The sequence below is a fragment of the Sphaeramia orbicularis genome, chromosome 18 (genome assembly GCF_902148855.1).
Source record: "Sphaeramia orbicularis chromosome 18, fSphaOr1.1, whole genome shotgun sequence".
NCBI classification, from domain to species: domain Eukaryota; kingdom Metazoa; phylum Chordata; class Actinopteri; order Kurtiformes; family Apogonidae; genus Sphaeramia; species Sphaeramia orbicularis.
In genome coordinates this window covers 37,060,937-37,349,294 of record NC_043974.1, presented here as the reverse complement: position 1 = coordinate 37,349,294, position 288,358 = coordinate 37,060,937, and the positions used below count along the sequence as shown (strand labels likewise).

Here is a 288,358-nt window from a genome sequence, read left to right as displayed (position 1 = left end):
AGAGTGAGTCGTTGTTTTGAAGGAACGCTGTTGTCGCCATCGCTGAAAACCGAGGTACAAGACAAAGATGCAGAGAGGGATGAGGAGGAGATGTTTGGTGACTTTGCAGATTGCAGAGATGATAAATACAGTTTGATTGGCAAAGCAGTCCATTGATAAATGTTTGTAGGTGGAGGTGGAGTTGCCGCTCATATCTGCTGATGAATCTGGTATCGAAGGAAAAGGAATAATCACTTTTAGAGGATTTTTTTTTTTTTTATTACTTAACTCTGTAAAGCCTGAACCATTAAATCATTGACAGCAAGTTCTAGTTCTTTGAAACTGAAGCCTTTATTGGTCCTTCTGAACAACCAGAAAACCTTTTTTTAAATTATCAGTTTCCATGTATGAGTTTCAATTTTGTATCATATTTGATACATCGGGTCTCATTGCTCAAATATTATTATTTTTGAACAAACAAAAGCGTAATATAACACAAACATGTCTAACAAATTGGTAATTCCTTTTCAAAATTGTCAAAGTTCTTCCTCCTTCCTCATTAATGACAGTCTTGTAGTGTCACTGGAAAGGCCTCTTGTGAATGAATTCCTTCCCCTGGTGGATTATCTGTGAATTGCATGTATCTAATTGCATACATCAGGTTTTCAAGAAAAAAAAAATCACACTGATCATGTAGAGGGCTTCAAAACTTATGCATCAAATACAATCCGTTAGGCGTTATTGGGTTAACCCTTTAACCTCTGAGATATTATTTCTGCTGTGAACTGTCGTCTGTTTCAGTGTCATAAAAGCTGCTGTGAGTATGTGCTTGTGTTCCTTTTCTTCAGTGGTTTTGTTTAACTGTGTGTTTTAGGGTCAAAACAGGGTGGAATAACAGAAAAAGACAAACAGAGGAATAGAAGTTTGACAGGTTTTTACTAAATAAGGCACTCAGAATGTACATCAATAAGAGATTTAGGATGCTGAACATGAACTGTGAACTGGAACACACTGAACAACAAGGATTTGAATTTTGACCCAGTAGTTTTTGTTTTGGGGTCTTTTTTTCTAAATCAGTCCAGCTGCTTTTTGAACCTGGGTGAACTCTGAAAAACAGTTACACTGTCAAAACTAGTTTTAAAATTAGTTAAATAAATAAATAATATCACGACAATACTGCAAACAACAGTAAAAAAAAAAAAAAAAAAAAAAGACCAGAAAAATGGTGTGAAAACACCCTAATCGTCTATTTTTATAGTGAGTGGGTCTCACTCACTGCTCTTTGTTTTGCCCCCATTCCACCGGTGGTGGGGGGGTGCACTGAGCATACTCAGATATTTATGGAAAGAACAAGGTCTATTCTATCAGTATGTTTTGAAATATTTCTTTTTGAGCAAACAGTTGAATTTTTATGAATATTTAAAATGAATCATACATGCAGAACACTCACCACAGACACATTAGGGGTTAAAGGGTTAATAACAGAAACATGTTACTTTACATGTTAGTTTTTCACAATGTAAAAACTCCATACAGGAAAACCAGTTATTTTTTCATCTTCTGATTGTGGATTCTCAATTGAATATGAAAACAAAAAATGATACACAGATTCATTAGTAATAACAAAATAAATTCAATATGTACCGCTTTAAAAGGAGTGGGAAGAGGGAAACTTATTAAATCCCACCCCCACTATCTTTAAGTGTTTTCAACAGGAAAGGTGAAAGGTAATTTGTAAACTCTATAACAGTTGCTTTGCATGAATAGGGATAAAATTTGTTTGTGTCCATTAAATACAAAGAATTTTGTGCGTAATATTTTTAAAACTGCAACAAGAGCAGGTTAACAAATTACAAATTTAGTTTTGTAATTGCACTGTTGAAATTACACCAACTTTTCTGGAAATGGAACTTGTAAGTTAGAATGAAAAAAAAAAAACAAAATCCATATGTAAATGTCTAATAATGGAAAAAGCAATCAATGTTGGCTGAAATATTTGAAGAACATTTAGTAATGCTAACAACAAATCATAAATGGATAAAATATTTTTTTTAATATATGTAAAATTTGTTCCCAGAAGCTTCTGATGCATATGACAGACCCTATTTAACTGCTTCACAAAAAAGAAAAACTTGAGTATTAAGTGTATAAACAGGCATAATACTGGAGGAACAAAAGAAATCTGGTTCAAATCTCTTACAGTTTGTTTTGTCTAATAATTAAAGGTGGAAATGGATAAAAAGTCGGACTACACCCACCTGTGCAGTGTTTCCTGAAGGTCTTTGTGCTCCGTCTGCAGACTGTTAATGGTGACTGCTGCACATGGATTTAGATTAATTTCCATTTAAGAAAATTGAGGTTATTCTATTTTCATTCTGTGAGGACATCAACAGGGTCATTTGGTTAACAGGAGCACTGGCACTGATCCAGAACCTTTTTCACAGATATTCTTTCATGACATGTGGCATAAATCTATTACCATAATTATGCCTGTTCAGTTTATCATCTTATGCTTTACATGAAAAGACAAGTATTTATTCAAATCTAGAATTAGCATCAGCGTGCACACAGGTGTGTTATGTCAGCGTCATGCTTTATTTCTTTTTTAATAAATATCACAGCTACAGTAATTTTGATAAACAGGAAAAGAAATGATACACCAGCGGACAGACACAATAGGTGCTTTTCCAGTGATCCTTAAACTGTGCGAATATAATTTACGAATAAAAATTTGTCTAATGGATAAACAACAATTGTGCCCAAACTCTATTTTTTTTATGAAAAGTTTTTGCACTGGCAAGAGGCGGTTTTTCGGGCGTAGCGCAACTGGTATATCTTGCAAAACTGCAAAGGAAAGACCTTTTTCGGCAACTAGAGTCACATGAACGAAAAAAAAAACTGGATGTTGCCGGAGAGAAGCAACGAAGTATGTGTGGACACGAGGAAACCGAATCATTTTTAGGGGCTGAGCTGAGGGGGCAGGTCCACTCATACAGTCGGTGGACTTGCCAGAAGGCGAGGCCCCTACTGTTTTTCGTTCGTTTTTTATTATTATTTTTCCACCGCCAATTTGAACTGGACTTTAACCCCCTAAACATGCTCAAAAACTCACCAAATTTGGCACGCACGTCAGGTCTGGTGAAAAATTTGATAAAAATGAAACAATTAACCCCGTAGGTGCCAAACTGTGCTCTCTAGCACCATCTATGTCAAAAAATATGGAAACCTCCATAGCGGCCAGAAGGAATGTCTGAGAGACATGAAACCAATGCCAAAATGTTCATTATATCGAGCACTACAAAAAGTACAGAGGACGCCATCAGCTAACTCCAACAGGAAGTCAGCAAATTCACTGTCAAATTAAAACCTTCAAATTAAAACTAGTTTTAATTTAGTATGGGATAGAGGGGTAATATATAATAATAATGAATATGTCTGTAAATCAACATAATATTTATGTTTGTCACTGTGTTTATGGAATGACTCTTTGTGTCATCTTGCGATAATAAATAAACAAATGATCACTTTGTTTTTATTATTATTATTTTTTATTAGTGATAGTTAACAAGACAATGTGGACAGAAAAGCAACAACAACACATAAACAAAGGGAAAATCAAACAAATAAACAAACAAACCAAAAACAACAACGACAGACTTTTGACAAACGACAATGACAACATCATATTACAATGAAAAATCATAAATGTAAATAGCAACTAACAATATAGCTTTGTTAGGGGCGATAGGGAAAAGGGGAAGGGGGGGTGTAATAATGTATTTGTATCAGTTACTGTCATTTTTGAGTTTATATGAATCATTTTAAATTAATATGGGTATGGGGGAGGTGTGGGGGGTGGAGCCCAGCACACACTGGGCTCCACCCCACTTTGTGATTTGATGGAAAAACCAACATTACGCACTTCTCTAGTTTGTTTTTTTTTTTTTTATATGTTTTGGGGTTTTTTGTCTTAAATTTACGTAACTTTTAGAAGCCAATAGATCAGTTTCGTGTGACGTATAACGTATGCAGCGAACGCACCTTGGAGGCAGAAGGCACGCTGAGTTCGTAGCAAAGCAGTGACTGCCAGTGTGAATAATGCCGTCGTCTTGCTGTGCCGTGGGTTGTCAGAACAGAAAGAGCACACAGCAGGATTTAAACTTCTGTAGAATTCCTGCTGGTAAACATCCCTTCCACAAAAATCGGCGAAAGTTATGGTTGCAGGCATTAAGACGCGAGAACTGGTCTGAGGAGGAAATTCAGAATGCTGGTCTGTGCAGTGTACACTTCAGATCTGGTAAGTACTTGAGATCTACCATACAGAGGTCGTGTTAACCAAAAATATTCTGTCATTGACAAAATTTTTTTTTTAAATGATGGAAAATTCTGAAGGCCGTCCGCCATTTTGACAGATTAAAATACTGAGGGTAATCGAAAGTTTTCTCACAACACTGTGAACAGAACCTACTCGCAGGATCGCTGGTCTGTCTGTCTCTTAACAAGTCATCAAACATTCCGGAACAGCATCCTACCTGTATAGAACCAACAGCGCCACTGTTCACAACTACGCTGAATACAACAGCGGTACTTCTGTCAAATGACTGACCGTTAGTCCACCTGTCCACCAAGTATAAATTAGGCAGAAAGACCACTCGGTTCCATTGGTGGCAGCGGTGGTTCTGTCCTGCTGACCGCTGTTTATAGTTATTACTGTGGTTAGCGTAGCTTCTCAGTATAGTTAGCCTGTGTGCTTGTTGTGCTTAGCGGCGTGGAAAAAAAGAATTGACATCACATGGTACGGTGATGAAGACCCCTTTAAACCTACCAGGAGGGTTTCCCCTGGACTATCACCTTGTAGAGACAGAGTGATTGTGGATCTACCTGCTCCCTTGGCCAGCGATGGCAGCCAGAGTTTCCTCAGCTGGAAGTGGCAGTCGGAGCTACGGCGGACGACATCGGTGAGTTCAGTGGGGAGCTGGTGACAATACTCCCCACCCGTCTGCAAGTCTGCTTTTCTACTATGGGACAGCCTTCCTGATGCGGTCAAGTCAAATTATGCGGCCGTGAAAGAAAAGATGGGATAGGCTTTTGGACAGAGACAGTTAATGGAATGTTTTAGAGCTAACATATCGGCTTGTTGACGAGTTCCGGGGGAGAGCCTGGAGGTGTACACGGCTGATGTGAGCCGACTGATAGCTGGTACTCATGTTTTTGCCTCCGAGTTGCGCGCGCATCACTGACTGTTGTTAGTAAACATTGAAGCTCATTTATAGGAATCCTGCTAACCCGAACCCTGGCAACACATTAGTTTCCCTGCCCTGTGTAGAAACAGTAAAGGTAACACCAAACTGCTGGGAATGTTAAACCACGGTAGTAGAACAAATGGTAGCGTTTTGTCAATGTAACTCATCGGTGAGTTGGTTAACACGCAAAGGGTAACAAGAACTGCCAAAAGCCACAACAACAACACCCCCAGTATGGCCATTATAGTTTGAAAGGCCTTCTGCTTTGACTGGTCAGCTCTGTCCCTGGCCCCGTCCCCTGGCCCTGGACGAATCAGAACAAACAGAACAGAAAGACTGCAGAACGAAACGATAATTAAAGAAACACTTAACAAACAGTACATCGGGGTGATTGGGTGTCTGGGGAAGGTGTAAAATGTAAACACGACTAACACAAAGGTCATCATCCAAACACAGCCGATGCTGATGTTTCTGATCCTAACACCCCCCCTCTGTCTCAGCCTCATGTAGGTGATGGGGTGAACCACCGCCAGGTATCGATCCACACAGGTGAGGCAGTGAATGAGCAACTCTCCAGGGAAAACAATAGAAGCCATGGAATGTCCCCATTTGGTTAGTAGTAAAACCCCAGTGTTTAGACCACAGCAGTAGACGGCGTTCCCCACTGCGCTGGTTAATTCGATCACGGCCAGGTGGAAGTTGAAGACGTCAAAGTGAGTCGACGATGTAAAGGAACGCTGCTGCCGCCATCGCTGGATACAAACGTAAAGGACGAGGACGGACAGAGGGAGGACGAGGACACTTTTGAAGATGATGCATGAAAGGTATATGAAGACTGCAGATGTGGAATGGAAGAAGTAGGAACTGGAGGTGATGTTGGTAGAAGAGATGTCCCACATATCTGCTGTGATGGAATGGGTTATTCTAGAAGAACAAATCAACAACAGAATTTAAAGGTGGGGTCTGAGGTGTTTTTCTGGAGCATTTTTTATTATATTCCTTAAAATCCCCGTCACACCCCGATTACAACTAATTAATTAAATGCTCTAACACAAAAATTTAAAAAAAAAATCAGTCACCTGTGGAATGGACAGGACTGAAAAAACACCATCCAATCATTTTGAGCGCCCACTTGAAATGATTGAACGGTGATATGTCTATCAAACACAACTGCCAATCACCCCTCCCCCCTTCCCCCCTCTGCGTGTACCCCTCTTCGCACTTCCAGAGGCTGGAGCCTTGTACAGGAAGCGTAGCAAGAATCTGGTTATATTAGAATGGAAAGTTCACCGGCAAACTGTTTTGTCACTAACATAAACCACTAGGAAATGTAACATTAGTTCCATAGGTCTGAACTGGGGCTGTTCTGGAGGAGCGGGGGGGTGTTAGAGGAGACTGAATGAGCTATGGATGGATACGCAAGCCCGAGGCTCAGTTGGGGCTGTAGTCGGGGTAGGAGCCCGAGGCATACGGGACCGGAGCAGGTGACGGAGCCTCAGCCGGTGTCGGAGACGGTTCAGCCGGACCGGACCGGACCGGACCGTAGACGGCGTCGGAGCCCAACCCGGGTACAGAGCAGAGCAGAGCCTCATGGCTAATTGATGCCGTGCAGCGCTCGTGAACCCTCGGGAACAAGCATTGCGCGTGCCACCACTCTGGAGGCGTGGCTTCAGAGGGCCGTCTGAAGAAAGGGGTTTGGACTTTTGAACTGAGTATTTTCAAAATGTAGCTAGCTTGAGCTGTTTTTCCAAGATCTCAGACCGTACCTTTAAATAAATGAAATTATAATCACTTCAATGGCAATACCAGTGGCAGACCCAGAAAATTAGTAAATTTTTTTCGACTGCGCACTTTTATACTTTTATACAGTGGTGTGCAAAAATATTAGAAGACTTGTCAAATCTTAAGAAACTGGTGGTTTATTTTTTCCCAGAGCCTGAGTTTCACTTTTTTGCCACTGCAAAAGGTAAAGGCAAAGGCACTGAGAATATTTCACCTACAAATGTATCAGTTCAGTCCTTTTTTTTTTTTTTTGTTACATTTTACTCTAATATTTAGTGTGGTCCACCTTGGCATCAGTCACAGCAGTGCATCTTTCTGGCATTGTGTTGATGTATTTTCTTATGAGAGTTTCAACCCCAATGTTGTTCCACGCACTCAGAAGCTCATTCCAGAGAGTTTCCTTAGAGTTTCCTTAGACTGTTACCAAGGGGGGGCACACTAGATATTAAAGTAAAATGTAAAAAAACAAAAAAGGACTGGACTGATACATCCATCCATCCATTATCTGCTGCTTCTCCGGGGCTGGGTCCCGGGGGCAACAGTCTAAGCAGGGATGCCCAGACTTTCCTCTGCCCAGACACCTCCTCCAGCTCTTCCGGGCGGATCCCGAGGCGTTCCCAGGTCAGCCAAGAGACATAGTCTCTCTGACTGATACATTTGTAGGTGAAATATTCTCAGTACCTTTACTTTTACCTTTTGCAATGGCAAAAAAGTGAAATTCAGGCTCTGGGAACAAATAAACCACCAGTTTCCAAAGATTTGACAAGTGTTCTAATATTTTTGTACACCACTGTACTTTTTAAGGATGTCTGTATCTATTTCATTGCTACGTATTCTATTCTATTCTATTCTATTCTATTCTATTTACTATAAATTTAAATTGATGCGAAACAAAAGATGAATTCCTAAATGCTACAAATTAAGTTACATGACGGTCAAAAGACTGTGATGCTCCTGGACTTCCACTTTCATGCATCATTACGTTTTTATATCAAACTCAGCAGCCAATAGGATTACATCACATAAATAATGTTAATACTGACATTAATATTACTCAAATATTCTTATATTAGAAAAGGAATTCCAAATTACGTTTCATATATTAAGATATCAAATCCACAAATAAATATGAATTTTTCACTGAAACACTAAAAAATGGCTCTAACACTATATATACATACATATTTATTTATTTGTTTATTTAGCAGGGACAGTACACATTAATGAACATTTCTGTAAATGTGCCAGTATTAGCAAAAAAGCTATTTTTCAGCTGTTGTCCCTGGGTAAGATGTAAAGTACCAGCATTCATCAAATTAGAAACATTTTAAAAATCAAGCCTACACCCACACATTCCATAGCATTAGTTCACATATACAGTATACACAGTTAACCTTTAAGTATACATAAGACATATGTGATATCCTCATCATCAATATTATAAACTATATTATGACACTAATCATTATTGTTTTGTATCCCAGACCCCTGTTAGAAAAGAAACACCTGAATTCAATGTGTCCCAATACTTTTGTCCACATATTGTAGTACTGTACTATTGGTTCACGTTTCCGAAAAGAAAAAAAACAAACAACAAAAAAAAAACAAAACAACCTACAATACTTGTAAACACACACAAAATCGGCTGATAATTTTAAATACATGCAACCTATCTTTACAGAGAATAGAATCAGAAACAAATCTGCGTTAAAATCTTCTATAAATATGGATTCATCTATGTTTTTAAGAGACTCACCTCAGTTGTGTCAGTTTCTGTGTCTTCAGCGTCTGTCTGTTAATGGTGACAGCAGTCATGACTTTAGTCTTTTATTTGCATGTTAAGCAAAAATGATATGTTTGTTGGATATGAAGTTAATTGTGCATGACAGAATTCAAATGTGTTTCAAATGGTGTTACATGGTTGATGTTTTTCCCATTTTGTAAATTAGGTCTCTATGACAATGCATTTCTGAGTTCTAATAGAAATGAAATGAAAAAGGTCTAAAAACAAATGCAAGTATTTGTACAAATTTAATATCAATGTCTTTGAGTGTCTGTAAAAACATGTGACATCACATATCACAGCTGTGTGTACTCACAAATGACAAAAACACAAACCTTTTGTGCAATGATACCAACATTATTTCATAAGTTCTTACATCTGCTTTACAAAGTGTTAATGGTCAAACTGGTGCTGGTATGAACGTCACTAGCAATTAACAACTAAACCAGCACAACTTTTACAGTGAAGGTTTCCCTTTACCCATCCATCCATTAATCTATCTATCTGTTCATCAGTCCATCCGTCCGTCCATCCATCCATCCATTAATCTATCTATCTTTTCATCAGTCCGTCCATCCATCCATCCATCCATCTGTTCATCTGACCATCCATCCATCCGTCCGTCCATCCATCCATTAATCTATCTATCTGTTCATCAGTCCGTCCATCCATCCATCCATCCATCTGTTCATCTGAGCGTCCGTCCATCCGTCCATCCATCAATCCATCCATCTGTCCGTCCATCCATCTGTCCATCCATCCATCCATCCATCCATCTGTTCATCTGACCATCCATCCATCCATACGTATATACATAAAAGAAGTTCTGTAGAAACCCTCTTTCAACTTTGCATCACCTTGGACTACAGCAAATATATGTGTTGAAAGCATCTGAATTATTATCACTATGAATCTATATAATTGAAATGCTGGTATGACGCGTTAGTATGGTGACTGGGACTGAGACTGATCTGTGTAAAAGACAGACCATTATTACTTCCTTTAAGACAATGTAACTAAATCCCCCTTATGTCTGACAGCGGTTATAATCCAACCTTATCCTGAGCCTCTGTTGTGTTCCCTGTGTTGTAGCGTCCATGTTCTGTGCAGATACAGCAGAGGTAACACCAGACTGCAGGGCAGGTTGAACCACATGGTCACTGTGGGGGTTATCAAATAACACCCATGAGTTAGGTTAAGTGTTGGGAGAACAGAGACCACACCAAATAACATATTCCCTCCAAATCGAATGCACAACACCACCATTATGATGAGGATGATGTTGAAGGCCTTCTGCTTTGACCTATCAGCTCTCTGCCTGTCTCCGGACACCTCCCCTGGGCGAGGCCCAATCAGAACGCAGAGAACGGACACACAACAGAAAGTCACAACAATAATTAAAACAAAAAACAGAATTCCTTGACAGATATCTAATATGAATCTGTTCTGACGAGTTTTGTCAAGTAAGATCAGAAAAACCACCGCTAGACAGTTGAGTATCCAAACTAACACAGCGCTAACGTTCCTGATCTGCATCCCGGCGGCTTGTTTTAGTCTCATGTACGTGATGGGGCGAACGACAGCCAGGTATCGGTCCACGCAGGTGAATATCGGAAAGAGGATCTGTCCACACCAGGGGAACCCCCCGACATACAACCCTATCTTTAAATGAGTCCGGAGTGAGGAGCCGTAGAGGTGGATAGCGCTCTCCGAGACTGCGACTAGCTCAACCAACGCCAGGTTATAGGTGAAGAAGTCAGAGTGGCGGATTTGAACGGTCCTCTGACGCCGCCATCGCTGAAATCCCAGAAAGAGCACGAGCAGAGACAGAGGAAGGATGAGGAGGATGTTGGTCAAATGGATGATGGTTTTGACCACAAACACGTCTGAACAACGTGGAGTGTGGACAGAGGAGTTGTGGGATGACTGGATGGTTGCCATGGTTTTCTAATGAAGGAAATGGAAGCAGACCAAGGCATCAAATTTGTTCAATTAACCCTATAACACCAAACCTATCATATTTGATGCATGAGTTCTGAAGCCCTCTACATGATCAGTGTGATATTTCTTTTCTTGAAAAACCTGATGTATACAATTAGATACATGCAATACACAGATAATCCACCAGGGGGACGAATTCATTCACCAGAGGCCTTTCCAGTGACACTAAAAGACTGTCATTAATGAGGAAGGAGGAAGAACTTTGACAATTTTGAAAAGGAATTACCAATTTGTTTGACATGTTTGTGTTATATTATGTTTTTGTTTGTTCAAAAATAACAATGTTTGAGCATTGAGACCTGATGTATCAAATATGGTACAAAATTGAAACTCATACATGGAAATTGATATTTGACAAACACTTTTTTTTTGGTTGTTCAGAAGGACCAATAAAGGCTCCAGTTTCAAAGAACTGGAATTTTGTGTCAATGATTTAATGGTTCAGGCTTTACAGGGTAAAGGATAAAACCTCACACAGTCTTTCTCAAATGAGGGTACACATACCCCAAGGGGGTACTTGACATTTTTTGGTAAAATACATTAACCCTTTCATGCATAGTGGTCACTACAGTGGACAGCTATTCTACATCTGTTCTCTGGACAGTTTTTTAACTCCATGAAAAATAGGTTCATAAAAAAATTTCAATCACACTGTTTTTTCATGCATAAAGAGGAATAAAAACACTCAGGAAAAAAAATCTTAACTAAGGTTCTCATAATTCATGCCTGAAAGAGTTAAAGACAGCAGTAGTTACACAGTTTTTAATCACAGGAAATAATGAACTAATGCCAATCTACATCAGCACAATAAAATATACAGTTGTGGAAAAAATTATTAGACCACCCCTTGTTTTTTTTCAATTTCTTGTTCATTTTAATGCCTGGTACAACTAAAAGTACATTTATTTGGACAAATATAATGATGACAACAAAAATAGCTCATAGTAGTTTAATTTCAGAGCTGATATCTATCCATTTTCCATGTTTTCTTGATAATAACCAAAATCACTTCAGTTCTTCCATCAATATCTATGCCATTGTACTGACAAAAACAGTGCTTTTAGTTCATTTCATGTTTTCTTTTCTGTCTGTTTTAGTCACATGATACACACAGGAGTTAGTACTGGATTGCATAATCACTGTTTTTAATGACTTCTGATGGTCTAATAATTTTTTCCGCCATTGTACATAGATTTCTTTCATGGAGAAACTAACTAATTTTAACTGAATATTGTCTTGAAGTTCTCTTTAAATGACACCCACCTCAGCTGTGTTTTTCTGCAGATCTTTCCACTGCGTCTCCACAGTCTGGGACTGTTAATGGTAACAGTAGCACTGCATTTGACTTTTCTTTGTTTTATTTGCATGTAAGCAAAATTTCCCAATCACATCGTTCTTCCACCTGGACGTCTGGATCAGGCTCAGTTAATTGCGCTTGACAGAATTCAAATGTTTATCAAACAGTGGGAACATGTTGAATCTTTTTGAATCGTCTGTGCTGCAAATGAGGCGTCGACATGAAAATGAAAATTACCTGCAAACATAGACAAGTATTTATTCAAATGTAATAGCAGTGCAGACACATCTATCTATCTATCTATCTATCTATCTATCTATCTATCTATCTATCTATCTATCTATCTATCTATCTATCTATCTATCTATCTATCTATCTATCTATCTATCTATCTATCTATCTATCTATCTATCTACTATTTCATGTCAGATAATTTAGTGTAATTGTTAAGTTTTCATTTTCTGTATGAATGTAAATAAAAGAGAGAATGTCACATTTGAATTCAGAGTATACATAGCTGATTAATTTAAACTACTTTTTAATTTTGTAAAAGAAATTCTACTACCTCTACAAAAATTGTTTTGACTCTGCATGCTTTTGTAATTCATTTTCTTTATTCTTTCAAATTAACACTAACCAAATGGAATATTGCACAGAACACTATCCATGACATACAGCATATACAAATAAAACCTGTGTTTCCTTTGTATCTTATCCTTCAGAATCTAACATGTAGACGTATCAAGAACATCTGCACATGATTGTGACACAAACACACACTGCATCAGAAGCCATATTTTACATCTGGTTGTTTATTCTTCAGTTTTACATTGAAATGATTCCACTACAAATGCTCCTCACAACCACTTTATAAACCTGTGCACACACATGACTGAATGTTTGTCTCTTATGCAAATATTTAGAACAGAAACACTCAAAAGTCACTGAAACAGATTTATTATTATTTCCGGATTTTATAACATTACCTTTTTAGTTGCAATGCTTGAAAAAATAAAATCTCATCTTCATTGCCTTTATTACTAAAAATCATTTGACATGACATGTTTTTACATAATAAAAATAACTTACTGTATATTCACTTTATATTTAACAACTCTTTTTTAGTGTTTTTAGAATTGTCCAACCCTTATTAGACTGATTCTATCTAAAATCCTTGAAACTATAACAGGTCTAAAATAAATACCTTTACCATTAAAATTCTACCCAGAAGTGTCTCCAAGTCCAGTCTGGAGTTGTAAAGGAACACACACATTGGAATCTAATGTTTTTTTTATGCAGAACATAATTAATTGAAGTGACAGATGACTCAATCACTGTGAGTGAAGCTTTTTAATATAGATATAGAGGCTTGAAATGTACCAATTTAACCAAATAAATAATGAAAAGAAGTGTGTTTAGAAGTGCTATTAAATAACCTTTTAACCCATAAAGACCCAGACCTACTTTTGTGGCACTTAACAAATAATTGTTTTCTATATTTAACCTTTTTTAAGTGATTTATCACCATTTATTATATTATTATCCTCTGCATTTTGTGGTTTTTCACTGAAAATCAGGTATTTCCTGTATTTAGTTTACTGATCATGTACAGTAGATGTTCAAAAAAGCTCAGATTAAAGTTGAGGGTTATTATATAAGAAATAGAAAAAAATTTCAGTAAAATCTCTCATTAACTAAACATAAACCCAATGTGTCAATTCACTGTCATTGATCCAACTCCATGGGTTTTACTGGTGAATCGATGTTGTAGAAGATGATGGTGTTTCAACGGTAACTATGGAACCTCGGAGCGTCCAAATGGGTCATATCTGATGACTATGAAAAGATGACAAACGGCACCAGTTATTTTAGCATATTGATTGGTTTAGTGGTTTAGAAGTTATTAAACATTTTAGATCAGTAAATGGTTTTGGTTGCCAGTGGCTGTTTGGGTCGTAAAGGGTTAAACACCGAAGTTGCAATAATACAAGCAACATAACTGAATGAAACACACAGCTTTTTGAAATCTTTTTGATTATATATACAGGGTGACCCAAAAAAACCAAGAGTTATGGAAGAAAAATATTTTATTCATAGTAATTGAAACCTTAAACCATGGCATTTAAGAAACAATGATGGAATTTTCATTTTTTAAAAATTACTTCCTGTAGATGGCGTCCTCCTGTACGAATGCATTCTTGAAATCTGCTGTTGAGATTCCTCATTGACCGCTGCAACATCTCAGCTGGGATACTGTGAATTTCATCCTGAATTCTCTGTTTTAACTCATCCAACCAAAACCATTTACTGATCTAAAATGTTAAATAACTTCTAAGCCACTAAACCAGTCAGTATGGTAAAATAACTGGTGCCGTTTGTCATCTATTTATGGTAATCAGATATGACCCATTTGGATGTTCAGAGATTCCATAGTTACCGTCGAAACGCCATCATCTTCTACAACATTGATTCACCAGTAAAACCCATGGAGTTGGATCAATGACAGTGGATGGAGACACTGGGTTTATGTTCAGTTAATTATATATTTTACTGAAAAAGTCACTTTTTCTTCTTTTGTCATCTTCTACAACATTGAGCGTTAACATACTATTAGTGCTGGAGTCTGGGCAATTTGAATATAAGACAATCACACCTTCTAATCTAAATAAATCCTTATTAAATGTGATTAATGAGACTGTAACTGTGACATTATCCTGATTCTGTGTTGTTTTTGCAGCCTGGTATTTTCATTGCTCGGTGCAGATACAGTAGAGGTAACACCAGACTGCTGGGCAGGTTGAACCACAAGGCCATCACACTTTCTATTTCACACTGATCAGTTTTGTTGTATCTACTGAATGACTTCATCATATTGGTAAACAGAGACCCCCCCAACCTCAAACACAACACCACCAATGTGATGAGGATGATGATGAAGGCTTTCTGCTTGGACTTATCAGCTCTCAGTCTCTCTCTGGGCCCCTCCCCTGGCCGAGGACCAATCAGAGTGCGGAGAACGGACACACAACAGAAAGTCGTGACACTTAAAAAACACACAAAAAAAATTATTTGGCAGATTTCTATGATGTAATGCTGCTCAGGGTGTTGGCCCATTAGGAAAATAAAGCCCACCACTGAAAAACACAGCAGCCAAACAAAACCAGCACTGGTCAGTCTAATCCTCATCCCACCACCGTGTTTGAGTCTCATGTACGTGATGGGGTGAACGACGGCCAGGTATCGGTCCACACAGGTGAAGACGGGAAACACCATCTGTCCAGTCCAGGGGAAAGCAAAAATACAAATGCCTGCATGGAGGTACACTGGGTTTATCGTGCTATAAAGGATGATGAGGCTCCCGCTGATTCCAGTCAACTCCATGATCGCCAAGTTATAGGTAAGGAAGTCGCTGTGGCTGATGGGAACGCTCCTCTGCCGCCGCCATCGCTGGAATCCCAGATAGAGTACAAGCAGAGACAGAGGAAGGACGAGGAGGATGTTGGTCAATTGGATGATGGTGTTGAGCACAAACACGTCTGAACACAGTGGAGTGTGGACAGAGGAGTTGTGGGATGACTGGATGGTTGCCATGGTTTTCTGGTGAAGGAAACGGAAGCAGTTTAGGGCATCAAGTCTGTTCAGTTAAGTCAGATAAAACCTAGACTAGTCTTTCTCAAATGGGGGCACACATACCCCTAGAGGTACTTGGAAGAAGCCCAGGGGGTACTTGACATTTTTTGTAAAAAATACATTAACCCATACAGACCCAGTGGTACTTTTATGACCATTCCAAAATCTCTATATTTAACTTTTCTTAAGTGATTTATCACCATTTATTATGACATCATCCTCTATATTTTACTTTTGTTTCAGGTGTTTTCCTATATTTAACCCTTTCATGCATGAATTATGAGAACCTTAGTGTATATTTTTTTCTGGAGTGTTTTTATTCCTCTTTAGGCATGAAAAAAACAATGCAATTAATTTTTTTTATGAATCTATTTTTCATGGAGTTAAAAAATGTCCACTCAGCTGGATATTTTTTAACTCCACGGAAATGTAAATAATTATTGTAAAATACAGTTCTTCATCTTTTCATGGTCATCAGATATGACCCATTTGGACGTTCAAAGGCACTGTAGTTACCGTGGAAACACTGTCATCTTCTACAACATTGATTCACTAGTAAAACCCATGGAGTTGGATCAGTGACAGTGGATGGACACACTTAATTAATGATAGATTTGCTGAAAAAGTCACTTTTTTCTGTTTTCCCTGTTTCTGATTTAATAACCTTTGAATTTACTCTGAGTTTTAATGAACAACAACGTGAACAGCAGATTAAATATAATAAAATACCTACTTTACAGTGAAAAAACACTAAATAGAGAGGATAATATAATAATAAATGGTGATAAATCACTTAAGAAAGGTTAAACAGAGAGAAAAAATCATTTGGGAACTGCCATCAAAGAAGCACTGGGTCGTCATGGGTTAAATGTTAATAACATTTTATTTCCTTATATTCACTCATGCAGATATGATGCAGGTACTGTTATAGAAGTTCAGGTTAAATTACATTATAGAATAGCTGCCCACTGTAATGACCACTATGAATGAAAGGGTTAATTTACTGATCATGTGGCTGTTCATAAAAGCTCAGATTAACCCTGTAAAGCCTGAACCATTAAATCGTTGACAGAAAATTCCAGTTCTTTGAAACTGAAGCCTTTATTGGTCCTTCTGAACCCCCCAGTTTTTTTTTCAAATATCAATTTCCATGTATGACTTTCAATTTTGTATCATATTTGATACATCAGGTCTCAATGCTCAAATATTATTATTTTTGAATAAACAAAAACATAATATAACACAAACATGTCTAACAAATTGTTAATTCCTTTTCAAAATTGTCAAAGTTCTTCCTCCTTCCTCATTAATGCCAGTCTTGTAGTGTCACTGGAAAGGCCTCTGGTGAATGAATTCCTTCCCCTGGTGGATTATCTCTGTATTGCATGTATCTAATTGTATACATCAGGTTTTTCAAGAAAAAAATATCACACTGATCATGTAGAGGGCTTCAAATCTCATGTATCAACTATGATACATTTGGCGTTACAGGGTTAAAGTTGACGTTTTTTTTTTTAACAATAACAGAGAAAATTGAAGAAAAAGGGACTTTTTTAGCAAAATCTATCATTAACTGAACATTATCTAAGTGTGTCCATCCACTGTCATTGATCCAACTCCATGGGTTTTACTAGTGAATCAATGTTATAGAAGGTGACGGTGTTTCCACGGTAACTACAGAGCCTCTGAACATCCAAATGGGTCATATCTGATGATCATGAAAAGATGACAAATGTTTAGCATTTTACACCCATTATTTACATGTATTGGTAGGATTAATGGATCAACAGGTATTAAACAGTTTACACTAGTAGATGGTTTTGGTCGTCGGCTGTTTGGGTCTTAATTGATAAAGCACTTTGTGACTTTGTGAAAAGTGCTCTATAAATAAAATTTACTTACTTACTTACTTACTTACTTACTTACTCTTAATGGGTTAAAGACAGCAGTAGTTACACAATTTGGAAACACAGGAAATAATGAACTAATGCCAATCTACATCAGCATAATAAAATATACAGTTGTGGAAAAAATTATTAGACCACCCCTTGTTTTTTTTCAATTTCTTGTTCATTTTAATGCCTGGTACAACTAAAAGTACATTTATTTGGACAAATATAATGATGACAACAAAAATAGCTCATAGTAGTTTAATTTCAGAGCTGATATCTATCCATTTTCCATGTTTTCTTGATAATAACCAAAATCACTTCAGTTCTTATATCAGTATCTATGCCATTGTACTGACAAAAACAGTGCTTTTAGGCATTCCATGTTTTCTTTTCTGTCTGTTTTAGTCACATGATACACACAGGAGTTAGTACTGGATTGCATAATCACTGTTTTTGATGACTTTTGGTGGTCTAATAATTTTTTCCGCCACTGCACACATGATTTTTCATGGAGAAACTAACTAATTTTAACTGAATATTGTCTTGAAGTTCTCTTTAAATGACACCCACCTCAGCTGTGTTTTTCTGCAGATCTTTCCACTGCGTCTCCACAGTCTGGGACTGTTAATGGTAACAGTAGCACTGCATTTGACTTTTCTTTGTTTTATTTGCATGTAAGCAAAATTTCCCAATCACATCGTTCTTCCACCTGGATGTCTGCATCAGGCTCAGTTAATTGTGCTTGACAGAATTCAAATGTTTATCAGACAGTGGGAACATGTTGAATCTTTTTGAATCGTCTGTGCTGCAAATGAGGCGTCGACATCAATGCATTTACAATTTGTTATAAAATAAAAATGAAAATTACCTGCAAACATAGACAAGTATTTATTCAAATTAATAGCAGTACAGACACATCTATCTATCTATCTATCTATCTATCTATCTATCTATCTATCTATCTATCTATCTATCTATCTATCTATCTATCTATCTATCTATCTATCTATCTATCTATCTATCTATCTATCTATAATAATATTTCATGTCAGATCATTTAGTGTAATTGTTAAGTTTTCATTTTCTGTATGAATGTAAATAAAAAATAGAATGTCACATTTGAATTTAGAGTATACATAGCTGATTAATTTAAACTACTTTTTAATTCTGTAATAGAAATTCTACTACCTCTACAAAAGTTGTTTTGACTCTGCATGCTTTTGTAATTCATTTTCTTTATTCTTTCAAATTAACACTAACCAAATGGAATATTGCACAGAACACTATCCATGACATACAGCATATACAAATAAAACCTGTGTTTCCTTTGTATCTTATCCTTCAGAATCTCAAATATAAAGTATTAAGAACACCTACACATTATTGTGACACAAACACACACTGCATCAGAAGCCATATTTTACGTCTGGTTGTTTATTCTTCAGTTTTACATTGAAATGATTCCACTACAAATGCTCCTCACAACCAATTTATATTCTTAAATGATAAACCTGTACATACACATGACTGAATGTTTGTCTCTTATGCAAATATTTAGAACAGAAACACTCAAAAGTCACTGAAACAGACTTATTATTATTATTTCTGGATTTTATAACATTACCTTTTTAGTTGCAATGCTTTGAGGAAAAAAAATCTCATCTTCATTGCTTTTATTACTAAAAATCGTTTGACATGACATATTTTTACATTAAAAAAAATAACTTACTGTATATTCACTTTGTATTTAACAACTCTTTTTTTAGTGTTTTCAGAATTGTCCAACCCTTACTAGACTGATTCTATCTAAAATCCTTGACACTATAACAGATCTAAAATAAATAAATACCTTTACCATTAAAATTCTACCCAACAGTGTCTCTACGTCCAGTCTGGGGTTGTAAAGGAACACACACATTGGAATCTAATGGTTATTTATGCAGAACATAATTAACTGAAGTGACAGATGACTCAATCGCTGTGAGTGAAGCTTTTTAATATAGATATAGAGGCTTGAAATGTACCAATTTAACCAAATAAATAATGAAAATAACTGCTTAGAATTGCTACTAAATAACCTTTAAACCCATAAAAACCCAGACCTACTTTTTTTGTGTGTGATTTTTTTTGTGATTTAGTGATTTATTCCAAACATGCAATGAAATGTAACATATATGCACTAGCAAAACATATGCCATAATACAAACATCATGAATCATAACAATCTTAGACAGAAGAGAAGCACAATAGTTCCATTTACATGCCTGAAAAGGGGTGGGAAGAAGTGCAATTTATTTAATCCCACCCCTTCTCCCTACAGTATTATTAATAATATATGTCCCTCTTCCTTTTACATTACTCTTCTATATTTATATATCTATTCACACACACACACACACACACACACACACACACACACTCATTCATCTACAGGGTGGGGAAGCAAAATTTACAATATTTTGAGGCAGGGATTGAAAGACAGTGTATGACCAATTAGTTTATTGAAAGTCATGAGAATTTATTTGCCACAAGAAAATTGACATAATAGAAAATGTTTTTATTCTATGTGTCCTCCTTCTTTCTCAATAACTGCCTTCACACGCTTCCTGAAACTTGCGCAAGTGTTCCTCAAATATTGGGGTGACAACTTCTCCCATTCTTCTTTAATAGTATCTTCCAGACTTTCTGGTAATAGTTTTGCTCATAGTCATTCTCTTCTTTCCATTATAAACAGTCTTTATGGACACTCCAACTATTTTTGAAATCACCTTTGGTGTGACGAGTGCATTCAGCAAATCACACACTCTTTGACGTTTGCTTTCCTGATTACTCATATGGGCAAAAGTTTCTGAAAAGGTATGGATAATAGTGTTAGGTATGATTATGACATCAATATATGTTGGGTTTCAAAACAATTGACATAGTGCCTGCTGAGAAAAAACAACTAAATGTTCATTGTAAATTTTGCTTCCCCACCCTGTATATACACATACATACGTTTATACATATACACAACATACAAATACACATATAATCTTTTACCAATGCCTTTCTTAGTTGTACTAGTGAATAAATAAATAAATAAATAATAACTAACTCAAAGAAGGAAATATAAACAACAGTGAACATATGGTGACAATTAATAACCCTCATCCCTATATCTTGTGAAAAACATGTTCTTATAAGTGTTTTGGAATTGTCTTCTGCACTCAAAAAAAATGATTCTTGGCTCTAATAAACATGAAGTAATATTTTAAAGTAAAATGTAACTGAAATATATGAAATTTAAAGTTTATTTATCCGAAAAAGTCAAACATAATGTGAATATGCTTAGTATAAAGTGAATCTAAACAAATAAAGTAAACTTTATTTACTAGATCACATAAAAAGGCTGAGCGTCACAGTCAAACACAGTTTATGTAAAAGTTTGCATTAACTAAAGCAAATCTGACTGAAGGTATTTAACCCTTTCATGCATGAATTATGACAACCTTAGTTGAGTTTTTTTTGGTTTTTTTTGAGTGTTTTTATTCCTCCTTAAGCATGAAAAAAACAATGAGATTGAGGTTTTTTTTTTCATAGATTTACAAAAATGTCCACTCAGCTACACCATGAATTTTATTCTTGAAGCAAAGAAACATGTATTTAAAACCCAATATCATAAAGTGATATGAAAACAGTGAAATGAAACCATGTTTAATGCAGCTAATCTGATGTTTTCTCACATTTTAACATATTCTAATACTAGTTATTACTCACTTCATGGAGATAATAAGTAAAAAAAAAAAAACAATTAACAATTGATTTCCACTCAAGAACCAATCAAGAACAGCAAAGTTACAGTAATGGTATGAATTGCAGTTTATGAGATGATGCATAAGTGTCCACTGTGTTGGTTGATATGGAACTAAAACAACTAAACCCATGAATATACAAGAGAACAGCTGGAGAATAGCTGTCCACTGTAGTGACCACTATGCATGAAAGGGTTAATTTATTCATATTGACTCAATATGATAGAAAAAAACATTGTATTAAATGCAACTCTTCACATTAAACTTATGTAATAAAATTACATGGAAAATTTACATGTAATTAAAATACATAAAGTCAACATTTTTGGCTTAATTATTTTTTTGAGTGTGTTTGAACATTCCTTGTGCTCCTCCCTCAGTCTATTCCAGACTTTAACACCACACACACATATGCTCAAACTTTTCCTAGTAGTGCACACCCTCTGAATTTTGAAATTAAATCTACCTCTTAAATTATAACTCCCTTCCCTTTCAGTGAATAATTTCTGCATGTTTCTTGGTAGTAGATTATTTTTGGCTTTGAATATGATTTGTGTTGTTTGTAGTTCTGTGATGTATTTGAGTTTTAGTCACTTTGTAAAAATAATGCATTTGTGTGATCTGTGGAACCTGCCTTACTGCTTTCTTTTGTAGAGTGATTAGTGGATGGATTGTACTGTTGTAGTTATTGCCCCAAACCTCTGCACAGTAACTTATACATGGTAGAACTATGGAACAGTAGAGAATGCGGAGTTATTTGTGATTCAGAACCTGTTTTGCTTTATTTAATACTGCTATGCTTCTTGATAATTTGGATCGTATATATCTTATATGTGGCTTATATGTGGCACTTTCTAATTTTTTTTTTCTATATTTAATCTTATTTAAGTGATTTATCACCATTTATTATAATATTATCCTCTGTATTTTGTGTTTTTTCATAAAAGCTTAGTTTAAAGTTGAGGGTTATTATATCAAAAACAGAAAAAAACTGAAGAAAAAGTGACTTTTTCAGTAAAATCTATCATTAACTGAACATAAACCCAGTGTCTCCATCCACTGTCATTGATCCAACTCCATGGGTTTTACTGGTGAATCAATGTTGTAGAAGATGATGGCGTTTCGACAGTAACAATGGAACCTCTGAACGTCCAAATGGGTCATATCTGATGACCATGAAAAGATGACAAAACTGCACCAGTTTTTTTAGCATATTGATAGGTTTAGTGGTTTAGAAGTTATTAAACATTTTATGCTACGTTTCCACTATGTTGAACCAGCTCGACTCGGCTTGGCTAGACTTGACTCGGTATTCCTGGAGACCATTTCCATTACAGGATACTACTGACTTCACAGTACCTGGACGTCATGGCGATGCGGCGCGCTATTTCCGTGTTGTCTGCTCAGAGAGTTTCTGATAAACTTGCTCGTTGCGTGTTGTCTCGTCTGAATTTTTACGTCGGCCACCAGAGACTGAATCTCCTTGACCAACCATGGTGTAGTTTTGGGCTGTTATCATGTGGATTAATGTACCGCTATATTTACTGTCAACTTCCACATCTGTTTTTTGTAAAACAGCGGGTCACAGAGAAAACTGTCTGACCAATCAGTGGTCTGCAGTGTTATACGTCACGGTTTAGTATCGCTTGGAACCTCGGTGGAGGTGATACCAAAAAACTAGTACCGGCTACCAGATTCCAGGCCCTTTTTCGTAATGGAAACACAAAAAGGCCGAGTCAAGTTGAGCCGATACCACGCAGTGGAAACGCGGCATTAGATCAGTAAATGGTTTTGGTTGCCAGCAGCTGTTTGGGTCTAAACGGGTTAAACACCAAAGTTGCAATAATACAAGCAACATAACTGAATGAAACACACAGCTTTTTGAAATCTTAATATCAATATTGAATTTAAAAAAAACAACAACTCTGTTGGCTAAAGCGTTAACATACTACAGTGCTGGAGTCTGGGCAATTTGAATACAAGACAATCACACCTTCTAATCTAAATAAATCTTTATTAAATGTGATTAATGAGACTGTAACTGTGACATTATCCTGATTCTGTGTTGTTTTTGCAGCCTGGTATTTTCATTGCTCGGTGCAGATACAGTAGAGGTAACACCAGACTGCTGGGCAGGTTGAACCACGTGGCAATCACACTTTCTATTTCACACTGATCTGTGTTGTTGTATCTACTGATTGACTTGATGACATTGGTAAACAGAGACCCCCCCAACCTCAAACACAACACCACCAATATGATGAGGATGATGATGAAGGCCTTCTGCTTGGACTTATCAGCTCTCAGTCTCTCTCTGGGCCCCGCCCCCGGCCGAGGACCAATCAGAGTGCGGAGAACGGACACACAACAGAAAGTCGTGATAATTAAAAAACACAAAAACAAAATACTTTGGCAGATTTCTGAGATATAATGCTGCTCAGGGTGTTGGCCCGTTAGGAAAATAAAGCCCACCACTGAAAAACACACCAGCCAAACAAAACCAGCACTGGTCAGTCTAATCCTCATCCCACCACCGTGTTTGAGTCTCATGTAAGTGATGGGGTGAACGACGGCCAGGTATCGGTCCACACAGGTGAACACAGGAAACACCATCTGTCCAGTCCACGGGAAAATAAAAATACAAATGCCCGCCTGGAAGTACACTGGGTTTATCGTGCTATAAAGGATGATGAGGCTCCCACAGATTCCAGTCAACTCCATGATCGCCAAGTTATAGGTAAGGAAGTCACTGTGGCTGATGGGAACGCTCCTCTGCTGCCGCCATCGCTGGAATCCCAAACAGAGCACGAGCAGAGACAGAGGAAGGACGAGGAGGATGTTCAATGAGTGGAAGCTGATGGAGACATCAGAGTGTAAACATGGTGGGCTGTCCTGGGAGGAGTTGGAGAATGAGGCGTTGGCGGCCATGTTTGTCTGGTGAAGACAAAGAAGGAGGGGGACGAAAACAACAGGGTTGGACATAAAAAGGCACAGTGATGTCACAGTGATGTCATGGGCAGAAGTGTCTCAGGGTGTATTCCCACCTGCCTTGTTTGGTTCGTTTAAAACGAACCAGAGTTCGTTTGCTTCCTTGGTTTGGACCTTTTGGGCTGGTGTGAATAAAAACCACCGAACTCTGTTCTGGACCAAACAAGCGAACCGAGACCCAGCTGAACAGGTGGTCTCGGTTCCATACGAACCCTGGTGCAGTTTATTTGAGGTGTGAAAGCAGCGCAGACTCGATCCAACACAGTTGGTTTTTTGGTAGTATTTCTATAATATTATGAGAATAAAATGTCCCAAAATACAATAAGATTCTTGCAGTACTCTATACTACTTTTTCCTAAGGGTATTTTTGATATTTGATATTTTTACTATTGTGGAAATGTCATGCCTGCCACCAGACGATAGTCTGGTTTTGTCTGTCTTGTGTGTCTTTTCCTGTTTTATTTTGTTAAGTTTCCCTCGTGTGTCATGTCTGGTGTCTTTGCGTCCTGTCCCTGATTGTGTCCACCTGTGTGATTATCTGACTCCGCCCTAATTTGTTCCACCTGTGTCTCATTGTCTTCCCTCCCTTTGGTGTATTTAAGCCCTGTGTTTCCCCTTGTATGTTGCCAGTTCGTATTTTCCTTGTGAGATACTTACCAGCGTTTTTTGGATCCTGTCTGCCTGTGTTTGACCCGGTTTGCCATCTCTGTTTTGCCTGATCCCTGTCGGTTCTTCAACCTTTTTCTGACCTCGTGTGTTCGACCTTGTTGCCTGATTTTTACGGTACGTGAGCTAGCCTGATCCCTATGTCCTGTTGCCTTTCTGTTTGCCTGCCCGTGTATGACCTGGTTCTGCCACTGACCTCCCTCTGCTTCTCCCTAGTCAGATTACCGACGTCTCCTACCAATCCGGACTGTGGGTTTTCGTCTCCGGTCCGGTGTTCTAACCCAGAGAAGAACCAGGTGCTCATTGTCCTCAAGATTTTGTTCATTATCATTATCAGTGAACTGTCAGTGAGCTTGGTATTTAATAAACACTGTGAACTTTTACGTCTGTCTCTGGGTCGTGCATGTGGGTTCAGTTTACGTACTCTGAGCATTACAGGAAATGGTGCATTATTAGTTCATATTCACACTGTAGAAAGGCAGAGGTCAAAAGCCAGTATCATTTTCGTTTGTGTTTCCGGATTCAGTGCTTATGTAAAACAGTAACATGCAGACATTTCTTTTTCAGAACTCCAGTTAGATTTGTCTGTTGTGCTTGAAAAGAAAAATAATAAACGACTTCATCACCCCCAACAAACTTTACCTGTGTTAAGGAATTCTGTACCTGGCTAAACTAAACGGTGGTAAAGGATAGCTACACATAGGTAAGCAGTACATAGCACTAATGCTATTTATAACAGTCTTTTCATATACTAGCATAATTCCAACTTCATAGCTGTTACGTCTTGTGTGAAGACCAACAGTCACAACATGATGTGCACACATGAGCGCTGTCTTCCCTGTGTCTTCATCATTGAGAAATGAATTCTACAATATTGTAAACCTGACGCTGCATCAAACGCTCTTGCTGCTCAAACATTTGTGCAAACGTCTGCATCTGTAAAAACCATATCGCTATAACGATGACAAAAACAGCACCCAAAATTTCCATTATTCTCTCCTTTCACTTTGGACTTTACCCTTTAATCGACACTGCTCATCTCTGTCCAATGGCTGAACGACCTCAGCGCACAGGGTTTTGTTTACAGATTTTGGTCCACTTACAAAAATGTACAATGTGAAAGCAAACTGCACTAAAATTAAATACATACATACATACATACATACATATATACATACATAAATAAAAATTTGTGAATGCCTACTGATAAAATAAACATTCTTAATTCTTATATAAACAGGTGGGAGTACTGTGTACATAAAATGCAGTGGAAGTACTATGGACATAATATACATGTGGAGGTTCTATGACCACAGTACTTCTGTCTGTCTATAGTTTACGTATTAACTGTATATATTTGTAGAAATAACACTAATAGTAGAAGTAATAGTACTAGTAGTGGTTGTATCTTTCAAACAGCACAGTGTGTCTGATGGTCATCATCATAATCCCTTCAGGAATCTATGAACACAACTGAGGACACCAGAGTTAAGTGCCTTGCTCAGGGGCACATCAGCCACAAAATTATCTGCCAGCCCAGGGAAACAAACCGGCAACCCTTCACTCACGAACCACATCTTACATCTTATATCTTTTCCCACCATTTCTGTAGATAGGTCATGGCTGCAGTCAGTTCGACCTCAGAACAAACTGGTGTGTCAGCAAAGGGTTAGGGTTAGGGGTTAGTACGCCTCATAAACCAGGTTAGGATTAAGTACACCTCAAAAACTAGGTTAGGATTAGGGGCTAGTGCTAGGGCTGGGTATCATGGCCAATTTCCTTAATCGATTCAGTTTTGGTTCATAAGGTTCTGAATCGATTAATTGCGATTCGATTCGATTTGATTCAATTCAGTATTAACTGATAGATTCAGATTCATTTAGTGATACCAAAGTACAATTCTGAGTTGTAACTTGATTATTTGACTACTGCAGTCATGCAACACAAAATTAATATTGATATTAGAAAGGAAATAAATCTGACATTTCAGCAGTAAACAGATGAATCTGCTCTGAAATAATGAACAGGACACAAACATGTCCATGTCTCTACAGTGGATCTGAACAGACTTCTTCGTCATCTTTATTCTGTTTTATACCTGGTGCTTCCAGCCTTAAGGCACATTACTGTCACCCTGGGGCACCGACACCAGTTTTAGCCCCCCTGAAACAGAATCATGTTGGGCCCTTGGTACAAGAAACTCACTGGAGGGGGAGGGTGGGCGGAGCTTTGTGATTTCCGCTTTACTATTCCTCTAACTCCACACTCAACTGCAGGTGATCCAAGTTAATATTTCTAGAACGACTGGCTTCCGCAGTCCGCCTACATCGGCCAGTTCCTCTGCACCGCAGGTACGAGTTTGAGGTCGGGAGGACCTTCCGCGGAGGGGTTTTCCCCACCCTTCCTCCGAGTTCCTCACATGCCAGAACCATTGCGAGCACGCAAGAGGCTCATGAGACAGAGCCAGCTGCGGTTCTGCATCGGTGGTTTCCGGGTCATTTACTCGTGGTCCTGCTCTGAAAAATCGATCTCATCCACCCTTAATCAATTACGCTAAATTAAAAAGAAATTGATCCAAAATCAATTAAATCGATTTTTTTACCCAGCCCTAGTTAGTATGCCTCATAAACCAGGTAAGGGTTAAAGTTTAGTATGCCTCATAAACCAGGTTAGGGTTAAAGTTTAGTATGCCTCATATACTGGGTTAGGGTTTGGGTTTAGTACGCCTCATAAATCGGGTTAGGGTAAGGGTTAAGCTAAGGTACCCCCTTATAAACCAGCCAAGACAACATTCATTAACTGTTAGAAAGTGACGTATTCATGTCTCAACACATGACTATAGAGTGGAAGGGCCAGCAGGTGTATCAAACATGGATATTTTTTGTCTTTGTATTAAAGGAATTTTCTAGCGTCCTTTAAGAAAATCCAACTGAGAAACACATCTAACTGTACCAACATGACCTGCACAACCTTCCATTTACAGAAAAGAATGGACATGTGCTTTATTATGGCCATCATTGTCCATAAACTCCATGTATCCAATCAATCAGCACTGATCATCTCGAACAGGCTGAACTCTGTGTACGTACATTTAATTTCACAGAGCCATTGTTTTATCCAATCATAAATTATCCAATTATGTTCCTGAAAACAAGATGCATGGACAACACACGACACCTCCAGCCACAAGTGCCAAAAATATTTCAATAGAGGTGAAAAAATACTGAAATAACTGGTTAAAACCAAATCTGGAGCTATGTCGATACAATGTTTAACGTTAATATTTTAAAATTTTAACCTCATTCACTGTATTCTATCCTTTTATAATGTCCTAAACAAAAACCTTAAACATCTCACCTTTTATTTCAAAGTCTCATTTCATATGCGTCTGATGTATAAATTGCTGCAAAGTTTTTCATACGTGTGACAAATACGGTTAGTGATACATTCATTGAAATGATTCAATTACCCAACAGAAGAAATTTGTCTTAAACATGACATGTAAATATGGATTCAATTGTCTCTGTAAATGATTAAGAAGTTTAGAGGTTTTAAAGACACCCACCTCCAGCCTTTTCTCCAAAGCTCTTTCTACTCCAACTTCACACTCTCTGAATGCTAGTGGTGACGGCAAGACTGAGTTGGGTTTTCTTTTATTTGCATAAAAGCAAAAATGTTCACCCATGACATGAGGAGCAGTAGGATAAGCAGCATCTAGGGGGAGTTTAAATGATTTATGATTAAAAGGGTGTGTCCATAATGTTTAGAGATGATGCTTGAGAGGAGTCAAAGACCTGTTTGTGTGTTCACAGCTGTGTTATTTTTATGCCACCGTGACTAAAGCAACTTTACCCACTGGAACTGTAGTCAAATCAGTCCACTATCATTGGTCTTAGACCAGTGGTTCCCAATGTTTTTTGGCTCGTGACCCCATTTTTACATCACAAATTTCTGGCGGCCCCAGACATTCAAAATGGAGACTTTTTTTTGCTAAAATTAATTTGTTTTTGTCTTGAAATAGTTTGTTATACTATGTTACAAATATAAACGTTAATTTTAGATGACATTTAGTCTATATAATGTATATTATTCGGGACGGAGGCAGAAAAGCCAGGTGTAGATTACTGCACAAAGTGAGAATTTGATTTTCCTTGGTCAGGATATGTACAGTCAGTCCAGCTTGGGTTTACAAGGCTGACAATTAATACTGAACAAACAAGAACTCAAACTATGAATTATGAAAGAGCTGCAGCATCTGAAACTGACGACAATGAACATTTGAAAGATAAACTGTGCCACAGTCCTTCAGTTTCAGACTCACAGTTTGTCTTTTATGGATCGGGATTGTCTTTCTCAACTCACTATATATTTTTTATTTGTAAGTTTTTTATTTTTATCAATGACTACAAATTTCAGGCGACTACATTTGAATTCCAGGCGACCCCATGTGGGGTCCCGACCCCAAGGTTGAAAAACACTGTCTTAGAGGGAAGATTTAACAAGTGACAGTTGCAGTATACTGATGTGGCACAACACATCAGCAAATCATCTTTCATTTTCATTGGTTATTGCCCCCCTCCCCCAATGGGAGGGAAGGGGAATTATTACCTCCACCAAGGGCGTTATGTTTTTGCCAGGGCTTGTTTGTTTGTTTGTTGGTTGGTTAGTTAGCAACATAACTGAAAAAGTTATAGACGGATTTTGATGAAATTTTCAGGAAATGTTGATACTGGCACAAGGAACAAATGATTAAATTTTGATGTTAATTGGGGGGGGGGGGGGGTGCTGATCTGTTTTGGAGGAGGTCTGCGCTCTCTGAGTGCTTTTCTGGTTTTTGGTTGGTTTGTTTGTTTGTTTGTTTGTTTGTTAACACTCCAGCAGCAAAACTATTGGTTGAATTCATACAAAATTGGGCTTATACATTGCTAGTTACCCAGAATAGATGCGATTAAGTTTTTGGAAAAGTAGGTCAAAGTTCAAATTTTTTATGAATTTTTAAAATCTGTTTTTTCCCTATTTACTTATAATGGGTGAAATTTCAAATGTCTGTAGCAGCAAAACAATTAGTTGAATTCATACCAAATTGGGTTTATAGATTGCCAGTGACACAGAGTAGATGTCATTACATTTTGGGAAGAATAGGTCAAAGTTAAAATTTTTGTAATTTTTTTTTTTTTTCATTCTTTTTTTTCCCATTTGCTTACAATCGGCAAAATTTCAAATGTCTATAAATACATGGATTTTGTTTCAGGTTACTTCAAACTTGGGGCAATTGATATGCTGACATCAGCACACGCATAGACATGATGACATCAGCTGGATCGATGCCAAAATAAACTCCAATACGTGTGAGGGGCGGGGTTTGTTGTGCCTGGAACCACTTGTTTGCTGTTTGGTTTCTCCACAGACATGAGCTTTTTAATTGTTAGCCAAAAATAAGTTGTCCGAAATTATTTGTTGATGGCGCGCAGTATGCAAGTCAGTTTTCGGATTCTCTATAACCACATATCACCACTAGGATACACCAAAGCACAAGCATGACTATTTTAAAATATCGAATTAAAGGGGTCATATTTTGCTAAACCCACTTTTATTAGTCTTTGGTTCATTTATTTGTGTATTTGGACCCTAATAGTTCACAAAGTTTGAATTTGAACCCTCCAGGTGCTGCAAAACTATCGTTATTTTCATTTAGGCCAAAATCGAGTGGATTTCTACAGCCTGTTTTAATTCCTGCTCAATTTGTTTCATCTGTATTTAGTGACGTTACGACATTTGCACATACAAGGTCAAGACTTGAGACGAACATTCCTCAGAGTATGACATAATTGTTTATCAGCAGCAGCAGTTGTAGTCCATACTGAAAATTTGTCCAAACTTCGAGTCGATTACCTAAAATGTTCAGTTGTTGGTTGAATGGGACAGAGCAGCACAGCCAACAACCTGGAGGGGGCGGGGCCTGAAGTGGCTCATTTGCATTTAAAGGGCCAGCGCTCAAAATGACCTTTCTGGTGTCATTACTGAGAAATAGTGTTGAAGATGGACCTGTGGAGTTGAATTAATGAAGAATTCAGACCCAAGCAGATCATTTAAAAAAGCAAAATATCACTCTTTTATATTAAAATTTAAAAAATGCACAGTATGTGTTTTCAGTCATTTATTTTTACATGTAAATTTCACCTTCAAACATGCAAATATTTCTGTTATTAAAGTGAGGGACATCCCTGATAAGTGTCTTTTCCACTGATAGTTTGGACATTGCATTCAACCCAGGGGTGAAGGTAGTGTGGGTAGATCACATGGCATTAAAATATAGAAGTTAGCCTAAAGACTCAATGATGTTGTTGTCACAGCTCCTACCAGGATTGGAACCCTAGTCTCCCACATCTAAGACAGTAGTTTTACCCACTGAACTATCCAGTGTTGGGAGTAACGCATTACAAAAGTAATCCATTACAGTAACAGATTACTTTTTGCTGTAACACAGTACTTTAAGGAATTACTTATCAGTTTTCAGTATGGTCATTATTGTGTGAAAATTCTTCTACTGTGACTGGTCAACTCTGTCCCTGTCTACAGCACAAATATCAAACTTAACCATGAAGTGTAATCTCGTACAAATTAAGAGGTAATGTTATATGCAGATGATATAACATTATACGGTGATGACTTATTTTTATGTGCCAATAATATAACATTATATGCAGATGATCTAACATTATACGCAGATGATATTATACACGGATGATGTAACATTACATGCAGATGATATAACATTATATGAAAATAATGTAACATTATGTGAAGATGATATAACATTATATACAGATGATATAACATTACATGAAGATGATAAAACATAGTATGCAGATGATATTACGTTATTTGAAGATGATATAACATGTAGATGATGTAACATTATACGCACATTAGATAACTTTATATGCGGATGACATAACATCATATGGTGATGACATAATATTATATTCAGATGATATGACATTGTACACAAATGATGTAACATTGCACGCAAACATAATATATGTAACATATGGTGAGGATGCATGACACTCAGATGATGTCATGCAATAAGCTGATGCTATTTGCAAATGCTGCAACATGATAAGATAGATATGATACAATATACAGTATTCAGATACTACAGTATTCAAGATACTACAGGATAGGTTAACACTTTAAACTGATGATAAAATATATTTGACCACACATAATACATTAGCTTTTCAATTTTGGACCCATACCCCAAAGCTAGAGTGGAAAAAAGTGGAAAGATGAGGCTAATATAACAATACAAGCATTTAGCCAATATGATGTATTAAAAGTCATTGTAAAGATTAAAAGAAACAGAACCTAACTCCATTACATAACACTATAGCACAAATACCAAACAAAACCATAAAGTGTAATCTGGTAGATATTAAGAAGTAACATTATATGCAGATGATATAGCATTATACACAGATGATACAACATTATATGGTGATGGCATATTATATCAAAATATTATGACACTATATTCAGATGAAATGACATTATATACAGATGATATAACATTATATGAAAATGATATAACACTATATGCAAATGATATAACATTATATGCAGATGATGTATCATATGATGATGATGTAACATTATATACAGATTATATGACATTATATACAAATAAGGTAACAAGCAGATGATATAAATGGTAAATAGGCTGCACTTATATAGCACATTTTATACACCTTCATGGTGCCCAAACTGCTTTACAAGGCCTCACATTCACCCATTTACACACACACTCCACACCAGTAGGTGGTTGCCGCCATGCAAGGAACTGCCAGACCCTACTGGGAGCAATTCAGGGTTCAGCGTCTTGCCCAAAGACACTTCGACATGTGAACAGTTGGAGCAAGGATTTGAACCACCAAACCTTTGGTCACTGGATGACCCCCTTCATCAACTGAGCCACAGCCGCCCCATTATATATTACCGTATATAAAGTTATATGTAGATGATATAACATTGTATGCACACATAATATATGTAACATATGGTGATGATGCAGGATTCTCAGATGATGTCACGTAATAAGCTGATGCTATTTGCAAATGATGCAACATAATAAGATGAGGGTGTTATATGCAGGTGAAACATGCTAACTTTCAGATTATCATTGCTAACAACATGGAAGTTTTCCTGCCCTGTTCAGAAACAACACAGGTAACACCACACTGCAAGGAATGTTAAACCAGAATGCAGACACAAACAATAAACATTTATCAGTGTGTGTCTCCAGTCCTTTGGTAGTCATAAACAGGCTAGCAAGAAACACCACAAACCACAGTGACAACACCCCCAGTATGGCCATTATTGTGTGAAAGGCCTTTTGCTTTGACTGGTCAACTCTGTCCCCGTCCCCTGGCCCTGGACGATTCAGAACAAACAGAACAGAAAGACTGCAGAACGAAACAATGATTAAGCAGGCACTTAACAAACATAAATATGCGATGTCTGGAAAAGCAGGGTAGTAATAAATTGTTACACCAGTGAATCCAAAGCCAATGAGCCAAACACAGCCGATGCTGATGTTTCTGATCCTAATACCCCCCCTCTGCCTCAGCCTCATGTAGGTGATGGGGTGAACCACAGCCAGGTATCGCTCCACACAGGTGAGGCAGTGAATGAGTAACTCTCCAGGGTAAACAATTGCATTGAAATAAACACCTCCTTTTGTCAATCCTGAATTATCATTTAAAAGACCTAAATAGAAGACCACGTCCGCCGCTATGGTGAATAATGTCATCACAGCCATGTGGTAGGTGAAGACGTCAGAGTGACTGGTTGTCTTGAAGGAACGCTGTTGTCGCCATCGCTGGAAACTGAAGTAGAAGACGAGGATGTAGAGAGGGAAGACCAGGAGACTTTTGATGGAAGTGAATGAAATAGAGAGGATGGTTCCAGCCCCAGAGTAAAAACAGCTGTACCTTGAAATGATGTAGGGGGAAGAGGAGTTGACCTGCATATCTGCTGCTGCGATAAGATTAAACACATTAAAATCAGCAACACATAAATATGATTAAACTATAACAGCATCAGATGTTTCCTTCAATTTTATAGATATTAAAAATTATCTGGGTGTCTCAAAGTATTTAAAAATTTTTGGAACTTCTTACCAATTACAATGTAAATCATACTAATATCACCCATAAAATAATATAGGTATTGAGTGTTATTTATTTATTTAGTTAGTTAGTTAGTTAGTTAATTTGTCTCAAACTTTGAAGTAAAAAAAATGTATTGATATATTGATTTTTTTCTGTGGGGATTAATAAAGTTAAGCCTGTACCAATAGCTAGTATTACATGGTGATTAAAAACATTCAACTATGTTACAATGGGTTTTGTTAAAAAAAAATACAAAATGTACTTGTCTGCGTAATTGGACTCCAGTACTCTTATCTTCCATAGCCTACATACATTCAATATTTATTCAGTGTTTAAACATTTAATTTTTACATAATCAAACATGTGAAAAACCCATTTCACTTACATAAAATTTAAGAAATTTCAAATTAAACATGTTTTTTCCACTAAGTAAGTAACTTCACATGTAGGTATATATTCACTTTTTATGTAATTCACAGAAATTATCCAAAACAAATGAAATTTAACCCGAGTTTTTCAGACACGTACCTCAGCAGTGTTTTTCTGAAGGTGTTTCTGCTGCGTCTCCACAGTCTCAGACTGTTACTGGTAAATTCAGCATTATCTTTTGTATCTATTTCTTTTATTTGCATGTAAACAAAGTGTCATATTATTCTTCTAGAGGCACATGCAGGTCTGTTAATTGTGCTTGACCGAATTCAAATATGTTGTCAGCGCTGGGTCCTCATGTCTATGAACCTTTGTTTAGTTTTTTTTTTTATCACATGAATCATAAATGAGGCTCTACCTCCATGTAAAATGTTAAATTAAAGGACGGTAATGGAAAACATAGTACAAACCATGAGGTATAGTGAACTCTGGATTTAACACAAGTTTAATAAGATCACGTTTGACACTGGAGATTACAGCAGAAAAGTTGCAGTAATTGGATAAAATTTCAGGATCATGTAAAATTGACTGGTGTTGGTTAACCCTACAACACCAAACGTATCATATTTGATACATGAGTTTTGAAGCCCTCTACATGATCAGTGTGATTTTTATTTTCGTGAAAAACCTGATGTATACAATTAGATACATGCAGTACACAGATAATCTACTGGGGGGGGGTGAATTCATTCACCACTACATGATAAGTAGACACTGTAAGATGATGATAATGTATATTTGACCACACATAATATCTTAACTTTTCAATTTTGTACCCATACCCCAAAGCTAGAGTGGAAAAAAGAGGAAAGATGAGGCTAATATAACAATACAAGCGTTATTGCATTATGATGTATTAAAAGTCATTGTGAAGTTTAAAAGAAACAGAATCTAACTCCATTTACATAACACGATAGCACAAATATCAAACAAAACCATAAAGTGTAATCTGGTAGATAGTAAGAAGTAACATTATATGCGGATGATTTAACATTATAAACAGATGATACAACTTTATATGGTGATGGCATTACATTATATGGAGATCATATAACATGCTATGCAGGTGACATGATATTATATCAAAATATTATGACACTATATACAGATGCTATAATACTATATCCAGATGAAAGAACATTATATGCAGATGACATCATATGGTGATGATGTAACATTATATACAGATGATATGGTATTATATACAAATAAGATAACAAGCAGATATGGTAAATAGACTGCAATTATATTGCGCATTTTATACACATTCATGGTGCCCAAAGTGCTTTACAAGGCCTCACATTCACCCATTCACACACACACTCTACACCAATAGGTGGCTGCCGCCATGCAAGGAACTGCCAGACCCTACTGGGAGCAATTCAGGGTTCAGTGTCTTGCCCAAGGACACTTCGACACATGGACAGTCAGAGCCAGGAGTCGAACCACCGAACCTTTGGTCATTGGATGACCCGCTCTACCAACTGAGCCACAGCCACCCCATTATATATTATTATATATAACATTATATGTAGATGATATAACATTGTATGCACACATAATATATGTAACATATGGTGATGATGCAGGATTCTCAGATGATGTCACGTAATAAGCTGATGCTATTTGCAAATGCTGCAATATGATAAGATGAGAGGGGGGTGTTATATGCAGGTGCTAACTTTCAGATTATCATTGCTAACAACATGGAAGTTTTCTTGCCCTGTTCAGAAACAACACAGGTAACACCACACTGCAAGGAATGTTAAACCAGAATGCAGACACAAATATTAAACATTTATCAGTGTGTGTCTCCAGTTCTTTGATAGTCAGAAGCAGGCTAGCAAGAAACACCACAAACCACAGTGACAACACCCCCAGTATGGCCATTATTGTGTGAAAGGCCTTCTGCTTTGACTGGTCAACTCTGTCCCCGTCCCCTGGCCCTGGACGATTCAGAACAAACAGAACAGAAAGACTGCAGAACAAAACAATAATTAAGGAGGCACTTAACAAACAGAAATATGCGATGTCTGGAAACGCAGGGTAGTAATAAGCTGTTACACCAGTGAATCCAAAGCTCATGAGCCAAACACAGCCGATGCTGATGTTTCTGATCCTAATACCCCCCCTCTGCCTCAGCCTCATGTAGGTGATGGGGTGAACCACAGCCAGGTATCGCTCCACACAGGTGAGGCAGTGAATGAGTAACTCTCCAGGGTAAGCAATTCCAGTTAAACAAACACCTCCTTTTGTCACCTCTGAATCACCAGTGAAAAGACCTATATAGAAGACCACGTCTGCCACTATGCTGATTAATGCCATCACAGCCATGAGGTAGGTGAAGACGTCAGCGTGACTGGTTGTTTTGAAGGAATGCTGTTGTCGCCATCGCTGGAAACCGAAGTAGAAGACGAGGATGTAGAGAGGGATGACCAGGAGACTTCTGATGGAAGTGAATGAAATAGAGAGGATGGTTCCAGCCCCAGAGTAAAAACAGCTGTACCTTGAAATGATGTAGGGGGAAGAGGAGTTGACCTGCATATCTGCTGCTGTGATAAAATTAAACACATTAAAATCAACAACACATAAATATGATTAAACTATAACATAGGGTGGTCCAACAATCATGGTAAAAAATTAAGTTTCAGATAACCTCAATTAGAACCCTGCATTAGGTTTTGGCATTCAAAAGATGATTTAGGGAAAGAAATTTGGAAGAAAAAGGAGAAGTTTTGGAGGTTGCACAAGTTGCTGGAAGTTTCCTGGAAATTGACTAATTTTGCATTTTCAACATAGCCGAGCTGACATGCCAAGAGAAGCAGCAGTACTTTCAAAACCAAGGTTTGAGTGCTTCATCTAGCAATACATGTATGAAGTAAGGCCGCCGACATCTGTGGTACTGGAGTGAAGAACTGGTTGTCCTGGCATTCTGTGACTCCAGTGTGACAATAGAGCAGAAGCAGCTGATGGTTCACAACATGATGGAAAATGAAGGTTCTTTCAGTTCCACTAAAGCGTTGGGATGCCCTTAATCCATCAGATTATGAAGGGAAGCAGATCAGTGGTTTCGTCACCACCAGCACCATGCGTTGGTTTGAAACTTTGGATCTGCCACAAACATTCTTCAGAATTCCTCCAGAAGACTGGGCTGATGATGCAGACTTTCAGAAGGCTGATCAAATTGTGCATTCCAGAAAAGTTGTCAGCGATGTTGCTGAAAGAGGGGTGGAGCTTATTCAAGACTTCAACTGTAGCCGAACAAAAAATGAAGATCACAAACAGTACTGGCTCCAAGTTGTCAAAGAACACAGGAACATTTTTTGTCATTTCAATAAAGCAACAGTGGTTCCTGGACTTTCTAAGTAACATTTTTATGCAAGTTGCAGTTTGATTATGAGAATAAAATGACAAATTATTCTAATATGCCTTATTCATTTGGCTAGTTATGTTATAGTATATAGAGCAATCTTCACGTGTCTTGTGCGACCTCTAAATATGAATTAATTTGCATAAAATTTGGACCGAAGTAATTTGGCCAGATATGGAACCAGATGCAGGGTTCTAATCCAGAGAATCTTAAAAAAAAATTTTTTTGGACCACCATACTATAACAGCATCAGATGTTTCCTTGAATCTTATATAGATATTAAAAATTATCTGGGTCTCTCAAAGAATTTAGAAATTTTAGGAACTTCTTACCAATTACAGTGTAAGTCAATAATATAAAAATAAAATAATATAGGTCTTGAGTCTTATTCATTTATTTAGCTAGTTAGTTAGCTTATTTGTCTCAAACTTTGAAGTAAAAAAAATATGTTGATATATTGATTTTTTTCTATGGGGAAGTTAAGCCTGTACAGATAGCTAGTATTACATGGTGATAATAAACATTCAACTGTGTTACAGTGGGTTTTGTACTTTTTGTTTATGTTAAAAAAAAAAAAATACATAAAGTACTTGTCTGCATAATTGGACTCTGGTGCTCTTATTCTCTTCTATAGCCTATACATTCAATATTTATTCGAATTCAAACATTTAATTTTTTTACATAATCAAACGTGACAAATTTATGTCACTGACATAAATTAAAGGAATTTGAGATGAAAGATGTTTTTTTTAAACTAAGTAACTTCACATGTAGGAATATATTCACTTTTTATATAATTCACAGTAATTATCCAAAACAAATTAAAGTTAACCTGAGTTTTTCAGACACGTACCTCAGCAGTGTTTTTCTGAAGGTGTTTCTGCTGCGTCTCCACAGTCTCAGACTATTACTGGTAAATTCAGCATTATCTTTTGTATCTATTTCTTTTATTTGCATGTAAACAAAGTGGCGTATTATTCTTCCAGAGGAACATGCAGGTGTAGCATCTGTTAATTGTGCTTGACTGAATTCAAATGTGTTTTCAGTGCTGGGTCTTCGTGTCTATGAACCTTTGTTTATTTTTTATTTTTTTTAATCATCTGTATCATAAATGAGGTTTTACCTCCATGCATTTATGTTAAATTAAAAGATGGCAATTGAAAACATTGTACAAATCATGAGGTATAGTGAACTCTGGATTTAACACAAGTTTAATAAGATCACATTTGACACTGGAGATTACAGCAGAAAAGTTGCAGTAATTAGATAAAATTTCAGGATCATGTAAAATTGACTGGTGTTGGTTAACCCTACAATACCAAACGTATCATATTTGATACATGAGTTTTGAAGCCCTCTACATGATCAGCGTGATTTTTATTTTCTTGAAAAACCTGATGGATACAATTAGATACATGCAGTACACAGATAATCCACCAGGGGGGATGAATTCATTCACCACTACTTGATAAACTGACACTCTAAGATGATGATAATATATATTTGACCACACATAATATCTTAACTTTTCAATTTTGTACCCATACCCTAAAGCTAGAGTGGAAAAAAGAGGAAAGATGAGGCTAATATAACAATACAAGCGTTATTCCATTATGATGTATTAAAAGTCATTGTGAAGTTGAAAAGAAACAGAATCTAACTCCATTTACATAACACTATAGCACAAATATCAAACAAAACCATAAAATGTGATCTGGTAGATATTAAGAAGTAATGTTATATGCAGATGATATAACATTATATACAGATGATACAACATTATATGGTGATAACATTACATCATATGGAGATGATATAACATTCTATGCAGATGATGTGATATTATATCAAAATATTATAACCATACCATACCATACCAACTTTATTTATAATGCACTTTAAGAACTTTACAGCTGGCCAAAGTGCCGTACACCAAGCATAAAACAAGGGATTAAATAAGTAAGTAAAACTAGTGATAACACAGGGTGTAAAGCGGATACTAACGACAAAATACAACCATCATAAAAACAAAGACAAATTAAAATCTGATAAAAACAGCATAAAAAAAACAGACATGTCACTTATTGATTAAAAGCCAATGAGAAAAAGTACGTTTTTAGACATGATTTAAAGACAGGTAGAGACTGAACCTGTCTAACAACTAAGGGCAACTGGTTTCACAACTTCGGAACACTATATACAGATAATATAACACTATATCCAGATGAAATAACATTATATGCAGATGCTATAACATTATATGAAAATGACATAACACTAAATGCAGATGATATAACATTGTATGCAGATGATATTTCATATGATGATTATGTAACATTATATTCAGATGATATGGTATTATATACAAATAAGGTAACAACCAGATGATATAAATGGTAAATAGACTGCACTTATATAGCGCATTTCATACACTTTCGTGGTGCCCAAACTGCTTTACAAGGCCTCACATTCACCCATTTACTCACACACACTCTACACCAGTAGGTGGCTGCCGCCATGCAAGGAACTGCCAGAACCTACTGGGAGCAATTCAGGGTTCAGTGTCTTGCCCAAGGACACTTCGACATGTGGACAGTCAGAGCCAGGAGTCGAACCACTGAACCTTTGGATGACCCGCTCTACCAACTGAGCCACAGCCGCCCCATTATATATTATTATACACAACATTATATGTAGATGATGTAACATTGTATGCACACATAATATATGTAACGTGGTGATGATGCAGGATTCTCAGATGATGTCATATAATAAGCTGGTGCTATTTGCAAATGCTGCAACACGATAAGGTGAGAAGAGGATGTTACGTGCAGGTGAAACACGCTAACTTTCAGATTATCATTGCTAACAACATGGAAGTTTCCCTGCTCTTTGTAGAAACAACACAGGTAACACCACACTGCTAGGAATGTTAAAAAAGAATGCAGATACAAATATTAAGCATTCATCAATATGTGTCTCCACCTTTTTGGTAGTCAGAAACAGAATAAATAGAAACACCACAAACCACAGTAACAACACCCCCAGTATGGCCATTATTGTGTGAAAGGCCTTCTGCTTTGACTGGTCAACTCTGTCCCTGTCCCTGTCCCCGTCCCCTGGCCCTGGACGATTCAGAACAAACAGAACAGAAAGACTGCAGAACAAAACAATGATTAAGGAGGCACTTAACAAACAGATATATGGGGTGTCTGGAAACCCAGGGTAGTAATAAGCTGTTAAACCAATAAATCCAAAGCTCATGAGCCAAGTACAGCCGATGCTGATGTTTCTGATCCTAATACCCCCCCTCTGTCTCAGCCTCATGTAGGTGATGGGGTGAACCACAGCCAGGTATCGCTCCACACAGGTGAGGCAGTGAATGAGCGACTCTCCAGGGAAAATAATGCCATTTAAATAAACACCTCCTATCGTCAATCCTGAATCACCAGTGAAAACACCGTGATAGTACATCACATCCGCCACCACAACCAATAATGCCATCGCAGCCATGTGGTAGGTGAAGACGTCAGAGTGACTGGTTGTTTTGAAGGAATGCTGTTGTCGCCATCGCTGGAAACCGAAGTAGAAGACGAGGATGTAGAGAGGGATGACCAGGAGACTTCTGATGGAAGTGAATGAAATAGAGAGGAAGAGTCCAGCCCCAGAGTAAAAACAGCTGTACCTTGAAAAGATGTTGGAGGAAGAAGAGTTGACCTGCATATCTGGGTGTTGATCTACAGGAAGAGATGAGAAGCAGATATTAAATAGAGCTTTTTTTGTAAAATAACTCAGCAGCATGTCAATGTCAATATGTTTCAATCTATACTGACAGCACATATTTCCTTGAATAATAATAGTCAAAGAAATAAAAAAAATATTTGATTGAAAAACACAGCATTGGTATCTCATGGTCGTCATTTAGTTTTACTTCAGAACATTTTATGAGAATTTTGTTTTTGTATCATAATGTCTTTAAGAATTATTGAACAGTGATGAAGAATATTCAAGCTTGTTACCCAGTTTGTATTTATAGTTTAAAAATGGCATATGGCTCATACTTAACAATATATTAAGAATTTTACTTTTGAAATTTTGAGACAGTATTCTGTTTTTTTTTTTTTTTGTTTTAGGGTTGTTGTTTTTTTTGTTTGTTTTTGTTTTTTAGTTTGGTTTAGTTTATTTCAGACACAAACATAATACAAAACAGAAAAAAACACAACAAGACAAAGAAAAAAAAAATTTGAATAATAAAGAATGAAAGAACTGTTGTGCCTGAAAGGGAGTAGGAAGAAACCACTGCTTATCCAGTCCCACCCCCTGATTCCAGTCCTCAGACTGTTAGTGCCTAATCACATGTTATACAACATGAGATTGTCATCTGTCATTTAATTTTTTTCAATTATTCTTACTCTGGGCAAACTGTTTTGTTGACAACTCAACTTTAATCTGATCTTTAATGAACATCTGCATGATCAGTGAGTAAAACGTAAGAAAATACCAGATTTTCACTGAAAAAAAAGCAAATTACAGAGGATAATATTACAATAAATGGTGATCAATCACTTAAGAAAAGTTAAATATAGAGAAAAATATATATTTTGCAACTGCCACAAAAGTAGCACTGGGTATATTTATGTTTTGTTTTTTTCCTATGTAAGTTGTGACTCCCTGATCTTGTTTGTGTTACATGTTTAATCATGTTTATAGTAAACAAAGAAAAATAAAGTTAAAAAAAAAAAAAAGTAGCACTGGGTCCTTATAGGTTAAAGACAGAGCTAATATGCAGAATAATACAGTGTATAAAGATTAAGGGTAGTAATAAGCTGTTACACCAATAAATCCAAGGCTCTTGAGCCAAACACAGCCGATGCTGATGTTTCTGATCCTAACCCCCGCCCCCCCCCCCTCTGTCTCAGCCTCATGTAGGTGATGGGGTGAACCACAGCCAGGTATCGATCCACACAGGTGAGGCAGTGAATGAGCGACTCTCCAGGGTAAACAACTGACCTTAAGTAAAACCCCTATTTTTCCAGCCCTGAAACACCAACATATACACCAAAATAGTGGACTGTGCACCCGACTACTGTATATCTGGTGAACGCTGCAGTCGCCATCGCTGGAGGGAGGACGAGGAACATTTGTGGCCTTAAAATGATGGAAGGATCGGAGGAACTGCCCCACTTCAGTAGACAAAGAAATTAAGTAAAGATGTACGGAAGCATATTGCATTCACATGGAAAAATAAAAATCGGCTCTGTCTTCTGAATTAACGAGATAATTATCATGTAAAAACAGAGCCGATTTTTATTTTTTCATAAAACCAGTTCTTGTAATTACGAGATAATTATCGAGTTAATTCAGCAACAAAATAATCCCTCTTCCAAATATGAGGACAGTTGCTGACAGTAAATGCAGGAAATTCAGTTTTCATATTAAAAAGTGTTACTCCTCACAGAACACACACACTATGATCATACAGACTATGAAAAAATAAAAATCAGCTCTGTTTTTCTGAACTAACAAGATACTTAATTTGTAATTACAACAGTTTTATTAAAAAAAAATTAAAAATCAGCTTTGTTTTTACAAAATAATTATCATGTTAATTCAGAAAAAAAGAGCTGATTTTTATTTTTCCATGTGAATCCAATACACCTCCTTAAAGATGAGGCATGCTTCCAGTTTTTTGGGGTACAACAGAACTGTATATTTGGTTTACCTGTCAATCTCATATCTATATTATAAAACTAAAGCTCCAAAAGCTAATGGAAAAATAAAAAAAAATTTTTTTTTAAATCTGTTTAGTTTTGACATAAATGCGAAACACTTTTTATGGATTTGACTTGTTTATTATTTCAAATGTATGATGTGTTATTAAGAAAGGATAGAAATACGCCTAGATGGATTTAAAATCTGTATTAAATACTAGTATAACTTTATGAAAATATCCTACAGATGTAAAATATAAAGACACCAACCTCTCCAGTGGTTTCCTGAAGGTATTTCTTCAGTGTCTCCACACTCCCTGACTGTTAATGATGACAGAAGCTCCGTGTTTTGTGTCTGATTTGAATATAAGGAAATGTTTGTTCTTCCTTTATCTACAGTACATGGATGTCAAGTACAGTTCTATTATAAAACAGCAGTGATGCCATCTTCCTTATTCACTGTTTTTGACTGTCCACCCTTTACACCAGGGGTCTCACACTCATTTTCTTTCAGGTTCCACATTCAGCCTGATTTGATCTCCAGTGGGCCGGACCAGTAAAAGAATAGCATAATAACCTATAAATAATGACAACTCCTCATTTTTGTTTGTGTTTTAGTGCAAAAAAAACCCATTAAATTATGAAAATACTTAATTTTGTAAACTATCCAAACAAAAAAGATGTGAATAACCTGAAAAAACTGATATTTCTTAACAAAAATAAGTGCATTTTTAACAATATTCTGCCTTAACTTATCATTTCTACATGTGCATTAAGGATCGGATCTACAAAGACACTGAAAACTTAGTAACAGCAGAAAATAGTTCAAATTGGGCTGAATTTTCTTTAGACATTTCAGGTTGTTCATATTTGTTCAGGTTATTCACATTTAATTGTTACAGGATAGTTTGGAAATGTAAATATTTTCATAATTTAATGTTATTTTTTTGCACTAAAATAAAGAAAAAAATTTAAGTGAATTCTAGAGTTTTTTGGCTTAATTCAAGATTTTTTAAAATTAATTTAAGATTTTTTTTGTTTGTTTAATTGAAGATTTTTTTTTTTTTACTTAATTGAAGGTTTTTTTGTTTTTTTTTTGCTTAATTCAAGATTTTAATTTTTTTTTTTTTTTTTACTTAATTGAAGATTTATTTTGGCTTAATTCAAGATTTGTTGCTAAATTGGAGGGGTTTTTTGGCTTAATTGAAGATTTTTTTTACTTAATTGAAGTTTTTTTTTGCTTAATTGAAGATTTTTTTTTTACTTAATTGAAGATTTTTTTTTTTAACGTAATTGAAGATTTTTTTTAATTATTTTTTTTTGTCATCTGTTACAAAAATTTCAATCGTCGTCTTCTCCCAAACTACAATTCCAATTGACTTCAAACTTGGTATACAGCTTCTTTATGATGATGTCAACAAAAGTTAGTGAAATTATTTGGATCTGGATCTGATTCTGGATTTGGTGCCACTTTGAAAAATTTCCCCATTATAAGAGATAGGAAGTGGATCGATGCAAAAACTCAGTAAATATAAATGATATCCAGTGTAAATTTCTACAGTCCAGCCCTGATGGGGAGATGACCAAAGCATAAGGTCCACATGCTGATCAGGATCTTCTTCTGGATCCGGGAACTTACGGAAAATTTAACATGGGCTCTTATGGGGAAAAAATTTCAATCGTCTTTTTCTCCCAAACTCCAGTTCTGATTGACTTCAAACCTGGTATACAGCTTCTGTATGATGATGTCAACACAAGGTATTGAAATTATTTGGATCCGGATCTGATTCTGAATTTGGTGCAACTTTGAAAAATTTTCCCATTATAAGAGATAGGAAGTGGATTGATCCAATAAATCAGTATCAGTGATATCAAGTTGGAATTTGAATTTTGTACAGATGTGATTGGAATATGACCAAAACATGGGCTATTTCTGTAATATAATAAATACACGGAACTGGGTGATAATAAATGGCATCTGGATACATTTCCCAAAGCTTTTAATTTGGCCGCTAAGCTACAGGGCCATTGGTCCTATTTTTCTTTAATCTTGGCAATTCATTCCAACCTATCATGTCCTCTACCGAACCTAGTAGATGTGAGTGCCTCACCTGCACTGGTCCACTCTAAGGGTGCTACATAGACATCCCTTCTTTACACCATCAGTACTTCACAAAAAAGACAATGTACCAGGGTGTTCCATCATAGACAGGTAGTAGAATGAGTAGAATGATTATTAAAGCAAGAAACCAATGAACCCCAACCCTAACTACCACTGAAATTAAACCATTTTATCAATAACTATAATTATGAAGTGTTCACTAACCATTCAAGGTGACTTTATTTGTACCCGTGGGTAGATTTGTTTTGCAGCAAGCTCTCGCTCACTGCCGGTCGCTGTGTGCGCAAGTGCCCAACACAAATCCTTCGAAAGAATTACAGTGGAGATAATGCAAGCACATACATAAGACATAAGACATTATTAACACAGTACACGTGTTAATAACTCCAAGACCAATTAGAGGGTGTCCTGTTATCAAAAATCCAATCAGGTAAATATCAATCCTCCACCAACAGAACCCACAGCCATACTACCTCCACTTGTTCCAAGCATCGATCGCATACTGTAAAAGTTCTGTCAGGGCAGGTGGGCTCCTCCAGATGCCTTTGTTCCTGGGTGAAAAAATCTTGTCAATTGCGCTGAGTGTCCAGTTGATCAATTCCATAATTTAGTTGTTCGGGAGTACAGCAAGCAGGGGATCCAAAGACAAAAACAGACAAGACGCAGAGCCAAAAGCAGGAGAAAAAAGAGGAAGGCAGGGACAGCTGAGAAACACGTCTGCTCTCGACAGAGGACAGGAAGGAAAAATTCATAACTAAAGCCAGCCTTTGATTCATATTACTGTTAAAATGACTGTGATAACGTTAGTACAGGCACTGAATCCAAATGCAGAACTCGGACACAAAAAATAAGTTTCAAAAGATTTATTAATTACACACAGGTGTAATAATAATAATAATATCAGTGACAGAATCTTGAGGATAAAGGTTGGGGATTTCCTCCTTAGATTCGTCCTCCGGATCGAGGGCGACAGCCCGTCTCCCCGAGCGGCCTTTGGGGTATTTTTCCCGACTAGGGAAAAGCAAAGGGAGGTCAGGGACGGAAACAGGTCATGCACAGGCAGGCTATCAATCAGGCGACAGGACATAAGGACAAGGCAAAACTCACGTATCAGTAGACAGGGCGAGAAGATCAGAACCAGGGAGTCAGATGAGGCAGACAAAACCGACAGGGAGCAGGCAGAAGGCAAAAAACCGAGGAATCCAAAAACGGGTCAAAACAGGCAGACAAACGAACAGACGAGGTCAAAACGCTGGTAAGAACTGCGAGAGTTACAAACTGGCGTCTGACAGGGGGAAGAGACAGGGTTTAAATACACAAAAGGGAGGGAAGACAACTAGACACAGGTGGCACAAATTAGGGCGGAGACAGGTAATCAGGGGAAAGGTGAGCATGATCAAGGAAAAGGAAGTAAAGACGACAGACAAGACACATGAGGAGAAACTTAACAAAATAAAACAGGAAGTGACAGACAAAACATAAAAGACAGACAAAACCAGACTATCGTCTGGCTGCAGGTATGACAATGACAGTCTGATGTGGAAGCGTGAGAATACATGACTGTAGTGGCTTCACCTTCAGCCACTACATATTGTCAGAAAATTGTTTGGGGCTGTCCTCACACACACACCACCCACCTCACACAACAGGTATATGTAACCTTGAAACACCCATAGCAACACCTATGATGAATTGCACATGTGGTGATCATCACAGCCACACCCACTAAACAATTATTAAATTAAGGTCAAAGTAAAAAAGAGGAATAAACAAACAAAAATGTATTTTGGCTCCAACAATGACATCTGAGACCTTTACAAACAGGTAGATCCAACAGGAAGAAGGAACTGGACATGCCTTAAAAGCTTCATCTTAAACCTCCAAATGAGGGATTCAAACAATAATAGAATAGAATAGAATAGAATAGAATAGAATAGAATAGAATAGAATAGAATAGCCCCCCCCCCCCATCTCACCACCAAAATGTAATCATTAGTTCCTTGTCCCAGTACCAACATTTCCTGAAAATGTCATCAAAATCCGTCCGTAACTTTTTGACTTATCTTGCCAACAAACAAACAGACAAACCCCGATGAAAACCAAACCTCCTTGAGTAATAAGGTGCAAAATATATACAAGATAAAGTCCTACAAGACAATGTTGTTCACTCTATTTTTGTCAAATATTTGTGCTTTTTTTTGTCAAAAATTTGTCATGAAACATACTCTCAGAGAATTTCTGAGGTTTTTCTTGTAAATTCTTGACTTTATAAATTCACAAATTCCATGTTTTTTCTGACAGATTTTCCATCTTAAAAGAATTTTAAAAAATGACTTTTTCCAAATAAAAATATTCCCTCTTACTACTATTTACATATAATTTTCAGTTACATTTAATTACAGTATTATTATCCCTCCTTATGGTAATTCTTCTCAGTTTTCTCATCACATTATATCCTATTTACTGTTGTTTGTATAGCAGTGTGTACTGTTTTACATGCATGTAAAGAGGTTTCCATACCGGTGCTGGTCAGTCCTGGTCCCACCTGTCCAGAATTCAAATGACCTGCAAACATAGGATTTAGTCAAATTCTGGATGGATGAGGACACAGTGTCTGCAAACACACAGCTGTGTTATTTTTACATCACATATCTTGAGTCTTCAGTGGTGTAGTGGTCCCTGGACAAGTGGGTATACTCTCAATTTTTTACCTTTTTTTTTTTTAAAATAGTCCAGAAAAACGCTGTTTAGAAACATTAACATATAAGACTACTGTGTTTAGTTTACCCAAACATCCATCAGTAGTATTTGCTCACTATTACAAAATTATCATGACTTGATCAGTAGTTTGTAGGTATTACTGGTCACACAAGCAGCTGCATGAATGTAAATGGGTTCAACATGAGGCAGACATAGGACAATGTTAGCCTTTCATAACATTAACATTTCATAACATTAGCCTTTTATAACATTAGCCTTTCATAACGTTAGTCTAATAAAATAGGAAAATAGGTTCTCTCGATATGTGTCACGCATTTGAAAGACGTTTATTCTGGTTTTCTCATTCATATTTCCAGTAATCAAGCATCTTTCAACGAGACGTGCAGTGACCTGTCAATCATCTGGGGTGGACCTGGCACCTGAGGTGTCCAATCAGGTTCCAGAGGTGGCCAGCACTAGTTAGCAATATTTTCCTTTGAGTGCCCCGCCCTACTCTGCCTCTGATTGGCTCATCAGTCCTCATGCCTAAAGTTAACCAATCTAATCAGTGAAGGTACCAAGTACTAGCCAATTAGAGGCAGAGTAGGGCGGGTCATGGCTTCACCATTCTAGGAGACAAAATGGGCAATTTGACTCACAGATACTACTGAATGGTGCACATTGGGGGGAATTTAGAAGTGGGTATATGCAATGATGTCTGAAAAATAAGTAGGTATACTCCGTATACCCTGGACTACACCACTGTTAGTCTCATAGCATAATTGTTAATAAAAGTCATATTTTTGGCCAAATTGTGATATCTACATAAGTTTACTCTCCTGACTCTACTGCTTCATTTTACGCAAATATCAAAAATATAACTTAATTATACTATGAGGCTAACGATATGAGTGAAATTATGGACACGAGGCTTCATTTTGTGACTGCGGTCAAATTTGAGCATTGTTTCTTCAGTTTTGGAGCACTTTGTTGTTTGCGGAACACACTGTTTTTCCATCAACAGGTTTGATTTTCACTGTAAAAATGGATGAATCTGACACAGAATAAAATCTGGCAGTTTTACGTATTCAGCTAATGTGAAGGTAGGTTCTTTTTCAACTTTCTACCTGTGACTTTAGTTTTCATGTATAGTTTTTACTCTTCTCAGAGTCTGTTAATGTGGACATTTAAGATGATGAAAAAATGTCTAGACGTCATACATGTTTGGTTTTAGCGACAACCACTGGTAGAGGAAATGCCACTGGACACAGCAAATACTCCCATCACATTTACATAAATGAATAATTCCAACACACATTCTTCTCTGAACCAGTTACTTTTTATTTCTGTTTAGGGTATTTCTAGATAAAACACACCAAATAATGATAAAAAAAAAATAACCACAATGTGAGTCATATTGAAGGATTTTAAAAACCAGACAAACCATCAGTGAGTCTGACATCTGCACCAACACTCTGATTATTATCCAATTTCTGGAGTCGTCAGATTATTAGTGATCATATTAACATGATAATCTGATATATTTTATCAGATAACAGCAGTAATCTGATTAGGAAAAATCTGTTTAACACACCTGGATTTCTCCCCAGTACTCCCATGTCTTCCTGCATGTAAACAGGTTAATCTGATTTATTTCGTTATTTTACGTCTGTGCATGTGTTAAAACAATTAAAATTGTGGAAAATGGATGTTGTGTAGTCAGACTTGAGTGGAAGGTAATAACAGGAAGTTAGATTCTATCATCACTCTGTATTTACGTACTCCGAAACAAATCCGACAATTTACTGGACCATGTAAGATGGGATTTTCATTTATCATGTTTCTCAATTGCATGTAAACGTATCACATCTGATTATTATAATTATCTGATTACTCCCAGTTATTGGATTTTTACAGTCATATAAACAGGCTCAGTCACAAATTAACACTACATAAATGTGATTATTTTTTTGCCAACAAACTAATTAAATGCTTCTAATGCTTCTTCAGTGTACCTCACAAACATCAAAGATTAGATAAAATCAGATTAAATTAAATTAAATCAAATCAGATAGAACTTTACTGATCCTTTGGTCAGAGGCCTCAGGAAAAAGAAAGAAAACAGTATTGGGGAAAAAAAACAAAAAACAGGCAACTGCACATTAGAAAGTACAGGTAGAAACAACAAGTAATAAGGTGATAGTAATAATCATAATAATCACAATAATAATGATAATAATAAGCGGTAAGAAAACTAAATTACCACCAACAAGAAAAACAAACACTGCACACTGGAATAAACAACAAACAACCTAAACAACATTACACCTCAGAAACTATAGCAAAGAAATTCAATGGAAGCTTCAAGTATTAAAAAAACAAAATTACAATTTTGCCAAAACTCTCGTTTTTCGATTAATAGTTTTTGCGCTGGCAAGAGGTAGTTTTTCGGGCTTAGCGCAATTGGTATATCACGCAAAACTGCAATGGAAAGATCTTTTTCCGCAACTAGAGTTAGTTAGTTTGGTAGTTAGTTAGTTAGTTAGTTTGTTTAGTTTTATTTCGAGCACATAGAATCATCAGATAACAAAGAACCCTACAACATGGTCAAACAAAAATTTTCTGCACTAGAAAAGGAGTGGGAAGAAGTATAACTTATAGACTCCCACCCCTTTTTACAAACTAATAATTCAATTAATTCCACTTCCTTTGTTTTGTGAACACACTTTTTTCTGTATATTTTTACAATAACACAAAACAGCCATACAAACCATTCACATACACTTTTTTAGTCACTTCACACACGATCACATTTGCATAATCAACTGTTTTTAATATAAACTATAATATTTATATGCACTTTAAATATTTACTACAAATACAATGATCAATAAATGTGATAATATGTTTTCTTATCATGATAATTGATAAGATAATAAGATAAGATAATAAGATAATTGATAATTGATGATGATTGATAACTGCAATAATATCTTATTTTATATATACTTCTATGTTATAACTAGATATTCACTTATTCAGGTGAGTTATGTGAATTAAAAAAAAACGGATGTTGACGTACGTTACAACATGTGAAGAAGAAGAGTTTTCAAAAAAACATGGCTCAGTATGTGTGGACACACCAGGAAACCCAATCATTTTAAAATTTAGGACAGGATAGAGGCGTAATATATAATAATAATGAATCTATCTGTAAATCAACACGATATTTACGTTTGTCACCATGTTTATGGAGTGACTTCTTGCGATAATAAATAAAAAAATCATCGCATTTGTGATTTAATGGAAAAACTGACATTACACCAGAGGCGATTTCTCATAGACTGCAAGGGAAGCTCAGCTTCCCATAAAATTATGAAAATTAAAGGGTTAAATATGTACGGTTGTGTTGACATTTCACTGACTACAAATGTGTTAGAACACGTTCATCTCACAGATCATCTCTGCCTCCAGACTGGATGGTAATTGGATAAATGCCACAATGTTGTCCCGCCCCCGGATGCTCGGCATCTCTGGGGGTGAATGGAGCTGTGGGCTGGATGCTGAGCTTCCATGTGCTGATTGGAGGATCAGTTGAAAGGCTGAATCCCATTTGATTGACAGCTATTTTGAGATCTACTCCGTCACTTGACAGAGTTCAGTTCAATACCGTCGCACATTCTGCTGTGAAATCGAGAGAGAAACCACTACGAAATTACTTGTTCATTTCTTACACTGTAAATAATGGAGGGCCGAATTTATGTTTAAAGAACTTGACAATTTTTTTGATGTGAGCCAACAATGAGCTTCTTCTCTCTGAAAGACGAGCAGCTGCCAATGCATTACACACTTCTGTTTTTTCGACTTTTAGTAAATATCGATAAAGTTTTGCGCATACGTCCAATGGAAAAGTGACTACAGTAGTCCATCCTTATTGTGACTGTGTGTTGTGTTCCCTGTGTTGTAGTGTCCGTGCTCTGTGCAGATACAGCAGAGGTAACACCAGACTGACTCGTATATATGAACAACTCTGTTGCCTAAAGCGTTAACATACTATTAGTGCTGGAGTCTAGGCAATATGAACACAAGACAATCACACCTTCTAATCTAAATAAGTCCTTATTAAATATGATTAATGAGACTGTAACTGTTGAAAAAAGGTAAACAACATGCACATCCAAAATTAGAGGTGTGCAGGATCCCAAAAAGTTAAACATGAAAAAATAAAGGATGGTCCATACAACCTGTGAGCTCCCAAACCATTTATTCAGTGACGTTTCGGGCCGAGGCCCTTCATCAGACTGATGTCATCAGTCTGATGACTGCAGAACGAAACAATGATTAAGGAGGCACTTAACAAACAGAAATATGCGATGTCTGGAAACGCAGAGTAGTAATAAACTGTTACACCAGTGAATCCAAAGCTCATGAGCCAAACACAGCCGATGCTGATGTTTCTGATCCTAATACCCCCCCTCTGCCTCAGCCTCATGTAAGTGATGGGGTGAACCACAGCCAGGTATCGCTCCACACAGGTGAGGCAGTGAATGAGCGACTCTCCAGGGTAAGCAATTCCAGTTAAACAAACACCTCCTTTTGTCACCTCTGAATCACCAGTGAAAAGACCTATATAGAAGACCACGTCTGCCACTATGCTGATTAATGCCATCACAACCATGAGGTAGGTGAAGACGTCAGCGTGACTGGTTGTCTTGAAGGAACGATGTTGTCGCCATCGCTGGAAACCGAAGTAGAAGACGAGGATGTAGAGAGGGATGACCAGGAGACTTCTGATGGAAGTGAAAGAAATAGAGAGGATGGTTCCAGCCCCAGAGTAAAAACAGCTGTACCTTGAAATGATGTAGGGGGAAGAGGAGTTGACCTGCATATCTGCTGCTGTGATAAAATTAAACACATTAAAATCAACAGCACATAAATATGATTAAACTATAACATAGGGTGGTCCAACAATCATGGTAAAAAATTAAGTTTCAGATAACCTCAATTAGAACCCTGCATTAGGTTTTGGCATTCAAAAGATGATTTAGGGAAAGAAATTTGGAAGAAAAAGGAGAAGTTTTGGAGGTTGCACAAGTTGCTGGAAGTTTCCTGGAAATTGACTAATTTTGCATTTTCAACATAGCCGAGCTGACATGCCAAGAGAAGCAGCAGTACTTTCAAAACCAAGGTTTGAGTGCTTCATCTAGCAATACATGTATGAAGTAAGGCCGCCGACATCTGTGGTACTGGAGTGAAGAACTGGTTGTCCTGGCATTCTGTGACTCCAGTGTGACAATAGAGCAGAAGCAGCTGATGGTTCACAACATGATGGAAAATGAAGGTTCTTTCAGTTCCACTAAAGCGTTGGGATGCCCTTAATCCATCAGATTATGAAGGGAAGCAGATCAGTGGTTTTGTCACCACCAGCACCATGCGTTGGTTTGAAACTTTGGATCTGCCACAAACATTCTTCAGAATTCCTCCAGAAGACTGGGCTGATGATGCAGACTTTCAGAAGGCTGATCAAATTGTGCATTCCAGAAAAGTTGTCAACGATGTTGCTGAAAGAGGGGTGGAGCTTATTAAAGACTTCAACTGTAGCCAAACAAAAAATGAAGATCACAAACAGTACTTTCTCCAAGTTGTCAAAGAAAACAGGAACATTTTTTTGTCATTTCAATAAAGCAACAGTGGTTCCTGGACTTTCTAAGTAACATTTTTATGCAAGTTGCAGTTTGATTATGAGAATAAAATGACAAATTATTCTAATATGCCTTATTCATTTGGCTAGTTATGTTATAGTATATAGAGCAATCTTCACGTGTCTTGTGCGACCTCTAAATATGAATTAATTTGGATAAAATTTGGACCGAAGTAATTTGGCCAGATATGGAACCAGATGCAGGGTTCTAATCCAGAGAATCTTAAAAAAAATTTTTTTGGACCACCATACTATAACAGCATCAGATGTTTCCTTGAATCTTATATAGATATTAAAAATTATCTGGGTCTCTCAAAGAATTTAGAAATTTTAGGAACTTCTTACGAATTACAGTGTAAGTCAATAATATAAAAATAAAATAATATAGGTCTTGAGTCTTATTCATTTATTTAGCTAGTTAGTTAGCTTATTTGTCTCAAACTTTGAAGTAAAAAAAAATATGTTGATATATTGATTTTTTTCTATGGGGAAGTTAAGCCTGTACAGATAGCTAGTATTACATGGTGATTAGAAACATTCAGCTGTGTTACAGTGGGTTTTGTACTTTTTGTTTACGTTAAAAAAATACATAAAGTACTTGTCTGCATAATTGGACTCTGGTGCTCTTATTCTCTTCTATAGCCTATACATTCAATATTTATTCAGAATTCAAACATTTAATTGTTTTACATAATCAAACGTGACAAATTTATTTCACTGACATAAATTAAAGGAATTTGAGATGAAAGATGTTTTTTTTAAACTAAGTAACTTCACATGTGGGTATATATTCACTTTTTATATAATTCACAGTAATTATCCAAAACAAATTAAAGTTAACCTGAGTTTTTCAGACACGTACCTCAGCAGTGTTTTTCTGAAGGTGTTTCTGCTGCGTCTCCACAGTCTCAGACTATTACTGGTAAATTCAGCATTATCTTTTGTATCTATTTCTTTTATTTGCATATAAACAAAGTGTCATATTATTCTTCCAGAGGAACATGCAGGTGTAGCATCTGTTAATTGTGCTTGACTGAATTCAAATGTGTTTTCAGTGCTGGGTCTTCGTGTCTATGAACCTTTGTTTATTTTTTTATTTTTTTTATCATCCATATCATAAATGAGGTTTTACCTCCATGCATTTATGTTAAATTAAAAGGATGGCAATTGAAAACATTATACAAATCATGAGGTATAGTGAACTCTGGATTTAACACAAGTTTAATAAGATCACATTTGACACTGGAGATTACAGCAGAAAAGTTGCAGTAATTGGATAAAATTTCAGGATCATGTAAAATTGACTGGTGTTGGTTAACCCTACAACACCAAACGTATCATATTTGATACATGAGTTTTGAAGCCCTCTACATGATCAGCGTGATTTTTATTTTCTTGAAAATCCTGATGTATACAATTAGATACATGCAATACACAGATAATCCACCGGGGGGGTGAATTCATTCACCACTACATGATAAGTTGACACCCTAAGATGATGATAATGTATATTTGACCACACATAATATCTTAACTTTTCAATTTTGTACCCATACCCCAAAGCTAGAGTGGAAAAAAGAGGAAAGATGAGGCTAATATAACAATACAAGCGTTATTCCATTATGATGTATTAAAAGTCAATGTAAAGTTTAAAAGAAACACAATCTAACTCCATTTACATAACACTATAGCACAAATATCAAACAAAACCATAAAATGTGATCTGGTAGATATTAAGAAGTAATGTTATATGCAGATGATATAACATTATATACAGATGATACAACATTATATGGTGACGAAATTACATTATATGGAGATGATATAACATTCTATGCAGATGACGTGATATTATATCAAAATATTATAACCATACTGTTAGGACAGATAGTACGAGTACTGGACCCAGATGCAAGACCCTCAGACAGGAGTACAATTAAAAGGGATTTATTAGAAATAGTCAGAGTAACAGGTTCACACAGAGTGGTAATGAATATATCTTCAGCTGGACTGAGATGGGGAATCGTCTCGGCTTCGGATCTTAAGTGAACCACGTTACGGCCCAGGTCGGGAGCACACGAGGGGAACCTGACTAGGAGAGAGCAAAGGAGAATCAGAGGACAGACCAGGTCAAACACGGGCAGACTATCAGACAGGCAAACGTACATAGGGTCAGGCAAGCTCACGTACCAATAGTCCAGGCAGGGGTCAAAACCAGGAAAAGGCACCAAGGCGGAGGAACAGACAGGGGTCGGGCGTATTCTCAGGTGTGATGGACAAACCAGGTCGAAGACAGACGAGCAGGCAGACGAGGAACAGGCAGAGTCGGAGGTCGATAGGCAAAACAGGTCACAACAGACAGACAGGATCAAAAAACGCTGGTAAGTTATCACACCAAGGGTTGAAAACGAACTGGCAACGAACAGGGGAAAACACAGGGTTTAAATACACAAGAGGGCGGGAAGACAATTGGACACAGGTGGAGACAATCAGGGAGGAGGCAGGTAATCAGGGCAAAGGTGAACACAAAGAGGAAGTAAAGACACCAGACAAGACACATGAGGGAAACTTAACAAAATAAAACAGGAAACAACACACAAGACAGACAAAACAAGTAAAAGTCCGGGGACTGATATGACACATACCATACCATACCAACTTTATTTATAATGTACTTTAAGAACTTTACAGTTGCCCAAAGTGCACCAAGTACACCAAGCATAAAACAAGGGATTAAATAAGTAAATAAGTAAGTAAAATTAGTGATAACACAGGGTGTAAAGCGGGTACTAACAACAAAATACAACCATCATAAAAACAAAGACAAATTAAAATCTGATAAAAACAGCATAAAAAACAGACATGTCACTTATTGATTAAAAGCCAATGAGAAAAAGTACGTTTTTAGACATGATTTAAAGATAGGTAGAGACTGAACCTGTCTAACAACTAAGGGCAACTGGTTCCACAACTTTGGAACACTATATGCAGTTGATATAACACTATATGCAGTTGATATAACACTATATCCAGATGAAATAACATTATATGCAGATGCTATAACATTATATGAAAATGACATAACACTAAATGCAGATGATATAACATTGTATGCAGATGATATTTCATATGATGATTATGTAACATTATATTCAGATGATATGGTATTATATACAAATAAGGTAACAACCAGATGATATAAATGGTAAATAGACTGCAATTATATTGCGCATTTTATACACCTTCGTGGTGCCCAAACTGCTTTACAAGGCCTCACATTCACCCATTTACTCACACACACTCTACACCAGTAGGTGGCTGCCGCCATGCAAGGAACTGCCAGAACCTACTGGGAGCAATTCAGGGTTCAGTGTCTTGCCCAAGGACACTTCGACATGTGGACAGTCAGAGCCAGGAGTCGAACCACTGAACCTTTGGATGACCCGCTCTACCAACTGAGCCACAGCCGCCCCATTATATATTATTATACACAACATTATATGTAGATGATGTAACATTGTATGCACACATAATATATGTAACGTGGTGATGATGCAGGATTCTCAGATGATGTCATATAATAAGCTGGTGCTATTTGCAAATGCTGCAACACGATAAGGTGAGAAGAGGATGTTACGTGCAGGTGAAACACGCTAACTTTCAGATTATCATTGCTAACAACATGGAAGTTTCCCTGCTCTTTGTAGAAACAACACAGGTAACACCACACTGCTAGGAATGTTAAAAAAGAATCCAGATACAAATATTAAGCATTCATCAATATGTGTCTCCACCTTTTTGGTAGTCAGAAACAGAATAAATAGAAACACCACAAACCACAGTAACAACACCCCCAGTATGGCCATTATTGTGTGAAAGGCCTTCTGCTTTGACTGGTCAACTCTGTCCCTGTCCCTGTCCCCGTCCCCTGGCCCTGGACGATTCAGAACAAACAGAACAGAAAGACTGCAGAACAAAACAATGATTAAGGAGGCACTTAACAAACAGATATATGGGGTGTCTGGAAACCCAGGGTAGTAATAAGCTGTTAAACCAATAAATCCAAAGCTCATGAGCCAAGTACAGCCGATGCTGATGTTTCTGATCCTAATACCCCCCCTCTGTCTCAGCCTCATGTAGGTGATGGGGTGAACCACAGCCAGGTATCGCTCCACACAGGTGAGGCAGTGAATGAGCGACTCTCCAGGGCAAATAATGCCATTTAAATAAACACCTCCCTTTGTCAATCCTGAATCACCAGTGAAAACACCGTGATAGTACATCACATCCGCCACCACAACCAATAATGCCATCGCAGCCATGTGGTAGGTGAAGACGTCAGAGTGACTGGTTGTTTTGAAGGAATGCTGTTGTCGCCATCGCTGGAAACTGAAGTAGAAGACGAGGATGTAGAGAGGGATGACCAGGAGACTTTTGACGGTAGTGAATGAAATAGAGAGGAAGAGTCCAGCCCCAGAGTAAAAACAGCTGTACCTTGAAAAGATGTTGGAGGAAGAAGAGTTGACCTGCATATCTGGGTGTTGATCTACAGGAAGAGATGAGAAGCAGATATTAAATAGAGCTTTTTTTGTAAAATAACTCAGCAGCATGTCAATGTCAATATGTTTCAATCTATACTGACAGCACATATTTCCTTGAATAATAATAGTCAAAGAAATAAAAAAAATATATATTTGATTGAAAAACACAGCATTGGTATCTCATGGTCGTCATTTAGTTTTACTTCAGAACATTTTATGAGAATTTTTTTTTTTTGTATCATAATGTATTTAAGAATTATTGAACAGTGATGAAGAATATTCAACCTTGTTACCCAGTTTGTATTTATAGTTTAAAAATGGCATATGGCCCATACTTAACAATATATTAAGAATTTTACTTTTGAAATTTTGAGACAGTATTCTGGTTGTTTTTTTTTTGTTTTAGGGTTGTTGTTTTTTTTGTTTGTTTGTTTGTTTTTGTTTTTTAGTTTGGTTTAGTTTATTTCAGACACAAACATAATCCAAAACATAGGAAAATACACAACAAGACGAAGAAAAAAAAAATTGAACAATAAAGAATGAAAGAACTGTTGTGCCTGAAAGGGAGTAGGAAGAAACCACTGCTTATCCAGTCCCACCCCCTGATTCCAGTCCTCAGACTGTTAGTGCCTAATCACATGTTATACAACATAAGATTGTCATCTGTCATTTAATTTTTTTTAATTATTCTTACTCTGGGCAAACTGTTTTGTTGACAACTCAACTTTAATCTGATCTTTAATGAACATCGACATGATCAGTGAGTAAAACGTAAGAAAATACCAGATTTTCACTGAAAAAAATGCAAATTACAGAGGATAATATTACAATAAATGGTGATCAATCACTTAAGAAAAGTTAAATATAGAGAAAAATATATATTTTTTTATATAAAGATTAAGGGTAGTAATAAGCTGTTACACCAATAAATCCAATGCTGATGTTTCTGATCCTAACCCCCCCCCCTCTGTCTCAGCCTCATGTAGGTGATGGGGTGAATCACAGCCAGGTATCGATCCACACAGGTGAGGCAGTGAATGAGCGACTCTCCAGGGTAAACAACTGACCTTAAGTAAAACCCCTATTTTTCCAGCCCTGAAACACCAACATATACACCAAAATAGTGGACTGTGCACCCGACTACTGTATATCTGGTGAACGCTGCAGTCGCCATCGCTGGAGGGAGGACGAGGAAAATTTGTGGCCTTAAAATGATGGAAGGATCGGAGGAACTGCCCCACTTCAGTAGACAAAGAAATTAAGTAAAGATGTACGGAAGCATATTGCATTCACATGGAAAAATAAAAATCGGCTCTGTTTTCTGAATTAACGAGATAATTATCATGTAAAAACAGAGCCGATTTTTATTTTTTCATAAAACCAGTTCTTGTAATTACGAGATAATTATCTAGTTAATTTAGCAACAAAATAATCCCTCTTCCAAATATGAGGACAGTTGCTGACAGTAAATGCAGGAAATTCAGTTTTCATATTAAAAAGTGTTACTCCTCACAGAACACACACACTATGATCATACAGACTATGAAAAAATAAAAATCAGCTCTGTTTTTCTGAACTAACAAGATACTTAACTCTTAATTACGAGAAACAGTTTATGAAAAAATAAAAAATGGGCTCTGTTTTTCCAAGATAATTATCTTGTTAATTCAGAAAAATACCTGATTTTTTTTTTTTTTTTTCTTTTTTTCATGTGAATGCAATACGCTTCCGTAAAGATGAGACACACTTTCAGTTTTTTGGGGTACAACAGAACTGTACATTTGGTTTACCTGTCAATCACAAATCTATATTATAATATAAAACTAAAGCTTCGAAAGCTAATGAAAAAAATGTCAAAAAATCTGTTTAGTTTTGACATAAATGCGAAACACTTTTTATGGATTTGACTTGTTTATTATTTCAAATGTATGATGTGTTATTAAGAAAGGATAGAAATACGCCTAGATGGATTTAAATCTGTATTAAATACTAGTATAACTTTATGAAAATATCCTACAGATGTAAAATATAAAGACACCAACCTCTCCGGTGGTTTCCTGAAGGTATTTCTTCAGTGTCTCCACACTCCCTGACTGTTAATGATGACAGAAGCTCCGTGTTTTGTGTCTGATTTGAATATAAGGAAATGTTTGTTCTTCCTTTATCTACAGTACATGGATGTCAAGTACAGTTCTATTATAAAACAGCAGTGATGCCATCTTCCTTATTCACTGTTTTTGACTGTCCACCCTTTACACCAGGGGTCTCACACTCATTTTCTTTCAGGTTCCACATTCAGCCTGATTTGATCTCCAGTGGGCTGGACCAGTAAAAGAATAGCATAATAACCTATAAATAATGACAACTCCTCATTTTTGTCTGTGTTTTAGTGCAAAAAAACCCATTAAATTATGAAAATACTTAATTTTATAAACTATTCAAACAAAAAAGATGTGAATAACCTGAAAAAACTGAAATTTCTTAAGAAAAATAAGTGCATTTTTAACAATATTCTGCCTTAACTTATCATTTCTACATGTGCATTAAGGATCGGATCTACAAAGACACTGAAAACTTAGTAACAGCAGAAAATAGTTCAAATTGGGCTGAATTTTCTTTAGACATTTCAGGTTGTTCTTATTTGTTCAGGTTATTCACATTTAATTGTTACGGGATAGTTTGGAAATGTAAATATTTTCATAATTTAATGTTATTTTTTTGCACTAAAATAAAGAAAAAAATTTAAGTGAATTCTAGAGTTTTTTGGCTTAATTCAAGATTTTTTAAAATTAATTTAAGATTTTTGTTTGTTTGTTTGTTTAATTGAAGATTTTTTTTTTTACTTAATTGAAGGTTGTTTTTTTTTTTTGCTTAATTCAAGATTTATTTATTTTTTTACTTAATTGAAGATTTATTTTAGCTTAATTCAAGATTTGTTGCTAAATTGGAGGGTTTTTTTGGCTTAATTGAAGATTTTTTTACTTGATTGATTTTTTTTTTTTTTTTTTTTTTTTTTTTTTTTTTTGCTTTATTGAAGATTTTTTTTTTTTTTACTTAATTGAAGATTTTTGTCGTCCGTTACAAAAATTTCAATCGTCTTCTCCCAAACCACAATTCCAATTGACTTCAAACTTGGTATACAGCTTCTTTATGATGATGTCAACAAAAGTTAGTGAAATTCTTTGGATCTGGATCCGATTCTGGATTTGGTGCCACTTTGAAAAATTTCCCCATTATAAGAGATAGGAAGTGGATCGATGCAATAACTCAGTAAATATTAATGATATCCAGTGTACATTTCTACAGTCCAGCCCTGATGGGGAGATGACCAAAGCATAATGTCCACATGCTGATCAGGATCTTCTTCTGGATCCGGGAACTTACGGAAAATTTAACATGGGCTCTTATGGGGAAAAAATTTCAATCATCTTTTTCTCCCAAACTCCAGTTCTGATTGACTTCAAACCTGGTATACAGCTTCTGTATGATGATGTCAACACAAGGTATTGAAATTATTTGGATCCGGATCTGATTCTGAATTTGGTATGACTTTGAAAAATTTTCCCATTATAAGAGATAGGAAGTGGATTGATCCAATAAATCAGTATCAGTGATATCAAGTTGGAATTTGAATTTTGTACAGATGTGATTGGAATATGACCAAAACATGGGCTATTTCTGTAATATAATAAATACACGGAACTGGGTGATAATAAATGGCATCTGGATACATTTCCCAAAGCTTTTAATTTGGCCGCTAAGCTACAGGGCCATTGGTCCTATTTTTCTTAAATCTTGGCAATTCATTCCAACCTATCATGTCCTCTACCGAACCTAGTAGATGTGAGTGCCTCACCTGCACTGGTCCACTCTAAGGGTGCTACATAGACATCCCTTCTTTACACCATCAGTACTTCACAAAAAAGACAATGTACCAGGGTGTTCCATCATAGACAGGTAGTAGAATGAGTAGAATGATTATTAAAGCAAGAAACCAATGAACCCCAACCCTAACTACCACTGAAATTAAACCATTTTATCAATAACTATAATTATGAAGTGTTCACTAACCATTCAAGGTTCAAGGTGACTTTATTTGTACCCGTGGGTAGATTTGTTTTGCAGCAAGCTCTCGCTCACTGCCGGTCGCTGTGTGCGCAAGTGCCCAACACAAATCCTTCGAAAGAATTACAGTGGAGATAATGCAAGCACATACATCACATACATAAGACATAAGACATTATTAACACAGTACACGTGTTAATAACTCCAAGACCAATTAGAGGGTGTCCTGTTATCAAAAATCCAATCAGGTAAATATCAATCCTCCACCAACAGAACCCACAGCCATACTACCTCCACTTGTTCCAAGCATCGATCACATACTGTAAAAGTTCTGTCAGGGCAGGTGGGCTCCTCCAGATGCCTTTGTTCCTGGGTGAAAAAATCTTGTCAATTGCGCTGAGTGTCCAGTTGATCAATTCCATAATTTAGTTGTTCGGGAGTACAGCAAGCAGGGGATCCAAAGACAAAAACAGACAAGACGCAGAGCCAAAAGCAGGAGAAAAAAAGAGGAAGGCAGGGACAGCTGAGAAACACGTCTGCTCTCGACAGAGGACAGGAAGGAAAAATTCATAACTAAAGCCAGCCTTTGATTCATATTACTGTTAAAATGACAGTCTGATGTGGAAGCGTGAGAATACATGACTGTAGTGGCTTTACCTTCAGCCACTACATATTGTCAGAAAATTGTTTGGGGCTGTCCTCACACACACACCACCCACCTCACACAACAGGTATATGTAACCTTGAAACACCCATAGCAACACCTATGATGAATTGCACATGTGGTGATCATCACAGCCACACCCACTAAACAATTATTAAATTAAGGTCAAAGTAAAAAAGAGGAATAAACAAACAAAAATGTATTTTGGCTCCAACAATGACATCTGAGACCTTTACAAACAGGTAGATCCAACATGAAGAAGGAACTGGACATGCCTTAAAAGCTTCATCTTAAACCTCCAGATGAGGGATTCAAACAATAATAGAATAGAATAGAATAGAATAGAATAGAATAGAATAGAATAGAATAGAATAGAATAGCCCCCCCCCCCCCATCTCACCACCAAAATGTAATCATTAGTTCCTTGTCCCAGTACCAACATTTCCTGAAAATGTCATCAAAATCCGTCCGTAACTTTTTGACTTATCTTGCCAACAAACAAACAGACAAACCCCGATGAAAACCAAACCTCCTTGAGTAATAAGGTGCAAAATATATACAAGATAAAGTCCTACAAGACAATGTTGTTCACTCTATTTTTGTCAAATATTTGTGCTTTTTTTGTCAAAAATTTGTCATGAAACATACTCTCAGAGAATTTCTGAGGTTTTTCTTGTAAATTCTTGACTTTATAAATTCACAAATTCCATGTTTTTTCTGATAGATTTGCCACCTTAAAAGAATTTTAAAAATGACTTTTTTCAAATAAAAATATTCCCTCTTACTACTATTTACATATAATTTTCAGTTACATTTAATTACAGTATTATTATCCCTCCTTATGGTAATTCTTCTCAGTTTTTTCATCACATTATATCCTATTTACTGTTGTTTGTATAGCAGTGTGTACTGTTTTACATGCATGTAAAGAGGTTTCCATACCGGTGCTGGTCAGTCCTGGTCCCACCTGTCCAGAATTCAAATGACCTGCAAACATAGGATTTAGTCAAATTCTGGATGGATGAGGACACAGTGTCTGCAAACACACAGCTGTGTTATTTTTACATCACATATCTTGAGTCTTCACTGGTGTAGTGGTCCCTGGACAAGTGGGTATACTCTCAATTTTTACCTTTTTTTTTTTAAAAATAGTCCAGAAAAACGCCATTTAGAAACATTAACATATAAGACTACTGTGTTTAGTTTACCCAAACATCCATCAGTAGTATTTGCTCACTATTACAAAATTATCATGACTTGATCAGTAGTTTGTAGGTATTACTGGTCACACAAGCAGCTGCATGAATGTAAATGGGTTCAACATGAGGCAGACATAGGACAATGTTAGCCTTTCATAACATTAACATTTCATAACATTAGCCTTTTATAACATTAGCCTTTCATAACGTTAGTCTAATAAAATAGGAAAATAGGTTCTCTCGATATGTGTCACACATTTGAAAGATGTTTATTCTGGTTTTCTCATTCATATTTCCAGTAATCAAGCATCTTTCAACAAGACGTGCAGTGACCTGTCAATCATCTGGGGTGGACCTGGCACCTGAGGTGTCCAATCAGGTTCCAGAGGTGGCCAGCACTAGTTAGCAATATTTTCCTTTGAGTGCCCCGCCCTACTCTGCCTCTGATTGGCTCATCAGTCCTCATGCCTAAAGTTAACCAATCTAATCAGTGAAGGTACCAAGTACTAGCCAATTAGAGGCAGAGTAGGGCGGGTCATGGCTTCACCATTCTAGGAGACAAAATGGGCAATTTGACTCACAGATACTACTGAATGGTGCACATCGGGGGGAATTTAGAAGTGGGTATATGCAATGATGTCTGAAAAATAAGTAGGTATACTCCGTATACCCTGGACTACACCACTGTTAGTCTCATAGCATAATTGTTGATAAAAGTCATATTTTTGGCCAAATTGTGATATCTACATAAGTTTACTCTCCTGACTCTACTGCTTCATTTTACGCAAATATCAAAAATATAACTTAATTATACTATGAGGCTAACAATATGAGTGAAATTATGGACACGAGGCTTCATTTTGTGACTGCGGTCAAATTTGAGCGTTGTTTCTTCAGTTTTGGAGCACTTTGTTGTTTGCAGAACACACTGTTTTTCCATCAACAGGTTTGATTTTCACTGTAAAAATGGATAAATCTGACACAGAATAAAATCTGGCAGTTTTACGTATTCAGCTAATGTGAAGGTAGGTTCTTTTTCAACTTTCTACCTGTGACTTTAGTTTTCATGTATAGTTTTTACTCTTCTCAGAGTCTGTTAATGTGGACATTTAAGATGATGAAAAAATGTCTAGACGTCATACATGTTTGGTTTTAGCGACAACCACTGGTAGAGGAAATGCCACTGGACACAGCAAATACTCCCATCACATGTACATAAATGAATAATTCCAACACACATTCTTCTCTGAACCAGTTACTTTTTATTTCTGTTTAGGGTATTTCTAGATAAAACACACCAAATAATGATAAAAAAAATAACCACAGTGTGAGTCATATTGAAGGATTTTAAAAACCAGACAAACCATCAGTGAGTCTGACATCTGCACCAATACTCTGATTATTATCCGATTTCTGGAGTCGTCAAATTATTAGTGATCATATTAACATGATAATCTGATATATTTTATCAGATAACAGCAGTAATCTGATTAGGAAAAATCTGTTTAACACACCTGGATTTCTCCCCAGTACTCCCATGTCTTCCTGCATGTAAACAGGTTAATCTGATTTATTTCGTTATTTTACGTCTGTGCATGTGTTAAAACAATTAAAATTGTGGAAAATGGATGTTGTGTAGTCAGACTTGAGTGGAAGGTAATAACAGGAAGTTAGATTCTATCATCACTCTGTATTTACGTACTCCGAAACAAATCCGACAATTTACTGGACCATGTAAGATGGGATTTTCATTTATCATGTTTCTCAATTGCATGTAAACGCATTATATCTGATTATTATAATTATCTGATTACTCCCAGTTATTGGATTTTTACAGTCATATAAACAGGCTCAGTCACAAATTAACACTACATAAATGTGATTATTTTTTTGCCAACAAACTAATTAAATGCTTCTAATGCTTCTTCAGTGTACCTCACAAACATCAAAGATTAGATAAAATCAGATTAAATTAAATTAAATCAGATAGAACTTTACTGATCCTTTGGTCAGAGGCCTCAGGAAAAAGAAAGAAAACAGTATTGGGGAAAAAAAACAAAAAACAGGCAACTGCACATTAGAAAGTACAGGTAGAAACAACAAGTAATAAGGTGATAGTAATAATCATAATAATCACAATAATAATGATAATAATAAGCGGTAAGAAAACTAAATTACCACCAACAAGAAAAACAAACACTGCACACTGGAATAAACAACAAACAACCTAAACAACATTACACCACAGAAACTATAGCAAAGAAATTCAATGGAAGCTTCAAGTATTAAAAAAACAAAATTACAATTTTGCCAAAACTCTCGTTTTTTGATTAATAGTTTTTGCGCTGGCAAGAGGTAGTTTTTCGGGCTTAGCGCAATTGGTATATCACGCAAAACTGCAATGGAAAGATCTTTTTCCGCAACTAGAGTTAGTTAGTTTGGTAGTTAGTTAGTTAGTTAGTTTGTTTAGTTTTATTTCGAGCACATAGAATCATCAGATAACAAAGAACCCTAAACATGGTCAAACAAAAATTTTCTGCGCTAGAAAAGGAGTGGGAAGAAGTATAACTTATAGACTCCCACCCCTTTTTACAAACTAATAATTCAGTTAATTCCACTTCCTTTGTTTTGTGAACACACTTTTTTCTGTATATTTTTACAATAACACAAAACAGCCATACAAACCATTCACATACACTTTTTTAGTCACTTCACACACGATCACATTTGCATAATCAACTGTTTTTAATATAAACTATAATATTTATATGCACTTTAAATATTTACTACAAATACAATGATCAATAAATGTGATAATATGTTTTCTTATCATGATAATTGATAAGATAATAAGATAAGATAATAAGATAATTGATAATTGATGATGATTGATAACTGCAATAATATCTTATTTTATATATACTTCTATGTTATAACTAGATATTCACTTATTCAGGTGAGTTATGTGAATTTAAAAAAAACGGATGTTGACGTACGTTACAACATGCGAAGAAGAAGAGTTTTCAAAAAAACATGGCTCAGTATGTGTGGACACACCAGGAAACCCAATCATTTTAAAATTTAGGACAGGATAGAGGCGTAATATATAATAATAATAATGAATATATCTGTAAATCAACACGATATTTACGTTTGTCACCATGTTTATGGAGTGACTTCTTGCAATAATAAATTAAAAAATCATCGCATTTGGGATTTAATGGAAAAACTGACATTACACCAGAGGCGATTTCTCATAGACTGCAAGGGAAGCTCAGCTTCCCCTAAAATTATGAAAATTAAATGGTTAAATATGTACGGTTGTGTTGACATTTCACTGACTACAAATGTGTTAGAACACGTTCATCTCACAGATCATCTCTGCCTCCAGACTGGACGGTAATTGGATAAATGCCACGATGTTGTCCTGCCCCCGGATGCTCGGCGTCTCTGGGGGTGAATGGAGCTGTGGGCGGAGCTCGGCGGGGCTGGATGCTGAGCTTCCATGTGCTGATTGGAGGATCAGTCGAAAGGCTGAATCCCATTTGATTGACAGCTATTTTGAGATCTACTCCGTCACTTGACAGAGTTCAGTTTAATACTGTCGCACATTCTGCTGTGAAATTGAGAGAGAAACCACTACGAAATTACTTGTTCATTTCTTACACTGTAAATAACGGAGGGCCAAATTTATGTTTAAATAACTTGACAATTTTTTTGATGTGAGCCGACAATGAGCTTCCTCTCTCTGAAAGACGAGCAGCTGCCAATGCATTACACACTTCTGTTTTTTCGACTTTTAGTAAATATCGATAAAGTTTGGCGCATACATCCAATGGAAAAGCGACTACAGTAGTCCATCCTTATTGTGACTGTGTGTTGTGTTCCCTGTGTTGTAGTGTCCGTGCTCTGTGCAGATACAGCAGAGGTAACACCAGACTGCAGGGCAGGTTGAACCACACCAGAGTCGTGTGGATCATATATATTCTACACGGACTGGTTGCAAAAGAAATGATCACATTGTGAAACAGAGTCCCTCCAAATCGAATGCACAACACCACCATTATCATGAGGATGATGATGCAGGCCCTCTGCTTTGACCTATCAACTCTCTGCCTGTCTCTGGGCCCCTCCCCCGGGCGAGGACCAATCAGAACGCAGAGAGCGGACACACAACAGAAAGTCATGATAATTAAAAACACAGGCATTTGGCAGGCACTTGGTATGTAGGCCAACCGAAGGTCCTTTTCGATAATGAATATAAAGCTGAGTGATATGAAACTCATCAGCCAAATTAAGGCAGCACTGATCTGTCTAATCCTCCTCCCACCGCCATGTTTGAGTCTCATGTAGGTGATGGGGTGAACGACGGCCAAGTATCGGTCCACACAGGTGAAGATGGGAAACACCATCTGTCCAGTCCACGGGAACGCCCCCAGAAAGATCCCCATTGTTAAAGAAATAGGAACATGGGTTATAGTGTAAGAAAGGGAGAAAACACTCCCCAAGACTCCAATCAGCTCCATGATGGCTAAGTTATAGGAAAAGAAGTCGCAGTGGCTGATGGGAACAGTCCTCTGCCGCCGCCATCGCTGGAATCCCAGACAGAGCACGAGCAGAGACAGAGGAAGGACGAGGACGATCTGGACCGACTGTCCAGCGGTGAGGACGACAGTAGCCCAAACACACAGCGCGGGGTCGTGGTCGGACGAGGCGTTGGCGGCCATGTTTATCTGGTCAAGGATGAAGAAGAGACGGATGCAGACAGGAAGTGACTCAGTGATGGAAAAAACAGCAAATCAGTTGAATTAGAAGTGAATGTACTTTAATTATAAATTGATTAGATTTCTGTAGTTCTTAAAAAGAAATAATATACACTACTACTGAAAAGTTTTAGAACACCCCAATTTTTCCAGTTTCGTACTGAAATCCAGGAGAAGACTTCCAGTTGCAGGTTTGATGGGTCGAGTTGCAGCAAGAAAGGCATTGCTGAGACTTCAGAATAAGAAAAAGAGGCTTGCCTGGGCCATGAAACACCACCAGTGGACTACTGAAGCCTGGAAGAAGGTGTTATGGACTGATCAAACCTGTAACTGGAAGTCTTCTCTTCACAGCTGAAACTGAGCCTCGCTTCCTACGACCACGATTGAGCTGTGCTTGAAGCTGTTGTCCTGTGAGTCTCCTCTCACTCCAGCTGTGGACTCTCATAAACTTGTCTTCTGGTTCTGTTGTGTCTTTGGCTCTGCCAGACCTCCTCCTGTCAGCATTTCCCCCAGTTTCTGAGTGCCTTTGGATGGTGAAGGCAACTGGACTTACTGACACCTGGACTTTCTTGGACATTTCTCTGTAGGACAGACCTACATTTTTAAGTGTTATGATGGTCTGTCTCTCTTCTATTGTTAATTGCCTTTTCCTCTTTTCCATTTTTATAGTAATACACTACTTTTATGCAGACAGAGGGGGTTGGAAGGATTTCAGAAACGTTGGGACACCTGTAGGAATTGGTAGCACCAACTTTTGAGGCTTGATCAACCTCTGTTGCTGCAGAACTGCTTTCAGTTGTTAACCCATTTCTTGTTCGCCTTTTTGTATAATTCTGAAATATGCATTATTTTTCAATTTTTGTTTAACCTTATCTTTTTTTTTTTTTTTTACCTGTCAGTTCACCGCTTACCTTTGTACCATTTCAAGCTGTTCATTGGACTTTAACTGCTTGAATTTCAATACAAAACTGGAAAAATTGGGGTGTTCTAAAACTTTTGACGGTAGTGTAAGTAATGGACTTTTTTCACTTCACACACACACACACGCACACACACACACATATCCATCCATCCATCCATCCATGTCTTTGGATGGTTGGAGGAACCCAGAGAACCCACACAGACATGGGTAGAACATCTCCACTCATAAGAAGTGTTTATATATTTAGTATTCTACTTAGTTACATGCAAGTTCTCCAGGTTAGACCAAAAGTACAATTACCTAAAAATGTGAACATTTTTCTCATAATATTACATTTAATCAACGATTATGTAATTGTGCATTTTTCTTTTTTTTACACAATGTTAGGAAATTGACTCCTTTTCCATTATTAGAAACAGCAGCAGCTATTTTAAACACATTTAATCTTTGTCACAGGTGAAAATATCTTTAACATGATTCGAATTTCATTTTCATTTCTTCAAAACCATATTCAACATTTAATATAGAAACTGGATTAACTTTTGTTTTAACTTTAACTTTCTGTTTATTATGGAAAAAGACGAAAAAGAACTAAAACCACCCACCTGTCCAACAGTACTGGTTGTTTGTCCAAAGTCCCAGTGCTGTGTGCTGTGGTCATTTCATGTATTTATGTGTGAATCGACCGCTCATTAATCAAACTACTACAGCTGTACTAACAACAGGATGGATTTGTTTAACAAAAGCAGGTCATCTTTTGAATCGTGCTCATGCTGGCAAATAATCTTCAATGTTTAAGGCACTAAAATGAACACTATTAACATTATTGTGGTGACTCAGTGACCAGTGAATACCTTCTGCTACTTTACTAAATGAAACACAATTCTGCATATAGAGGAGGCGGAGTCACTGTCTTCTGTGTGACAGTAACAAAGTTGTTGAAGTGTCAGAATCAAATCTTTGCTGAGCTCTAATGTTTAAGCCTTTAACCCCTGACGTGTCTGTGCACTGCAAAAATCTAAATTTTACCATGTATATTTTTTTCCATTTCTAATCAAAATATCTCACCACACTTAAAATAAGACATAATCACTTAAAGAGTAACTTTTCAGTGATATATATATATATATATATATATATATATATATATATATATATATATATATATATATATATATGTAGATAGATAGATAGATAGATAGATAGATAGATAGATAGATAGATAGATAGATAGATAGATAGATAGATAGATAGATAGATAGATAGATAGATTACAAACAAAAAGTTAAGGATATTTATTTGGGCTATTTTTTCAGTTGGGATTCTGGCAGAGCGCTTTTTACTTTTTTGTGTGTGAACTGAATTGAAACAGATTTTTTAATGACCAGACATAGTTTTATTTACAAATGGCAAAAATGACAACAAAAAAAAAAGACAAAAAATTAAATATCCTTAACTTTTTGTTTTTAGTGTATGTCTTATTTCAAGAAATCTTACCAAGATAATTTTCATTTTTTCCATTGGCCATTTTTTGCTTGAATTAAGCAAAAAAAAAATCTGCCAATGGAACAAGCGAAAATTATCTTTAAGATTTTTTTTTTTAATAAGATATATATATACCTCACTGAAAAGTTACTCTTTAGGTGATTCTGTCTTATTTTAAGTGTGATGAGATATTTGGACTAGAAATGAGAAAAATACACTTGGTCAGATTTAGATTTTTTCTAGTGTGGTGATCATTCTGAATGTATGATTTATTTGAAATATTTCTATTCAACCATTTGCTCAATAAGAAAAAATTCAAAACGTGCTGATAGAATAGACCTTGTTGTTTCCATAGATATCTGAGCATGCTCAGTGCACCCCCTGTTGCCTGGGTAATTGGGGCAAAACACAGAGCGGTGAGTGAGACCGACGTTTTTTACCTCCGCCAAGGAGTTTTTTGTTTTTGTTTTTTTTGCTGGCGTCTGTCTGTCTGTCTGTGTGCAAGATAACTCAAGAAGTTATGGACAGATTTGGATGAAAATTTCACTTTTTATTTCTGTTTATGGGATTTCCAGATAAAACACACCAAATAATAAAAAAAAAAAAATAACCACAGCATGAGTCATTTTGAAGGATTTTAAAAACCAGACAGACCATCAGAAAAGTCAGTGAGTCTGTTCACATTCGCACCAATACTCTGATCATTATCTGATTTCTGGAGTCGTCAGATTATTAGTGATCATATAAACAGGATAATCTGACGTATTTTATCAAATAACAGCAGCAGTCTGTTTAACACACCTGGATTTCTCCCCAATACTCCGATGACTTCCTGCATATATACAGGTTAATCTGATGTATTTCATTCTTTTATGTTTGCGCATGTGTAAAAACAATTAAAATTGTAGAAAACGGATGTTTCAAAGTCAAACATGAGTGGAAGACAATAACAGGAAGTTAGATTTGATCATCACTAAGTAAGTACTTTGAAACAAATCCGACAATTTACTGCAGCGTCTAAACTAGGATTTTCATCTATCGTGTTTCTCAAGTGCATGTAAACGCATCATATCTGATTATTATAATTATCTAATTAAGATTAATAAATGTGATTTATTTTCCAACATACTAATTAAATGCTTCTAATGGTTCCTCAGTGTACCTCACAAATGTGTATGACTAAATTAAATTAAATTGAACTTTACTGATCCTTTGGTCAGAGCCCTCAGGAAAAAAAGAAAACAGTATTGGAAATAAAAACAGGCAATTGCAGATTAGAAAGTACTATAAGAATAAGAATTAAAGATAGCTAATTTTATATATATATATATATATATATATATATATATATATAAAATTAGCAAACAACCTAAACAACATTACACCACAGAAACTACAGCAAAGAAATTCAATGGAAGCTCCAAGTATTACAAAAACTAAATTACAATTTCGCCAAAACTCTCGTTTGTCAATTAAAAGTTTTTACGCTGGCAAGAAGTAGTTTTTCAGGCTTAGTGCAACTGGTGTATCACGCAAAACTGCAATGGAAAGATCTTTTTCTGCAACTAGAGTTAGTTAGTTAGTTCATTCGTTCGTTTAGTTTTATTTCGAGCACATAGAATCATCAGATAACACAGAACCCTAAACATGGTCAAACAAAAAATTTTCTGCGCTAGAAAAGGAGTGGGAGAAAGTGTGCCTTTTTGACTCCCACCCTTTTTAATTCAGTTAATTCCACTTCCTTTGTTTTGTTAACACACTTTTTTCTGTATATTTTTCAATAACACAAAACATCCATACAAACTATTCACATACACTTTTTTAGTCACTTCACACACAATCAGATTTGCATAATCAACCGTTTTTAATATAAACTATAATATTTATATGCACTTTAAATATTTACTACAAATACAATGATCAATAAATGTGATGATATCTTCTTATCATGATAAGTGATTAATTGCAGTAATACCTTATTTTATACATACTTCTATGTTATAACTAGCTATTCACTTATTCAGGTGAGTTATGTGAATTTAAAAAAAACGGATGTTGACGTACGTTACAACATGTGAAGAAGAAGAGTTTTCAAAGAAACAAGGCTCAGTATGTGTGGACACACCAGGAAACCCAATCATTTTAAAATTTAGGACAGGATAGAGGCGTAATATATAATAATAATAATGAATATATCTGTAAATCAACACGATATTTACGTTCGTCGCCATGTTTATAGAGTGACTTCTTGCGATGATAATAAATAAACAAATCATTGCATTTGTGATTTAATGGAAAAACTGACATTACACCAGAGGCGATTTCTCATAGACTGCAAGGGAAGCTCAGCTTCCCCTAAAATTATGAAAATTAAATGGTTAAATATGTACGGTTGTGTTGACATTTTATTGACTACAAATGTGTTAGAACACGTTCATCTCACAGACGAGTTTCTTCAGAATCAGCTTTATTACAAATCAATGGACTCGATGTTGTTCACTTCTCATACATTCCCATGTCTCTGTTTTCTCATTCGATCTCTGCTCAGTGCATTTGTCCGTAGACGCTCAGTGTCCATGCACTTCAATGGGACTGAGTGGAACAGTTTTTTTCATTGCCTTAAAACTGGACGGTAATTGGATAAATGCCACCATGTTGTCCTGCCCGTGGACATTTGGCGTCTCTGGGGGTGAATGGAGCTGTGGGCGGAGCTCGGCTGGGCTGGACGCCAGGCTTCCACGTGCCGATTGGAGGATCAGTGGAAAGGCTGAATCCCATTTGATTGACAGCTATTTTGAGATCTATTCCTTCACTTGACAGAGTTCAGTTTAATACCGTCGCACATTCTGCTGTGAAATCGAGAGAGAAACCACTACGAAATTACTTGTTCATTTCTTACACTGTAAATAACGGAGGGCCAAATTTATGTTTAAATAACTTGACAATTTTTTTGATGTGAGCCAACAATGAGCTTCCTCTCTCTGAAAGACGAGCAGCTGCCAATGCATTACACACTTCTGTTTTTTCGACTTTTAGTAAATATCGATAAAGTTTGGCGCATACATCCAATGGAAAAGCGACTACAGTAGTCCATCCTTATTGTGACTGTGTGTTGTGTTCCCTGTGTTGTAGTGTCCGTGCTCTGTGCAGATACAGCAGAGGTAACACCAGACTGCAGGGCAGGTTGAACCACACCAGAGTCGTGTGGATCATATATATTCTACACGGACTGGTTGCAAAAGAAATGATCACATTTTGAAACAGAGTCCCTCCAAATCGAATGCACAACACCACCATTATCATGAGGATGATGATGCAGGCCCTCTGCTTTGACCTATCAACTCTCTGCCTGTCTCTGGGCCCCTCCCCCGGGCGAGGACCAATCAGAACGCAGAGAGTGGACACACAACAGAAAGTCATGATAATTAAAAACACAGGCATTTGGCAGGCACTTGGTATGTAGGCCAACCGAGGGTACTTATCGATAAAGAATACAAAGCCGAACGAAGTGAAACTCATCAGCCAAATTAAGGCAGCACTGATCTGTCTAATCCTCCTCCCACCGCCATGTTTGAGTCTCATGTAGGTGATGGGGTGAACGACGGCCAAGTATCGGTCCACACAGGTGAAGATGGGAAACACCATCTGTCCAGTCCACGGGAACGCCCCCAGAACGATCCCCATTGTTAAAGAAATAGGAACGTGGGTTATAGTGTAAGAAAGGGAGAAAACACTCCCCAAGACTCCAATCAGCTCCATGATGGCTAAGTTATAGGAAAAGAAGTCGCAGTGGCTGATGGGAACAGTCCTCTGCCGCCGCCATCGCTGGAATCCCAGACAGAGCACGAGCAGAGACAGAGGAAGGACGAGGACGATCTGGACCGACTGTCCAGCGGTGAGGACGACAGTAGCCCAAACACACAGCGCGGGGTCGTGGTCGGACGAGGCGTTGGCGGCCATGTTTATCTGGTCAAGGATGAAGAAGAGACGGATGCAGACAGGAAGTGACTCAGTGATGGAAAAAACAGCAAATCAGTTGAATTGAATGTGAATCTACTTTAATTAAAGTTTCATTAGATGTCTGAAGTTCTTAAAAAGAAATAATATACACTACTGGTCAAAAGTTTTAGAACACCCCAATTTTTCTAGTTTTGTACTAAAAATTCAAGAGAAGACTTCCAGTTGCAGGTTTGATGGGTCGAGTTGCAGCAAGAAAGGCATTGCTGAGACTTCAGAATAAGAAAAAGAGGCTTGCCTGGGCCATGAAACACCACCAGTGGACTACTGAAGACTGGAAGAAGGTGTTATGGACTGATCAAACCTGTAACTGGAAGTCTTTTCTACACAGTTGAAACTGAGACTTGCTTACTACGACCACTATCTTCACGGTGCTTGAAGCTGTTGTCCTGTGAGTCGCATATCACGCAAGCTGTTGACTCTCAGAAACTTGTCTTCTGGTTCTGTTGTGTCTTTGGCTCTGCCAGACCTCCTCCTGTCAGCATTTCCCCCAGTTTCTGAGTGCCTTTGGATGGTGAAGGCAACTGGACTTACTGACACCTGGACTTTCTTGGACATTTCTCTGTAGGACAGACCTACATTTTTAAGTGTTATGATGGTCTGTCTCTCTTCTATTGTTAATTACCTTTTCCTCTTTTCCATTTTTATAGTAACACACTACTTTCTGCAGTACAATACTGTTCAAATAATGCTCACAACGGTATGGTACCAAAGTGTGTTCCAACACTACTTTTATGCAGACAGAGGGGGTTGGAAGGAATTCAGAAACGCTGGGACACCTGTAGGAATTGGTAGCACCAACTTTTGAGGCTTTATCAAACTCCATTGCTGCAGAACTGCTTTAAGTTGTTAACCTATGTCCATCCATACATTATCTGCCGCTTACCCGGGGCCGGGTCACGGGGGTAACAGTCCAAGCAGGGATGCCCAGACTTCCCTCTCCCCAGACTCCTCCTCCAGCTCTTCCGCGGGGACCCCGAGGTGTTCCCAGGTCAGCCCAGAGACATAGTCTCTCCAGCATGTCCTAGGTCTTCCCTGAGGTCTCCTCCTAGTGGGACATGCCCAGAACACCTCCCCAGGGAGGCGTCCAGGAGGCATCTGAAACAGATGCCTGAGCCACCTCAGCTGGCCCCTCTCGATTTGGAGGAGCAGCAGCTCTACTCCAAGCTCCTCCCTGGTGGCTGAGCTCCTCACCCTATCCCTAAGGGTGCACCCAGCCACCCTATGGAGGAAGCTCATTTTGACTGCTTGTATCCGTGATCTTGTCCTTTCAGTCATGACCCAAAGCTCATGACCATAGGTGAGGGTAGGAACGTAGATTTACTGGTAAATCGAGAGCTTCGCCTCTCGGCTCAGCTCCTTCTTCTCCACAACAGACCGATACAATGACTGCATCACTGCAGACGCTGCACCGATCCGTCTGTCAATCTCACGCTCCACCCTTCCCTCACTCTTGAACAAGACCCCAAGATACTTGAACTCCTCCACTTGGGACAAGGGCTCCCCACCGACCCGGAGAGGGCAAACCACCTTTTTCCGGTCGAGAACCATGGCCTCGGATTTGGAGGTGCTGATCCTCATCCCGCTTGCTTCACACTCAGCTGCAAACCACCCCAGTGCACGCTGGAGGTCCAGGCTCCATGAGGCCAACAGGACAACATCATCTGCAAAAAGCAGAGATGAAATCCTTTGGTCCCCAAACCGGACCCCCTTCAGCCCCTGGCTGCACCTAGAAATTCTGTCCATAAAAATTATGAACAGAACTGGTGACAAAGGGCAGCCCTGCCGGAGTCCCACATGCACCTGGAACAGGTCTGACTTACTACCGGCAATGCGAACCAGGCTCCTGCTTCGTTCATACAAGGACCGAACTGCCTTTAGAAGAGGGTGCCGGACCCCATACTCCCGAAGCACCCCCCACAGGATATCACGAGGGACACGGTCAAACGCCTTCTCCAAATCCACAAAACACATGTGGACTGGTTGGGCAAACTCCCATGAACCCTCGAGCATCTGATGGAGAGTATAGAGCTGGTCCAGTGTTCCGTGACCAGGATGAAAACCGCATTGTTCCTCCTGGATCCGAGGTTCGACTATCGGTCGGATCCTCCTCTCCAGTACCCTGGAATAGACTTTCCCTGGAAGGCTGAGGAGTGTGATCCCCCTGTGGTTGGAGCACATCCTCCGGTCCCCCTTCTTAAAAAGGGGGACCACCAACCCGGTCAGCCAATCCAGAGGTACTGTCCCTGACCGCCATGCGATGTTACAGAGACGTGTCAACCAAGACAGTCCCTGCACATCCAGAGACTTAAGGTACTCAGGACGAATCTCATCCACCCCCGGCGCCCTGCCACTGAGGAGCTTGCCAACCACCTCGGTGACTTCAGCTTGGGTGATGGACGAGTCCACCTCTGAGACCTCAGCCTCTGCTTCCTCCATGGAAGACATGACAGTGGGATTGAGAAGATCCTCAAAGTATTCCTTCCACCGTCCGACAACATCCCCAGTTGAGGTCAGCAACTCCCCACTTCCACTGTAAACAGGTTTGGTGGGGAACTGCTTTCCCCTCCTGAGGCGCCGGACAGTTTGCCAGAATTTCCTCAAGGCTGACCGATAGTCCTCCTCCATGGCCTCCCCAAACTCCACCCAGACCCGAGTTTTTGCCTCAACAACCGCTCGGGCTGCAGCACGCTTGGCCTTCCAGTACCCATCAGCTGCCTAGCTACCTATTACTTGTTCGCCTTTTTGTATAATTCTGAAATGTAAATTTATTTTTCAGTTTTGTTTAACCTTACCTTTTTTTTCACCTCTGGCAGCTCACTGCTTACCTTTGTACCATTTCAAGCTGTTCATTGGACTTGAACTGCTAGAATTTCAAAACAAAACTGGAAAAATTGGGATGTTCTAAAACTTTTGACCGGCAGTGTAAATAATGGACTTTTTTCACTTCACACACACACACACACACACACACACACACACACACACACATCCATCCATGCATCCATGCATCCATCCATCCATCCATCCATCCATGTCTTTAGATGGTTGGAGGAACCCAGAGAACCCACACAGACATGGGTAAAACATCTCCACTCATAAAAAGTGTTAATTTATTTATTTAGTATTCTACTGAGTTACATGCAAGTTCTCCAGATTAGACCAACAGTACTATTACTTAAAAATGTGAATATTTTTCTCACAATATTACATTGAGTTAACTTTTATGTAACTGTGCGTTTTTTTTGTTTTTTTTTTACAATGTTAGGAAATTGACTCCTATCCCATTATTAGAAACAACAGCAGCTATTTTACACACATTTAATCTTTGTCACAGGTGAAAATATCTTTAACATGATTTGAATTTCATTTTCATTTTTTCAAAGCCTTATCTAACTCTAAATATAGAAACTGGATTAACTTTCGTTTTAACTTTAACTTTTTATTTATTTTGGAAAAAGAAGAAAAAGAAGTAAAGCCACCCACCTGTCCAACAGTACTGGTTGTTTGTCCAAAGTCCCAGTGCTGTGTGCCGTGGTCATTTCATGTATTTATGTGTGAATCTCATTAATCAAACCACTACAGCTGTACTAACAACAGGATGGATTTGTTTAACAAAAGCAGGTCATCTTTTGAATCGTGCTCATACTGGCAAATAATCTTCAATAATTAAGGCACTAAAATGAACACTATTAACACTATTGTTTCTACATGTGGTGACTCAATGACCAGTGATAAATACCTTCTGCACGTTTACCTGGAATAATGTCTCAGGGGTTAAAGGGTTAATGGGTTTGACTTTGAAATGGCACTTGTCGCTGTTATTTTTGTTAAAAGCACAAGTCATTTGCCCCAGACTCCAAGAATGCAAATCTGCTCTGATTTATTACAAAGGCATTAAGGATAATATATTGATTTGATATTCAAAATGTTCTCAGAACCTGCAGTTGCTGGTCATTTGATTTGCACAACATCTGGGGATGCAGTCGAAAGACCATCTGAAAAGACAGACAAGGTAAAAAGACATGTTAAATTATTTACATCGTTAATATAGTAAGGGATCGGTGGTGGTATATTAAGAACATTTTAAACTGTCTTATCTTCTGTTTTGACTTCAAACTCTGGATTACTTTCCATATATACCTTAAAAATACATTGTGAGATTTATGCTCTGAAAGTCTTAACCCATAAAGACCCAGACAACCAAAACCATCTGCTGATCTGAACTGTTTAATACCTGCTGATCCATTAATCCTATCAATACATGTAAATAATTGGTGTAAAATACAGTTTGTCATCTTTTCATGGTCATCAGATATGACCCATTTGGACGTTCAGAGGCTCCATAGTTACCGTGGAAACACCGTCATCTTCTACAACATTGATTCACCAGTAAAACCCATGGAGTTGGATCAGTGACAGTGGATGGAGACACTGGGTTTATGTTCAGTTAAAGATAGATTTTACTGAAAAAGTCACATTTTCTTCAGTTTTCCGTTTTTGATATAATAACCCACAATTTCAATCTGAGTTTTAAGGTAAGATAAGATAAGATATTAGTCCCACAAGGGGAAATTCCAGAATTCAGAAATCTGAGATTAAAGTCAGAATTCTGAGGAAAAAAAAGTCAGAATTTACAACAAAAAAAAAAGCAGAATTCTGAGGAAAAAGTCAGAATTCTGAGATTGAAGTCAGAATTCAGACTTTAATCTCAGAGCAATAATAATAATAAAAAAAATGTTTTAAAACAGTCAGAATTAAAGATTAAAGTCAGAATTTTGACTTTGTTTCTCAAAATAATAATAATAAAAAAATATATTGGCTATATATTGGACCTTTTTTTTTTTTTTTTTCCAATGGCCATATTTGTCTTCCGTAATTTAAGAAATGTTCAGTTTAGAGAAAAATTGATTTGGTAACTGACACAAAAGTAGCACTGGGGATGGACATACTAGGTTTGTGCTCAGTTATTGATAGATTTTACTGAAAAAGTCACTTTTTCTTCAGTTTTCTCCATTTCTGATATAATACCCCTCAACTTCAGTCTGAGTTCTAAGGTAAGATAAGGTAAGATAAGATAAGATATGATATTCCTTTATTAGTCCCACAAGGGGAAATTCCAGAATTCAGAAATCTGAGATTAAAGTCAGAATTCTGAGGAAAAAAAGTCAGTTTTTTTTTAAAAGCAGAATTCTGAAATTAAAGTCAGAATTCTGAAAAAAAAAAAAAAAAAAAAGTCACAATTCAGACTTTTTTTTCTCAGAATTCTGACTTTAATCCCAGAGCAATAATAATAATAAAAAATGTTTTAAAACAGTCAGAATTAAAGATTAAATTCAGAATTTTGACTTTTTTCTCAAAATAATAATTAAAAAAAATGTATTGGATTTATATTGGACCTTTTTTTTTTCTCAGTGGCCCTGTTCGTTTTCTGTAATTCAAGAAATGTTCAGTTTAGAGAAAAATTGATTTGGGAACTGACACAAAAGTAGCACTGGGTTAATTTTATAAAACATTCCACATTTTCTGAGTTTTGCCCAGTAAGAATTTGGTTTGTTTCTTTCTTCTGCCATCCTTTGGTGCTTCTCATTCCTTCTGTTCTTCATCTTTTCTTCAAGACTCCAGTAAAATGAATGCGACTGCCAACTCTTCCTTCCCTCTGTCGTCTGATCACTGCTCCTTCCACGGTATCAGTTACTACATCTTCGCAGCCTTCACCCTCTGCTACATCGGCCTCCTCCCTCTCTTCATCCTCGTCCTCTTCGTCGGTGTTCGACAGTGGAAGACTTCCTCCGCTGCCAGTCACTCTGACATCATCACCTATAACGTGGCGGCCCTGGAGCTGATCAGCATCTCAGGGACGTTGGTGTACACCTGGGCCTCCTTCGTTCATTTCCAAATGACGGCCGTGGTGGGGATGTTCATCTTCACCATCACCTCAGCCGGACAGAGTATGTTCCACATCCTCACCTGTGTGGATCGCTACATGGCCGTGGTCCACCCCGTCACCTACATGAGGCTGAAACAGGCGGGTGGAGTTAGGATCCGAAACATCACCATCGGCGCTGTGTGGATGTGGGTTTTGGTAACTGTGGTTCAATGGCGGGTATGTGGGAACCAGTTCGTCACCGTCTCAGCTTATGTCCTGGTCATTTGGTGCCTTGTCACCGTCTCTTTCTGCAGCGTTTCCGTTCTCCTCGTTCTCCGTCGCTCAGTCAGTCAGAGGAAAAAGGTGGACCGGTCAAAGCAGAGGGCTTTTCACACCATGATGGCCATAATGGGAGCTCTGGTTTTAAGGTTCATTGGGATCCCAGTCAGGCACATGCTGTTCTACATGGTAACGTATATTAGCTGTTTGCTCACATCGTTTGCAGTTTGGTTTAATCTGCCCAGTAGTCTGGTGTTACCGCTACTGTTTCTGCACAGAGTGAGGAAACTGCCAGGCTGGAAACACAGCACTGGATAATCAGGATAATCAGGATGGTCCTTAACCCTTTCATGCATAGCAGTCACTGCAGAGGACAGTTATTCTACAGCTGTTCTCTTGTATATTCATGGATTTTGTTGTGTTAGTTGCATATCAACCAACACTGTGGATACTTATGCACCATCCCATAATACACTGCAACTCATACCGTTACTGTAACCAAGGTTATAATAGTTTTGGATTTTTCATTCTAGTTTAGTTTTATTTAGTTTTGACTTTTTTTTTTCTCTAATTCAGTTAGTTTTAATTCGTTTTTAGAGCAGGTTTGCTAGTTTTTATTAGTTTTCTTTTTTTTTTCTAAATGCCTAGTTTTGGTTTAGTTTTAGTATTAATTTTAGTTTTGTCGTATCTTTCTCTTCTTCTCCGTTGTATTCAAATAAATCCCAGACAGGGCTCTGCTGCTTTCTCCCAACTTTAGCCTCCATGTTTCCAGGTAGAGTGGGGACCAGAAGACGACTAAACGACAAGTGACGAGAAGTGACGGACCGTGAAGTGCCGTATGGTGCCGCTAGCTCAAATTGCTAGAGCAAAATAAATCACTTTCGTAACAATCTGGCATTGACAAAAATGAAAACGACGGGAATTTTATCCATAATTTTTATACATTTCAGTTAGTTTTGTGAACACACAATACAGTTTCAGTTAGTTATTGTTTTTTCTTTTAATTATAGTTTTTATTTATTTCAGTTAACGAAAATGTTTTTACAATTCTAGTTTTCGTCATTTCGTTAGTTTTCGTTAACGATAATAACCTTGACTGTAACTTTGCAGTTCTTGAGAAACCTGATCTGTAGCAACACTTTTGATATCACATCAATTGCTAATTGTTATTAGACTGTAATTAACAGTTGCTGTTTTTTTTTTTAAACAAGAAGTTGTTGTGTTTTGTTGTTTTTTGCATGTTATTTGAGTGCGTAATAACTACTATTATAATATGTTAAAATGTGAGAAAACGTCAGATTAGCAACATTAAAAAAACATTTATTTAATAGTTTTCACACAGTATGACAGTAAATGCATGTTTTTTTGCTTAAAAAATTAAACGCATGGTGTCCAGCTGAGTGGACATTTTCATTAATCCATGAAAAATAGCTTCATAAAAAAAATAAAATTTCATTAACATTGTTTTTTCATGCCTAAAAAGGAACAAAAACACTCTGGAAAAAAATCTTGAATAAGGTTCTCATAATTCATGCATGAAAGGGTTAAAGGTAGGGGATGTTTTCCTGGAGCATTTTTTACTATATTGCTTAAAATCCCCTTCACACCCCAAACACAAAAATAAAAAATTTTAGTCCCCCGTGGAACGAACAGGACTGAAAAAACACCATCCAATCATTTTAACTGGCCCATCGAAATGATTGAATGGTGATATGTCTGTCAAATTCAACTGCATTAGTCCCTCCCCCTTCTGCGAGTACAAACTGGAGGTGTGGCTTCGGGGGGAAGTCTGAAGAAAGGGGTTTGGACTTCTTTTCAAAATGTAGCTTGTTCGAGACATTTTTCCAGGATCTCCTACCTCACCTTTAAAGGCTATTTCAAAAGATCACGTATAATACTAGTCGCTCCATCAGTTAACTTACATTATACATTAATAGCCCGTTGTCAAAAATCCGTAAATCAGTTAGACATGGTCTCCTTTATAGGCTGTTCCAGCACCAGTAGTAATGCAAATTCATGGGGCCCAGCATTTGTGGGGCCCCATGTATGATCTGATATGTAACAGAGGCATAGAAGTCGGGAGTTGGATGTTGAATGTATGTTAAGTTTCAGTTTCGTTTCATGCTAGCATAAGTGACATTATGTAGGGTTAGGGTTAGGGTTAGTGTCCGACAGATTAAGATAGTGAACGTTTATGCTTTCATGGGGCCCACAGTTGGTAGCGGCACCAATATCAGTCTAAGATGACACATTACCGGATCAAATAGGTAACAATTTACACCTATTTCCTCAAATTGTTACCTCCGCCAAGGAGGTTATGTTTTTGCCAGGGTTTGTTTGTTTGTCTGTCTGTTTGTCTGTCCGTTAGTGTGCAACATAACTCAAAAAGTTATGGACAGATTTTGATGAAATTTTCAGGGTTTGTTGGAAATGGGATAAGGAAGAAATTATTAAATTTTGGTGGTGATCGGGGGGGGGGGGGGGCCACGGGGGGGGGGGGCAGACCAGAAAATTTCATCAAAATCTGTCCATAACTTTTTGAGTTATGTTGCACACTAACGGACAGACAAACAGACAGACAAACAAACCCTGGCAAAAACATAACCTCCTTGGTGTGGGGGGGCCCACGGGGGGGGCCACTGATCACCCTTGGCGGAGGTCTGCGTTCTCCGAGTGCTTCTAGTTAGTCATAGTTTGCTTCTTGAACACGTGCTTTCCACTCAATCTCATTCACTGACTGCTGCTTGTTTACTTGCCCTCGACATCTCTCCTGCTATAAACACAATTATTGCCATAAGCATAACCAGTACAGGTGCCCTGTAATCATATTTCATGTGTTAATGTTGGGAATGTTTTGTACTACTACTATTATTATTATTATCATTATTATTATTGTTGTTATTATTATTATTGTTGTTGTTGTTGTTGTTGTTGTTGTTGTTTTTTTACATTTTCCCTCAACATCCAGCTGGTCCCGGGGAACCCATTTTAGGGTCAAATTGAAACCATGTTTATGCTGATGTAGTTTAGGTTGTGTTTCATCATCGTGCTTCCTTTTCAACTGAGCTTTGATTCATGCCTTATACTTTTTAATCTAAGGTTAAAAGATGAAAGGTTAACTACTGTGCTGGACAAAAAGCTGTGGTTTCTCTAATTTGAGTTTATTTTAGGTGGTTGTGGGTCATATTCATGGGTGTTTGCTTTTGTTAATTAAACATCAGACTTTCATGATCCTTGTTGTTTTAATTATTTTATATCCATATTAAAATCTAACCTTATTGTAGCACATCCTTTTTTTTATAGATGTGTTCTTATTTTATTTCCAGCACTCTGTTACTAACTTGTTGCTGTGAAATATTTATAGAATTTATGAGTTGTATTCTTTTTTCTTTTTTTTTTTTGTGTGCGGTAAAACAATGGATAAAAAAACATACTTGTTGATCGCCAGTTGGCAAAAGTTCCATCTGAACACTGGAGGTATTTTTTGCATGTATCACTCAACAACTTAAGACTGGTAGTGTTCTTTGCGATGAAACTGCAGCCATAAAGGGGACTAAAATGACACGCTCAATAAAAAACTGCACTGTGGTGTGTTTGTAGTACTAAACAGAGCCACCAGATGGCGCCTCCCTTTGTTTTTGATGGCATGGGATGAGCCTAGAATGAATGGTGTCAACATTTGGATACAAACCACTCATGTATAATGAAGCCAATGGAGCTGAGGGGTTTGGGTTGAAATGAGCCTTAGCAGCTGAACTCAGAGTGGATGGAAAACAGAAGATTTGCCTGGTGGTAATTTACCGTGAATGTGTGAGAACATGTGCGTCAGTTTCAGCATCACCCTCCCATTGGCCCATTAACATCACACACATGAAATCTGTAGAATCACTGAATCCCATTGAAATGCACTGAGTTTAGAGACACAGGAGGACGACGGTCAACAACACTGAGGTGGGTGTTCTTTATATTCACAGCTATTCATTTACTCAAATGTGTGCTTTATTCATTTTATTCTTATGGAAACAACACTTTATTCTAGATGACAAAATAAAATACATATAAATATATCTTTAGAGAAATACTTGAGTGCACTGTTTCTGAAAATGTCATGAATTGGTCTGTCTGGGTTTCGATAAAAGTAGGTATGTAGTTAAAAAAAAAAAAAACAGGAATAAAAGGGATTCATGACTTTTTAAAAACTGTTATCCTGAGAATATATGGAAAGAAAGGTTACAACATTTATGAAAAGTCAAACATCAGCCATTAGAGGCAGGAAGAGACGTGTTTTCTGCACAATGGAAGGGAAAACTGCAGTTATGATAGTTCTGCCTTTTTTAATTATTTATTTATTTATTTATTTTCCAGTTGAAGCTTTGGTTTTTAACCTCCTAAGACCCACTGTCCACATTTGTGGACAAGAGTTTCACAACTTTATACAAAAAAAACTGTCCACCACAAAGGACATTCCATAAACATTTTAAAAACTGTATCTGAAAAAAACTGTTGCATCATGATGTTTCCAATTTAGGCATTTATTTAATTAAAAAAAAAAAAAAAAAAAAAAAAAAAAAAAGCTTCTACTTTGCAGACACTTCCTGGGTTTTAGGAGGTAAAAGTAAAATTAACAAAGGATATCTGCAGATTTACTCCTTCAGGTCGAGGTCATAAAAATAAAAATGTAGGTATGGAAAAAAAAAAAGAAAAACATTTTTATTAACAAAAATCACATAATTGGAAAAAAAAAACCTAAATAAACTAAAGGTAAATTGTGGAGAAAATCTTATTAGTTTTCCTATTTGTCACTATGTTTTATATAAAATATATATCATATATTTTACATATATTTTGGCTGGATCTACCTTATATTATTATTATTATTATTATTATTATTATTATTAATGATAATAATAATAATAATAATAATTTACTTTTCACCAGCAGATGGCAGCACATCACCTCATATAATGGGTCATTATGCCACAGTCCTATTTGGGATAACAGTACTTTGTGTATGAATCTAAAAGTCTCTTTGAAAAGCTCAGAGAAGCAGAAAATATACCATAGTTTACGCTGACAAAGTCCAGAACAATGCGTAAAAGTTTTTGATACTAATTCAAAAGGTCCATGTTTACCACAGTGTTGCATCCGTATTCTTTTAAACAATATTCAGTCCAAGTCTGGGACCTGAGGAAACCTGTGGCTGCAGTAACAGTGGGGGGGGTCGAAGGGGGGGGTTAATACCCTTTTGGATCCACCCTCCAGTGGACAGAACAAGAGGTGTTCCTTTTACGTAGTGTTCCGGAATCAGGATTCCACTTTTATCACTGTTCTGTTACTTCCTCCAGAGACATTACAGCAGTGTTTTTCAACCATGGGGTCCTGACCCCACGTGGGGTCACCTGGAATTCAAATGGGGTCACATGAAATTTTTAGTAATTGATAAAAAATTTAGAAAGATTTACTAATAAAAAATATATGGTGAGTTGAGAGAGACAATCCCAATGCATAAAAGACATGACAAACTGTGAGTCTGAAACTGAAGCACTGTGGTTCTGTTTATCTGTCAAATGTTCATTGTGGTCAGTTTCAGATGTTGCAGCTCTTTCATAATTCACAGTTTGAGTTCTTGTTTTTTCAGTATTAATTGTCAGCCTTGTAAATCCAAGCTGGACTGACTGTACATATCCTGACCAAGGAAAATCAAATTCTCACTTTGTGCTGTAATCTACACCTGGCTTTTCTGCACACAGATGTCATTCCAGAATAAAGGTGAAATGTTCCCGAAATAGAGGTACTGTGTAAAAGGTGCTTTATTGAGATATTCATGTGCATGTAGACCAGTGGCGGCTGCTCATCTTTCAGACAGGGGAAGTTCATTGTCGGCTTACATCAAAAAAAATGTCAAGTTATTTAAGCATAAATTCGTCCCTCCGTTCCTTTTTAAGAGAATGGTCTGTGACCTTACCGTACCAAGTAAACAAGAAAATGTTGAAATTATGTTAAATTGAAACAAGGAAGTACAATGAGTGTGTTTTATTTACAGTGCAAGAAATGAACAAGTCATTTCGTAGTGGTTTCTCTCCATTTCACAGCAGAATGCACGACAGTATTAAACTGAACTCTGTCAGTGAAGGAGGAGATCTCAAAATAGCTGTCAATCAAATGGGATTCAGCCTTTGGGCTGATCCTCCAATCAGCACGTGGAAGCCCGGCGTCCAGCCCAGCCGAGCTCCACCCACAGCTCCATTCACCCCCAGAGACACTGAGCGTCCAGGGGCGGGACAACATCGGGCATTTATCCAATTACCGTCCAGTTTTGAGGCAATGAAAAAAACTGTTCCACTCAGTCCCATTGAAGTGCATGGACGCTGAGCGTCTACGGACAAATGCACTGAGCAGAGATCGAATGAGAAAACAGCGCAACAGGAGTGTATGAGAAGTGAACAACATGGAGTCTGTTGATTTGTGATAAAGCTGATTCTGAACAAACTCATTTGTGAGATGAACGTGTTCTAACACATTTGTAGTCAATGAAATGTCAACACAACCGCACATATTTAACCATTTAATTTTCATAATTTTAGGGGAAGCTGAGCTTCCTTTGCAGTCTATGAGAAATCGCCACTGATGTAGACGTTGAATTCCACTGAATGTTGAAGTAAATGCTGCTGATTTGTTTATGTGCTCTTTGTTCCTGTGTCTTTAGGCGTCCGTCTGCACTAAAATGTCCGTCAACTCTTCGTCCTCTGACACGTCCTTCTTCCGTCTCATCGACCAGTGCGTCCAGTCCACGGTAACCCTTCATATCCTGATGCCGTACTTCACCACCGGTGGCTTTGTGTTCCTCCCTCTCTGCTTGGCCGCTGTGATTCTGGGCTTTCGCACTCCGAGGCAGCAGCGTTCTACAGGCGACGTATTGGCCTACCACATGTTGGCCACGCAGCTGCTTGAAACCCTGGGGTCCGCCCTTTATGCTGCCGGTGGGTTCACTGGAGTCTCAGGGGTGAAGACCGTCGGTCATGACATGTTCATGTCCATGTGGCCTATAAAACTAAACATCCACATGCTGTGCTGTGTGGAGCGCTACCTGGCTGTGATTCACCCTGTCACGTACCGGCGTCTGGTCCAAACAGGGGGGGCCAGGATCAGAAACATCAGCTTCATGTGGTCTTGGTTGATCCCGTTTGTTTTGGTCATTTCATTGGCTAGAACCAAACCTCAGGCTTTCTTCTTAGTGTATTTAATTCTGACAGTGCTGGACTCCGTAATCATCTCGTTCTGCAGTTTCTCAGTCCTCTGCGCTCTGAAACAGCCTCAGTTTAACAAAGACAAAAGGCAGGTTGATACGTTAAAGCAGAAGGCCTTCCATGCGGTTCTGGTGGTGATCGTGCCGGCCTTGCTGGGCTCTGGGGGGATGCTGGTGTGTCACCTTCTGTTCTTCTGTCCTTTTCTGAGCGCCATCGACAGGTGTGCAATCATCATGTGTTCGTTCTGGTTCTCGGTGCCCTGTGGCGTGGTCATTCCTCTGATGCACATGTACCGAAAAGGGTTATTGTGTGGCTGCAACGCTGAATCAGGCTGAACAGATGGACAGAACAGGCAGTGAAACCTCATATTCACTAATGCCGTATTTCCACTATGTGGAACCGGCTCGACTCGGCTTGGCTCGACTCGACTCGGGTACCAGGTCCTATTCCTGGAGACCGTTTCCATTACAGGATACTACCGATTTTACAGTACCTGGACGTCATAGCGATGCGGCACGTTACTTCCGTGTCGTCTGCTCAGAGTTACAGATAAACTCACTCGTTGCGTGTTGTCTCGTCAAGCCCATGCTGAATTTTTACGTCTGAACCTCCTCGACAAACCATGGTGTAGTTTTGTGGGCTGTCATCATGTGGATTAACCTACCGCTGTATTTACTGTAAACTTCCAAATCTGTTTTTGTAAAGCAGTGGGTCACAGAGACGACTCTCTGACCAATCAGCGATCTGCAGTGCTTACATGTCACGTTTTAGTATCTGGTCCCCAGTCCTGGAACCTCAGCGGAGGTGATACCAAAAAACTAGTACCGGGTACCAGATTCCAGGCCCTTATTTGTATTGTAAACACAAAAAGGCCAAATTGAGTCAAGTCCAGTCGAGCCGAAACCACGTAGTGGAAACACAGCATAAGGTGAAGCCGTTTGCAGAAATGACCATTTTTGGTGTACTAATTAATGAGCTCTTATTGACCACAGACAGGAAAAATGCCTTTGGCTCCCTTATAGCCCGTAGGAGAATAGCTCAAGAGTGGAAATCTCCTGACCCACCCAAAGCATCTGTTTGGTTTAGCCATTTGATGTTTTACCTAAAATTAGAAAACATACAGGACTTCACCAGAGGATCAGTGGGCTCGATGCACAGTCCCACTACTTCCTGAACTTCGGGCAGCTCCTTTATTTCCTGTCTTTCATTATTGGACACGCTGATTAATCCAGGTGTGAGCCTGCTACTTCTTGTTGTGACTACTGTGGTCACGCACACCTGGATTAAACAGTGTATCCAAAAATGAAAGACAGGAAGTAAAGGAGCTGCCTGAAGTTCAGGGAGTAGTAGGGCTGTGCACAGAGCCTATTGGAAAGTTCCATTAGTTATGGGACCCCGTCATCTCCTAAGACCCAGCTATGGCTTTTCTGTCCACAACTTTATACAAAAAAAAAAAAGAGAAGAAAACTATCCACCACAAAGGACAGTCCATAAAAATTTTAAAAATTGCATCTGAAAGAACTGTTGCATCATGATGTTTCCAATACAGGCACTTATTTAATAAAAAAAAAAACCCAAAAAAAGCTTGTACTTAGCTGACATTTCCTGGGTCTTCATCACATTTTATTATAATATTATTCTCTGTATTTTATGTTTTTTTCAGTGTAAATCCGGAATTTTCCAATATTTAATTCACTGATCATGTAGATGTTCATAAAGTAAATAGTTAATAAAGTGAATAAAAAGAATAGAATAGGCTCCATTGTCATTACACAGGTTGTGCACTATACAACTAGTAAACAGCACAATAAAATACAGACATATATTAAAATATATATATAAAATAGTGTGCAATAGAATTATGTGCAAATTAGAGATGTATAACAAGGTCATTTTTTCAAATATAAAAGTAGTATAAATATGTGCAAATATAACATGTGGTTTAAGAAAATTTGTATCCTGTTTATGTTTATTTAGAGTTCAGCAGAGTAGATTAGAGACATTACAGTCTATTCTATTCAATCAGGTGACAAACAGTAAAGTGAATTAGCCACTACTGATTTTATTGTCTGCTGTTCTTTTAACTTTTATTCTACATTGTCAGTTTGAGCAGAGTTTAATTGTATAGGATGTTTAGTGCATTATTAAGGTTTCATGTGATCATCTGTTGTGTGGATTTTTGTGTGTTTTACTAGTTTTATGGGAAATTCACAGGTATTTATTAAAAATGTACATCCCTGTAACATGTATACTCTTTTACCGTGTGTTTGTTGTTCATATTTCAATGAAATGACATTGGTCTTTAAAGTCATGCAAATCTATACAGTCGGTCTTTCTTTGTCTTTATAGATGATTCAAATTGCAGTTGTACAGGTAAATACCTTTGAAGGTCAATAATGAGCCGTAACGTGGCTGTAAATAAATGACTTTCCTGTGGCAGTTTGATGCTTGTGACCACACTTGGGAGGAAAATGTAAAGCAGATGTAGGATTGTGATTTCCCAAAGTCCCGCAGCTCAACATGAGGCGGTAATGTCCATGCAAATCACACAATGACTTATCTTGACTTACCTTTATGGACTGGAATGCATGTGTTTGTCTGTCGAAGCTGTGACTCATGAATTTAAACCCAAACACTAGAGCAAGTTCTAGGAAGACGGATGAGTCAGGTTTTATAAAAGTAAAAGAAAAACATCATATTTAGTGCATTTTTTACAAGGCTGCAGTAAATGTACAAATGAATAGTACACCCATGTGTCATCCACAACACAAAACACAGGACTGTGTTTTGTGTTGTTTATATGCACATTAATGGACATGTATGCACTAATGCTCTCTGTGAAAACCACTGGAAATAAGCAGCAGCACCACAAACATGATAACACATACACAGAAGTAAACGTATGTCAAATATATGTTAAATGGTGTTGAAAACCCACCACACTGAGGTTTTGAAGCAATAAAAGTATCCACCTGCATCACATACTATATGTTTTATTATACAGCTGTTTTACTTTTGTAGATTTTAATACTGTATAGTAGGGGTGTCAAACATGTGGTCCGGGGGCCAAATGCGGCCCGCCAAAGGGTCCAGTTCGGCCCCTGGGATGTTTTTGCCAAATGCAAAAATTCCACTGTCTTGAATTGAATTAAGCAAAAAAAATTTTCAGCTTGAATTAAGGAAAAAATGTTGAAATAAGCCAAAAAAAAAAAAAAAATTCAATTAAGTAAAAAAAAAAAAAAAATCTTTAATTAAGCCAAAAAAAAAAACTCAAATTTAGTAAAAAATCTTGAATTAAGCCAAAAAAATCTTGAATTAAGTAAAAAAAATCTTGAATTGAGCCAAAAAAAATCTAGAATTAACAACTTCAATTTTTTTTCTTTGTTTTAGTGCAAAAAATAACATTAAATTATGAAAATATTTACATTTACAAACTATCCCGTAACAATAAAATGAGAATAACCTGAACAAATATGAACAACCTGAAATGTCTAAAGAAAATTAAGCACAATTTCAACAATTTTTCTGCTGTTACTAAGTGTTTAGAGTCTTTGTAGATCTGATCCATAACGCACATGTAGAAATGATAAGTTGAGGAATAATATTATTAAAATTGCACTAAATTTTCTTACGTTTTTTTAATTTAAATTTCAGTTTTTTCAGGGGTTTTTTGTGGGTAGTTTATAAAAGTATTTTCATAATTTAATGGGGGGTTTTTTACACTAAAACAAAGACAAAAATTTGGAGTTGTCATTATTTATAGGTTATTATGTTATCATTTTACTAGTTCGGCCCACTTCAGATCAAATTTAGCTGAATATGGCCCCTGAACTAAAATGAGTTTGACCCCCCTGCTGTATAGCCTAAAAATGTTTCACACAATATGCACCAGTTGTAAATAAGGATTTGCAGTCTATTTTAATGGTATGACTGTTGTACAAATTCTGTAATGAGACAAGCAAAGATTACATTTTTAAAAAATTTGTGAGATAAATGGGCAAATAACAGAAATAGAGATTTAAAAAAAAATACTCATAATAATGAAAAGAAAATAAGAAAATTGAATGAATTGAATTTCACAAACAAAAATGGTAAAAATTTTCTACATCTCAGTTTAATTGTGGTAATAGTCACATTTATAATTGCGATCATTCTAATTCAGGGGCATTGTTTACTAAATGATGGATGCAATGCCTTGGTTGAGTTCTATAATTTTGGGGTGGGCAAACATGTCTTCCTAACTGGATCACTGCTTTTCACCCATGTTAACCCTTTCATGCATGAATTATGAGAACCTTAGTCAAGATTTTTTCCTGAGTATTTTTATTCCACTTTTGGCATGAAAAAACAAAGCGATTGAAATTTTTTAATGAACCTGTTTTTTATGGAGTTACAAAAATGTCCACTCAGCTGGACACCATGTGTTTAATTTTTTGAAGCAAAGAAACATGTATTTAAAACATAATATCAGAAAGCTATATACTGTGTGAGAACTATGAAATGAAAACATTTTTAATGCAGTTAATCTGATGTTTTCTCACATTTTAACAAACTCTAATATTAGTTATTACTCATTTCATGGAGATAATATGCAAAAAAAAAAAAAAAAACTTTTTGTGTAAGAAAACTGTGAGATAGTGCCTAAGCGTCCACTGTGTTGGCTGATGTGGAACTAAAACAATAAAACCCATGAATACAAGAGAACAGCTGGAGAATAACTGTCCACTGTAGTGACCACTATGCATGAAAGGGTTAATTCCACAAACTGTTCCTTTTGTTGATGTTGTTGTTTTGTGTGTGTACATTTATGTACAATGTAACGGCCTAACCCTGCGGTTTTTCTCCTCCTTTTTGTATTATTTCTGAAAACACAATAAAAATGTATTTGAAATATAATTCAGGTATATTTTTTGTATTAAATTCATTAAAATTAAGCGATAAATGCGGAATGGACTGAGCAAATGTCGGATGGGAACAAAACACCGGAACCTTTATGCCGCCGTGTTTCCTGTCGGACTGTTTTTGCGGATGGACCAGTGCACCTTGAACTCGTTAGTGGGTTTTTTCTTTACTTTCCTACTTTTCCTTTGTAATTAAACCGTTTTAATCATGTCTACATTTCCTTATCTGCTCCGGTTCTCCCGCACCGACACTATTCGGTGGATGTCACGCGTCGGAAGTTCCAGAATCTTCGCCGTTTCGTCTTTTCATGCTAAATGTTTGCACTTAAGTTCGTCTGCCAATGTATCAACGAGTCCGACCCGTCCAGACAAACCCAAAGCCAGTCCTTCTGGGGCTAAAGCGGTCCGTATCGGCTGTGCCTCTGGGTTCTGGGGGGACACGGCCACCTCAGGTAACACACTGTTAGCTTACAATGCTAATGTTAGCCTGCAGAGCTAACACACCTGTTTACTTCTAAGGTTAGACTGGTTGAACCCATACAGACCCAGAGCTGCTTTTGTGACAGTTCACTAAAGAATTCTTTTCTGTTTCTACCTTTCTTCACTGATTTGTCTCCAATTTTTTAAAGTCATATTATCCCCTGTATTTTGCATTTTTTGGTGTAAATCATGCATTTTTCTATATTTAAGTCACAGATTATGTAGATCAGTGTTTTTCAACCTTGGGGTCTGGACCCCAGGTGAGGTCGCCTGAAATTTCTAGTAATTGCTAAAAAATAAAATAAAAAAAAAAGCTTGACAGAGACAATCACAATCCATAACAGACATGACAAACTGTGAGTCTGAAACTGAAGCACTGTGGTTCTGTTTATGTGTCAAATGTTCATTGTGGTCAGTTTCAGATGCTGCAGCTCTTTCATAATTCATAGTTTGAGTTCTTGTTTGTTCAGTATTAATTGTCAGCCTTGTAAATCACAGCTGGACTGACTGTACATATCCTGACCAAGGAAAATCAAATTCTCACTTTGTGCAGTAATCTACACCTGGCTTTTCTGCCTCTGTCAATAATAATATACATTATATAGACTAGATGCTGTCTAAAATTAACGTTTATTTGCAACATAGCACAGCAAACTATTACATGATCAAAAACAAATTTATTGTAGCATAAAAAAATGTCTGCGTTTTGAATGTCTGGGGTCGACAGAAATTTATGATGTTAAAATGGGGTTAGGAGTAAAAAAAAAAGGTTGGGAACCACTGATGTAGATGTTCATGAAAACTCAGAGTAAATTCAAAGTTAACTATGGGTAAAGTCAAGGGAAGGTTAACATCTGATCAAAAAAAATTAAATTACAATAATCTACACGAAACTTATGGTTTTGGGTACGTAATTACTTATATTTACAGGAAAATGTATTTGGAAATGAGAAGAAATTTGAGGAGTTTTATTCATGTGAATGTTTGGAAAGTGATAAAGTTTTGTGTCGACAGTCTGGGTTCATTTTATAAACTCTCATAAATAAACAAAATTTATTCCAAGTACATCGATTATTTGACTATTATATTATTTATTTCATATTCTAAACACACAGTGTTTAACCTCCTAAGACCCAGCTATGGGTTTTCTGTCCACATTTGTGGACAAGAGTTTCACAACTTTATACAAAAAAACGAAAAGAAAACTGTCCACCACAAAGGACATTTCATAAAAATTTTAAAAACTGCATCTGAAAAAACTGTTGCATTATGATGTTTCCAGTATAGGCACTTTTTTAATTAAAAAACAAATATAGCTTGTACTTTGCTGACATTTCCTGGGTCTTAGGAGGTTAAAATTAATAAATGCATATATCTATGCAAAATGCATTTCAATTTAATCTTAATATTATGTGTATGTTGTAAATATTGTTGTTTTTTAAGTATATGATATTGATAATTAAAATTCCAAAAAATGTTTAATATGATATTTACTTTTGTTGTCCATCCGTGATGCTGCCATTTGTCAAAACTCTTGCTATTTAGGTATGATCAGTTTTTTTTTTTTCCTCTAACCAATTTTTAGGTTGTAAAATAGAGGGTTTAAGGTATGCACTGAATACATTTTAGGATGAAAATGTCATAGGAACTTCACTTTTGAGAACTTTGGAATTCTTGCAGAAAATAGAGGTTAATTTTTTGTCCATACATGACACAGTAGTTTTTGATATTTTTCATTTAAAAATATTTGAAGCAAAATTTTGCCCTTTGAGTATGTTTAAGATTGCATTTAAACCTTTCCAATTATGTGTAATATTTGTCTTAAACTTGTCTGATTCAAAAATTATGAATCAAAAAGTAGTGGACTGTCCATCTGTGACACCCTTGACCTCGCCCTTATATCAAAACAGAGAAAACTGAAGAAAAAGTTACAAAGATCTTGCTAACTGAACTACAACATTGATTCACTAGTAAAACCCAGGAGTTGGATCAATGACAGTGGATGGAAATGCTTGGATTATGTTCAGTTAATGATGTATTTTACTGAAAAAGTCACTTTTTCTGCAGTTTTTTTCTGTTTTTGATGCAATAACCCTCAACTTTAATTTGAGCTTTTGTGAACATTTTCATGATCAGTGAATGAAACACAGGAAAATACCTGATTTAAACCGATAAAATGCAAAATACATAGGATAATATTAGAAGAAATGGTGATAAATCACCTAAGACAAGTTAGATATAGAGAAAATGTCATGTGAGAGCAGACATTGAAGTAGCACTGGGTGTTTGTGGAATAAAAAGTTGAATTTGTCATGAATGTGTGCAGTGCCTCAGCTGATCCACAGCGGGAAGCTGGACTTCCTGGTGTTCGACTACCTCAGTGAGATCACCATGTCTCTGCTCACCGCCGCCAAAACCAAGATGCCTGTGAGTCACATGTTGCCTTAGTTTGCAGATCTTTCATACGTTAATACATTTTTTTTGTCTGTTTGTTTGTTTTATATCTAATCTTAGTTCATCAACCACTGAATCCAATGACGTAATCACTACATTTGGTCAAGGGGTATTAAAAGTGTGCAGCACCTTATGTTTTTTTTAATTCTGTGTTTACATTTTATACATCATCCCAACCATTTTGGAATTTGCGTTGTAACACTTAATACTTAATACATAATTATCCTCAAATCTATAAAAGCCAAAGCAATAACTCTGAAAATGTAAGGATTTAGAACGTATAGCTGTATGTGTTCAATCATAGTGAGTAAAAAGGCACAAAATGTCACAGACATAAGTAACTAGAAAAGCACTCCAAGAGCACAGACCTCCAACAAGGCAGATCAGTTGCCCCCCCCCATCACGACCAAAATTAAATCATTTATTCCTTGTGCCAGTGTCAACATTTCCTGAAAATTTCATCCAAATCCGTACATAACTTTTTGAGTTATCTTGCCAACAGACAAACAGACAAACAAACCCCAATGAAAACATAACCTCAGCTGTTCCTTGGTGGAGGTAATAATAAAAAAATATATACAATAAAACTCTAGTGAAGTACAGAACATAATTGTTTGTCCTTGGTTACTTCCTACCATTGTCAAAATCCATCATGGTAAGAATCTGACCATCATTCTGTATGTTAGTAATTTGTGGTCAATAGTGAATTTCCATTAAGTATGTGTTATGTTTGTGTCTGTGTAGAATATGGGTTACACACCAGACTTCGTCCAAGTCGCCATCGCTCCGTTTATCCACGACATCCATAAGAAAGGTGAGCTCTGCCCCCTCCACACCCATCCTACCACACTTGGAAAAACAGCGCTGATTTTAAAAAAACACACAAAAAAAACACTGATGGTTTAACAAGGAGTTTGTTTCCATGGTAACAGGTATCCGTGTGGTTAGTAACGCGGGCGGGGTGAATCCTTTGGCCTGTGCCGAGGCCATACAGGAAGTTATCAAGAAGGCCGGCCTTGACCTCAAAGTTGCCGTGGTGACTGGTGATGACCTCATGCCCCTTGTAAGGCCCTCCTTCATCATCATCATCATTGTCATTGTAACTGTTGTTGTCATTCAGGACAGTGAGACTCAGTGTAATTCTTTCCTTCCTTCAGAAAAGCACTTTGTCTGAAGTAAAAATGGCCGACGGAGGCGCCAAACCATTACCCAGAACCCTCCACAGCATGAACGCTTACCTGGGGTCTGTGGAGCACTTTATTTATTCAGTGAAAATGTATTTATTGATCAGCGTAGATGGGATGTTTTCATATGTTCCACTTGCATCATGAGTGTAAATGTGTTTGTGTTGTCAGGGCTGTTCCCATTAAGCGCTGCCTGGACTTCGGTGCTGACATCGTGGTGACGGGACGTTGTGTGGACAGCGCCGTGGCCCTGGGACCCCTCATGCACACTGTACGCTCATTTAACCACAGAGGCAGCATTTTAACAGTAGTATTCTCTGACACACAGCTCTGGAAATGATTAGACCACGTGTGATTGGACAGATTCTATAGAACACTCTGTTAGAATGTATGAGTTTGTACAAATCACATCAAACTGGTTAAATAATGTATAAAAACCATGATAAAATCCATTCAATAAATTCTGTACAAAGCTTTTTAAATTGTACAGTTTTACCCCAGTTGAATAAAACATTAGTGTGTGTCGGCAACATATATAAACCAAGCCAGTTTCATTTCTAACTGTATATATATCTGCATAAAGTCTCATCTAATCTAATATTAAAACAGAACACAGTTTTTTTGGTGGTGGATATGTTGAAAGAGCCAATTCCAAGAGACATAGCGTCAGCAAAACAGCTGTTTATTACAAACTCTAAAAGAAAATACAGTATGAAACTACCAAGATCCATCAAGGAAGATGCAGAACACACATTTCCAGACATGTAAATGATTATTTCCAGAGCATAGTTTATATGAGAACCTGCAAGAAGCTGAACGTGAATGGAAATCTCTATGGCTGCATTTCTATAAATACATTTATATGCATTATTTAATGCACATTTTGAAGTTTTGCATCACAAAATGTGTACCTAAACTGCACAATTTAAAATAAGAAATCTAATTTGTGCACAAAAAAAAAATGTTAACTTGAGTTCTTCTTTATCATCTTTGAAAGTGTTAATGTGTGTAATGATCTTTTACAGTTCGGGTGGAATAGAGGCGATTATGACCTACTGGCAGCTGGGAGGTACAAACACACTCTGCCTTTTAAAAGCTTTACTGCTTCACTCATAATACACACAGCAGTTAGCATTAGCAGTAGCAGTCATTAGAGTCAGTGAGTGGCGTTGAAGGCATTCAGGCGCCAACTCCAGAACTTCATTAGTACTATGATCAGAGATGAACATATATTGTACGTATCCGTTTTTAATGCACCCAGACAAACCCCTCACAGTGCTAAGAGAACAAGTAAAGTTTACTCAGAAAAGCTTCAGTTCAATAGAGAATCAAACCCAGAACTTCCTGTCTGTGAGGTGGAAGTGTAAACCAGGGTCGTCCTGTCAGATAGAGCATCATTTATAAAAGCTCACATCACATACATGACCCAGAAGTACATTCAAGTAATAGTATGTGTAATAAAAATAATATATAAATGTGGTATTCCTACTGATACCAGTGTGTACAAACAGCTCTGGCTTTAGGGAGAGTTTCAGAACCTGTGCAAACAAAGTAAATGATATTTGAATACATATAGCACCAAACTGTGAATGAACCTGATATGTTTGTATATTTGTGTCAGTCTGGCAGGTCACCTGATCGAATGTGGAGCTCAGAGTACAGGAGGAATCTTCACCGACTGGCACAAAGTTCCTGATTGGTAAGGAACACCATATCACAACATAACAAACCCCCCACCCCTGGTATTCTCCCAAAGTGACATGTTCAACAACAAACCAGCAGTACAAGAGGAAAAAAGGCAAAAAGGTTAGACAAATTGTTGCACATGAAAGCAAATTATCATTACGTTTGTGTTTTGCATCAGAATAGTTGAGTGTAATTTGGTTGACCAGCTAATGACCAGTTACAGGAAGAAGTAGATTGACTTTTATCAGTTGTTACAGATGTAGTTTAATGTTTTTTCACGTTTTATTCTAATTGTCAGAGCACAAAACCAAGTTTGTCTTCTGTCAAATGACCTTTAGCACTTTATTTATCTATGAAATGGTCGAATAACTGCAGCTGAATGGAGATTATTACCAGCACATTAACTCTAAAATGTCTGGTTTTAGTCTCGAATGACTGTAAAAATGTTGACAAAACTCAACTGAAAGCTAAGTTTAGGGACTTTTGACCCAAAAATACTTCATACATAAGTATATGGTAATTGGAATCACATCAGTAATTCTATAAAAATGATAGCATCTATGGGTTGGAGGAGACGGGACTGGTTTGAACTGTAAGAAAAGCATTTCTGTAATTTTATAGTCTGTTCTCACATTTTAGCACATTTCCAATACATTCTACACCTATCTTTGCAATAAAAACGTACAAAAATGTCTTTTTTTGCCTATTCCTTTGCCCCTTTTATTCCAGGACGAGCTTAACTTTCATTATCTGGCCATTAATCATCATTATAAATAATAAATGCTTAAAAAAGTGTGTTTTAGCAAAAAAGAAAAAGGCAGACTTGAAGTTTTTAGCATAATTATCATCAGAAACAACTGTAAATGTGCATAAAGAAGCTTTTTGAGATTGCAAAAACTAGTTTTCACGGTTTTACACATTGAATGCTGTAATGTGCAAAATGTAGTGCTGGAGTGATGGTCGTCTTTAAAGGGTTAATGAAAACATACTCAAACTCGTTCATTTATTCCACCCTGGACTGGCTAAATCAGGGGGGTCAAACTCACTTATTTCAGGGGCCACATTAAGCCAAATTTGATCTGAAGTGGGCCGAACTAGCGAAATAATAACATAATAATACAGAAATAATGTCAACTCCAAACTTTCCTCTATGTTTTAGAGCGAAAAAAGTGAAATTATGCGATGAAAATGTTTACATCTACCAACTATCCTTTAAAACAATGTGAATAATGCATATCTGTATATAATGTGAATGTATATTTTATAATGTGCTTAATTTTTGTATCTCCTTTTTATTCTTTTTATCCTTTTTATTCGATTTATTCTGTATGTTGTGTGCTTGTGGTTTATAGACTTGTGTCTGCAATAAAGTTTATTAAAAAATTTTAAAAATAACATGAATAACCTGAAATTTCTTAAGAAAACTAAGTGCAATTTTAACACTATTATGTCACAGTTTATCATTTACACGTGTAAATTACAACTTACAGATCACAGTGGATCTACAAAGACACAAAACATTTAATAACAGGCAGAATATTGGTAAACTTGCACTTCAGACATTTCAAAATGTTCATATGTGTTCAGGTTATTCGCATTTTTTTGTGAAATGATAGTTTGTCTTAGTGTAAATACAGTAAAATGACATGAAAATTTTTAAGAGAAAAATTTGGAGTTGTGAGTATTTATAGCACAGGTGACAAACATGCGGCCCGGGGGCCAAATCCGGCCCACCAAAGGGTCCAATCCGGCCCTTGGGATGAATTTTTGAAATGCAAAAATTACACTGAAGATATGAACAATCAAGGATGTTCAATCTAAAGTGGGTCAGACAAGTAAAATACCATCATAATAACCTATAAATAATGAAAAAAAAGCTAATTTTTCTTTATTTTTTGTGTCAACAAATTAAAATTATACAAAAATGTTTACATTTACAGACTGGCTTTTAACAAAAAAATATGAACAACCTGAAATGTCTTAAGAGAAGTATGTAGTATTTTAACAATATTCTGTCTATTATCAAATGTTTTGTGTATTTGTAGATCCACTGTGATCTGGAAGTTGTGATGCACATGTATAAATGATAAACTAAGGTGTAATATTGCTAAAATTGCACTTATTTTTCTGAAGAATTTTCAGGTTGTTCATATTTGTTCATGTTACGTTCAAGTACGGTTCGTCGATGTAAACATTTTGATTACGGAATTTGACTTTTTTCACTCAAAAACATAGAGAAAACTTTGGAGTTGATATTATTTCTAAGTTCTTATCCTATTATTCACTTTTTTTTTTGTCCAAAATTATACTTTGTAAATACATAAAAATATTTGCATTTACAAACAGAAAAATTTGGAGTTGTCATTATTTATATGTTATGATAGTATTTTACTGGTCCGGCCCACTTTATATCATATTAGGCTGTATGTGGCCCCTGATCTAAAATGAGTCTGACACCCCTGATTTATATGTTATTATGATAGTATTTTACTGATCTGACCCACTTGAGATTAAATTAGTCTGTATGCGGAACCTCAAATAAAATGATTAACATCTTCAGTGTAACTTTTGCATTTCACAAATTCATCCCAGAGGCCAGACTGGACCCTTTGGTGGGCCGGATTTGGCCCCCGGGCCACATGTTTTCGGATTTCAGATTTGTTGTCATTCCATAAAAACATCCTAGATGCTGTTTTCAGAACAAAATAGCAAAATGCACAGCACGAAATAAAAAGACAGAAAAAAAATCCTAAAAACACTACCTGAAAACAACCCATATATATGATAAAATATTAAAAACTGCACTAAAAATAAATAAATAAATAATGTCTGAAACATCTGTGCTAACTGCACTCTGCTGATACTGTTTCAGGGATAACATGGGTTTCCCGGTGGTGGAGTGCTGCAGCGACGGCTCCTTCATCCTGTCCAAACCCCCTCGGACCGGCGGCCTGGTGTCCTTCGGTACCGTGGCCGAACAGCTGGTGTACGAGATCGGCGACCCACGGCGCTACCTGCTGCCGGACGTCACCTGCGACTTCAGCCAGGTGGTCATCAAGGAAATCCCAGGTAACGCACTGGGGTGGGGAGGGTTAACACGAGGACACGACCACTGGCTGAACCGTGGACTGTTTTAATAACCCTAAACATGCCTCTGGAAACCTTAAACAAACATGTCTGGATCTGTGGTCAGACCCCTGGATGAACCCCCTCACCCCCCTCTGAACCTCCGCTCAACCTCCTTATCAGACACTTAATTCACTAGTTTCTAAATCTAAACATGTATGAATGAGCCCCTGGATGAACTGGTGTGTATCTGCTGCAGCCCCCCCCCCCACCCCATATGAACCTCAGAGCTGTCCTCCACCCATAACACACACTATTCACATTCATTACATGTGCACACACAAGCATTTAAAATAATATTTAGCTTCACTTTCACTCTGACCCACTTTTCTGATGTGATCTATCTTCCTGTTGCGCAGGAATGAGGTTCTGCTGAAATCTGCCCCGCAATGTCCTGTTATCGATGCCAAAAAACTGGGTCATACACAGGTCATAAATACCCCTGAGTGGACTATCTTAAAAAGAGTAGAAACACAAGGACCATCCTGTGTAGTAACTAAACAACTGAAGGAATTTGTGCTAAAATCAACTTTCAATTTTTTATTTATTTTTTTTTATTTAGGAACAGCAGTTTATATTATAGAGCATAACATGTATAATATCAAGAGCAGTTTTGGACCCACTACCATGTTTCAATAACTGTACACATATTGGGAGAGAAAATGTGTACAAACTGAAAAAAAAAAAAGAAAAAGCAATTCAGGGAGAGGGGATTACCGTATGTCCCAAAAAAAAATTACAATCGGACTTTCTGCATTAATAACTTTCAAAATAATTAAACAATCTAAATGCTATTTCAGGGTATGAAACTATAACTTGTTAGCTACATCTTGCAGAAAACCCCATTTAATTTGGTTCAGTGGTCATGGAGAAATGTGGGTCTTTGTAAAACATGTCATGGGTTCGTTTGTTCCTAGTTTTGCACTAAGATGAAAATATTTTGCTCACAACTGACAGGGCGACTAACAAATGAATTCAAATTCTGTGCATAACATATCAATGGTGTGTACTCATGTGAGATTTTGTTGTTGAAAGATGTATTGATCTTTCACTTACCATTTTGCATTTGTTCCCTAAGAAGCTAACATCTGTTGACAAGCATTTCACTTTGATTCTTACCGATCCAATTTTCCAACTGCAAATTCGGTATTGTTGGTCAGCAACTAACTCCTGCTCAGAGAGAATTCATTGTGTTAATAATAACACTAGTCAACAACAAACTTATTGTTTAAGTTTTTTGAGCTGATTTTGGATAATTTTGGTGTGCTGAATCCAAAAATCACATTAATTTTGCTCAATCAGGTCAACTTTCTGAACTATGCTACATATTGGCTTTTTAACATTTTTGCTTACATTTATGGGCATTTTCACATCATATGATACAAAATTCTTTCATATTTCTTGCAATAAACGAGTTCTGAAGATTTTACTTCTGCCAATTTATGATTAATGTTTTTTTTAATATTACAGGTGAATGAAATGGCTTCGACTAGAAGATCTTGCAAAAATAAGCCTGACATATTCTGCTACATCTGCGGTGAATTGTACCTAACAGGAATCCTGTTAGAAAATGATTTTTTTTCTCTTAAAACCTATTTTGGGTGAGAACTATATAAAAAATCAACTGGTAAAGTCACAAAAATGTAATCAATTTTGTGAGAAGATCAAATTTTTCAAAATCAAATTAGCAAAAAAACCTGACCTGATTGAGAAAAACAGATGTCATTTTTGGATTTAGCGGTGCAAAATGGTCCTAATTCAGTTGAAAAAACCTAGAGAACTTGCAAAAAACAGTTTTTTGTAACCCAGTGTAATTTAATATCTTTCTTTAATCATTCATTTTTGCACCTTACCAAAGTTTGCAAAACTCAGAAATCTGCTTCCTTTTTGATGTAATTCATTATTCATTTCATTAGTTGAAAATGAAAAGAAACAAGCGGTCACTTTTTCATAAGAGATGTTTTTTGTGCAAGAACACAATGAATAACTTCATATTTGTAAGGAGTGAACACAATGGACAACACGCCTCCTTACAAAACTTGGAGGGAAGAGATTCTGACATGTTTTACAAAGATCCACATTCTCCGTGACCACTGAAGCAAATCAAATGGGGTTTTCTGCAAGATGTAGGTAATAAGTTATAGTTTCAGGCCCTGAATTGCATTTTCATTGATTCACTATTTTTAAAGTTATCATTGCAGAAAGTCCGATTGTAATTTTTTTGGGGGACATACGGTAGATGAGGTTAAAAAACTATAATAAATGCAGAAACAATGAGAATAAGGTAAAGTTAAAGTTAGATTTCCACCACATCTGGTTGTAAAGGCTGAATATACTGGACCCATATGGTCCAGAGTTAAAAAAAAAAAACAGTTTTCTTAAGACGAAGAGAAAAAGTAATCCTAATTAGATAAATGTCATTCACAATATCTCTTCACTTGTGTATGACGGGGGGGTTTAGGAAGCAACCATCGTCTCTTCAGTGTTTTTTTTGCAGGCGACCATCAAAATATTAAACAAATATTCATCAGATCGCCTTCCCTAGCATTCCCCTGAAATTATGTGGGGAAATGCAAGTGTAAGTCAGATTTAAATATGTTTTTAAAGCTTTATTAACCTTTGTCCAGAAGGGTTGAATCACAGGGCATTCCCCAAATATATGCCAATGGTTTACTTCCACAGACCCACACTGTCTCCAGCATTTGGCATCACCTGCAAACTGTGCTTTCTGCTGGGGTGCATTAAAAAAACAAACAATACATTTCCACCCAAACTCCCGCCAGACGTCAGACTTAGTGCATTTCTATTGTGATTTACAGACATCCAACCAAACTTCATTTGACACTGACTAAGACTTTTTACGATCATATATTATCATAAGTAGGTATTTCAAAGAGCTTTACACGTGTCGTATTGAAAACAAGCATATTATAAAAACTTTAAACTGTATTTAGGTGAAGTTTAAAGGCTCTGATTGTTTTTCTTACTCCTCATTAGTAAATCAAACAGAATGAACGCTGGCATCGACCTCAGATTCGCTCAGGTTTGTTGAAATGCAAATGACTTGGGCGAGCCAAATAAAATGTCCTCAGACCTCCTTTTTAGTCCTGACCCAGTTTTGGGAGCAGATGGTGTCAAACAACAGGTTTTTACAGGTTTGTCCAACAGTCCTTTAGTAACATTAACGTCACACTCATTAAAAATCAGTCCAACAGAGGAGGTTGTAGTAGGTGAAACAACTTGTACCGTTTGTTCGATTCTCAAACTCTCATTACTTTTGGACATTCACTCAGTCCATGAACATACTAGAGTGTATCTGTGTAGTCCAGACCAGCTGGAGGATTCTAGAAGCACAATGGGACTGAGTTTTCTTTGTCCAAATGTTTTCAGTTGGTGATGCACTATATGGACAAAAGTATTGGGACACATTGAGTTCAGGTGTTTCTTTTCTAACAGGGGTCTGGGTACAAAGCAATAATGGTAAAAGTCATAATATAGTTTTATATTGGGATAAATAATAGATGTAAACAAGTGGCATCAGGCACAACAAACCCCGCTAAGTGGGAAGTAAATTGAAACAAAATTGATGTTTCTACAGACATTTGTAATTTCGACCATTATAAGTAAAATGGGAGAATTTTTTTTTTTTTTTTTTTTAATTCATAAAAAATTTGAACTTTGACCTACTTTTCCCAAAATTTAATCACATCTATTCTGGGTCACTGGCAATCTACAAACCAAATTTGGTATGAATTCAACCAATAGTTTTGCTGCAGCAGACATTTGAAATTTCACCCTTTATAAGTAAATGGGGAAAAAAAAGATTTTGAAAATTCATAAAAAGTTTGAACTTTGACCTACTTTTCCCACAATGTAACTACATCTATTCTGGGTCGCTGGCAATCTATAAACCCAATTTGGTATGAATTCAACCAGTAGTTTTGCTGTTAGTGTTAACAAACAAACCAAACCAAAAACAGTACCCTGAGGTAATAATTGTTTCCAGAGCTCAGTTTATACAAGAACCCACAAGAAGCTAAATGTGAATGAAAATCTCTATGGATGCATTTCTGTGCATTACCTAATGCACATGTTGAAGTTTTGCGTCACAAAAAGTTTATGTAAACTGCATAATTGGGAGAAAAAATCTAATTTGTGCAAAAAAAATTTTGTTAACTTGAGTTGTTCTTTATCGTCTTTGAAAGTTTAATGTATGAAATGAAAAGGCCTGTAACCATGGGATGTGTATTCAAGGCGGCTAATGGCTCATATTTAATCTAAATATTCCTGTAAAAAAAAGTTTGCAAGCATAGCAGTCCATTATATACACTATATGGACAAAAGTATTGGAACACATTGAATTCAGGTGTTTCTTTTCTAACAGGTTCTGGGATACAAAACAATAAGGACAAATGTTATAATATAGTTTTATATTGTGATAAATATCATTGCATTGGTTAGTTTTGTTTAAATTATCTTTGCTTCCAAAATGGCTCAGAGATGGTTTCTACTTCTTTTTTTTTCATCCTTGACAATGATTTTAAATGTTCTACCTCTAAATTCCTGAAATATGTTTCATGCTCTGATTGTAAATAATAGTTTTCTACCACAAATAACCATCTACTTTCTTCACATCTCACTGAGGAAGACAAATCTCCCTTTAAACTTTAAGGAAATGTTGATGTTTTTATCTCAAATCAGCATGAACAGGACATCTAACAGCTGTAGATGTGATGTGTCCCAGTATTTTTGTCCACATAGTTTATAAACAGGAGGAGGTTTGGAAGATGAAACTGAAGAATCTTGATGAACTCTGGGAGTCCTGCTAGATTGTTTTCTTTGCACTTCATCAATAAGTTATTTGAGTCATTGTTGAGACTAAGCTCATGGGAGTCATACACAATTTTTTTTTTTTCCCCAAGGCTCCTGTGTATTCAAACTTAAACATACATATAATTCCTACATTATTCTGTTTGCGACAAGACTTTTATCCAAGCAACAATCTTACCTTTCCGTTCTAATTAAATGATAAAACTCAATGAATGATGCAAACCTTTATCATCGGTCGGTAAACTCTGAAACCATGAAACCCAGGACAAAATGTGCCCCGCATGTGAACTTTTAGCAAATGTTGTTGCTTAAATATCTAAAGAATCTAAATATTTTGGACAAATTGAGCCTCAGATAAACTCATTGGCCTCATCTGACCACTTGCCGAACCCCTCCCCCCTCAGCCTAACATGACCCTGTGCTGGGTGTCATGTCCGAGTCAAACACAGTTCAGAGGGAGGACGCTTCCATTCTTCTGTTTTCTACAGGACATGCAGCCTCTTCTCTGTCCTGTAAATCTATTTTACTGTTACTGCTGCTTATGCACCACTACTTTAACCCTTTCATGCATTCTGGTCACTACAGTGGACATCTATTCTCCAGCTGTTCTCTTGTATATTCATGGGTTTTGTTGTTTTAGTTGCATATCAGCCAACACAGTGGACGCTTATGCACCGTCTCATACACTGTAATTCATATCATTACCGTAGCTTTGTTGTTCTCGTTAACCTGATCTGCAGTAACATATTTTAGTGCAAATCAATTGCTAGTTGTTATTAGACTGTAATTAACAAACAATTTTTTTTTTTTTTTTTTTTTGCATATCCTCCTGAGACCCAGCAATGTATTTTGTCCTCTGTAGGGGACAAAAGTTTGACAGTTTTACTTTAAAAATGCTGTGCATTTCAAAGGACATTCCATTAAAAAAATCAATCAATAAATACAAATAATTTTCAAAATGTATCTGAAAAAACTGTTGCATTATGCAGTTTCCAATCAAGACAATGTTTTAATGTAAAAAAGCTAAAACTGTCAATTTCCAGGGTTTCAGGAGGATATTATCTCCATGAAATGAGTAATAGCTAATATTAGAGTATTATAAAATGTGAGAAAACAGTAGCAATTAGCGGCATTAAAAATGTTTTTATTTCATAGTTTTCACATAGTATATCACTTTCTGATGATAATTTTTAAATAAATGTTTCTTTGGTTCAAAACTTAAATGCATGGTGTCCCGCTGAGTGGACATTTTTGTAACTCCACGAAAAATAGGTTCATAAAAAAAAAAAAATCAATTGCATTGTTTTTTCATGCTTAAAGAGGAACAAAAACACTCGAGATAAAAAATATTGACTAAGGTTCTCATAATTTATGCATGAAAGGGTTAACTGTTCAACTTTGAAACTGTGAAATTTTGTACATATTAAGAATTTATTTTATCATTTGTTATCTTTAATTGTTTTTTTGGCATATTTTTTATGCTAGTTTTATTCTACCTTACTTACGTTTATATATTTTATTTCAGATTTTATTCTTTATCTTCTTATGCTACAAACCAAGACCTGGGTAACTACCAAGGTTATTATCGTTAACAAAAACTAATGAAATGACAAAAACTAGAATTGAAAAAACATTTCCCTTAACTGAAATAAATAAAAACTGTATTTAAAGGAATAAACTATAACTAACTAAAACTGTAGGTCAAAGTCAAATTTCTATCGCACACTTACAACAGCCAACAATGCCCAAAGTGCTTTACAGCTATATTAAAAGTGTCTGTGTCTGTGTGTGTGTGTGTGTGTGTGTGTGTGTGGGGGGGGGGGGGGTTAATTAAACTTTTCAACTTTGATATAAATCATCCACTGGGACAACATTCAGAGTGCAGAATTCCACAGGACCACAGCACTGAACTGACACTGAACTGAGAAGTCACACCACATAGCTCCGCCCACCTTCTCCAGCCCCCAGAGCAAAGAACACCATAAACCAACATATAGAGTATTTAGAACTATAAATCCTATTCTATACTATAAGCGATTACTAATTTGTCATTTCTTCTGAACCTGCTTTATCCTCACTAGGGTCACAGGGGTTGCTGGAGCCTATCTCAGCTACTTACGGGCGAAGGCGGGGTACACCCTGGGCATGTCGCCAGTTCATCGCAGGGCTGACACATAGAGACAAACAATCACTCTCACATTCACATCTATGGGCAATTTAGATTAACCAACAGAAAGGTCTCACCCCCTTCGACTGGTGTGAGGCACAAGTGCTATCCACGGCACCACCATGTTGCTTCAGTGCACTGAAGTATACATCATATATGACCACAGTACTGTGGCAACAAGAGGATCATGAGTTCATGGAACAGTATCCCTGATTGGCTCTAGTACAAATGCTAACATTTGATTGGCTCTGTGGCAATAGACAAACCCATATTTTGTGCCACAGTACCGTGACAGTAGCCATTGCCATAAACTTTACTTACTTCCTTATAATAACAGTGTGTTGTTGTGTTTTCAGGTGTAGATGGAGGCGCTGTCAGAGTCACCGGGGCTAAAGGGTTTCCACCATCAGAACACTACAAGGTAAAAGCACTGACCTGGAACACTGTGTTCTTGGACTAATCAGTTGGAACCGAACCATTTCAGGTATATTTGGGCATTTCATGGCTGTGTGATGGTCACAGGAAAGTATTTTTTAAAAGTAGGTTTAATGGCCCTTTATCTTACCAGCATGTTCTATCAAGAATCAATAACAAGTTGAATTTATAAGGTTGTCAGGTTCTGTCTCTGTCAGAGTCCTGTGGTCTGGATGAAGGAGATCAATCTCCCAGTAGAAGTGGGTGGTACTTCCACTGGAGGAGAACTCAACTAATTCAATGAAAGTCCATATATGACTTCTATCAGTGATCAATAGTAAATATGTTGATAGCTGTAACTATTTACATGATATAACCCATCAAAATATGGATCATTATAAGTAAAGGCCAATTTTTTAAATAAAAAAAAAATTGTCAAACATTTAAAACATGTAATATCCTGTTGTGTGTTGATTTTTGTGTCTTTTTATTGTTTTTATCCTGTTGTGTGTTTATGTGTTTTATATCGTTTTTGTCCTGTTGTGTGTTGTATTTGTGTGGGGGTTTTTTTATATTGTTTTCGTCCTGGTGTGTGTTGTTTTTGTGTCTTAATTGTTTTTGTCCTGTTGTGTGTTGTATTTGTGTGTCTTTTATATTGTTTTTGTCCTGTTGTGTGTCATTTTTGTGTGGTTCTTGGTTATTTCCTTATTTTGGGTGTAGATAATGTCCATATTTAATTTGATGATCTTCCTCTAATCACTCAGGATGACATTGTGATTGTGATTAAACTAATAAATGCTGTATAATTTCCAGTGGTTGAGTGTGTAGGCTAAACCCCCCCACCCCACCCCTTCGTGTCCAGGTTTGTGCCACCTACATGGACGGTTTCAGAGCGTCGGCAGTGTGTCCGGTTGGAGGACCGAGGGCAGCAGAAAAGGCCCGACGAACCGCAGACAGCATCATCAAACGGTCTGACGCCCTTTAACACAAACACTCGTGTACTTCCCAGTGTGAACACCGTTAACATGTGACACTTGTCGTGCAGGACAAAGCGGATGTTAAAGCATTTGGGGCTGGACGATTACAGCGCCGTTAACATCCAGGTCCTGGGAGCCGAGGACACATACGGACCCAATGCTCGCTACAAGGTGAGTTCTGTGGGTTCTTTCATGTGTAGATCAGGAGGAGACGTAATCTGATGGTCACCGTCTGTGCAGGGCTCCAGAGAGGCCGTCTTATGGATGGGTGTCCAACACAAACAAAAGAAGGCTCTGGAGGTGTTCTCCAGGGAAGTCGCTCCTGCAGGCACAGGCATGGGTACGACAAACACTAATATATGTAGAGTTAAGCATGAAAGGGGACATTCATACAGGCGGGAACTGACTATGACCACAACAAAACCAACAAGAAACCAACAACAAAACTGACAACAAAATCAACAACTAAACCGACAACAAAATCGACAACAAAACCGACAACAAAGCTACTGTGGTATTCTGAAATCTGAGTATTATTCATTCATCTATTTAGGATTTTTAATGATAGGGACAGATATGATATTAACTGAAAACCATTATGTGAGTACATGAAAATATACAAAAAACCCCACTTAAACTGTATCTTGAGTGTCACATAACATTTAGAAGCTAAAAATGATTACAGGTTTGATGGTATGTATTCTCATAGTGGTCGAGGAGCAAGTTTTTTTTACACAGTAGTCTTAAATATGTAAACAAAAGTATATTATTTTTGACTTTACAACCACTGTCTAGGTTAGCCACCCTGCACAAGGACAGGAAGCCTGTTCCACACATCAACATTTATCTGGTATCAAGTAGAAACAGTATATATTTTATATCAACCAACCATCCTAATAAATAACTAAATAAATATTTAAATAAATAACTAAACTAAAAAAATAAAAAATAAAAAAAAATAACTAAAATAAATGAATAACTAAATAACTGAGTAAGTAAATAACTAGATGAATAAGTACATATATAAATGAATAAAAAAACGTAATAACTGAATCAGTCACGAAATAACATAACTAAATAACTAACTAAATTGCTAAATAAATAAATGAATACTTAAATAACAAACTAACTAAATAAATAAATTAATAAAATAAAATAAATAAATAAATAAATATATAGCTTAAAAAACCTTATTAAATAAATAACTAAATACATAACTGAATAACTTTTAAAACTAAATAAATAACTAAACAAGAAAAGCACTCGGAGAGTGCAGACCTCCACTACGACAGATCTGTCATGTCCCCCCCCCGATCACCACCAAAATGTAATCATTTGTTCCTTGTGCCAGTATCAACATTTCCTGAAAATTTCATGAAAATCTGTTCATAACTTTTTGAGTTATCATGCAAACAAACAGGCAAACAAACACACAAAGCAAAGTGTTCAGAATACCTCCTGGCGGAGGTAATAATAAGTAAATAATGAAAAAATGAAATAACGAAATTAATAAACAAGTAACTAAATAAATAAATAATGAAACAATAATCATTTTATTTATCTACATTTTTTTCCTTTTGTTTTTATTGTATTGATATTTTCTTTCCTGCAGTTTTTATTATACTTGAATGGAGCGACTGTAACACATAAGTCTCTGTTCAGATTCTGATCCGTGCTAACAGATGCTAAGTGACCTAACGTAGACCACAACAACAGAGCTGGACCTGGCCTCTTACCTGAGACCAAACAAATTAACTCTGTGTTGTGACAGATTTTGTCGTCCTTCCTGTGAACTTGGACCTGCTGTTTTTTTTATCACGTATCTCAGAAATGTTCTTTTATTTCATATCTGTCTGTGGAGTGAACATGTGTGTGAAAGTTTGACAGGTGTACGACAGTGTTGAAGGGGAGTTTATTTTAAATCAGTTCAAATTAGTTGCTTTATTAACCTTTGCATTGGCAGAGGTGTATTTACAAAGATAACAAACAGGTAGCAGAATCTTAGTATTTTATCTTTTTACGATGTTTTATTGCATTTATTTTACTGTACAGCACTTTAAAAACCTTTGTGTTTGTTTAAATTTGTGCTTTATAAATAAAAATGGATTGGATTGGGAATATTCCGTCATTTATGTCCAGTGAGCCAGGCAACGATCTAAATAATGAGAGTACCTGACCTCCACTTAGAGTCAGGAATGAGAATAAATAATTGTAGGAAAAAATGGCTCATGTGCTCACACAAAGGCAGATGAAGACACTTAATATGCTTGGAGTGGTTTATTAATATCAGTGAGTGTGTTCTGCTGCAGATAAGGATGTACTCGACCTCCTCAAACACACTGGATGTTTGTTTACGGTCATGAGTTCAGCACAGATACATGACCTCCCTTTGACTCCGGTCTGAGTCACTGTTGAAGTGGAACAGTTCACTGAGCTGGTCTCAGATCAGTCTGACATCTGTGGAGGTTTTTTTTGTCTCCTTGTCATTCTCATTCTTTCCTTCTTCTCTTTTCCAAACTCCAGCTCCTGGACTGACCGGCATCGTGGGCGGGCGGCCCAGAGTGTGAGTTGAAAATCGCTTTATTTCCAGTTTCAAGGACCTGAAATGACATTACACAGTCCAGTCGAAGCAAAAGTTTCTACAGCCTCAACGTTGTAGTAACCAAACAATATGTGTGTGTTTCCAGGTCTCCTGTCCTGAAACCGTTTTTCTTCTTACACCCTAAATCTGAGCTGAAGGTCAGTTTGAGTTCAAGTAGAGATAAAAACTACAAAAACAATGATGCTTTTTATTTATACTGTCCACAACAATGTGTGTACTAGTCTGAACAGCACATGAACTCCTGTTTATGTGAACCCTTTAAGTTCCTTTATCAACCATAACATAATCTCACTGCAGTGTGGGTGCAATAACTGTCACAGAGTCTTTGCAAAGACCTTAAGGCAGTGGTTCATAACCTTTTTAACATCACACATTTCTGGCAACCCCAGACATTTTTTTGTGCAAGTACGTTGCAAATAAACATTAATTTTAGATGACATTTAGTCTCTATAATGTATATTATTATGGACGGAGGCAGTACAGCCAGGTGTAGATTACTGCACAAAGTGAGAATTTGATTTTCCTTGGTCAGGATATGTACAGTCAGTCCAGCTTGGATTTACAAGGCTGACAATTAATACTGAACGAATAATAACTCAAACTATGAATTATGAAAGAGCTGCAGCATCTGAAACTGACCACAATGAACATTTGACAGATAAACAGAACCACAGTGCTGCAGTTTCAGTTTCACAGTTTGTCATGTCTTTTATGGACTGGGATTGTCTCTCTCAACTCACCATATATTTTTTTATTAGTAAGTTTTATTTTTATCAATTACTGAAAATTTCAGGTGACCCCATTTGAATTCCAGGAGACCCCACGTGGGGTCCAGACCCCAAGGTTGAAAAACACTGCCTTAAAGACTGATGTCTGTTGAAAAAGTAGAAGCATTATACACAAATTTAAAACTAGAAAAGCACTCAGAGAGTGCAGACTTCTGCCAAGGTAGATCAGTGCCTACCCCCCCCCAATCACCACCAAAATTTAATCATTTCTTCCTTGTGCCAGTATCAATATTTCCTGAAAATTTCTTGAAAATCCGTCCATAACTTTTTGAGTTTTCTTGCTAACAAACAAACAAACACGCAAACACTCAAAGCAAAGTGATCACAGTACCTCCTGGTGGAGGTAATAACCTCCGCCGTCCTTGGCGGAGGTAACAACAGACTGTACATAAAACAGTGCCTCCTCAGTCATTGCCAGTGCACTACACATAGTGAAGGATCTCTGTCACAACAGAAACCTGCACTAGGAGTAAGGACGAAGTGTGCAGTATTGTTAAACTGCACCTAAACGTCAAGCATTTGCAGGGTCTGGAATGTTTTTAGGAAAAGACCCCACACTATCTGGAATCTCCCATTTGATTTCTGAAGTCAGTTGTTAGTGTTTTTAATTTTAACATGAGGGATAATTGTTGTTCTGGCGTCCATCCCTGTAGGTGGACATTCACATCAACGGAGACCTGATGGAATCCGTGCCGGAGTCTGAGCTGGAATCACTGGACCAGGACTTCGGTCCACCGTCCACAGAGGAGGAGTCAGACCGAGGTGAGCACACTCAGATGGAAAATATGGGTGAAAGTCATGTTAATAGTCCTAATCTGTCTGTTAAGTCTATTCTGTACAAATGGGATAAAGTTCACAGCAGCACTGATGGAGAAGTTGGTCAGTAAAACGTGAATTTAATTGTATGTTGAAAAAGAAGAGCGGTGGATTTTAAGGAAAATAACTTGAGAAACAAATATTGTAGGACACATTGTAATTAAGTAATAAGAAAAATGAACCAAGAAAGAAATATTTAACCACCCTTTTTAACAAATGTGGATAAAAGTTGGATTATTTTGTCCAGTTTTCCACCAGCTGGTAGTGAAGCTGCAACACTTTATCATGTCATAACCGCATCCAAAAAGGAAAATACATAAAATAAAAGTCACAAAAAAAGCTCACTTAGAGAACCTGAAAAAATTGAAATTGTTTTCTGTTTAATGGACTGAAACTAACAGAATATATGTGGACAAACTACAGACACACACAATAAATCTGCATCAACTCAGAGTTTGAAGAAGAAGAATGTTTTTATTGTTATTGTAACAAGTACGATGAAATGAGAAGTGACATCCAATCTGTGCAGTCGGAGGAGGAGCAGAGAGGAGGTGGAAGAGAGGGGGTCAGACAGGAGGAGGAGGAGAGAGGAGAGGACAGACAGTAGAGAGGAGGTCAGAGAGGAGGGGGAGAAAAGAGGAGGTCAGGCAGGAGGAGGAGGAGAGAGGAGGTCAGACAGGAGGAGGAGAGAGGAGAGAATAGACAGGAGGAGGAGAAAGGAGGTCAGACAGGAGGAGGAGGAGGAGGAGAGAGGAGAGAATAGACAGGAGGAGGAGAGAGGAGGTCAGACAGGAGAAAGAGAGGTCAGACAGGAGGAGGAGAGAGGAGGTCAGAAGGGATGAGGAGAGAGGAGAGAATAGACAGGAGGAGGAGAAAGGAGGTCAGACAGGAGGAGGAGGAGAGAGGAGAGAATAGACAGGAGGAGGAGAGAGGAGGTCAGACAGGAGAAAGAGAGGTCAGACAGGAGGAGGAGAGAGGAGGTCAGACAGGAGGAGGAGAGAGGAGAGAATAGACAGGAGGAGGAGAGAGGAGAGAATAGACAGGAGGAGGAGAAAGGAGGTCAGACAGGAGGAGGAGGAGAGAGGAGAGAATAGACAGGAGGAGGAGAAAGGAGGTCAGACAGGAGGAGGAGGAGAGAGGAGAGAATAGACAGGAGGAGGAGAGAGGAGGTCAGACAGGAGAAAGAGAGGTCAGACAGGAGGAGGAGAGAGGAGGTCAGAAGGGAGGAAGAGAGACAAGGTCAGACAGGAGAAAGAGAGAGGAGGTCAGACAGGAGGAGGAGGAGAGAAGAGAGAATAGACAGGAGGAGGAGAGAGGAGGTCAGACAGGAGGAAGAGAGACAAGGTCAGACAGGTGGAGGAGAAAAGAGGAGGTCAGACAGGAGGAGGAGGAGAAGGAGGAGAAGGAGGAGGAGGTCATTGTATCATGAGTCTCCCAGTCTAGGCCTATGACAGTTTAACTCAGATCAGGGTTAAACTAACTATGAATTTTATCAGAAGGTAAAGTTTTCTTCCTGTTCTTAAATGTAGAGGTTGTGTGTGCCTCCTGGACTGAAACAGGGAGGTGGACTGTTTTTATTTTTCTTTTTTTTTTTTGTATTATTTGAATATGAAGGAGGGTGACAGAAAGAGGCAGATAAGAGGAAAACAGGAAAGAAAAGCCCATGACGCTGCTCTGTGTCTAAGCAGCATCTCCTTTTCTTCTAAAGTTCACACTGGGCCAATTCTGCTCCTTTCACTGCCTTCACAAAACCCAACACACACTCGCGTGCACACACACACACACACACACTTTAAGACATGCGCACACACACTCATTAACTCTATGTGAATGCTTTCCTCTAGTCGCACCCAAGAAACAGGAGTATTTTGCAGAATAAACTACATACAGGAGGAAACAGTTGAAATACACCATAAGAGAAACACGTTCAGATGTAAATAAATGAAGACACTCCAGTCCTGTTCACTTCCCCTCCTTCACATTCCAGAACACAGACGACGACACGAAAAACACCACAAACATATGAAAAAACAGACGCTGCCACTGTTTTTACTGCCAGCTCACCTGCTGACAGTAAAGTGTTTGATTTGTACAACTTATACTTTTACTGCCTTTATCTGACTGTTGGTTTGATTTTTTATAGCTCCTAAAAGGATATTTTTTTTTTTGTCTCTTAATTCAGACAGGTGATGGATACCTGTTAGTGGGTGAGTTAGAGTATCAGTTAGTGGGTGGGTTAGTGTACGATTTAGTGGGTGAGTTAGTGTGTGTGTTAGTGTGCCAGTTAGTGGGTGAGTTAGTGTACCAGTTAGTGAGTGGGTTAGTGTACCAGTTAGTGAGTGGGTTAGTGTACCAGTTACTGAGTTAGTGGGTGGGTTAGTGTACCAGTTAGTGGGTGGGTTAGTGTACCAGTTAGTGAGTGGGGTAGTGTACCAGTTAGTGGGTGGGTTAGTGTACCAGTTAGTGAGTGGGGTAGTGTACCAGTTACTGAGTTAGTGGGTGGGTTAGTGTACCAGTTAGTGGGTGGGTTAGTGTACCAGTTAGTGAGTGGGGTAGTGTACCAGTTAGTGGGTGGGTTAGTGTACCAGTTAGTGAGTGGGTTAGTGTACCAGTTAGTGGGTGGGTTAGTGTACCAGTTAGTGAGTGGGTTAGTGTACCAGTTAGTGAGTGGGTTAGTGTACCAGTTACTGAGTTAGTGGGTGGGTTAGTGTACCAGTTAGTGGGTGGGTTAGTGTACCAGTTAGTGAGTGGGGTAGTGTACCAGTTAGTGGGGGGGTTAGTGTACCAGTTAGTGAGTGGGTTAGTGTACCAGTTAGTGGGTGAATTAGTGTATGAGTTAGTGTGCCAGTTAGTGGGTGGGTTAGTGTACCAGTTAGTGAGTGGGGTAGTGTACCAGTTAGTGGGTGGGTTAGTGTACCAGTTAGTGAGTGGGGTAGTGTACCAGTTAGTGGGTGGGTTAGCGTACCAGTTAGTGAGTGGGTTAGTGTACCAGTTACTGAGTTAGTGGGTGGGTTAGTGTACCAGTTAGTGGGTGGGTTAGTGTACCAGTTAGTGAGTGGGGTAGTGTACCAGTTAGTGGGTGGGTTAGTGTACCAGTTAGTGAGTGGGTTAGTGTACCAGTTAGTGGGTGAATTAGTGTATGAGTTAGTGTGCCAGTTAGTGGGTGGGTTAGTGTACCAGTTAGTGAGTGGGGTAGTGTACCAGTTAGTGGGTGGGTTAGCGTACCAGTTAGTGAGTGGGTTAGTGTACCAGTTACTGAGTTAGTGGGTGGGTTAGTGTACCAGTTAGTGGGTAGGTTAGTGTACCAGTTAGTGGGTGGGTTAGTGTACCAGTTAGTGAGTGGGGTAGTGTACCAGTTAGTGGGTGGGTTAGTGTACCAGTTAGTGAGTGGGTTAGTGTACCAGTTAGTGGGTGAATTAGTGTGTGAGTTAATGTGCCAGTTAGTGGGTGAGTTAGTGTACCAGTTAGTGAGTGGGTTAGTGTACCAGTTACTGAGTTAGTGGGTGGGTTAGTGTACCAGTTAGTGGGTGGGTTAGTGTACCAGTGAGTGAGTGGGGTAGTGTACCAGTTAGTGGGTGAGTTAGTGTACCAGTTAGTGAGTGGGTTAGTGTACCAGTTACTGAGTTAGTGGGTGGGTTAGTGTACCAGTTAGTGGGTAGGTTAGTGTACCAGGTAGTGGGTTAGTGTACCAGTTACTGAGTTAGTGGGTGGGTTAGTGTACCAGTTAGTGAGTGGGGTAGTGTACCAGTTAGTGGGTGGGTTAGTGTACCAGTTAGTGAGTGGGTTAGTGTACCAGTTAGTGGGTAGGTTAGTGTACCAGGTAGTGGGTTAGTGTACCAGTTAGTGGGTTAGTGTACCTGTTAGTTAGTGAGTGAGTGAGTGAGTGAGTGAGTGAGTGAGTGAGTTAGTGGGTGGGTGGGTTAGTGTACCAGTTAGTGGGTTAGTGTACCAGTTAGTGTACCAGTTAGTGGGTTAGTGTACCAGTTAGTGGCGGAGTTAGTGTACCATTTAGTGTACCAGTTAGTGAGTTAGTGGGTGGGTTAGTGTACCAGTTAGTGAAGTAGTCGGTGGGTTAGTGTACCAGTTAGTGGGTGGGTTAGTGTACCAGTTAGTGAGGTAGTGGGTGGGTTAGTGTACCAGTTAGTGGGTGGGTTAGTGTACCAGTTAGTGGGTGGGTTAGTGTACCAGTGAGTGTCTGCTCAGGTGCCTTTGGTCCAGATGTTCAGTTCTACAGTTATCCAGACCAGAAATAATTTCTTAGTGTCACTTTTTCACTGAGGAGGTGACAGTGGAAAACAGCTCCTTTAAACATCTTTTCTTAAATTGAACTCTGTGAAACCTGCAGAAACCCTCTTCTGGAGTGTATATTTACGTTCTTTAAATACATGATAAAACTCTGAAAGAAAGAATACATGTGTTTTGTGTATGTTTCAGTGTGTGGAAGCAGACCTGATAGTCAGGTCATATTCCTATAGTGCACAAACTAATGTAAACAGAAGCCTTGATGTCCACGGGGGTGTGAGACTTGGACTGTGGACCAGGGTTTGCACCGTGCCGGTGGAATGAGCCAAAGGACCAGTGCATGATGGTAAACATGTTGTTGTGTTGTAGACCTGCCCAGTGGACCACACAGCTACAGACTGGAGGAACTGGCCTACACCCGGAGTGGAGACAAAGGAGACTCGGCCAACATCGGTGAGAAACCATCACAGCTGGATCTGGTCCCACACCAGAGGAGAACTGGGCTGGTTTTGGGTCCAGTAGATCAGCCTTTAATTTTAGACAAAGGAATAATGACCCTGAAATAATGATTATAATGACCAATGTGAACCTGTAGTTTATATGACTCTGCTCTAGTCTCATAGTGTCCATGTGGGGTTCTTATCAGGGTGGACATACCCAGACCCACATAGACACCCATACCCACACACATACCCACATAGACATACTCTAATCTGTCTGTTTTTCAGGTGTCATTGCTCGTCATCCACTCTTTTTCCCGTACCTGAAGAAACACCTGACTTCTTCTGTGGTGGAGGACTACTTCTCCCACCTCATCCAGCCAGGGGTGCACAACGCCGTCACTCGGTGAGCGCAGCTGTTTTATATCTTCCTTTCTATCATTGTGAGAACCTTCATTGACACAATCCTTTGTGAAGTGATAATCAATGAACCATTCAGTCAGTCAAGTTAAATTGTTTTCATCCAGACAATTGTTCAGACAACGAAAAGCAAGTTCTCCAGTTGCAACTTCTCTGTTGGAATTTGATGGTTAGGAAGGTAAGGAAGAACTCTAAGAGTAGAAATAAAACTGTTACCTTATAGTATATAGTAATGGAGTCTGTAATCTATACATAGTGTTGTCATTTATTCCTATTCGTCAGTCTTTATTAGTTTAAAGCAGTGTTTGCTCTGTTCTCATTGATGTGCATACATACACTGGATGAAGAACTGAAACAGAACAAAACTAAAAAAAAACATTAAATCCACAGGCAGCTTCTGTAGATGAAAGGAACTGTACAGTGATAAAGTGTATGGTACAAACCATTCAGCTAAAGGAGGTTACACATACATATACTCATACATATGAATATATACACATGCGCATGTATACACATACATATACACATACACATATGCATTTACACATATACATATGTATACAAATACACATGTATACACATAATGCAATATACATATATACACATACATATGTTATATTTGAAATAAACATATGCATTTACATGTATATACACATGCATTTACATTTATGCATTTGGCAGACGCTTTTTTCTAAAGCAATTTACAGGGGAAAACCCAATCAAATCAATCAATCAAATTTTATTTATATAGCGCCAAATCATAACAAAAGTTATCTCATGACACTTTACACATAGAGTTGGTCCAAACCAGACTCTAAGCCAATTTACAGAAACCCAACAGAATCCTCCAGGAGCAAACACTTGTGACTGGTGACAGTGGAAGGAAAAACTTCCCTTTAACAGCAGAAACCTGGAGCAGACCCAGACTCCTGGAGGATGGACGTCTGCCTGGACCAGTTGGGGTTAAAGAGAGAGAGTAAAGGAGGAGAAAAGAGAGAGCGATAGAGATAGAGAGAGACTGGGGGAGAGAAGGAGAAGGGGGGAAGTAGGGGGAGACACAGGGATGCAGTTGAGGATAAGTGAGTGATGACGATGAAAGCAGGAGAGAGGCAGGACCACCGCAGCAGGTCCAGAGATGATCCTGGAAAAACCTGTGATAATCCTGGGAAAAACCTTATTAAAATATTTAAAATGGAATATCTGAAAGTGCTAGGACAGGAGGTGCTCTCGGAAGAGCTGGGTCTTCAGGAGCTTCTTGAAGATAGGCAGGGATGCCTATGTTCTGGTAGTGCTCGGTAGAACGTTCCACCAGCGTGGAACGACCCATGAAAAGAGCCTGGATTGTCTTGTACAAGGTCTGGGGACCACCAGACAATGTTCCCCAGACGAGCGGAGTGGTCGTGGGGCAACATAAGCTTTTATCAGTGCACCTAAGTAGGTAGGAGCAGACCCATTCAGAATTTTGTAGGCTAGGATTAAAGATTTGAATTTGATGCGGGCAGCTGTGGGTAGTCAGTGTAACTCAGTGAGTAAGGGGGTGACATGTGCCCTTTTAGGCTGATTGAAGACCAGACGCGCTGCTGCATTCTGGACCATCTGTAGTGGTTTAACAACACTGGCTGGGAGGCCTGTTAGAATAACATACATAAATGTATATACATATACACACATACATATATGGATATACACATATATACACATACATATACACAAACATATATGCATTTACACATATACATATAAACTAACACACATATATACATATACATAAATGCATATACATATATACACATAAATATATGGATATACACATACATACACGCACATATATATGTGTGTGTGTGTGTGTGTGTGTGTGTATATATATATATATATATATATATATATATATATAGAGAGAGAGAGAGAGAGAGAGAGAGTATCTACATACAGACCATGTACTGTCCTGTGTTTAATCTGTGTTTAGTCTAATGCCAGATGAGTAGTAATATAATCAGCATAAATGTACCAACGTATGTTTCAGGATGTTTGGTCTGAACACGTGTGTTCAGTCCAAACATATTTGAGCTGTGACTCTGTTCGAGGCGTGTTAGTGATTAGTGTAATGAAGAGGTGGAGGTCGTAAAACTCACTGACCTGCATCTGTGCTCACACCTCCACCTACGCCGACGCCGGCGCTTCATTAGTGCAACCAACCACAGACAACCACACAACTACACAATGACATACAACTACACACAAACACACACATGTTGACTGTTCACCACACACACGTCTTGTAAATACCACAGAAACAGTAACTACACACACACACACACACACACACACACATAGATGTGTGAGTGTGTCCCATAAACCCACACATGGTGCCAGTCTGCTCTGTGTGCGTTTGAAAGTTTGTTAACAGTGCCGGGGTCTTCGTTGTCATGGTTACCGTTGTGTGTCCTTCTGTTTTGTGTAGATACACTCTGCCTGGGATCCACGGCCTTAACTTTGTCCTGCTGAACTCACTGGGTGGGGGAGGGGTGGCATCTCTACGCAGCGACCCCCAGGTAATGCCCACTGTGTGTGTGTTTGACTAAGACACAATTACACATTCCAATAGAAAACACACAGGATGTAGACACGCAGAGGTATATGATACGATGAGCTGAAGTAGAGTGGGCCGCACTAATGCCACTTTTCCACAGATGGTATCAGAAAAATACCTGGGCGACACGGTGGTGCAGTGGTTAGCACTCGTGCCTCACAGCAAGAAGGTCCTGGGTTCGATTCCAACACCATTCGACGGGGGGTGGGACCTTTCTGTGTGGAGTTTGCATGTTCTCCCCGTGTCTGCGTGGGTTCTCTCCGGGTACTCCGGCTTCCTCCCACCATCCAAAGACATGCACTAATATGTTAATTGGTTAATCTAAATTGCCCATAGGTGTGAATGTGAGAGTGATTGTTTGTCTCTATATGTCAGCCCTGCGATGAACTGGCGACTTGTCCAGGGTGTACCCCGCCTTCGCCCCTATGTAGCTGGGATAGGCTCCAAGCGACCCCCGTGACCCTAGTGAGGATAAAGCGGGTTCAGAAAATGAATGAATATTGCAGAACCGATATTTTCTTACACCCCTATCCATAACTGTTACTGTTGTACTCATTCATTCATTGTTACTATATCTTTGTAAAATCACATTTTAGTGATGCTGCTCTTCCGGATGTCTGTCCAAAGGCTCTAATGCACCTCCATATCGTCATAAATGCAGACTTTTAAACTGATAACAAGATGGACGTCCTCTTTGGATGAGTTTGGAGGACACAGTGTCCCTGGTTAACAAAAAGAATGTCCAATTTAGATTGTTCTGACCGCACAACAGTTTTTCCACTTTGCCTCCGGTCCATTTTGAATGAGCTTTGACTCCGAAAAGACTGCAGTGTTTGTGGATTTCTGGGCTTTACCTAGAACAGCTACAGCTGCTCAAATGAACCACAGAATCGCAGGCTGTTTGTTCCTGCGGTCGGTCATGTGTTATGGTTGTTTAGCTATTATCATTTTCTCGATTAAACAAATGTGGAGCGTGGAAAGATCCCATCCAGCAGCACAATTCACCACTGCACTGGGCAACAACATGAAGTTCTCTAGTGAAAAATACTAACATTACACTGTGTTTTACACGTAAATGAATAATGATAAATACATAATAAAAGTTAGATAGAATTATGTGTAAAAGTCCTAGTCCAACATTAGGTTTGTTGGTTTAGTAAAGTTCTAATTTCCACACATATGCATTTGTCAGTCTTTGTATTGTAGAGGTGAAGTATGTACAGCAGGAAAAACTACAGTTTCAGGTTCAAAACTGTCTATAAACTAAAGTGTTCGTATTTAGTGTGACCTCCTTTTGTACCTAACATGTCTTTAACCCTTTGGTTCAGACAATGTGAGAGTTATGGAACTAATTCGTTGAGGTTTTATTCCAGGTTCCATGCAACACGTCAGATGTTTCTAATTGTGCTGCTTCTTGTCATGGGGTCAGAGGTCACACTAAATGGTGACTTTAACCTTTACAACACATTTAGTTCAGTTTTTGTGTGTCTTTTACTGAAGTGAACATATTTCCTGTATTTTCTTGGATCTGAAGAAAAGTGAATGGGATAGATAGATAGATAGATAGATAGATAGATAGATAGATAGATAGATAGATAGATAGATAGATAGATAGATAGATAGATAGATAGATAGATAGATAGATAGATAGATAGATAGATAGATAGATAGATAGATAGATAGATAGATAGATAGATAGATAGATAGATTCTTTCTTTGTTTCTTTTGTTTTTTTGTTTGTTTCTTTCTTTCTTTCTTAATCCTGAGGGAAATTCAAGTAAATATGTATGATCACTTCAACTCTGCAAAAATAACAAAGCTAGAGGTGGTTTAAAGGAGTGATATTTAGCTTTTTTAAATGAAATTATGAATGAATGAATGACCCCTTTAAGACAGTCCTATGTTTCAACTGGAGATTTATGAGAGATTGGTGGAGAGTGTGAAAGGAAACTTTTAAACACACTATGTGTGAGTAGCATTAAAAATCAACACTTAAAGGGATCATATTTTGCTAAACCCACTTTTATTAGTCTTTGGTTCATTTATTTGTGTATTTGGAGCCTTGTAGTTCATAAAGTTTGAATTTGAACCCTCCAGGTGCTGCAAAGCTATCTTTATATTAATTTTGGCAAAAATCAAGTGGATTTCTGCAACCTGTTTAAATTCCTGCTTAATTTGTTACATCTATAACTAGTTACGTCACAATATTTGCACATAAAAGGTCAAGACTTCCAACAAACTTATCTCCGAGTACGACATAATTGTTTATCAGCAGCCGCAGTTGTAGTAAAAACTGAAAATATGTCCAAACTTCAAGCCGATTACCTAAAATGTTCAGTTGTTGGTTGAATGGGACAGAGCAGCACAGTCAACAACCTGGAGGGGGCGGGGCCTGAAGTGGCTCATTTGCATTTAAAGGGCCAGCGCTCAAAACAACCTTTCTGGTGTCATTACTCACAAATGGGGTTGAAGATGGACCTGTGGAGTTGAATTAATGAAGAATTCAGACCCAAGCAGAGCATTTACAGTTTATGTAGAGCACAGGGAAATGTTTGAAAATGCAGAATTCCATTTAAAGAAGCAAAATATCACTCCTTTAAAACCAGCCGTTGTATTCCAGAGCAGGAGTTGTTAAATACCTGATAGTGTTTTGACTGGGAATGAGCTGAGATTGTTGGTCGTTGAAGCCAGAAAAGCCAGATGTGTGTGTGTGTGTGTGTGTTTTAGCTCTAGTAACTTGTCCACTTTCTACCTTTCCTCTTTGTTCAAGGAGACAGAAAATTTGTTTAACAGCTTTAACACTCTCCGTCGTCGCAGTCGCAGTCGTCGTCGTCGTCCTGTAAAGTGTTTTTACCGCCTCGACGGAATCCACTGCACATCAAAGGGACACACACACACACGCACACACACTGCTCCGGCCTCACAGTGTGTTAATCCGCTCACTGTTGTAAAGGTGTGAATGCAGACACGTTATTCTGACAAAATGGTGTGGCTGTGTCCGTCTGTCGTCTGTTTCCTCAGGGGAAGGCCTACGGTCAGATGCTGCTGGACCTGAAGCTGAAGGGTCTGCCTGACCTCAAGTCCCTGGTGGACTGAAACACCCTCAGCTACAAGTACAAGTACAGTTCACCTTAGTTTGATGTGTTCGCCCACGCTGTATTAGTTTACATCAGCCATAACGCCTTCTGGACTTCTGGACTGTTTATGTCAAATGGAACACTGAATATGTTTGCATGTTGTGTGTTTTGAACTCTCTTTGTAATATAAGCCAAACACTTGACTGATTTATGACAAAAATAATCAGTAGATTAATTGTATATATTATTTTTGTATTAATCATGAGGCGTCCACTGCAACAGACTTTATAATGTCCTCTGTTTGAAGAAAAAATGCCAAGTATTTTCTAGTTCGTTTCTCCAACATGAAGATTTTTTTGTTTCATTAGTTGTTTATGACACATGATAAAACCTAGCTTTTGGGTTTACAAAGACTTTTTGGTCCAAATATGCAGTCTGAAGACATCACATTGGAGCTGTTTTGCTGTTTTCTAACGTTTCATAAGCTAAATTACAAGCAGGTCATGAATATAATGAAAAGAAATTAACTTTGATGAATGATTTCGTGAAAATTGAGGTGAGAATCGAGACTTTTTTCACTTTCCTCGCAGATAAATGTGAGAAAACTGCATTATATGTCCATCATCACCATCATCATCTCCTACATATAGAGTGATGGAAAAAATTATTAGACCATCAAAAGTCATCAAAGACAATGGTTATGCCATCCAGTCCTAACTCCTGTGTGTATCATGTGACTAAAACAGACAGAAAAGAAAACATGGAATGCCTAAAAGCACTGTTTTTGTCAGTACAATGCCATAGATATTGTTGTAAGAGCTGAAGTGATTTTGGTTATTATCAAGAAAACCATGGAAAACGGGTAGATATCAGCTCTGAAATTAAACTATTATGAGCTAGTTTTGTTGGTATCATTAAATTTCTCCAAACAAACGTACCTTTAGTTGGACCAGGCATTAAAATGAACAAGAAACTGAAGAAAACAACAGTGGTCTAATAATTTTTTCTGCGACTGTACATGACTTTCACATTGTTCTTTCATATATCAGTGATGATCGCCTAAATGACTTCCTGTCATTGGTCCAGAAGTCCAACCAAAGTGTTGAGAACCTGTACCGGACCCAGACCACCTCTAGTGGTTGGACCAGACTAGCTGCGTGGTTTCACACCACAAATTTGGCTTGAATTAAACTGTAAACATCTGAAAGTCTGGAACAAACGAGGTCAGCGAACATTCCTAAAAGTGCAGATGGGGTTACCAGCAGGTGGGATTTTATTGGTTTTACTTTAAATAAAATGTGAGACACTCGTCAGATCAAGATGACCATCGGATTGAAATAAAACAGGACTAATAAGAAACCGATTAAAGGACCGATCTGTTGGCAGTAGAGTAACAGCGTCATTAATATCTTAACAGAATTGCACTGAAGGACAATCAAACAGAAATTATCAGTTTCTACCGTTCAGCTCATGGTCGTCAAGCACATGTTATAGTAATTACTCTGATAACTGGCTGTTGTCCAAGCCTCTTGAAGTAGAGTTGGCTGATGCGTGGTATTTCTGCACCTAAGTCTTCAGATCCACAGATCTGAACTAGAGCATCCTCCTACTTCAATGATTTTCAACCTTGGGGTCAGGACCCCATGTGGGGTCGCCTGGAATTCAAATGAGGTCACCTGAAATTTCTAGTAATTGATAAAAAAAAAAAAAAACCTTACCAATATAAAACATATGGTGAGTTGATAGAGACAATCACATACATAAAAGACATGAAAAACTGTTAGTCTGAAACTGAAGCACTGTGGTTCTGTTTATCTGTCAAATGTTCATTGTGGTCAGTTTCAGATGCTGCAGCTCTTTCATAATTCATAGTTTGAGTTCTTGTTTGTTCAGTATTAATTGTCAGCCTTGTAAATCCAAGCTGGACTGACTGTACATATCCTGACCAAGGAAAATCCAATTCTCACTTTGTGCAGTAATCTACACCTGGCTTTTCTGCCTCCGTCCAGAATAATGTACATTTTATAGACTACATGTCGTCTAAAATTAACCTATATTTGAAATAGGCATGTGACGATATGAAAATTTCATATCACGGTTATTGTGACCAGAATTACCACAGTTATCATTATTATCGCATTATTGTTGAAATTGTGTTTAAAATGTTCAAAAAGTACTAATACACACACTGAAATAATTTAACCAAGTTGCATTTTGAAAAAACAAAACAACCAAAAAAAACAAAGAAAATAACTGGCACAATGTACCTTCTGTTGGCAGAAACATGCTAATATTAACCCTTAGTGGTCTGAGCCCATTTAGGTCGTTTTTAAGTACTTTTGATTTTGCCTTTATATACTATATAAACAAATGTTTCCTATACCCATATTTGGGATCTTTGTTTTCTGCACAACTTCCTCGATATCATCTGTCTGTTATTTTTTTCACTTTAACCTACTATAAAAACATAAAAGGACAGAAAACACAAAAAAAATTTCTGAAATCCGATTTGAAAAATGTATATAATTTATTGCATAAATAACACAAAGATGCTTAACGAACCTTTTCAAAGACTTTAATAGTGAACATTGGTTCCGAATATTGGGTATATACAATTAAAATTGCAAAAAATTAAAACTATACTCAAATATTTCACATAAAAACATACCTTTACATAGGTATTTTCTCCGGAAAAGTGCGGTAATCAAACATGGTTATCATGATAATTAGAATTTAACCATCTGCAATTCCACCGCGGTTTATCATCATACCGGTAATCATTACATCCCTAATTTGAAACATAGTATAGAAAACTATTACAGGATCAAAAACACATTAATTTTAGCAACAAAAAAAAAGTCTCAGTTTTGAATGTCTGGGGTCGCCAGAAATTTGTGATGTTAAAATGGGGTCACGAGTCAGAAAAGGTTGGGAACCACTGTCCTACTTGCACTTTTGATCCTTTGGCAGTTTTGCATCTAAATTCACCTTGAACCATCGGAGAAGGTTTTCCATCCCCTGCTCGAAGATGAGCTGCCTTTGACCTCTGACCTTCATGGTTTGGCTCAGAATTTTTTCCTCGGAGCGTAAACAAAATCTCCTCCGAGATGCTGCAGACATCACAGGCGTTCACCCCGATCCGACCCGACTCGACGCTCGCCGCCGCAGGAATGCGAGGCTGCGTCCACCAAAACCCGGCGCTGTGGCTCCCAGGCTTTTCCTCCATAATTACAACCAGACTGAAGCTCATCTCACCCACCTCCTCTGAATCATACCCACGGTTTTCCCAAATCTTCCTCGTCATGCACTCATTAGAAGAAGGGGAAAAAAAAAAATCCCCTCAGTTCGTCCTCTTTACGTCTCCAACCCCTTCTTTCCTGGCACTTCTCTAACCTTTGTGCAGTTCCAGAGAAATGGTTCGATCTCTTTATTTCACCCTACTCTGTGTCTGGTTTGCAGGAATTCCTTCAATGAATATGCACGAATACTGAGAGGAACCACATGAGATTCAACTAAAAACAAACATCGGCTTACAAACAGACTTTTACACACAATAAAACCATGACAAACGACTACAAGACAAATCCCACTTGACAGGAAATGAAAGCTCGAGTACAAATGAAGCAAATAACAACAGTCACATGGGAAAAAACTCCAGTCCTGTCTTCGGGATTCGATCGTGACACCAGAACGAGGTGTTAAAATCAAAGCTGTACATTCCAGCTCGATTCTTGTTTGTGCAAAAAGACAAATCGTAAGAAGTCCTTCACAGAATATGTGCTCGCAACTTTAAACCGGACTCACATCTGCGTCGCACATTGTCGTTGCCCGAAATTGACCGTGAGAGTCCCGAGAACTGTGGTTAATTATTTGGGAAACACTTCATCATTGCAGAGTCATGCTTTTCCAGTGAATTTTTCATGTTAACCAACGATAACAAGGCACCATTTGATGTTGGTTAAAAATGCTCAGAGGTTGGTGTTTGTGTCCAGGTCATCATTCTTATTAGTGGTTCTTCTTGGTTCATCTGGACCGGTTTAGCTCTTTTGAAAACATTTCGTCTCTCATCCTCATCCTCATCCTCGTCATCATCAGGTTTTATAAGTCCAGCTTCTTCCACTTGAAGAAGTCTCTTAGATGATAGACGAAATGTTTTCAAAAGAGCTAAACCAGTCCAGTTGAACCGAGAAGAACTATCAAGAGCTCAGAGTTTGGTGAAACTCTGTTTTCAAGAAGTCGACATCATTTTTTTTCTTTTTTTGGAACATTTTTTGATTGTCCTTCAGGCAATAGTTGAGTCTAATCTGAGGATTTTTACAAAGCTGTGAACTAGGGCTGCACGATTAGTCGTTAAAAGATTGCGATCTCGACTCACACATGTAAGCTATCTCATTTCTAAACACGGACAATTCTTAAGCATTTTTTTTCACGGGCTGCATTACAAACTAGAAAAGCACTTGGACCTCCGCCAAGGCAGATCAGTCCACCCCCCACCCCTCACCCCCATCACCATCACCATCAAAATTTTATCATTTGTTCCTTGTGCCAGTATTAACATTTTCCGAAAATTTCATCAAAATCCTTCCGTAACTTTTTGAGTTTTCTTGCTAACAGACAAACAACCCCCCCCCCCCATTCACCACCAAAATGTAATCATTTGTTCCTCCGCTGTTCCTTGGCGGAGGTAACAAATGCCCACGAACGCAGAACCGCCACCGCCTCCTCCCTCAACCAATGGTAAAGCGTCTTTACAACACGTGACCCTGCTGCTGTCGGCTGCAGTTGAGTGAATTACAGCAGAGGAACGTCTGCGGTAAAGACAGTGAAATGGATGAAAACCCCAGTGGCTAGAGTCACCCACCTGAGCTCCTGCCCAATAAAGGTTTGCAGTCGTCGGTGTTAATCTCGTCGGTCTTCTTTTCTGTCGTCCAGATGGAAGTGTCTTTTCACTTTGACTTCTCGGACTTCTGCGCTACTGTTCTTCTTCTCCTTTTCTTTTCTTTGCCGGTGAGGATAACTGGGCCTTTAACCAAGAATCAAAAGTCTCAACCTCTCCAAAAATTTCATTCATTCATTCATTCATTCATTCATTTTCTGAACCCACTTTATCCTCACTACGGTCACGGGGTCACTTGGAGCCTATCCCAGCTACTCAGGGTGTGATTTGTCCAAAAAACAGAGGGGAGTGATGTTTTTTTTTTCTCCGAGGGGGGTGGGGGGTGGCATAGGTCAGTGTTTCCCAACCAGTGTACCGCGGGACATAAGTGTGCCGTGGAAGATTACCTGATTTCACCTGATTGGTACTGTATGCAAGTGGAGAGATATAGATACGTACGACTGGCTGCGCCAATAATCCACTCTACAACAACAGTTTCCCTTTGCAAAGTGAAAAGGAAAGTGAACCAGCCCCGATGAGGTGGGTTCCGTTGATAACCCAACCCACACTAGTGTTGCGCGGAACCGCAGATCAGGTTGGGGCGGGGCCATACGCCTCTATTATATGGATCTTCAATTCCTTCAAGAATATCAGCTTTGTGTTCAACTAAAGAGGCTCAGGTTTCACACTGAGGAAGTAAATTGAGACTAGATTTGCAATATATTTCAATAAATATACTTTTTGTGACATTTTTTTAGGTGGTGTGCCTTGTGATTTTTTAATGTAAAATTTGTGCCGTGGATTAAAAAGGTTGGGAAACACTGGCATAGGTAACGTAACTAACTCTGGCGTGAAACGAAAGTGAAACTTTACATACTTTCAATGTCCAACTCCTGGGTTCTATTCCATTATTCTACAGCGGATCTTAGATGAAATTTTCAAAGCTTCTAACCTGTATCCACTGGACACAAAAATAATAGGCCCCATGAATTTGTTATGTTTACCCCCCACCCCCACCCCCTTTACGGCGCCCCAGTGCATGGGGACATTCGCGAATCTTGAGACTGTCGACAGTTCGGTTCAGGTGAACGTCAGTGCCAGTAATGTTGGGTATAGGTGGAAGAAAACTGTCACAACCTGCCTTTTTTTTCCATTGGTTGGTTGTCCCCCGCCCCCTGAGGATGAAATTCATTGCGCAGAAGTAGGGATGTAAAAACCAGAGGAGGGGTTAATCCCCCCCACCACCCCCAACAAATAGGTGGGATACACCCTGGACATGTCGCCAGTTCATTGCAGGGCCAAAAATGTTATATTAAAAAAAATTCAATTATGCCAGCTGGGAAGTTTCTTTGCACTACAAACTTTCGCAGATCAGCTGACGTCGCTTAGCAACCGGGACTGTCAATGACCGGACTACTTGCGGAGGGATATGAAAGAATCAGAGGTAAAAGAACCCATTTTTCTTGACAAACAGTTTTGTGTGAAAAATCGTGCCAGAGAATCGTGATCTCAATTCTAAGCAAAAAAAATCATGATTCGCATTTTTCCCCGAATCGCGCAGCAGTATGGCTACTGTGAAGCCCCTTTAGTGTCCGTCCACCCTCCTGACCTCATTTGGGTCTGGATCGTCACAAATGGCTTCAACTACAAGCAGCAAAGGGGCTTTTATTGTCCCCTCAGGGTGTTTGGCCAGAATTAGATCAGATTACAGATTATTTTGTTCTCAGTTGTTACTTGGACCATTTGTTGCCTCACGCCTGCCAAATCCAGGAGAGTATCTGTCCATGCAACACCGTCCTTTTTGTTTGTCCATCTAGTGCAGGGGTGTCAAACTCATTTTAGTTCAGGGGCCACATTCACCCCAGTATGATCTAACGTGGGCTGAATCAGAAAATTAATAACATAATAATATATAAATAATGCCAACTCCAAACCAAGGTTCTAATAGTTTTGGATTTTTCATTATCGTTTAGTTTTATTTAGTTTTGACTTTTTTTCCTCTAATTCATTTAGTTTTAATTCATTTTTAGAGCAGGTTTGCTAGTTTTTATTAATTTATCATTTTTTTCTAAATGCTTAGTTTTAGTTTAGTTTTAGTGTTAATTTTAGTTTTGTCGTATCTTTTCTCTTCTTTTCCGTCGTATTCAAATAAATCCCAGACAGGACTCTGCTGCTTTCTCCCAACTTTAGTCTCCATGTTTCCAGCTAGAGTGGGGACCAGAAGACGACTGGAAACCACAAGTGACCGTTAAATATCATATGGTGCCACTAGCTAAAATTGCTAGAGCGAAATAAATCAATTTCGTATCAATCAGACATTGACAAAGACAAAGGGAATTTTATCCATAATTTTAATTTATCCATAATTTTTATACGTTTTAGTTAGTTTTGTAAACACACAATACAGTTTCAGTTAGTTATCGTTTTTTTCTTTTAATTATAGTTTTTATTTATTTCAGTTAACGAAAATGTTTTTTACAATTCTAGTTTTCGTCATCTCGTTAGTTTTCGTTAACGATAATAACCTTGGTTGCGACCAATAAACAAGTTGGGTTGTTTTGTAAAATCCTAGAAAAGAAAGAAAACTGATTGTGGCCTGTTCTGTGCTCCAGGAAGAACTGTCAATCCTTAGACAGTTACAGTTTTTTGGGGTTTTTTGGGGGGTTTCTGGGACCCACAAGAGCTTTTCTGAGTATTTTTTCTGAATTTTTGGACTGGCGTGATCACTTCTTCTGGCTTTTTGAATGGAGCCTCAAGTGCTTTTTCTGTCACTGTCATAACTTTTTTTCTCTTTACTTGTCGACATAATTTAGGCATTAAAATGTGTTGTAATTAAAGGCTGCTCATTGCTGCTGTCTTTTCTAATTCAGCCTGTTTTGATTAGTTTCTCTGATGCTTCGTGTGATGGTTGAATCTAAATGCACTGAAATCATCAGTGGGTTTCTGCACTAAAGCTGATTTTGTAGAAGAGATTAAAACTATTTTTCCATGGACTGGCGCTTTGTGTTTCGGGGTCTTTGTCACGTTTGTCACAGGAAGAAGAAAAGCAGAAGGCGTCGACTGTTAGTGTGTTGTGTTAACGACAGCTCGCAAACATTTGTTAGTTCTGTTTAGATGTGGGATAAAATAAAAACAGTCTGAAGGAACTTTTAGTTAAAACTGTGAAGTCATTTGTAGCTGTTAGTTTGTTTACTGTCAGATTATTGGGACGATTTCAGTCATTTTTCAGAATTTATAGCTAACATACGTTGATCGAATTGCTAAAAAACTTTAAAGCTAACCAACTTTAACGCTCACATTTAAAGAAACGGAGCTTATCTAAAAAAAAAAATACAATGATTGTAACATTTAAAATAAAATAATAAGGATGAGATTGAGGAATCATATCGCAGAAATATCAAGTAGGTATTTTTATCCAACTTTTACTTCTCCCATTGCAACAAAATATAGCTTTTTAGTCATCTCAGGAGAGTTTTGGTTTCTACTTTGCATTAAGAAAGGTAAGTGTATCTCTTGGTAATTGGATTTTCTTTTCAGAAACAAAAGAAAAACTAGTGGTTAATTGAATTTTGTTTTAAAATAGAAGAATTAAAGTTGAATTTTAAGGTGTTTTTCTTTTTCTGTGTCAAAACAGATAAATTAAATTTTCAAAATTGATTTTCATTTTCTCTTTCTAATAAAAAAAGAAAGTTACTACCTGACAGAAATGGAAAAATGGTTCGTACAAAATCTCGAGTCCATAGACATTCATGGAGGGAACATGTCTACGATGTCCATATTTCGTACAAACAGGAGGATTTGTACAAACCCATGGTTCGTTAGAATCTTTGTGACCTAGGCATTAGCGCTCTGTCCTTGAAAATGACAACATCCAGTCTCAGAAAATTAAAAAAAAAAAAAAAAAAAAACAGGTGTTTTTGGTCCGTTTTTCCATTTCTGTCAGGTAGTAAATTTCTTTTTTATTAGAAAGAGAAAAGGAAAATCAATCAGTTTTTTTTTTTTTTATTTGGTTTATCTGTTTTGAATTCAACTTTAATTTTTCTATTTTAAAATGAAAATCAATTAACCACTAGTTTTTCTTTCCTTTCTGAAAAGAAAATCCAAAATAAACTACAGTACATTTGAGGGATGTATTGTGTTTTATAATTTGGTATAATTTAGATTAGTGCTGGAGTGTGTGTATGTGACATTTAAGGTATTCTTCAATGATATGATGGACTAGTCTTTACAGTGTTAGCATTTAGCATGCTAGCGGACATTTCTAACCATGTTTAATCTCCTATGTCTCATATAGCAACAACAAATGCCGCGTATTTTTAAGAGCCAAGAGTGGTGTATGTAAAATGGGTGGAATTTGATTAACATTGGTAGCAGCGCTGGGTTTTGCTAACGTATGCTAACAGTGCTTCATAAACCTAGTCTGATAAGGAGCTCTACTGTGAATTAAATGTCACAGTAGATGAGTGTGATGAAAGCAGGCGGTTCAGGGTCACTTCTTCTGTTTAATGACATTAAAGTCATGTCTGCATCATGTATCTTCCAACTAATACCACCTTAACTTTCCCTTTTGCAGGTTATGAACGGTAGTAGCTCATTAAAATAGAAGAAATAACATTATTAGTCCCTCAAATTCCTTTTTTTTTTTCATTCTCTTATTCTTTTTTTTACCAAATACGCAAACATGAGTGATATATGTGCACTTAATGTGTGGTGCCTTGCTCAAGGGCAGTGCCCTGGTGGTGAACTGGCACCTCTTCTGCTACAGTCTACATGCCCTAACTTGTCCTGGATGGGACTTGAACCAGCGACCCTCCGGTGCCTTAGCCTACAGTATTCCCTACCACCCCAGCATGTGTTCATGGATGAGGATGGGATGCAAAGCCATGTGTGGAAGAAGTGTCCAGATTTGGACGAAAGGGGTGGAGCTCTATGGTGTCTAGAGGTGAGTTAATGCCAAACACTGACTTACTGACTCTAAAACAGGAAACTTCACCTAATATTGTGTAATTAAATCCATTTACAGTCTAGTTAGTGGAACCCTGGTGTACAGTTTTTTTTGGAAATTATCTGCCTCAGAGACTAAATGTGCTAAATGTTACATATTTTAATAAGATTAATTGGACTTTCAGCCATGACACATCAGGTTTTAAACAGTTAAATATCTGTGTCATTGGCCAGCTGATTTTTTAGTTGTTGGTTTTTTTTTTTTTTTTGTTACTATTTTCTGAGGCTGTTTGTGAAATACAATCACTTTTTCTCTGTTCTGATATGTTTTTTTCTCTGTTTTTTTGCTTTTTGTGCATTTTCTTTCGATCGGACCTTTTTAAAGTGTTTTTTTTCATCCCTGAATTCATTAGTCAAATTTCCCACAAATACCAAGTTCAGCGTGACAACAACAAAACTAAACCATGAATAATGTTCATCACGGGTCTTTGACAGCATGGGAACATGGGTGTCTTTGTGTGTGTGTGTGTGTGTGTGTGTGTGTGTGTGTGTGTGTGAACACATCCTGGTGTTTTTCTATCATTATGAGGACATTTTATGCGTCCCTCCTCTTTTAGAAAACACTGTCAGTGAGCATCTTTGCAAAGATGGATGTTTGTGTACAGCGGGTCGTCTTTCACATCATTCATCATGACGTCTTTGTGCAGCCCCCAAACTCACGACAGTAAGTGTCACAGAGGACAAAGGAAGATAAATGATGTCTGATCAGTGATGATGGTGGACTTTCAGTCTCTGGTTCCCTGTGATGCTCTGTCTGTCCTCATTAATTGGGATCTGATCCACAAAACACCTTTTCTCAACTCTGCAGTCGTCAACGCCGTGTCCCAGAGCTTCACTTCTGCTTCTAGAAACTGGAATCTCTGTCTTCTTTAAGGCTTCTGAAGAGCAGCTGATGTCCATGGGTATCGTAGCATCTCCGCTCAGTATCTGTTGATTTCATAAATGAAATACATTCAGTTCTACCAACTTTATGTCCAGAACAAGTGGGAAGATTTAGAAAATACAGCAAGTGGTTCCAGGCACAACAAACCCCGCCCCTCACATGTATTGTAGCTTATTTTAGCATCGATCCAGCTGATGTCATCATGTCTGTGCATGTGCTGATGTCAGCAGATCAAATACGTCCATTTATGTACCAAGTTTGAAGTCAATTGAAATAAAATTGATGTTATAGACATTTGAAATTTCACCCATTATAAGTAAATGGGAGAAAAAAGATTTAAAAACTTCATAAAAATTTTTAACTTTGACCTACTTTTCCCAAAATGTAACCACATTTTTTTCTGGGTCACTAGCAATCTATACACACAATTTGTTATGAATTCAACCAATAGTTTTGCTGCTACAGATATTTGAAATTTCACCCATTATAAGTAAATTGGAAAAAAAAAATTTTTTAAAACTTCATAAAAAAAATTGAAACTTTGACCTACTTTTCCCAAAATGTAATGGTATCTATTCTGGGTCATTGGCAATCTATAAACCCATTGTGGTCTGAATTCAATCAACAGTTTTCCTACTACAGACATGTGAAATTTCATCCATTATAAGTAAATGGGAATTTTTTTTTAGTTTTTTATAAATACATAAAAAATTTGAACTTTGACCTGCTGTTACCAAAATGTATGGATATCTATTCTGGGTCACTGGCAATTTATAAACCCAATTTGGTATGAATTCAGTCAATAGTTTGGCTGCTAGAGTGTTAACAAACAAACAAAGAAACAAACCGAACCAAAAACAATACCCCTTGCCTCCCCTTTTGGGGTGGGGGTGGGGTGGGGTGGGGGGGTTAATTAAAACTAAATTCTTCATTGTCCAGTTGAAATGATCATAGATTTTCAGGGAGAAGATAATCCCTTCAAACAAATGCAGGTTAGTCATGGGGGCACTGATGTACCCATACTAGTAGTGGTAGTAGTAATAGTATTATTATATTATTATTATTATTAGTAGTAGTAGTAGTAGTAGTAGTACTAGTAGTAGTAATAATATTAGTAGTAATATTAGTATTAGTAGTGGTAGTAGTAGCAGTAGTAGTGATAGTAGTAGTTGTAGTAGTAGTAGTAGTGGTAGTAATAATATTAGTAATAGTAGTAGTAGTAGTATTGGTAGTAGTAGTAGTAGTAGTAGTAGTAGTGCTAGTAGTAATAGTGTTAGTAGTGGTAGTAGTAGTAAGAGTATTATTATTAGTAGTAGTAGTAATAATATTAGTAGTAGTAATATTATTATTAGTAGTAGTAGTAGTAATAATATTAGTAGTAGTAGTAATATTATTATTAGTAGTAGTAGTAGTGGTAGTATTAGTAGTAGTATTAGTAGTACTTCAGTCAGTAGATACTAAGTTAGTTGTGGTCAGTATTAGTGCTGGGTGTTTTAGTGTCTTAGTGCTAATGTGCTTAAATGGTTCATGCTAATGTGCTAAGTATCTTCTCCTGAGGTCAAAGGTTAAAGCATTAACACAACGCTGACTCACACTGAGTCACAAACAGCTGTCACTCAACTCCATTCACCTTTTAACAGCCGCTCAGTGTGTGTGTGTGTGTGTGTGTGTGTGTGTGTGTGTGTGTGTGTGTGTGTATGCGACACACTCATTCATTCTAAATCCTGTCATTCAGCGGCGGCGGTGGGGGGTGGATCCTTACCATAATCTTCGCCTTAATCCCCAGAATCCTCTTCTTCTCCTCTTGAAAGGACAGGAAACAGCAGACTGACGGACCCAAATGAACAGCACAGTCCTGCACAGTGGACCAGTGCACCAGCGTCCACATCCCATCATGCACTGGGTGTGGCGTCCCTCCAGGACCTTTCAGGGCCGTTGGACGAGCTCAGGCTGCTTTTCCTTTTCTTCATTTAGATTCATTGGACGAGTCAGCGTTTGTCCAGACTGAAGCCTGTCACAAAACCCAAACAATGGAGCTCCACGTGATGCCAGCGGCTTTCAGACGCCCACCTCTACGACCACGATGTCTGCAGACAAAGAGAAGGAAAACAACAACAAAAAGAAGCAACGAAAAAGTTGAGTTACAATGGATAGATTCTGTGTTCAGACTAAAGTTAGTATCGTCAACAAGAACTAACGAAATGATGAAAACTAGAACTGAAAAAACAAGTGGTGCCAGGTACAACAAACCCCGCCCCTCGCAGATATTGTAGCTTATTTTGGCATCGATCCAGCTGATGTCATCATGTCTATGCGTGTGCTGATGTCAGCACATTAATTGCCTCTATATATGTGCCAAGTTTGAAGTGAAGTGGAACAAAATTGATGTTTTTATTGATGTGAAATTTTGCCCATTATAAGTAAATGGGAGAAAAAAAAAAAGATGTAAAAATGTATGAAAAATTTGAACTCTTTCCAAAAAAGTAATCGCATCATTCTGGGTCACTGGTCATCTATAAACCAAATTTAGTATGATGTCGACCAATAGTTCTTCTGCTGCAGATGTTTGAAATCTTGCCCATTAAGTAAATGGGAAAAAAGATTTGAAAAATTCATAAAAAATTTAAACTTTGACTATTTTTGCTAAAATGTATTCTTGGTCACTGGCGATCTATAAACCCAATTTGGTATGAACTCAAAGAATAGTTTTGCTGCTACAGACATGAAATTTCGTCCATTATAAGTAAATGAGGGGAAAAAAAAGATTAAAAAAAAAATTCATAAAAAATTAAAACTTTGACCTACTTTTCCCAAAATGTAACCACATCTATTCTGGGTCACTGGTAATCTATAAACCCAGTTTGGTTTTAATTCAACTAGTAGTTTTTCTGCTGCAGACGTGATGTTTCGCCCATTATAAGTAAATGGGAAAAAAGATTTGAAAAATTCATAAAAAATTTGAACTTTGACCTACTTTTCCAAAAATGTAACTACATGTGTTCTGGGTCACTGGCAATGTATAAACCAAATTTGGTTTGAATTCAATTGATAGTTTTGCTGCTAGAGTGTAAACAATCAAACAAACCAAACCAAAAACAATACCCCTTGCCTCCCCTTCAGGGGGGCAGGGTACCGATAAAACAGTTGTTTACATTTGTTTTGTTGAAATTGTTGACGGTGTTTAAGAAACACGTTACGTGCATATATATTCCCTTCTTTCTTACGTCTGTTTGCTCATGCAAAATGAAACACAATTAATATAGATTCAAAATTAATTGTGATTAATTGACTTAATCCACAGCAACCCCCTGATTAATCCCTATTCATATTTTAATTGTTTGCACTATTTTTGATTAAAAAAAACTTTAATCTGAGCTTTTATGAACATCCACATGATCAGTCAATTAAATATAAGAACATACATGATTTTCAAAAATGTAAAATACAGAGAATAATATTGTAATAAATGGTGATAAATCACATAAAGATTAAAAATAGAGAGAAATTCATTTGGGAAAACAAACAAGACAAAAGTCACACTGGGTCTTTATGAGTTAAATGACCTTTGACCTTTGTGAATAAGCAGATTTGTTTATTATTAGGCCATTGATTTTCTTTTCTTTGCTTCTATTATTTTATTTTATTTATTTATTTATTTTTTGATTTTATTCTCCATTCTTTGTTTTGTTTTTGTTTTTTGTAATTCGCTTTTTATAGTGTTTTCTTTCTTTTCACCCATTAAACATTTTACAGCGATACAACATGATATAGTTATAAGAAAATATATCAATAAAAATAGGAAAATCAAATGTAAAAAAAACAAAAACAAGAAAAAACAGCAAAAAAAAAAAAAACAGAACCAATAAACCCCCATAAAAACACACATTTGTCTATTATTAGGCAGTTGTTTTTCTTTTCTTTGCTTTTACTGTTTTATTTATTTCATTTTTTATTTTATTCTTTAAGGTTTTTTTTGTTTTTTCTCACTCTTTTTGTTCGATGAGTGTTTTGCTATTTGCTGTTTGACCAGGAGTAGGAGGGTGAGGGGGTGGGAAGAGTGGGACATGCTTAAAGCCTCTGAAACTGAATATTCAAGTGTTCAATGTCGCTTAAATCTGCACCAAAAAAATGATACATATGTTAAAAAAAAAAAAAAGACCTTTGACCCAAAGAACGTAGTGATGTTTGTGACTCATATTCACATGTGGCTTTAACCTGCGTTTGTGGATGAATTCATTCCACTGTTTTATTGACATGCCTTCAGGTTTGTTGGTAAACACACACACACACACACACACACACACAGAGGCCTTCTGATTGGACACTCTGGTCCCCACATGGACACTGCCGTCCCTGGAGCTGTGGTCTGTACCTGTATTCACATCTAATCCACTCCTGTTTTTCAGAGACCTTGTGAGTGTTTTATTGGAGTAAATCCTGAGACTCCTCCTCCCATCCTGGTGAACATGGAGTTAAAAACAACACTTTGGAACAGTCGGACACTTTAACACCGATGTAAGGAGTTATTGGTCCTTCAGTCGTCCTCACAAAGGGACCGGAGCCAACACACACTGCAGTGGTACCGCCAGACCTGGAAAAGCCAAGTGAACACACACCGCTCAGAGTTTCCAACCACACACATACTCACCACAGCAGAGCATCATGGGAAATGTGCAACGAGTGGCTGAGGTCACTGTGGCTTCACAAAAACCACACAATGGCTTCACACACACACACACACACACACACACACTTCCATGGTGGAGCAGAAACCAGGTCAGGACAAGCTGGATGTCAGACAGACTACAGTGTGGCTGCCCCTGGTGCATTATGGGAAAGAGTTTGTGTGTTTGGGTTTGGGATGTACAGTATGTTGGACAGTATGTGGTGGATGGATCTGACAGGTTTGGATTCATGCAGAGCACAGGTAATCTGATTACAGTCTGTCAGTTAAATTGTATTTCTATATGTATGTACCCATTATAACAGCAGGTCTGGGACACTTTACATGAGAGTTATTCTGAACCACAGGTTTAGACATGAACAACAAACTGAACTACAGCTGTTAACCCTGTAGAGGCACAGCACTGGAGGAACGACTGAAATACAACATGTCTGTCTGTCTGTTTATCTGCCTGTCTGTTTATCTGTCTGTCTTCCTGTCTCTCTCTCCCTCTCCGTCTCTCTCTCTCTGTCTGTCTGTCTCTCTCCCTCTCTCTGTCTCGCTCTCTCCCTCTCTCTCCCTGTCTCTCCCTCTGTCTCTCTCTCTCCCTCTTCTCTCTCTCCTTCTCTCCCTCCCTCTGTCTCTCTCTCTCCCTCCTCTCTCTCTCTCTCCCTCTCTCTCCTCTCCCTCTCTCTCTCTCGCTCTCTCTCTCTCCCTCTCTCTCCCTCTCTCTCCCTCTCTCTCTCTCCTCTCTCCCTCTCTCTCCCTCTCTCTCCCTCCGCTCTCTCTCTCTCCCTCTCTCTGTCTCTCTCTCCCTCTCTCTCTCCCTCCCTCTCTCTCTCTCCCTCCTCTCTCTCTCCCTCTCTCTCCCCCTCTCTGTCTCTCTCTCCCTCCTCTCTCCCTCTCTCTGTCTCTCTCCCTCTCTCTCCCTCTCTCCCTCTCTCTCCCTTTCTGTCCCTCCCTCTCTCTCTCTCTCTCTCTCTCTCTCTCTTCTCACTTCAATATTTGTTCTCTCTTCTCTTTCTTCTCCATTCTAACTCAGTCTGTCTTCAGTCTGATCTCAGGTGCTTTGGTTTTTTTTCCTCTCAGTCTGTTCGGACTTTTCTAAATTTGCTGGACTCACACCTCCTCCTCCTCCTCCTCCTCCTCCTCCTCTCTTTGATTTCACATCATAAATGTAGTGTATGTTTCACAAGAAGTAAAAATGAAACAAGATAGATAGATAGATAGATAGATAGATAGATAGATAGATAGATAGATAGATAGATAGATAGATGTCTTGTTTGATTCATAATCTCATGACAAAAATGAGCAAAGTACTCAGCAAACTGATCAAAAAAATAAGTAAAATCATCAAAACTGAAGAAAAGTATCTAGGAGATGAACAAACGTGAAAGAACAGAATGAAGAAAATAATAAAATGGACAAAAATAGGAAATAATCAACAAAATGAAGAAAAATTGTACTAAAACTTACTGGACTCACCCTCCTCCTCCTCCTCCTCCTCCTCCTCCTCCTCCTCCTCCTCCTCCTCCTCCTCGTTCTCCTCCTCCTCCTCCTCCTCCTCTCTTGTCTTCATCATGTCAATTAAAGCCTGTCTGCAGCCTAGACTCCTCCTCCTCCTCCTCCTCTTCTTCTCTTCATTTCTCTGCAGTAGTTCAGGTCTTCAGTCCTCAGACCTTCACAGCTCCATCCTCTTCTCCTCTTCAGTCTTTTTCTTTTCTTTCTTCTCAGTCATGTTGGACACACTCACCTTCCTCCTGGAGAAACTCTTCCTCATCGCCCACATCCGTCTGTCCAGCCTTCTGCCGCCTCTCCCCAGACGCTCTGACCGGGATGAGTCTGCTCCAACTCCGGCTCCTCAGAGGTTCCAGCGGGGGGACCTGCTGGAGGTTCCCCGGACTCTGTTCACTCACTTCGGCATCTACCTCGGCGACAACCGGGTGGCGCACCTGATCCCGGACATCCTCCCGGCTCTGACCGCGGACAGCCTCCAGATCCAGGAGATGGTGACCAACACCCGGCTGCTCCTGGGGGTGCTCTCCAAACGCGCCAGCATCAGAGTGGACTCCGTGGAGGATTTCGCGTACGGGGCCGGGATCCTGCTGAACGCCATGGACCGGGCTGTGCGCCGGAGCCCGCTGTCCGGGGAGGAGGTGGCCCGGCGGGCGGAGAGGCTGGTGGGATCCGTGTCCTACAGCCTCCTGTGGAACAACTGCGAGCACTTCGTCACCTTCTGCCGCTACGGGAACGCGCAAAGCCTGCAGACCGACAAGGTGAGGAGCGGAGCGGAGCGGCTGTGCGCTCTTTACGCACAGGGTTCCACCGATCCGCCCCGGTGTGGTGTGCGTCATGCGCACAGAGGTGGAAGGAGACCTGGTATTTCACACAGGCAGGGTGAAGGCAGGTACAGACCCAGCCTGCATGTCCATGTGGACCCCAGAAGGTTTACATTTGGGCTGCAGATAAGGGTCCCATTTGGGTTGGTCCACAGTTTCCATGGTGACCCCACATGGGTTTGCCCAGATCAGAATCAGAGATCTGAATATTTTATATTATTTATTCTTCACACTATTCATCCCACAATATTTATATTTCATGTCATTTGCACTACTTAACCCTTTCATGCATGAATTATGAGAGGCTTAATCAAGATTTTTTTCCAGAGTGTTTTTATTCCTCTTTAGGCATAAAAAAAACAATGCAATTGATTTTTTATGAACCTATTTTTCATGGAATTACAAAAATGTCCACTCAGCTGGACACCATGTGTTTAATTTTAGAAACAAAGAAACATGTATTTACTGATATACTATGTGAAAACTATGAAATAAAAACATGTTTAATGCTGCTAATCTGATGTTTTCACACATTTTAACATACCTGCATGGAGATAATATGCAAAAAAAAAAAAAAGCAACTTTTGTTTAAAAAAACAAACAAAACAAAACTGTTTATTTCAGTCTAGTAACAATTAGCTTTTTTTTTTTTTTTTTACACTCAAACATGTTACTGCAGATCGGGTTTATCTAGAACAGCAAAGTTACAGTAATGGTATGAATGTTAGTTTATGGGATGATGTACAAAACAAGAAATCCATAAATATACAAGGAAACACCTTTGATCAGCTGTCCACTGTAGTGAGCACTATGCATGAAAGGGTTAAATTCTATGTTTTACAAATATCTTAGTTTGCAATACTTTTTTATTTTTTGATGTAAATAACTGTGCCTTTTACTGATATTTGTTGTTGTTTTACTGATATTTGTTGTCTGTCTGTAAATTCTTACACTGAACCAAAGAGTTTTACCTCCATTTTGTTGTACTTGGTACAATGACAATAAAGAGATTCTGATTCTGATTTTCATTCTGATTGTGATTCTAATATGGGCAAACACATCTGGGGCCACCATGGAAACTGTGGACAAACTTACATGGGACTTTTACATGCAGCCCAAATGTAACCCTTCTGGGGCCCACATGGACATACTGGCTGGGGAGGAACACCTTCAGCTGAGGCTGGAGGAGATCCCAAAAACTGAGCCAGTTTACACTTTTACATCAGGCAGCACAGATATGAACCAAGACAAAGGTCGAATCAGCATCTGTTAGTAGGAGACACTAGAGCAGGGGTGTCAAACTCCTTTCAGTTCAGGGGCCACATTCAGCCTAATATGATCTAAAGTGGGCCGGACCAGTAAAATAATATAAATAAGAGGAAAATAACTTTTGAGTGAAAAAAGTAAATTCCATAATGAAGATGTTTACATCTATGAATTGTACTTGAACATAACATGAACAACCTGAAAATTCTGTAGTAAAATAAGTGCAGTGTTAACAATGTTATGCCTTAGTTCAGGGGTGTCAAACTCATTTTAGTTCAGTTCCTCATTCAGTTAAATTTGATCTGAAGTGGTCTGAACCAGTAAAATAATAACCTAATAATATAGTAATAATGTTGACTCCAAAAGTTTCTCTGTGTTTTAGAGCGAAAAAATGGTTTACATCTACAAACTATCCTTTCAAACAATGTGAATAACATGAACACACTGAAAAAATAAGTGTAATTTTAACATTATTATGCTTCAGTTTATCATTTACACATGAACATCATAACTGAGAGATCACAGTGGATCTACGAACACAAAACATTTAATATCAGGCAGAATATTGTTAAAATTGTACTTAAACAAGAAAAGCACTCGGAGAGCGCAGACCTCCGCCAAGAGAGATCTGCCCCCCCCCCTTCATTTTGTTCATTATTTTCTTCATTTTTGGTCATTTTGTTTTTAGATTTTCTTCATTTTTCTTCATTTTTTTCATTATTTTCTTAATTTTTGGTCATTTTGTTTTATATTCATTTTTCTTCATTTTGTTCAATATTTTTCTTCATTTTTGGTCAATTTGTTTTTATATTTTCTTCATTATTTTCTTAATTTTTCTTAATTTTGTTTTTATATTCATTGTTCTTCATTTTGTTCAATATTTATATTTTCTTCATTTTTATGCATTTTGTTCATTATTTCCTTCATTTGTGTTCATTGAATTTTATATTTTCTTCATTTTGTGCATTTTGTTCATTATTTCCTTCATTTGTGTTCATTTAATTTTATATTTTCTTCATTTTTGTGCATTTTGTTCATTAATTCCTTCATTTATGTTCATTTAATTTATGTATTTTCGTCATTTTGTACATTTTGTTCTTTTTTTTTTCCTTCATTTGTGTTTATTGTGATGATGTGAGTCCACTCATCCTTCTGATTGGACCAAACCCCCCCCCCCCCAATCACCATCAAAATTTAATCATTTCTTCCTTGTGCCAGTATCAACATTTCCTGAAAATTTCATGAAAATCAATCCATAACTTTTTGAGTTTGCTTGCTAACAAACAAACAAACAAACAAAGCAATCACAATACCTCCCGGCAGAGGTAAACATTTTAGGTTGTTCAGGTTATTCACATTTTTTGTGAAATTATACTTTGTATTAGTGTAAATACATGAAAATATTTACATTTACAAAGAGAAAAATGTGGAGTTGGGAGTATTTATAGATTGTTATGATAGTATTTGACTGGTCTGACCCACTTTAGATTGAACTGGTCTGAATGTGGAACCTGAACCAAAAGGACTGTTAATATCTTAGTTTAATTTTGCATTTCAAGGGCCGGACTGGACCCTTTGGCGGGCCGGATTTGGCCCCCGGTTTGACACCTGTGCCTTAGTTTATCATTTATACATGTGAATCACAACTTAGAGATCACAGTGGATCTACAAATACACAAAACATTAAATAACAGACAGAATATTATTAAAATTCCACATACTTCTCTGAAGACATTTCAGGTTTTTCACATTTTTTGTTAAAGGCTAGTCTGTAAATGTCAATATATTTGTGTAATTTGACATTTTTACACTAAAACAAAGAGACAAATTTACAGTTTTCATTATTTATAGGTTCTTATGAGTGTATATTCTGGTTCTGATTCACTTTAGATTGAATTGACCTGAAATTATTTTAACACATTTGATTATTAATATCTTCAGTGTAATTTTTGCGAAAAGACTCAATTTCCCTCAGAAACTGATTAACAATATTCAGAGTCTACTTCTAATTTAAGCAAATTGTAGCGTTAAACTAGTGAAAACTGTAAAAACACACAGGTTTGTACTCAGCTCCAGCCGTCTAAACTCAAACTGGGCCTTTTTCCCTTCGTCCTCCATCACTTTTTTAAAGGTGTCATAAAAATCAAAAGCCTCCACATCAGTGCTTCGCTGTGTTTGTTAGACTGAGAGGAAAAATGTGGGGCAGCTGCTTCGGAAAGTCCAGAGAACAAGAGCTGCATTGAGCCCGGAGGTTCTGCGGCAGAACCCAAACAGAACGAGTAGAAGACGACCACCGTGATGATGATGATGATGATGGAGTGGTCAGGGACACGCCTCCTCAAAGAGGTGGAAAATCACTTACAGAAAAATAGGCTTTTAATGGCACGTTTTGTCGACGCTAAAAGAAAAAGTGGGTAGGATTAACTCCCAAAGAAGCGTCGATCTGTGAAATGGGCTGAGTAAACCGACCGCAGACAGAACTACAAACCATGACTACATGACCGTTCAATAGTTTTTAGGACGATGTTAGGGTTAGGAACAAAAACAGCAAGGGGATCAACTTTAAATTCACGTGAAAATGGACATAAACGCTGGTTGTTTTAAGTCATCAGAGTTTGTGATTGAGCTGACTCCATCCCCAAACCTTCCCTGTTTAATGAAATTATCCGAACATTTAACTTATTCTGCGAACAGAAGTCACTTTTCCGTTGGACATTTGCGCAAAACTTTACCGAAATTTACAAAATGTCTAAAAAATAGAAGTGCATAATGTCGGTTTTCCATTAAATCACAAATATGATGATTTGTTTATTTATTATTACGAGATGACATAAGAAGTCATTCCATAAAAATGGCAACAAAAGTAAATGTGGTGTTGATTTACAGATATATTCATTATTATTATAAATTACCCCTCTATCTCATACTAAATTAAAAAATGATTGGGTTTCCTGGTGTGTCCACACATACCGCGACATGTTTCTTCTTCTTCTTCGCTTGTTGTAACGTACGTCAACGTACGTTTTTTTAATTCACCTGACTCTAGTTGCAAAAAAAGGTCTTTCCATTGCAGTTTTGCGTGATATACCATTAGCACTACACCCAAAAAAACACTTCTTGCCAGCACAAAAACTTTTAATCGAAAAATGAGACTTTTGGAATTGTCGTGCACAATGTCGGTTTTCCCATTAATTTTTGTCGACAGTAAAAGAAAAAGTGGGTAGAATTAACTCCCAAAGCAGCGTCGATCTGTGAAATGGGCTGACGAACCAACTGCAGACGGAACTACAAACCACAACTACATGATCGATCAACAGTATTTAGGACGATGTTAGGGTTAGGAACAAAAACAGCAAGGGGATCAACTTTAACTTAACTTGAAAATGGATATGAACGCTGGTTGTTTTAAGTCATCAGAGTTTGTGATTGAGCTGAATCCATCCCCAAACCTCCTCCTTAAACCCCGTTTAATGACGTTTTCTGAACATTTAACTTATTCTGCCAATAGAAGTCGCTTTTCCATTGGACATCTGTGCAAAACTTTACCAATATTTACTAAATGTCGAAAAAACAGAAGTGCGTAATGTCGGTTTTTCCATTAAATCACAAATACGATAATTTATTTATTATTATTAGTAGTAGTTTATTCGGTCGTCAATCACTTCAAACAACCAACAAAAAAACAACATATCCATTGTTCTGTATATAATGCGACCGAAAGGGTTGCATTTTTTTTTTTTTTGCTGTTTTTGTTCTAACTAAAACTAAAAATGATGCTTTACCCCAGAAGTACAAATCAAACTCAACAGTTCCTCAATTTTTCTAGACTTTCACCCTTTTCACCCAATGTTCAGGTGTGGAACCTGGTCCAGACCAAACAGATCATCTTTTTTTTTTCTTTCCAGTCAAGAGGTGGTGTTTTTGTCAGATCAAACTGTCGCAACTGGGTTGGTTTGTTTCCAATACAACGTGATATCATGAATTATGCATACAAATAACACGCCAACTAAAAGTGGCGTGTTATCTGTACACATTGTAAGCTTTTTATGTTTTTATATGTTCACGCTGCATTAAATACCACGTGAATAGTGGTTAATGTTAGCGGTTACGGATATGTAAACCGGAGATCTTGGCGTACATTGACACGCGATCAAATGGCATTGAATAACGTGCGATGAAAAGGATGAAAATACGTACGTATAGCACACCAAATGCCATAAGAACTGGCGTGACATACAACACGATTTCATGAGATCAGTCTGTCCAATATGATGGTAGGTTTTGGAAAGTTAGGACTTTTGGAAACAGAAAAACATCTCGTCAGACACACAACTGTCCAAAAAAACTAAACAGTGTTGAACGCCAAGCAAATCTGAAGAGAACTTCTGAAAAGTGTGACTTGATAAACAAGTTTGGAGTGAATCTAGGCTGCGTTCATGGTCAACAGGTGGCGCTGTAGGCGATGTTACTCATGGTTCTAATAAGCATTCTGTGTTTTTCCTTCTGAAATGGCTCAGATGTCTTTTTAATGGATGAGATAAAGTATAATTGAGTGTCCACATCATGTTTCACACTTATTCAGAGTGTCTTGGACAGTGTAATTACAAAGGTGTTTCCACTTCTACTAATTTTGCATTTCCGTAAACATTTTCTTGTGTGAAATTTCCAAATGCACAGTAAATATATTGATAGAAAAGCAGCAAATTTCAGGACCATCACTTTCAGTATGAAAGCAAACTGAACCTTAGTTTGGACCGTCATGAGGAGTTTTTAGGTGAATTTTCATTGTGCATCTGGAGTGTTTTCAGTCCTTCAGCTCTTTCTGGGTATGAAAATGTCTCCTTAAACACATTTGTTTTGGTCCAGAAAGGTTGGAAAGTCTCAGAAGCCAAACAGGGCGTGTTGAAAGAGAACACAGAGAGCTTTTCCTGATCGAGTTTCACTTCCTGTAATTGGGAACCTAAATATGTGACCTGCCGTCTGGGAGTCGGGGTCTGGCTCATTATAGGGATGGGGGTGGGGGGGCCAACAGGAGCTCTGACAGGCGTCCTCAGGGGCCCCCTACCTAAATAAACAACAGCTTTACCTTGTTCTGGGACTACAAGTCAACTCGGACAACTGAATCTGCAAACGCGAATCATGATGAGGTTGTTTCGACGTCCTTCCAACCAAGGTTTTAATAGTTTAGGATTTTTCATTCTAGTTTAGTTTTATTTAGTTTTGACTTTTTTTTCTCTAATTCAGTTAGTTTTAATCAGTTTTTAGAGCACGTTTGCTAGTTTTTATTAGTTTTCATATTTTTCTAAATGCTTAGTTTTAGTTTAGTTTTAGTATTAGTTTTAGTTTTGTCGTATATTTTCTCTTCTCCGTTGTATTCAAATAAATCCCAGACAGGACTCTGCTGCTTTCTCCCGACTTTAGTCGCCATGTTTCCAGGTAGAGTGGGGACCAGAAGACGACTTTAAACCACAAGTGACGGACTGTCAAGTGTCATATGGTGCCAGCAGATAAAATTGCTTGAGGGAAATAAATCGATTTCATATAATAATAATGATAATAATAATAATAATTGCATTTATGAAGCCCCTTTTCATTCAGCAGAATCTCAAAGTGCTACCGAGAAAAGACAGTCCAATAAAAAATAAAAATACTTTATCAAATATACTATATCAATCCGACATTGGCAAAGACGAAAACAAAGGGAATTTTATCCATAATTTTTATGTTTTAGTTTTATAAGCACACAATACAGTTTCAGTTAGTTATTGTTTTTTTCTTTTAATTATAGTCTTTATTTATTTCAGTTAACAAAAATGGTTTTTTACGATTCTAGTTTTCGTCATTTCATTAGTTTTCGTTAACGATAATAACCTTGCTTCCAACTCTTTCCACTTTTCTACAGATGCACTTTATTTGGATGTTTCATGTATTTTTTTAATGTGTTATATGCACAATAACTAGCTAGCATTCTGCGTCCCCGCTTAGCTAATATGTGGACGAAAATGTCCCGATAAGTTCGTGATTTATTTAGATCAGTGTTTTTATTTTGATTTCGTATTGAAAACGAATGCAACAAGACAGAAATAATCCAGCTGTTTTTCTGTAGTATTTGTGGTTTTATGGTTCGAACATAACAAATGTTTACCAAACAGTGGAACGTTGCACAAACCTAGAGGTACAACATTATAAACAAGCACAATATGTTAATTCTCCTGTCGGTGTCTCCGATGATGGTATTGATGTAGATTTGGAGTCTGTCCCTCAGCGCCTTCAATGGTAGCTCATATATGCTAATGTCTGCTATTGGCTAATGCTAATGCTAATGCTAGGTACTGTGGGTGTATTACGGGTCAAATGCAGAGATCTAATTTGCCTATGATGATTTAAAAAATGTGTTTAGCTTAATTACAATATAATTTTAGCATAAAAATTAAACTAAAATCAAGTAAAACAACTCTGAAAACCAAACAAAATCTTTAAATTACAATTAGTGAAGTGTAAATACTAATGTTTTATCACCAGCTCTTAAGGAAAGTTGCAAAACCATTGGAACTATTTCATATTTTCATATATTTACAGTGTCAAAGCTGTTATTCTACATTATTATATACTTGGTCGTAACATCACCACTAGATGTCACTATGTAACACACCTTCAACCTCTTAGAGAGATTCCCATCATATTTTCAGGTAAAATCTGAACATTTCCATGTGTTTTGTGTTTCCAGTTCTGCGAGTGGCTGAAGTCACTGATCCGAGACCAGAGGATGGTCCTGCTGACGGCGCTGCTGGGCCTCCTGTCCATGGTCTGTTTGGGAATATCCCCCAGCACCGCCCTGCCCACCCTCCTCATCCCCTTCACCCTGTGGATGGCCAGCTAGAAGCCCCGCCCACCAACACCCATGGTCCAATACAACATAACGGAAGTAGTTTACCTGCAAAATCATCATTTACCTTTTTCTAAACATTGACAATGAAACACCAAAAAAATGCTGAACATACATGAAATTATCTAGGAATTAGGAGAACAATCGGGAATATGTTTGACTCGGCCACCGGCATAGAAACGAACGGAGGTTAAAGCAGGAGACGATTGGTGTAGATGATGTTCAACTACAGACGTGACCTCTGCCTGTTATTGGCTAATACATTATTAGTCATATCTTACTTAAGACTTCCACAATAATGCAACAATCAAATATTGAACACCATGTAATTTGGTAACTGCTGACCCAGACGTTTTTTTTTTAAGGTTTAGACAAAGTTTACTGGATTTGTTTAAAGCGGTCACTACTCAAGTACTGCACTTGAACATTAAATTGGGTTCCTATTTTTGATACTGAGGAATAAGTTCAAAGTGAGATTTAGATTTTTACATTAGGGTGGTCCAACAATCATGCTGAAAAATAAAGTTTCAGATAACCTCAATTAGAACCCTGCATTAGGTTTTGGCATTCAAAAGATGATTTAGGAAAAAATTTGGAAGAAAAAGGAGATGTTTTAGAGGTTGCACAAGTTGCTGGAAGTTTCCTGGAAATTGACTAATTTTGCATTTTCAGCATAGCCGAGCTGACCTGCTAAAAGAAGCAGCAGTACTATCAAAGCCAAGGTTTTAGTGCTTCATCTAGCAATATAACAGCTTTCAGCTGACATCTTTGGTACTTGAGTGAAGAACTGGTTGTCCTGGCATTCTTCAACTCCAGTGTGACACAAGAGTAGAAGCAGCTGATGGTTCACAACATGATGGAAAATGAAGGTTCTTTCGGTTCCACTAAAGCGTTGTGATGCCCTTAGTCAAGCAGATTATGAAGGGAAGCAGATCAGTGGTTTTGTCACCACCAGCACCATGTGTTTCTTTGAAACTTTGGATCTGCCACAAGCATTCTTCAGAATTCCTCCAGAAGACTGTGCTGATGATGCAGACTTTCAGAAGGCTGATAAAACTGTGCATTCCAGAAAAGTTGTCTGTGATGTTGCTGAAAGAGGGTGAAGTTTATTCAAGACTTCAACTGTAGCCGAACAAAAAATGAAGATCACAAACAGTACCTGCTCCAAGTTGCCAAAGAACGCAGGAACATTTTTTTGTAATTTCAATAAAGCAACAGTGGTTCCTGGACTTTCTAAGTAACATTTTTATTCGAGTTGCAGTTTGATTTTGAGAATAAAATGACAAATTATTCTAATATGCCTTATTCATTTGGCTAGTTATGTTATAGTATATAGAGCAATCTTCACGTGTCTTGTGCAACCTCTAAATAAGAATTAATTTGCATAAAATTTGGACCGAAGTAATTTGGCCAGATATGGAACCAAATGCAGGGTTCTAATCCAGAGAATCTTAAAAAAAAATTTTGGACCACCCTATTTTACATATAAAACACTGTGATACTGTGAGACTTTGATATGTAGGCATCATGGATATCTCATACCATTGGAAGTAAACATGTAATGCTAATGCTAATATGATCAGGCTGATTAACTCAGTATGCTGCCAGTGAAGTTTAGGGTGAATGACTGAAAACAAGTTGGTTTTCTTTTAAAAGTACCAAAACTTTATGGTTCGAAACAACCAAGAACAGCTTTGTAGAGTGTCCCAGCAGATGATCCAACTGAAAACTAACCTGTGTTAAAGTCCATAAAATGTATTTGACTTCCCCCACCAACCCATGGAACCCACCCCCCTTCCCTTTGTGGGTTTATAAATACAACCCTGAACTCATTGAGTCGGAGCGTTTCAGCAATAAAACGCTGAAAAACACATGGGTAGTGCCTTGGAGTTTTTGTTTGTAATGAACTGGAGGTTCATTACAACTAAGGATCGTAATTATTAATAAACAGTGCCTCCTAATTAACGCCACCAAGGCTTTCAGGTGCAAAAAAACTGTAGATTTAAAACAGTTTCCATTATCAGGTCTTAAACAATATTGGTGTCTTCAGCCTCAGAATCCATGTATTTGCTCACATTTCCAGACCGTTGTGCTTGGTTCTGTTCTCTTGAACTGACTTTGGACCATCGTGACCGCACTAAACGACGTTAGTTTTATACCGATACTGTTTAGATACCGTTTCTACTGTTTGTTTTTTTCAGCCACACCACCATTGCTCCTGCAGCGAGGCCCAGTTCTTCTGTAAATACCTGTAGATATCCACCAGAACCTGATTGTTTTCTAACAGTCACCGCTCTTTTGTACAGAATTGATTTTTTTTTTTATGTTGCTGTAACACTTTGTACTGTTGGTTTTTTTTATGTAAATAAAGGAAGTGGAAGTACTCAATGTGATGTGTCCGGTAATGGTTGGGTCGAGCAAAACCACAAACATCCTGATGATTGGAGTTTGAGAGTTTGAGTAAGAGTCTGGATCCAGTGTTTTGGAGGTTACCATCGGTTACTAGATCCATGTGTATTAAGGTGATGTGTTGTCTGTTTACGACCTGGGTTTGCCTCGCTGTCATGGCCATTTGGTTACAGACTTTTGTAAACTGATAGAGGTCTTGAATCTCTCTGTCTGTCTGTCCGTCCGTCCGTCCATCTAGTCAGTTCCAGACTCTGAATGGACGTTGGCATCATAAGGTACTGGTTTGTGTTTGTATTTAGTCACTGGTTGGTTTTAAACCACAGGTGTCAAACATGCGGCCCGGGGGCCAAATCCGGCCCACCAAGGGGTCCAGTCCAGCCCCTGGGATGAATTTGTGAAATGCAAAAATTACACCGAAGATATTAATCATTTTAGTTCAGGTTCCCAATCTAATCTCAAATGGGTCGGATCCGTAAAATACTATCAGTATAACCTATAAATACTCACAACTCCAAATTTTTCTCTTTGTAAATTTAAAAATTTTCATGTCATTTTATTGTGTTTACACTAAAACAAACTATCAGTTCACGAAAACTTGAATAACCTGAACAAATATGAACATTTTGAGATGTCTGAAGTGCAAGTTTTCCAATATTCTGCCGGTTATTAAATGTTTTGTGTATTTGTTGAGCCACTGTGATCTGTAAGTTGTAATTTACATATGTAAATGATAAACTGAGGCATAATATCGTTACAATTGCACTTAGTTTTCTTAGGAAATTTCAGTTTGTTCATGATATTCACATTATTTTAAAGGACAGTTGATAGATGTAAACATTTTGATCGCATAATTTTACTTTTCTCGCTCTAAAACATAGAGAAAAGTTTGGAGTTGACATTATTTATAATATTATGTTATTATTATATTGGTCCGGCCCACTTCAGATCAAATTTGGCTTAATGTGGGCCCTGAAATAAAATGAGTTTGACACCCATGTTTTAAACACACATGGACAATGACTGCATTTGTACTTTTAATCCAAAGTCAATGTGTTTATTTTTAACTGAGCCAAATATTTCAGTTGTCCTGTTTAACTAAAATACAGGATGTAGTCATAACATAGGCTGTGTTTAGTGCCTCCCCTGCTTTCATAGTGCCAATAAAATAAAATTAACATTATAGTTTATCACTGTAATCATAAGAAATCAAATGGGGAAAAAAATGTAGATTTTGTGGCGGATGGATGGATGGATGGATGGATGGATGGATGGATGGATGGATGGGTAGTTTGTGGCATCCTAGTGTTCTGTGCATTATGGGTAAACATTTCTTTATAATAAACCAACTTAACCTTTAACCTTTTTTGACTTTTCCCGCTAAATTTCCACAAAATAGCTCAAATAGATACTTTATATCTGTCTCATATTGCTAATATTCCTACTGTTTGAACCGTAAGACATTTCTGACAACTATTAATATAATGTGAAAAAGGAAAAAATATAATGTGTGACAGAGAATTAGCATGTGCAGCTCAAGTTTCATACATTTACGCTAGTAATGTATTAATGCTATATTCTAATAAACTACTGTTATTACGTCTATGGTTAAATATCTATTCTTTTTACTTTTTAATATATCAACCATTAAATAAGTAAATAAATATTAATAGTTTTTATTTATTTCATGGTTGAATGTTATTTCAGGGAAATATGCTACAAGCTAACACACAAAACTGAATCTAAAACCTCTTGTTTTTTCATAGCTTTGAAATAAACCTCTTTATTATTATTTTACTGTATGATATTCATGAAAATACAAGTTGCTTTATTTTTGTTTAATTTTGTGCAACAGTTTGAGAGTATTTGGTGCATTAAGGTAGGTGCCAAATTAGCACATTGTTTAGTTAGCTAAGAATTGCTAATAGCTAATGCTATGTGTCATGTTTTAATGTTTAGTGTAATGTGTAGTGTTTTTTCTCACATAACCTCTGGATGCCCTTAATATAGTTAATGTAAAGAGTAAATATTTAACTACAATATTCACCATTAAAGACTTTAAGAGGGAAAAAATAAATAAATGTGTGTGAAATAGAATTAGCATCTCTTGCTAATGTTGCAGCCTCCTTTTCTGTTGTTACCAATGTCAATTTTGTCTCCTTTAAATATCCAAGTATCAGATTTTTGATGTTTTCTGTCAGTTTTACATTTATTTTGTGTGATTTAAATGTGTAAATTTGCATTTTTATTGTATTTTGTGTTTGCATGTTGAGCATTTATTGAGGTTTTGGTGTAAATTGAAGCTGTAAGTCGTATTTCTGTAGCCTATGACATCCTAATCCTCTTTTTTTTGTTCACAGTGCGGTTGTGTTAGCTGTGGTTTTGCACAGTGATTTGGAAAAAGAAACTGCTGTTGGGAAACCACAGAGTCTGCAGCGTTTGTGAAATGCTCTGACTAACGTTGCCTCATAATTTTACAGTAATCCTGATGCTAAATCAGCTCTGTGTTCTTCTGTGCCTGTGCTTTTCAGATTAAAGGTCCAGTGGGTAAAATTTTAGGGAGATTTAGGAGGATCTATTTGTAGAAATGGGATATGACATTTACAGCATGGTTCCATAAACGACACAAAAATGAGAATCAGGTTTTTTTTGTCCATGAAATCCACCATGTTGAGAATTATTTTCTTACTTTCTCTTTTATCCCATAAAAACAAAAACAGCCACTAGCAACCAAAAGCATCTTCTGATCTAAACAGATTAATACCTATTGATTCACTAATCCTATCAATACATGTAAATAACTGGTGTAAAATGCAGTTTATTGTCTTTTCATGATCAGCAGATATGATCTATTTGGACGTTCAGAGGCTCCATAGTTACCATGGAAACACCGTTATCTTCTACACTGTAAATAAAAACAAAAAACAAAAAAACAAAAACGGTTTTATTCTGGCAGCTGGGGTGCCAAAAAAATACTGTAAAAAAAATGGAAAATAACCATCTCATAAAAATATGGAAATTTTCCATAATTAAAATACAGTTTTTTGCCCTAACTTTACATAAGATTTTGCATATTTTTTTTTACTTTTTAATGTTTGATAAGGAATATTTTCATGTATTAAAACAATCAAATTACCTATAAATATAAATAAATAATTTTCAATGAGACTAAATTGTACAATCCACTGATAAAAACTGTATTTGGACAGTTCATCAGTGCTTATACATGTTATACATTCACAAAAATACATTTATTCAACATTTTTGTTGTGAAACCTCCCATAATTACACAAGATATTTGTCAATTAACAAACAAGTCTTGTTAAACTTACCGAACAAATACTTCTGTTGCGGTTAATTGTCAGTAATTTTATCTTGTTTTATGATTTTTTTTTTTTACAGTATTAAACTTTAAATTAACAGTTTAATCTCATAAATAGAAAAGAAATATTTGTGAAATTATGATACATTTGCAAATGTATTTTAACTGTATTTTTCTGTGAAAAATGAACAAATTTCTTTAAAAAAATTTTTAATTTTATGGTTATTCACAGTTCCACTTTTTTCATGTTATTTTACATTTGACGTGTAAAATCACAGTCTGTTTTTGTCATTTCATTGATATTTCCCTGTATCTTAAAAATACAGGAAAAATCTGTAAAATAAACAGTGAAAATTCTGTTAAATTACAGATTTTTTTTACAGTGTACAGCATTGATTCACCAGTAAAACCCATGGAGTTGGATCAGTGACAGTAGATGGACACACTGGGTTTATGTTCAGTTAATGATATATTTGTCACTTTTTCTTCACTTTTCTCTGTTTCTAATATAATAACCCTCAACTTTAATCTGAGCTGTTATGAACATCTACATGATCAGTAAAATAAATATAGGAAAATACCTCATTTTCACTGAAGAAACGCAAAATGCAGAGGATAATATTATAATAAATGTTGATAAATCACATAAGAAATTTTCAATATAGAGAAAAAACTATTTTGGAACTGCCACATAAGTAGCATTGGGCCTTTATAGTTATACTTTAAAATGCATATATATTTCGAGACCTAAAAATTTCGGGTCTTCTTGTTTTTAACCTTTCTTCTTTTTTGAGCGATGGATAAGGGAATGATCTGAAATCAAAATGAATTTTGGCACAAAATCCCACAGATAGTGTTGATAAAACTACATAACTTTTATCTTTAGCCTGTCAACACATCATGGGTCAGATTTAGACACAAAAACAACTTGATTAGGTAAGAAAAAGGCTATAATAATTTTAATTAAAAAAGTAAGAAACAAAAAAGAAAGAGAACACAAACATTGATTTCCAGTGTCGTAGTAGATGATGTTTGTTGTTCATTATATTCATCCCCAACCTCCTCCTTCTAAGGTTTGTCCCTAATTTTTGTTTTTCCCATCACTTATTCACAGATTTGCTAAATGACTGCAGAAAGAATGCAAACATGGGTTATATAGAGGACTTCTTTCGGCTAAAATTTACTTAGGGGGTCAAATGAGTGGCCATTTTTGTCAAAAAAAAAAAAAAAAAGTTGTAAGAAATGCATAGAACTGTGTTGAAATAAAGCTAATCCATTTGTGCACAGACTACTGATATTATTTGACAGTGGGAGCTCTATTTTCAGAAATATTGGATTTGGAATAGCACGTGTATGTGAAAACTTTTGCTGGTGGACGGACGTGACATTACCCATGATGCTCTGGTCAGTACCAGTACTTTATTAGTAATAAACTTATATACTTACTATTGCTAATTCTCCTCTTATTCATAAATGTTAGTATTGTGGATCTAAAACAATAACAGCTGACACAAAAACACAAAATGTGGCAGTGGACAGATGTGACATGGTTGTTACAGATCCCATCATACTGATGCTCGGCAGCCACGTCACCGTTTACACTAATGATCCCTGTGCAAAAACTAGGATCAGAATTATTTATTGTATAGTTTATCATCATACTAAAGAGTAAAAAACAATATAGAATTGTTATTTCTTTATAAAAATGCTTATTATTAGAAAACTGTTGATTTAAAAAGTGACGTGTGACATTCTTAATGTATGTATTGGTGTAACATAAGCAGGATGGATCAGCACCATACTCCATATTGAACCTGTAAAAATAAAACATGTGATATGTAGGATAGAATCTGGTAAGAAAAATTGGAGAATCTAAAAGAATAGAATATTTGTTTTTCAAGTAAATTCAGTTCAAATAGAACTTGGCCATTTGTGACATGAAAATATAGCATTAACTGTGATGAAATTGGACATTTTTGAGCTGAAAACATAGTTCATATGACCATCAACCTGTTGCAACAGAACTGAAATCCTGTAAATTTGCATAACTTGCATTTACCAACACAAAGTTCCTTTGGGGATTCACTTAGATTGATTTCTTATGCACAAAGACAGAAATAAGACCTCTAAGCAAATTTTAGCGGCTTTACAAATCAAACCCTTATTGTTGTTTTTCGTCATAAGCTGATGTTGTAACATACCTTGATCTTTATTATTATCAGCTTTTTTCCTATTGTTACCTCCTTTGTCACAACACATGGAGGAAAATAATCCTCATTCAGTCACTTAGATACGCTGTAAATTATACGTCATAACCGTATTTGCTGTAAAAATGTCAAAAATGTAGATTTATTGTGACGACCAGTCTGCCAAGGACCATAATACCTCATCTGACCGTGACCGGCCCTGGTAGGCTTTTCAGATCCCCGTCCCGACCCCTCCCCCCTTAACCCTGCTTTGAGAATAAAACCAGCTATAAGGTGGCACTGCTGTTGTTCCTTCCACTCACACCATGTTCCCTCTACAGCTGCTCACCCTGCTTTTCATCACCACGACAGGAAATGGTCCAAAAGACCAAAACACGGAGAAAGAAGAAGAAGAAGAAGAACATAAAACCAAGTGAATCCAAAGTGGTGTTGAAGAGGGGGGATCTTTTGGAAGTCCCCCGGACCTTGTTCATACACTTTGGGATCTACCTGGGTGGAGGCAGGTGGGTCCGCTCGACCGTCCAAACACTGATGAGGCATGACTTTACCTTCAGAGCATCTTCTGTCCTTTCCTTTGTCTCGTCTCCAGAGTGGCTCACTTCATCCCAGACATCCTGCCTCTGGTTTCCAAGGATCGGTCTCGAATCGGGAAGATGGTCACCAACGGTCGCCTCATACTGGGTGTACTGGCAAAGGTAACCTGACCAGTTCAATCACATTTAGAATATTTACAAATCACATTTTTCTGCTTATGTATGAGTGTTTGTCCAATGATATTTCAGAAGAAAAGAAATCTGCCTTCAGAATCAACACATCTGGAGCTGAACCTGTTGTTTTAACCAATCAGATTTAATAACAGCCTTTAACCTTTTCATGGATGAATTATGAGAACCTTAGTCAAGATATTTTTCCTGAGTGTTTTTATTCTTCTGTAGGCACGAAAAAAACAATGCAATTGAGTTTTTTTACGGAGTTACAAAAATGTCCACTCAGCCTGACACCATGTATTTCATTTTTGAAGCAAAGAAACATGTGTCTAAAACCTAATATCAGAAAATGATATGGAAAACTATGCAATAAAAATATTTTTAATGCAGCTAGTCAGATGTTTTCTCACATTTTAAAATAATCTAACACTAATTACACTGGGTTACAAAAAAATGTTTTTTGCAAGTTCTCTAGGTTTTTTCAACTGAATTAGGACCATTTTGCACCGCTAAATCCAAAAATGACATCTGTTTTTCTCAATCAGGTCAGGTTTTTTTGCTAATTTGATTTTGAAAAATTTGATCTTCTTACAAAATTGATTACATTTTTGTGACTTTATCAATTGATTTTTTATATAGTTCTCACCCAAAATAGGTTTTAAGAGAAAAAAAAATCATTTTCTAACAGGATTCCTGTTAGGTACAATGGTGTATTCACCGCAGATGTAGCAGAATATGTCAGGCTTATTTTTGCAAGATCTTCTAGTCGAAGCCATTTCATTCACCTGTAATATTAAAAAAAACATTAATCATAAATTGGCAGAAGTAAAATCTTCAGAACTTGTTTATTGCAAGAAATATGAAAGAATTTTGTATCATATGATGTGAAAATGCCCATAAATGTAAGCAAAAATGTCAAAAAGCCAATATGTAGCATAGTTCAGAAAGTTGACCTGATTGAGCAAAATTAATGTGATTTTTGGATTCAGCACACCAAAATTATCCTGAATCAGCTCAAAAAACTGAAACAATAAATTTGTTGTTGACCAGTGTTATTATTCACTTCATGCAAAAAAACAACCTTTTTGTTAAAAAAAAATAAAATAAATTACAGTCTAATAACAATTAGCAATTGATTTACACTCAAACATGTTACTGCAGATCAGGTTTATTAAGAACAGGAAAGTTACAGTAATGGTATGGATGTCAGTGTATTATGGGATGGTGCATAAGTGTCCACTGTGTTGGCTGATATGGAACTAAAACAACAAAACCCATGAATTTACAAGAGAACAGATACAGATAGGGGTCCATAAACCATAAACAACGTCATTTAAGATACAGTGAAAATGAAACTTAACATGCTTTTAACATTCGCCTCCCAACTTCTACACCTCTCTTATACAGCGGCTCTTACACGAAATTTTCACAACCTCTATATCCACTGGGCCCCCAAAAATGGGCCCCATGAATTTGTTATGTTTAACCCCCCCTTATCGGCGCCCCACTTATAAAAGGTATTACATTATGTAGAACACCACTGAAGGCTGAGGTGTGAACATCTACTGCTGATTTCCACTGATCACACTTTAATTCAGCACAAATGCTTTATTGATGTTAAAGCTGTAACACCCAAACACCACCAGGCTCCAGTAGACCGAGTCCGCTCAATTAAAATACCGAGCCACTGTTGTTTTTCTGGAGTTATTCCATTCTCAGTATTTTTGGCCTGTGATGAGTGATCTGGTCCATCTTCTTCTGTTATACGAGTCGATAAATTAGCCCTTAGCATTAGCCCCACCCTTCTGCCTCTTTACGGTCCATTAATATTGGAGACTACTGGCTCCAAAATATCGGTTCAGAAACCAGTGGGTGACGTCAAGGCTCCTCTACAAAAACATGGAGAAAATGAGTTTCTAAAATGTAGTCAGTCATGTTCTTAGGCCTATACGCTATTCATTTTATTTCTTGATGTATAATCAAATCTTAATGTATTTTAATATTGTATTTTTTCAATCAGTGTGAAGCACTTTGGGCTACAATTTCTGTATGAAAGGTGCTATACAAATAAAGTTTATTATTATTATTATTATTATTATTATTATATGCTGTTATATATGTGTAAACCTTTACAGTATGGGTTATGTATACTGTGTCTGTGTTTAGAATGTTCAAATACCCTGTTTGATAATAATAATAATAAATACACTATTAACCCTAAATCCATGTGTCAGAGAGCAGGTAGACAGCAGGTATAGTATTTTTGAGGTTTACTCCAGTCGTCAGTAAGGGAAAAAAATATCATGAGATCACATGAGAATATAACAACCACAAAGGGTTTTATTAAAACTAAAGAAAGTGAGAACCTTTTGAATGTGAAGACTTCATGTATAAGATTAGCGACTGTTGAAAATCATTCCAGCTCATACAAGTTAGAACTAACCCTACCTTAACCCCTAACCCAAACCAAAACCCTACCCTAACCCCTAACCAAAACCCTATCCTATCTCCTAACCCTAACCAGAACCCTACCCTGACCCTAACCTTATCTTAAACCCTAACCCTAACCCTGCCCTAACCCAGAGTTAAGTCCTGTGTGTTGTCCTCAGTGTGGCAGTGTGAGGGTGGATTCGGTGGACGACTTCGCTTATGGATCACGGATCCTCATTAACTCCATGGACAAGGTAAGAACACACTCAAAAACAATAATATTTGCACGTTTTCAAAGACAACGTTTTGTTTTTTTTTTGCATATGAATAATGTTACAGAGGAAAACACTCCATCTTTCAATTGGACATATTGTTAAGTAATTGTAATGTCAAGTATAAAACAGGGTGTTGGCGGTAAAAATAACATTAACCATTGTGACACCCTACCAAGGTGTCTACAGGATGGTATCCATGGCACTGACAGGAAAAGAGTGTGTTTGGAATAGCTTCATAATTCAGTGACAGATCTGTCAGCTGAATCTTTTCTTTTTATTGGGTAAAATCTGTCCTGATTATTTTTAGAGCCCGTAGGTGGAGACATGATAGGACAGGGTGCACATGTGGTCTTTGTCTTCAAGGTGTTTTCATGTTGTCTCTGGGGGTTGTTCCTGGGGTCTCTGCCCTGTCTGTGTGTGTGTGTGTGTGTGTGTGTGTGTGTGTGTGTGTGTGTGTGTGTCTGTATGTGTCTGTGTGTGTCTGTGTGTGTGTCTGTGTGTGTGTCTGTGTGTGTCTGTGTGTGTGTGTGTCTGTGTGTGTCTGTGTGTGTCTGTGTGTGTGTGTCTATGTCTGTGTCTTTGTGTGTGTGTGTGTATGTGTGTGTGTGTGTGTGTGAGTGTGTGTCTGTGTGTGTGTCTGTCTGTGTGTGTCTTTGTGTGTCTATGTGTGTCTATGTCTGTGTGTGTCTGTCTGTGTGTGTCTGTGTGTGTGTCTGTGTGTGTCTTTGTGTGTCTATGTCTGTGTCTCTGTGTATGTGTGTGTGTGTGTGTGTGTGTCTGTGTGTGTCTGTGTGTGTGTGTGTGTGTGTGTGTGTGTCTGTGTGTATGTGTGTGTGTGTGTGTGTGTGTGTGTGTGTGTGTGTGTGTGTGTGTCTCCATGTATCCCCGGCTGTCCCAGGTGTGCAGTCGTCCTCCGCTGCAGGCGGAGGAGGTAGCCCAGCGAGCAGAACGTCTGTGTGGAGACGTGACCTACAGTCTACTGTGGTACAACTGTGAACATTATGTCATGTACTGTCGATACGGCACCGCCATGAGCTTCCAGACCTTCCAGGTACCACAGAACCATCACAGAACCACTGTAGAACCACCACAGAACTACCATAGAAACCCCACTGTCTGATTGTATCTGATGGGCCTTACTCACACAGTGAATATACGAGGGGGGGCTGAAAAGTTCATAGCCTGATTAAGAAGGAGTTGGTGCACAGCAATGAAACATGGCATACATTAAATTCAACCTTTCCTGATACTAACTGCATTGTTTCCTTCCAGATAAACCCACACAGGATAAATAATTTAGGACTTTGAAAAGTAGTACCAGAGACATTTCAAGAAAATGCTTGCTTTTCACTCCTCCCTCGTTCTCCCTACTCCTCTTGAATTCCTCTTCCCAGTTTTGCACAGTTGATAAAGTTGGAGCATCATCCCCTATAGCAGGGGTGTCAAACTCAGATCCTCGAGGGCCAGTATCCTGCATGTTTTAGATGTGTCCCTCTTCCAGCACACCTGACGGTCGTTCTCAGGCTTCTGCAGAGCTGGATGATAGGCTAATCATTTGAATCAGGTGTGTTGGAAGAGGGAAACATCTAAAGCCTGCAGGATACCGGCCCTCGAGGATCTGAGTTTGACACCCCTGCCCGAAAGCAACCATGTCAGCATGAATGTCCTTGGGGGCTAACCCCTTTTTCTGCAGACATTTGATAATACCATGGTGGTTCACCAAATGTCTCTGGTACTACTTTTCAAAGTCCTAATTTATTTATCCAGTGTGGGTTTATCTGGAAGGAAACCATGCAGTTAGTACCAGGAGAGGTTGAATTTAATGTGTGCCAAGTTTCATTGCTGAGCACCAACTCCTTCTTAGTCAGGCTATGAACTTTTCAGCCCCCCTTCGTAAGTCTTATCTTATCTTATCTTATCTTATTTTATCTTGTCTTATCTGGTCTTGAAAAAACCCAAGTCATGCCAAACTGTTGAGATGATACTGACAGAGTTTTCATTTGTATCATGGAACGACAGTAGAAGGTAACAGACCTCCTTCCATCAAAATGTGGCAATACCTTTAAAGGAAAAACAAACACCTTGGTTTATTGGTGACAGTTTGTAACTAAGTGAATACCTCCAACCCTCTGCTATGGTGGGTGCAAAAAAAACCCCACCAAAGTCCCCTTTTAATTAATTAGCCTTTGGTGTTTTTATTTTCTTATTAGGTCTTCTCTGGGTTTTGAGTTAACTCAATAATGCCTTATTGTACATTATTTCATTTCTGCATAGAGGCTTCAACTTGGGCCAATCACTAATATGTGTTCACATAGGAATAATATGTGCCTTGTAGACAGAGCCCAGGGATTAAATAGGCTCAAAAGAACAGGGGTTTATTTTTGCCTTTGACCCCCAATAGATAAATCTGGTCTTGACTTTTAATGACCAAATATTTTACACCCAAATGTTTAAGTTAAACTTTCTAAAAACATAGACATAGCATTCAAGTGTCATTTCAATATTTTAATGATTCAATTTCTTCATAAAGGTGTGGGCTTTTCTTATAAATTACTGAATGAAAAATGAGTAAAAATAAGAAAATAGTTAAAGAAGGTCAGACTGAGCAGTTCCCAGAAAGCAGCAGCAGAAGCCGACCTTCAGCCTGGTCCTTGATTTGGCGCAGATTTAATGCTAATCCCAGATCTTTAATTGGGTTAAGCCTTCCAGTGAAGGCTTTATTGTTTGGTTGATATTGTTTGCAGCAGCTTTGATTGTGAAAGAGCAAAATAAATATAGAATGAAGATGGAGGTGTTGAAGCAGGGTGGAAGGACGGAAAACACAAGGAAACAAGTGAAAATACAGAAAACCTGCAGATTAGAGGCTTGTTAAAGGTCTGCCAGCTACAGGTGGTATGGTTTACAGTCTCACAAACTCCTTAATCCTTTAAACCCTAAGCCCTAAAATGGTCCTTCAAGACTTTTTTTTCTTATTTTGACTATAAAAAGGTTAGAAAATATGCTGTGAATGAGTCCTTTTGCCCATTTTTCCACAGTGCTTAGAACTTTCAAATCCTAGCAGTTGTAGTCGCTTTTCCATTGGACATCTGAGCAAAACTTTCTTGATATTTACTAAATGTCGAAAAAAACAGAAGTGCGTAATGTTGTTTTTTTCATTAATTTTTGTTGACGCTAAAAGAAAAAGTAGGTAGGATTAACTCCCAAGGCAGCGTTGATCTGTGAAACGTGCCGACAAACCGACCGCAGACAGAACTACAAACCACAACTACATGATCAATCAACAGTATTTAGGACGATGTTAGGGTTAGGAACAAAACCAGCAAAGGGATCAGCTTTAAATTCACTTGAAAATGGATATGAACGCTGGTTGTTTTAAGTTGTCAGAGTTTGTGATTGAGCTGAATCCATCCCCAAACCTCTTCCTTTAACCCTGTATGATGATGTTATCTGAACATTTAACTTATTCTGCCAACAGTAGTCGCTTTTCTGTTGGACATCTGTGCAAAACTTTACCGATATTTACTAAATGTTGAAAAAACAGAAGTGCATAATGTCGGTTTTTCCATTAAATCACAAATGCGATGATTTGTTTATTTATTATCGCGAGATGACACGAGAAGTCATTCCATAAACATGGCGATGAACGTAAATACGATGTTGATTTACAGATATATTCATTATTATTATTATATATTACCCCTCTATCTCGAACTAAATTTTAAAAAATTATTGGGTTTCCTGGTGTGTCCACACATACCATGACATGTTTCTTCTTCTTCGTCGCTTGTTGTAATGTACTTCAACATCTGTTTTTTTAATTCACCTGAGTCTAGTTGCGAACAAAGGTCTTTCCATTGCAGTTTTGCGTGATATACCATTTGCGCTACGCCTGAAAAACCACCTCTTGCCAGCGCAAAAAACTTTTTGTTCAAAGTGATTTTTATTACATATTGAGTCACAGAAAAGCATAATACAGTCGTTGTTTTTTTTGTTTTTTCACCCAAACCCATGAACATTCCCACCCTGTTGTGCCAAAAAAAAAAGATAATTGACAATAATAATAATAATAATAATAAATAAGGAACACAGATATTAGTCACAGACTCGTATTAATAAGACTACTGTGGAATAAGTGAGGGATCTGCCTCTTTTATGTGATTCTGAACACGTGTCCAGGTACTGAAAAACTTAATGGCACATCCTCTTACAGAATATCTGATTTTTTCCAATGTTAAATGATGTAAAACATCCAGAAAACAAGATTTAAATGTTGGAGGTTGTTTATCTTTCCATTTTAGTGGTATTAGTCTACAAGCTAGAAGAGCGCAAAAAAACTTTTAATTGAAAAGTGAGACTTTTGGCGAAATTGTTGTTTTTCCATTTGGTACATTTTTATGCACAAGTTATATTTGTGCAATTTGAGGGTCAGTGGAAAAGCAACAACTTACAATTTACTGCATGTTATAATACTAACTAAAATCACTTGTTCTCCAGCTACTACTGTTCAAATATTCAACCTGTCTTTTTACTTCGAAAAAAGGCAATAAGAATTATTACTAATGCAGATTTTTATGCACCAACAAACTCTATTTTTACAGAGCTTAATTTACTGAAAATGCATGATCTTGTTGACTTTAATACAGTGGTAGTGATGTGCAAGGCGCATAGTAATCTTCTCCCTCCTTCCATCCAGGAGATGTTTGAATGTAGGAAAAGTCAGTACAGCGTCAGAGGAACTGGCATTTTTACCTCCACCAAGGAGGTTCTGTTTTTGCCGGCGTTGGTTTGTCTGTCCGTCTGTCTGTCTGTCTGTCTGTGTGCAAGATAACTCAAAAAGTTATGGATGGATTCAGATGAAAATTTCAGGAAATGTTGATACTGGCACAAGGAACAAATGATTAAATTTTGATGGTGATTGGGCGGGGGGGCTGATCTGCCTTGGCGGAGGTCTGCGCTCTCCAAGTGCTTTTCTAGTTAAAAAAAAAAAGGCTGTGGCAAGAACAAATAAAAAAGTAGATGTATTTCTGTTAGAGGGGTTAACCTTTGGAATGGCCTGGAAGATCGATTCAAACAGTCTAAAACAAGTACAACTTTTAATAATTCAAATTTTTATTAGAGTTTTCACTTGGTACACGACATTCGTATGATGTTGCTTAATGTTAGCAATGAGGGCTTCTATACATACATGAAAAGTATCAAAAAATGCTACAAAGTGTGGAAGTTCTCAAGAAGAAAAAAAAAAAAAGATAAATAAAACAATTAAAACTTTTTAAAAAAAATGGATGAATTAATTATTATTTAAAATTGAACTCAGGATTGACTAAAGAAATTATTTGTTTAAAAGACTAGGATCAATATTGGTAGTTGAGATAAGGACATGATTTACCTGAATTAAATGAAATATGTATTCTCTTCTGTTGTATATCTTGCAATGATAACCTTGAACATTCTTTTTGGATTGTTTGTGTGTTTTCATGTGTTAATTGTAAATAGGATTAGGCAAAATAAGTCTGAACTTCAGCCTAAACCCTTTCGGTCGCATTATATATGGAACAATGGATATGTTGTTTATGTTTGTTGTTTAAAGTAATTAACGACCGAATAAACTATTACTACTACTACTACTACTACTACTATTACTACTACTACTACTGCTACTACTACTACTACTACTACTACTACTTCTAGTACAAGCATGAGTGAAATTAATGCAATAACCCATTAAAGCCTGTAAAGCGGAACATCTCAGGTTTCAGAAACCATTGGTATTTTTCCAGTTGCACAAACGGTGACAGTTACAGCCATCCAAACTGCATATGCACAGGGTGTGTCAGGGATGACACGTCAGGTTTTAAAGAGTTAAAAGAACACAGTGGTATTGGAACGTCTCATCTCCAGGGACCAGCCTGTTGTATTTGAATGGAGGCCAGACTCATCAGCTAACTTTGTGGTCAGACTTATTGCATGGGAAGCCTGGAGAAGAAACCACTATTGTACATGAATGTAATATAATTAGTTTATTAATTTAGTGGATGTTTGTTCTTCAGCCTGGAAGAGTCTGATTAATGATCATTTTCATAATTAGAAAAATGTGTCAGTTTTATGAGAAAACTTTTCTGGGTGCGTCTATGAAATTGGGTTTATTTTGGTATCTGGCACTTTTCCAGCTTTTTAGGCCCAATAATAAGTGAGAAATTTAGACATATTTCCCCCAGGATGTACCTAATGATGACCTCAGATAAATGCCAAAAAAAAACAAAAAAACCTCTTGCTTGGAGCCATCCCAAAATAAATGAATTTTTTAAAATAAAATATTGGGGCCAAAAATTTTACCAAAATTAGGACAGGAAAACCTACCTAGGTGTCAGTGTATTAGATCTGGAAACATGTTTTGAAATGGTCTTATATACCACTATAAATATAGACACTGTATTAAATTTGTCGATCCTAGTGGTTTTTCTAATCCAGACATATGGGTTTTTCATGAATCTCAGTCTCATTCCAGGTTTCGTGTGTAACCCATTGTGTCCACTGGTGTTACATGCAGATCCTGCCCATTTAAACACAAATAAATCACAGCTGATTTTGCAACAGCGGTCCTTTTTGTGAAACACTTTGCCTTGCATAATTAGGTTGATTCCCCAAATGTACCTGTGAGAGAATAAAAAGATATTCGAAAAAATAGTAGCTTGTAATTTTTGTGTCCTTTTGACCATGTTACATGCAGATTTGTGTATAAAAATAATATAAAAATGTGTTTTATCTGAAAAATAGTTTCTCTTTTATCTCAGTAAATATTTATTTTTAAAATAGACCCAAAGTGCTTCCAGACTTGCTTCATAACATTCGTTTACATCTGGTTTGAATTTTTAGCCTCCATGTCCTGTTTTTAGGACCAGTTTCACAGAAGCATCCAACTAATTAATATTAATCATCCATAGATTTAAAACCTTCAGAGAACATCATTCTATTCTTTCGCTCTTATTTTTTATTTCTTTAAATACTGGCCTGAGCCTTTATTTGTTTCAGCTGCTGAAGGTACCAGGCCTTTATTTGGACAAAGTTTTGAGAAGTTTAATTAGAAGAAATGGTCCTATTTACAATGAAACCTTGTTTTCATCCGCTCAAATGTGCAATATTATATAGACTCGATGCACTTTTCTACAAAGGACTCTTCCTTAACCATTACTAAATAAAACCCTTTGGTGGATAGAAATGATTCATTGCTTATTAGAGCTTCTATTGCATCAACGTTGTCTAACTGTCAACTAGCTGCTTATAAGTTTATTTATTCATTTGATCATAAAATTACATAATCACATTCATTTCTTTTGTATGTGGTTGACCAGTTAAGTCCAAATAAATATGTTAAATATGCAACAATTAAATAGTGTTGCACAATTACGAGGCACTTGTCCTAATTTCACCCCATTGTTGATCTGTTTTCTGTGACATTCACCCCATCTAGTGGACATATTTGGTATTATGAGATTTTTCTAAAGTAGTTCTCGTACTTAATATATTCAATTTATAACATGGAAATAGATCAAATGCATATACGAAAAGAAACTGAAGCTTTTTATTATGATGCATCTTGAGATGTCTTTAAGTTACCTAATGATTTTTTAAGATATTTGAATGAATCTGTGATCAATGGAAGTGTAAATGATATCTTTAAGGACATCGCACACGATTAAAAATGATCTAAGCCATCAGTTTGCATTCATTAAAATGACATCCACAGTGCAGTTTCATTTCACTGAAATACTTTGAGACAGTGAGTTAAATCATGAGAGTGGATTATATTTTTTCTCCATCCTGTGCAGTTCTGTAAGACGATGAGGAAGCTGGTGCTGAGTCGGTTCGTTGCCAAGGTGACAGCGTTGCTGGGGGCGTGTCTACTGTTCTACCTGAGGACTGTGAACACCTGGTCCATCCTGTTGGCTGTTCTGTTGCCCTTCATCATCTGGATGGCCTCGTAGAGTATGCGCTGAAACTGGAGAGACAACAGAATAATCTGTAAAAAAAAAAAAAAAAAAAAAAAAGCAAAAGAGTATAAGAATAAGAATAACAACAATAATGATAAGGGTTCAATAAAGATGTATTTTTAATTAAATGTCTGAGGGTGATGCTTTTTCTGTGTAAATTACATCAGTCTGTGCTGCTAATTAGTCATTTTTAACCCTTTAGGCACCTGAGTTTTTGTGTTTTGTTTTTTTGTTTTTTTTTCAAAAATATAAAATTTTGATATCAAGATTTCAGAAAGCTCTTTTTCAATCAGTTATGTTGCTTGCTATTTAGCCTTTGGTGCTTAAGAGGGTTCATTAATGTAAATCTGTATAAATATAGTGAGTGAATGAATAATGGATCCTCTGTACGCGCTTTTAGTATGCGTTCAGAGAAAAGCGCTATATAAATCTAATCCATTATTATTATTATTATTATTATTATTATTATTATTATTATTATTATTATTATTATTATTAAACAGTTTATCATCTTTTGTTGTTTATCATGACAAATATTGGAATATTGGAGTTTACAATTATTCATGTCTGATACTATTTTGATTGTTTTCATTTCTTGTTAAGATTTTTTAAAAACTTTAAATAGTTTTATTATTTGTATATAGGTTCATTCATTCATTCATTCATTCATTCATTGTCTTGTAAAACACACAGATTGGGCATAAAAACCACAAATCATGAATTAAATCAACATCAGTGAAATGTTGTGGAAAAAGTGGGGAGAAATTATTTTATTTTATTTTATTTTACGGATTCTCCCGCCTTCTGCTCCCTTTCAAGGTTCTGATTGGCTGGAAGAAAATCATCGTTCTGTCAATCATAATTTGGTCCGCCTCCTCCGTCAAACTGTTAAAATTGTGTTAAAGTTTGACAACACGCGAGTTCAGTGTGACTTTATTATTTCTGAAACCTTTAATTTGTGAAGAAATGGATACAGACAGAACAGGTAAATCTTAATTTGTAATAATTAGCCAAATTAGAGGAGCTAACTATGGTCTTGTCGGTACCGTTTGAAACTTAGTGTTTGTTAGCTTAAAATTAGCTAACACGAACGAAAGGCTCCGGTAAAGTTTATTTTTAGCGCCTTGTTCCATGTTAGCGCTATGTATGTTTTACTACTTGTTAAACTTAACCATCAGCAAATGTGTTTCTGTTGTAGTTGGTGTTGTTTATGGCAATATTATCCATATTTACGTGTTGTGAGAGCTGTGTTAGCTAGAGCTGTGTTAGCTAGTTGTGAGCTGTAAGCTAATGGACATTTACACGGTCTTTTAAGTCAGTGGATTAAATGGTAGAAAGGCTTTTTAAAGATGATTGCCCTTGATATATTGAAGGTAACTAATCAGTTAGATAAGATTAGGTTAGATAGATTGATAGATATATTAGTTTGATAGATTAAGATAGCTCCCTAACACCTTCAAGTGGTGGGTGGGTTCTGATCGTTTGTCAGGTTTGTTGACATTATTTTACCCCCTTTTGTGGTCAGTTTTATTCATTGGCCATTTTATTCATCAGTGCATTGCTGATGGAGTTTGAGTTCAGGTTTTTCTGCTGCTAGTCCCTGTCCTGGAACATCAGCTTTGTTCTAGTGAATCTATGTGGTTTGAACTATATGTGCGTTTCCCTGTAACCCAAGAGGAATGTAGAGATATAATGTATAATGGCTTGATGCCTAGAGAGACTTTTTGTTCAAGGAGGATGACCAGGCTTTGATTAGTGACACTGTGGATAACTGTTGACAAGCATACATTAATATAAATATGTATATCTGATATATCTTCTGACCGCTATAGGCTATACTTATAATCAGTAACTTATTGTCATTGTGCACAAATACAATAAATAAATAAAAAGCAAAATAAAAACGTCAGGACTATGAGATATTTTAATATAATAAAAAAGGATAGATGAGTATATGAAAAAACAGTTTTTACCCCACAGCCATAACCACACTGAACAATGAACTCAAACACTTAAGTACAAACATTTTTATTTGCACTGTTTTGTACATTGCATTGCATACATTGGCACTGATTTGTGTGTGAGGTATTGCTGTGTGATAAGTGAATGAATGAATGTTGATTTGTGAGGAAATGAATGAATGGATGTTGATATGCGACTGATGCATATTTTGTTTTTATTATATATTTTTGTAGTTATTATCACTATTTATTACTATTAGTGTTTATGAGTCCGCACCCTGACAGTGCATTTAAATTTCATTGTACATTTTCTATAATGACAATAAACTATCTTATCATATCATATTTTATCTTATCTTATCTTAAATGTCACTATGCCATGACAGAATTGTGATTTTTAATTGTAGACAGTCAGCGTCTTGTGGAAACATTACCTGTTGTGCTCTGTATTAGTGCACATAATTACTGCAACTAACAATTATTACTTAATTAAACTGTTGATTATTTTCCCTGCCGTGTGATAAAGTGGGTTTACAGAGTTTACCTCGCCTTTCACCTGTTGGTTACCCCGGCAACCCCCTTGAAGACTAAGTGGTTTGGAAAATGAATGAATGAATGATTATTTTCGTAATGAAGGAGTAAGTTGTGTGATGGTGTCTTCAAAGTGCTTTAGTGCACTAATGGCTCCATCTGGTGGCCAGGAGGGTGGGTGGGGTAGTTTCTGTTTCCATGGAGATGGTGGCAGATGGACTCTGAGTGCAGGTGATGATCTGCTGATGTGCCATGTTGACAAGCAAACTGCTTTCAATAACTTTTAGTGCAGGTAACTCACGTGTGTGACTGTGACTTGGTCTTTAAAGCAGTAATAGATCAATGTAGACTGGACATTTTACTATTATTAAGTATATTCAGACCTTGGCTTTGATGCATGTAGACCTTCTCTACCTGACGGTTTGATGTTAACTTATTGCTGTTTGTGTATTTTGGTCACTATTATTACTTTGCCTTAGATCCAAAATTCAACAGTTGCCAATTTTGAAATTAACTATAAAATTCTGCATTTCTAACTGTGTTGCAAACGAATTATTTTATTGGCCTGTAAAAGGCCACTATCAGTCAACCTCTTTTTTAAAGCGTTATTTAAGATTAAGATGTAGTAAAGATACAGTTTGACTTTGATCAGTCGCTGATTATGGGATGTTTCAGTTGTGATAACACAAATGTGCAACATGTAGCGTGTAGGCCTATCACAAGTGTTGCATAATCACAGTAATTTACATATATAACCTGTATAAACCACTGTTGTATATTTCAGTTTCATCTGTTTCCCTCTATATCTAGTTTATGATGCAATGCTGTTCTAATGTTAACAGAATAAACAATAATATCCTTAATTACAGTAACTGTGGGTGAGATTTCACTATCCTGACTGTTTCCTGTCCTGTGTATCGAACAGATGGGGACGGAGAGGTGGATGGAGGTTCTGGTAGAGTCACACCACTGGTGGGTGAAGATGCCTTCAAGGCGTCTATTGCCAAAGAGATGGCTCTGCTCACTCTGATGGAGAAGACTGGCTACAACATGGTGCAAGAGAATGGACAGAGGAAGTATGGAGGCCCACCGCCAGGTAACCAGGGCTGGGGTGGGGGTGGGGGGGTAATGTGGTCTTTTAAGGGGCTTCCCATAGTTCTTTGACAAAACTGGATTTTCTGATAATTTTGGACCAATATTTAGACAGTCACTACAAAATAAATCTGCTCACGGCATAATGGCGTCCTATGAACAATGACCACGATTACTGTTTGTGGAATCCAGTCATATATAGGGGTGTTAGAAAATATCGGTTCTGCAATATATCGCGATATTTCATTTCAAGATACTATATCGATATTAAAAAGTACTGTATCGAAATTTTTAGGTATTAATTCAGATGCAGATATGGTGGAGGTTCATTTTTGTTTTTTGTTTTTCTTTATTCTGTATATCTTATTTATTATTATTTAACACTGTTTTATTAAATAATGGTTATTTGAAGCGTCCTAAAAGCACTTTTTACTGTCTGAGAGAGGCAGATGTCAGTTCCTTTGTTGGGATTGCACAAAAATAATGTTATGATGTTAGTTATGAATTAATGGAATATGAACATTTGAACAGGATCTTAAACTGTAATGTCTGTAAAACATAATTTAAGTTTTAACACAGGAACATTTTGTGATATAGCATTAGATCCTGTTCTGATCAAATAAAAATGTGTTTAGTATTTGTGCATATTTCTGTTGTATTATTCAATTCTTCCAGGAAATAATCATTTTAAAAAAGAAACAAACAAAAAATTACCTTTTAACAGTATCATGATATATCTTGATATATCGTATTGTGATCCTAGTATTGTGATTTGTATTATATCGCCAGATTCTTGGCAATACACACCCCTAGTCTTATAATGGTAGAGAAAAACCTGAATACTGAGTTGAACTTCAATGGAAACTGAAAACACCTCAGCCAAAAAAGACACATCATAAGCAGTCAGTGTTCAGCCACTGATGTAAACAAATATTAATAATTACCACAATATTAAAAGTGGATTTGTCAATGTCTGTGAAATCGTATTTAAAGCTGAGGAGTTTGTGCATAATGTAATTTTCATCCAAGCCACTGATGAATGTCTGATTCAAGTGTCCTCCTGCTGAGTCCAAGTAATCTGTTCACTGATTACAGAAGCACCCAGAGATAATTATAATTATAATCTGCTCAAAGACACATGAGAAAAAGGATTAAATATGAGGAACAAAAATGATCATTTAGTGCAGGCGACAGAACAGCTCCACTTGAAGATGCAGACATGAGCCAGTGGTCAGGGATCAGTGAACCCAGTTACATCCACACCTATACTCCCATCTTAACCTGAGCTGTGGAGTTATCAGATTATTATATTACCATGTAAACAATATAATCTGATCTGTTATATCACATAACAGCAGTAATCTGATGACAAATCAGATGAACACACCTGGATTTCTCTCTTTACCTGTTAATGTGAGGTATTTAGTTCTTCATTGCATTTCTGAAGTACATGTAAAGGCATCTGATCTGATTACTACAGTTATTGGATTATTTTGGTCATGTAAACAGGCTCAATGATAGACTGACCCACTGTGTGTTTCAGACTGGGAGGGGCCACCACCCCCACGGGGCTGCGAGGTGTTTGTGGGGAAGATTCCCAGAGACATATACGAAGACGAGCTGGTTCCACTGTTCGGGAAGGCTGGAGAGATCTATGAGTTCAGACTGATGTTGGAGTTCAGCGGAGAGAATCGCGGCTACGCATTCGTCATGTACACCAACAGGTACATGTTAGGGATGAAAATGATCCATTAATCATTAGTTGGTTGACCTTATTGATCGGTTAATGATTAATTGATAACCTGCGATTTTCCTGAGAACTTGAATTTCTCTTTCCATAGGGTCTATAAAAATAAAAGCTAAATATTGTTTATATTCTTCATGAAAAAAGCATGCCATACTCCTTAATGATTGATCTATAGTACCATTGGATACAGTACAGGTGATGACATTTATGGAGTAGGACTAAATTAATTCTGCAGAGGAATTCAATAAAATAAATGGAACTGAAGAGGGGCAGTTTAGAAGAAATGGGCATTTTCCAACTTGGTGGACCACACCAAACTCCCCTGTTATTCAGCTCCAGTGATGAAGCCTAGTTTGGGCAGTGGTGCCCTCTACTGTCGACACCATAAATCCCACCTTAGAACAGGGCAATTAACCAACAATTAATTTAATTGAGCAAATTCTTATCGACAGTTAATTGATAGTCAATTAATTGTTTACATCCCTAGTACACGTGTAACACCTTAATCACATTCACCAACAGGTACACGTATAACACCTTCATGCATAGTTGGCATGAGACAAAAAAAAATGTACATATAAGTTAAAATTAGCTTTTTTTATTTTTCAAAAGTGTCCAAACATACCTCAGTGTTTCATGAATGCATTGACAACTTTCTAAATAAACCGTAAGAGACAGAGTAACATTTAAAGTGAAGTAAGTACGTATATTACAGAGATACTATGATCAGTGAGTGCTTTTGCTTATCATAGATGATTGATGTATTAAGTGCTTATCCTATAGTCATATGAAACAACTAAGAAGATGAAGCTGTAGTGTTTGAGCACATTCTGATGTGTTGTTGTGTAGAGAGGCAGCTCAGAGAGCCATCCAGATGCTGGACAACTATCAGATCAGACCAAGGAAGTTCATCGGAGTCTGTGTGAGTTTGGATAACTGCCGCCTCCTCATCTGCCCCATCCCCAAAGACAAACAGAAGGAGCAGATCATGGAGGAAATGAAGAAGGTACACTTCAGTTTCTCCAAAGTTTAACCAAACTAATGACCCTCAGCATTTATTTATAAACACAGGAGAGAGCGCTCTGGTTAGTGTGTCTACTGTGTTTACCCCGTAGTACGAATTTAACCCGTTCCATGACTGTACTCGTTTTGCAATTTACTCATTTCATGAATCAGTTTTCTCCATTGAAATGAATTGAAATATAATTAATCTGTTCCAGTAGGGCTGCTCGATTATAGGAAAAAAAAAAATCACGATTATTTTAGCAATAATTGAAATCACGATTATTAAAAACGATTATTTTTTAACCTTAAAGTTGTTTATTTTTTTCTTGCAAAGCAATGTAAAATATACTCTTTAAACATAAATGAAGCTTTTAACCACTAAAACAAAGTATGTTCACTTTTGTATGAAACAAAAAAATCTTTGAATGCAAATAAGTATACTGTAAATTCAAGTATGTTTCCTTTTGTAAATAAATAGTGCACTGTAATTAAACTGCTATAGACTTGCCATAGAACTGTAGCAATAAAAAAAAAAAACTCACGTAAAGTGCAAATTATAAATTCAAGTATGTTCAATGTAGTATGAAACATAATAAATTCAGTGGCGTGCCGTGAGGTTTCAGTTCAGGCCTTCTGTTTACATCAGCCATCTAGAATACGTACGTTAAGGTTATACGGGTTAGGGTTAGGTTAATACGGGAGTTACAGCATAAAGAGATTCGGAGACTGAAGACTGCATTGCGGACGAAGTTGTTTTTATGTGTTTTAGTTTTTCATAAGATTATGATAAAGGTGGCGGTGGTTAAACTTTAGATGGTTAAAAAGGTTTGTTGTGTTACCGGTCGGTGCGGACACAACTACGAAACACTTTTTGCATGTGATGTGTTTTTGCTCTTCGTCTTCTTCATCAAACCCAAAGTGATTCCATACAATTGAATTGGACTTGCCTTTTTTGTTTACCAAGCACTTCTGCTGTGATTCTCCTGCCGTTTGTCCAGACCGCTAGGTACAACTTTCCTCTTGGGGTGGACCTGCCGGCTAGCAGGCAGCAGTAGCTTAGAGGGGGGCGGGGCAGAGCAGCTCATGGTAGCTTGCGTGCGCGTGAATTAAAACAACTCAAAATTAATAATCGTTTTTTCTCGATTACATAATTTTTGTAATCGTTGCGTGTAATAATCGAAATCGTAATTGAATTTCGATTAATTGCACAGCCCTATGTTCCAGCCTCCAAAAAACACCCAAAAATAATTTTTTTAAGGGTTTTTAAAATAGAAAAAATGCAGTTAGAAAGAAAATAAATAAACAAAACAAACTGGTTTTATTAACTTATATAGCTACAAAATGAGATGATCTATGCACAAGGAAGATGGTGGAGTAGGGAGAAGGAGGAAGGTTATTCTCTGGAAGGAGAATCTTAGGTAGAAGGATGTCAGGTAGAAGAATTTCTGGCATTTTCTCTCTCACTTCATTTAAAGTGTACCTGTACTGGTCATACTTACGACATTAATTGTGCTTTATTTATTACTTATAAGCAAGAGAGGAGCAAATTCAGTAAAAAATTGCCATAAACGCACACCACTGGACCTTTTTATTATGAAAATTATGGACAGGGGCAGAACCTATGGGAAGTAGGCCTTAGTCCTTGTCAGGCAGAAGTGGTGTGCCATCATTAATTCCGGGTGATTGAGAGTAAACAAGTAGCAGTCAGTGAGTGAGACTGAGTGGAAAGCATGTGCTGGTGCATGTTTGTGCAGCTGTAAGCTTTGCACTTTGCCATTGTCCGATAGATGCGACCCAGCACTGGATGATAATGTGTCGTCTTAGACTGGTGTCTGCTGCACAAGCTCAGTGACCAGTCCATCTCAGCTCAGGTAATCGGACAAAACAACGACTCTGCGTAACTGCTGGTGCTGGAACTGGCCATGAAGGAGCACATGCTGCTGACTATGTCTGACTGACAAAGTGGCAACTTAGTACTCGTGCGTACTCGACAACGGGCTATAACATTCGCCGATTTATGTTATAAAGTTACTTGACGGACCCGCTAGTACTATACATGATCTTTTGAAATAGCTAGCACTGAAAATTCACTACATGTACCCTTTAAATTGGGCTTTCTGGCCTCACTTCTATCACTGTCCGCACTTGCAGGTCATTTAATCAAAATATATCCAGAAAAATCTGCTTTGTTCTGCTTTTTAAGATGTTCAAAAAATGCACCAGACCGTTGTCATTAAATAAAGCAGCTGCACAACCTGAACTTAATTTGTCAGAAATCTCTTGCTACTTTGCCAACACTTCTTTTAATTTACTTGTTGAGATAGCCTCCTCCACTACGCTGTCCTCGTTTGAAATTTAGGTCACAGTAATATTGTTTTCCCATCTGCTTTTGGCTGCTGTTGCTGCATGTACTGAAAAAGTAAACCGGGAATGTGTGTGCGTGTGTGCATGGGGACGGCCACTGTGCCAAGTGTGTACCCTCAGTCACAGCAGTGGTGGAAATGTGTGAAAAGGTTAAAAGAGTGGTATTGAGATCATGGCTGGTGAGTTTGGAGGTGAGTGAAAACACTAGTCTGTTCATGATCTGGCATATGTGTGTGTGTGTGTGTGTGTGTATATGTGCGTGCGTGTGCGTGTGGCGGCTAGTGACGGAGCTGCGGTGAAGGGCAGAGCCGCTCTATCGCAGGGAATTTTCATAATCTCTGCCTCCATCTGAATGCTGGTGCTAGTGAACGTGAAGTGCAGAGGCAGCACCTGTTGGGAGGACCACCTGCTCGTACTGCAAATTTCCACTTACTTCGAGACAAAAATTCATTGTATGAATTTCTCATACTACAATGCACTCGTACTGCGAGGTTCCACTGTAGTAGCCTTCCTGCTGTCATACACATAAAATCTGCATTTTCCAACAAACACAGATGCCTATGTGGACACTGATGCTTTTGTAAGAGGACACTAGACTGATGTCCTGTATTAATGATCAGCTGCCTGCCTTCCCTTACAATCACATGGTTATTATCACACCACTTTACGATGAGATACACATCCTGGTGCTAATGTTCAATTTCAGTGTCATCAGAAGTTTAAAACAAGGATGGTAGGGGGCACTTTACTTTGGCCATTATTAGGGCTGAGTAGTGAAGACACTTGTGTATAGACTGATACTGAAAGAATGTCAACTAAGACTTCTAACCTTCATCCATTGGTGAAGGCATTGTGTTGTAACATGGATGTAGGGAACAAGGGTTCAGGCTTTTTTTGTCAGTATTATTGCGCCAAACTCATTATTTCAAAATGTCAGATTTCGTTGAGGGTGTTCATTTTGTGGACTGTTGCTTCTGGTTGTTTGCCCTCAGATGTGTTTTAATGGTTACATAAGTGAACACTACTGGAATAATTCCAAATAATGAATGTCATCGAAGAATCAAGACATTCTGTATTTTTGTTGCTGTGCGATCTCATGAAACCTTTACGAATATACAGAGTAATTGTTTGTAATTTGAAAGAAATACGAGTTGCAGATTTTTTCTGTTTTTTCGTTTGATATGATCAGTAGTTTGTTTTGTAACTGGGCCCTCACCTCTGGTCTGAGGATATGGAGTATCCCCAGTGGAAACGTGGTTTGGTTATTTATGTTCTAATCTCACTGTGAACTGCAGGATCCTGTGGTTTATTGCTTTTCTACACAAGTTTAGGATTTACAAAGGGCTAGAAGGACTGAATAAATGTGAGCCCATGTGCACCTGTGGCCACATGTCAGGTATGTGAATGTGCTGAAATACCGGCCTGTGTTTATTTCCAGGATTTCTAATTAACAGCCCCCACATTCATTAAACCCTCAGAGAATGAATGCACTTGGAAGCTAGTTCTGCCGCTGACACTTTCAATTAACTGTGTTTGTTTACATTAGGATATTAAATTAATCGGCAGACATCTGAAAAACACATTTTTGTCAACACAGTCACACACAAAAACAGTTCGGTTTTGAAAAGACTATTTGGTTGGATCAGCTGTGGACTGGGTCAGCCATGGGGTATGATTGGCTCGTCTGTGAGCTGTGATTGGTTCGTCTGTGAGCTGTGATTGGATTGGCCGTGGGTTGTGATTGGATTGATGTTTTTCACACTTGCCGGAAATATGTTATCATCGCAGAAAGGACTTCCTGTCAAGCGTCAACACAGTAGGGACTATTTTTGGGGACATTTCGTGTTTGATGTGGGTTCTTGTGTCAGTGCGGGTTAGGGTTAGGGTGGACGTCTTCTAGTAATGTTAGCCGAATGCTATCATCAATTAACCTTTCTTTTGGGTGATGTTTGTGTTTATGTATGTGTGTGTCTGTCATCTTAGTATCAAATGTACTAGACGGGCAGGTTTTTGTGAGGGCTAGGGTTAGTGTTAGTTAATACAGTTGTGTTCATATGTTTACATACCCTAGTAGAATTTGTGATTCTTTGGCCATTTTTCAGAGAATATGAATGATAACACAAAAATTTTTTCTTTCACTCAAGGCTAGTGGTTTGGTGAAGCCATTTATTATCAAACAAATGTGTTTGCTCTTTTTAAATCATTCTGACAACAGAAACTATCCGAACGACCCTGATCTAAAGTTGACATACCCTAGTTCTTAATCTTCTGTATCAGCCCCTTTAACATCAGTGACAGCTTGAACTGTTTTTGTGGTAGTTATGGATGAGGCACTTTATTTTCTCAGATGGTAAAGCTGCCCATTCTTCTTGGGAAAACACCTTCGGTTCCTTTAAGATTATGGGTTTTCTTGCATGAACTACATGTTTACGACCTCCCCAAACTGGCTCAATGATATTAAGGTCAGGGGACTGAGATGGCCACTCCTTCACCTTTACTTTTTTCTGCTGTAGCCAATGACAGGTCGATTTGGCCTTGTGCTTTGGGTCATTGTCATGTTGGAACATCTAAGACCATCCCATGTGCATTCTGTTAGGGTATGTAAACTTAAGAGCACAGCTGTAGTTAATCTTTGGATGTGAAATGTCTGCTGCAGACATACGTGCTACCAGTTTTAGTCACAAACTTTGGTCCCAAATCCTGCTGGATAGCCTGAATCTATTTCCACCTCACCTCACTGTCCACAGGAAATGAATGAAGAGACAGATACGGCTGCTTTTGAGCATAACAGCAGCAACCTGGAACGCTCAAAAAACTCTTGTTCTCCACTTGAACGAGGAAGTAGAATTCCGCAATGATTGCGTATTTCCGGTCAAAAATACGGAAGTTGTGAAAAAAAGTCTATTGGCCGTGGGCTGTGATTGGATCAGCCATGGGTGGTAACGGTCCTGTCCAAATTCAGTTCTGTGACTCTCTGTGTGTGTGTTTCCAGGTGACGGACGGCGTGGTGGATGTGATCTTTGACCCCAGCTCCACAGATAAGACCACAAATCCAGGTTTTGCCTTCGTTGAGTATGAATCTCACAAAGCTGCAGCCATAGCCAGACGGAAGCTCATACCAGGTACACCAACACAAGATTTTTTTTACTTCACTTAGCTGTTGATTCTGCTCAGAACAGGCAGCAACTGCCACTCCTCTATCCTCTTACATTTTAGGGCTGGATTTAGCTTTGCAGTACAAAGATTCAACAATTGATTCCCTGTTTTTCAGGCAGACTTTGTGGCAAACTGCATTGGTTCAAGTTTCAGTGATGATTTTGATCGCATTAAATCTATCTGGGACCCTATAAACCTTAATATGATAAACAACTAAACTAAAATACCAAAGATAGTTTTAGAACAGCTTTTTGTTGCCCTTTTTACTGGACAGGGTCGTGTGAATGATCATCCTGAGGGTAAAGCGGCACAGAGTTGTTTTAGTAGTTTGTTTCGGAGTTTGACCAGCAGAGGGCAGCAGAGTACAGAAAACTGCAGCAGTAGCTTTAGAAGCACAAACTGACCTGTCATACATGTATAGACTTTTAGAAATAAGACAACAGCATGCACAGTGCGATTTATAACCCACAGGAGACTGCTTTAAATGAGCATTGAGGTATTTACGGTTGATAAAATCCACAGTGAGCTCTGCTAATTAATGAAAAGTTGGTTTTCTAGTCACCTCAGTGCATAAACCACAAATAGACATTTCAGTTTAGTTCTTGTATGGACTTTCTAGGGGTAGTAAAACAGCTCCAGTCTATTTTGATTAATGTGGTAAATAAAGTAGCTGATGTCGAAACAATGGCCTCATACATTAAACATTTACTTTTACTGCTGAAGTTGAACCTTTGTCAAAGTTTTCCAGCGTTGGACCGAAGTCAACAGAGTTTATAGAAGGGTTTGCTTTCATCCTGTCCTCCATGCATTCCCAGGAGGAAGTTGCTCAAGTCTTGTTGACTTTTTTCTTTATTTTTTTTTCTTTTTTAACTCATTTATTTATTTATGTTTTGTTGTATTTACAGCTGAAGTGGGAGGTTTACTTTCACATTGGCTCAAGCTCAGTTCTTTGAAGGGTTTTTTTCCTCTCCCGTCGTACCTCATGTTCACAGTACTTTCAGCTGACTCAAGGTTTTTACAAGCAGCATATTTTAGGAGTTCTAATAATTATATTATTGAGGAAAATGCTCAGTCATTAGAATTGGTTTAACTGTTCATTACTTAATTTAACAAACACCTCAAGTAAAACGTAGAAGTGGCTATGACTGCAGATTTACTGATTATGTTATTACCCATACACTTGTATGCAATGCAAAGCACGGAATTACTATCAATCATTTATTGCGACTGACTTATTTTTATGACTGACTGACTTATTATTATTGTGAAAACATCAAAAAAAAAAAAAAGTGAGCCAGAGCTTTGGAAATAGACCCAAAAATAATAATAATGGATTAGATTTCTATAGCGCTTTGTTGGACACTCAAAGCACATTATTACATTACTGACCCATTATTGACCCATTATTCATTCGCTCTCACATTCACACTCTGGTGGTGGTAAACGACACCTGTAGACAGACAGAAGAATGGCTGCAAATTCGCACCTACAGCCCCTCCGACCAAAAGAGAAGAAGTGCTATGACTTGTGTAACAGGTCCAATGTACAGATTTCATTAGAATTGGGAAAAACTGGCCAAATTTGTCCATCCGAAATGACTGGGGCCATTTTCAAATTGCTGCAAATCCCGCACGATTGAACCTACAATCACGCCCCCCGGGATAAAAATTGTGCGGCCCGGCACAAAGAATATGTGTCTGACGTTTAGTACTGATATCATGTATGGTTTTCACACACACTGACATCAACCAAACTGCATACACATGGGGAACAGAATGCTGACAGCTGATTGGCTGGCAGCCTCTATACCAGTGTTTTTCAACCTTGGGGTTGCCTGAAGTTTTTATTAATTGATTAAAAAAAAAAAAAAAAAATTACAAAATAAAAATAGTTTTTTGATGTTTCAATATTCACTACTCTTTGATGGGTCAAGTTGCAGCAAGAAAGCCATTGCTGAGACTTCAGAATAAGAAAAAGAGGCTTGCCTGGGCCATGAAACACCGCCAGTGGACTACTGAAGACTGGAAGAAGGTCTTATGGACTGATCAAACCTGCAACTGGAAGTCTTCTCTTCACCGTTGAAACTGAGACTTGCTTACTACGACCACTATTGAGCTGTGCTTGAAGCTGTTGTCCTGTGAGTCGCCTATCACTCCAGCTGTTGACTCTCATAAACTTGTGTTTTGATTCTGTTGTCTTTGGGTCTGCCAGACCTCCTCCTGTCAGCATTTCCCCCAGTTTCTGAGTGCCTTTGGATGGTGAAGGAAACGGGACTTACTGACACCTTGACTTTCTTGGCAATTTCTCTGTAGGACAGACCTACATTTTTAAGTGTTATGATGGTCTGTTTCTCTTCTATCGTTAATTGCCTTTTCCTCGCTATTTTTATAGTAACACACTACTTTCTGCAGTACAATACTGTTCAAATAATGCTCACAACGGTATGGTACCAAAGTGTGTTCCAACACTATTTTTATGCAGACAGAGGGGGTTGGAAGGAATTCAGAAACGTTGGGACACCTGTAGGAATTGGTAGCACCAACTTTCGAGGCTTGATCAACCTCCATTGCTGCAGAACTGCTTTAAGTTGTTAACCCATTTCTTGTTCGCCTTTTTGTATAATTCTGAAATGTACATTATTTTTCAGGGTTTTTTTTAACCTTACCCTTTTTTTTTTTTTTTTTTTTTCAACCTCTGGCATTTCACCGCTTACCTTTGCACCATTTCAAGCTGTTCATTGGAGTTGAACTGCTAGAATTTCAATACAAAACTGGAAAAATTGGGGTGTTGTAAAACTTTTGACCGGTAGCGTGTGTGTGTGTGTATATATATATATATATATATATATATATATATATATATATATATTCATTATAATTAAAACACCACACACTTTTCCTAATAAAAATCAAGTTCAAATAAAATGCAGGACATAATGTCTGAGAGGGCATATCTTGACCCGATCATGTGACTGTATGCGTTACTTTGCTTCAACCTGCCCGACCACAGTCGTAGTCAGAAAACCGGACCAAACAGAAAATTGAAAGATTTCTTCATTCGCCTGGCCCCGCTAAGACATCTCCAAGAGAAAGGTGTCTCTGTTTTGAATGTCTTGGGTTGCCAGAAACTTGTGATGTTAAAATGGGGTTGAGCCAAAAAAAGGTTGGGAACCACTGCTCTATACTCCAACTGTCAGAGTGGGGAGACAGATTAGCATTTTTTGGAAACTCTACAAACAACTCTTCATAGCTCTCACACTTCTGGGAATTCTGCAACAATTTATACATCAAATAATTTTAAAAACACTTTTTCTGTCAAAGATTAATTCACACGTTAATCTTAAAACTTTTCGGTTTTGATCCACGGGCCTCTAGGTGCGTGCCGTGAAGTACTGATTTTCTTCCCATTCACTCCCATGTAAATTTGTGGTCTGATAAAGTGATCTGTGGGATGAGCTATTTGGCAACAATAATACACTGCAGAAACAGCTCTGTAAGAAAAGAGCCACAATGCATCCAAGTTATGCTTATTATAAACAACAAATGCTTTTTCCTGTATTTCACAATGAACATGAAGTGGTATCATCCTGATTATGCCATAAAGACCCAGTGGTACTTATGTGGCAGTTCCCAAATGAATTTTTCTCTTTTTTTTTTTAACCATTCTTAGCTGATTTATCACCATTTATTCAAATATTATCCTCTGTATTTTGCATTTTTAAGTATAATCAGGTATTTTCCTATATTTAATTCACTGATCATGTAGATGTACATAAAAGCTCAGATTAAAGTTGAGGGTTATTATGTCACAAACAGTGAAAACTGAAGAAAAAGTGACCTTTTCAGCAATGGTATCAATAACTGAACATAACAAAAAGCATCTCCTTCCACTGTCATTGATGAAACTCCATGGGTTTTAATGGTGAATCAATACTGTAGAAGATGACAGTGTTTCCACGGTAACAACAAATCCTCTGATCGTCCAAATGGGTCATATCTGATGACCATGATAAGATGATAAACTGCAGTTTACACCAATTATTGACATGTATTGATGGGATTAGTAGATCAATAGGTATTTAACAGTTTAGATCAGTAGATGGTTTAGGTCTACGGAGTATATTTGGGTCTTTATGGGTTATATGAACCATGTTCTTATTTGAGAAGTCGTAATAAGTATATAATTGCACATTATTACAGTTGTCATGATAAAACAGTATGGTAATCAGTTTAACTTTTTCTTTTCTCTCAATTACTTTTTAAAGTATGTAAAAACTGTGTCACGTCCATTTTACAGTTTAGACAGACAGTAATGAAACACCAGATCAATGTGCACTTTAGTACGATGTAGAGTACAAAAATTCCAGTGCCCTCATGTTGATGCATTACCTCAAATGCAGTGACAAATGAGCAAAATGAAGAGCTGTAGGTGGCACAAATTTAGATGGAGATGGCCACCTCTTAATTCTCTATGCAGGAAAAACCTGTTAATTTAATGAAAGCGAAGCATGAAGGTGGTCTCAGTATTAAATTACGGAAATCATCCTATTTTCTCTGCTGGAATATTACTCAAACCATTGTTTTAAATCTAAGATTAAATCTACGTTAGTATTAGTGGGAATATTTTATGAACAGAAAGAATTACCTACAGTATATATTCACTTAAAATTTCATTTATTTTCAAATGATTATTATGTTTGGAAAGGTTACTCTTTTTTTTTAGAAAAACAGAAACAAGTCTATTTTACTTTCAGTTTACTGGAATATTTGTATTTGGTAAAAAAAAAAAAAAAAAATAGTAATAATAATAATACCAGTGCCACCACATCACCATAATGATGACAATGCAGTTACAAATGACAGAGAGTGGAGTGTTTGTTAGAGGATGTTTTCCGTGGAGACACCTCTCAGAGTTTGGTGTAGAGCTGGAGGGGGATGCTCACACTTGTCTGTGCAGTAAAAACTCTGTTAGTTCTGTGAGGCCAGTGGAGCTTCAGAGTCACTGCAGACAGAATATTTAAGTTCAGCTTCCGAGGAATAGCCTTTCAGGTTCTGATGATGCAGCACTCTACTGTGGATGGAGAGATTTTAGGACTACTTACCACCAAGACGTTCGCCTGTTCAAACACTGTTGTCTTGGGAGGGTCAAATCTGTCCCTCTCAATCAATGTAAGTATTTAATGTCCAGAGAATATGACGACCAATGGATGATATTATAGTGATCATAATTTTTATGTCAGCAGAACCAATAGGGTCTTTTGGTCTTTTAGTCTGCATTGGTATTTATTGATTATTTATCGTTGATTATTTAAATGCATTTATTCATAGTTGCTTTCAATTCCTGTATTTGTGCACTGATTTATTTATGTTTGTCACATTGCACTTTGGATGTGGCTGATGTCTGTGGTAAGCTGCAAATGAATTGCCTGTATGGGATAAATAAAGTTTTTTGGATCTAGTTTTTGTGCTTTTGTGTTGGTGTCTGCTTTTTTTGTAACTTAATGGGCTATTAAAGCACTATTTCATGGTTCATGGTGTGGCTTTGATAATATGGGGCCTTTTAACAACCAGTGGGCTATAACAGTGCACACTGTCCACAAAACAGCTACAACCACATGTCCAGATGTTGACACAAATTGTTGTCATTTGTGTTTGACTTCAACCTGTGGACGCTGTGGGTACTGTGGGTATATATATATATATATATATATATATATATATATATATTACAGTGTAACCCAGTCCTGTTTTTTTCCCATCTGTAGGCCTACTGTCTGACTTTTTGCAATATCCCCTCTGTTGTAAATATGTATATAGTCTGTATAGTTTTTGTCACTATTATTATTTTTTATTTTATATTGTTTGCATTTGCACTATTGTATTTTTTGCACCATCCTTATGCATGCACACTTTTTCTTGCACTTTATTCTGTTGCTGCCTTGCCCATTGAATTTCCCCGTTGTGGGATCAATAATATATATATATATATATATATATATATATATATATATATATATATATATATATATATATATATATATATATATATCAAGTGAGGTTTACAAAACTGCGAACGTTTTTCATTCAAGGTTTCCTTCAAAACACCTGAAAACATTTTCCATTTATGAAAAGTGAAAGCTCCATCTATGTGTGTGGTTTTTTTTTTCCAGGTCCCTTCCAGCTGTGGGGTCAGTCTATCCAGGCGGACTGGGGCGAACCAGAGGTCATGCAACACTTCAGAGTCCTTTATGTATGTACATAATACTACTACTACTACTAATAATAATTAGTAATAATAATAATAATAATAACAACTAGAAGCACTTGGAGAGCGCAGACCTCCGCCAAGGCTGATCAGTGTCCCCCCGTGGGCCCCCCCACCCCCGATCACCACCAAAATGTAATCATTTCTTCCTTATCCCATTTCCAACAAACCCTGAAAATTTCATCCAAATCTGTCCATAACTTTTAGAGTTATGTTGCACACTAACAGACAGACAAACAAACAAACAAACCCTGGCAAAAACATAACTTCCTTGGCGGAGGTAACAACAGTAATAATGGCTTGGATTTCATTAATGCTTTACATTTTTGATCCATTTTTCATTCACTCTCACCTTCACACACTGGTGGTGGTACAGTACAGTACATCTGTAGCTACAGTTGCCCTGGGTCAGGTAGACATAAGTGTGGTTGCCAATCCACACTCAAAGGCTCCACCAACCACCACCAAACATTCATACACATGAGTGATACTGTTGTGTGTTCTGTACAATCAGAGGTCAGTGTTTTTAGGAAGAGGCCTGTCGATTGTTCTGTGGGCTTCTTAGAGAAGGCAGAGGTCAACAGCAGGGAGCTGACTCTGAACATGAGTGTCCTCTAGAGGATCAATTACTGTGGAGGCTTTTACTCTGAAACACTGAAACTGTGATGGAGGGACAACACAAACCTAAAAGCACCTCACAGAGTTGTGTATTTTTAGTTGTTCAGGCTCAGGTAAATAAATCCCTCTGTACAGCTGCTCTTTGTTAGCGCTAACAAAGAACAACAACTAAGCTTCCACTGGCCTTCCTTAAAACTCAGAAAGAGCATGAGCCCATTTCTCATCAGAAACAATGAATTTTGGAGTCTTATGGAAATTTGAGAGGTGGAATTAGAGACGAGAAGTAAAGAAATCCCATGAATCTTAGTGTCTAACGTTAATTCCCCCAATGTCCTGGAAAGTGTATAAAATATAAATGAACTTTAGTATCTATTATTTTGTAAAAAGTTAAGTTGTGAAAGTCCAGGACATCTGGGAAATTAATGTTAGACACTTTTTTTTCTCGTGTGTGGGTTCATTAGAAGGCTGTTTTCATTGTGACTGCCAGAGTATTTGTCTTGAATATTTTTCCAGGAGGTTTTTTGAAGTGATGGACCTTCTCAACAGGGTGGTGTTTTTCAGCTCTACCTCAGTTGGCTCTATGTGTCTGCATCCAAAATAATACTAAATGGACACTGACCCTTAAATAGCAGTATTTTGAGATTAGAGAGTTAGAGAGGCTGATGTTGCAATTGGGAGTCAATAAATTGTGCAGGCCTGTTCACTAACAACACATTCAACAACAAATCTAAAACCCTAAATCAGAGTACAACTGTTCATCAAGCAGTAGTTTCACAGAACTTGCAGTATAATCTGTTTGAATTACATAACCTTTCATGACATTGTACATTCTTTAATGATGATGCTGATATGATTTACAAAAGTTTTAGCTCATCATTAGCCTCTTTTTTTTTCTTTCTTTTTTTTTTTTTTTTTAATTTTACAGGGTTGTCATGACCATAGCATTAATTAAGCCACAACGAAAAAACACAGTATTTAAAATCACAAGTGAAAAGACAGTATTTAGTGTGACACACATTTGTCCCATGGCATGAAACGTGGTGTAAAACTGCCAAAGACTGGTGCAGTAAATGACATGTCATCCACACAAAAGACTTTATCTCTCAGGAGTCTGAGCCTATTTAGTCCATTTTTTTAATACTTTTGATTTTGTCTTCATATCTCATCAAAAACTGTTTACCTGGCCTTATTTGGTCTAATTTTTCAGCACCTAACCTGTATGACTTAACAGTTAAGTTTTTTTCATTTGACATGCTGTATTATAAAACTACAGGTCGATTTTATTTGTAGCTTCCTTGAGACAGTGTCTACAAAGTATGTTCACAGTTACGAGAAACTTTTGACATGCTGTATTATAAAACTACAGGTCAATTTTATTTGTAGCTTCCTTGAGACAGTGTCTACAAAGTATGTTCACAGTTATGAGAAACTTAGATTTTTGATGGCTTATAATATGGAAATGGTTAGAGATAAAAGTGTTTTTACTATTGAGTGCTGACAGGAAGTCGTATAAGGACTTTCATTTAGTTTTTTGAGTGAGCCGGAAATTCTCTTTTATTGTGTATCATAAGTCTGGTTTTACTTGTCCTTTCAACACAATTGACTTGGCAGTATTAGTTTGACATCTGCACTTTCCACACAAGTTGAAACGAAGACTCAGCGAGGCTCCATCTTGCTGCTTCATCATTTTAAATCAGTCATGTAATTTGGACATGTCGGCATGTCCAGCTACTCCTAAGGGTTGATGTTGAAAACCCGTGTCAGACCAAATATGTGCATCACTCTGGTCTGTAATGCCACAGTGCAAATTCTATTTGTACCTTGACAAAGATGCTTTGAAATGCATATATGGTGTAGTTTCCCTCCGGGTGCTTTGGTCCCCCCCAATTAAAAGCATGTATATATGTTAATTCTCTTGTCGGTGTCCCTGACCACAGTGGTGTTGTGGATCTGGAGTTGGTCCCTGAGGCTGTCAATGGCAGCTCGCTGATGCTAATGTGTGTGCTATGTACTAATGCTAATGCTAATGCTGGGACTGTGTGTGTATAATGGGTAAAATGCAGAGACAGATTTTCCCTATGGGGATATTAAAGTGAGTCAACCTTAACCTCGAACCTTTACAGCTCTGCTAAAACTACAAACCTAATGGTGCCTTATGAATTTTGCGCAATGATGCGTCATGTTTCCTTAACACAGGGCACCAGAAGATCTGATAACTACATGGGGCCATAGCTCATTAAGTACTTAATTAAAAAACAAAATCAGTCATGAAAGCCTGTGTTAGGGAGGCAGGATCAGTGTGATTTGTTCATGTGTCTCGTGTGAGCAAAAATCCTGAGCTTTTGGATGAAGTAGGGCTGTACGATATTGGAAAAAACTGACATTGTGATTTTTTTTAACTATGCGATAGGCTATATATTGCGATATGAAAAATACTCAGGAGGATTTAATAGCTGTGTGGCACCGACGTAAATGGTCAAACAAATTAGTTGTGTTTCCTCTATTTGTGACAACAGGTGCAAGGCACTGTCAACACAGAACACGTGTTTCAATATCATCCTTCCTGTAGCCGAAATAATTCCAGATAACTGACGTTGTTTTTCTTTTTGGCACCAAGATTTTCTCTTGTTCGTTGCTCATTTGTCAATGTTGTTACCAGCGACTCACTCCATGTGCAGGGGTGTGGTGTGCTTTGGCAAACTGATTTAGAATGATTGTGATTGGTGGATCGCTGTGCGCAGTATGTGTCAGGTACCCAGGCTGAAATTAGATGAGAACACATTGAGTTCATTTGCCTCCTACATTGCAGGACCTGCGATGTGACTAATGTGCACATGTACACTACCGGTCAAAAGTTTTAGAACACCCCAATTTTTCCAGTTTTGTATTGAAATTCAAGCAGTTTAAGTCTAATGAACAGCTTGAAATGGTACAAATGTAAGCGGTGAACTGCCAGAGGTTAAAAAAAAAAAAAAGGTAAGGTTAAACAAACTTGAAAAATGTACATTTCAGAATTATACAAAAAGGCGAACAAGAAATGGGTTAACAACTTAAAGCAGTTCTGCACCAATGGAGGTTGATCAAGCCTCAAAAGTTGGTGCTACCAATACTTACAGGTGTCCCAACGTTTCTGAATTACTTACAACCCCCTGTGTCGGCATAAAAGTAGAGTTGGAACACACTTTGGTTCCATACCATTGTGAGCATTATTTGAACAGTATTGTACTGCAGGAAGTAGTGTGTTAGTACTTTTTTTTCCTTTACCTCTGGCAGTTCACCGCTTACCTTTGTACCATTTCAAGCTGTTCATTGGACTTGAACTGCTTGAATTTCAAAACAAAACTGGAAAAATTGGAGTGTTCTAAAACTTCTGACCGGTAGTGTACATTGTGATGATGATGCTTAAACAATACATTGTGCAGCTCTACTTGGAAGTTTTCAATTGAATGTCAAATGCTCTTATTTTGTTCTGTTGCAAACAGGAATTCCTATCAGCTAATTCAGTGTGACTATTACAAAAGCGTCCATCTTGAAAGTCAAACTTTCATTGGCTAGAAAGTTTAATATTCTCTTGAAGGCGATTGAAAATGGACTTGTTGGTTTTTTATTGTTCAGGTGCAAAACCTGATGCCGAACACCACGGAAGACACTCTTCGTCGGGAGTTCTCACGCTTCAAACCGGGGAGTGTTGAGTTTGTCAAGAAGCTCACTGACTTTGCCTTCATCCACTACCGCTCGTTTGATGACGCCCTCACTGCTTTCAGCCTCATGAACGGAGCACAGATCGACGGGGCCACAGTCAGCATGACACTGACCAAACCGAGAGGCATCAAAGGAGGCGTGTCTGGGAGGAAACAGCAGAACAGGGGATACCAGGGAAATAATGGCACAGCAGGAGGGGGAGGGGTGTTGGCATTTCACAGGAACAATGGAAGGATGATGGCAGCAGCCAGGGATGAATGCCCTCCAATCAGAACCTACTCGTCTTGTCTGGAAAGTCCCTTCTACACAACAGGTGAGAGCTACAATTCAGACTCCTTAACTCTCCTGTATACATTTAGATTTTCAAATGGTCTCATAGGGATCACAAAATGATAGTCACCATCTTATGCCTTGGTTTGTTCCCTTCAAAGTCACAGTTTAACACCTGAGTTATGTACAGATAGATGAGTTCAAACTTTCTGTTTTGTGCTTTGAGCTCTGAAAGAAGTCGAAGTGAAATTTTGTCTACTTTTAAGCTTTCCCGAGGAAGTCAGAGCTCTGAAAGAAGTTGAAGTGAAATGTTGTCTACTTTTAAGCTTTCCCGAGGAAGTCGGAGCCCTTTCTTTAATTCAGCTGTCAGGGGGCAATAATGTACAAATAGGGCAAGTCGTCTTTGCCAGCTCTATGCTAAAAGAGCACATGCCACAGCATTTCACTCAGGTTGAGATCTGGGCTTTGACTGGACAATTGCAACACTGTAATTCTTTTCCTCCTTTTCATCCAGTCTGTTGAAAATGTGTCGGTGTTCTTGGATCATTGTCCTGTTCCATGATCCAATCTCAGCCAAGATGTAGGTGTTGGACAGATAGACTCACATTAGCTCATGTTTGACACACTGACGTCAAGGTTCTCAGGACCTGTAACTTCAAATCAAGGACAAAATCTTAATGTTTCCAAAACTGCTGTCGATAGTTAGTATGAGGTGTTTGTGCTGATATGCTGTGTTTGGTTTTGGCCAAATGTGGCGTAATGGCCAAACATTTCACTTTGACCAAATTTCTTTGTTCAAATCTTATGGTTTATTCAGATACAAATTTGCAACTAGACTCTCTCCTACCCTTCAACCCTTTGAAACAAGACTGAGCAACTGATACTTAGTCTTTTTCTAATTGTATGTCATGAACTGAGGCCTGTAGAATCTGACATGTAGTCTTGAGGTTTTTCCGTTTTTCTGAACATTGCATGCTCTGACCTCTGGGGAAATTTGCTGGAATGTCCACTCCTCCAAAAACCTGCAAATATTTAACATTTTTTCCACTTGTCAATCTTTCTTCCTGTAGAATAATGGACACAAATTGTTTGGAAATGGTGTTAGAACGATTGCTTTTCCAAGTTCATCTGTGATGCCTTTCTTGACCAAAGGCCCATTTTTATGTCATTAAAGTTAGTTTTCATGATGGGTGCTTTTTTTCCCCACACTTTACCCAATGTGACAGAATCCAAAAAGTATTTGGGAGACAAAGAAACTGAACGTAGCTCTTTTTAATTCCCAGGAGTCCAAAAGGCCAGGCATGATTGAAATTCAACTGCAGTGTTTGGACTGGAGCTATAATTGAAACAGATTTAATTAGAATAACAGCACAGAAGTAGATGCAGTATTGACGCTTCTGTCTGATGCATCAAGTTGTTAAGATAATTACCAGTCACAGGTGCTTTTGTTTGGAGCTTAATAACCCTGTTCTGCTGTCCAGCTGCACCCACTCACACAGACCTGTGGGGATAAAATACCCTGTTATGTGTTGTCAACATTAACTTTAAATCTGAAATAACAAGTCATTTCTATTTACCACAAATAAAAATGTGTTTTTTAAATATTATTCACAAAAGGGATTTTTGATGACAGCCAACCATGACTTTAATGAGTGAATACAAAAGGCTGTTGTCCAGCCAGTGTTTCGTGTCCATGAAATACAGGGAATCATTAACTCTGTATTCCACCTACTGTAAAATGGCATTACAAAGAGTGTGTTCATTCTGAACAATTGTAGAAATGTGGTGGCAGAACAAGACACAGGTGAACAGCACTATGAATGGCATCATGCTTCATCTGTATCTGTGTAGATATGTGCATCCCATTCAAAAGTAATGAATACATAATGTAATCATAGCATTTCTATAATTAGGTCTTTGTAAATATTACACAGTGGGTCTGGATCTCTTCTTGGAGAGTCCTGAAAGCCCATAAGTGTCACCAGACATGGATATAAATGTTACTGTGAAACGGTCCTGGCAGAGGCAGCAACCCTGAAGTGGTAACTCTTCTTATATTCCTTCCATTCTTCCTGCCTATTTCTGTCTTCTTTCTTATGACGAAGGAAGCTCTTGGATTAGTTCTTTGAGTGTTGACCTTGACTGTAATTTTCAACGTCAAATCCGGGTTGACGCATCAAATTTTGACGGCAATGTTGACCTACAACATAAGAGAGCAGGGGGCAACAGGGCAAAAGGGGTGGTCGAACAGTCATTACAACATTTACCTTGGTCTTGTTAAAAAAAAAAAAATCTGGTCACACAGCTGTGCACACTGTCCACGAAACAGCTACAACCAGATGTCCAAATGTTGAGAAAAACTGTTGTTGTCATTGGTGTTGGACTTCAACCTGTGGACACTGTGGAAATGCGTACAATATGTAATAAATGGATTTATATACATATACAGTGGCAGATCCAGAAAAAATGGAAGGGGGGGTATAAATGGAAGGATATATGATATCCTTCTCCAAATGGTCATATTCCTGCTTGCTTTGTTTACAGTACATACTATGCAATGCAGTCATATTTCACAACACAATATACACTTTAATCTGAATTAGATAGTGTGTGTGTGTGTGTGTGTAGGATACTTGACCATCTGTAAAACAAAACACTAACGATTCACAAGATGCTGACACATGTCCAACAGCCAGTCAATACAGTCAAATTTATCTACACACACCAGTTAGATATAGGCCTATGTTTGTCAATGTTGTGTGATTCACTCAATCTTTGGCTGTGTTATGTGGCAAATGCCATTCAGTTCTATAGTTCCAACTGTATAATAATACATTACATACCTTCTGTGGCTACCCATTTGCAGGTCCAAATGCTGCTTGAATAGACTGTTGTCTCTTCATGATTACTTGACTTTCGTCCAGTTCAGATATAACTCCATTTACCATATAAACGCTAGTTATAAATGCTGCATCTGCACTAGACGTCCGTCCCCTCCTCCAGTACAAGAGATAGAAGAGCCTGGAGGTGCAAACATTTGTGCACAAGCACCACCCACAGGAGTAAACGTCACATCCTGAAAAGAATGAAGATGGGTACATACCAAATATGTCGTATAGTAGGACATTGGGTGTCTAGCTCAGTAGGTAAGGCATTGGACTACGAATCCTGGCTGACGTGGACTTTTTTTTGTTTTTTTTTTTGCACAATTTCAAATGGGGGCTGCAGTTCTGAGGGCGCCAGTAGGTAAATCCGCCATTGCATATATCATATACAAATCTGTGATAGTAGAGGAGTCTGACAATGATCAACATCTAAACTAGTTTAGTTCATGTCAGTCTTCACTTGACGAGCCATTCCCTCATGTTAAGAGTTTTGTGTTCCTCAGTAGAACTTCTACTAAAGTCCTCTTTCCCCCCTTCTTCCCTTTATAAAGCTTGCAAATGAAGTATTTCCACAGCCTGACCACCCAAAGGATTGGCATAAACTCCCTCCAAGATAACAGGCACATGTTCAGTACAGTAGGATAGTCCGCAGAATATGATGAACTGCACCGGATCCCCTCAGGCTTTGTAATGAACTCCAGTAATACCTTCTATATTATATGGCACAGATAAATCCTCCAATGTGTGATTCTTTAATTGGGTATGATAACTTAAGTATTTCTGTCTCCAAGGTTTGAGCAGGTTTTGACTTTGTCTCATACATTACTAACCACATTCATCAAGTCCTCCTCATATATTGATACAACCGACGATAATAATCCGTGGATGAAGCAAATCTACCCGTTTTCTGACGCCCGCAGACATTTGTGAAAATGAGAAAAGTTTTAGAGTTCTTTCTCCACCAAATGGACAGTGGGATATTTATGAGAGGGAAGATGTCAGATAACGTCATGTTACTACCAATGAGAGCGAATGGACCGAAGGGAGGATCGCGGGAACAGAAAAACATGCTGACATGAAAGATTTATGAAGGGAAACAAGAGAGAGGCAGAAATGGACAAGGGTGGACAGATTTAGACAGAGACTGAGCAGCTGTAGACGGATAGAACAAGACAGGACACCAAAGTACCACAGAACTATTAGGTCATGTCACATTTTACTGTACAGCACGTTTTCTATAAAGTCAGTGAGTAAATACTACAAAGTGACTACGTAGAAAGACCTGTTTCTTCTTAGCAGAAAGTATTTATCCACTCACATGGATAAAAAAGGCTAAACAGATTCAGATAGTGATCAAATAATGGGCTTAGAGCCGTCCATTCAAGGTCATTTTGGGTCTTTTTGTACTGCATGTTTTGCTTCAGTCTATATTAATAATTATCACAGTAAATATCATGATTTCTTTCAAGTTTAAAAGCTGATTTTTGGCCCTGAGTGAAAGTTGAAGAAACTAGATGGTCTTAAATTATTTATGAAAGATGTAATTAGATGTAATGCTATCAATGAAACAAAACAAGCAAGGCGTATCAAGACTTAGATCATCTTTTTTTCATTGCTGATTTATTGTAGCATTAAATCAAAGTACATAAATAAATCAAATCCTTTTTAAACAAGATGAGAATAAAGTAAAAGATGGTTATTTGTAATTTAAACTCCTCTGTAGGACCAGAACACTTACGAGAACATTTAAAACATTTCTTAAAAGTAGGGATGTCCCCAAGTGGATTTTTTGTTGCATCCGATCGGATAAAAAAGACCAAACAGATTGAGATAGTGATCAAATAATGGGCTTAGAGTTGTCAATTCAAGGTCATTTTGGGTCTTTTTGTGCTGTACATTTTGCTTCAGTCTGTATTAATAATTATCACAGTAAATGTCATGATTTCTTTCAAGTTTAAAAGCTGATTTTTGGCCCTGAGTGAAAGTTGAAGAAACTAGATGGTCTTAAATTATTTATGAAAGATGTAATTAGATGTAATGCTATCAATGAAACAAAACAAGCAAGGCGTATCAAAACTTAGATCATCTTTTTTTCTTGCTGATTTATTGTAGCATTAAATCAAAGTACATAAATAAATCAAATCCTTTTTAAACAAGATGAGAATAAAGTAAAAGATGGTTATTTGTAATTTAAACTCTTCTTTAAGACCAGAACATGTACAAGAACATTTAAAACATTTCTTAAAAGTAGGGATGTCCCGATGTGGAGTTTTTTGCATCCGATTGAATAAAAAAGGCTAAACAAATTGAGATAATGATTAAATAATGGGCTTAGAGTCGTCAACTCAAGGTCATTTTGGGTCTTTTTGTGCTGTATGTTTTGCTTCAGTCTATATTAATAATTATCACAGAAAATATCATGATTTCTTACAAGTTTAAAAGCTGATTTTTGGCCCCGAGTGAAAGTTGAAGAAACTCGATGGTCCTAAATTATTCGTGAAAGATGTAATTAGATGTAATGCTATTAATGAAACACAACAAGCAAGGCGTATCAAGACTTAGATCATCTTTTTTTCATTGCTGATTTATCGTAGCATTAAATCAAAGTACATAAATAAATCAAATCCTTATTGAACAAGATGAGAATAAAGTAGAAGATGGTTATTTGTAATATAAACTCCTCTGTAAGACCAGAACACTTACAAGAACATTTAAAACATTTCTTAAAAGTAGGGATGTCCTGATGTGGATTTTTTTTTGCATCCGATCGGATAAAAAAGGCCAAACAGATTCAGATAATGATCAAATAATGGGCTTATAGTCATCAATTCAAGGTCGTTTTGGGCCTTTTTGTGCTGAATGTTTTGTTTCAGTCTATATTAATAATTGTTACTGTAAATATCATGATTTTTTTCAAGTTTTAAAGCTGATTTTTGGCCTTGAGTGAAAGGTGAAGAAACTAGATGGTCTTAAATTATTCGTGAAAGATGTAATTAGATGTAATGCTATCAATGAAACAAAACAAGCAAGGCGTATCAAGACTTAGATCATCTTTTTTTCATTGCTGATTTATCTTAGCATTAAATCAAAGTACATAAATAAATCAAATCCTTTTTGAACAAGATGAGAATAAAGTAGAAGATGCTTATTTGTAATTTAAACTCTTCTTTAAGACCAGAACACTTACAAGAACATTTAAAACATTTCTTAAAAGTAGGGATGTCCTGATGTGGATTTTTTTGCATCGGATCTTTTTTTTTTTTAGGATTTGTTTTGCCAATACCAATCTGATACCGATCCGATACCGACTTTTTACAATAAAATTTTTATTTAAATTTGGAGTCATTATTTATAGGTTATGCTATTATTTTACTTGAGATCACAATTGGGCTGAATGTGGAACCTGAACTAAAACAAGTATGACACATTTGACTCTTAATAACTTTAGTATCATTTTTGCACTTTCCAGATACACACTGTGGGACAAATTAGAACCTTTGGTGGGCCGGCTTTGGCCACTGCTGTAGCTGGTCTATAGATAGGTCCGTCCAGGTATTATATAGGGGTGCCTTCTGCGGCGTATGTTAGTGATGCGCACATCAGTGGGTTACTCAGGTGTCGGATTGGGGCGAGTCAAAACAATTTCAGTTTATTTGTGGGTCGGGTTGGGTCGGGTCAAATAATTCCACAAAAGCCCCACGGGTTGAAAAACCCCTCGACTTTTTACTAATTCCTGTAAGCCTTTGGGTGTTGTGCAGCTAATTTTCCTTTCCCCTACCTTCGGAAACATTAATTTGAAGGGGCAGGACCCCCCAGAACCGGGTCCGGATACTGATCTGTAGATTGGATCGGGACATCACTACTTAAAAGTGTTTGAAAAGTGCTTGAATTTCACCTTGAAAAATGTGTACAAACACTGGAATCCGCAAATTTTTGAAACAAGGTTCCAGAGTGATGACATCTGAAAACGACACCCTGGCTTTTCCGTGTTTACAACCCAAACCCTTTTTTTTTTCTTTTTTTTTCAGAAACAGTGATGTCATAGTGCCACCTCTCCCTTAACCCACATGCACTGCCATCTTTTCCTGTTCGTTCACATAGTGCAGGGGTGTCAAACTCATTTTGGTTCAGGGGCCATATTTAGCCCGATTTGATCTCAAGCGGGCCAGCCCAGTAAAATAATGACTTAATAACCTATAAAATAATGACAAATCCAAGTTTTTCTTTTTGTTTTAGTACAAAAAGCCCCTAATTAAATTATGAAAATATTTACATTTTACGAAAAAGATGTGAATAACCTGAAACAATAGAAATTTTATTTGAAAAATTAGTGCAATTTTAACAATATTATGCCTCGACTTATTATTTATACATGTACATTTACACACAATAATACATAAATATTGAGTACAGGCAGAATATTGTTAAAATTTTGGAGTTTGGAACTAAAATTTGAACAATTTCTACAATATGACATCTCTTATTAACACAACTACAGATCACAGTGGATTCATAAATGCACAATAATTTTTTAACAGGCAGAATATTGTTAAAGTTTCACATTTCGGGTTGTTCATTTTTGTTTTTGTTTATGTATTTATTTGCATTTTAGTGTGAAAGAATAGTTTTGTAAATGTAAATTTTAAATTTTTTCCACATAATTTTGCACCAAGAAAATTTGTAGTTGTCATTATTTATGGTTTATTGTGTTGTTATTTTTACTGTAGATCACATTGGTCTGTATGTGGGACCTGAACCAAAATGATTTTGACAACCTTGACTTTTCAGGTTAATTCTTGCACTTTCATCCTGCGGGCTGGAATGGAACCTTTGGCGGGCCAGATTTGGCCCCTGGGCCACATGTTTGACACCTGTGACATAGTGCATAAGTTTTATGCACTTTCTCCATTTCTTTTGGCGTAGTCATAGATGTAGACGCAAACACTGAAAACACACACATTGAACATGATCCATGTCAGACCCATCAAACCCAAATCATACCCTTTTAACGTCAGGGCCTCTTGGTTCTTGTCAACTCTGTCATTTCTGTAATAAAAATTCAATACTGCGTTTTTGTACCATGACATTATCATGGGATCCATACACTCCCAGATAAAACAAAGAACACATTTTTGCTTTAAATTCTGTACACACATAATGTAATCGGCATCAAACAGGCAGTTGTTTGACTTGAGAGTGCTCAGATTTTCCTGCTTACACAAAATTGCAGGAATCTGTCAGGTGATTGATGCGAGAAAGCCAAGAGGCATTAGTGGAGGTGGTGTTTATAGGAATGATGGAGTACCAGACATATTGACGAGAGATTAGCGTCAGTCTGTCTGAGCTCCAAGTCAGCTGGACGCGTAAAACCTGAGGAACAGCTGGTGGCGTCGTCGTCCAATTGAACGCTGTTGTTCTCAAACAAACAAACAGGAAGAGAATCCGTAGGGGACTATATTCAGTAATGAGTCCACATTTGGTGATTTGGTGTATTTGAACAAAATGCAGAAACTGTTCATAATGAGCATAAAACAGCAGCAGGAGCACAGACACCAACAGGGATTATGGGTAATGTAGTGTCATTTGAAGAGCATCTGCCGGTGTGAGATTTTCAGCACCGTGATGAACACCACTTAGTTTGACGGTGATGTACGGCTGTAACGCTGCATGACTCTATATTGGATGTGTGCGGTTTATCAGGGGATTATGGCAACTGGAGTTTGTTAATGTTGTCGTCTGAAGAACAGCCACACAACCGTGACAGCTCATTAACTGGGTCGTATGGCTGGGTTGGGCTTTAACTGCTTTGCGGACAAATGAAGTTTCTTGCTGCATCACTGTGGGCCGCTTATTAGTTTCTACACAGGGGTGGGAAGGGGGGAGGAGGATTTTTGGGGAAGCGTAATTGAGATGTTAGCTAACGATAAGGCAGCACAGTGCACTGCTCATATTTTGTGAGTGCTGGTGTGAATGGATAGATAATAGACCTTAAGTGTGGATTAGAACTACATTATCTAAACAGCAGGAGGAAGACCAGAAAAAAGGAGGATATTATTATTATTATATTATACTATTGGAAATGTACATGTAAGGAGTGGGTGAGGGAGAAGATTTAGCCAAGACAAATAATTTACTTAACGTTTATATTAGTCTGACAAAAGAGAAGATTAAAGGTCCAGTGTGGAAAACTTTCATTAGTGTATAATCCAGGGGTGTCAAACTCATTTTAGTTCAGGGGCCATATTCAGCTAAATTTGATCTGAAGTGGGCCAAACCAGTAAAATAATAACTTAATAACCTGTAAATCGTGACAACTCCAAATTTTTGTCTTTGTTTTAGTGTAAAAAAAAACCCCCAAAAAAACCCCTAAAACATTAAATTAGAAAATACTTACCTTTATAAATTATCCACAAAAAACCCCCTGAAAAAACTGAAATTTAAATTAAAAAACGTTTAAAAAAATTTAGTGCAATTTTAATAATATTATTCCTCAACTTATCTTTTCTACATGTGCATTATGGATCAGATCTACAAAGACACTAAACACTTTGTAACAGCCAGAAAATTGTTAAAATTGTGCTTAATTTTCTTTAGACATTTCAGGTTGTTCATATTTGTTCAGATTATTCACATTTAATTGTTTCAGGATAGTTTGTAAATGTAAATATTTTCATAATTTAATGTTATTTTTTGCACTAAAACAGAGAAAAAATAAATTAAGTTGTTAATTCTAGGTTTTTTTTGGCTTAATTCAAGATTTTTTTTACTTAATTGAAGATTTTTTTTTTATCTTAATTCAAGATTTTTTGCTAAATTTGAGATTTTTTATTGGCTTAATTAAAGTTGTTTTTTTTTTTTTTTACTTAATTGAAGATTTTTTAATAAGTCATTGTCTTTAATGTCGCGTAACATTAAACGCCTCCCTCATTGTGTGTGTTGTTTTTTAATCATGTTCCCATCATGGGGTTTTACTATCTGTTGCTTTAAATCAAGTGGCAGCGGCCCTAAAATGAAGCCAATTTCAGAAGCCAATTTCAGAGCTGTTTCAGAGTTGGAATTCCACTGATGGCCACTGGGGTTGGCTCCAAAATTCCTGGCTTCCACAAACTCACATTGAACTTCTCTCTAAAACAAAAGTAAGGCCAGTATTATTTTCTAGGATTCATTCTGGTTACATGTGTTCTATTTGGAACCTTTTGATATACAGTACAGGCCAAAAGTTTGGACACACCTTCTCATTCTTCGCATTTTCTTTATTTTCATGACTATTTACATTGTAGATTCTCACTGAAGGCATCAAAACTATGAATGAACACATGTGGAATTATGTACTTAACAAAAAAGTGTGAAATAACTGAAAACCTCTCTTATATTCTAGTTTCTTCAAAGTAGCCACCCTTAGCTCTGATGACTGCCTTGCACACCCTTGGCATTCTCTTGATGAGCATCAAGAGGTAGTCACCTGAAATGGTTTTCACTTCATAGCTGTGCCTTGTCAGGGTTACTTAGTGGAATTTCTTGCCTTATTGATGGGGTTGGGACCATCAGTTGTGTTGTGCAGAAGTCAGGTTGATGCACAGCTGACAGCCCTATTGGACAACTGTTAGAATACATATTATGGCGAGAACCAATCAGCTAAGTAAAGACAAACGAGTGGCCATCATTACTTTAAGAAATGAAGGTCAGTCAGTCTAGAAAATTTCAAAAACTTTGAATGTGTCCCCAAGTGCAGTCGCAAAAACCATCAAGCGCTCCAACGAAACTGGCTCACATGAGGACCGCCCCAGGAAAGGAAGACCAAGAGTCACCTCTGATGCTGAAGATAAGTTCATCTGAGTCACCAGCCTCAGAAATCGCAAATTAACAGCAGCTCAGATTAGAGACCAGATGAATACCACACAGAGCTCTAGCAGCAGACACATCTCTACAACAACTGTTAAGAGGAGACTGCGTGAATCAGGCCTTCATGGTCAAATAGCTGCTAGGAAACCACTGCTCAGGAGAGGCAACAAACAGAAGAGATTTATTTGGGCCAAGAAACCCAAGGAATGGACATTAGACCAGTGGAAATCTGTGCTTTGGTCTGATGAGTCCAAATTGGAGATCTTTGGATCCAACCGCCGTGTCTTTGTGCGACGCAGAAAAGGTGAACGGATGGATGCTACATGCCTGGTTCCCACCGTGAAGCATGGAGGGGGAGGTGTGATGGTGTGGGGGTGCTTTGCTGGTGACACTGTTGGGGATTTATTCAAGATTGAAGGCAACCTGAATCAGCATGGCTACCACAGCATCCTGAAGTGACATGCCATTCCATCCGGTTTGCGTTTAGTTGGACCATCATTTATGTTTCAACAGGACAATGACCCCAAACACACCTCCAGGCTGTGTGAGGGATATCTGACCAAGAAGGAGAGTGATGGAGTGCTGCGCCAGATGACCTGGCCTCCACAGTCACCGAACCTGAACCCAATCGAGATGGTTTGGGGTGAGCTGGACCGCAGAGTGAAGGCAAAAGGGCCAACAAGTGCTAAGCATCTGTGGGAACTTCTTCAAGACTGTTAGGAAACCATTTCAGGTGACTACCTCTTGAAGCTCATCAAGAGAATGGCAAGAGTGTGCAAAACAGTCATCAGAGCTAAGGGTGGCTACTTTGAAGAAACTAGAACATAAGATATGTTTTCAGTTATTTCACACTTTTTTGTTAAGTACATAATTCCACATGTGTTCATTCATAGTTTTGATGCCTTCAGTGAGAATCTACAATGTAAATAGTCATGAAAATAAAGAAAATGCAAAGAATGAGAAGGTGTGTCCAAACTTTTGGCCTGTACTGTATATGTATGTATGTATGTATGTATGTATGTATGTATGGATCGATCTATCTATCTATCTGTCTATCTATCTACCTATCTATGTATCTATCGGTCGGTCGGCCCATCCGCACAACACAAATGACAAGAAAAAAAAAAATCATGCAAGTAACACCATTGTGCAGTAGAGGATAGAAGCCAAAAAGGTTTATATAAGTACCTACCCAAAAATAAACAATACACAAAAAAGAAAGAAAGAATAAAAATTTAATATAATTAAAATAAAATAAAAAAATAAAAAAAAAAAATCAAATGATATAAACATTAAATTTTTTTGTAAATCAGAGTCCTTTTCAGATACTTTTTAAATAATGATAAAGAAGATGTTGATTGAAGTTCAGGATGTAGATTATTCTAAAGATGTGGTCCACGATATTTTAGAGAATACTGACTGATAGAAGTCCGGCAGTACAGAAGATAAAATTTGCTAGAATATGGTGTAGGATAATTGTGTATAAGAGAAGACAACATAAAAAAGTTCTGAAAAACTTTAGGAAGGACATGAGTTAAGTGAACATATTTGCACATGAAGACAGGTCTGGTAAACATTCACATCAAAAACTTTAGGTAAGTGATCTAGTCCTCCTTTAATAGAAGGCTGTGATTAACAGGTCTATACTACCGCTAGCTCTCCTTCCAGGTCAGACTTTCAGAGTACATCTTTTCCTGACAGCTCCACTGTAGTTGTGGTGAACAAGTTCTACGAGTTGGACTGGAAATGGTTTTTGTTATGCAGTGTTTGGTGAAGTTTACCATTGTACTAAGTTAGTAAGCTCGCACTTATCTGACCTCTGACCCCTCAGGCTCATGTAGGTCTGCGGCTCATGTCCAGATATGGTCACTTCTGGCTCCAAAACGGCAATTTGGTTATGACCAAATTTCAAACTACGCCAAATTAGAAATCAATAGGTGACATCATGGTTCCTCCATTAAATAATGACTATACCATCAATGATTTCAGTGCAGAAAATCTGTAGTTGGCTACGCTCCTTTCTGCTAAAACTGATGGTAGCTTGCTAGCACAGCCATGGACCACAAGAAGATTTTGGTGGCAACCTGTTTGTTCATATCACCTGTAAGATGCTTCACCATGACGTGCTATGACATAGATAGATATCACATATATTCATTCATTTTCTGAACCCGCTTTATCCTCACTAGGGTCACAGGGGTCGCTTGGAGCCTATCCCAGCTACATAGGGGTGAAGGCGGGGTACACCCTGGACAAGTCGCCAGTTCATCGCAGGGCTGAACATATAGAGACAAACACTCACTCTCACATTCACACCTATGGGCAATTTAGATTAACCAATTAACCTATTAGTGCATGTCTTTGGATGGTGGGAGGAAGCTGGAGTACCCGGAGAGAACCCACGCAGACACAGGGAGAACATGCAAACTCCACACAGAAAGGTCCCAACCCCCGTCGACTGGTGTTGGAATCGAACCCAGGACCTTCTTGCGGTGAGGCACGAGTGCTAACCACTGCCCCGTCCGATATCACATATGTATGAGATCTAAATATTTGGGTTGGACTTTGCTGATACTGGCCCCACAATTTCCGCCTTTGCACAGCTGCCTAAGGCTGTGTGAGTGATATCACCCACTGAATGAGGACTTTTGAGACGCAGGCATTTAGGATATTGTCACAAAAACACATTACCACAGGTCTAAGCAGGATATCTGTGTATGTCTGCATGGTGGTGTTTTTTACTCTTTCCCCTTAACCCTTTATAGGACACTCACTGAAATACTCTAAAATTCCAAATTTCAACCTCAGTGTGTTATTGGACATGGTCATCTACTTCCTCGTCAGTTGGTGTGACAACAATCTCCCTCCTCTTGCCTTAATACATCTGAGTAGTACTTGCTAAAAAGTAAACACATGCAATAAAACAACTGTTATAAGGTCATAAACTGAAAAAAAGACTTATATTCACTAGTTACAACTTCAAAATGTCTATAAAATCTCTCTGAATCACTATATAGTGTTTTAAAAACCAACATGCTTCTTGACCTCATTGAGGCACGGGATTGGCCCCATATTTAATTTTTGCAGAAGTTACCAAAAATAGTCACTTGCCCGATAAAAGGTTAATTCTCTGTACTTTTTCCACCTCTACATGTAATAAATGAGCTTCCACTGACATGTGTTAGATGTTGTTTGGTGCAGATGTTCGTGCCTTTGTGCTTCATATGATCAGATCACCTGGACAGGCGTATGTTCCCCCTGGTCCCTGGGACTCCACTGACCCCCACCAGCCTGCTGTCGCTCAGCCAAACTCAGATGTGCTCGGCCATCAGCCTCCTGGACTTCTACTGCTCTCTGAACCAGTGGGCCCAGCCCGAGTACCACCTGTACTCCACACCAGGCCAGGACGGGACACCGCTGCTGCTCTGCAAGGTTTGTTGATGATCGCCGCTGCTTCCATACGTCTACACATGTTCCAAGGGTTCCACCGCTGGAACTAATATTTGTTATTAGGGATAATGTGAGATAAATTGTGAGATAGTGTCCTTGTGTTCCTACAGCCCAGGTAAAATTATTCAGTGAGCTTCCCGTTTTCATTTTGACAGATATCTGCCCTGCTTTCCTGAAACATTCCAGTAACCATTTATCAGTTACCTGAAGTCATTCATCTTCACCCTTTAGCACTTAAACCAAATGTCATCATGGTTTGTTTAATGTTTGTTTAACCCTCCTGCTTATTCAGTAGGAGTTAAAGAATTAAAGTTCATGTAAAGTAAAGTAACTTCTGTAACTCTTTGTGTTTTTAAAGCTATAATGTTGCTAAAATTTTTCGGGACTAGAATTGCTGTCAATCTTGTTCCTGAAGGTCCATTTCTTTTTTTTTCTTCTTTTTCCTTTTTTTTTTTTATCTTTTTCAGCATTCTAATCTTTTTTCATCTGTAGGTTTTTTGTGTGCTTATGTTTCTTTATTTATATGGTATTAAGTCTTGTTGCATCTTTGACCTCGTTTTATCTTTTTACGCCTTTTATGTGCTTTTTGTATTTTATATGTTTTGTTTTTCTCTTACTCCATTTGTTTTGCTGCTTCTTTTATTGACCCTAAATTTGGGAAATCAAGTCTTAGACAACCTTGTAGACATTAGTGCGCAAAAAAAGAAGAGAAAGTAAAAGGCTCGTCAAAGAGTCATAGTCTAACCCGGTCATTGTCAGCTGGTGGGTTGCGACTCATAAGTGGGTTGTAAACCCATTCTCAGTGGGTCTTTGTCTGGGCAAATAATAATGTTAAGACACCAATCCGGTGCTTTATTTTTTATGGAGCTGGGCGCCGCCCATTCACACTCCCCAACAATAGGTGGTGATAATGCGCTGTAATGCTAATTAGCATCAGACATTTCACAGCGTAAAAGAAGACCCAGTTTCTATTCATATCATGGTGATACTCAGGTATGACAACGACTACATCAGATGTGGTTTTACCTACACTGACGACAAAAACCTGTGTGTGTTTAATTCTTGAATAAGTGACTGAATGCACTTTTAATTTTTAACTGAGTTTTAGTTAAAATGTACTTAATGTAGTGTTAATGGGAATATTTCCCTCTTTAGCATCACCACCTGCTGTTCCTTTTGGTTTATCATTAAACTTGTCTTCTGTGTTGGCATACTGTGATATTGTGTATTATCTCAGATTCAAAACACACACCATCTTTTCATTAAATAAATTTGAGAAGTTTAACTGTTACAAATTTGGGTTGCAGCTTCTTATTTAGGGGTGAAGCCAGGCCAGTTGAGAATCTCTGGTCTAAACCCTTTGTCTTTCCTTTGACACAGACTAATCCTAAAATAAAGATTTGTGTTTGACTTGTAGATCTTCTAATGTTTCACAGTGAGTAAATATTCTGTTTGTAGCTGAATAAATAAGGCTGATGTGTTTAGTAAACATGTAGGCTGCTTATTAATGTGACAGAGTAATCATCTGTAATTATAGTCAGATGTAATGGTACGTTAATGATGTGAAATTGATCAGAATATGAACTCAACACGACACAATGTTTAGAATCAGCTGACCTCAACTTGCACATGTTTGTGATTGGTCGCCTGGTGTCAACACTTAACTCAAACCCTGGGTGGACACAGACTTCATAACCTTTTGGGTCACAGGTGTCAAACATATGGCCTGCGGGCCAAAACCGACCTGCCAAAGGGTCCAGTCCAGCCCGTGGGATGAATTTGTGAGATGTAACAATTACCTTGAAGATATTAACAATCAGTGGTTCTAAAATCTTTTAGTTCAGGTTCCACATTCATTCCAATATGATCTAAAGTGGATCAGACCACTGAAATACGATTATAATAACCTATAAATAATGACAACTCCACATTTTCCTCTTTGTTTTAGTGTAAAAAGTTAAATCCCAAAAAAAATATTTACATTTACAAACTATCCCTTCACACAAAGATAACAAATATGAACAACCTGAAATGTCTTAAGAGAAGTAAGTGTATTTTTAACAATATTCTGCCTTTTACATAGGGTGTATTCACACCTGTAAAGTCCTTTGGTTTGCTTGTTTGATTTGGATCGAATGCAGACTTTATTTTTTTTGTTTGGGCCGGATCACATTCTCATTGCACTTTTTGCTAGTGAACCAAAATTTGTAAACAGAAGCACGCATGTGATGAACTGCACTGGCATTGAACAGAGAAGTCGGGGTCAAGGATGAATCAAGAGACGGCGGGTGTTGATGAAAACAAACATGGAGGTCCTACGTGTAGTTATCATTTTTGGAATATGTATTCTCTTTTTACAGACATAAATTTACGAAAATAATGTTTACTATCAAGAACAGCTCATTTGGATCCAGTTTCGTAATATGGACATCTGACCAAATGTCAGTGAGCCATTCAGTCTCCTCATTGCTCTACGTCTGTCCACGGCTCATGGCTGCTGCTATTAGCTCTGACTATCCGTGCGGCTCGGCTACTTCCAGCAGCTACGGAGGCTCGTCAAGCACAAAAAGGCGCATGGTTCTTTGGTTTATTTTGACTCAAGGCCAGTTATATTCACACCAGAAGTGGACCAGCCCAGAGACCGTTTGGCCACGTCTTCTAGGTGGTCTGGGTCCGCTTGTTTGATTCGAATCAGAGTTCGCATGTTTGTAATCACACCTAAAAAAAAGTCCAGGGAAACAAACTCTGGTCCATTTTAAATGGAGCAAAGGAAGAAGGTTTGAATGCACACTAAATGTTTTGTGTATTTGCAGATCCGCTGTTATCTGTAAGTTGTAATGTACATGTGTAAATGATAAATCGCCCTTATTTTTCATAAGAAATTTGAGGTTGTTCATGTTATCCACATTTTAAAGGAAACTTTGTGGAGGTAAACATTTCCATAATGTAATTTGACTTTTTTAAGCATTAGGTTATTGGTCTGGCCTAGTTCAGATGATATTGGGCTGAATGTGGCCCCGGAACTAAAATGAGTTTGACGCCCCTGTTCTAGGTGATACCACTTGGTGTGAAAGTGAATATTTGTTTTTTTTGTGAATCAGATCTAGATTCTGTGTATATTGAGCTTGGTTTCATGGTCCGGGAGCCTAAAATTTACATGGAGGTTTTTGTTATTTAATGATAAGATGAGGTGCAGCTGCAGGAGTCACCCATGTGCAGATACTTCCAACATGAACATACACAGCTTTTTCGTGTGTCTGAGCTCAAACTGATGATCCAACTGGATATATGTGCTCTTTCACTGAACCGCCTCATGCTGATGTTCTCTGTGGGATACCTCGTATGCTTTGAATGTACTTACTGCAGCCAGTGCAGCTCTTTACTCTGATTATTCCAACTTTCCCATGAAGTCATACATTCTTAAACAGTTTCCTTGTTTTCCTGGGGTTTTCATGATAACAAATTCTCCTCCAGACTGTAGAAGACATGCTAGTCATGCACCATCTGAGTGTGTTTGTGTATATTTGTCGCTCTGCAGGTGGTGATCTCAGCCACTTGGACCACTTACTTGCCTGATAAACTGTGTTTGCTGCTGGAAGACGCCAAAGAGCTGGCAGCGCAGACCGCACTGTGTGACCTGGGTACTGCACACACATTCACATCCACTTCACATACAGATGGATGATGTGTCTTCAGCTGTTAGCGTCACGTATAAACACACAGACCTCTTAGCTGAGTGTGCAGACAAGGTGAAACTTGGTTAGCATTAGCGTTAGAGTGAACTGTAAGGGCGAAGACACACCAACCTGATTTTCAACTGTCGGACGTCATCAGGCAGTCTAGCGAGGTTGGTGACATGAGTCTGTTTGGTGTGTTCCATGCGATCGGCCATCATTAATGCCATTGCCATTCTTTTCAGTTGATTCAACATGTGTAATTGGCCATTAGTGGTGTACATCCTTCAGTGGCAGACTGCTGTCACAGAACTCCTCCACCGAGGGACTCAGGTCATCTTTTTTGCCCCGTACTATCAGGGGTACAATAAAACACTTGGGAGGGGAGCGAGGATGGTGGAGAGGTGATGGTGATGACGATGATGACGATGACTGCACCTTAGTGCCGGCTAGTGCCTCTGGTCTGACTATCTCGTGTGCTTTTATTGCGTGTTTTTTACTGTATAGGCTAGCTATTTTTTTTTCTGGCTATGTCATTTTATTCATATATTATGGCTGTGTCACTTTTATTTATTTTATTATTATTATTATTATTATTATTATTATTATTATTCTCTATATTTAAGTCTTACATCTCATTTGTATGCATGTGTGTGAGCAATGGCTCAAAGCTCAAAACCATGGGTGACAGGGGTTTTGCTGCCGCTGCTACCCATCTGTGGAATGCCCTGCCTGACCAACTCTGGGCCCCACAGACTGAGGACACTTTTAAAAAAGGTCTGAAGACCTTTTTATTCAGGAAAGCATATCCATGACCTTCCCACATCTGTGCATGCTTCACCTGTTTTAACTGTCTTTATTTTTAAACTGTTTTTATCTGTCTTACTTACTTTCTATTTTTATTCTCTGACTTCCCTTTTAATCGTATTTATTGTACCCTGCCTGTAGCACTTTGAGGTTTTTAGATAAAAATGTAAAGTGCATTACAAGTAAAATGTATTATTATTATTATTATTATTATTATTATTAATGGAGTTTACAGAATTTCCTTCGGGATCAATAAAGTACATATCCATCCATCCATCCATCCATTCATTCATTACCCAGTCGTTCAGTCTGACCAGTCTGATTGGTGGAGTGATGTTTGAAGTAAATTGAAACAAAGTTGACGTTTTTATAGACGTTTGAAATTTCGCTCATTATATGTAAATGGGAGAAGAAAAAGATTTTAAAAATCCATAAAAATTTGAACTTTAACCTACTTTCCCCAAAATGTAATGAGATCTATTCTGGGTCACTGGCAATCTATAAACCCAACTTGGTGTGAATTCAACCTATAAGTTTGCTGCTAGCGTGTTAACCATCAAACAAACAAACAAACCGAATCAAATACAATACCCCTTGCCTCCCCTTCGGGGGGTGGTGTAATGATGTTATGTATTCCCTGGTGTATACATTATATAGAATGTATCTGCAGTGAGCTGGTGTTGGTGTGCCGTCCATGTTCAGAAATGTCACTATTGAAGTCGACAGTTAGTATTTCAAAGTCACGTCAGTCAGCTCTGAAGTCCAGCATCAGGGTTTCCATTGATTATTTAGTGCACAGGCATCCAAAAGAATTTCACCGGGGCTTTAAACAGACAGGTTTCTCATTGTGATGTTAATGAGCTGAGGCAGCTGTGTAGTAGATACTGCAGAGACCCCCTCATCAGCACTAGTTGTATTCACAGGGCAGAGTAGGCAGTTCTGGATTGTTTCCGGAGCCTGAAGCCAAAGAAGCAAATGTATGTGTTTGCAGGATGTTATTATTTCATTTTACAGCCTGAACACTAGTCGGTTATTCATGTTATTCTCACCCTCTATTTTCATTTGGATGATGTAAAGGAAATTAAACAGAATATGTAATGGGTGAAGTAAGAAAGTGACTTTGGTTTGTGTTGATCCTGGGAGTCATGTGATTGACAGCAGGAGATGTTTTAGGTCTTTTGCACAAAATTAAGGAGCCTGCAGCTGCTGCACAGGAGCTTAAATTACTAGGTCACCTTAACGCTGGCGGAAATTACATTCACAGTAGTGCCAGTAAAGGTAAAAGAAAAAAACGACACTGGTTTGGCAGCTGTGCATCACAGGATGTCGCAGCGCACCATTGACAGTCCTCTGAGCCAATCACTGTGGTCCCAGAGCCAGAGTTTGTCATCGTCTGCTCCCTGGAAGCCTCATGTTATACCTCTGAGGAATTCTGTTGAAACTAAGATAATGAAAATGTACATCACCTGCAGGGACGTTAGGATAGCAGGGAGGAAGTTTTCTGAAGGTTACTGGTAATCTGATTTGAAACCTGGGAGCTCATATCTTCAGAAGGAGTGGGGAAAATTATCAACAGCAGTGCTACTTAGGGTGAGAATTTTCATTATCTTCTAATCACTTCATCTTTGTGTCTGATTAAAATATTGAAACATAGTTCTGATTTTCTTTAGCCCCGGGGATTGTACTTAAGTGTTTCTTTTTCCAATCAGCAATCTAAAACTCTGTTATATCTTATACATTTAGTGTCTTTAAAGAAAAGTCTCAGGTTCAGCATCAGTTAGATACACTATGACCTTTAGGGTCATGGTGGTGGTTGTAGTGGATGTGGTGGGTGTGATGGAGGTGGTGTTGGTGGTAGTGGATACAGTAGATATAGTTGGATCAGCCCAGACTAGATGGATACAGTAGGAAGGACCCAAATGGACAAACCTGAACTGGATCGGTACAGTAGGTGGTGGTGGATATAATTGGTATAGTAGGACCAACCCAAACAGACCTACCTGAACTGGATTGGTACAGTCGGTGGTGGAGATGGTGTGAGTGGTGGTGGTAGTGATGATGGAGGCAGTGGTAGTGGCGGTGGTGGTGGAGCCAGTGGTAGTGGAGGTGGTGGTGGAGGTGGTGGTGGAGACAGTGGTAGTAGCGGTGGTGGTGGAGGCAGTGGTAGTAGTGGTGGTGGAGGCAGTGGTAGTGGCGGTGGTGGTGGAGGCAGTGGTAGTAGCGGTGGTGGTGGAGGCAGTGGTAGTGGAGGTGGTGGTGGAGGCAGTGGTAGTAGCGGTGGTGGTGGAAGCAGTGGTAGTGGAGGTGGTGGTGGAGGCAGTGGTAGTGGACGTGGTGGTGTTGGAGGCAGTGGTAGTGGACGTGGTGGTGTTGGAGGCAGTGGTAGTAGTGGTGATGGTGGAGGCAGTGGTTGTAGCAATGGTAGTGGAGGTGGTGGAGGCAGTGGTTGTAGCAATGGTAGTGGAGGTGGTGATGGAGGCAGTGGTAGTAGTGGGGGTGGTAGTGGAGGTGGTGGTAGTACCAGTGGTGGTGGAGGCAGGGGTAGTGGAGGTGGTGTTGGAGGCAGTGGTAGTAGCGGTGATGGTGGTGGAGGCGGTGGTAGTACCAGTGGCGGTGGAGGCAGTGGTAGTTGAGGTGGTGTTGGAGGCGGTGGTAGTACCAGTGGTGGTGGAGGCAGGGGTAGTGGAGATGGTGTTGGAGGCAGTGGTAGTAGCGGTGATGGTGGTGGAGGCGGTGGTAGTACCAGTGGCGGTGGAGGCAGTGGTAGTGGAGGTGGTGTTGGAGGTAGTGGAGGTGGTGGTGGAGGCAGAGGCAGTGGTGGTGGAGGCAGTGGTAGTGGAGGTGGTGTTGGAGGCAGAGGTGGTGGTGGTGGTGGAGGCAGAGGTAGTGGTAGTGGAGGTGATGGTGGTGGAGGCAGTGGTAGTGGAGGTGGTGTTGGAGGCAGTGGTAGTGGAGGTGGTGGTGGTAGAGGCAGTGGTAGTGGAGGTGGTGGTGGAGACAGTGGTGGTGGAGACAGTGGTAGTGGAGGTGGTGGTGGAGGCAGTGGTGGAGGAGCTGGGCATTCAGAGCTTCTGTTACAAAATAATAAATGAACCATACTTTTTCCTAAACATGGATTTGACGCTTCTTTAAACACAACTGAACATGTGTAGATAACATGTGACAGTCGAAAAAACTGTCAGTGAAAAAGGTAGGTGATGAAAAGACTATGCTGACCCATACACTACATTTCCCAGAATGCACTTCAGTACAGTATAAGTATCTTTGATTGAGTCTGTGTTAATTAAAGAACTGTGGTTTCATAAATTGTCTCTTGTCTTTCAGTCTCTTCTTTCCCGAGTGAAGCGTCTTGTGATTCTCGCTGTAGCTCCCCCCACCCCCTGGCCTTCACCTCCTGCCTCCCACCTCCTCCCCCGCCCCCACCCTCTCCCTTCCCAATGTCCCCTTTGCCCCCCCTCTCTATACATGATACCCCTCCCCTTCCTCCTCCTCGAACACAGAGGCACTACATCAGCCCCCATTCGCCGTTTTACTGAAGGTAAGGTTTGTCCTCTTCATCATGTTCCTGTGTAGAACCTGTTGGATCACAGAGGACTATGTGGTTCTGAAGTCCGCATCACATCTGTTCACTCTGGGCTTTGTCAAACCTGAACCTGTTGGTTTTGGTCTTAATCAGTGCATCTGCTATAGTTTTTCATTTTGGTTTTCAAACCCAAATGCATCACCATCAGTCATGAAAGTCTTCCTTCTTCTTATTGTAATAGTGTTATTGGGCAGGAGTGGAAGTGTCTAATGTAATAACTTTACAACATGGAACTAATGCGGTACATAATCCAGTTATTACGTAATGTAGTGATGGTACCAAGAGCCAAGACCAACCCAAACCGGATCGATACAATAGAATCAACCCAAACCGGAACAGTACAGTAGGACCAACCCAAACCGGAACAGTACAGTAGGACCAACCTAAACCGGATCAGTACAGTAGGATCAACCTAAACCGGATTGGTACAGTAGGACCAATCCGAACTGGATCGGTACAGTAGGACCAACCCAAAGGGACCAACCCGAACCGGATTGGTACAGTAGGACCAACCCGAACCGGATTGGTACAGTAGTACCTATCCAAATGGACCAACCCATACTGGATTGGTACAGTAGGACCAACCTGGACCAGATTGGTACAGTAGCACCTACCCAAATGGACCAACCCGAACCGAATTGGTACAGTGGGACCAATCTGAACCAGACTGGTACAGTATGACCATGCTGAACCGGATCAGTACAGTAGGACCAAGCCAAACCAGATCTGTACAGTAGAACCTACACAAATGGACCGATCCGAACTGAATTGGTACAGTAGGACTTACCCAACCCAGATTGGTACAGTAGGACCAACTCAAATGAACCAATCCGAAACACATTGGTAGAGTAGGACCAAGCTGAACCAGATCGGTACAGTAGGACCAACCCAAACCGGATCAGTACAGTAGGACTAACCCTAACCGGATCTGTACATTTGGACAAACCCAAATGGACCAACCGATCTTCCTGTCCTGGAGAGCATCGGTGAAAACCCAGCTCAAGACAACTTCTCTAAAATATGTCTCACTATAAAAAGTGCAGCTCAGTTGTTCACGTTCGTATAAAGGCCAAATAAAACCTGGAGACAGAAAAGCATGAGGAGCTTTCAATTAAACAATGGTGTATTTAATTGGTTTTCAGAAAGCAGGTTTTCATCCATGCAGTCCAGCAGCTACAAAATACAATTTAAAGCATAGTGTTTGGACCAAAAGATGTTTTGAAGCCAGCAGAGAGAGTCAGTGCTTCTGGACGTCTGCCCAGTAGTGGATGCTTTTAATCACACTCTGTTCCACTGCATCCATTTGTAGTACTCCCAGTCGCAGCAGTAGTACTATTACTGTCAGGAATAACCCAAATACTGTCCTCTGTCCTCACAAGACCTGCAGCATCTTCTACACCCTGTTTCCAACCACAGAAACATCAACGATGTGTTTAGTTTGAGGAGAATGTCCAATTGCAATCACAGTTGCTTTTTAAATAATAATAAATGAAATGACAAGCCTGGAACTGTACACTAAATTTCCCAGAATGCACTTCAGTATAGTATAGGTATCTTTCATTAAGTCTGTTTTAAACACAGATCTGTGGTTTTAGAAAGTCTCTCCTGTCTTTCAGTGTTGTCTTTTCCAAGTGAAGCTTCCTGTGATTTTTACTGTAGCTCCCCCACCGTCTTCAGTCTGTTTTACTGAAGGTAAGGTTTGTCCTCTTCATCATGTTCCTGTGTAGAACCTGTGTTCTGTTTGTGTTGTTGGATCACAGTGGAGTGTGTGGTTCTGAAGTCCGCATCACATCTGTTCACTCTGGGCTTTGTCAAACCTAAACCTGTTGGTTTTGGTCTCAATCAGTGCATCTGCTATAGTTTTTCATTTTGGTTTTCAAACCCAAATGCATCACCATCCATCATATGAAAGTCTTCCCTCTTCTTATTGTAATAGTGTTATTGGGCAGGAGTGGAAGTGTCTAATGTAATAACTTTACAACATGGAACTAATGCGGTACATAATCCAGTTATTACGTAATGTAGTGATGGTACCAAGAGCCAAGACCAACCCAAACCAGACTGATACAATAGGACCAACCCAGACTGGATCGGTACAGTAGGACCAACCCAGACCGGATCAGTACAATAGGACCAAATCAGACCGGATCGGTTTAATCATATAATGGTTATAGTTTTTCAGTTGGGACAATCACTGCATTATGTAATAAGACCCAAGAGCCAAGACTGACCCAAACTGGATCGGTACAGTGGGACTGACCCAAACCGGATGGGTACAGTAGGACCAACCCAGACCATATCGTTATAATAGGACCAAACCAGACTGGGTCGGTACAGTTGGACAAACCCAAATGGACCAAGCCAGACTAGATCGGTACAGTAGGACCAACCCAAACCAGATATGGACAGTATGACCAACCCAGACTGTACCAATCTGGTTTGGGTTGGTCATACTGCTGGACCAATCTAGACTGGATTGGTACAGTAGGACCAACCCAAACCAGATCATTACAGTAGGACCAACCCAGACCATATTGGTATAGTAGGACCAACCCAGACTAGATCGGTACAGTAGGACCAACACAAACTGGATCGGTACAGTAGGACCAACACAAACTGCATCGGTACAGTAGGACCAGCCCACACCATATCGCTACAGTAGGACCAACCCAGACCATATCGGTACAGTAGGACCAGCCCAGACCATATCGGTACAGTAGGACCGACCCAGACCATATCGATACAGTAGGACCAACACAAATCAGATCATCACAGTAGGACCAATCCAGACCATATCGGTCCAATAGGACCAACCCAAATGGGATCGGTTCTTGATTTCTAACCCAATAACAGATCTGACCAGTTTCATTATTTAGAATTTTAATAAACTTAATTTCCTTGGGACAGTGTTGACAAAGTGTCTTCATCGTTTTGCGAAATTTTGATTTTTGCATTTTTAATGAATTTTTGAAATATTAAAAATGTGCCTTCACTAATAATGGGCCATATTTTAATGGCTAATAAAATGGAAATGTTTAGAGTTATCTTTATAGTTCCTATTGAGCACTGATAGGATGTCATATATAGACTTTCATTTAATTTGCTGAGTTATCGTCCAGTGAAAGTCCCGCCCACTTCTATTGGGAGATTGGTCTCCTGCATCAAGACCACAGGACAAACAGCCTGTCAACTTTGCCACTTTAAGTTGTTGAGTCTTGATAGAACATGCCAGTGAGATACAGGGACATTGCTCCTGTTATTTTGAACATTAAAACATGGGAGTTCCAATAGATGTGATGTTGCACTTGCCAGGAGTGACTGATGGAACATATTGACACCTGATATATGAGTGTGATGATCCAGACCAGGGGTGTCAAACTCATTTCAGTTCAGGGGCCACATTCAGCTAAATTTGATCTGAAATGGGCCGAACCAGTAAAATAATAGCATAATAACATATAAATAATGTCAATTCCAAACTTTTCTCTATGTTTTAGAGTGAATAAAAGTAAAATTACACTATGAAAATGTTTACATCTACAAGCAATCCTTTGTGGATAACATGAACAAACTGAAAAAATAAGTGTAATTTTAACAATATCGTGCTTCGGTTTATCATTTACACATGTACATTGTATTTAACTTACAGATCACAGTGGATCTGCAAATACACAAAATATTTAGTAACAGGTGGAATCTTGTAAATTGCACTTACTTCTCTTGAGACATTTCAGGTTGTTCACATTTGTTCAGGTTATTTTTTGCGAAATTATACTTTGTTTTAGTGTAAATACATGAAAATTATTTACAGAAATATTTACATTTACAAAGAGAAAAATTTGAAGTTATGAGTATTTATAAGTTATTGGGTAGTATTTTACTGATCTGACCCATTTGAGATTGAATTGGTTCGAATGTGGAATCTGAACTAAAATGATTAATATCTTAGTGGAATTGTAGCATTTCACAAATTCATCCCAAGGGCCGGACTGGACCCTTTGGCGGGCCGGATTTGGCCCCCGGGCCGCATGTTTGACACCTGTGATCCAGAGCATCAGTGTAAGTCTGTAGGTGTCATCATTCTGTCCTTCCTGTGTCCATTCATCCTCTATCTTTACAGACGAGTTGGACAGAAGAGACTCCAAACCAGGGGGGAGAGACCTGCTAAAGTCCGGATAAGTCCACAGGATTCAAAAAGACAAGTGTTCATTCTGTTTCCATCTGTTAGTTTTAAACGTTATCAGTTGGTGAAAAAAAAACCCTCTGTTGTAGGAAAATGTAAACGGTAGATACATGCTGTTTGGATTTCACAAAACTAGACAAGTCCACCAGATAGTACAGCTTTTCTTATCCTTTGTTTTAGTCTTTTCATAACATACAGTCTCAGTGTTTCTGTTTCTTAACACTTTGTCGCTGACGGAAAAAAAAAAAAAAAACAGTTTTGCTTTGAAACGGCGCTGGCCTTTAAAACTGTTGTAAAGTCCTCTTTAATAGCCTCACGCCGCTGCCTGTTTCTGGGCTGAAATAAATGTATGGAGCTAATTTTACAGAGAGAAGAGTCCTCACTCTCTCACAGCAGCGAAAGATTAAAAAAAAAAGGGAAATGATGGAGATGAAACAGGCTTTTCTTCTACATTAGAGTCTGATTTCCATTCCCTTTCATCCTCCTATTACACTACACCACTCATCTCTAGAGCGAGCTAAAATAAGGGAGGGAGGGTTATCTTTTTTCTTCTTCCAGAGAAGTGTTTGGAGCTGCCGGTGCCTTTCATGTTCGCCTTAACCTGTGCTTTTGAGAAGGATGACGAAAGATGAGAGTCCGATTTTTACAAACAATATCGAAGGGTCATCCGAGTTCCAACAGCAGCACTTTTAGTTTGTTTCCTAATTGCCTGAAAAGAGTCGATGTCATGAGAAGTTTTTTATTTATTTATTTATTTATTTTTGTTAAGCCTCTGGTCTTCAAGGGAAAAGTCGAACCTTAATGTTAAAGTGGGAGCTTTGTCTCTGCTTCCTAATTTGCGTGACCCAGTTTCGGTCAATTTTTGTAAAAGTAAGAAAATGAACAGAAGCCGCTGTTCGAGGGCAGATGGTAGACGCTCTTCCTTTTAGTGAGCCGTTTCTAGTAAAAAACATTTTGGAGAAATTGAATGCTGTTTCCTGATGTGACTGTTTTTCAAAGGTTCTTTGTTTTGTGTTAACTTCAGCTGTTGTGACGGAAAAAAGTACAAAAAAAAAAAAAGATTTTCAGGCACATTTTTAATCCCAAGATACAGTAAGAAAGACTCAAAGGAGTTGCCATGTAAGGATACTTTATTCATTAAGGGAGAAAAAATGTGACGTTTTTTCATGTACGAAGCTATTCATGTGTTTGAAGCTTAAAAACCAAACATTTTCATTTCCACCTAATTTTCAATTGACTTTTTCAAGTATTTTATGTCATTTTGGAGGATTTTTGTTGTTTTATTGATGTTTAAACTGTTCATGGTAAATGTGGTTTTTACGTGTTGATTCTTGTATTAATTCTTTTGGCTTTTTTACATTTTAATATTGTGAAGATGTACAGTTTAAAGTTCAACTGTTCAGATGTAAATGTTGATTCACCTTTTTTGAGTCTGAAATTTGGTCGAGTTTGTGAAGGTATTTGACAAAAGCAGCAGAGAATTAGTTCAGTGGTGAAACATGACTAAATGTGAGTTGATTTACTTCAGATTCAACTATACAAATGCAATAAACATCTATTTATTTAACAGCGAAAGGAATAATCAGTAATATAAGAAATGTTTATGGCTTAATTATTAAACTAACTAGTGATAAAATGTTTTAATCCCACGTAAAACTGAAGAATGTCATAAAAATACAACGTCAGCATTGTAAATATACAACATTAACTCCTTTTTGTCTGATCTGGAATAAAACTCTGCCTCTGTTGTTGACCACTTACAGCCATTGTGTTTCCTATAAACAAGAAACAAGTTAACAAACCAGTAAAAAAAAATAATAATAAAAGCTGGTTCTGTTTGTGGAGCGAAGCTGGACTCACTGGGCGTCCGGGACATCTTCTACAATCCAGATCATCCTCTTCATAGCATTTTTACGAATCAGAAGAGCAGCTGGAAGGGACGACGAACCTCATTAAGGTTTAGACGATCCTTCGTCAACACCAGTGTTGTTCAAGTTACTTCCACACTGTAATCCTTCACAGATTACTTGTTACTATTATTTTAATTATTTTACAATATTAGTGTGTCAGAATTGTTATGCGTTACATGACTCCTGTATTACTTTTGATTTACAAACAGTTACAGCCCCTCCCCCCAATACAAGAGATAGTAGAGCCATACACTGGAAAAATGCCCCTCTAAAAACAAGTAACAAAAAAAATTGTACAGGATATTTTTCCATATTGTTCCATTGGCAGATATTTAAAAATCTGCCACTGGAACAAGTGGAAATTATCTTGCTAAGATTTCTTAAAATCTCAGAAGATTTCTTAAAATCCCAGTAAATTCAGACATGCAAAACATTAACCTGTAAAGACCCAAACATCCACTAGTGACCAGTACCATCTACTGATCTAAACTGTTTAATACCTGTTGATCCACTAATCCTATCAATACGTATTAATAATTGGTGTAAAATACAAGTTACCGTGGAAACACCGTGGTCTTCTACAACACTGATTCACTAGTAAAACACATGGAGTTGGATCAATGACAGTAGATGGACACACTTGTTTTTTATGTTCAGTTAATGAGATATATTTTGCTGAAAAAGTCACTTTTTCTTCTGTTTTCTCTGTTTTTGATATGTTATCCCTCAACTTTAATCTGATCTTTTATAAACATGTACATGATCAGTGAATTAAATATAGGAAAATACCTGATTTTTACTGAAAAAATTTAAAATTTATTTAGAAAACTAAGTGCAGTTTTAACAATATTATGCCTCAGCTTCTCATTTGCACATGTGCATTACAACTTACAGATCACAGTGAATCTACGAACACACAAAACATTTAGTAACAGGCAGAATGTTATTAAAATTGCTTGAAGCTTAGTTCTCTTAAGACATTTCAGGTTGATCATATGTATTCAAGTAACTTTTTTGTGAAAGTATAGTTTGTAAATGTAAACAATTTCATGTATTTTTACTTATTTTTTTAACACAAAAAGAGAAAAATTTGGAGTTGTCATTGTATATATTTTGTTATTTTATTATGATTGTATTTTACAGATCCAACCCACTTGATATCGAATTGGGCTGAATGTGGATCTTGAAATAAAATGATTTTTGCTTAACCCATAAAGACCCAAACAGCCACTGACAACCAGAACCATCTACTGATCTAAAATGTTTGATACCTGTTGATCCACTAATCCTGTCAATACGTGTTAATAATTGGTTTAAAATACAAGTTACCGTGGAAACACGGTGATCTTCTACAACATTGATTCACCAGTAAAACCCATGGAGTTGGATCAATGACAGTGGATGGAGACACTTGTTTTTATGTTCAGTTAATGATATATTTTGCTGAATAAGTCATTTTTTCTTCCATTTTCTCTGTTTTTGATATGTTAACCCTCAACTTTAATCTGAGCTTTTATAAACATGTACATGATCAGTGAATTAAATACAGGAAAATACCAGATTTTTACTGAAAAATGCAGAACACAGAGGACAATATTATAATAAATGGTGATCAGTCACATGAGAAAAGTTAAATATAGAGACGAACCATATTTTGGAACTGCCCTAAAGGTATCTCTGGGTCCTTGTGGGTTAAAGTCATGTGATTGCTCAGCTGTTTTCCAGTAGAGGATTGAAATACTGCTACAACAGGTGGTATGTACTGAACTACTCTTCTGTATCGTGTGAAATAATCAGCAGCAGCAGAATGCTTTATGTCTTCCCTCTTTTTTTTTTTTTTTTTTTTTTTTTTTTATTTTGTAGAACCAGGCTTATGTAACATTGAGCTGTACTCAATGTCAGTGATGCTGAAAACAAGCCCATCGATCAGTGCATCTGTGGGATTTAGAGGTAAAGTGCTTCCTTTGTCTACCTTTCGGCATGAAAGTTTTAAAAGAGCAAATAAAACCATCTGTCATCCCTACTCTGCTCATCAAGGTCAAATTATTTCACAGAGACCCCAGAACTGGTGTAGAATGTAAAATCAAATGTTTATTTAAGTGGTCCAAGGTCTGCTGCTGGTACCACAGGAACTGGGTTGTTTGTCTTAGTGGACATTAACCTTTAAATCTTATATTTGGTCCTTAAATGTGCACTTGAGGATTCAGATTTGGGTTAAAGTGAAAATTAGATCAAGGTTTAGGTAATGGATATGAATGTATATCTGTTTCCGTAGTCTTGTCTCTGTAATGCAAATTGTTGTTAGAGGATAAATCAGGGGTGTCAAACTCATTTTAGTTCAGGGGCCATATTCAGCTAAATTTGATCTGAAGTGGGCCAGACCAGTAAAATAATAACATAATAACCTATAAATAATGACAACTCCAAATTTCTGTCTTTGTTTTGGTGTAAAAAATAAATAAATTATGAAATACTTACTTTTATAAACTATCCCAAAAAAAAAAAAAAACTGAAAAAATGAAATTTGAATTAAAAAACATAAGAAAATTTAGTGCAATTTTTAAAATATTATTCCTCAACTTATCATTTCTACATGTGCATTATGGATCAGATCTACAAAGACACTAAACACTGAGGAACAGGCAGAAAAATTGTTAAAATTGTGCTTAATTTTCTTTAGACATTTCAGGTTGTTCATATTTGTTCAGGTTATTCACATTTTAGTGTTAAAGGATAGCTTGTAAATGTGAATATTTTCATAATTTAATGTTATTTTTTGCACTAAAACAAAGGGAAAAAAATTATGTTGTTAATTCTAGATTTTTTTTGGCTTAATTCAAGATTTTTTTTACTTGAAGATTTTTTTTTGCTTAATTCTAGATTTTTTGCTAAATTTGAGATTTTTTTGGCTTAATTGAAGATTTTTTTTTTTTTACATAATTGAAGATCTTTTTTGGCTTAACTGAAGATTTTTTTTATTTAATTGAAGATTTTTTTTTGGCTGAAGTGAAGATTTTTTTTTTTTTTTTGGCTTAATTGAAGATTTTTTTTTTACATAATTGAAGATTTTTTTTTTACTTAATTGAAGATTTTTTTTTTTGGCTTAATTCAAGATTTTTTTCCTTAATTAAAGCAAAATGTTTTTTGCTTAATTCAATTCAAGACTGGGATTTTTGCACTTGGCAAAAACATCCCAGGGGTCGAACTGGACCCTTTGGCGGGCCGCATTTGGCCCCCGGGCCGCATGTTTGACACACCTGGGATAAAGTGTTGTTTTCAGTTTCGAGTTAAGCTTCGATTAGAATGAATGGAAGTTGAGGGCATGTTCGTTAAAGTGATGGAAACAGGATTGTGTTCATGTGAAAAATGATTACGATAACAATCTTCCATCTCAGCTGATTGAATCGTAATCTCTGACACAGATGTGAAGGAGTTTTGTGATGTAACAGATGTGAGTGTGAAAATTCTGTTACGTGTGTGTTTTCAGGATAATCCCGTCGTTGCTGATAAAAGCGATGGAACAAGATGTTTACGTCAGTCTGAAGAAACCAAGACGCCTCAACAAACGTATGTGGACGTCTCACACTGGACATGCTGGACAAGGTTTTTTATGTCTTTGCAAAGAAAGGTCAGTTCTTCACACGAGCAGTGATTGTGAAGAAAGACCTCGAGCTTCTGGCAACATCCACCTTCACAGGGTGGATCCCATCTGTCAGGTGACACCTCCAGTCTCTTCAAAGCTCCTTTTGATTGAGTGGTGTTTCAGGAACTGCCACAGTCGCCTTTGTTGTTTCATATTTACATACAATATGCCAGGAGTGTCAAACTCATTTTCTTTCAGGGGCCACATTCAGTCCGATTTGATCTCCAGTGGGCCGGACCAGTAAAATAATAGCAGAATAACCTATAAAAAAATCACAACTCCAAATTGCTGTCTTTGTTTTAGTGCAAAAAAACCCTCATTAAATTATGAAAATACTTACTTTTATAAACTATCCAAACAAAAAAGATGTGAATAACTTGAAAAAACTGAAATTTCTGAAGAAAAATATGTGCAATTTTAACAATATTCTGCCTCAACTTATCATTTGTACATGTGCATTACGGATCAGATCTACAAAGACACTAAACACTTAGTAACAGGCAGAAAATTGTTAAAATTGTGCTTAATTTTCTTTAGAAATTTCAGGTTTTTCATATTTGTTCAGGTTATTCACATTTTATTGTTACAGGATAGTTTGTAAATGTAAATATTTTCATAATTTAATGTTATTTTTTGCACTAAAACAAAGACAAAAATTTGAAGTTGTCATTATTTAAAGGCATAATGTAAGATTATTTTTTTTTCACATCAAACCGAGAAGAAAATATGGAGTCCTTATATTCTGTAGGTTATTATACTATTATTTTACTGTAGATCATATTGGTCTGTATGTGGAACCTGAACCAAAATAAATTCGACAGCCTTGCTGTGGAATTTTTGACTTTGCAAATTCATCCAACGGGCCGGATTGGAACCTTTGGTGGGCCGCATTTGGACCCCAGGCCGCATGTTTGAGACCCCTGCAATATGTGATAAGACACCTTTTGGTTCAGCGGTGGGCCCCGGGTTTCAACACACACTCACCTTTTGTTTCCATTAAAAAGCAACAGTAGGGGGTGTCAGGGAAGGAAATGAGACAAATAATTAAAATTCCATTACGCTCCTCAGCTCCACAGTTATGACTTTTTTCTTTGACTCAAGTGTATCTGAGGTTCCTCCTTGTTCAGCCCTCAGGATTCAGAAGGAAGAGCTTATCGAACGCTTTGAGCACATTCCGATAAACAAACAGCAGCCGGTCGTCAGCAGCCTCCGTTACACACTGGCGCTGTTTGTTCCTATTGTATGACTTGATTAGAGGGGTTTATAAGTACAGCTCAGACAGTGAATGTGAATTAATCTGGGTTTGAACACAAACGTCTGCTCTGATGAGGTTTTCAGAGGTCACCCGTAACTGAGACTGAAATAACCTACAGGGAAATTGAACGTCTGAGGCTCAGTGAAACTTATTTTCACAGTTGAATGAATGAATGAATGAATGAAATCTTTATTTCGAACATGTAGACAGTGAAATCAAAACAAAAATCAACCAACAAAATATAAGTACTGGTACATAAATAAGCAAACAAACAACAAAATAAATAATAATAGTAATAGTAAATAATAATAATAATAATAATATAAATTAAACAAATGAAATGAAATTATACATGCTCAAAAAGGAGTAGGAAGAAGTAAAATCTTATGTACTCCTACCCCCAATTTCTATCCCTTATGATCATTATATAGCAATTATTATTTTGTATGAATATTAATATAATAATAATAATAATAATAATAATAGTATAAAAATATCACACATCCTTTTTCCTATATACACTAATATAATAATACCCATTTACAACTTTTCCTACCGATATTAATACCAGATATCAATAAGAACGAAAAAGGACAAAAACAAAACAAACAAAAACACATATACATACATAATATAAATACATATAATATTCTATATATATTCTATCTTGTCCTATATAGTAATAATATATTCATATATCCATATTTAAACTAGATATTATCAGCGCATATGTGTCAAAGCCCCACTATGAAAAATAACCGGACCCCCCCCCCTCAGGCCCTTTCCTCTCTGTATTTTGTAAAAATCATTTGTTTGTATTTGTTTTTAAACTGCTTGATGTTTGGATGTTGTTTCAGCTCCACACTCAGTCTGTTTCATAGTCTTACACCATTATTGGATAAACAGAATCTTTTCTTCGTGGTTCAACATTTTTGTATCTTAAAATTTGTCATTTCAGTTAAAGTCGGATAGAATAACAGACAGATAGTTGAACGCTTTTTCTCTAATTAAATACACCAAGTCAGTAGTAAGCACAAGGAAAAATATTTTTCGGACTATAAGCCGCTACTTTTTTCTCAGGCTTTGAACCCTGTGGCTTATACTACGATGCAGCTCAAGTATAGATTTTTACGGGTTAACGGCCTCCAGTTCACAGAGGAACACAACCACAGGGCACTGACTGTGGGTTTTATTTTTGTCGCGTGTCCTGATGTGATCTCTGCTTTTCAAGCTTTTAATTGATCTGGATAATGGGTTTATGTTGCATCTCTTTGCAGATTCTCCAGCGTCTCCTCTGGCAGCTACTGCGCAGTTTTTATTCAGTCTTTATTTATGCGGTGGTATAGTACTGTATAATATAGAACGCGCATAAAAACAGGAAGATGAAACCACATTTTGTTTTCCATATTCTTTGCTTTCAGTCACTGGGACTAAATATTGGAACAGTTTACCACTCAACATAAGAGCCTCATAGTCATATGCCTCCTTCAAATCACAATTTAAACATTGGATGAAGGAAAACCAAACCTGTTACCATCAGTAGATTATTTTCACTGTTGTTTTGTGTGTTTTTATGATGTTTTGTCTTTTGTCAGTTGTCTTTATTGTCACCTGGCTAAGGACTACAGATGGAAATTAGCACTGTTGATACAATCTGGCATATTTACAACTGCAGTTGCTATAGATGTTAATTAATATTAGGGCTGGATATCATGGCCAATTTCCTTAATCGATTCGATTTTCGATTCATAAGGTTCTGAATCGATTAATTGCGATTTGATTCGATTCAGTATTAATTGATTGATTCAGATTCATTTAGTGATACCAAAGTACAGTTTTGAGTTGTAACCTGATTATTTGACTACTGCAGCCATGCAGCACAGAATCCATATTGATATTAGAAAGGAAATAAATCTGACATTTCAGCAGTAAACAGATGAATCTGCTCTGAAATAATGAACAGGACACAAACATGTTCATGTTTCTACAGTGGATCTGAACAGACTTCTTCGTCATCTTTATTCTGTTTTATACCTGGTGCTTCCAGCCTTAAGGCACATTACTATCACCCTGGGGCAACGACACCAGTTTTAGCCCCCCTGAAACAGAATCATGTTGGGCCCTTGGTACAAGAAACTCACTGGAGGGGGAGGGTGGGCGGAGCTTCGTGATTTCCGCTTTACTATTCCTCTAACTCCACACTCAACCACAGGTGATCCAAGTTAATATTTCTAGAATGACTGGCTTCCGCGAGCCACCTACACTGGCCAGTTCCTCTGCACTGCAGGTTCGAGTTAGAGACCGGAAGGACCTCTCACAGAGGGGTTTTCCCCATCCTTCCTCTGGATTCCTCACGTGCCAGAACCGTTGCAAGCACGACCAAGTCTCCGTGAGGGGCTCACGAGACAGAGCTGGCCGCACTTCCACATCGGCGGTTTCCGGGTCATTTACTCCCAGTCCTGCTCTGAAAAATTGATCTCATCCGCCATTAATCAATTATGCAAAATTAAAAAGAAATCGATCCAAAATCGATCATATCGATTTTTTTACCCAGCCCTCATTAATATGCACTGTCCCTAATAAATAAATTGATAAATAAATAAACAAACAACCGAACAAGTGGTGCCATCCACAACAAACCCCTCACCTCGCACGTATTGTATCTTATTTTGGCATTGATCCAGCTGATGTCATCATGTCTATGCATGTGCTGAAGTCATCATATCAATTACCTCTATATATGTACCCAGTTTGAAGTAAATTGAAACAAAATTGATGTTTTTATAGACATGTGAAATCTCACCCATTATAAGCAAATGGGAAAAAGATTTTAGAAATTCCTAAAAATTTTTTTACTTTGACCTACTCTTCCCAAAATGTAATCACATCTATTCTGGGTCACTAGCAATCTATAAACCCAATTTGGTATGAATTCAACCAATAGTTTTGCTGTTACAGACATGTGAAATCTTGCGTATTGTAAGTAAATGGGGGGGGGGTTAAAAATTCATAAATAATTGAAACCTTGACCTATTTTTCCCCAAATGTACTCACATGTATTCTGGGTCAACAAACCCCGGCCCTCACATGTATTGTATGTTATTTTGGTATTGATCCAGCTGATGTCGTCATGTCTATGCATGTGCTGATGTCGTTGTATCAATTGCCACTATATATGTGCCCAGTTTGAATTAAATTTAAACGAAATTGAAAATTTTGCCCAATTTAAGTAAATGGGAAAAAAGAGACATAAAAAAAATCTGAAAAATTTTTAACTTTGACTTATTTTTCCCAAAACGTAATGACATCTATTCTGGGTCACTGGCGATCTATAAACCCAATTTGGTATGAATTCAACCGATAGTTTTGCTGCTACATCATAAGTAAATGGGGGAAAAAAATGGTAAAATTTATAAAAATTTTAAACTTTGACCTGCTTTTTCCAAAATATAATCAGATCTATTCTGGGTCACTGGCAACTAATAAACCCAATTTGGTATGAACTAGCGGCATTGTACCCGTGGTGCCATTGTGCGATAGCATGATAAGTAGAACTTGTCTGCCACCACTATCCATTTGTAAACTACCATTTAATCATGCTTTGTGCAGGTAATAATTTGAGCCAACATGTGAGGCATGAAGGGAAGAGCATGTATTTGTTTGGCCTGTGCAGCATGATTAAATTCATACAACGGTAGTGAACTGCAGCCTTCACCTTGTAGCATCGTCTGCTAGCAGTAGAAATTTTATGAACGGCAGCATAACCACTTCCGAAAATGGAGTATGGCAGCAGGGATGAAGAATTCAAAGTAGAGAGAGGCTAAAATCGCCCAGCATACCTCACAACATTTGAATACGGACATAAAATTGTGCCTAGTAGATAGTCAGGTAGTGTTTCTATTCATTTGGCAAGTTTGGCGGTGATCGTGCCTGTGAAGGCTGAGGGAAATCTGTACAAACGCCCTCCTGTGCTGCAACATCGATCCATCAGACACAGAATGTGTATTATATAGTAGAATTCAACCAATAGTTTTGCTGCTAGAGTGTTAATAAACAAACACACTGAACCAAAAACAATACCCCTTGCCGTCCCTTCAGGGGGGGTAATAAATAAATAAAATTCATGTTGTACAGAAATGTATTTTTCTTCTTCTTCTCAGTTATGCCTGGGTTTTCTAATCCCCCCCACTCAGCTTTTCTCCTGTCAGCATTCTGAGCCCAAACCTTTGTTATAATCAGGTCTGTCAGTGCAGCAGTGTGTCTGACGCACAGTGTGTTTTCAGGTGTTTTATGCCGTGTTGCTGTTTTTGCTGTGTGGTGTTTAAAGGACATCAAAGTGCTCTCTGTTCTCTTTAAACCTGCTGATGGGGGTGAAAAGTGCTGAACTTTTAACAGGATCATGTTCCACGTGTCACTGGTATCTGAAGAGATGGATGCTTGCATTGTTTTGCAGCATTTAGTGTTTTAGGCCTGACTCCAACATGCAGGCGTGAAGCACCTTTAAACATCTGCTCTCAGTTCAGCATGAATATGACATTAACTACAATACTGTTAAGAGTTACATCATGATAGTTAAAACAGAAGATGATCTAAAACTGTCATTTCTGGATTATTACTTGTGTGAAAATGTTATCAATTGTCACTTTTCCATTGGACATCTGCGCAAAACTTTACCGATATTTACTAAATGTCAAAAAAACAGAAGTGCGTAATGTCGGTTTTTCCATTAAATCACAAATACGATGATTTGTTTATTTATTATCACGAGATGACATGAGAAGTCATTCTATAAACATGGCGACAAACGTAAATATGGTGTTGATTTACAGATATATTCATTATTATTATATATTACCCCTCTATCTCATACTAAATTAAAAAATGATTGGGTTTGCTGGTGTGTCCACATTCCGCAACATGTTTCCTCTTCTTCTTTGCTTGTTGTAACATACGTCAATATCTGTTTTTTTAATTCACCTGACTCTAGTTGCAAAAAAAGGTCTTTCCATTGCAGTTTTGCAGTAGGGATGGGAATTGAGAACCGGTTCTTTTTGAGAACCAGATCCCAGTAGCTCGATTCCTTGGAATTGTTTGCCTGCCTGATTAACGATTCTGCTTACCGATTCTGTCTTCGTTGCACGTGCGCGATGACATCATGCGTATGCTGCATTGTTTTGATCAGAACGTAGCCAACATGGTGTTGAGGCAGAAACGGTCTAAAAAGACGACACCAGGTCCACTGGAACACTTGCAAAGCTTCCATTTCTTCAAAAGGGTGGAATCCCTCCAGTATGCTCAAACATTTTTCCACAGCATGTGATTCATTTGATTCACTACTTAGTGGCGCTTGTGAATCTAGCAGCAGGCCGTCTTCCGGGCCCAGTTCTGGTTCCAGTGCGGGCAACAAATGTCGTACCCCCTCAAATACAAGTTTCCAAAGGTAGGGGAAAGGAAATGAGGTGCAAAACAACAGGCGACCGGCAGAGTCGAACCGGTTCCATGTAGTGGAAATGCAGCAATAGAGGAATTAGTAAAGCGTCTTTAGTTTCACTTTCACTGTACCGGTTCACTGTCACCCCCCCCCGGCCCGGCGTCATTACCTCCGCCAGGAGGTATTGTGATCGCTTTGCTTTGTGTGCTTGCATGTTTGTTTGTTAGCAAGATAACTCAAAAAGTTAGGGACAGATTTTCATGAAATTTTTAGGAAATGTTGATACTGGCACAAGGAAGAAATGATTAAATTTTGGTGGTGATCAGGGGTGGGGGGTGGCCTTGGCGGAGGTCTGCGCTCTCCGAGTGCTTTTCTTGTTTGTCATTGTTATTTGTACATACTATATATATTATATTTTCTGTGTAGAGATGGAAATATAAAAGACCGTTAATGCAGACATACCCGTTTGTACTCTTTTATTCCTTCACCCAATGAGAATCGATAAGGAATCGGATTGATAAGCAAAATCGATAATGAAATCAGAATTGTTAAATTCTTATCGATTCCCATCCCTACCTGCTGGCATCCAAGATCTCCTACCCCACCCTTAATGTCAGAATTCTGACTTTTGTTCCAGAATAATCAGAAAAAAATATACTGGACCTCAATTTTTTGTTTTTTTCCATTGGCCCTAATCCTCTTCTGTAGACCTCTGTCAAATCAACAAGATCAATAATTTCCTTAAAAACCTGTTGTATGTGACCTGATATATGTTACGCATTGATTTGCTCACCCACCAACATACAAAGACCTTTACTGTGATGTAATGGTGTAGTTCTATGGTGGAACATCTGCAGCATTGGTTCCTATTGGTATAAAAGGGGTGAGCTTGGGTGTGGTCCTCATCCGGAGTCGGCTCGCCTCAGCCTTACTTATCATCATTTCTACTTGAGCAGTTTGTACTAAATGAATTCCAAACACTGTGAGCAGTTTGTTGCCACTGTCTGCTCCACTAAACACAATTAGTCTTTCTTTCCCTTTTCCTCCTTTTGTTCCCTGGTGCTTCCACAGTCTCATTAGTCATGTGCTGATTCATCCTAAATGTTAACTTCCAGAAGCCAGAAAATGGTCCCTTTTGGGCAGATTTTGCATACCCAGGTCAAATGTGAGGAAACGTTTTGTGATATCATTTTTTTTTTTTTAAATGTCTTTATGTTAGTGTTTCTTCAAAGGAAAGAAAACAAAATGAGGAGCTGAAAGAAAAAGAATCAGAAAGGAATTGGCGTTAAAAGTCTGCATTTGGCCAAAGGTACTTCTAATAATAATCCTCCACATGAACATCCCCACTGAGAAAAGTTTTATTTCTGCAGGCGCTTGAAGTGGAAATGTACCGTTGTCTCTGAAGTCTGTACGATGTTTGAAATATGCGATTGAAGGATTATCTTTGTTCTTGGGTTTTTTAGCTTTTAGGTGTAGCGGCAGAGCCTCAGTCCACTCTGAAACACCCGAAAGAAGTGATTTTTTTTTTTTTTTTTTTTAAATGGAATTATGCATTTTAAAACTTTGCCCTGTGGTCTACATAAACTATAAATGCTCTGCTTGGGTCTGAATTCTTCATTAATTCAACTCCACAGGTCCATCTTCAACCCTGTTTCTGAGTAATGACACCAGAAAGGTCGTTTTGAGCGCTGGCCCTTTAAATGCACATGACCCCGCCCCCTGCACTTTGTTGACCATGCTGCTCTGTCTTTTTCAACCACTTGCGTTTGTTAATACAACCAACAACTGAATATTTTAGGTAATCGGCTCAACGTTTGGACATACTTTCAGTTTTTACTACAACCGCTGCTGACAAACAATTATGTCGTACTCGGAGAAATGTTCATCTGAAGTCTTGACCTTATATGTGCAAATGTCGTGATGTAACTAGTTATAAAACGTAACAAATTAAGAAGGAATTAAAACAGGTTGTAGAAATCCACTCAGTTTTTGCCAAAATGAATATAAAGATAGCTTTGCACCACCTGGAGGGTTCAAATTCAAACTTTACAAACTATTAGGGTCCAAATACACAAATAAACAAACCAAAGACTAATAAAAGTGGGTTTAGCAAAATATGACTCCCTTAAATATAACAATTACAATTTATACTTAATGTGGAAAGACAAACACAAATACTTTCTGGGTCCTTTTTGGGAGCAATGTCTGCATTGCTAATATGGACAAAAAAAAAATCGCAATAAACATCAAAAATCAAACATAAATTCAGGATTTACACTACAACTCCTGTATTAAGTTTTGTGCCAACTTACTTGTCATTGCTGTACTTCAAAACAGCTGCTTCCTCACCTAAAAAAGTAATATGGCACCTTTATTTACTATACAAGTGCAACATTTAATGTACTAGACAGCGTTTTTCATACCATTATAACACACAGGCACAACATTTCAGCAGTATTTTTCCAGCCAAATAAAAAGGCTTCTCTGCTGTGTTTTACTGTCAGTTATCACAGGTCAGGTGCCGTCACTATTTATACACCAATGTTATTTGGTGAGTTTTATTTGTTCAGAATGACTTGACCATTTTTTCATGCTAATATCAGTGCAATGTGAAACTCTTTTTCATATATATATATTGTACTGATAACATCAAACCCCATAACCCTAAATGCTACCACAGTATTTAAAGCCCCTAAAACCTAAAAAAAAATTGGAGAAATGTTCGTCGGAAGTCTTGACCTTATATGGGCAAATGTTGTGGTGTAACTAGATATAGATGTAACAAATTAAAGGTGCGGGAGACTTTCGTGGCCAGTTTTTCATCAGATCTGTCAAACCTCAGTCATATCCTCAGTATCTTGAATCTGTAAGTCTTTCTTTGATTACTCACCTGAATCTCTTGCATCACGGGGAACAATTTCAAAGTGTCATCCACCATAAACAAACCATGTGTTTACAGAGTTGGGAGGTAACTCGGGCAATTTCGGAATTTTGTCGCGACATGCATTCTGGGGAGCAAAGGCTCACACAGCCGCCTGACAGCGGCAGCTGGAACAGACACAGTCGGAAATGGCAGGAACTCCCTTCCTTCTATGCATATTCCTCCAGCCATTTCCGCTTCATCCATATAATACCATATGGTCCCGCTGCCGCTGTCAGGTGGCTGTATGAACCTCTGTTTCCCACAATGCACACTGTGACCAAATTCCGAAGATGCCCGAGTGACCTCCCGAGTCGGTTTGTAAACACATGGCCTGATAATGGTGGATGGCACTAAAACAGACTGACTGACTTGACATCCTGATGAAGGCTTGAAGCCGAAATGTGCAGAAGTGTTTTTTTGGGTCTAGGTATGACCGTGCCATGTTAATAAAGGCATTTTAATGTTTAAAGAGAGTGCCTTGGATTTTTCTTCCAGTTTGATATTAACAGTGTCTTTATTTGTAACGGTATATAAGACTGTTTCCAGCCATGTTTTCCAGATCAAATCCACTGACACCTAGGTAGCTTTTCCTGTCCCAATTTTAGTCTTATTTTTTTGCCCCAATATTTTATTAAAAATTGATTGATTTTGGGATGGCTCAGAGCAAGAGTATAATTTTTTTGTATTTATCTGAGGTCATCATTAGGTACATCCTGGGGGGAAATATGTCCAAATTTCTCTTTTATTATTGGGTCTAAAAAGCTGGAAAAGTGCCAGGTACCAAAATAATGGATTGATTATTGGAAAGAACACTATAAAAATCTTACACACTGTACCTTTAAGGTGTACATCTGACTTGGCTTGAGAAAAGTCTGCAGTTAAAAGGCAGATGAATGGAGGAATAGGATGAAGATGGAAGAGGAAGAAGCATAAAAGAAGGTGAAGTAGGCGGGTCGGAGGGCTGATGATGGATGAATTAAGGGGCGGAAAGAAAAGACTAATGAGGAGGTGCAGAAGTTAAACAGACGTGATTAGGAAATAGGAAACACAGCAGGAGAGAATTAGACCAGAGGGTAGAGTCGAACCCTTCTATGTTGCGTTGTGTTTGGTTTTAATTAGAGTAAAGTGTCTTTGACTACCAGCAGGAGGTAAGAAATGCATCTGAGGTTTCATAGTTTGGAGGCGTACTCATGCGTTCCACACCGTCTCCGTGCGATGCCCCGTCAGCAGGAGTAAACCGCCTCTGTTCTGCTTTGCTTGTTTTTTGCGGATCAACATTCTCGTTCGTTTTTGTTTGTTGCTTCTCGTTCAGTCTCAGAGCTGGGAGTTCACATCCCGGTCAGACGTTCCCCCTGACGCATCGCCTCCGCCCGTCCGTCGCCAAGCCCCGTCCACTTCATGGAAAACAGACAGAAATTAATAAAAGCTGAAAGGAGCCTCATGTTTGATGTGTTATTTTTGTCCTTTTCGTATCCTCGGAAATAATTATCAGGGGACGAAGAGAAAGAATGGTTTAGTCGCTCCTTGATTCATTCAACTTGAAATTTGCTTTGGAACGATCATTGGTCTAAATACTGGACAGAAAGTCCGCCGCCAGCCAAACGCTGCTTTGATTCAATGGACGCACAGCGGGAGGTTCATCCTTTTCCACCAAAGTCATTAAGTGTGTCTAATTTTCCATGTAACTTTCATGTTTCTTGTCAACTTTTGATCTGCACAACTGTGTCAATCTCATTATTTTTGCCGTTTTGTGGTGGATTTTCTGGCTCGGAAAATGGATTAAAGAACAAAATATTCACATATCTTGGAATAAATTGCAAACATAACAAAAAAATGTCTTTGGAGGTCATAAAAAAGAGACTTCTGTTTTAGTCTTTGTCTTGTGTAAAGTTTTAGCAGTTGAAATGTATTGATATTTTAGACTTGCCAGGGTAGATTTAAGTAAAAGCTTTGGGAGCCACTGCTGTTGCATCCATTAACTGGTGTCAGTTTATCCGCTTTTTTTTTTTTTGGCTGGAAACTTCCCTTTGGACATTTTATCTTTCAACCTTCAGCAGATTGTCTAAGGCAGGGGTCTCAAACTCATTTTGGTTCAGGGGTCACATCCAGTCTAATATGATCTACAGTGGGCCGGACCAGTAAAATAATATAAACAATAGGATAAAAACTTTTGAGTGAAAAAAGTAAATTCCATAAAATAAAAAATACACTTAAATATGCTTAAATATCCTACAATACACGCAAAAGTACACTTAAATATGCTTAAATATTCTACAATACATGCAAAAATACACTTAAATATGCTTAAATATTCTACAATACATGCAAAAATACACTTGAATATGCTTAAATATCCTACAATACACGCAAAAATACACTTGAATATGCTTAAATATCCTACAATACACGCAAAAATACACTAAAATATGCTTAAATATCCTACAATACATGCAAAAATACACTTAAATATGGGTAAATATTCTACAATACACGCAAAAATACACTTGAATATGCTTAAATATTCTACAATACACGCAAAAATACACTTAAATATGCTTAAATATCCTACAGTACACGCAAAAGTGCACTTAAATATGCTTAAATATTCTACAATACATGCAAAAGTACACTTAAATATGCTTAAATATTCTACAATACATGCAAAAATATGCTTAAATATTCTACAATGCATGCAAAAATACACTTGAATATGCTTAAATATCCTACAATACACGCTAAAATGCACTTGAATATGCTTAAATATTCTACAATACCCGCAAAAATACACTTAAAATTCCGCAATTAAAATGTTTACATCTACGAATTGTACTTGAACATAACATGAACAAATATGAACCTGAGAATTCTTTAGTAAAATAAGTGCAATGTTAACAATATTACGCCTTAGTTTATCATTTATACATTTGAATCACAACTTTGAGATCACAGTGAATCTACAAATACACCAAACATTAAATAACAGGGAGAATATTATTAAAATTCCACATACTTCTCTTAAGACATTTCAGACATTCACTTTTTTTTTTTTTTTTTTTTGGTAAAAGACTAGTCTGTAAATGTGAACATTTTTGTGTAATTTTACATTTTTACACTAAAACAGAGAGACAAATTAGCAGTTTTCATTATTTATAGGTTATTATGATAGTATTTTACTGGTCTCAACTTTAGAATTAATTTACCTAAAATGATTTGAACATCCTTGATTGTTAATATCTTCAGTGTAATTTTTACATTTCACAAATTCATCCCAAGGGCCGGACTGGACCCTTTGGCGGGCCGGATTTGGTCCCCGGGCCGCATGTTTGACACCTGTGATGTAAGGCATTGTTTTACTGTTTCATGTCTAATCACATCAGGTTGAAAATCCTTTGTTATTGTACAAGAACTCACTTCTCAGCTCTGATTTGCGCTTCAGCTCCTACATATCTTTACCCATCACTGTTTTCTAAGTGTCTAATTAGTACCACTCAACCCTCTAGAGATCAGAAAGAAGGCTGATTACTCATTCCTTGGATTTCTTCGTCATCAGCCTAGAAAAGCAATGATTTCTTGCCATGGACCAGTAAAGGTGGATCGTTATGCCTTTAAGATGTTATCTGCAAGTATTGAAGACCCTTCTACATCCAAACCTTGCCTGCTTTAAAGACCCCATCGTATTGTACTTGATTCCGATGGCCATTCCCCCGGTCCTTTACCACTATTCCTCCCTTAAGGCATGAAAAAAACAAACAAAAGAAAAATGTTTCCCAATACTTTTCAGGCATTGCTATCTTGTTTCTAGCTCTATTACATTATTCAGATGTCACCATTTTTAACCCTATAATGCCAAACGTATCATATTTGATACATGAGTTTTGAAGCCCTCTACATGATCAGTGTGATATTTTTTTCAGGCCTTTCCAGTGACACTGCAAGATTGTCATTAACCCTGTAAAGCCTGAACCATTAAGTCACAGGTGTCAAACATGCGGCCCAGGGGCCAAATCCGGCCCGCCAAAGGGTCCAATCCGGCCCGCGGGATGAATTTGTGAAATGCAAAAATTACACTGAAGATATTAACAATCAGTGGTGTCAAAATCATTTTAATTCGGGTTCCACATACAGACACATACAGTCCAATTAGATTTCAAGAGGGTCAGACCAGTAAAATATTATCATAATAACCTATAAATAATGACAACCCCAAATTCTGTCTTTGTTTTTTAGGTGTAAAAAAGTAAAATTACATGAAAGTGTTTACATTACCAAACTATACTTTTACAAAAAACATGAATAACCTGAACAAATATGAACAAATGGAAATGTCTTAGGAAAAGTAAATGCAATTTTACCAACATTCTGCCTGTTACTAAATGTTTTGTGCGATTGTAATGCACATGTATAAATGATAAACCGATAAACCGAGGCATAACATTGTTAAAATTGCATTTGTTTTTCTTAAGACAATTCAAGTTGTTCATGTTATTCAGATTTTTAAGGAAACTTTGTAGATGGAAACCTGATTATAATATAATTTTACTTTTTTCACTGTTATTTTTTTTTTACTGGTTTGGCCCACTGGAGATCAAATTGGGCTGAATGTAGCCCCTGAACTAAAATGAGTTTGACACCCCTGCATTAAATCATTGACAGACAGTTCCAGTTCTTTGAAACTGGAGCCTTTATTGGTCCTTCTGAAGCCCCCCGAGTTTTTTTTCAGATATCAATTTCCATGTATGAGTTTTAATTTTCTATTATATTTGATTCATCAGGTCTCAGTGCTCAAATATTATTATTTTTGAACAAACAAAAACATAATTTAACACAATCATGTCTAACAAATTGGTAATTCCTTTTCAAAATGGTCAAAGTTCTTCCTCTTTCCTCATTAATGACAGTCTTGTAGTGTCACTGAAAGGCCTCTGGTGAATGAATTCCTCCCCCCTCCCTATTTATAGGTTATTATGCTGTTATTTTACTTTAGATCACATTGATCTGAATGTGGAACCTGAACTAAAATGAATTCAACACCCTTGATTGTTTGTATCTTCAGTGTAACTTTTGCACTTTGAAAATTCATCCTGCAGGCCGGTTTTGACCCCTGGGCCACATGTGTGTGACCCCTGGTTTAGAGTGTTTTCCTCCTCCCTTGTCAGTCCCTCCAGGATTTCGCGGGCTTTTTTTGCGATTGTTGTGGCCTAAAATGCCTGATTTTGCGGCAGCTTTTCCAAAAAATTGCGATGAAAGTTGCGATGATTTGAGGCTTCTTTTATCAAAGTCATTGGAACATGGGCATTTACAAATTACCTAGAACAGTCTTTTTTGAGTTTTTAGCCTTAAAACGCACCAAGAAGCCATGATTTTAAACAAAACAGGCTTTTTTTTCATTCATTTGTGTGTTTTGAGCAGAAGAAAAAATTAAACATTTTTTTGTGTACAAGGAATTAATATCAGAACAAATACATTAATAAATAAAGTGATCAAGACAAAATATCAATTGCCATGTACACTAGTAATAAAATATATTCAATATGTACTGTTCAAAAAGGAGTGGGAAGAAGAGAACTTATTAAATCCCACCCCCATCTCACATTTATACAACACAACACATGACTTTTGCTTCCTTAATGATATAGTAGTATATTTAGGGTTAGGGTTAGATGGGTTACATGCACACACACACACACACACACACAGACACAGACACACAGGCCAGCCAAACTTGGGTTGCTTTCTATCTATAACACATTAGAGTAAACATTAATATTAACACCAAGTTTAACAACTATTTTTGTTTGTGAGCTCCTTTTTTTAACTCCACACACAGACTTACGTTCGCACTCCCTCACACACACACACACACACACAGAAAAAGGAAAGTGTTCCTCTACACGTTCTTTCTTCTTCTCTTCTATTGCCTTATAGTGTATCCGCACTAACCTTGACCCTTTCAGCTCCTGCTATTGTTCTGGATCCAACAGCCTCTGTCATTGGAGCTTGTCTCGTCTTTCCTCTTCCAGTATCAGCCGTTCTCCTTGCATGTTTTGCGGTTGAAAAGTGTCTGTGGAGTGGCCACTTTCGTTCGTGTTCCACCACAGAACAGTTTACTCCCACTTTTGTGTAACACATCTGGAAACTGGCTTGCATGAACTTTGGCAGTGATATTTGTCGGTAAATGTGGGCGTTATGCGTCGCACATGTCTTCATCTTCTCAAACGTCAACAAGGAAATGAACATGATGACGTACGTGTCACGTAGAGGGGGATGGGAAATACAGGGCTAAGGTGATTGGTCAAATTTGCAGAAAATTCACGGTGATTGGACGAAATTGCAGCACCGCGCAGAATTCGCGGTAATTGGTTGAATTTGCATTAATAGTTGCGATCGCAACATTGCAAATTCCTGGAGGGACTGATTTACAATAATGTATAGTCACTTTTCACACACAATGGCACCACGAGTACAATGCCACTAGTTAAAATAAAAAATACAACATTTTAGTCACCTGTGGAACGGATGGGACTGAAAAAACATCATCCAATCATTTTAACCGGCCCATCAAAATGATTGAATGGGGATATGTCTGTCAAACTCAACTGTCATTTTGGGTTTTTGGGGGGGGGGGGGTGATGCTGTGCAGCGCTCATGAGCATTGTGTATTCCAATCCTCTGAAGATGTGGCTTCGGGGGTGAAGCCTGAAGAAAGGGTTTGGACTTTTGAATTGTGTATTTTCAAAATGTAGCTTGCTGGAACTGTTTTTCCAAGATCTCCCACCCTAAACTAACTTTAAAAGCTAAACAACATCTTGTTAATTAAAAATAAAGGTCATTTTAATGCTTGCTGAACTTCCAAACTGTCATAAACAATCCAAAATAAAAATATGAAACCCCTCATTAATGTACGTTAGAGCAGCAGTCCCATTTGATGCTTAATTATGGGTAATTACAGATCAAATTTGGATGTCTTCAAACACTCCCAACACAATTAGAGAATAAGTGTTTCCTAAAAGCTCTACACTTCTTAAAATCCTCACATCCTGAGGCTATAAAATCTCCATCTTCCCTGCTTCTTCTTAACATTTATTCTCGGTGGTCTCGATAAATGTGCCTGATCTGTAACGATCAAATAGGTTTCATGTCAGGTTTAAGTCTCTGTTTTTGTTCCTTCAGGTCTTGTATTTTTGCGAATCCCTGGCGTTATTGTTGCATAACAAGCTCACGTGGGGAAATTTAATGAGGCCCAGTGGCATACTGGCCTAATTCTACAAAGCTTTTTGACTTTGCATCAAAATAATTAGAATTAAAAAAAAAAAAAAAAAAATCTTTCAAAACCTGCAAAAGAAAGTGAGTGAATTCAGGTGGGATTAGCCCGGTTTGATCCGTCAGTACCAGTCAGTACCGTACGGATCACATGTGGTATATTTGCGTGGGGATTAAAATCACAGCCAATTCCCTCCAATTACACCAAATCCCGGACGTCCCCTGGAGGCGTCAGCCCAGATGGGGAGGGGTTTCAGTCTTCACTCTGATGTATAGATGGAACTGGAGGCTTTGAAGTGAAGCCCACCAGGCACGTTTTACTCCAGAAGAGAAAACTAAATCCCGCATCCCTCTGAGACATGAGGACGGACACATGTGTCGTCTTAGCGTTCCATGTGCCTCAAATGTGCGTCTTGGACTGATGAAAACGCACCGTCAGTCGTAAATCTGCCTCATGTGTGTCTGAATGTGCACATCCTCTATCATCTGCACTGGGAGTGGGGGGGGGTGTTAATGTAAAAAACAACAACAACAAAAAAAAAAACACCACTTCAAAATGGGTGAAATTAGTTTTCATTGTCACTTTGTTTGAGGAGATGGTGCCAGAATAAATGTGGTCATTATGAAATCCTTTTGTCTCATTTCACAGTTCAGATTAGCGCGTCGGCAGAGGGGAACGCAAAGTAATGTACTTCTAATGGTCATAATTCATCTCAGGGAGAAGTTTGTAACCTTTACAAAACAAAGCTGCAGGCAAAGCAGTGATGAAGCAAATCCAAAACTTCACTCATTCAAACTCACATGGGTAGGATTCTGTTGGGTTCCGAAAGAAAGAAAATGTAATCAAGTATTAGCAGATAAAAAAAAAGAGAAAGCAGAGCCATGACTCCACCCAGTCGACTTCAGTTTGTTCTGTTTTGGTGCCTTTCTGCAAACTATAGTTAGTATTAGGGATGCACTTTTTAGTTTTTAGTTTTTAGTATTAGGGATACCACTTTTTTCCAGAGTACAAGTACAAACACTTACATTTGATTACTTGCCAATACAGAGTACCGATATGAGTACTTAATACCATTACAGTTCTTAGTTACTTTTGAAAATGTGCTTTATTACCTCCACCAAGGAGATTATGTTTTCATTGGGGTTTGTCTGTTTGTTTGTCTGTTAGCAAGATAACTCAAAAAGTTATGGATGGATTTTGATGAAATTTTCAGGAAATGTTAGTGCTGGCACGAGGAATAAATGATAAAATTTTGGTGGTGATTGGGGGGGGGGGACTGAGCTGTCTTGTCGGAGGTCTGTGCTCTCTGAGTGCTTTTCTAGTTATTATTTACTTTCTTTTTCTTCATCTCAAAAAACTTTACTCTGCAAGTGTGGTTAATTAAGAGTGGCGCCCTCTGGTGTATTGATTGCTAAATGCTCATTCCAACACATTAAATGTCAGTAGCAGCACTTTGTTACAGTCAGACTAATGGCAATGAGAACTAGAAAACTACAAAAGCCCCCCACCGTCCATGATCACCACCAAAAATTTTATCACTTGTTCCTTGTGCCAGCATCAACATTTCCTGAAAATGTCATCAACCCCCGCCCCCCAGATCACCACCAAAATGTAATATTTTTTTTCCTTGTGCCAGTATCAACAATTCTTGAAAATTTCATCAAAATTCTTTTATAACTTTTGGAGTTATCTTGCTAACAGACAAACAACCCCCCCACCTGATTACTACCAAAATTTAATAACTTGTTCCTTGTGCCAGTATCAACACGTCCTAAAATTTCACCCCCCCCCCCCCAAAAAAAAGTATCATTTGCTCCTTGTGCCAGTACCAACATTTCCAAAAAAATTTTTATCAAATTCCTTCCATAACGTTTGGAGTTACCTTGCTAACAGACAAACAAACAACCCCCCCCCCCATCACCACCAAAATTTAATCATTTGTTCCTTGTGCCAGTATCAACATTTCCTGAAAATTTCATCAAAATCTTTCCATAACTTTTTGAGTTATCTTGCTAACAGACACACAAATAGCCCCCACCTGATTACTACCAAAATTTAATAAGTTGTTCCTTGTGCCAGTATCAACATGTCCTAAAAATGTCATCCCCCCCCCCCCCCCCCACACACACACACAAAAAAACAAACAAACAAAAAAAACCATTTGCTCCTTGTGCCAGTATCAACATTTCCAAAAAAATTTATCAAATTCCTTCCATAACTTTTGGAGTTATCTTGCTAACAGAACCCCCCCTGATCACCACCAAAATTTAATCATTTGTTCCTTGTGCCTGTATCAACATTTCCTGAAAATTTCATCAAAATCCTTCCATAACTTTTTGAGTTATCTTGCTAACAGACAAACAAACAGACAAACCCCAATGAAAACATTACCTCCGCCGTTACACTTGGCCGAGGTAAAAAACAAAACAAAACATGGCAACGACAGAGGAGGTAATACTAATGTGGATGCTAATGTTGATATTGATGAGGGTATTAGTCATAATTATGTCAGGATTTTTTCACTAACTCACACAGTCTTTACTGTGTTTTTACCGAGTTTGGATGGGGTAACTGCTTTTTGGAGTTCAACCAGGTGCCAAAAAGGGACTGGTTTAGAAAAAAAAGAGCCCCAAAACAAAAACTACTGGACCCAACTTTCAAATCCTTGTAGATGTTCAGTGTGTTCCAGTTCACAGTTCATATTCATCCTAAATATCTTACTGATGTACATTCTGAGTGCCTTATTTAGTAAAAACCCGTCAAACTTCAATTCCTCTCTCTGTCTTTCTCTGTTATTCCACCTGTTTTGACCCTAAAACACACATTAAAACAAAACCACTGATGAAAAGGAACACAAACACATACTCACAGCAGCTTTTATGATGATCAAACAGACGTAAATTCACAGCAGCTTTGAAATAATGTCTCCAGAGTTAAAAGGTTAACACTTCAGACCAATATCACCTTCATGTTTGATTCAAAGTAAACATTTGTGCCAGGTTTCATATCATTCTGACTTACTTACTGTTACTGACTTTGTTGTATTTTCAGTGTAATTAGAACGTATGGACCATAGATGGATCTAACAAAGAGATCCTCCTTCCATCTGATTCAGGAGCTCCTCCTGTTCTATAGATTCTAGATATAGATTAGATACAATACATTCCGTGGATTGTGCAACCACGCTGGCTTTTGTTTAACATTCCGTCTTGTTATCCCTGACTTGAGGCCTATTGAGTGTGGAGTCCACACTTTGATGTGCTCCATTGATAGTGTATTGTAGACTGTGGATCCACTGCTGTAGGAGGGTTGGTATAGAATATATAATTGAGGTCAGTTGGAACAAAGGATTTCATTATTCAGTTGAGACCGTGGTGCACATGGATATATATAAGAACCCATTAAATTATTTGGGTTCAGTTTGAGTGCAGTTTTTCTTGCACAAAAATCAATGTTGAGCGTGAAATAGCTGCATTTTCAGGTAAATACCATCTAGAAAAAGGCATGGCCAGTCATTGATATGGATGAGTACCATGGTCTAAGGGTTTTATGATAAGATGTGGATTACCTCGATCTGTTTGTGTCTGAACTGCTGTTTTGAGGCCTGGTGTTGTGGTAGCTGTTGCAAGGTTGGCTCTTTTGGACGTAGAAGTGACTGTATTTGGACCAATAGGCAGATCTGGGTGACAGGTGAATGGTCATGTTTATCAATATTTCCTTAATCCAGTGGTTCCCAACCTTTTTTGGCTCCTGACCCCATTTTAACATCACAAATTTCTGGCGACCCCAGACATTCAAAATGGAGACTTAATTTGTTTTTGATCATGTAATAGTTTCCTAAACTATGTTGCAAATAGATGACATTTAGCCTGTATAATGTATATTATTCTGGACGGAGGCAGTAAAGCCAGGTGTAGATTACTGCACAAAGTGAGAATTTGATTTTCCTTGGTCAGGATATGTACAGTCAGTCCAGCTTGGATTTACAAGGCTGACAATTAATACTGAACAAACAAAACTCAAACTATGAATTATGAAAGAGCTGCAGCATCTGAAACTGACCACAATGAACATTTGACAGATAAACAGAACCACAGTGCTTCAGTTTCAGGCTCACAGTTTGTCATGTCTTTTATGGATTGGGATTGTCTGTCAACTCACCATATATTTTTTATTAGTCAGTTTTTTGTTTTGTTTTGTCTTTTGTTTTTCATTTTTATCAATTACTAGAAATTTCAGGCAACCCCATTTGAATTCAAGGCGACCCCATGTGTGGTCCCGACCCCAAGGTTGAAAAACACTGCCTTAACCCTTTATAGGACACTCATTGAAATACTCTGAAATTCCAAATTTCACCCTCAGTGTGTTATTGGACATCATCATCTACCTCCTCGTTGGTTGCCATGACAGTAGTCTCCCTCCTCTTCAAGTATCCAAGCACCACTTGCTAAAAAGTAAACACATGCAATAAAACAAGTGTTATAAGATCATAAACTCACATAAAATCCCTTATATTCACTATTTACAGCTTCAAAATGTCTATAAAATCTCTCTGAATCACTGTAGTGTTTTAAAAACCAACTTCTTGGCCTCAATAGCCCTTTTCAGGCTGACAGAGAACCATGCCGGTTCCCAATCCTAATCTCAAACCAGCCGATGTCTTCACACCGAAAATCAGAGCATTGGGAAACTGAAAATTTGGTTCCAAATGGGCACCAAGTAAAATTTGGTGTTTCTAAGCGAACCGTGACGACATGAGCGGATGTCACCAGGTTGATCCGGTATCTATAGATAGATAGATAGGTGGGTAGGTAGGTAGGTAGGTACTTTATTGATCCCGAGGGAAATTCAAGAAATAAACACAGAAAATGTGTGTGGAAAATGGCCAAGAAACCAAGTTGTAATGTTCGGTGTTGTATTAAGTAAAAACCATCATTGACAGTTCTGTGTCATCTTTATTGCCGCTCGTACATTCACTTATAGACATGCAGTTTCTCTCCTACAACCTATCCCATCATGTATTGGTTATACTACATCTATGGTAAGTGTCGAGGGACAAAACAGTACAAATACATCTCCCCTTTTTTGTTTTTTGGCGACAAAGCAACACCCTCTGTCGATGATGCGTCATGTGCTCACATAATGGTAGGACTGGTGTGGGAATCAACTCCGACACCTGGCTGGATGGTCTGAAAACAGCTAACGAGGCACGAGATTGACCCTATATATAATGTTTGTGGAAATGATCAAAAATAGTCACTTTCCCGGTAAAGGTTTAACAGTCGTTTGAGTCTCGGTAATAAATAATGAAACTGCTTAATTAGAGCTGCAGTCACAACTAGAGCCAAGGCCTAGAAGGTTGGAGAACCACCCTGGACCTTAGTCTTGCCCATTCCCCATACCGGCAGATGGAGGATGTGCCCTTGAGCAAGGCACGTACCTGTCCATTTGCCCCCACTGCTGCAGTTAGCCTTTATTAGCCCAAAGGAGTCATTTAAAGATGGACCGCTTGTGCCTTTATTCGAGTCCAATCAAACCAATGAGATCATAACGACTCCTGGTAAAAACTAATGGACCGTCAGCAGATTCACATTCAGCATCTGTTTCAGCCTCAGCCGTTGCCTCGTGGCTGACACTGAGCTGAGCCGCTGAACATCACTTTCTGCTCAAACTGACCTTTTCCAATTGCACAGTCTTGATTTCCCAGCAGATCTGAGCAGCCTTGAGTACCGCCCTTAGTTCACATCCTAGGCCTAAACTGCTGGAAGGTTTCCACCCAACTGTGCTTTGTTCCCCCCAGGGACCGGGAAGCTTCTGCTGTCAGCTGTGAAACATGGATTAGCGCCCACCCCCCCAACCCCCCCACCGCTAGGAAACACATCACACCAAGTTGTGTTCATCGCTCTGAGAGGAGAATGAATAAGTACCTCAGTAGGAGTCTGGAATCCTACAGCTGGAGGACCTCCAACAGGAGTATCTGCAGATCAGGGCTATTCGCTCTGATATTCATGAAGCTGGAATCTGCACAAGCAACATTTTGGAAACGAGAATGCTTCTGACTGCTAGAGTAAGGTTGTTAGAGCCGTCATAGGAATACTGTGAAATACAAAATTTCAACCTTAGTTTTATTGGAGGACAGAAGAAGACTTAATTACCTCCACCAAGGAGGTTATGTTTTCATCGGGGTTTGTTTGTCTGTTAACAAGATAACTCAAAAAGTTGTGGAAGGATTTTGATGAAATTTTCAGGAAATGTTGATACTGGCACAAGGAACAAATGATTAAATTTTGGTGGTGATCGCGGGGGTGGGGGCCTGATCTGCTTTGGCGGAGGTCTGTTCTAGTTACTTTTGTGAAATTTGTCAATGTTTTTATTGTCATGTAGAAAATTGAGGTTAATGAAATGACCGTATTTTGTTCCTTGCCCGTATATAGCAAAACATGTAAAAAAAATCCAAGAAGCATGTATAGAAGATACAGGAAAAATATATGTAAGGTGAAAGGAACACTATAATAACAAGTGTTCAGAGAACGCAAACCTCCTCCAAGCACCCCGAACAGTGTGCATATGTGGATCGACTGTTTCTTTTTAAATTAATCAGTTTCCAGGTTGTTCCATACAGCAGAAAAAGTTGAAGCTTGGTACCAGTCATGTGTATGTCAAATTATATGAAATCCCAATCAGTATTTGTTGAGTTGTACTGAAAAATGTGTCGCAAATGGGATTTTCAATGTTAAATTGAAATGTCCACAGAGTCTACATTCCACAGTGGATGTGGACAATTTTGTGCCAGATACAAGATATTGTTATAAGCTACAGATGGATCAAATTGGAGGCTAATTGGAGTTGTTTTGAATTCTTTATGACTTTTCGAAAATTGCTCAATGATGAGAGATTGGAAAATTTGAGATTTTGTGACCTTGAACTTTGGCCTACTTGGCCCAAAATTGAATGGGTTGGTCCCAGGGCCTAGGCCTATCTGTGGGTACAATTTGGTAAAGATGGTTGGAATAGATTTCCCGTAAAGTTGCTAACAAACAAACACGCAGACAAACACACAAAGCAAAGTGATCACAATACCTCCTGGCGGAGGTAACTAGAAAAGCACTTGGAGAGCAAAGACCTCCACCAAGGCAGATCAGCCCCCCCCCCCAAACAATCACCACCAAAATTTAATCATTTGTTCCTTGTGCCAGTATCAACATTTCCTGAAAATTTCATTACAATCCTCCGACCACCACTGAACATTCACACACACCAGTGTGGGTAACACTGGAGGCAGGGTGGGTGAAGTGTCTTGCCCAAGGACACATGACTAGGACAGAGTGGGATTCAAACCGCCAACCCTTCGGTTATTGGATGACACGCTCTACCTCCTGAGCCACAGGAACATCATTCCTTACATTAGTACCATTACTTCATGGTACCGAACAAAGCAGGTACACTCACTGTTCATGCAGAGGTGGACCTTATGCCGTGTTTCCACTCTGTGGAACTGGCTCGGCTCGCCTTGGGTACCATGTCCTCTTCCTGGAGACCATTTCCATTACAGGATACTACCAACTTTACAGTACCTGGTCATCATAGCGATGCGGCACATTACTTCCATGTCATCTGCTCAGACAGTTGTTGATAAACTCGCTTATTGTGTGTTGTCTCGTCAAGCTCATGCTGAATTTTTACATCTGAATCTCCTCGACAAACCATGGTTTAGTTTTTCGGGCTGTCATCATGTGGATTAATCTACCGCTATATTTACTGTAAACTTCCGCATCTGTTTTTTATAAAATGGCGGGTCACAGAAACAACTCTCTGACCAATCAGTGGTCTGCAGTGTTTACACGTCACATTTTAGTATCTGGTCCCCAGTCCTGGAACCTCGGCGAAGGTGATACCAAAAAACTAATACTGGATACCAGATTCCAGGTCCTTTTTCGTAATGGAAACGCAACAAGGTCGAGTCGAGCTGATACCACGTAGTGGAAATGGGGCTTTGCAGACCCTGTAGACCACATTGGACCTGAGATTGTTGACTCACTGTCCTCACTGGAACTGTTGCTGTCACTGTCTAGTTATTTATTTATTTATTTATTTATTTATTTATTTGCACATAATAAAAACAGCAAAAGAAAAAAACAACATTCAAACAAGTAAGAAGATTGTGCAGGAGAGGTTAGAAGCCAAATAAAAGGCTTATATGAATAACTCCCCCGAAATGAACAATACACAAAAAAAAGATTTAAAAATACAATATAACTGAATTAATAAACTAAAGTAAAAACAATAAAAATGTAATCCACATTACAAATCATCAAATACAAATCAAGTGATATATAGCCTTACATTTTTTCATGAATTAAAGTCCTTTTCAGATACTTTTTATACAGTGATAAAGTAGATGTTGATTGAAGTTCTGGTCTTAGATTATCCACAGATTTGGTCCACGATATTTCAGAAAATACTGACTGACAGAAGTTCGGCGGTACGGAAGATAAAATTTGCTTGAATATGTTGTAGAATAGTTGTGAATAACAGAAGACAACATAAAAAAATTCTGAAAAACTTTGGGAAGAATATGAGTGAAGTGGACATATTTGGACATGAAGACACAGGTCTGGTAAACGTTCACATCAAAAACTGAGAGAAGTTTGAATTTTTGGAAAAGAGGAGCAGATGAGTCGAGTCTCTTAGAAAAGCTGATCATTCTTAAAATTTCTTTTGAATTAGGAGAATCTTATTGAGATAAGTGGGACAGGTTGCCGCCCAAACAGTAATGCCTGTGGAAATTACCATAAATAGTCACTTGCCCGATAAAGGGTTAATAAAAGTCCAGTAGTATCAGCAGTGCGTCAGGATAATCTAATCTGAACTGATCGTTACTGCAGAAACACAGCAGACGTTCTGGCAGATGATAAATCAGTTTCTCCTTCCTTCACTCAGCGCAGTCATGCACAAAATGGTTATTCATTTTCTTTTTTGTGTTTTTTTTTTTTTCTTTCTGCTTTTACATCCCCATCGTGGACGGCCACATCATCCAACTTTATGACTGTTTCATTTCACTCTGTCTTTGCAGTCTCAGTTTCTCGCCTCCAAAAAAGCCACAGAGGTGGAAATCATTATCTCAGCTTAAAATTCTTTCATTTTTCCGTCTCCTCTACCCTCCGTCTGTCACTTCTTCCTCCTCCTGTTCGTCTGATTTTCCATATTGCTTTGTGGAATTACACAGAATTGTTGAGTAAGCACAAGTCGTCACTGCCTGAAGGCGGTCTGTCTTCATTTTCTACCTCGAACTTTGTTTCGTTTTGGAATAAAAAACAACTGAAGCAGCATAAGGGAAGCCTTTGTGAACCTCGGCCTGTACCTGCGTCTACACCTGCCCAGTCTGATAAACATCGGCCTGGTCATCCTCCATCCTCCAGCAGAGGTCATCTCAGCCATCTCAGAGAAAATGCACTGAAATATGAAATATCACCCTGCTGTTTGGCTGTTGGAGGACTCGTATGGATTTCTGATTTATTTTTTGTCTTTCATACACTGATATGGTAATTTTCCCAATCTCCTACAGCAAGGACACAGAGCTCTGTACAACATCCTGCAAACGTTGCCAGATATTTAACCCTTTAACAACGGCAGTCTCACTAGTGCTGCATTTTGCACTTTGCAGTATTCAAATGACTGTAACTCCTAAACTGTTTACATCAGGGGTGTCAAACTCATTTTAGTTCAGTTCCACATTCAGCAAATTTGATCTGAGGTGGGCCAAACCAGTAAAATAATAACATAATAATATATGAATAATGTCAACTCCAAACTAGGGATGTAATGATTACTGGTATAACAATAAACCGCGGTAAAAATTCCAACGGTTAGTATTACAGTTTAAATTCAAACTATCATGATAACTGTGTTTGATTACTGCACTTTTAGGGGAGAAAACACCTATGTAAAGATCTGATTTTATGCCGAATATTTGAGTATAGTTTTATTAATATATATTTATATTATTTAATATTATCTATATTTTTTTAATTTATCTATATTTTTTTTAATTTATCTATATTTAATATTATATTTTAATTTATTACAATTTTAATTGTATATACTTAATATTTGGAACCAATATTCACTTTTAAAGTCTTTGAAAAGGTTCATTAAGCATCTGTGTGTTATTTATGCAATAAATTATATGCATTTTTCAAATCGGATTTTATTTTTATTTTATTTATTTTACCTTTATTTAACCAGGAAAACCTCACTGAGATTAAAAATCTCTTTTTCAAGAGTGTCCTGGCCAAGACGGGCAGCAGTACATTAAGTAGTTACAGACACAGACTTCCATACTTAAAACGAATACATAAAAAACACACAGACAAGTCAGACCTTCCAAAGTTAACTTTGTAAAAAGTGCTCATTAAATGTAGACAAATTGTGTCAGGTAAAACATCTGCAGCCAGATGTCTCCCTCTCTAAGTCATACAACATCCTCTTAAAAGTGTCCAATGAAACCAGATCCTTAAGTTTCAGGTTTTTTTGTAGTTTGTTCCAGGTGAATGGGGCCGCAGACCTGAAGGCCTTTTTCCCCTGTTCAGTTCTAACTTTAGGGACATACAAAAAGAAAAGGTCCTGAGAACAAAGATTATAAGTGTCTGTGGTTCTCTGACTGATGTAGGTCAGAGGGTAGGATGGGAGCAGACCTAGAATACTTATAAATTAAAATACGCCAGTGACTCAGTCTGCGAGCCGACAAAGAAGACCATCCTACACGATCATAAAGTAAACAATGATGAGTGAGAGATTTAAAATTGGTGATGAGCCTCAGAGCTCCATGATACACACTGTCCAGTGACCGTAAACTATGGGTTGAGGCATGCATGTACAAGACATCACCATAGTCCAACACAGACAGAAATGTAGCTGAAACCAGTCTCCTTCTTGATTCAAATGACAGACATAATTTAATTCGAAAGAAGAAGCCAAGTTTTAGTTTTAGTTTTCTAACAAGCTGCTGAATATGCGCAGAGAAAGAAAGGGAGCTGTCAATTAAAATGCCTAAATATTTATAGGTTGGGACGAGTTCTGTCTGAGTTCCCTGAGTAGTTATCAGTGAAGGCAGGTTTGACAGTTTGGACCTTGAGTTTGAAAACACCATGACTTTTGTTTTATCTGCATTTAAAACCAGTCTTAGGTCATGAAAATTTTGTTTGACAGTATTAAAAGCAAGTTGTAACTGGGTAAGGGCTTGGACAGGAGTGGAAGCAGAAGTGTACATGACTGTATCATCAGCATAAAAATGAAATTTTGTGTTTGATATATTGAGATTGACATTATTAATGTAAATTATGAACAAAAGTGGCCCCAGGACTGACCCTTGTGGCACACCTTTTGTCAAGGTGAGTGAACTGGAAGTACAGCCATCTACCTGCACACTCTGCTTCCTGTCTGTCAGGTAACTTTTAAATATTTTGTAATGTAATTTTTATATATGTTTATGTTTTCTGGCCTTTTATATTTTTATACTAGGTTAAAGTGAAAAAATGATAGACAGATGAGATAGATGAAGTTGTGCTGAAAAAACAGATACCAAACATGGGTATAGTAAACATTTCTGTGTATAGTATATAAAGGCAAAATCAAAAGTACTGAAAAACGGACAAAATAGGCTCAGACCACCAAGGGTTAATATTTGAATGTTTCTGTCATCAGAAGGTACATTATGCCAGTTATTTTATTTTATTTTATTTTTTTATTTTTTTCCCCAAAATACAACTTGGTTAAATTATTTCAGTGTGCGTATCAGTACTTTTTGAACATTTTGAGCACAATGTCAATAATACCGCGATAATAATGAAAACCGTGATAATTTTGGTCACAATAACAGTGATATGAAATTTTCATATCGTTACATCCCTACTCCTACTTTTCTCTCTCTTTTAGAGCGAAAAAAGTAAATTTACTGTATGAGAAGGTTTACATCTACAAACTATCTTTTCAAAAGATGTGAATATCATGAACAAAATGAAAAAATAAGTATAATTTTAACAATATTCTGCCTCAGTTAATCATTTCCACATGTACATTATAACTTACAGATCACAGTGGATGTACAAATACACAAAACATTTAGCATCAGATGGAATCTTGTTAAAATTGTACTTACTTCTCTTAAGACTTAAGGCAGATTGTTCAGAATCCTTTGGCTTTTGGGATCAACCTCCTCAACATCTGTGGTCTTGATGACAGCACCCCCAGGGATGTTACCATGGAAACCTGGGGCCGTTCTGCATCCCTGCCGTGATGCTGCAAAGGCTTTACCTGGTTCAGGTGAGTCGAACAAATCACACATTTACTTTAATTCTATTCAAGTTTGAATAATTATTTGGGTAGGGCACCACTCTCCGACCATTTCTAATCTTAATTAAAACACCCATGGTTTTTCCAGTTGTACCTTTAATTACCTCCGCCAAGGAGGTTATGTTTTCATCGGGGTTTGTCTATTTGTTTGTTTGTTTGTCTGTTAGCAAGATAATTCAAAAAGTTACAGATGGATTTTGATGAAATTTTCAGGAAATGTTGATACTGGCACAATGAACAAATGATTAAATGAATGCTTTTCTAGTTTACTTTGATTTAATTAAAAGCAAGTTTGATTATAAAATGGACCCGCTTATAAACCCCAATACAATACAACAGGATAAAATGCAATACAGTACAATTGGATAAAATGTAATACAATAGGATAAAATACAATATAATAGGATAAAATACAATACAGTAGGATAAAATAAATTATAGTAGGATGAAATACATTACAATAGCCAATCTCTTTTCATTCAGAACAACATACACCAGCGAGGGCACATGTAGAACAAAGGTTTGATGCAGACTCACCATCAGACTCACAAAAATATGGTATAAAAGATAATGTAAAAATAAATTGAAAAAATCCTGCTCTGATTTTCAGTTTCATCTTGTTCCACATATTGAATGCATGTGTTTTTTATAATATTATTAATATTATTCTTATCTTAACATTTGACAGTTTTTGCCTTAGGAGTCAAACTTTTCAAACATCAGTAACACTTTAATATTTGTGTGGAGCCGTGGGTTCATTCCTGAGGCTGAACCAAACACCTGGTTTATTTAAGTCATGAAAAAAGAAAACAAGTTTAATTAAGAGAAGGTCTGATAATCAGGTAATTAGTCTGGTCTCTTTGGAAGTGAAAATGTCAAACTCCAGCTCTCACATTCTGAGGAACGGCAGTTTTTTTATTGTATTTGTTTTTTTTTTCTAAATGGAAAATGTTTGGATGTTAACCCTTTAACCCCTGGTGTGTCTGTGGTGAGTGTTCTGAATGTATGATTTATTTTAAATATTCATAAAGATTCAACCGTTTGCTCAATAACAAAAAATTAAAAATGTGCTGATAGAATAGACCTTGCGCTTTCCATAGACATCTGAGCATGCTCAGTACACCCCCCACCACCTGTGTAATGGGGGCAAAACACAGAGCAGTGAGACCGAACCGACAGGCTTTTTTTTTTTTTTTTTTTTTTTTTTTTTTTTTTTGTAATGCCATTTTCCTTGTGGTTTTTTGCTTTTACTGTTGTTTGGAGTGTTGTGGTGATTTTCCTTATATTTTTTCACTGTATTTTTTATCAAGTTTTAACCATGTAACTACTTTTTGGAGTTCAATCACGTGTCAAAAAACAGCTGGACTGATTTCGAGGAAAAAAAGAGCCTCCAAAAAAACTATTGGGCCAAAATTCAAATCCTTGTTGTTCATTGTGTTCCAGTTCACAGTTCATGTTCAACATCCTAAATCTCTTATTGATGTACAATCTGAGTGCCTTATTTAGTAAAAACTTGTCTTTTTCTGTTATTTCACCCTGTTTTGACCCTAAAACACAGTAAAACAAAACTACTGAAGAAAAGGAACATAAAGTCTGTAAATGTAAACAATGTTATGTAATTTTACTCTTTTATTTTTTTTTTTTTACATTAAAACAAAGGAAACAAGTGGTTCCAGGCACAACAAACCCCGCCCCCTCACACATATTGTATCTTATTTTGGCACTGATCCAGCTGATGTCATCATGTCTATGCATGTGCTGATGTCATCATATCAATTGCCTCTATATGTGTGCCAAGTTTGAAGTAACTTGTAAAAACCTGATGTTTTTATAGATATGTGACATTTCACCCATTATAAGTAAATGGGAGAAAAAATATGTTAAAAATTCATTAAAAAATTTGAACTTTGACCTACTTTAACCAAAATGTAATCACATCTCTTCTGGGTCACTGGCAGTTTATAAACCCAATTTGGTCTGAATTCAACCAATAGTTTTGCTGCTACAGACATGTGAAATTTCACCTGTTATAAGTAAATGGGGAAAAAAAAGATTTAAATAATTCATAAAAAATTTTACCTTTGACCTATATTTCCCAAAATGTAATGACATCTATTCTGGGTCACTGGTAATCTATAAACCAAATTTAGTATGAATTCATCCAATAGTTTTGCTGCTAGAGTGTTAATAAACAATCAAATAAACCAAACCAAAAACAATACCCTTTGCCTCCCATTCAGGGGGTGGGGTAAAACTTTGCAGTTGTCATTATTTATAAGTTATTATGATAGTATTTACAGGTCTGGTCTACTTTCGATTGAATTGACCTAAAATGACTTTAACATCCTTGATTGTTAATATCTTCAGTGTAATTTTTGCATTTCACAAATTCATCCCACGTGCTGGATCGGAGCCTTCGGTGGGCCAGTTTTGGCCCCCAGGCCGCATCTTTGACACCTGTGGTCTAAAGTCATTAAACTAAGAGAAGATACTGTTTTGTGTGGTTACAGAAACACTTCTCACACTGTTCAGCCTTGGACTCACTTATACAGAATGAATCACATTTTAGAGGCTTTTCATTTGATGAGAGTAACTTGTTGAAATACAAATGAAATGAATTCCGTTCTAAGAGGAGTTGTGTGAAGTGTTTTTATTGTTCAGACACTTGGATGACCCCAGCCTTTTGTCATCATTGTCCCTGACACAACATGGACCTTTGACAGTGGGATCAAAACAGAACCTTCTGTGACTCGTCTGTTCTAACGTTAAACCTACACAAGTGGAAGCAGCAGTGGAGGTTGACTCTACAGTTTTGTTTTTATTCCCGTCAGCTTCTCCTGTTTTTATTCACATCAATAAGAAAGTACAAAACCATTCCATCTGTGTTCGCAGCAGGTGCACTTTCACCACCTGCTGCCGTCGGACAGAACCATAGATCCATCACACAAACCTGGGGGGAGGTTTACCAGCACTTTAACCCCATCCACAGGACGCTACCCCCCCCATCCTAACCCCCCTGAAAAATCCTGCACAGTCCACAACACACTCAACATGGACACACTCTGCTTTCACATCTAGTTTCAATTGTCACATCATACATTATGTATCTGACAAGACCTAAAATATTCAAAGACGACCCAAACATCCACCAGTGACCAAAACCATCTACTGATCTAAACTGTTTAATACCTGTTGATCTGCTAATTCTATCAATACATGTAAATAATTGGTGTAAAATACAGTTTGTCATCTTTTCATGGTCATCAGATATGACCTGTTTGGACGTTCAGAGGCTCTGTAGTTACCGTGGAAACACCGTCATCTTCCACAACATTGATTCATGTGTAAAACCCATGGAATTTGATAAATGACAGTGGATGGACACAATTGTTTTATTGATATATTTTACTGAAAAAGTCACTTTTTCTCCAGTTTTCTTTGTTTTTGGTATGATAATCCTCAAATGTAATCCCAGTCTAATGATTAAAGTACATGATCAGTAAAATAAATATAGGAAAATACCTGATTTTCACTGAAAAATCCAAAATAAAGAGGATAATATGATGATAAATGGTGATAAATCACTTAAAAAACCCTAAATAGAGAGAAATATTAACTTGGTATTTGTTTTCCATCTAAAATGTACCTGTAGTTGTGTATTTCAGCTGTAAACTGATTTGCCACTGGTCACATCTCAAACCTCCTAAACCTTCAGTAGCCAGATCATATTTAAACTTCTATTTACTCAAGAGGATGTTTTTTGTTTTTTTTTAACCCATAAAGACCCAAACAGCCACCGATGACCAAAACCATCTACTGATCTAAACTGTTTAATACCTGTTGATCCATTAACCTTATCAATACATGTAAATAATTGGTGTAAAATACAGTTTGTCATCTTTTCATGGTCATCTGATATAACCTATTTGGACGTTCAGAGGCTCCGTAGTTACCATGGAAACATCGTCATCTTCTACAACATTGATTCACCAGTAAAACCCATGGAGTTTGATAAATGACAGTGAATGGAAACACTGGATTTATGTTCAATTATTGATATATTTTACTGAAAAAGTCAGTTTTTCTCAAGTTTTCTGTTTTTGGTATGATGACTTTCAAATGTAATCTCAGCGTGATGATTGACGTACATGATCAGTAAAATAAATATAGGAAAATACCTGATTTTCACCGAAAAAATCTGAAATAAAGACGATAATATCATGATAAATGGTGATAAATCACTTAAAAAAGCTTATAAAGTGGTCGTTCTTCTGACATGTTTCCAAAGTCATTTCTCTGCATGTTCACGCTCAACTTTTTGGTCCCTCGCCGAATCAATATCGTAGTCATCCGTGGTGCACCGACTTGATACAAATATTCAATAACCGTTGCATTTCAGTATCATTCCTGTCGGACAAGTTCATTGGTGGTTTGAAAACGGTCACCGGGAGTTCTCACCTCGCCATATCTCACCATATCTTTCATTGCCTTCGCTGCAGAGTTGTAAAGGCATGTCTCCTCCGCGTAGAATACTCTCATTCTGGCTGGGAACGGGGTTTGGAAATGTAGTTTACTCTCTCTCAGGACCCGCTTTGCCTCCGAATATTCCCGGTGTTTCCTGAAGACATCAGGTGCATAGTCGTGGTCGATGATCACCTTTTTCTCCTGGTGCATGAACCCTTTCTTCTGCCCAGCCAGCTTCAGGACCTCTTCCTTGGTTTTAAAACTTGCAAACTTAACTATTACCAATCAAGGAGGGGACTCAGGTGGTGGTTTTGGACCCAGAGAGCGATGTGCTCTATCAATCACAAGCTCATTCGTGGCAGAGATTTCCAGCTTTTCTCTTAATATATTCTCTATAAAGAGCCTCCAAGCCCTCCGCAATGCCGTACAGTCTTATATTGTCCCGTCTAACAAGTCCTTCTTGATCATTGAGTCTGGATTCCAAAGTCTCCTGAAGTTTCAGCATCTCCAAAACAGCTTCCTCCATCACTTGTAATTTTTCTTCTGTTTCTGAGATTTTGTTTTCGGCCTCGTCCACTCTCCTGTTGGTTGTCTTTATGTCCTCTTTTGTTTCATGGAGAGATTCTCCATTTTCCCGACGAAAGTCTCTTAATTCCTTAAATATTGTCTGCAGACTGGCCATTTCACTAGCTTGCAGCATTAGCCCCTCAGGCTCATTATGGCGGACGTTACCTGCCTCATGGTTGGTCTTTTCACTACTTAACGGAGACTTCTCTTTAACATGCACAGTGGTTTTCCGTCGTCCCCCTCTCATGTCAACAACGCCTTAATCCAATTTAGCAACATTTGGTAAGTTAAAGCTACAGAAGGAAGGCGTTTTGAAAGAAGGGTCTGGGAGCTCTGAAATTATGCAGCCGCCATCGCAGTGGCCCAACCAGAAGTCCGCATCTCAGTATCATTTCAAACTTTTCATTCACTCAGCTCCTCTACCGTTGCACTCAGATCGTACACATGCGTGTCGGTGTATCGGTTCATATCGGATCCTCTTCCCATCCCTGTGTGTACCATCTTCCCCCAGTATGTGCGGTACGTTCCCAACAGCCCAGTGCACTTTAATCTTCTGCATGTCAGAGCTGATCTACTGTCTGTCACATGTAGACCTTCCGTTTCTCATACATGTCTGAAATCAAATGTAGTTCCAGTTCATTTGTCCGCTCAAAGTGTGACCAAACACCTGGAGCTTGTTCTGGCTTTAACTCATTATAGGAATCCATCATTTCAAGCACTCACAGGTTGAAGGTTGAGTGAAACAAACGGTGGAAGGCTCTGAAGGCTTCAGTCAGCTGGTACCAGTATGCACATACCATCCATCAAACAGCCTTTGGATGAACCACCTCTGCACTGTTACTGTTTGTTCAAGCAAAACCCTGGGAATATCTAATATCACCATTCTTCTGGATCTGGAGGATATTTACTATGCACAACTTTTGTACCAAAACTAGAACAAATTATTTGCAGATGTGGGTAACCCTAACCCTAACCCAGGCATTAAGTTGATGTTCCCTCCCTGTCTGTAGTTCAGAGTCCTTCTATTGTCTGGTTCTACTCTGTTCTATCCACCATCCATGGAGGTTGAGCCTTCAGATGAAGATTCAGCCTCTATAATAAACTAATGTACCAATACACTAAAATACCTACATACTAATATACCAATGTACTAATATACTAATGTACAAATATACTAATATACAAATGTAAAAATATACTAATGTACAAGTATACTAATATACCAAAGTACAAATATACTAATATACCAATGTACTAATGTACTAATATACTGATATGCTCATGTACAAATATACAAATATACTAATATACCAATGTACTAACATACTAATATACTGATATACTAATGTACAAATATACTAATATACTAATGTACAAATATACTAATATACCAAAGTACAAATATACTAATATACTGATATACTAATGTACAAATATACTAATATACAAATGTAAAAATATACTAATATACCAATGTACAAATATACTACTATACAAATGTACTAATATCCTAATATACCAATAACAATCATTGGCTCTAAGTAACAGGCTGCACAAGTTCTAGTTTGAGTTGTAGAAAGAAGCACAACTGTACCAAACTATGAAAACAACAATATGTCTTTGTCACCTATGTTCTCTTTAATATAATATAATATAATATAATATAATATATAATACATTATAATATATCTCTAATAGATAAAGCAGCCATTTCACAGATATCTGAATTTTTTTAACGCATGTCAATGAAATTTCAACAATCCAGATTCCAGATCCATGAAATATAGACACGTTAAAGGTGTAATGTGTAATATTTAGTGACATCTAGTGGTGATGTTTCAGACTGCACCACTCACTTCCTTACCTCACCCTGAATTAAAAGTAAAAATGGAAGTCGCTGGAGTCAGTTGTTTTCTGTCCGTTCTGGACTTTTTAATTTAGAGCATGAGCTAATCTTTAGTTCATTAACACCATAACTAAAGCACCCTGTACAGAAGAAAAACATGTTTATTTAAGGTGAATCGATTTGAGTTTTGTGATTCATCACCAGTAAAACTGACCATAACCATTGAATTAAATGGAGGACGCTGATATTCAGTGTTAAATATCACTTTACCAGCCTGGAAAATGTAATATTTTAAATATATTTTCCTTTTCTTTCGTTTTTTAAAACCAACAGGAAAGAAGAAAAGTAATAGTGACTGTTAGTTAAAAGTCTTTTATGCAAAACATTCTTTTGACAAGCTAAAATGTTGAAGATCTTTCATTAAAACAGTAAATGCAAAACTCCAATTAGAAGCCAATGTGTGGTTTAATTCATGCACACAGCACAAGTGAAGCTTTTACTGCCAAATGAATGAAAAGATCATTAATCAAACACTTTTTTTTCTTACAGGGTGTTTTTTTAATGTTTTTTTTTTTTTTGTTTAAACTGAAGGAAAACAGAAAAGCCTAAACAGCAGATAGAGGTGAGAGTCGACAGGAAACGAAGGTGAGAAATATTAACCCTGTTCATCATGACCTTTTGACGTGGACACAAATAACTGAACCCCGCTGTGTGATTTATTTTTCCTTAGCTGCTAAAAAAAGAGCTTCCTCATATATAATGTCCTCTAGTGTCTGACCTGACTTTAATACTCCATAAAACTCCATCAACCGTGTTCATAAATTTGACATAAACTGACTTTGTAAAACAGTTGTAATGCGTCCTTGCATTCTCTTAATATTCCATATCCCACAACCGGGGATCATACATTTTATATTACATACTCTGCTGATATGAGCACTAAAAAATCAGGGTTTTTTTCAGTGAAAGTCAGATATTTTCCTATATTTAATTCACTGATCATAAAAGCTCAGACTAACCCTCCAGTATCCGGGTGCACTTTTTAGGCACACTTTGCACTTTGTGTTAAAAAAACGTCCTATTATTTTTCACCATTTAAATAAGGTTAGAATTCAAAAGTTGTTCATTTTTGCACGATCTTTAAAATTCTGGCCACCAACTAAAATGTGGACATTGTAAACAAAAGAAAATTACAAGACTAGCATCTGTCTCCCAAGTGTGTCTAAAACGCACTATTTCTTCCTTTATAACCACTGTTGTTGATCTGAAAGCCATTAAAGCATAAATCCTGCTTTTACTGATATCTGGGCTTCATTTGAGACGTGAGGGTCTAAATTAATTTATTAACATTGTTAATGTTGCTGTTAATCATTGACATATGTCAGGCTGCAAAAATCAAATAATATGTAATCCAATTTTTATGTAGTATTTTGAAAAAAAAATCCTATTTTGTGTTTTTTGCATCAAAAAATGTAGTGACATCATGATGAAAAGAGATTGTTTAAAGGGTTTAAAAAAATCTAAAATGAATGATTATTTGATATGTATGATTAGGGCTGACCTTGATTTACAAAAATAAAATCAAATTAGAGCAGAAAAATAAATCAGTATATAACATTTAATAGTTTGATTTATAGGTGTGCCTTTTTGGCACACTTGGTGACAGATACTAGAATTTTTGAACATTTAACCAAGCGCCAAAAATAATAATGCAAATTAACCAGTGTTGGAGTTAATCATTGACATGTTCCAGGATGAAAAATCAAAAAAATATGTGATCCACTTTTTATGTAGTATATTGAAAAAAAAATTTTTTGTGTTTTTTGCATCCAAAAAATGGTTTGTTTACATTACAAACACGGTATTTAAAGGGTTAAAAAATGTGACAATTATTGAGTATTTGTTATTTTTATTTACAGCTCAAGTTGATGAAATAGAAAAAAGTGTGAAAGAATTAAAAACAAACTGTATGAAAAAATTTTTTGACATTATTCCACAAGTGTGCGAAAAAGGCACACTTGGTGCTTAGAAAGGGCCTTGCTGGATGGGATACCGGAGGGTTAAACCTTTTAGATCAGTAGATGTTTTTGGTCGGTGGTGGATGTTTGGGTGTTTAAAGGTTAATCCAGTGGCAGTTGGTTCCCTGGCTGTGAGTGTTCATCTGTGGTCCATTATAAATACAGATTTATCTCCAGTATTCATCACCTGCTGACACTGAATCCATAAAGCTGGACGTATCAGGCCCGTGCTGTTATAAAACACTGAAACATTAATGTATGACGGTGGGGCTCAGTCCAGTCTCCATTATCCCTCTTCACAGACATTAACACCTCTGCTCCTTCTGCTTCTGGATCCTTTCAACCACAGCCAAATGTTAACAGCGTCCACGTGTTAAACAATGGGATTGGATTCTAGTCCGGGTCCTCCGTCGTCGCCCGGACACTTGACTATATGGATTTTCCTCTGAATTTGCCAACATTTGTCCATCAGTCGTGTTTACCTTTTGGGGATTCATCCATCTGTTTTGTTCTGCGACAGGATTAGTTGTCATGTGTGTCCTGGAGCCCACGCTCACCCACATTATTCCAACTCAAATGGACGTTTAAAGACGTGTTCTCGCTGTCATTATGTCGTTATGATGCCTCGCTACAGCTCTGCGGCTTTTCACACCTACTGACACTTGAACGACGCTCAGAATAAAACCAGCGGATCCTTGAAACGTCCTTGTATTTATATTGGACACATTTTTTGAATATGTATTTTTTTTTAAGTCAACAAGTCCACACATCCTTTATAGATAATTAAAAAATGCCATGGCAGATGTAGAATTTAAAAGCCATTACATTACTCAGTGCTGTTTTAATTAGGCTGTCCTTTCCATATGAACCTCCATTCATTTTACAAACCAAGGCTAGTCTGACTATACAGTGGATCCACAAAGGAAGACTCCTGTTACTGCGTCTATTAATATCAACCCATAAACACCCAAATATCCACCAGTGACCAAAAACATCTACTGAACTAAACTCTTTAATAACTTTAGAGCCATTAATTCTGTCAATCCATGTAAATAATTTGTGTAAAATACAGTTTATCATCTTTTCATGGTCATCAGATATGACCCATTTGGACGTTCAGAGGCTCTGTAGTTACCGTGGAAACACCATCATCTTCTACAGCAGGGGTGTCAAACATGTGGCCCGGGGGCCAAATGTGGCCCGCCAAAGGGTCCAGTTTGGCCCCTGGGATGTTTTTGCCAAGTGCAAAAATTCCACAGTCTTGAGTTAAGCAAAAAAAAAAAAAAAATTAGCTTGAATTGAGGAAAAAATCTTGAATTAAGCCAAAAAAAAAAAAAAAATCTTCAATTAAGTAAAAAAAAAATCTCCAATTAAGCCAAAACAAATCTCAAATTTAGCAAAACATCTTCCATTAAACCAAAAAAATATATCTTCAATTAAGTAAAAACAAATCTTGACTTAAGCCAAAAAAATCTTCAATTAAGTAAAAAAAAAAATCTTGAATTAAGCCAAAAAAAAATTAGAATTATCAACTTAAATTTTTTTTCTTTGTTTTAGTGCAAAAAATAACATTAAATTATGAAAATATTTACAACTATCGTGAAACAATAAAATGTGAATAATCTAAACAAATATGAACAACCTGAAATGTCTAAAGAAAATTAAGCAGAATTTTAACAATTTTCTGCCTGCTCCTCAGTGTTTAGTGTATTTGTAGATCTGATCCATAATGCACGTGTAGAAATGAGAAGTTGAGGCATAATATTATTAAAATTGCACTAAATTTTCTTACGTTTTTTAAATTTAAATTTCAGGGTTTTTTTTTTTTTTTATAGTTTATAAAAGTAAGTATTTTCATTATTTAATGTTTTCTTTTGTTTTTTACACTAAAACAAAGAAAAAAATTTGGAGTTGTTATTATTTATAGGTTATTATGTTATTATTTTACTGGTTCGGACCACTTCAGATCAAATTTAGCTGAATATGGCCCCTGAACTAAAATGAGTTTGACACCCCTGCTATACATGATCAGTGTGATATTTTTTTTCTTGAAAAACCTGATGTATACAATTAGATACATGCAATACACAGATAATCCACCAGGGGGAGGAATTCGTTCACCAGAGGCCTTTCCAGTGACACTACAAGACTGTCATTAATGAGGAAGGAGGAAGAACTTTGGCAATTTTGAAAAGGAATTACCAATTTGTTAGACATGTTTGTGTTATATTATGTTTTTGTTTGTTTAACCCTTTCATGCATAGTGGTCACTACAGTGGACAGTTCTTCTCCAGCTGTTCTCTTGTTTATTCATGGGGTTTTGTTGTTTTAGTTCCATATCAGCCAACACAGTGGACGTTTATGCACCATCTCATAAACTGACATTCATACCATTACTGTAACTTTGCTGTTCTTAATAAACCTGATCTGCAGTAACAGGTTTGAGTGGAAACCAGTTGCTAATTGTTATTAGACTGTAATTACCAGGTTGTTGGTTTTTTTTAGCAAAATATATATATATATTTTTTTGCATATTATCTCCATGAAGTGAGTAATAATTTGTATTAGGGTATGTTATAATGTGAGAAAACATCTGATTAGCATCATTAAAAATGTTTTTATTGCATAGTTTTCCATATCACTTTCTGATATAAGGTTTTAAATACATGTTTCTTTGCTTCAAAAATTAAATGCATGGTGTCCAGCTGAGTGGACATATTTGTAACTCCTTAAAAAAAAAACAACTCAATCATATTGTTTTTTTTTCATGCCTAAAGAGGAATAAAAACACTCAGGAAAAATATCTTGACTAAGGTCCTCATAATTCATGCATGAAAGGGTTAAAAATAATAATATTTGAGCTTTGAGACCCGATGTAACAAAGATGATCCAAAATTTAAATTCATACATGGAAATTGATATTTTAAAAAGCTATTTTGAGGGGCTGTTCAGAAGGACTAATAAAGGCTCCAGTTTCAAAGAACTGGAATTTTCTGTCAATGATTAAATGGTTCAGGCTTTACAGGGTTCAAAGGTTTTTAGGCCCAGAGTTTTCTTATAATATGTTTTTCATTTAGTAGTAGAGTAGTAGATAAGCTTTATTTCAGACTCATGGTCCACATTAAAAAACAAACAGATAAATACAAACACAATAAACCCCCTCCCTCCAAAAAAAACAAACAAACAAAAAAAAAAAAACTCTATACTTTTAAGAGGCAGTCATACCAGTGTTTTCAGAACAGAGACGTGTAACATACAGCACTATATGCAGGATTGGTCAGCAATAAAATTACAGTATTTTCTGAGTGATTCAGGCAACACATAGATTTAAACATCAGATTTCTCAATACAGCACGCAATGAATTTACATGATTAGACATAAACAATTCACTGGCACTAGTCCATCTGGGCTTTTTCAATAAAAGTCACATCAGTTCTTTGACAAACATCAGTTTTCTGACGCTTCATTGTGTGATGTTAACAGACAAGTGCCTCATATTGTCCGTTTTCCCCTCTGGGTCTGTAAGTTGCCGTCACTCCACAGTAAATCTTGGCTGAATTCCAAATCCCAGAATCACTCCACCTAATGAAAATGAAAACCCCAAACCAGCTGCTAAACCCAGACGTTAATCTCCTTCATTCTGTGAAAACCAAACGCTGTTTCTTTCCTCCTGGGATGTGTCAAGCTCCTGCTGAGTCTCAGCTTTAAAACGTTGGTTCTGTCTGTGTTTTCTGACGCTTTACCGTCATCACACAGGGGATAATAACCGTCAGTGATACAACCAATAAGACTGCCATTAGAACAGGCCTTCATGTTTTCTTTGCAATAAAAGTGTCAGAATATGTCTTTTTTTCTAATTATTTTTCCAATTTGTTTTCAGGAAGAACTTGACTTTCAATATTTGGCCATTAATTATCATTATTACAAATAATAAATGCTTAAAACGGTGTGTTTTAGTAAAAAACAAAAAAAAATGGACTTAAAGTTTTAGCATATTTATTATCAAGCACGGCATTAGTCCTATATTTAAATGACCAAAAATAGTCACTTACCTGATAAAGGGTTAAAAACAGTCTTAATGTTTTCTGCACAGCAAGGAATCTAAATCTTATCAAGTGTATTTTTCTCATTTCTAGTCTAAATATCTCATCACAGTTGAAATAAGACAGAATCACCTAAAGAGTAACTCTTCAGTGAGATATAAGAACTGATTTTAAGACAATAGATCTGGAAAATGTGATTTCAAGAAATCTTACCAAAATAATTTTCACTTGCTCCATTGGCAGATTTTTTTTTTGCTTAATTCAAGGTTTTTTTGTGCTTAATTCAAGATGTTATTTATTTATTTATTTATTATTTCAAGATTGTTTTGTTTTTTTTTGCTTAATTCAAGCAAAAAAAAAAAAAATCTGCCAATGGAACAAGTGAAAATTATCTTGGTAAGATTTCTTGAAGTAAGTTTTTCCAGATCAGTTGTCCAAAAATAAGTCCTTACATCTCATTGAAAAGTTACTCTTTATGTATTTGTCTTATTTTAAGTGTGATGAGACATTTTGACTAGAAATGAGAAAAATACACTTTGTAAGATTTTCATTTTTTCCAGTGTTTGCAATAATAGTGTCAGAAAATATCATTTTTGCCAATTCTAGTGTTGCATTTTGTTCTTGTTCTGCCCAAAAACAGTCCTTATTCACTGTTTGGTTGGTTTCCTACAGAGCCTGAGCGGAAATCTAAATGGATGCAGGACCAAAAATGGGGGTCAACAGAAGGGTCAGCTCTCAGCAGTCAGTGCTTGACAGTGGACGGTGAGTGGAGGTCTCTGAACAGTTACCAAACTAAAAAAAACGACCTGGAAGGAGCTCATGTCAACTGTGAGAAGAGCTTTCCAAATCCTCTAAAAGCAAAGGAAAGTAACATCAGTGCTTCCTCTAGTGTCTGTTTTAACATCGAACACACCAGCCCATCCTTTATCAAAGGAGGGGACAGGAGGACATCCCATAATACACTGCAGTGGCAACATCAGCTGACCCTGTGATTCATGACGGTTCAGTATCATAACAAAAAGGACATGCATTTTCATCTTATACACATCTGTCTAATCCAATCAGTGTTGTGTAAGTTACTTCCAAACTGTAATCTATTACAGATTACTTGTTACTGTTATTTAAAAGGAATTCCTTACCTTACAATATTACTGTCTCAGATTGTAATGCATTACATGACTCCTGTATTACTTCTGAGTTACATACAGACTCCCGTCATAAATGCCCCCCCACCCCAAGTACAAGAGATAGTAGAGCCTTGGGACGCCTAAAGTACATGTGGATGGATAGCTCCTTAAGTAACACTAAAGTCTAAGATGTTCAAATCCCAGCAGGAGGGCTTGCATTTTTTTTCAACATTTTACATTGGGGCTGGTATCATGGCCAATTTCCATAATCGATTCAATTTCGATTTAAAAGGTTCTGAATTGATTAATCACGATTCGATTCGATTTGATCCAGTATCGATTCGATTCACTGTTAATTGATTGATTCAGATTAATTTAGTGATATCAAAGTACAAGTTTGAGTTGTAACCTGATTATTTGACTACTGCAATCATGCAACACATCAATACTGGGATCAATGTTGATATTAGAAAGGAACTAAATATGACATTTCAGCAGGAAGGAGCTGAATCTGCTCTGAAATAAACATTCCCATGGTTCTACAGTGGCTCAGAACGGACTTCTTTGTCATCTTTATTCTGTTTTATGGCTGGTGGCTTCTACTTTGTTGGTCGGAGTGGGGGGGCTCCAAGTTACTATTCCAAGAACGACTGACTTCTGCGACTCGCCTTGGAGAACCTCCGGGCGGCCAGTTCCTTCACACTGCGGGTTTGAGTTGAGGCCAGGAGGACCTCCAGCAGAGGGGTTTTCCCCACCTATCCTCCGCGTCTTTTCCACACCAGAGCCGTTGCAAGCGAGACCAAGACAGAGCTAGCCACACTTCCACGTACTCCTGGTCCTGCTCTGAAAAATCGATCTCATCCACTTTTAATCGATTAGGCAAAATTAAAATGAAATCAGTCTAAGATCGATTAAATCGATGTTTTTACCCAGCCCTATTGAAACGTTAGCTTACCTTGTCATTGCTGATCACAGGGCTCATGCTAATGCTAACTAGCTTGTGTAAAGCAGGGTTAGTAATGAGCATACGTCCATGTGGACAGTGGACTGTCTTCTGCCGTCTGCACCCATTGGCTGAACACCAACAGGAAATAGAACTGTACTGACTCACGGTAGATCTCACTGTCTTGCTGTTTTTTTGTTTGTTTGTTTTTTTATTTGAGCAATTAAATTAGGCAGTGGCTACTGCCACAGGACTGTGCCACGAAGTACAGGTTTGCTTACTGCCACAGAGCCTATCAAATGTTAATTCAATTCAATTCAGTTTTATTTGTACAGCCCTATATCACAACAAGGTTTCCTCACAGGGCTTTATTGAATTAGTTGGATATGAAAACAAACAAGTCACATAAACAGTAGATGAAGGAAATGGATTAATGCCCTGGGCGCCCCCCGTCCTTAGACCCTCTTTCTCGACAAGAAAAAAACTCCAAAACCCAGTGGAAAAGAGAAACCTTGGTGAGAACCACAGTGAAGGATGGACAGGCTGTAAATGAACCAGGACTGACGTTAGCATTTGTACCAGAGCCAATCACACATATTGTTTCATGAACTCATTACCTCTGCCAGGAGGTATTGAGATCACATTGCTTTGGGTGTTTGCGTGTTTGTTAGCAAGGTAACTCAAAAAGTTATGGATGGATTTTCATGAAATTTTCAGTAAATGTTTATACTGGCCCAGGAAAAAAATTATTACATTTTGGTGGTGATCGGGGGGGTCAGATCTGTCTTGGCGGAGGTCTGCGGTCTCCAAGTGCTTTTTTTTTTTTTTTTCTTGTAGTGTCACTGGAAAGGCCTCTGGTGAACGAATTCCTCCCCCTGGTGGATTATCTTTGTATTGCATGTATCTAATTGTATATATCAGGTTTTTTAAGAAAAAAAATATCACTCTGATCATGTAGAGGCCTTCAAAACTCATGTATCAAATATGATATGTTTGGCATTATAGGGTTAATAAAACTAAATTATAAACAGTGAACGATTGACTGAATCTTCAGCAGGAGAAATGCAGTCAAATCAGGCTGAAGAAAGTGTGTTAGTGGATTCAAATGTTATTATAAAGGCAGACAGATGATGTTTGATTAATACTTGTAATACATATTCGGCATAGATCAACTTTTTAACTCAATGATATTGATTCTAGATTCGTATTGACTGACTCCTAGTGCTGTTTAAAACTTTTATTTCGTCCTTTTTCTTGTCTAGTGTTGGTAGTACGCCCTGCAGTATGAACCAAGGTTATAATAGTTTTGGATTTTTAATTATAGTTTAGTTTTAATTAGTTTTGACTTTTTTTTCTCTTATTCAGTTAGTTTTAATTAGTTTTTAGAGCAGGTTTATTAGTTTTTATTAGTTATCGTTTTTTTCTGAATGCTTAGTTTTAGTTTAGTTTAGTTTTAGTTATTTCATATATTTTATCTTCCTCATCATCCTATTCAAAGAAATTAGTGAGGCGTGGATATGGGCTACCCTGGACACTTTATTTGGGGGTCGGGTTAGGGCGGCTCATGGACTGAGCAGAGACACAATGTACTGTACAATGTATAAATTCCCTATAGCAGGTTGAGGGGGGGGTGCAATCCATACACAACGTCACTTACGTGAAACAATGCGAAGATGTGCAAAGCATGAGAGGAGATGCACAAAGCAGCCAGCAGTTAAACCAGATAGAAACATATATAACCAGCTAACCAGCAGTTAAAGCAGATAGAAACATATATAAACCAGCTAACCAGCAGTTAAAGCAGACAGAAACATATATAAACCAGCTAACCAGCAGTTAAAGCAGACAGAAACATATATAAACCAGCTAACCAGCAGTTAAAGCAGATAGAAACATATATAAACCAGCTAACCAGCAGTTAAAGCAGATAGAAACATATATAAACCAGCTAACCAGCAGTTAAAGCAGATAGAAACATATATAACCAGCTAACCAGCAGTTAAAGCAGATAGAAACATATATAAACCAGCTAACCAGCAGTTAAGCAGATAGAAACATATATAAACCAGCTAACCAGCAGTTAAAGCAGATAGAAACATATATAAACCAGCTAACCAGCAGTTAAAGCAGATAGAAACATATATAACCAGCTAACCAGCAGTTAAAGCAGATAGAAACATATATAAACCAGCTAACCAGCAGTTAAAGCAGATAGAAACATATATAAACCAGCTAACCAGCAGTTAAAGCAGATAGAAACATATATAAACAGCTAACCAGCAGTTAAAGCAGATAGAAACATATATAAACCAGCTAACCAGCAGTTAAAACAGATAGAAACATATATAACCAGCTAACCAGCAGTTAAAGCAGATAGAAACATATAAAACCAGCTAACCAGCAGTTAAAGCAGATAGAAACATATATAACCAGCTAACCAGCAGTTAAAGCAGATAGAAACATATATAACCAGCTAACCAGCAGTTAAAGCAGATAGAAACATATATAACCAGCTACCAGCAGTTAAGCAGATAGAAACATATATAATCAGCTAACCAGCAGTTAAAGCAGATAGAAACATATATAAACCAGCTAACCAGCAGTTAAAACAGATAGAAACATATATAACCAGCTAACCAGCAGTTAAAGCAGATAGGAACATATATAACCAGCTAACCAGCAGTTAAAGCAGATAGAAACATATATAACCAGCTAACCAGCAGTTAAAACAGATAGAAACATATATTAACCAGCAGTTAAAGCAGATAGAAACATATATAAACCACTTATAAACATATATAACCCAGTTCCTCATCAGTCAACCACACCTTAGCAGATCTCTCATCTCTTAATCATCTCCAGTTCCATTATTATCCAACTTTGCTTCAGTTCAGTTCAACTAGCTGTTGCTAGTAACATCAAACGTTTTTTAACATTCTAACAGGTTCCATACCTCTGTAAATGGATTAGTTTTCATCCTCCTCTTTTCTCCTCTTCTAAACTGTGCAGTTCAGGGCTTGGAAGGCCTTTTCATGGTGATAAACTCTCCAGTTTTAACCTGGATGCTAGTTCAACACTGACTGTCCTTTAGCTCTGCTCTGTCTCTGTCACTCACGCGCACACACACGGTACGCCAAAAAATAAAAAATAAAATAAAAAAACCCCGACCCATGTATCACTACAGTAAACCCCAGACAGGACTGTGCTGCTGTGTCCCAGCTTTAGTCTGTATGTTCCAGGTAGAGTGGGGACCAGAAGACGACTGGAAACCACCAGTGACCAGACATGACAGACCGTGAAGTGTTGTATGGTGTTACCAGCTCAAACTGCTGGAGCGAAATAAATTAATTTCATATCAATCCGACATTGACAAAGACGAAAACGAAGGGAATTGTATCCATAATTTTTATACGTTTTAGTTAGTTTTGTAAGCTCACGATACAGTTTCAGTTAGTTATCGTTTTTTTCTTTTAATTAGAGTTTTTATTAATTTCAGTTAACGAAAATGTTTTTTCAATTTTAGTTTTCGTCATTTCGTTCGTTTTCGTTAACGATAATAACCTTGGTATGAACACACCAGAGGACAAATCCAAGATGCACTTTTGTCTGATCTCCACGTCCACTCAGTCCAAATGCAGACACTTTCATCCGTCCATTAACCCCATGATGTTTTCCACCGAGGTCAAGAGAGGATTGGAGGTACGGCTTTGGACTTTTCAGATGCACCCAGTGTGATTCAGCAGCTTTTACAGCAATTTTACATTTTTATAAAATGTTAGGATATGAACTTTCCAAAAAGCATCTGTCAAAATGTTGACCTGGTGGAGGAGTCCATGCATAAATCCATCACGAACTACATTATGACGATGACATTTAATTGCGAACATTTGTTTTTTGTCTTTTTTTCTGTTTTGGTTTTAACCTTTAGGAACTCTGGCATTTTTGAACATTTTTATCCACTTTTTTTTTTTAATTTAGTGATCATTTTTACTTGGTTACAGCTTGTGGTTCATGAATTTTGGCAAGAACTTTTCTTTTTCTTTTTGAAATTCAGTGTCCTTTACTCTTGTTGTTTCTAGTGTGCATGGCAGTTACTATATTGTCTTGATTATCTCTATTTGTTAATGTATTTGTTCTGCTATTAGTTCCCCGTACACACAAAAAGTTTAGTTTTTTCTTCTGCTGGAAACATATACAGTCACGGAAAACATTATTACACCATCAAAAGTCACTGAAAACAATGGTTATGCAATCCAGTACTAACTCCTGTGTGTATCATGTGACTAAAACAGACAGAAAAGAAAACATGGAATTCCTAAAAGCACTGTTTTTGTCAGTACAATGCCATAGATATTGATGGAAGAACTGAAGTGATTCTGGTTATTATCAAGAAAACATGGAAAATGGATAGATATCAGCTCTGAAATTAAACTACTATGAGATATTTTTGTTGTTATTATTATATTTGTTCAAACAAATGTACCTTTAGTTGTACCAGGCATTAAAATGAACAAGAAATGGAAGAATGGGAAAGAAAGATGGGACAGTGGTGGGCATTAGATTCTTGGATATGGCAAAGATTAGCAACAAAATTGATTTGATTGCATCAGTATTTTTTAAGGTAGTGTCAGATACTCCCTCTGGACACCCTTGTGGACAAAAAATGTTTATTTACTTCCATTAAAACCAGATTTTTTAATTTCAAAAGTTTAATAACTCAAAAATTCAAGAATGTCATGCATCAGCCTACAATAGGAAGATGGTTTAATCTGGTGGAATACGATAAAAAATATAAAATATTACTAATTTTATCCTTAAAATGAAATGTTGAAATTACAGAATGTATATTTATTTAGTCTAATGGCAGTGAGATCAGGGTTAGAAAGTGCCATATCCTCCTGAGAACCACTAAGTAAACATTTTCGCCATTTTACATTAAATTGTTGCTGTAATTGAAAACAGCATGATGCGACAGTTTTTTCAGATACATTTTAAAATATCTTTTTAATCTCATGATCTCATGAAATGGTGTTGTATGTCAGGCCAGTTCTTATAGCCTTTGGTGTTTTATACGTACACATTTTCATCCTTCCGCGTGTTATTCAACACCATTTGATCGTGTGTTAGATCTCCGGTTTACATATCCATAACCGCTAACCTTAACCCTAAACCTAACCACTAGCTGCTAACCCCTAACCCTAAACCTAACTCTAACCACTAGCCAGTAACCCTAACCGCTAACCCTAACCACTAACCTACCTAACCCTAACCGCTAGTCGCTAACCCTAACCGCTTACCCCTAACCCTAACCGCTAACTGCTAACCCCTGACCCTAAACCTAACACTAGCCACTAACCCTAACCACAACCTTAACCAGTAACTGCTAACCGTAACTGCTAACCTAAACCTAACCCTAACCGCTAGTCGCTAACTCTAACCACTTACCATAACCGCTAGTTGCTAACTTCTAACCTAAACCAAACCCTAACCACTAGTCGCTAACCCAAACTGCTTACCCTAACCCTAACCGCTAACCCTAAATCTAACCTTAACTGCTAGTAGCTAACCGCTAACCTAAACGTAATCCTAACTGCTAGTCGCTATCCCTAACTGCTTACCCTAACTACTAACCCTAAACCTAACCCTTACTGCTAGCTGCTAACCCCTAACCCTAAACCTAACACTAACCACTAGCCACTAACCCTAACCGCTAACCTTAACCAGTAACTGCTAACCGTAACTGCTAACCTAAACCTAACCCTAACCCTAACTGCTAGTCGCTAACTCTAACCACTTACCATAACTGCTAGTTGCTAACTGCTAACCTAAACCAAACCCTAACCACTAGTCGCTAACCCAAACTGCTTACCCTAACCCTAACCGCTAACCCTAAATCTAACCTTAACTGCTAGTCGCTAACCGCTAACCTAAACACAATCCTAACTGCTAGTCGCTATCCCTAACTGCTTACCCTAACTACTAACCCTAAACCTAACCCTTACTGCTAGCTGCTAACCCCTAACCCTAAACGTAACACTAACCGTGAGCCACTAACCCTAACCAATGACCCTAACTGTTAGTCGCTAACCGCTAACCTAAACCTAACCGCTAGTCGCTAACCCTAAATGCTTACCCTAACCACTAACCTAAACCTAACCCTAACTGCTAGTCGCTGACCCCTAACCTTAACCATTAATTGCGTGGTATTTTACGTGGCATGAACATACACATGGAAACCTTATAATGCGTACAGATGACATGCCAGTTAAAAGTGGAGTGTCATCTGTTCGCAAGTCATGACATCATGTTGAATCTAAAGTCCTTTTCAGTGGAAGCTGTGAAACTCTGGTCCACTCCAGGGACAGAAATGCATTGCTGGGTCTCAGGAGGATGAACACTTCTTTTTCTTTGTTGTCGAGGCTAAATGAGTCTGATAGAGGACTGGCTTTCAGGTACCTCTGGAAGATGGAAAAGTAAATCTGGCACTTTTTATTACCAAACTCTGGTCATTGCCTCCGGTCCATTTGTGACTGCAGTGTTTTCCCACTGAGACCCGAAGTTTCATAAAAGCCTCCACTTTTGTGTTTACTCAGCAAAAATGAGAGGTCTTTGCTCAGTAAACTGAAGAAACGGTGGAAAGACATTTAAGTTATATGAAAACCTGACTCCAAGTTTGTGCCATTCAACAGACAGAAACATGACAAACCAAAACTAAATGAGAAAAACCTTTTCTACCTGTTCAGACCTGACCAGGAGACACTGGTGAAGGCAGCAGGAGTTCAGGGTGAAGGATTCCCTTAGTTTCACCCTTTTAATAAGGATTAAATGGGTCTATTTTTAGACACTGAAGGTCAACATGAATCCATAAAGACCCAGTGCTTTTTTTTTGCCACTTATGGGAAAGGAACCAAATATGGTAACTTCCTTTACCTTCATTTTCTACGTAATAAATTTTGGAAAAATTCACAAAAGTAATATAGTCTTGTTTCGACCTCTAATAACACATTAGGGTTGACATTTTGAATATCAGAGTATTTCTATGAGTGACCTATAATAGGGTTAAAACAGCTGCATGTCATGTTTTGTTGAATACACCAGTGTCATGATGAACATTCCATTAATTTAGTTAAAGTAATTAGAGAAACACAGAACTGGAAGTGTAAAACTACTTCCTGCAGTACAAATTGCCGTTCATTAAAACCATTGAATTATACATTTCTGCACCAGCTCATTTGTTCTTTTTCCATATTTTTAACAGTAAACTTGGGTAATTAGTGGCTTCGTGCAGCAGATACTCTTTTTAATGCACAGTTTGAAAATTAAACTTTAAACTCATCTGCTCTGGAAAATGGGTTTTTGGAGATTCACCGAACCCCCATCTGTGCAGTCCAACTACACTACAAACAAAAAGTTAAGGATATTTTTAATTTTTGGGCTGTTTTTTTCAGTTGGGATTCTTGCACAGCGCTTTTTACTTTTTTGTGTGAATTGAATTGAAATACATTTTTTTTAATGACCAGACATAGTTTTATTTACAAATGGCAAAAAAGACGGAAAAATAGGACCAATGGCCCTGTAGCTTAGTGGCAAAATGAAAAGCTTTGGGAAATGTATCCAGATGCCATTTATCCTCACCCAGTTCTGTGTATTTATCCTATTACAGAAATAGTCCATGTTTTGGTCATATTCCAATCAGATCTGTAAAAAATTCAAATTCCAACTTGATATCATTGATACTTACTGATTTATTGGATCAATCCACTTCCTATCTCTAATAATGGGGAAATTTTTCATAGTCGCACCAAATCTAGAATCAGATCCGGATCGAAATAATTCCAATACCTTGTGTTGACATCATCATACAGAAGCTGTATACCAAGTTTGAAGTCAATCAGAACTGGAGTTTTGGAGAAGAAGACGATTGAATGTTTTCCCCATAAGAGCCCATGTTAAATTTTCCGTAAGTTCCCAGATCCAGAAGAAGATCCTGATCAGCATGTGGCCATTATGTTTTGTAACTGTGTTTATAAACCATATATTAATGAGTATTCATGTCAGAAATATGCTTTATAAATGATGAATTCAGTATTTGTTCATGCTTAACTAATGCTTCATAGTGTGTAATTATTATAAAGTGTTACCGAAAAAAGAAAGCATTCCTGCGATCCTTCATGTCAGTCAGCGAAAAGAAATAAGAGTCACTGAGCGAGTTGGAAGTCATTTTTTAAGACCTGGAGCGGTGTTTGGGATTGAAGCGGTGATAGCGACATGAAGCCTCCCCAGAACAGTCCAGTTCAGACGGAAACAAACAAGAAGACCGAGATAAAGACTGAAACTGGGAGACTTGGGTGGCTGAGCGTCTACAGCTGCCACTTCCAGGAAAAAAAAACAAACAAAAAAAACATTCCTCCCGACTGCTGTGAATGCATCGCACACCACATAGCTGGGGGTTGGGGGGGCGACCTGGCCTGCCATGATAACAGAGACAGCAGTATCAGTACACAGAGACCCCCCCCCCCACACACACACACACACACACACACACAGGTGTTTCTGGACTGGACACACGTCCATTCATCGACCCAAATAGCTGATCTATCTGCTGTTCACTCCTCAGTCCTCGTCCAGACTCTGTTTCTACACTCGCTGTGAATCACTGGAGGAATGTTCACCTCCAGATATCAATACCTCCAGCTGCTTTGAAGATGCAAACCTGCAGGAATATGTGTACTTTAAACCCCCTATATCTGCAGCGTGTTGTAAATATCTGTCAAACAGCTGAAAAGAAACAGTCTGATGGATTTGCACGATGTGAAAAGAGAAAGTAAACATTACATTATGTAATCAATGCAACATCTGTTTACTTTATTGTTTAACAGCACCCATATTTTAGCAATATTTACATTTGTGTCAGTTCCCAAATGATTTTTTCTCTATATTTAACCTTCTTTAAGTGATTAATCACCATTTCTTGTTGTATTATCTTCTTTGTTTTACATTTTTTCAGTGAAAATCAAGTATTTTCCAACATTTGATTTATTAATCATGTAGATGAGGGGTGTCAAACTCATTTTATTTCAGGGGCCACATTCAGCTAAATTTGATTTGCAGTGGGCTGATCCAGTAAAATAATAACATAATAATATAGAAATAATGTCAACTCCAAACTTTTCTCTATGTTTTAGAGCGAAAAAAGTAAATTTACATTATGAAAAGGTTTACGTCTACAAACTGTCTTTTCAAGCAACATGAATAACATGAACAAACTGAAAAAATAAGTGTAATTTGAACAATACTCTGCCCCAGTTTATGATTTCCACATGTTCATTATAACTTACAGATCACAGTGGATCTACAAATACACAAAACATTTAATATCAGGCAGAATGTTGTTAAAATTGTACGTACTTCTCTTAAAATATTTCAGGTTATTCACATTTTTTGCCAAATTTAACTTTTTTTTTAGTGTAAATGCATGAAAATATTTACGTTTACAAAGACAAACATTTGGAGTTGTCATTATTTATATGTTATTATGATCGTATTTTACTGGTCCTGCCCACTTGAGATTAAATTGGTCTGAATGTAGAACCTGAACTAAGAGGGTTGTTAATATCTTAGTGTAATTTTTGCATTTCACAAATTCATCCCAAGGGCCGGACTGGACCTTTTGGTGGGCCGGTTTTGGCCCCCGGGCCGCATGTTTGACACCTGTGATGTAGATGTTCATAAAATCTCAGATTAAAGTTGAGGGTTATTATTTCAAAAATAGAGAAAACTGAAGGAAATGTGACTTTTACAGAAAATCTATCATTAACTGAACATAAACCCAGTGTGTCCATCCACTGTCATTGATCCAACTCCATGGGTTTTACTGGTGAATCAGTGTTGTAGAAGATGAGTGTTTCCATGGTAACTACAGAGCCTCTGAACATCCAAATGGGTCAAATCTGATGACCATGAAAAGATGATAAACTGTATTTTACACAGACAGAGTCCACTTCAATTTTATAACATAGGATGGTAATGTTTTTTAACTGTTATCGTCCAGTTTGGAAGGCTGACCTTAAAGCAGGAACCAGCAGGTTGAGCCACACTGGGCCGTATGATGCAGATTTTTGTATATTTGTGGATTGTCTATGATGTTTAATAACTTAAACACAGATGGCCCAACTCTGTCTCAGCAATGAACTCTTGTGGGATTTTGCAACACAAATCATGCCTGAAGGAAACACAAACACAGGGGAAATAAAACAATAACATGAGGTTAGTTTGTCAGTAAGTTTTAGGACTTTTGTAGAAACGTTCAGTGCTGAAGCTTCTGAAATATCACAGACAGTAACGTCCGGGTCATATCAAATCTGATATCAAAAATGTCAACGTGAAACCTGACGTTTGGTCCATTTGCTTATTTCCAATGTTTAGTTTACCGGCCGATAGGCTGTAAGCTATTGTCGTCATGCGTCGTCCAGCATCGTCGTCTGTTATCTGTCATCGTCATCTGTTGTGGTCTGTCGTTGTCATCTGTCGTTGTCTGTCGTGGTCTTTTGTCATCGTCGTCTGTTGTCGTCTGTCGTCCATTACAAAACTTTCAATCGTCTTCCTCTCCGAAACTACAATTCCGATTGACTTCAAACTTGGTATACAGCTTCTTTATGATGATGTCAACGTAAGTTCGTGAAATTATTTCGATCCAGATCTGATTCTGGATTTGGTGCAGCTTTGAAAAATTTTCCCATTATAACAGATAGGAAGTGGATTGATCCAATAAATCAGTATCAATGATATCAAGTTGGAATTTGAATTTTTTACAGATCTGATCGGAATATGACCAAAACATGGGCTATTTCTGTAATAGAATAAATACACAGAACTGAGTGAGAATAAATGGCATCTGGATACATTTCCCACAGCTTTTCATTTGGCCGGTAAGCTACATGGTCATTGGTCCTATTTTTAATTTGAGCGTACAATCGAAAGAATGAGAAACAACTTGTCTTTTTATTTTTGATTTGTACATGGTTAATGGAATAACAAGTCATTTTTTCATTTTCAGATTGTGGATTCTCAATTGAATATGAAAGGAACAAATGATACACAGATTGAACTGAAGGTGTTTTCCCAAAAAGAATGGGCAGCTTTACCATCTGAGAAAATAAAGTGTCTCATCCATAACTACCACAAAAGACTTAAAGCTGTCACTGATGTTAAGAACTAGGGTATGGAAACTTTAGATCAGGGTCGTTTGGATAGTTTCTGTTGTCAGTATGATTTAAAAAAAAAAAAAAAAAAAAAACACATTTGTTTGGTAATAAATGGCTTCACCAAACCACTAGCCACGAGTGAAAGAAAAGTTTTTGTATTATCATTCATATTCTCTGAAAAACAGCCCAAGAATCCCAAATTCTCCCAGGGTATGTAAATTTATGAGCACAACTATAACTCACCTGTGGCTGTAGACTGCCTTAGTGTTTTTGTTATCTATGAATCCCTCTGAACAAACTCTTCTATCTTAGCGTTTATGCTCCAAGTTCTGCAGCAGTGGCGGCTGCTCGTCTTTCAGACAGGGGAAGCTCATTGTCGGCCCACATTTAAAAAAAAAAGTCAAGTTATTTAAACATAAATTCCGCCCTCCATTCCTTTTTAAGAAAATGGTCAGTAACCTTATCGTACCAACTAAACAAGAAAACATTGAAATTATGTTAAATTGAAACAAGGAAGTACAGTGAGTGTGTTTTATTTACAGTGCAAGAAATGAACAAGTCATTTCGTAGTGGTTTCTCTCTGATTTCACAGCAGAATGTGCGACGGTATTAAACTGAACTGTGTCAGTGAAGGAGTAGATCTCAAAATAGCTGTCAATCAAACGGGATTCAGCCTTTTGACTGATCCTCCAATCAGCACGTGGAACCCCGGCGTCCAGCCCGGCCAAGCTCCGCCCACAGCTCCATTCACCCCCAGAGACGCCGGGCGTCCGGGGGCGGGACAACATCGTGGCATTTATCCAATTACCGTCCAGTTTTAAGGCAATGAAAAAAACTGTTCCACTCAGTCCCATTGAAGTGCATGGACGCTGAGCGTCTACGGACAAATGCACTGAGCAGAGATCGAATGAGAAAACAGCGCAACGGGAATGTATGAGAAGTGAACAACATCCAGTCTGTTGATTTGTGATAAAGCTGATTCTGAACGAACTCGTCTGTGAGATGAACGTGTTCTAACACATTTGTAGTCAATGAAATGTCAACACAACCGTACATATTTAACCATTTAATTTTTGTAATTTTAGGGGAAGCCGAGTTTCCCTTGCAGTCTATGAGAAATCACCTCTGTTCTGCAGCTGGAGTAGTACAGTAGTTTTTCACTTTCTGCTGGATTTATAGTTTGAGAAAGTTCCTCAAACTGAACAGTAGTGAGTGAAGGTGACCTGGACAGAGTCAAAAAAGGGAGGAGGCAAATCCCAGGAGTCGATGTGTCCGGGGGAGTTTAGTCACCGTTCCACCATCGACAACAGTAACAACGGTGGGGGTGGGGGGCGTTCTTCAGCGCTGTTGACAGAGTTGGCACTGATGGTTGGAAGATTTCCGACCAAAATAGACTCAGTGGCAGGGAAAAAAGGCTAATAAGGCGTCAACAGAACATCGCCACAAAACAACACATCAGCGACGACGATCTCTCAATTACTGGTGCCATCTGTGTTGAAGTCACACACACACACACACACACACACACACACAAAACAGACTCACAAACAGACTCACAAAGTCCCTCACTGACACTAAACAACCTCTCATTCAATCCTGGGATAGATATAAGCTCTTTATCTGCCTCATTTTCTAAGACATAAACACATCGAACCACGCACACAAAACACACAAAAAACACACGAATACAAACACACAAACAAACACCAACTGCAGCTGGAGGTTTGACACTAAGCCTCGGTGAAGCTGCTTCAGGAAAAACCCACCATCTGAACTTCAGTTCAGCTTTAAATAATGAGTGCAGAGCTCCTGCAGAAGTCAGTGCAGTCGCACCTATCCTACGCAACGTCTAAATAAAGGTTCAAGTGGACGCAAGAAAAAGGGATGAAGCACAGAGTCCAGATAATGAGGCGGTTGACCCCCCATCATACTCCAGGGGAGGGGAGGGGGGTGGGGGGGGGCAGCGCTGCTTTCTGTCAGAACAGTCAGTACAGGAGAAGAAAACTCATTTCTGTGAAATGTCAGTGAATCAGGACTTGAAACGGTCTTAACGTCAGTTTACAGGTTTAATGAGAGGAAGTATGGGTTTAATGTGAAGTGAACAAACAAGATGGATGTGCAAGTGTCACATTAGTGCAAAAACTGACATTCTGGATATGAAGGAGGTCATTTGTGTGACTGGGGAAGGAAATTAATTAGAGAAGTGTAAAGACTGATGAAGGCATGTATATCAGTGACTGCAGGAAGTTGGAATGTTACAGATGCAGTAATTTAGTTAAACTGAACCATCCATCCATCCATTCATTTATTCATCTTCTGTTTATCTGGGTAAACAGTAGGAGATTGATGGATGGATGGATGGATGAATGGATGCATGCATGCACGGATAGATGGATAACAGAGGGATAGATAGATAGAGAGAGAGAGAGAGAGAGAGAGAGAGAGGCATAGATGGGTGGATGAATGGATGGACGGATGGACAGACGGACGGATGGATGGATGCTTCTTTCGTAAGATGGATAGATGGATGGATGGATGGACAGACGGACGGATGGATTTTTTAATGACCTAGAACAGTTTTTGAGCAAATTTGACAATGTAGCCAAATTAGCCATTTTTGGAGTACATAGTATTAGAGCCTTATTACTCGTCCACCAGAGGGCACTGACGACCATGTGAAGAAAAGTTTGAAACACCTCTGGGAACAATTATCAGTGATTTTACAATGATCTAAAGTAGTTTTGAGCAAATTTGAACAAGTGGCCAAAATGACAGTTTTTGTAGCCTTACTATTTGGCCACCGGGCAAACATACAAATAAAGTTTTGAAACACCACGACACATCTATGGGAACAATTATCAGGGACGTTACAATGAGCTAAACACTTTTTGAGCAAATTTGAAGACATGGCCAAAATAGCCAACTTTATACATAGTATAGCCTGACTACTCAGCCACCAGAGGGTGCTAATGACCATTTCTATAAAGGTTTAAATGCCATGAAACACCTCGAGAAACAATTGTCAGTGTTTTTTACATGATCTAAAACAGTTTTTGAGCAAATGTGAAGACATGGCTAAAATAGCCATTTCGTGAGTACATCGTATAGCCTTACTACTCGGCCACCAGGGGATGATAGCGAGCATGTGAATAAAGGTTTGAAACGCCATGAAACACCTCTGGGAACAAAGAGATAAGATAAGATATGCTTTTATTTGTCCCACTAGGAGAAATTTCCCACAGTTGTCAGTAGGGATGGGAATCAGTAAGAATTTAACAATTGCAATTCCATTATTGATTTTGCTTATCGATCCGATTCCTTATTGATTCTCATTGGGTGAAGGAATAAAAGAGTACAAATAGGTGTGTTTACATTAACTGTCTTTTATATTTCCATCTCTGCACAGAAAATATAACATATACAGTATGTAGAAATAATAATAACAAATGACGCCGGTCCCGGTTCGGGGGGGGGGGGGGGGGGGGGGGGGCAGTGAAAGTGAAACTAAAGACGCTTTACTAATTCCTCTATTGCTGCATTTCCACAGCGTGGAACTGCTTCAGCTCTGCCCGTCTCCCGTTGTTGTGCACCTCATTTCCTTTCCCCTACCTTCGGAAACTTGTATTTGAGGAGGTACGAAGTTTGTTGCCCGAACGGGAGCTGAAACTGGGCCCGAAAAACGGCTTGGAGTTCTCTCTGCTGCTAGATTCACAAGCTAAGTAGTGCTAAGTAGCGAATCAAATGAACATGCTGTGGACAAATGTTTGAGCAGATGGGAGGGATTCCACTCTTTTGAAGAAACGGAAGCTTTGCCAGTGTTCCAGTGGACCTGGTGTCGTCTGTTTAGACCGTTTCTGCCTCAACACCATGTTGGCTATGTTCTGACCAAAACAATGCAGCGTACGCGTGACGTCATCGCGCATGTGCAACAAAGGTGGAATCGATAAGAAGAATCGTAAATCAGGAAGGCAAACGATTCCAAGGAATTGAGCAACTGGGATCCGGTTCTCAAAAAGAACCGGTTCTCGATTCCCATCCCTAGTTGTCAGTGATTTCACAATACACTAAAAGCTAAAACACTTTTTGAGCAGATTTGAAAACATGGCCAACAGAGCCATTTTTGGAGTACATAGTATAGCCTGACTACTCGGCCACCAGAGGGTATACATGACCATTTCTATAAAGGTTTGAAACACTTCTGGGAACAGTTGTCAGTGATTTTTTATTATCTAAAACAGTTTTTGAGCAAATTTGAACAAGTTGCCAAAATAGCCATTTTTGGAGTACATACTATAGCTGTACTACTGGACCACCAGGGGGTGCTGTCGAACATGAGAATCAGGTTTGAATCCAGTGATCGTCCCAGCTGTGAGTCAGATCAGTAAAGCCAGCAGAAGTCTTTTCGGTTCGGTACAGGAATGCGTTGGCTGTGCAGCTTCATGACATTTGTCCTTTTCCAGCTCAGTGTGAGCGCAGCTGTAAAACCAGCAGCCTTTCATTACAGCGTTTCATCTTTCTTCACTTCTGACACTCCGCAGCATCACAGTTTGCTTGATATATGAATCTTCAAGCTGCTACCAACTTCTGATCAATTATTAAAAAATCCCCTGATGAACGTGAAAAAAGGGATTTTTCTCCTTGAACATAAAACAGCCACTCATGAGACCTGACACTTGTGCGTTTGAACTGGGATGCCTGTTTTTTTCATCCAGACACTCTGCCTTTTATTGATTACGTTCTTTACTCTGTCAGTTTAGACAATCAGAGCGTCTTTTCTCTCTCCCTTGTGCACCGTCTCTTGAGCTAACTTGAATAAAGCGTTGGTAAATATGACTTTACAACTACGCAGGCAGGTGGATCACAGAACACAACCCAAGCCCAGTCCTTTTCTGATCCACAAGGACTGAAGGTCCAACCCTGGAGCTGTGGTCCACTACTGTGCAGCTCTGCGGTTCGTTTACGAGGTTAAGGTGACTTGTTCTGTTGAAGGGTCAGTCCAGGTCCATGTGGAAATGTTATCTTCTATCCAGAAATGATGGATGACTGCTGAGTTCTTTTACAAATAAAAACTTTCCACTCAGACTAGAACATACAATGTGCTCTCCTCATAAATACTCCAGATTACATCCAGTCAGACATTCATCACAAACCTTCGCTGCAGCTGGAGTAAACTTGTCCAGCAGACTGTCAGCCAGTGTTTGGACTCAAGCAGCTTCACTTCAGTTTTTAATGACTGGGCAGGAACAGTGAATATTAATCAGATGACCAGGTCGTTATTGTAAATGAGACTCAGGTCTCAGCTAACGTACTTGCTTTAGTCTGAGCTTCTTATATTTCTTCTTACCTTATATTTCTACTTATGTTCTACTGGTCTGGACTCATGTTTGCTGTGATATTATATTATTGAATGTGTGCCCTGCTGCTGCTACACAGGAATGTCCCATAAATAAAGTCCATCCATCCATCCATCCATTTATTAATTCATTAATAAATCCATCCATCCATTTATTAATTCATTAAGAAATCCATCCATCCATCCATTCATTCATTCATTAATAAATCCATCCATCCATCCATTAATTAATTAATTAATTCATTAATAAATCCATCCATCCATCCATCCATTCATTCATTCATTCATTAATAAATCCATCCATCCATTTATTAATTCATTAATAAATCCATCCATCCATTTATTAATTCATTAATAAATCCATCCATCCATCATTTATTAATTCATTAATAAATCCATCCATACATCCATTCATTAATTAATTAATAAATCCATCCATCCATCCATCCATTAATTCATTAATCCATCCATTCATTAATCCATCCATCCATCCATTAATTCATTAATCCATCCATCCATTAATTCATTAATAAATCTGTCCATCCATCCATCCATCCATTAATTCATTAATCCATCCATTAATCCATCCATTCATTAATCCATCCATCCATCCATCCATCCATCATCATCCATCCATCCATTTATTAATTCATTAATAAATCCATCCATACATCCATTCATTAATTCATTAATAAATCCATCCATCCATCCATCCATCCATTAATCCATCCATCCATTAATTCATTAATAAATCTGTCCATCCATCCATCCATTAATTCATTAATCCATCCATTAATCCATCCATTCATTAATCCATCCATCCATCATCATCCATCCATCCATTAATTCATTAATCCATCCATCCATCCATTAATTCATTAATAAATCCATCCATCCATCCATTAATTCATTAATCCATCCATTAATCCATCCATTCATTAATCCATCCATCCATCCGTCCATCATCATCCATCCATCCATTCATTAATTCATTAACAAATCCATCCATTCATTAATAAATCCATCCATTCATCCATCCACCCATCCATCCACCCATCCATCCATCCATCCATCCATTCATTAATAAATCCATCCATCCATCCATCCATCCATCCATCCATCCATC

At 37.6% G+C, this 288,358-nt stretch overlaps 5 protein-coding genes and 4 long non-coding RNA genes across 10 annotated transcripts; 6 read left to right on the top strand and 3 right to left on the bottom strand.

Moving 5' to 3' along the window:
- Positions 1 to 49,111: 49,111 nt before the first annotated feature.
- Positions 49,112 to 53,892, bottom strand: LOC115438484 (uncharacterized). Its single transcript, XR_003938080.1, has 3 exons — positions 53,883 to 53,892; positions 53,443 to 53,453; positions 49,112 to 49,214 (listed from the first exon to the last, which is right to left on the bottom strand). It is a non-coding gene; the product is annotated as an uncharacterized LOC115438484 (long non-coding RNA).
- A 21,104-nt stretch (positions 53,893 to 74,996) lies between these two features.
- Positions 74,997 to 75,860, bottom strand: LOC115438349 (somatostatin receptor type 5-like). Its single transcript, XM_030161925.1, has one exon. It carries the CDS (start codon positions 75,858 to 75,860, stop codon positions 74,997 to 74,999), a length of 864 nt encoding a protein of 287 aa, XP_030017785.1.
- An 18,486-nt stretch (positions 75,861 to 94,346) lies between these two features.
- On the top strand, positions 94,347 to 126,811 carry LOC115438436 (uncharacterized). The gene is made up of 20 exons (XM_030162071.1): positions 94,347 to 94,665; positions 97,020 to 97,120; positions 97,892 to 97,961; positions 98,080 to 98,210; positions 98,305 to 98,390; positions 98,503 to 98,602; positions 99,357 to 99,400; positions 99,953 to 100,030; positions 102,890 to 103,086; positions 110,497 to 110,561; positions 111,417 to 111,523; positions 111,600 to 111,702; positions 111,772 to 111,871; positions 114,055 to 114,094; positions 114,219 to 114,270; positions 115,575 to 115,683; positions 120,349 to 120,432; positions 120,708 to 120,825; positions 123,301 to 123,391; positions 126,451 to 126,811. Exons 1-20 carry the CDS (start codon positions 94,422 to 94,424, stop codon positions 126,523 to 126,525), a joined length of 1,995 nt encoding a protein of 664 aa, XP_030017931.1. The 5' UTR covers positions 94,347 to 94,421; the 3' UTR covers positions 126,526 to 126,811.
- Positions 126,812 to 129,452: 2,641 nt separating this feature from the next.
- Positions 129,453 to 133,142, bottom strand: LOC115438482 (uncharacterized). The gene is made up of 3 exons (XR_003938078.1): positions 132,956 to 133,142; positions 131,996 to 131,997; positions 129,453 to 130,835 (listed from the first exon to the last, which is right to left on the bottom strand). It is a non-coding gene; the product is annotated as an uncharacterized LOC115438482 (long non-coding RNA).
- A 2,819-nt stretch (positions 133,143 to 135,961) lies between these two features.
- On the top strand, positions 135,962 to 152,914 carry LOC115438458 (lecithin retinol acyltransferase-like). Of its 2 annotated transcripts, XM_030162107.1 has the most exons (3): positions 135,962 to 136,324; positions 143,667 to 144,208; positions 152,265 to 152,914. In XM_030162107.1, exons 1-3 carry the CDS (start codon positions 136,312 to 136,314, stop codon positions 152,415 to 152,417), a joined length of 708 nt encoding a protein of 235 aa, XP_030017967.1. In that variant the 5' UTR covers positions 135,962 to 136,311; the 3' UTR covers positions 152,418 to 152,914. The 2 variants fall into 2 exon arrangements, with proteins under 2 accessions (XP_030017967.1, XP_030017966.1); XM_030162106.1 differs by lacking the exon at positions 135,962 to 136,324 and having other exon boundaries at positions 142,991 to 144,208.
- Positions 152,915 to 153,776: 862 nt separating this feature from the next.
- LOC115438478 (uncharacterized) lies at positions 153,777 to 154,806 on the top strand. Its single transcript, XR_003938075.1, has 2 exons — positions 153,777 to 154,609; positions 154,652 to 154,806. It is a non-coding gene; the product is annotated as an uncharacterized LOC115438478 (long non-coding RNA).
- Positions 154,807 to 160,648: 5,842 nt separating this feature from the next.
- LOC115438462 (lecithin retinol acyltransferase) lies at positions 160,649 to 171,801 on the top strand. The gene is given in 6 exon segments (XM_075353534.1): positions 160,649 to 160,768; positions 160,770 to 160,861; positions 160,948 to 161,053; positions 163,675 to 163,749; positions 164,669 to 164,821; positions 171,597 to 171,801. Coding segments are annotated over 6 exon segments (687 nt in total). The 5' UTR covers positions 160,649 to 160,663; the 3' UTR covers positions 171,753 to 171,801.
- A 3,398-nt stretch (positions 171,802 to 175,199) lies between these two features.
- rbm46 (RNA binding motif protein 46) lies at positions 175,200 to 216,662 on the top strand. The gene is made up of 10 exons (XM_030161924.1): positions 175,200 to 175,346; positions 176,886 to 177,066; positions 177,939 to 178,095; positions 183,451 to 183,580; positions 189,784 to 189,863; positions 194,112 to 194,511; positions 205,548 to 205,553; positions 208,428 to 208,627; positions 212,184 to 212,286; positions 216,451 to 216,662. The coding sequence occupies exons 1-10, from the start codon at positions 175,262 to 175,264 to the stop codon at positions 216,660 to 216,662; spliced, it is 1,554 nt and encodes a 517-aa protein (XP_030017784.1). The 5' UTR covers positions 175,200 to 175,261.
- A 1,669-nt stretch (positions 216,663 to 218,331) lies between these two features.
- On the top strand, positions 218,332 to 222,049 carry LOC115438816 (uncharacterized). The gene is made up of 2 exons (XR_003938164.1): positions 218,332 to 218,401; positions 220,830 to 222,049. It is a non-coding gene; the product is annotated as an uncharacterized LOC115438816 (long non-coding RNA).
- Positions 222,050 to 288,358: the final 66,309 nt, after the last annotated feature.

Coding starts and splice junctions, on each gene's coding strand:
- LOC115438349 (XM_030161925.1), bottom strand. CDS start 75,860: ATGGCCGCCAACGCCTCGTCCGACCACGACCCCGCGCTGTGTGTTTGG.
- LOC115438436 (XM_030162071.1), top strand. CDS start 94,422: ATGTCTACATTTCCTTATCTGCTCCGGTTCTCCCGCACCGACACTATT. Junction 110,562..111,416: donor CACCATCAGAACACTACAAG/GTAAAAGCACTG, acceptor CTTCGTGTCCAG/GTTTGTGCCACCTACATGGA. Junction 120,433..120,707: donor AGGAGACTCGGCCAACATCG/GTGAGAAACCAT, acceptor TCTGTTTTTCAG/GTGTCATTGCTCGTCATCCA.
- LOC115438458 (XM_030162106.1), top strand. CDS start 143,513: ATGTCAATTAAAGCCTGTCTGCAGCCTAGACTCCTCCTCCTCCTCCTC. Junction 144,209..152,264: donor AAAGCCTGCAGACCGACAAG/GTGAGGAGCGGA, acceptor TTGTGTTTCCAG/TTCTGCGAGTGGCTGAAGTC.
- rbm46 (XM_030161924.1), top strand. CDS start 175,262: ATGGCTCTGCTCACTCTGATGGAGAAGACTGGCTACAACATGGTGCAA. Junction 178,096..183,450: donor TCATGGAGGAAATGAAGAAG/GTACACTTCAGT, acceptor GTGTGTTTCCAG/GTGACGGACGGCGTGGTGGA. Junction 208,628..212,183: donor CACCGCTGCTGCTCTGCAAG/GTTTGTTGATGA, acceptor GTCGCTCTGCAG/GTGGTGATCTCAGCCACTTG.